The 220,000-nt window shown below is 42.2% G+C and overlaps 7 protein-coding genes and 1 long non-coding RNA gene across 9 annotated transcripts in view; 3 read left to right on the forward strand and 5 right to left on the reverse strand.

The window, feature by feature from the left end:
• The window catches only part of LOC121549643 (heparan-sulfate 6-O-sulfotransferase 1-B-like), a 78,936-nt gene extending 72,185 nt beyond the window's left edge, over positions 1-6,751 (forward strand). The window contains exon 2 of the mRNA XM_041861429.1: positions 3,952-6,751. Coding sequence (XP_041717363.1) covers positions 3,952-4,654 — 703 coding nt within the window. The 3' untranslated portion in view covers positions 4,655-6,751. The remainder of the gene's footprint in view (positions 1-3,951) is intronic.
• Positions 6,752-54,939: 48,188 nt separating this feature from the next.
• Positions 54,940-63,795, reverse strand: LOC121549644 (caveolae-associated protein 4a). The gene is made up of 2 exons (XM_041861430.2): positions 63,078-63,795; positions 54,940-56,815 (listed from the first exon to the last, which is right to left on the reverse strand). The coding sequence occupies exons 1-2, from the start codon at positions 63,432-63,434 to the stop codon at positions 56,258-56,260; spliced, it is 915 nt and encodes a 304-aa protein (XP_041717364.1). The 5' UTR covers positions 63,435-63,795; the 3' UTR covers positions 54,940-56,257.
• Positions 63,796-70,338: 6,543 nt separating this feature from the next.
• On the reverse strand, positions 70,339-85,061 carry LOC121549645 (tomoregulin-1-like). Its single transcript, XM_041861432.2, has 10 exons — positions 84,345-85,061; positions 78,617-78,726; positions 78,206-78,335; positions 78,043-78,069; positions 77,750-77,846; positions 75,401-75,549; positions 72,232-72,288; positions 71,843-71,963; positions 71,374-71,535; positions 70,339-71,077 (listed from the first exon to the last, which is right to left on the reverse strand). Exons 1-10 carry the CDS (start codon positions 84,499-84,501, stop codon positions 71,044-71,046), a joined length of 1,044 nt encoding a protein of 347 aa, XP_041717366.1. The 5' UTR covers positions 84,502-85,061; the 3' UTR covers positions 70,339-71,043.
• Positions 85,062-94,233: 9,172 nt separating this feature from the next.
• si:ch73-173p19.2 (V-type proton ATPase 116 kDa subunit a1) lies at positions 94,234-110,697 on the forward strand. Its single transcript, XM_041861281.1, has 20 exons — positions 94,234-94,454; positions 96,951-97,029; positions 97,140-97,237; positions 98,009-98,137; positions 98,262-98,374; positions 98,569-98,695; positions 98,837-98,919; positions 99,005-99,098; positions 99,343-99,555; positions 99,672-99,822; positions 105,638-105,771; positions 106,010-106,170; positions 106,460-106,553; positions 106,950-107,068; positions 107,497-107,704; positions 108,029-108,133; positions 108,343-108,390; positions 109,383-109,500; positions 109,788-109,959; positions 110,197-110,697. Exons 1-20 carry the CDS (start codon positions 94,338-94,340, stop codon positions 110,279-110,281), a joined length of 2,448 nt encoding a protein of 815 aa, XP_041717215.1. The 5' UTR covers positions 94,234-94,337; the 3' UTR covers positions 110,282-110,697.
• A 12,772-nt stretch (positions 110,698-123,469) lies between these two features.
• LOC121549646 (melanoma receptor tyrosine-protein kinase) lies at positions 123,470-184,547 on the forward strand. 2 transcript variants are annotated; one of them, XM_041861434.2, is made up of 27 exons: positions 123,473-124,353; positions 158,394-158,545; positions 158,963-159,170; positions 162,858-162,992; positions 163,508-163,576; positions 163,739-163,857; positions 164,037-164,178; positions 164,478-164,594; positions 166,834-166,960; positions 167,136-167,209; positions 167,314-167,404; positions 169,532-169,734; positions 170,982-171,114; positions 171,249-171,339; positions 171,551-171,708; positions 171,872-171,910; positions 172,280-172,424; positions 172,586-172,708; positions 178,742-178,840; positions 179,003-179,188; positions 181,697-181,852; positions 182,062-182,137; positions 182,258-182,404; positions 182,487-182,584; positions 182,817-182,978; positions 183,066-183,162; positions 183,315-184,547. In XM_041861434.2, the coding sequence occupies exons 1-27, from the start codon at positions 124,275-124,277 to the stop codon at positions 183,647-183,649; spliced, it is 3,561 nt and encodes a 1,186-aa protein (XP_041717368.1). In that variant the 5' UTR covers positions 123,473-124,274; the 3' UTR covers positions 183,650-184,547. The 2 variants fall into 2 exon arrangements, with proteins under 2 accessions (XP_041717367.1, XP_041717368.1); XM_041861433.1 differs by having other exon boundaries at positions 123,470-124,353; positions 182,817-183,162.
• Positions 133,807-134,905, reverse strand: LOC121549647. Its single transcript, XR_005996849.2, has 2 exons — positions 134,455-134,905; positions 133,807-133,862 (listed from the first exon to the last, which is right to left on the reverse strand). It is a non-coding gene; the product is annotated as an uncharacterized LOC121549647 (long non-coding RNA).
• Positions 184,548-188,105: 3,558 nt separating the features above from the next.
• LOC121549648 (regulator of MON1-CCZ1 complex) lies at positions 188,106-201,059 on the reverse strand. The gene is made up of 20 exons (XM_041861435.2): positions 200,845-201,059; positions 200,231-200,307; positions 200,061-200,145; positions 199,898-199,954; positions 199,689-199,775; positions 199,119-199,259; positions 198,856-198,959; positions 198,622-198,711; positions 198,221-198,326; positions 197,785-197,893; positions 192,612-192,656; positions 192,414-192,467; positions 191,946-192,074; positions 191,689-191,795; positions 190,965-191,084; positions 190,793-190,870; positions 190,415-190,519; positions 189,829-189,897; positions 189,140-189,365; positions 188,106-188,294 (listed from the first exon to the last, which is right to left on the reverse strand). Exons 1-20 carry the CDS (start codon positions 200,944-200,946, stop codon positions 188,215-188,217), a joined length of 1,971 nt encoding a protein of 656 aa, XP_041717369.1. The 5' UTR covers positions 200,947-201,059; the 3' UTR covers positions 188,106-188,214.
• Positions 201,060-203,553: 2,494 nt separating this feature from the next.
• Positions 203,554-210,891, reverse strand: LOC121549649 (serine/threonine-protein kinase RIO3). The gene is made up of 13 exons (XM_041861436.2): positions 210,564-210,891; positions 209,688-209,806; positions 209,332-209,474; positions 208,954-209,061; positions 208,626-208,735; positions 208,273-208,416; positions 207,986-208,113; positions 207,461-207,643; positions 207,107-207,266; positions 206,834-206,914; positions 206,582-206,671; positions 206,080-206,187; positions 203,554-204,264 (listed from the first exon to the last, which is right to left on the reverse strand). Exons 1-13 carry the CDS (start codon positions 210,597-210,599, stop codon positions 204,151-204,153), a joined length of 1,524 nt encoding a protein of 507 aa, XP_041717370.1. The 5' UTR covers positions 210,600-210,891; the 3' UTR covers positions 203,554-204,150.
• Between the last annotated feature and the right edge of the window lie 9,109 nt (positions 210,892-220,000).

The raw sequence follows: 220,000 nt of genomic DNA on the forward strand, positions 1-220,000 counted from the left end.
GCACTCGGCGGTCCTGTTCTGTGAGCTTGTGTGGCCTACCACTTCGCGGCTGAGCCGTTGGTGCTCCTAGAGGATTCCACTTCATAACAGCACTTACAGTTGACCGGGGCAGCTCTAGCAGGGCAGATATTTGACGAACTGACTTGTTGGTAAGGTGACATCCTATGACAGTGCTTGAGAGTCTGTGAGCTCTTCAGTACGGGCTATTCTAATGCCAATGTTTGTCTATGGAGATTGCATGGCTGTGTGCTTGATTTTATACACCTGCCAGCAATGGGTGTGGCTGAAATAGCCGAATCCACTAATTTGAAAGTGTGTCCACATACTTTTGGCCATGTAGTGTATAAGAAAATAGGGCCCTACTAACTTTATTAGGATAGTCCCCTAAATATAGTCTGTAGATACTAAAACTATCACCTGCCCTCTGTTGATATGCAACACCTGCGTTAAAGTTAGGGCTTTATTTACTTCAGTACTCACTGATTCAGGAAGCCTTTTATACCAAATCTGTGCATGTTTGTGACTTAATTGACATTTACTGTATATCTAGTTAATACATAATGTTCTCAGTGATTCAACGTGACAACATTGTGTGAATACTGCCATCAAGTGGGGCGTCAGGTAGCCCAGCGTTGGGCCAGTAACCGAATGGTCGCTGGATCGAATCCCCCAGCCGACTAGGTGAAACATCTGTAGATTCGCCCTTGAGCAAGGCACATAACCCTAATTGCTCATGTCCAGAGCGTCTGCTAAATGAATAGGCTGTAAATCAAGTGGCATTGTTATGAATGACATCCTCCTATCTAATGCTGTATACAGGTACTGTATGTGCAGTGATGGCTGGTCTACTTTACACTATCCAAATGACATGTGGTGGTGGTTGTGTGGTTAATACTCCCTTTAGAACGCTCTACTTCATCTTGTGAGCCGCTGTCATGTTTCTGCAATAACAATCTTGTGGCAAATTGTGATCATTATTGCTATCCCAACAGAATAGCGCAGTCAGCATTTCTGGTTGATACATTCTGCCATTGTGGGGCCCATCCATCAACAGAGGTGCCGTGTGTTTGTCCCCTAAGTGAATGAGAGCTCATGTGAGACAGTGCGTGTATGCGTGCAAGAGATCGAGAGAGAGAGACACTCACACTCAAATACAACAGCTTTGTGTTTAGTGAAAACTCTTAGAGAGAAAGGGATCAGACACCAAGAGAAACTCCCTGTATTATAATGGATGGGTGTATTAGCAGGCTGCATCCATCTTGTCAGATTTGTAACAGAGCCGCTGTATGCTATGCTGGGTCGGGAAGCTATAGCTCCTCTCTCTCTCTCTCATCCCCCTCTCTCTCTCTCATCCCCCTCTCTCTCTCTCATCCCCCTCTCTCTCTCTCATCCCCCTCTCTCCCTCTCATCCCCCTCTCCCTCTCATCCCCCTCTCTCTCTCATCCCCCTCTCTCTCTCATCCCCCTCTCTCTCTCATCCCCCCCTCTCTCTCTCTCATCCCCCTCTCTCTCTCTCATCCCCCCTCTCTCTCTCATCCCCCCTCTCTCTCTCATCCCCCCTCTCTCTCTCATCCCCCTCTCTCTCCTCATCCCCTCTCTCTCATCCCCCTCTCTCGCTCTCATCCCCCTCTCTCTCTCTCATCCCCCTCTCTCTCTCATCCCCCCCTCTCTCTCTCTCATCCCCCCTCTCTCTCTCTCATCCCCCCCTCTCCCTCTCATCCCCCTCTCTCTCTCTCTCATCCCCCTCTCTCTCTCTCTCATCCCCCTCTCTCTCTCTCTCATCCCCTTCCTCTCTCTCTCTCTCTCTCTCTCTCATCCCCCCTCTCTCTCTCTCTCATCCCCTCTCTCTCTCTCTCTCTCTCATCCCCCCCTCTCTCTCTCTCATCCCCCTCTCTCTCTCTCATCCCCCCTCTCTCTCTCTCATCCCTCTCCCTCTCTCATCCCCCTCTCTCTCTCTCATCCCCCCCTCTCTCTCTCATCCCCCTCTCTCTCTCTCATCCCCCCTCTCTCTCTCTCATCCCCCCTCTCTCTCTCTCTCCCCCTCTCTCTCTCTCTCTCTCTCTCTCTCATCCCCCTCTCTCTCATCCTCCCCCTCTCTCTCTCTCACTCTCTCTCTCTCTCTCCTTCTCCCCCTCTACCCATGATTCCAGGCCCATCATATCTCATTCTGTCAGGTGTGCTGGTGTAGTGAAGGCCCCCCAGAGGGGGGATCCTGCCGTACTCTCTGATTCGCTTGCAATGTTGACTGAGTGGAGCGCTAATTTGTAATGAGATCCGAACTCCCACATGAAATCCACCTCCAGACTCCAGTTCTCCCCAATCCAGCTCAGCTATTCATAAAAATAAAAAAAACATTAGTACCCTCTCCTATATTCTTTAGTCATAGCAGGGGGCATGGCAGGGACTTGAGGTGGGATACTGTATGCTACTTTAACTTCAGAGACTTTTGTTCTGCTAAAGGGAATTAACTACTTTAAAGTAAGTTAACAGTTCTTGTGTTTCCCAACATGGGAACGTCATCTTTTCCGCACCCGATTCACTCTAATTACACAATAATTCACTAATGCGGTCAAATCCCCTGGAATTTCCACTTGTTTCCCGAGAATCCCGAAAGCCCCAAAGGCCTAGAATTCCAAACTTGAAGTCTTGAACCATGAGTACTGATACTAGTCAGGTGTGGGCGTGACTGGACACTGTGAGGGAGACAATAAGAACAGTAATTGTCCCAGTGTAACCCTTCAAAGACCTGAAGGCATGGAAAAAGCTATTAGTCCCACCTTTTGACCTGCACCTGTCAAAACGCCTCAGAGTGGAGGGAAAATAGAAAAAGGGCCCCTCTTCTCCCCCTCTCAGTTACCTGGCACAAAATGTCCGCCTTGTTGCCTCACTGTCTCTCTCAAAAGACAGCCAGGGGTGGAAACTAAGAAGCGGTTGGCTCTACTGTTGATTTGAATTTCACTTGGCATCACTGTCCCCACGGTCTCTGTTTTAAAGGTTGTGTTATGACCCAGCCAATGGAGATAAGAGTGTAGGGATCACTCTGAATCATTATCGGACCCTCTCTCCGGCTCTCTAACTCAAATAATATTACCATGGTCTGTTTTGGAAAAGCAGTGACCCTCGGCTGTTTCTCTACAGTCAGATTTAATCTCAATGTTGTTATGACATAAGTATAGGCCAGTCAGTGGAGTCTAATGGTACGAATACTGAAGTGGTTTGTTCATCTTCGTGTGAAGGGGAATAGAGTTATGCAGGCAGGGTATGGATGGTGAGGTCATGGTCGTCCAAAAGATCCATACACACACTGCCCCCCGGAGATGGAATGCATTTCCCGTTGTCTGGCTCCCGCTGCAGTGCAGTAGAATACCACAGCGAGGTCAGGCCTCTTTGCACGACAGGTATTTCTGATTACACAGATGCAGAGGAATGTTCCGCCCCTGTTTTTCCTCTGGAGATGATTATGTTCCAAGGTGCTTCACTCCAGGTCTCTGGTCTGGACCCCATAGTAGCCCCAGAGGTCTGGAATAGTAGCGATGATCTGGTTAAGCGCCAATGATAATGTCCCCAATATATCAAAACCAACGTCAATGTCATCATTCACAGCAGTGATTTGTGATGTCATGAAGTACCCCTGATTCTTCAGTCTTTTTTCTCATAGAATATATTTATACAGGTGTTAATTTATACTACATATTTCACACGTGTGCTATTCATAATTCACTTCGGTCTTTGACAAAACTTCAAGTGGTCTGTAGAATGCTTACGTAGATCTTATGTGGTCACTGTTGATCCTTGAAGGCTTCCATAGTTAATCTCATGTTGAAAAGACACTAGCAAATCCAGACATGATCATGCTAACTTGGTCAGTCATCACGCATTATAATTTTTTGTATATCACTGTATTGATATTTTCATCAGTCATTAAGTGCTTTTCCTCTGTTGTGTTTTGCAGGAAGTTCTACTACATCACCCTGCTGAGGGACCCTGTGTCGCGCTACTTGAGCGAGTGGCGCCACGTGCAGCGCGGCGCCACCTGGAAGACGTCCCTCCACATGTGCGACGGGCGCACGCCTACGCCCGAGGAGCTGCCGCCCTGCTACGAGGGTACGGACTGGTCGGGCTGTACTCTGCAACAGTTCATGGACTGCCCCTACAACCTGGCCAACAACCGGCAGGTGCGTATGCTTGCCGACCTCAGCCTGGTGGGTTGCTACAACCTCTCCACGGTGTCCGATAAGCGGCGCTCGCAACTTCTCCTCGAGTCGGCCAAGAAGAACCTGCGCGACATGGCCTTCTTCGGTCTGACTGAGTATCAGCGCAAGACGCAGTTCCTGTTCGAGCGCACCTTCCGACTGCGCTTCATCAGGCCTTTTGTGCAGTACAATAGCACGCGGGCGGCCGGCGTGGACCTGGACAACGACACGGTGGCGCGCATCGAGGAGCTCAACGACCTGGACATGCAGCTGTACGACTACGCCCGCGACCTCTTCCAGCAGCGCTACCAGTACACTCGGCAGCTGGAGAGACGTGCGCACCGTCTGGCGCTTCGGGGTCACGGGCTGGACCCCCGGGATTTGCTCAGAGAGGAGGGGGGCGAGGGGACAGCCAGGCTGCCCACCGAGGACTACATGAACCACATCATCAACAGGTGGTAGCCCTTACCCCAACCCAACCACCCACCTAGACACCCACTTTCCTGACCTCCCCATTGTCTGGTATGGTGAGGTTGCATCAGAGTGAATGTTTAGGAAAGGTGAGATTTGGCACTTGTGTCTTGGGAGGAAGAAAGTTGCAGAGGATTGGGTGCTGCAGTGGCTTACCTACAGACTTTGCATGAGGCGAGCTGTGGGTTGCGGACCAGATTATATCCCTTCCAGCTCCTGGATGACATAGACGTTTTGGTCTTCTTGGATTATGTGGAGAGGTCGGGTCTTTGTGATTGGAAGCCCATTATAAACCTGAGTCACCCTCTGGAGTTCTCGTAGCAACAACTGTCTCTACTCATATTCCCAATGGAGCAAAAGAAAACGACGGAAAATTCCTTTACAAAGTAAACAAAATTGTTTTACTTTCCGTTCTATGTCTTGGCCCATCAGAATAACATATGTGCTTAATATGTTGTTGTAAGGGGTTACAAAGCAGTGAGACAGGAGATTACCTGTACTTTGGTCTGAAAGTATAGACTGTCAAAGCAAAGGACATTTCTGACGAGCCATCTTTTTATTTATTAAATTGCTTTCTGATAATTTGAAATAGATATTTTTCCAATGTGAGAGACTATTTGGCATGGCTTGATATACAATTTGACACTTGTAAGTTATATAAAGTCATGATGGTGACTTAAAATATCGGTCATAACATACCCATCCATTTGCTGAAAGGTTACTAACATTTGCAGTCAAAGTTTAGAGCTATATCTTAATATAAATGATGGATAAACTTTTTTTTACACTTGTATGTTTTACCATTTTGTCTGAATGTCGTATGAAGAGGCCAGTCTCTTTGGTTCCAATGTATTTTCATTTGCCCGTTGGACTGTGATCTGTACACTAAAGGAGATGTACAGAATTGAATGAGAAGGTAAATAATTGACAAAGGTTTGTCATATGATTGTCCAGGAACATTTCTGACCACATAACCTCCATACATCAATGGATGCTCAACAGGAGACCGACCGAGGGTCTCGCACTGAAGGGGAAACAGGAAACACTGTCTTATTACTTGTACAAAATAATATTTCTGTGAGTGTGTGCATGTGTGTAAGTGTGTGTGTGTATTGTAAGTGTGTGTGCGTGTGCTTTTGATTCTGGGCTTTCATGCTCAATACATTTCCCTCTGATTGGGATCAAATGTGTCATTTAAAACCAGAACTACAATGAACAGGTGTAATGGATGGATTATTAGTTGAGTTTGCCATGCTCCTCAAGATTGACATATTCTGGGGCATTATAAAATTAAACAATGTCAAAAAGTGCAACAGGTTCAATATATTAAAGGGGTGAAGAATGCACAGTCTCTTGCAACCATAAGCTCTTTTTGTTAATGATCTATTTTTTTGTCAACTGAATTAGGATGATCCCCTGGTGAACTATGTGTTTGATTAACATTCTAACAGAATGTGTGTGGACATGATATAATCCTCATCATTCAATACTGGTGTGTATGGAACCTCCATATCTATCCTATTTAAAATTATATTCCCCAAAGTCCCCCATCCAACAACAAAAACGGTAGTCCCACAGGCATGGTCAGTACTAAAAACAGACGTCAGACTAATTGTTTTGGGAGTGTTAAGATGCTTAAGGAAATGTGGACCAGTGTGTGCAGATCCTGCGAATGACTCAGTCTTGTCATCAAGAGCAGAACGTTTCTGTTTGAGTGACGACTACTTACATTATGTCCAACCCTCTCCGGAGCAGAGGTCAAATTATGGGTTCCAGAAAATACTTCTCTAATGCAAAGCGTTTCCATTTTTATCTCATTTGAGAAAGATCGCTTTGGGGAAGATGGATTACAAAGCTATGGATTTGAAGAATTGTTACAGAGTGAAGTGTATGTGTGTGTGTGTGTGTGTGTGTGTGCAGTCGTGTGAGATGATAAAGCGAAAGAGTAAGAGAATTGAGTGAAGTGGGACATTTCTAAACAAAGTCTCTGGTCTGGTTTTACCCATATTGTAATATCGCTGTGAGTATTTCTGTTCTTCAAGCAGATTGGATCGTCTATTCAACAATAATAAAATATGTTTCTTTGTATTTCAGTCTCTGCTCTTCTTCCTGGGTCATCCATCGTTTGTTGTCCTGTTTGTTGTTTTTCTCCATTGTTTTCTATCTTGTTTGTACTCAGATTGGACCAGACAGCATCTAGAGAACTGCACAGCATGTTGCCAAGGACTGAAAGACGTGGAGTCCCACCAGAGGTCGGGCCCCCCCGATAGCATATGAACACGTCATGAACCATAGCTTTTTTTATTACAGGAAGTGAGCTTTATAACGGCAACATTGTCTTCTCAACCTCATGGCAAAATGTGTATAATAGCAGGAATTTAGCTCAGGGATTCTTGGAAGTCAGGACATTCCTTGTGCGGCAGGGAAACCTTTTTTTTTTCATAGTTGTATTTTTTAATTTTGTTGCATTATTTGAGCTTAGAATTTACAGTTAGGGGAATTTTTATTAGGACAAATATTAGTTTTTAATTTTTTTTTAATACTTTCAATATTATTCATTTCCATGTCGGCTCTATACCTGGAAATGCCCTTGTCCGGAGCAAAGGATCCCAATTATAAACTCCAAAAAAGTGTTAAAATTCAAAAAAACTGGCAATGGATATTAACTGAAAATGTGTTTTATGTAGGTTCTTGCAATAGCCTTCTGTGACTTTAAATAATATTTCTCTCAAAACTTTGATTCCTAAAAGATGTCCGTCAGATTTGTCTAAAATCCTGAAGTAAATCCAGAATGAGCAGGGTCAGCTATACCTGTGGTCCTCTGTGGCTCAATTGGTAGAGCATGGCGCTTGTAACGCCAGGGTAGTGGGTTCGAACCCCGGGACCACCCATACGTAAAAATGTATGCACACATGACTGTAAGTCGCTTTGGATAAAAACGTCTGCTAAATGTCATTATTATTATTATTATTCATGTCCTCATTACATGTAGTGCAACAAGGCCACTCATGGTCTGGAAAGTTCTCTACTTTTGATAGATATAAACAAACAATATTGGAATCACCATGGTCACAACCATAAACGGTCAACTCCATCTGCCTGATGGATTGAAATAGAATTTCAATTTTGGTTAAAATAGATTACATTTAGTTAAGTTTTAGTCATAAATCAATTTAGGATAAACTAAATTGCTACTGTGTATACCACTTTAATGAAGAAGAAAAATGCTATTTTTGTCAACTCCGTAAAACAAACTCGGCAGATTTTTGTCATGTCAACTCCGTCAGTGTTGAAAGATCTGATAGAATTGTTGTTTTTATTGGGTATTTTCTATATTTTACAAATGTTTGTATTGAACTTCTATTTTTAGAGGCAAAAATATTTCTGTTTTGAGTATCTGTTGTCAACTCTGTAAGTAGCTTGTCAACTCCGTCACTAATGGCTAACCCTCTTAAGATCATTTAATTTTACAATTATTGTAATAACTGTACTGCAACATATGCTTATACAATTAAAGGGGCAATCAGCAGTTGCTACATCCATTTTTGGACTTTTAATGATATGTACTCATTGATTCTTGAAGACTATTACTTTTAAATGCCTCATGAACTGTTCTACTCCGTCAGAACCCAAAATAGAAGCTTGTTTTCCTCCAATGTTTGTAAACAAAGAATGTAAACAAACACTATATAGCCTCAAAACATGGTTAAAACTATACTTTTGATATCGTGGATGGTGAATCCTTGCATCCATAGCGCTGTTGTCACGTTCGTTGAAGGACGGGACGGACCAAGGCGCAGCGTGATATACATACATGTTTATTATACCGAATAAACACACGACAAAACAATAAACCAACGAAACGTGAAGTCCTAAGGTTGAACACACAACAAACCTATACACGGAACAAGATCCCACAACCCACTAGTGCCAATAGGCTGCCTAAGTATGATCCCCAATCAGAGACAACGAGCGACAGCTACCTCTGATTGGGAACCACACCGGCCAACATAGAACTACACATCCTAGAAAACCCACATAGAATATGCACAAACAAAGAATACACACACCCTGACTCAACATATAAGAGTCCCCTGAGTCAGGGCGTGACAGTACCCCCCAAAGGTGTGGACTCCGACCGCACAACATAAACATAACAGGGTAGGGGCCGGGTGGGCATTCCGCCTCGGAGGCGGATCCGGCTCGGGGCGTGACGACCTCTCACTCTCCGCCTCCCTGTTGCGCCCCTGGTCTGGTCTAGACCTCGGCGCGTTGCTTCCCCTCTCCTTCCTCCCACTATACTCCAAGCCCTGTCTGGACCCTGGTGTGGGAGACCCCGAACCTGGAGAGGGGCTGACGTCATGGTCTGGACTGGAGCCGCTGACCGGAGCTGGACTAGGCACCGGTGGAGCGGACTGCTCTGGCTCCGGAGTGGAGCCGCTGACCGGAGCTGGATCAGGCACCGGTGGAGCGGACTGCTCTGGCTCCGGAGTGGAGCCGCTGACCGGAGCTGGATCAGGCACCGGTGGAGCGGACTGCTCTGGCTCCGGATTGGAGCAGCTGACCGGTGCCGGATCAGGCACCGGTGGAACGGGCACGTGCCGGACTGGACAAACGTACCACTGGTCTGGTGCGAGGAGCAGGCACAGGCCGGGCCGGGCCGGGCTGGCGACGCGCACCACTGGCTTGGTGCGAGGAGCAGGAACAGGCCGGGCTGGGCTGGTGACGCGCACCACTGGCTTGGTGCGGGGAGCAGGAACGGGCCGGACCGGACTGGCAATACGCACCACTTGCTTGGTGCGAGGAGCAGGACTGGGTTCCTTGATTAACCCCTGCTCCTTCTGCTGCCTAACCAGCTCCTCTTGCCGTGCCTCTACACCTTCCTTCTGCTCCCTCTGAACCAATAGCCCCCGTAATCTGGTGGCCTCCTCTCCTAACCAGCAGATCCGCCCTATCGCGGCCTCCTGCTGCCTCGTCGACCACACCGTGTGCCCCCCCCAAAAAAATTATTGGGGTTGCCTCTCCACCCTGATCCCTTTCAGGGCCTCCATCTTTCTTGCCAGATCCTCTCTTATCTCCTGCCAAGTCCATCCTCTCTGCTCCTCCTCGGCACATTGCTTGGTCCAGGTCTGGTGGGATCTTCTGTCACGATCGTTCATAGACGGGACGGACCAAGGCGCAGCGTGATATACATACATGTTTATTATACCGAATAAACACACGACAAAACAATAAACCAACGACACGTGAAGTCCTAAGGTAACACACAACAAACCTTACACGGAACAAGATCCCACAACCCACTAGTGCCAATAGGCTGCCTAAGTATGATTCCCAATCAGAGACAACGAGCGACAGCTGCCTCTGATTGGGAACCACACCGGCCAACATAGAACTACACATCCTAGAAAACCCACATAGAATATGCACAAACAAAGAATACACACACCCTGACTCAACATATAAGAGTCCCCTGAGTCAGGGCGTGACAGCTGTCTATGAATTTGAGAGTGATAAAATTTCTCCAGCCCCATCCCTCAGCTTTTTAGCTAACCAGGGGTGGGAAGGCCGCTTAGTCATTGTTTCTACTGCTGATTGACACTTTAAAGAATTGGCTGTGCTAGACCTAAGGGATAATGTTTGCTTTATAAATGTTATGTTCTAAATCGATAGAAACATGGCAAAATGCTAACGTAATTAGCCCTCGAGCGTGTAATTGTGCTATAAAACACAAACAAAAATAAGTTGAGAGATTTGTATTATATATTTGAATAATCTAATGTTAAAATTAAGCAATCAAGGCCTTTAAACACCTGTTGCACAATAATTGTAAAAATTAAAAGCCTTTTATGGTGTCTGACATAAAAGGCTTTTATGTTAGTTACATTTTATGAAAAATAAATAGGTTGTTCCGTTACATGGTGTGATACCTAATACGTTGTTCTATCAAAATATAAATTTCAAATGTTGTTAATATTAAGACAAATATTGAGATTGTCCCGTCTTTTAAGAATCCCTGAGCTCTAAAACAGCAACATTTTCTCTGTCCCTTAATTAATAATTTTGCTACTGTTTACCATCTGTCACTTTATTCCTAGATATATGTACATATCCACCTCAATTACATTTTACATTACATTTACATTTTAGTCATTTAGCAGACGCTCTTATCCAGAGTGACCTACAGTTAGTGAGTGCATACATTATTATTTTTATTTTTTATTACCTTTGTACCTGCAGTACCGTTACTCATTGTGTATGTATTATTACTTTTATTATTACGTGTTTTATTATTACGTGTTTGTAACTGCGTTGTTATTAAATTACCTGTCTAACAGAACACAGAGGGTGTTCTTTAATGGAAGCCTCTCCAACATGACATTGCCACGATAAGTTAACTAACACTAAGGCTTAAATGAATAATGAGTTAATTAATGACTTGCTGTCGGTTGAGAATAGGGCTGTACAGTGTTGTCTGCAAGAAGTCAGGAAACGTTTTGAGAATGTTAAGCAAGTGCACAGTTCTGTTGGGTTGGAACAAGCGGCAGTGGAAGCGGAGAGGGAATTGGGATTATGACTGTCTCTCCCTGTCCCTGCGGAGCGAGGCAAACAGATGGCAACAGCTGGCCAGGTTTAACCCGGGGGTGAAATCTGCTCGAGTTGAGCTCCACATGAGGCACCGCTGAGGGCATACCAAGGTCACACTCAATCACCCAGTATATATCATTACTCTCTACAGAGAGCATTGTTGTATTAACAATATATTAAAGCACTGGCGCAATACACGAGACAGCACCACATTATTCATTCTCTTGGAATACCGATAGTGTGTTCTCTGTTGTGTTCATGTGTTTGAACTTATCAGAACATACAGTAGAGCAAACCACTTTGGGTAATTGGGTAATTGCTAGGTGAAATTAAAATAAATAAAAAATAAAAATAAATATGCCATTTAGCAGACGCTTTTATCCAAAGCGACTTAGTCATGCGTGCATACATTTTTGTGTATGGGTGGTCCCGGGGATCGAACCCACTACCTTGGCGTTACAAGCGCCGTGCTCTACCAGCTGAGCTACAGAGGACCACAAAACAGTCCTAAACATAGTACTTTCTAGTGTAAACATGATTTTGATAAACATACAATGTAAACATACATGTTATCATATGAGGTGCTTAAGGGTTCCATTGGATTTTTCTAATTGACTGTTGAAACATTACTTGAATGTGTTTCCTTCATACTCACTTACCTCACAATTTCAGTTCCATCTTTCAAGGATCCCGTTTTTGTTACCAAACCACCTAGCCTACATTATGTGTATCCACTATATATGATGTATTACTTTCGGGGCTTCAAGCTTAACGTCGGAGACCTGTTTACAACTGAAGCGTACATATTTCAGGAGCCATAGAGGAGCATGAACATGTGTCCACAAACACAACCAGGTGCACTTGTCACTATAACTGACCTTAAACCAGACATCATAAATTAACTGAATAACAAGTCTTTCTGATGATATACTGTAGATGCTGCTGTTGGGTTGTTTCATGTTTGAATCACAATGAATAAGTCAGAGCTCAGCTGGTGGCTGTGTCTGGAGAGAACTCCAAAGAAAGACTCCCATCAAAACATTGCGATGAAAGATGAGTCGATTTGGCAGAGAGAGGCTGAGGAAATAGCTGGAGGATTGGCCGTATAGTGTTGTGCATTTTTCAGTTTACTCAAGAAATGCAATTTTTCCTTGTGCTTCTCATCACCTTTAAAATGTGTAAGTTGCACAAGACAATACATTCGCAGCTGCCTAGCCCAATTACAGTGTGACAAATGGGGACAGAATGTAATTGACAGAGGTATTTGTTTATGTGAGATAAAACAGGCTTTGTATAGAGCTCTGAGATCAAAACTAACACTGCTGTTGTTATATTTCTCTCTTTGGTCTCTCGTAATGAGTGATCCATGGAGTGATCTCTTTCAAACAATTACATTCATTGAATCAAACACAACACATCAAACCAACTCTGAGTGGTATTCATATAATTGAGCATTACAATTATGTATTTACAAAACAAAATAGTTTTGTGAGGTGATAGAAGGTGACAGTGCCATACCTTTTCACTGATCCTTGAGTGGATGTTGAATTAAAATTGGACTGTAATGGCATTCAAAAACTAGCTAACAAAGATTAGGCTCCATCTCCATCTGCTGGTTATATGCTGCCAATCCACTACTCCCCTTGTGTTTATATTGAATGGCATTTTCTTTTTAGTATGTTTTAGTAAAACTGAACTTAGAGCCAACACATATAATGCGCTATTTTTTGTAATAAGCATGTATAAGCAGTATAAACATTGATTAAGGTTTATATTATAATCAATTTCTATGTTGTAATTTTTTATGATTGAAAATGGATTATATAACCGCCTAGAAAACTATCTTATGTACAATGTTAAAGATGAAGCATGCAAAGCTCATCACCTCTGTCATCATCATCATCTTCCTCCTGAGTGCTTTCCCTCAAGGCTTTATGAAGTCTGATCCAGAACACTTCCTGGTCATGATCGTTCTTGGGCCACAACATGTATGTTTTCCGACGCACCATCTTAACCTAGTGTAAGGGGAGAGACTCTCCGAGAAACATCAACAGAAGAACATTGTTCCCCTCACACAGAAGTCTCAGACTGGCCAACTGGAAGTACAGAATGCACCACTCACTTGGGAGAAATTCTCGGGTAACCACGCAGAGCGGGCATTGTAGATGGCTTCTTCAATCTTCTCTAGGATAGCCGTGCCCGGGCGGAAATCGCAGTGGTGCAGGCACAGCTGGCATGGAGTTGATCCCAACATAGTCCCCTCTAGACGAGCTACCAGGCGTTTGAACCAGGCGTTTGTGCAGTGGGTTGTCGCTGATATCAAGGAATCGCAACATAGGGAGGTTATCGAACAAAGATTTCTCCAAAACTTGTAAATGGTTGGACTGAATTAGTAAGACCTTCAAGGAATTCCCGAGAGGCAGTAAGTAGTCGGGTAGAGTATCCAGGTCTGTTTTGTAAAAGGTCAGCTTTTCCAGTGATTTAAGTGGATAGAGGACAGCACTCAGATTGGTAATACTCAAAGTGGTGTAGGACAAAAAAAAAGATTCCTAAATTGACAAGGGGGACAAAGGTATCTGGATGAAAATTGCTCAATTGTGCTTCCTATGGATAAATGTCTTAAGTGCCCTTTAATGAAGCCCGGTTCAAAATATCCAACTCTAATGAAGCCCGGTTCAAAATATCCAACTCTAATGAAGCCCGGTTCAAAATATCCAACTCCATCTCCACCAGGGCCTTGGTAGCGTAACTCCACGTACTTTGGTTGTTTGTTCTTGTCTATAACTGTTCTGTACTTTGTCATATATTTGTAGGTTTTATGTGGACCCCAGGAAGAGTAGCTGCTGGGGATCCTAATAAACTAAAGTAAACATACTCTAGTACGGTCATGTTAATGACTGGAGCGTCATCCTTATCAAAATGGAAGCAGTTGTTATACAACACCAGTTATTTCAGATTCACAAGACCTTGTAGAATGGCAGGAGTCAGGTAATCAAGGTTTTGCAGGGCCCGGAAGGATCCTTCCTCAATGTATTTACCGTATTGGTCCGAATATAAGACGGCCTTTTTTCCCCTCGAAATAGGTCCAAAAAAGTCGGGTCGTCTTATATTCGGGGTCTAGTATTCAGAGCGCAGTTTCTCTTCTTCGGCGCTCCCTTTAAATGTCAATACACATTCGCGGGCACAGATGGCGCCAAAAATTCGTTCCGGACGGAGGGAAGAGGCGTCCTTAACAACCAGCCCGTTACCGGTGTTTAAAGATGGAAAGACAGGCTGACCATTTAGAGACAAGTGGCTCAAAAAGTGGGCCAGGTCAATAAACAACAGCGGAGGAGCTATGATGCCAATTTCAAAATAATGGTTGTCAATAAGGCAGAGTCATCTAACAACTGCCAAGCTGCCAAGACATTCGGGGTCACTGAGTGTAATGTAAGAAGATGGCGAGCAGAAAAACAACGTCTAAAAGATGCTAACAGTCAGCGAAAATCCTTCCGTGGTCCTCAAAGTGGTCGTTTCATTGAGGTTGACCGGAGGGTTTTTGAATATGTCAGGGAAAAAAGAAGTGAGGGAATGCCCATTACCAGAGCTGTCATCCAGGTTAAGGCCCTGGAAATCGCCAGAGAGCTCAACATCACTGGATTTAAAGCCAGCCTCGGCTGGTGTCGTAGGGATGATGCGGCGTAATGGACTGTCACTTAGACGGAGAACGAGTTTGGCCCAACGCCTGCCGTCAGACTTCGGAGAGAAGTCTACTGTGTGAATGGATCCTGCATGCATGGGATGCTATTCCCTCACAGAGCATCATCGATGGCTTTAAAAAATGTTGCATCTCAAATGCATTGGACGGCAGCGAGGACGACGTGCTTTGGGAGGAGCCGGTGGAAGCGGAGCAGCTGGGGAGCGATGACAGCGAGAGCGAACACAGCGGGGCAGAGGACGTGTGTGAGGGATAGAGAGACATCGGAGGAGAAGTTTGGCGAATTTTTGTTAAGTTTAGTTAAATGTGTGGCCTGTATTTTCTCTGTTATTTAAAAATGTTGCTTTATTATTGCTTGATATTAATTTTGAATCATACTGTACATAGTTTGCCTTTGTGTTTAATTCACTGTGTTTTTAATATTGTTATTTTAAAATAAAATGAAGTTCTTTGTTCGGCAAATCTAGTCTGCAAATCTGTTTTTCTAAATGTTTGTGTTGAAAAACGGGGGGTCGTCTTATAATCAGGGTCGTCTTATATTCGGACCAATACGGTAATAATGTTGAGGCTGAGGTCCAACTTCAGAAGTCTGCTGAGTTTTCTGAGAGATTGATTGGTGATGTATCTCACGACATTATATCGCATGTAAAGCTTTTCAAGGTTCTGTAGGGCACTGAAAGTATTTAGAATGAATTCAATAATTTCACTTCCGATAATGGACAAGCATCTAAGGTTTCTTATAGCGGGAGGAACCAGCTATCTTCACACTGTTTTGACTTTGCCTGACACCCCTTAAATCCATTGCGCCAGCTGAACCTGATGATTATGAGCAGCATGAATAAAAGACAGGATCTTGACATATTTTCTTTCACAGCCGACTGCATCTAAAAAGGAAATATAGAAAGGTAAAACAAGCTAGTGATCCGTAAAAACAAGAAAATTAGTAAAACAATATTGGTACAATGTTTTAGCTAAAGAACAGTACCATATAAAAAAAAATTGTCATTTCTTTTTGATATACCACTATACACATTTGCATCGGAAATGAGATTTAAATTGAGATTGAATGAGACAGAGATAGATCATTCTAATTCTAGGGTGGTAACGGTTTCATAAGTGGTAACTTCATTGTAACATCCAGACAGGAGATCAGAAGGCTATGTGTTGGTAATTAACCCTGTTTGCGATTATAACTTATCAGAACATGTTCTCATCAAATATACTTTCCTGAATGAACATCTTGCACATATTTTATTAATCAAAGAACATTGCAACATACCAGTTAAGCTTCAGGGATCTGCTGGATTTCATTTAATAAGATATGCACTTCTACAAGAAACGGTCTCTTGGGCTTTACGTGCTGTGCTGTACTGTGTGTGTATTTGCGAGTATGTGTGTTTCCCAGTGTAAGTGTGTGTGCCTGTTTGTGTGTGTGTGTGTGTGTTTATGTGTGTACACTATGTGGTTTGGATCTGAGATGATGTATAGTAATGGTAAATGGTATCAGTCTTCATCACTGGAGATAAAAGTCTAATCTCCTAAAAAAAATATATACACACAAAATAGCATGCATCATGCTGTAAATGAAAATAAATCAGAGTTAGGTTAGTGGTGTCTTTCAGTTGACTTACATGTATGTTGAAAGTGAAACTACTTATTTATTGAAGATTTTTGCAAGGCTACCACGCCAGGCAGCAAGAACAAGGCATTTGTTTATAGATTTTATTGTGCCCAACATTTGTATGTTAACTCATACCCAAGTAATGTTGTTCACTCATATTTATGGCCAATGCATAAACTGGAGAAAAAACTAATCTCAAACAAACTGTTTCAAAAATACTTGCTATTTCCACATAGAGGTTGATGGCCAATCAGAGGTCTACTCGCATGAATGTTTTCAATGACCGGTATACGCCCACACCATTCTGTTAAAAGGAAAATTATTTCACTCATATTGTGATATGATGTTTTTATGGTATAATGATGTCATGCCATAGTGTTGTGAGGACAGAGGAAGAGTTAAGAGATGAGTGGTTTGGGGCCATGAAGTCTACATTCCATTATGTCAAGGTAGATTAGTGATGTTTAGGATAGCATGAGTGATGTTTAGGATACTGACTTGGGGTAAAAAGTGATGAACATCAAAGACAGGGAGTGCCGATGGAGACTTGCCAGATCTATGTGAAAGGAATGAGAACCAAAAGGCTATATAAGATAGAGGGTCTTCTTTGTCAAGTTAGTTCAACTGGCGAAGGGCAAAGCCATGTCCGTTTGTTAGATGAACCCACGAGCTCGTGATTCAATAAATACTTGGTATGAAATCTCCACAGAATGTCTAAGTAAATTCTTGCATCCTTGATTCTTTGATACGTAAGAAACTCATCATAACATATTGTAATTAATTATAGGTCATATTTCAAAGAAATCAGGAAATACTGGACAGTTACTTTAAGACAATTCTCAAGACTGCAACAGTAATGTTTCGCATGGATCATGTAGGATTCAAAGCTTTACAGGGTGATATGATTCTAAACAGGTAGTCTAATAGTCTAAAACCAAAATTGACTAGTAATTAACTCCTCTGCACTCTATGATGTGTGACAGTGAGAGTCTCCAGCCAGATGAAGTTCTGGACCCTAAGGTGGTGGAGTGGTTCGGCATCCCTCCAGCAGAGAAGGGCGGCAGGTAGCCTAGTGGTTAAGAGTGCTGGGCCAGTAACTGAAAGGTCGCTGGTTTGAATCCCCGCGCTGACTAAGTGAAAAATCTGTCGATGTGCCCTTGAGCAAGGTACTTAACCCTAATTGCTCCTGTCAGTTGCTCTGGATTAGAAAGTCTGCTAAATGACTAAAATGTAAGGTAGATCCAGGGTAGGAAGTGTCCCAGCCTGAGGATGCAAAGAGGGAACGAGAGAACAAGACTGAGGAAGACCTTGGCCAGACAACTGCGCCGACCATTCAAATGAATTAAAACCTCCACTTGTTAGTATACGAAAAGGTACATTGGCAGTCAATGCACAGACATACAGACATGCAAAAGTTAGTCATTCAGACATGAAGCTACTATTTTATTAACCACACAAACAGACACAGTAATGTTTTTGGCATATCAACAGACGTGGGTGTGAGTGGAGACAGGTGAATAGCAGGTCACAACCATAAAAGCACCAATCACACAGCATCAGCGGCTCTTCCTTCCTCAACCGCCAGTACAACTGTGAGTATTTACGAGGTCAAGACAGCTGAAAGGGTACAAAGGGTGAATGTTTACTGTTAAGCCCTTACAGTCAAAGCCTCTTTAGTTTTCACCTGTCTCTGTGGCAGCGGCCTTATTCATATCTGACAACATGGGTGAAGTTAGTTTGTGGGGAAAACATTAAGCTTCTTTAGTCCAGGTATTCCTAAACTCTGGTCGCCTAAGGGAAATAATGTCACAGTAGCTTCTGCCAGGTTGTTACTCTGCCATGTTGTTACTCTGCCAGGTTGTTACTCTGCCATGTTGTTACTCTGCCAGGTTGTTACTCTGCCAGGTTGTTACTCTGCCATGTTGTTACTCTGTCAGGTTGTTACTCTGCCATGTTGTTACTCTGCCATGTTGTTACTCTGCCAGGTTGTTACTCTGCCATGTTGTTACTCTGCCATGTTGTTACTCTGCCAGGTTGTTACTCTGCCATGTTGTTACTCTGCCAGGTTGTTACTCTGCCAGGTTGTTACTCTGCCAGGTTGTTACTCTGCCAGGTTGTTACTCTGCCAGGTTGTTACTCTGCCAGGTTGTTACTCTGCCATGTTGTTACTCTGCCAGGTTGTTACTCTGCCAGGTTGTTACTCTGCCAGGTTGTTACTCTGCCAGGTTGTTACTCCCATTCTGTCTGGATCTGTTCAGGTTTCTGGGAAACGGATGCTCTCCAACGAGGCCAGGAGAGAGAGGATGAGCGTTGGGCCATGCTAGATGCCCGAAACAGGTATCTCATAGCCAGCTTGTGGACAGTGTGAGCCTGGGGGTGACCGAGGTGTAGGAGGCCTTTTATATCAGATGGGTATCCAAACTCCCATAGTACTAACTGTCATATATTCTGCCGGAGTTCAATTCGATAGAGGAATTATTATTATTTATTTTATTTTATTTTTTTGGGGGGTAGATCAGCTTTAACATTGCAGATAGATTGTAGCTTCCATCAATGTAATTGTCTGCATCACTTCCCATCCCCCATATCTTTTTTTGCAAATATATATACAGTACCAGTCAAAAGGGTTTTTCTTTATTTTTACTATTTTCTACATTGTAGAATAATAGTGAAGACATCAAAACTATGAAATAACACATATGGAATCATGTAGTAACCAAAAAAGTGTTAAACAAATAAAAACGTATTTTATATTTTAGATTCTTCAAAGTAATTACCCTTTGCCTTGATGACAGCTTTGCACACTCTTGGCATTCTCTCAACCAGCTTCATGAGGAATGTTTTTCCAACAGTCTTCAGTGGGATAACCACTTTACAGTGTGTAAAGGGAGGGGTAGAAGGATTACTTTATCCTATCCCAGGTATTCCTTAAAGAGGTGGGGTTTCAAAAAAACTGTGGGGTTTCAAAAAAAACGTACGGCATCACCAGGTATTCGTAATGCCCCGTGATTGTGCTAAATGCTGTCTTCCACTCGTCCCCCTCTTGGACACGCACCAGGTTGTACGCACTCCGGAGATCTAGTTTTGTGAAGAAGCGTGCCCCATGCATTGACTCGATCACAGATGGAATGAGGGGTAGAGGATAACTATAACGCATTGTCCCCATGTTCAGTGCTCGGTAATAAATGCAAGGGCGCAGACCTCCGTCTTTCTTCTTCACAAAAAAGAAACTTGAGGAGGCGGGCGAAGTGGAGGGACGTATGAACCCCTGGCGCAGGGACTCAGATACGTATGTCTCCATAGCCTCCATTTCAGCCTGTGACAGGGGATACACATGACTCCTGGGAGGCACAGCATCTACCCGGAGGTTTATCGCACAATCCCCCGCCTGATGAGGTGGTAATTTGGTCGCCTGCGTTTTGGAAAACGCGTGCGCCAAATCGAGGTATTCGGGGGGAATGCGCGCGGTGGAGGTAGTGCCTGGACTTTCCACCGTGGTTGCACCAACGGAAACCCCTAGACAATAAACAATCACACACAAAGACAAGGGGGCAGAGGGAACACTTATACATGTACTGATGAGGGAATATGAACCAGGTGTGTGTAATAAACAAGACAAAACTAATGGAATGATGAGATGAGGAGCGGCAGTGGCTAGAAGGCCGGTGACAACGAACGCCGAAGCCTGCCTGAACAAGGAGAGGAAGCAGCTTCGGAGGAAGTCGTGACAACCGGTCTAATGTCCATTGCTCGTGTTTCTTGTCCGAAGCAAGTCTCTTCTTATTATTGGTGTCCGTTAGTAGTGGTTTCTTTGCTGCAATTCGACCATGAAGGCCTGATTCACGCAGTCTCCTCTGAAAAGTTGATGTTGAGATGTGTCTGTTACTTGAACTCTGTGAAGCATTTATTTGGGCTGCAATCTGAGGTACAGTTAACTCTAATGAACTTTTCCTCTGCAGCAGAGGTAACTCTGGGTCTTCCTTTCCTGTGGCGGTCATCATGAGAGCCAGTTTCATCATTGCGCTTGATGGTTTTTGCGACTGCAAAAACCATCAAGTTACTACATTTTTTTTACACATCAAGTTAAACCATTTTTGGTTACTACATGATTCCATATGTGTTATTTCATAGTTTTGATGTCTTCACTATTTCTACAATGTAGAAAATAGTAAAAATAAAGAAAAACCCTTGAATTAGTAGGTGTGTCCAAACTTTTGACTGGTACTGTACATACATACACATACATACACACATATACATATAAATGCATACATATACAAGTACATACAGTTGAAGTCTAAAGTTTACATACACTTACAGTGGGGAAAAAAAGTATTTAGTCAGCCACCAATTGTGCAAGTTCTCCCACTTAAAAAGATGAGAGAGGCCTGTAATTTTCATCATAGGTACACGTCAACTATGACAGACAAATTGAGGAAAAAAATTTCAGAAAATCACATTGTAGGATTTTTAATGAATTTATTTGCAAGTTATGGTGGAAAATAAGTATTTGGTCACCTACAAACAAGCAAGATTGCTGGCTCTCACAGACCTGTAACTTCTTCTTTAAGAGGATCCCCTGTCCTCCACTCGTTACCTGTATTAATGGCACCTGTTTGAACTTGTTATCAGTATAAAAGACACCTGTCCACAACCTCAAACAGTCACACTCCAAACTCCACTATGGCCAAGACCAAAGAGCTGTCAAAGGACACCAGAAACAAAATTGTAGACCTGCACCAGGCTGGGAAGACTGAATCTGCAATAGGTAAGCAGCTTGGTTTGAAGAAATCAACTGTGGGAGCAATTATTAGGAAATGGAAGACATACAAGACCACTGATAATCTCCCTCGATCTGGGGCTCCATGCAAGATCTCACCCCGTGGGGTCAAAATGATCACAAGAACGGTGAGCAAAAATCCCAGAATCACACGGGGGGACCTAGTGAATGACCTGTAGAGAGCTGGGACCAAAGTAATAAAGCCTACCATCAGTAACACACTACGCCGCCAGGGACTCAAATCATGCAGTGCCAGATGTGTCCCCCTGCTTAAGACAGTACATGTCCAGGCCCGTCTGAAGTTTGCTAGAGTGCATTTGGATGGTCCAGAAGAGGATTGGGAGAATGTCATATGGTCCGATGACTTTTTGGTAAAAACTCAACTCGTCGTGTTTGGAGGACAAAGAATGCTGAGTTGCATTTAAAGAACACCATACCTACTGTTAAGCATGGGAGTGGAAACATCATGCTTTGGGGCTGTTTTTCTGCAAAGGGACCAGGACGACTGATCCGTGTAAAGGAAAGAATGAATGGGGCCATGTATCGTGAGATTTTGAGTGAAAACCTCCTTCCATCAGCAAGGGCATTGAAGATGAAACGTGGCTGGGTCTTTCAGCATGACAATGATCCCAAACACACTGCCCGGGCAACGAAGGAGTGACTTGGTAAGAAGCATTTCAAGGTCCTGGAGTGGCCTAGCCAGTCTCCAGATCTCAACCCCATAGAAAATCTTTGGAGGGAGTTGAAAGTCCGTGTTGCCCAGCGACAGCCCCAAAACATCACTGCTCTAGAGGAGATCTGCATGGAGGAATGGGCCAAAATACCAGCAACAGTGTGTGAAAACCTTGTGAAGACTTACAGAAAACGTTTGACCTGTGTCATTGTCAACAAAGGGTATATAACAAAGTATTGAGAAACTTTTGTTATTGACCAAATACTTATTTTCCACCATAATTTGCAAATAAATTCATTAAAAATCCTACAATGTGATTTTCTGGATATTTTTTTCTCATTTTGTCTGTCATAGTTGACATGTACCTATGATGAAAATTACAGGCCTCTCTCATCTTTTTAAGTGGGAGAACTTGCACAATTGGTGGCTGACTAAATACTTTTTTTCCCCACTGTATGTTGGAGTCATTAAAACTTGTCTTTCAACCACTCCGACTTCAACTGTACATACATACATACAGTTGAAGTCGGATGTTTGCATACACCTTAGCCAAATACATTTAAACTCAGTTTTTCACAATTCCTGACATTTAATCCTAGTAAATATTCCTTGTCTTAGGTCAGTTAGGATCATCACTTTATTTTAAGAATGTGAAATGTCAGAATAATTGTAGAGAGAATGATTTATTTCAGCTTTTATTTCTTTCATCACATTCCCAGTGGGTCAGAAGTTTACATACACTCAATTGGTATTTGGTAGTATTGCCTTTAAATTGTTTAACTTGGGTCAAACGTTTCGGGTAGCCTTCCACAAGCTTCCCACAATAAGTTGGGTGAATTTTGGCCCATTCCTCCTGACAGAGCTGGTGTAACTGAGTCAGGTTTGTAGGCCTCCTTGCTCGCACACGCTTTTTCAGTTCTGCCCACAAATGTTCTATAGGATTGAGGTCAGGGCTTTGTGATGGCCACTCCAATATCTTGACTTTGTGTCCTTAAACCATTTTGCCACAACTTTGGAAGTATGCTTGGGGTCATTGTCCATTTGGAAGACCCATTTGCGACCAAGCTTTAACTTCCTGACTGATGTCTTGAGGTGTTTCAATATGTCCACATAATTTTCCTTCCTCATGATGCCATCTATTTTGTGAAGTGCACCAGTCCCTCCTGCAGCAAAGCACCCCCACAGCATGATGCTGCCACCCCAGTGCTTCACGGTTGGGATGGTGTTCTTCGGCTTGCAAGTGACCCCCTTTTTCCTCCAAACATAACGATGGTCATTATGACCTAACAGTTCTATTTTTGTTTCATCAGACCAGAGGACATTTCTCCAAAAAGTACGATCTTTGTCCCCATGTGTAGTTGCAAACCGTAGTCTGGCTTTTTTATGGCGGTTTTGGAGCAGTGTCTTCCTTGCTGAGCGGCCTTTCAGGTTATGTCGATATAGGACTCGTTTTACTGTGGATATAGATAATTTTGTACCCGTTTCCTCCAGCATCTTCACAAGGTCCTTTGTTGTTGTTCTGGGATTGATTTGCACTTTTCGCACCAAAGTACGTTCATCTCTAGGAGACAGAATGCGTCTCCTTCCTGAGCGGTATGACGGCTGCGTGGTCCCATGGTGTTTATACTTGCATACTATTGTTTGTACAGATGAACATGGTATGTTCAGGCGTTTGGAAATTGCTCCCAAGGATGAACCAGACTTGTGGAGGTCTACCATTTTTTTTCTGAGGTCTTCGCTGATTTCTTTTCATTTTCCCATGATGTCAAGCAAAGAGGCATTGAGTTTGAAGGTAGGCCTTGAAATATATCCACAGGTACACCTCCAATTGACTCAAAATGTCAATTAGCTTATCAGAAGCTTCTAAAGCCATGACATCATTTTCTGGAATTTTCCAAGCTGTTTAAAGGCACAGTCAACTTAGTGTATGTAAACTTCTGACCCACTGGAATTGTGATACAGTGAATTATAAGTGAAATAATCTGTCTGTAAACAATTGTTGGAAAAATTACTTGTGTCATGCACAAAGTATATGTCCTAACCGACTTGCCAAAACTATAGTTTGTTAACAAGAAATTTGTGGAGTGGTTGAAAAACAAGTTTTAATGACTCCAACCTAAGTGTATGTAAACTTCCGACTTCAACTGTACATACATATAGATACATATACATACATATATATATATATATATTTTAAATATATATTTTCCTTTATTACTTTCTAAACCTACCACCCCTCTCCTAATTGGAGTAAACTAGTGAACAACAATGCTTAGGCCTCTACTTCCAGCTTATACATACTATACACATTTTATGGACACAGTCAATTTTACAATAGTTCTATTTAGTTTGTTTTTACTCCTGTCCTTCCTCTACCCTCAGCCTCTCCCATCTATTTCTGATGTCCTTCCGGTTTCATTTCTATTTGCCATATCTTTCAAACTGTGCTCTTTCAGGACTTATTTGCGCTTAATGGATCAAAGAGGTTGATATTCTTCTATCAAGACATAGAAGCGAAATGACTTCCACACACTTTTCTCATCATAACTTTTTTCATAATAACAAAATGGAGTGAAGAACATCAGTCCTATAATATTCAATGAGGCTCTTTCCCGCATCTTCCTTTTTTCAGCCTTCATCAAACCACCCATCCTGGGTAGACAGTCAGTTCTACCCCTGGGCAGAAAAAGCTCTTCGTCACCACTGGAACTTCCGAGGTAACTTTTGATGCATAACTGATAGAAGTCTGTGTTGGTTCTACTTCTGCTTGAAATCCTCCTGAATAACTTCCATTCAATAAGTGTTTTAGAGAACATTTTCTAGCCCTAAAAGCCTAGTGACTTGAATTGTCCATCTCAAAAGGTTTCTTAGCTGGCATGCCTGCTGGCAAGGTTTGTAGACTTTAGAAAAGCAAGCCATTACTAAATGTACTGAATAAGACTCCCATTCCTTTCAATCTTTTCCCCAGATTTTAGCAGAGATGCAGAGAAGCATATTTAGGTTATTTAAAAAAAGAACTACCAGTCAGGAGGGTACAGAACGCTCAAGAGGTATGCTTAAAAATATACAGTACATGTTTATTTAAATAGAATTAAGCATAATGATTATGTCTCCTGATTGCATGAAAAAGCTGTTTCAGGTGTTCGAAAAAGGCAAAATTCCTCCAGCCATCCTCGCGTACATTGTGCACCCTCTGATTTTTGGGGTGCATGACGTCACTGCCCAGCAGACTACACCACTGCAGGTATAGAAGTTACCTAAGTTATGGTATAGAAGTTGTGTGTGTGAGTAGCGACTCTCTGGTCTGGTGTATGTTGTGGTAAATGTATTCATCCCGTTGTTATCTGCCTTTATGCCCAGCAATTATTGCCCCTTGGGGATAAATACAGATGATTTCATTAAATGTAATGGATAGTCCTGTGCAAAGACCCTCAAAAAGATGTACGTATCTTAGAGTAGAATAGACGATATACAGTACTTCCTACAAGGGCAGATACTGGACATGAACAGACATCCAAACATCATAGAGAAACATCAATGTCAGCAGGACTGCTGAGCTGATGTATAAGAAAATAAATGCTCAAAGTAAGTGTGTAGCATAGGCAGGTTGTCTCTTCCCTCTAGTCAATAACTCTGAGCTGGAGGGCGTTCTCCTTCACTGGGCCCACCAGATTGAACAGGTGCTGACAGAGGGCGAGCAAATGAGGAAGGAGGACGATGATATGGGGCCCTTTGCTGAGCTGAAGCATTGGAGCAGCCGCATGACCACTTTTAACAGGTACCCATCCTCACTTGTCATGCCACCCACCAGAAGAATCCCTCTTTTTTTCTGACAAAGCTGCTCAGCTCCACACTCAGTCTGTCTCAATACCTAACCTTGAACACTAGAAAATGTATTCCAATGAATTGTTCCGTTATACTGTCCAATAGTGTTTTGGATGGTATATGTGTTGGTTGGTATGTTGGTTGAACGCACAAATGTGATATATGTTTTCTCAGCCTTATGGATGAGATCAAACTGCTTTATGTGAAGAAAGTTATTGGAGTGCTGCAGGTGGCCAAGTCAAAGACACATATGACGTGGACAGAGTTGGTCAGTTTCACCATCTCTCCATTTTTTTATATGAGAAGTCAAGCATTAATTATCAGTAGCATTCAGTCAATTTTAGCATGGATATTTTGAATTCAAGCAGTAACCGAATGAACTTTAAAACTTGAAACGAACCTTTCGGACTGCAGTCTGTCCACACGTTTGTTTTCTCCCATTAATAATCATAAATCATGCTACAAAGTGTAGTGAGTTTTACTGTACCTTTTTCACAGTTCAGTGGCGTTGTGCGTGAGCAAAATTAATCCATATAGAAATGTAACCTAAATCTTATTTGCTGTTGGATGGAAACATCACCGTTGTGGCAAATGAAGCAAAAGACAATGTGAAATACCTCTACACATTGAAGAAGTTCTTTGGCCCACTTGGAAAGTGCACTCCGGTAAGAACATTGACATGATATCAGGGTGGGAATATGCAATAGGTTGATGAAAATACTGCCACATAATATTCTAAGACTAGACATTCTAAGCTTCTAAGACTAGACATTCTAAGACTTCTAAGACTAGACATTATAAGACTTCTAAGACTAGACATTCTAAGGCTTCTCAGACTAGACATTCTAAGACTTCTAAGACTAGACATTCTAAGACTTCCAAGACTAGACATTCTAAGACTTCTAATACTAGACATTCTAAGACTTCTAAGACTAGACATTCTAAGGCTTCTCAGACTAGACATTCTAAGACTTCTAAGACTAGACATTCTAAGACTTCTAAGACTAGACATTCTAAGACTTCTAAGACTTCTAAGACTAGACATTCTAAGACTTCTAAGACTAGACATTCTAAGGCTTCTCAGACTAGACATTCTAAAGCTTCTCAGACTAGACATTCTAAGACTTCTCAGACTAGACATTCTAAGACTTCTCAGACTAGACATTCTAAGGCTTCTCAGACTAGACATTCTAAGACTTCTAAGACTAGACATTCTAAGACTTCTTACTTTAGCCATTAAGTTTAGTGATATTGCAAAGTGCAAACAGTCCTCACAGCCTAAACGTATGTACTGTAAGTGTGTATGCAAATCCTTGAAACTGTGCATGCCACAAACTAACATAAGCAACAAGACGACACTGCACCTGTCTATGTGCAATGTGCGTACATAGGTATTAGGAACACATTGTAAAGTGGGGCCAACTAATTTGACAAGACATGTCGCCGTGTATGACCTCTTCTAGACGAGCATGTTGGAACACATCCCCAGCCTGATGAACAGCATCCGGATGATCCACTACAACACCTCAGAGAGAATGACCTCTCTATTCATCAATGTCACCAACCAGACGACCACAACCTGTAAGCCCTACCTATGCCAGGATGTGGCCAAGGTCTGGGATCACGACAGGTATTTATCCTAATATAAAAATATACAGTATGTGATCCCTGCAGGAATTGAACCCACAACCTTCGCGTTGCTAGCAGCCAATGAGACACACAGCTGGCTTTCTTCCACCGTGGTCCAAAATGAACAATGCTCTGCATTGAACAATGCTCTAAATTTCCTTAGCAGTGTCACTTCATGGTTGTAACAGAGACATGAGTGGGCATTATAAATGTCTTCAGTCTGTATGATCAGATTTATAACATTCTTAACGTAAGAAAAATTCCGCTGTTATGCAATTGAATAATATATACATATTATGCCATAACTATACCACATTATACATAGAAATATACCACATATTAATCGATCTCGTGTAACAAATGAAACCCTGAATGAAAAACATTGATTTATTTCGCAATCTAACAAACTGCAGCTATGAAAACATTTCTACCTATTTCCATAAAGTAAGTAAGCCTCTGAGATCGATGTAGGGATGTTGGCAATTTTTCTGCACAGACATGATATTCAAGCAATGTAATAAGTCACCCAATAACTTATTGCGGAAAGTGGCCCTGCTTTCCAACTCAAAGACTTTGTAAACTGCGATACTGTGCATGTACACTACCAGTCAAAGGTTTTGGACACCTACTCATTCAAGGGTTTTTCTTTATTTTTACTATTTTTTACATTGTAGAATAATAGTGAAGACATCAACACTATGAAATAACACATATAGAATCATGTAGTAAACAAAAAAGTGTTAAACAAATCAAAATCTATTTTGCCTTGATGACAGTTTTGGCATTCTCTCAACCAGCTTCATGAGGAATGCTTTTCCAACAGTCTTGAAGGAGTTCCCACATATGCTGAGCACTTGTTGGCTGCTTTTCCTTCACTCTGCGGTCCAACTCATCCCAAACCACCTCAATTGGGTTGATTGTGGAGGCCAAATCATCTGATGCAGCACTCCATCACTCTCCTTCTTGGTAAAATAGTCCTTACACAGCCTGGAGGTGTTTTGGGTCATTGTTCTGTTGAAAAACAAATGATAGTCCCACTAAGCTCAAACCAGATGGGATGGCATATCACTGTATAATGATGTGGCAGCCATGCTGGTTAAGTGTGCCTTGAATTCTAAATAAATCACAGACAGTGTCACCAGCAAAGCACCCCCACACCATCACACCTCCTCCTCCATACTTTACGGTGGGAAATACACATGAGGAGATCATCCTTTCTCCCACACCGCATCTCACAAAGACACGGCGGTGGGAACCAAAAATCTCCAATTTGGAATCCAGACCAAAGGACAAATTTCCACTGGTCTAATGTCCATTGCTCGTGTTTCTTGGCCCAAGCAGGTCTCTTCTTATTATAGGTGTCCTTTAGGAGTGGTTTCTATGCAGCAATTCGACCATGAAGGCCTGATTCACACAGTCTCCTCTGAACAGTTGATGTTGAGATGTGTCTGTTACTTGAACTCTGTGAAGCATTTATTTGGGCTGCAATTTCTGAGTCTGGTAACTCTAATGAACTTATCCTCTGCAGCAGAGGTAACTCTGGGTCTTCCATTCCTGTGGCGGTCCTCATGAGAGCCAGTTACATGTATTCTATAAATGTGGCAGCAGAGGGCAGCAAACCACTGAGTATGTGATGAACATGCCCTTCATGCTCCCGCTCAAGTTTATGCCAAAGATGGTGGATAAATGAAGATGTCCAACAACAACAACAAAATTCACAGTTCCGGTCTGCTTAAGGGGTGGCTCGCCATAGGCACCAATGCATTAGCAACTGGGACTGGTCTGTTTAGTTCATTGGCTGTATATGAACCAGAAAAAAGGAGCGTGTTTGAGCTGTGCTCTGTATCTGAAACCAAAACAATGTCTATCTAAAGTTGATGTAAAGCCAAAGCACCCTGGTTAAAGATTCAACCTGCCATGAAGGCAGACCTACTGTCAGTGATGGAGGCCTTCTAAAACTCTGTCCAGACCTACTATTCTGATTATGACAAAAGATACGGTACAGTAAGCATTCTTATTGAAAATCAAGAACTTAAAGAGAGAGTCCACCCCAAAATAAAAATTAAGACCTCAAAAGTACTCTTATGTCAAGATGAATTCACGTCCCAAGCCAAGGGTTGTGTAGGTCCAGCTATGTGCCTAAACTCTTTTCCATTCAGACAGTTTCGGTAGTTAGTTGATAGAGCATGTAGATTACAGGAATCTATGTTCATGATCATCAAGTGGCCCTGGAGTGGAAGGGTTGGCCCCAAATGAAACTGGTGACAGACTGCATAGCTTCCAGGCCCAGGTCAATGAGCTGTGGCGAAAATATGTTACCTTCTCTGGGGGGAGGAGCTATTCGGCCTCACAGTTAACGGTGACTATTCTCACATTCATATATATATATACATTGAAATACACTGTTTCCTGGACCCATAGGATGCATTTCCTTGGAATTAAAAACACTTTCAATGGAGATTTGTTATTGAGAATAATTTAATTCAGGACTAGTCTAATATGGCTAATATCTCTCGTTCACAGAATATCCAGATCTTCCGAGAATTAAAACAGAGCTAGGTCTTTTGTCGAAACTTTACACTCTCTACAACTCTACTTTACACTCTCTACAACTCTACTTTACACTCTCTACAACTCTACTTTACACTCTCTACAACTCTACTTTACACTCTCTACAACTCTACTTTACACTCTCTACAACTCTATTTTACACTCTCTACAACTCTACTTTACACTCTCTACAACTCTACTTTACACTCTCTACAATACTCAGTCACTGAAAGTGTCACTGGTTACTATGATATCCAATGAGCTGACCTAAACATAGACAAGATCAACAACGAACTGCAGGATTTCCAGAACAGGTAGAATCCCATGGACTGTGATATACCCCTGGCAATTCCTTTCCCAGTATGCGTTCCAACGCTCTGAGGTCATTTAGAGTGTTCCTTTCCCAGTATGTGTTCCAATGCTCTGAGGTCATTTAGTGTGTTCCTTTCCCAGTATGTGTTCCAACGCTCTGAGGTCATTTCTAGTGTAGTCCGCACCAACGGGACCTTTCAGGACCTAGTATGCCGAGAAGTGCACCGAGTACTTTGAGTTCTTTTGACGTCAGACATACGTCACGCCCAACTCCTACCTGTCCTTCATCAACGGCTACAAGATAATTTACTCAGAGAAGATCTCTCATGTGGCATGCTTGCTGAGTGCATGGAAACAGGTAAGGTAAAACTATCGTTGTAATGGGCTGAAGATATTGTTTTAAGTGCATTGTTTTTCGCGTTTTGCATTCACAAAGAGTATTAATTTGATGACTATAACGTCTTGTTTATCGCCATTAAAGCCCTTTTCCCCACCCGACCCATCTCCCTCTCCCCAGACCAAGCTGACCCATCTCCCTCTCCCCAGGCCTGACCAAGCTGACCCATCTCCCTCTCCCCAAGCCTGACCAAGCTGACCCATCTCTCTCTCCCCAGGCCTGACCAAGCTGACCCATCTCCCTCTCCCCAGGCCTGACCAAGCTGACCCATCTCCCTCTCCCCAGGCCTGACCAAGCTGACCCATCTCCCTCTTCCCAGGCCAAGCTGACCCATCTCCCTCTCCCCAGGCCTGACCAAGCTGACCCATCTCCCTCTCCCCTGACCTGACCAAGCTGACCCATCTCCCTCCCCCCAGGCCTGGCCAAGCTGACCCATCTCCCTCCCCCCAGGCCTGGCCAAGCTGACCCATCTCCCTCTCCCCAGGCCAAGCTGACCCATCTCCCTCCCCCCAGGCCTGACCAAGCTGACCCATCTCCCTCTCCCCAGGCCTGACCAAGCTGACCCATCTCCCTCTCCCCAGGCCTGACCAAGCTGACCCATCTCCCTCTCCCCAGGCCAAGCTGACCCATCTCCCTCTCCCCAGGCCTGACCAAGCTGACCCATCTCCCTCTCCCCAGGCCTGACCAAGCTGACCCATCTCCCTCTCCCCAGGCCAAGCTGACCCATCTCCCTCTCCCCAGGCCTGACCAAGCTGACCCATCTCCCTCTCCCCAAGCCTGACCAAGCTGACCCATCTCTCTCTCCCCAGGCCAAGCTGACCCATCTCCCTCTCCCCAGGCCAAGCTGACCCATCTCCCTCTCCCCAGGCCAAGCTGACCCATCTCCCTCTCCCCAGGCCTGACCAAGCTGACCCATCTCCCTCTCCCCAAGCCTGACCAAGCTGACCCATCTCTCTCTCCCCAGGCCTGACCAAGCTGACCCATCTCCCTCTCCCCAGGCCTGACCAAGCTGACCCATCTCCCTCTCCCCAGGCCTGGCCAAGCTGATGGCAGCAGAGCAGTCTGTGAGCCAGCTGTCCAAGGTGCTGGACGTAAAAGAGCAGGGGGTGGAGGTGGCCTCCAAGAAGGCTGACGGGGTCCTGTAGGAGGTCACAGTCAAGGCCCAAGCGGCCGAGAAGGTCAAGATGCAGGTTCAGAAGGTGAAGTACAGGGCTCAGGCCATTGTGGACGACATCGAAGCCAATAAGAAAGTGGCCGAGAGGAAGCTGGAGGAGGCCAAGCCCACGCTAGCAGCCGCAGAGGCAGCGCTGCAGGTGAGAATGGGATTTGATTGATTGTTGAGTCTGCTTATTCTGTACATTATATTAATTGAAGTACAGTAATGAACCCACACCATTAGTACAGTAATGAACCCGCACCATTACTACAGTAATGAACCCGCAGCATTAGTAAAGTAACGAACCCCAAGAAGAGTAAATATGCCTATATGAAAGTTCATGTTCCAGCAATTGACAAAAATTAGACACATTTTAAACGGAATATCTGATTAAAAAAGTTTGTCCCTTTTGTTCACCAGACTATCGAACCTGCGGACAGAGCCACGGTGTGGAAGCTAGACAAGCCGCCACGCCTGATCATGCGCATCATGGACGCCTGTCACCCAGGCCCCAGAACCTGCCCACGGCCCTCCTGGAGTGAGGCCCTCAAACTCAAAGTACTGAAGGGTGAAGAGGTCCCAAGATGTATGGGCATTTGTAGTCTGAAATGATCCAATTCACCTTGTACTAGTGCATTCTTGAGGAGTTATAACAGCCTTAAGACTTCATGTAGTCTCACACCAAGTCTATTGGCTCGATATGCCCAGCCATTCCTTTCAATTGTCCGATACAGCATTTATTTTCAATGCAAAGCTTTAGCTGAAAATGTTCAGGGCGGCACAAGGGAACATTCTAAAAACGTCTTCCTTCGATAGTATGACCAGAGCCATCTGTACTGTGGATCTGGGTGTGACATCTGAGTATGACGTGCTAACACTGTGAGGACTCTCTTTCTAAAATGTCTCACCTACACAGAGCAGGTTGGTGGCACCTTAATTGGGGAGGACGGGCTCGTGGTAATGGCTGAAGCGGAATGGTATCAAATACATCAAACCCATGGTTTCCATGTGTTTGATGCCATTCCATTTGCTCCGTTCCAGCCATTATTATGAGCCGTCCTCCCCTCAGCAGCCTCCACTGCACCTACAGTATGGCTATAACAGGTTTCAAAGTAAAGCCCTTCTGCAGGTCATTACTAGCCTTTGCCTTAAATACAACGGTGTCATTCACTGTCTATCAGTATGTGTTGCTTCAAGGCAGGTGCCTCCCTGTATCCTAACTCCTATAGTGGCTCTAGAGTTTCTTCCCTGTCTGCAGTCATCTGCACACATTCACTAGGGAACACACACACTAAGGAGGGGATTAGAAAATCTGTAATTCACAGGCAGTGAAATATGGACGCCAGGGGAATGCCCCGGCATAGTAGACTGTGTGGTAGAGTGAAATAGAAACAGAGGTGCCAGCAGTGGCGGCTCCTGAAAAAATTCTCAGGAGGGGCAATTTTTCTGATGATTTAGGTGACCTACACACATTTTTAAAAAGATATGTCCAGCAACAACATGAAGACAGGGGCAGCATATAAGTCAATACCAGAATCATTTATTGACTGATCTCAGGGAGTGCTCCTAATCTCAGCTTGTTACCTGTATAAAAGACACCTGTCCACAGAAGCAATCAATCAATCAGATTCCAAACTCTCCACCATGGCCAAGACCAAAGAGCTCTCCAAGGATGTCAGGGACAAGATTGGAGACCTACACAAGGCTGGAATAATAATAATAATAATAATAATATGCCATTTAGCAGACGCTTTTATCCAAAGCGACTTACAGTCATGCGTGCATACATTTTTGTGTATGGGTGGTCCCGGGGATCGAACCCACTACCTTGGCGTTACAAGCGCCGTGCTCTACCAGCTGAGCTACAGAAAGTGGATACTCATGGATGCGCATCGCAATTGTAAAATGTAAACACAATTGGAGACACCACGTCATTTTTGGAGACATGTTATTGACAGTAAACTATTGTAGATGCGACTGCTAACTAAATAAAACATTTTAGCTGGCTAGCTAATCATCTTAGCTAAATGTGGGGCAAACAATTCAGTTATTTACCGTTAATTTGAGGGATTGGGGTGAAAGAAATCGAGTTACATAGTGATACTTTACGATATACTGTATTGACAATATCGCAATATAACCATATCCACCCTGTCCAAAGTCTCTACTTGGTCTCAGTTCTCCAGTAAACTTGTGATTATCAACACTAACCTCATCGTTGTGGCGGCGGACAGCTAGCCTGTATCCCTCATCCAGTTGAGTGGCAATGTTATTTTTTCGTTCGTACCATTTTTTGGAAAATCCTCGGGTGTAGGACTTCCCCCTTTAGTAGAAACCTGTTGAATTATTAAATTTGGTCTGGGAGGTCCTAATTGTTTCGTTGCCAATTTATCTTCATTTGTTCGCCGACAAAAAGGAAATTCTTTCAAAGACACAATCGAGTTGCACTGAAGCCTAGCCATGTTGATAGTAGTAGTGAATTGATTGACGCTGCTACCCTCTCTTTTCTTAGTTACGTTCATGTGACGAAAGCTGTAAGTGCAAGCCCACAGACACCCATTGAGATTGTATTGAAGGCTCTGAAATTTGAAAAAAATAGATTTTACATGGGAGTCTATGACAGAAGTTCTGGGCGATTTTCAATCTGACTGAAATCGCCCCAAAAGGGGGTGGAGCCATTTGAAGCACGACTTTAGCCTGATTCGACATTTAGTGGCAGTGTGGCACTGTGGCAGATCAGACGTATAGATTACAACACTGATAACTACTGTTGCCGTGATATAATTGATTAGAAAAAAAATCCCTTCCTTTTCCCGTTTGGCAGTGCGTCGCCCATATCGCCCTATTGAACAGGCCGTCCCTGGGTGCCAGTGAAGTCAAAGAACCTGATGTCACAGCGCTTTGTCCCATCAACACTCAGAGAAACATGGTGTTTTTTGAGTTGCAAAACCACATGCGGTCTGATATGACTGATTTGACTTTCTTCTGTCCAATCTGTCATGAGCCTTTTAATAGATGTTTATCAAATGAACATCCTTATTTTAGACCAGGGTTATTTTCAACTACCGGCCCTCAAGGGCTGAAGAACTGCTGGTTGAATTTTTTGACCTGGAAGTCTATTGTTAGATTGGTCAATATCACTGATAGGCCAGAGAGTCTACACTGAATCAGTGTCTGATTAGAGGGGACGAATGAAAGTCTGCTTTTGTTCCTGCCCTCTAGGCCTGGAGTAGAATAGCCCTGTATTAAAACCTAAATATAATTTAAACCTAATTGATGTCAATTACTACCAATACATTTACATTTTAGTCATTTAGCAGATGCTCTTATCCAGAGCGACTTACAGTTAGTGAGTGCATACATTTTCATACTGGTCCCCCGAGGGAATCGAACCCACAACCCTGGCGTTGCAAGCGTCATGCTCTACTAACTGAGCTACACGGTACTCTTGTACCGTCATGGCATCAGGACTCTATCACTGAGGAGGTAGCTGTTGGCACCATACCTGGACATGGAGGACTACAATCTGGAGGCAGCCAAGAGGATCTGTGGCTATGTGGTTGGCCTCTGCTCCTGGACTGACGCTATGAAGGACTTATTTTTCATCTCTTTGAAGGTACGCTACTCTGCAACCATGCACCCTTGGATGAAGGGAATATACTGTGGGGTCTGAAACGATTGACACCCTTGATAAAGATAAGCAAAAATGACATAAAATAAATTATTCAAATACTGAGTTATATTGTATTCTCAAAAAATTGGGGAAATTATATTCCTTTATACTAACATAATTGCTCAGATAAAGAGATTTTGTTTACTAAGTAATATTGTTTTCTTCTCAGAAAGGTAGGTGTCAAGATTATTGACACCCCTGTTTTTAATACTTTTCAATACCTCACCTTGCAAGGATAACGACACTGAGCCTTTTTCTAAAATGTTTTATGACTTGGAGAACACTTTGGGAGGGATCTTAGACCATTCCTCCATACAGAATCCTTCCAGATCCTTGATATCCTTCATCTGCGCTTTTCAATTAAAACTACAGGTTTTCAATGGGTTTCGAGTCTGGATATTGAGATGGCCATTGCAAAATGTTGAATTTGTGGCCAATTAGCTATTTCTATGTGAATTTTAAATTTGCTTGGGGGTTATTGTCTTGCTGGTAGATCCACTTGCGGCCAAGTTTTAGCCTCCTGGCAGAGGAAACCAGGTTTTTGGCCAAAATATCCTGGTACTGGGTACATTTCATGATTCCGTTGACCTTAACAACGGCCCCAGGACCAGTGAAAGCAAAATGGCCCCCTCTCTATCAGGAGCTGGAGTCGGAGCGTGTGAAGCGCTTGGAGGAAGTGATGTCCTGTAAAAACTGACAAGCACTGAGGACCCTATAGGTGGGGGACAAGTCCCACTTCGAGGTCCTGATGGTCACCAAGACCACAGCAGAGGAAGTATGTTACAGGTACTGTTGCAGTGCTATTTGGGTTGTTAATTGGATTCGTTCTGACATTTCTTGATTTTTTAAATTGTATTTATTATTTATTAAATTATAATTATTTGTGTACTTGTTTGTCATTTCACTGCATTGTTAGGGCAGGTTACACATGTGTGTGTCTCCCTTCAGTGAGTAATGCAAAAGTATCAAATCAAGCTACAATGCCAGATTTCCATTGACATGTCCACATTTCTTTCCTATTCTATCCTATGATACAGTGAGTATGATACTAAATGCTGCTTTGAAAGAGCATGACATTTTAAAATCAATTTTTAGGCATCTCAATATGTTTTTACACTGATAATAACCTCAGATTCGTGAACACAATAATTAAACATTGTACTTGAATTGTTCCCAACAGATTAGTGAGAAGCTAACAGAGGCCACTGAGAGGGAGGTAAAGATCAACCTGGCCAGGGAGCAGTACCGTCCGGTGGCCACACGAGGCAGCATCCTCTACTTCCTCATAGTGGAGATGAACCTGGTCGACATCATGTACCAGACCTCACTACGCCAGTTCCTGGTCAACATCACGTACCAGACCTCACTACGCCAGTTCCTGGTCAACATCACGTACCAGACCTCACTACGCCAACTCCTGGTCAACATCATGTACCAGACCTCACTACGCCAGTTCCTGGTCAACATCATGTACCAGACCTCACTACGCCAGTTCCTGGTCAACATCATGTACCAGACCTCACTACGCCAGTTCCTGGTCAACATCACGTACCAGACCTCACTACGCCAGTTCCTGGTCAACATCATGTACCAGACCTCACTACGCCAACTCCTGGTCGACATCATGTACCAGACCTCACTACGCCAGTTCCTGGTCAACATCATGTACCAGACCTCACTATGCCAACTCCTGGTCAACATCATGTACCAGACCTCACTACGCCAGTTCCTGGTCAACATCATGTACCAGACCTCACTACGCCAGTTCCTGGTCAACATCATGTACCAGACCTCACTACGCCAACTCCTGGTCGACATCATGTACCAGACCTCACTACGCCAGTTCCTGGTCAACATCACGTACCAGACCTCACTACGCCAGTTCCTGGTCAACATCATGTACCAGACCTCACTACGCCAACTCCTGGTCGACATCATGTACCAGACCTCACTACGCCAGTTCCTGGTCAACATCAAATCAAATCAAATCAAATCAAATTTTATTGGTCACATGCGCCGAATACAACAAGTGCAGACATTACAGTGAAATGCTTACTTACAGCCCTTAACCAACAGTGCGTTTATTTTAAACAAAAAAAGTAAGAATAAAACAACAACAAAAAAAAGTGTTGAGAAAAACAAAGAGCAGAAGTAAAATAAAGTGACAGTAGGGAGGCTATATATACAGGGGGGTAACGGTGCAGAGTCAATGTGCGGGGGCACCGGCTAGTTGAGGTAGTTGAGGTAATATGTACATGTGGGTAGAGTTAAAGTGACTATGCATAAATACTTAACAGAGTAGCAGCAGCGTAAAAAGGATGGGGTGGGGGGCAGTGCAAATAGTCCGGGTAGCCATGATTAGCTGTTCAGGAGTCTTATGGCTTGTGGGTAGAAGCTGTTGAGAAGTCTTTTGGACCTAGACTTGGCACTCCGGTACCGCTTGCCGTGCGGTAGCAGAGAGAACAGTCTATGACTAGGGTGGCTGGAGTCTTTGACAATTTTGAGGGCCTTCCTCTGACACCGCCTGGTATAGAGGTCTTGGATGGCAGGGAGCTTTGCCCCAGTGATGTACTGGGCCGTACGCACTACCCTCTGTAGTGCCTTGCGGTCAGAGGCCAAGCAGTTGCCATACCAGGCGGTGATGCAACCAGTCAGGATGCTCTCGATGGTGCAGCTGTAGAATTTTTTGAGGATCTGAGGACCCATGCCAAATCTTTTTAGTCTCCTGAGGGGGAATAGGCTTTGTCGTGCCCTCTTCACGACTGTCTTGGTGTGCTTGGACCATGATAGTTCGTTGGTGATGTGGACACCAAGGAACTTGAAGCTCTCAACCTGTTCCACTACAGCCCCGTCGATGAGAATGGGGGCGTGCTCAGTCCTCTTTTTTTTCCTGTAGTCCACAATCATCTCCTTTGTCTTGGTCACGTTGAGGGAGAGGTTGTTGTCCTGGCACCACACGGCCAGATCTCTGACCTCCTCCCTATAGGCTGTCTCATCGTTGTCGGTGATCAGGCCTACCACTGTTGTGTCGTCGGCAAACTTAATGATGGTGTTGGAGTCGTGCCTGGCCATGCAGTCATGGGTGAACAGAGAGTACAGGAGGGGACTGAGCACGCACCCCTGAGGGGCCCCCGTGTTGAGGATCAGTGTGGCAGATGTGTTGTTACCTACCCTTACCACCTGGGGGCGGCCCGTCAGGAAGTCCAGGATCCAGTTGCAGAGGGAGGTGTTTAGTCCCAGGATCCTTAGCTTAGTGATGAGCTTAGAGGGCACTATGGTGTTGAATGCTGAGCTGTAGTCAATGAATAGCATTCTCACGTAGGTGTTCCTCTTGTCCAGGTGGGAAAGGGCAGTGTGGAGTGCGATAGAGATTGCATCATCTGTGGATCTGTTGGGGCGGTATGCAAATTGGAGTGGGTCTAGGGTTTCTGGGATTATGCTGTTGATGTGAGCCATGACCAGTCTTTCAAAGCACTTCATGGCTACAGACGTCAGTGCCACGGGTCGGTAGTCATTTAGGCAGGTTATCTTAGAGTTCTTGGGCACGGGGACTATGGTGGTCTGCTTGAAACATGTTGGTATTACAGACTCGGGTCAGGGACATGTTGAAAATGTCAGTGAAGACACTTGCCAGTTGGTCAGCACATGCTCGGAGTACACGCCCTGGTAATCCGTCTGGCCCAGCGGCCTTGTGAATGTTGACTTGCTTAAAAGTCTTACTCACATCGGCTACGGAGAGCGTGATCACATAGTCGTCCGGAACAGCTGGTGCTCTCATGCATGCTTCAGTGTTGCTTGCCTCGAAGCGAGCATAGAAGTGGTTTAGCTCGTCTGGTAGGCTTGTGTCACTGGGCAGCTCGCGGCTGTGCTTCCCTTTGTAGTCTGTAATAGTTTTCAAGCCCTGCCACATCCGACGAGCGTCAGAGCCAGTGTAGTATGATTCAATCTTAGACCTGTATTGACTCTTTGCCTGTTTGATGGTTCGTCGGAGGTCATAGCGGGATTTCTTATAAGCTTCCGGGTTAGAGTCCCGTTCCTTGAAAGCGGCAGCTCTACCCTTTAGCTCAGTGCGGATGTTGCCTGTAATCCATGGCTTCTGGTTGGGGTATGTACGTACGGTCACTGTGGGGGCGACATCATCGATGCACTTATTGATGAAGTCACTACGCCAACTCCTGGTCAACATCATGTACCAGACCTCACTACGCCAGTTCCTGGTCAACATCATGTACCAGACCTCACTACGCCAGTTCCTGGTCAACATCATGTACCAGACCTCACTACGCCAACTCCTGGTCGACATCATGTACCAGACCTCACTACGCCAACTCCTGGTCGACATCATGTACCAGACCTCACTACGCCAGTTCCTGGTCAACATCATGTACCAGACCTCACTACGCCAGTTCCTGGTCAACATCATGTACCAGACCTCACTACGCCAACTCCTGGTCAACATCATGTACCAGACCTCACTACGCCAGTTCCTGGTCAACATCATGTACCAGACCTCACTACGCCAACTCCTGGTCAACATCACGTACCAGACCTCACTACGCCAGTTCCTGGTCAACATCATGTACCAGACCTCACTACGCCAACTCCTGGTCAACATCATGTACCAGACCTCACTACGCCAGTTCCTGGTCAACATCACGTACCAGACCTCACTACGCCAGTTCCTGGTCAACATCATGTACCAGACCTCACTACGCCAACTCCTGGTCGACATCATGTACCAGACCTCACTACGCCAGTTCCTGGTCAACATCATGTACCAGACCTCACTACGCCAACTCCTGGTCAACATCATGTACCAGACCTCACTACGCCAGTTCCTGGTCAACATCATGTACCAGACCTCACTACGCCAGTTCCTGGTCAACATCATGTACCAGACCTCACTACGCCAGTTCCTGGTCAACATCATGTACCAGACCTCACTACACCAGTTCCTGGTCAACATCATGTACCAGACCTCACTACGCCAACTCCTGGTCAACATCATGTACCAGACCTCACTACGCCAACTCCTGGTCAACATCATGTACCAGACCTCACTACGCCAACTCCTGGTCAACATCATGAACCAGACCTCACTACGCCAGTTCCTGGTCAACATCATGAACCAGACCTCACTACGCCAGTTCCTGGTCAACATCATGAACCAGACCTCACTACGCCAGTTCCTGGTCAACATCATGTACCAGACCTCACTACGCCAGTTCCTGGTCAACATCATGTATCAGACCTCACTATTCCAGTTCCTAGATCACCTCAAAGAGGATCCTCAACATCCTTGAGTTTCTGACCTACCAGGCATTTCGATGCACAGCGAAAGGCCTGTACGAGGACCACAATTTCTCGCTGCTGCTTGCCCTGAGGACCGATCTGCAGGCCAGGAACATCTCCCACAGAGACTTTCAGACCTTTATCAAAGGTTCATCCAATCACATTCATATTTACAGACCTTTATCACATTGACATCATTTTACATTTTAGTCATTTAGCAGACGCTCTTATCCAGAGCGACTTACAGTTAGTGAGTTTATACATTGACATCAGAGAGTTCTTACCTCCTGATGTGTTATGAATGTGTTTTCAACTTCCCAGACATCCAGCTTGGAAATGACACTGATAGCTAAATACAGCAAACACTTTTTGAACATCTCATTTTAATTACTGTGGAGTACATTTTTTAGAACCTGTCATAGAAGCAATGAGTTGATACAGTAGCATTTAAATAACGGAAACTAGTTTAATCCCAACCTGAATACTACCGTATGTTTAGGATAAACTGTGGGGCCGAACTATAGCCTGGTCACCTATCTATGATTTAAACAAGACAATTTCAACTTAACCTTTCAATTAACATATCATATAATCACATGTATCTATATCAGTTATGTCTATTGGCAATGATTGACTTATCAAGAATTATATTTTCCCTTTGCTTTTATCACCCAAGTAGGGTAGGGATCTCAGTGTCTCACATGCGACTTGGCCCACCCACAAGGGGGGTAACTGAATACCTCAGACCTAGTTCAGCTTACGTCCCACTGCTGACTGTATGCATCCAGATCTATTTTAGCCCCCCGAATTTCCCTTCACACACACCAATGGCATTAGGACTTTGACTGCCATAATGTACACCAAGTTGTGTTGCTCTTCTTTTGGGGGGATATATCACCTTTAATAATAATTTAAATGCATTCCAGGTGACTACCTCATGAAGCTGGTTGAGAGAATGCCAAGAGTGTGCAAAGCTGTCATCAAGGCAAAGGGTGGCTATTTGAAGAATCTCAAATATAAAATATATTTTGATTTGTTTAACACTTTTTTGGTTAGTACATGATTCAATATGTGTTATTTCATAGTTTTGATGTCTTCACTATTATTCTACAATGTAGTAAATAGTACAAATAAAGAAAAACCCTTGAATGAGTAGGTGTGTCCAAACCTTTTAAGCTGTGTTGCTCTTATTGTATCTGCATACAGTATTGGGTAGAAGTTTCAACTTACAGTGATGAGGATTGTTAGCCGCCATACTTCCATCTGGTAATGAACGCACTATTTTCTCAGCAAATTCCCTATGAGTTCACTTCTTCACCCTCAGCCCCACTTAGATTTGTGTACATTGAGATTTGTTCCAATCAGCAATGAATCGTCATACGGGAAGCTTTATCATTCTCAGTCTCTCTACTGTATTTGTTGCAGTTATTCAATTCAATAATTATTGACACAGTAGTAGTAGGGATATTCACTGTGCAGCAAAGCAGTACAGAAGATGCTATTACGTAAATGATACCACAGCATTGTTGAATACTCTGATTGGCTAGAAGGGCATTCTAGAATGAGCATTAAAACCATATACAGTGCATTCGGAAAGTATTCAGACCCCTTGAATTTTTCCACATTTTGTTAAGTTACAGCCTTATTCTAAAATGGATTAAATTGTTTAGTTTTTTGCCCTTATCAATCTACACACAATAACCCATAATGACGAAGCAAAAACTGTTTATAGAAATGTATTACAAACCCCCCCCACCACCACCCCTGGATATATCACATTTACATAAGTATTCAGACCCTTTACTCAGTACTTTGTTGAAGCACCTTTGGCAGTGAGTACAGCCTTGAGTCTTCTTGGGTGTGACGCTACAAGCTTGGCACACCTGTATTTGGGGAGTTTCTTAAATTCTTCTCTGCAGATCCTCTCAAACTCTGTCAGGTTGGATGGGGAATGTCGCTGCACAGTTCTTTTCAGGTCTATCCAGAGATGTTAGATTGGGTTCAAGTCCAGGCTCTGGCTGGGCCACTCAAGGACATTCAGAGACTTGTCCCTAAGCTACTCCTGCGTTGTCTTGGCTGTGTGCTTAGAGTTCTTGTCCTGTTGGAAGGTGAACCTCCACCCCAGTCTGAGGTCCTGAGCGCTCTGGTGCAGGTTTACATCAAGGGTCTCTCTGTACTTTACTCCATTCATCTTTCCCTCGAACCTGACTAGTCTTCCAGACCCTGCTGCCACCACCATGCTTCACCGTAGGGATGGTGCCAGGTTTCCTCCAGACGTGACGCTTGGCATTCAGGCCAAAGAGTTCAATCTTGGTTTCATCAGACCAGAGAATCTTGTTTCTCATGGTCTGAGATTCCTTTAGGTGCCTGTTGGCAAACTCCAAGCGGGCTGTCATGTGCCTTTTACTGATGAGTGGCTTCCGTCTGGCCACTCTACCATAAAGGCCTGACTTGTGGAGTGCTGCAGAGATGGTTGTCCTTCTGGAAGGTTCTCCCATCTCCACAGATGAACTCTGGAGCTCTGTCAGAGTGACCATCGGGTTCTTGGTCACCTCCCTGACCAAGGCCCTTCTCCCCCGATTGCTCAGTTTGGCCAGGCGACCAGCTCTAGGAAAAGTCTTGGTGGTTCCAAACTTATTCCATTTAATAATGATGGAGGCCACTGTCTTCTTGGGGACCTTCAATGCTGCAGACATTTTTTGGTACCCTTCTCCAGATCTGTGCCTCGACACAATCCTGTCTCGGAGCTCTACGGACAATTCCTTCGACCTCATGGCTTGGTTTTTGCTCTGACATGCACTGTCAACTGTGGGACCTTATATAGACAGGTGTCTGCCTTTCCAAATCATGTCCAATCAATTGAATTTACCACAGGTGGACTCCAAGTTGTAGAAACATCTCAAGGATGATCAATGGAAACACGATGCACCTGAGCTCAATTTCAAGTCTCATAGCAAAGGGTCTGAATACTTATGGAAATAAGGTTTTTTTATTTTTTTATTTTAATAAAATTGTAAACATTTCTAAAAACCTATTTTCGCTATTATGGGGTATTGTGTGTAGATTGATGATACATTTTTTTAACCTCTTAAGGATCGGACCCATTTTTTCAATTTTCGTCTAAAATCACATCCCCAAAACTAACTGCCTGTAGCTCAGGACCTGAAGCAAGGATATGCATATTCCTGATACCAGTTGAAAGGAAACACTTTGAAGTTTGTGGAAATGTGAAATTAATGTAGGAGAATATAACACATTAGATCTGGCAAAAGATTTCATCTTTGAAATACAAGAGAAAGGCCATAACATAGTATTGCAGTTCAGGCGCAATTTAGATTTCGGCCACTAGATGGCAGCAGTGTGTGTGCAACGTTTTAGATTGATCCAGTGAAGCATTGCAATACTGGACTATTTTGTATCAAGTCTGCCCAAATGTGCTGAATTGGTCAATTGATACATTTTCAAGTACATAACTATAGAGAACATACAAAAATGATATGGTAATACAAAATGTAAGTTTACATACTCCCAGGAATGTCATACATGATGGATCATTAGCTTATACACTAACACATCTAGATGGCCGGGCGGAGTGGGTGTGGAGCCAGAGACAGCAGGGGTTCAAACTGTAGAACCCAGTTTCTACATTTGAATATAAAAATTTATTTTATCAAACAAAACTATGCTACATTTTATCTCTGGGACCCTTAGGATGACAAATCAGAGCAAGATTACTGGAGTGGCTTTGGGAAAAGTCTCTGAATGTCCTTGAGTGGCCCAGCCAGAGTCCTTACTTGAACCAGATCTAACATCTCTGGAGAGACCTGAAAATAACTGTGCGGCAACGCTCCCCATCCGACCTGACAAAGCTTGAGAGGATCTGCAGTGAAGAATGGGAGAAACTCCCCAAATACAGGTGTGTCCAGCTTGTAGCGTCACACCCAAGAAGACTTGAGGCTGTAATCCCTGCCAAAGGTGCTTCAACAAAGTACTGAGTAAAGGGTCTGAATACTTATGTAAATGTGAAATATCCAGGGGTGGGGTTTGTAATACATTTCTATAAACAGTTTTTGCTTCGTCATTATGGGTTATTGTGTGTAGATTGATAAGGGCAAAAAACAAAACAATTTAATCCATTTTAGAATAAGGCTGTAACTTAACAAAATGTGGAAAAATTCAAGGGGTCTGAATACTTTCCGAATGCACTGTATATGGTTTTAATGCTCATTCTAGAATGCCCTTCTAGCCAATCAGAGTATTCAACAATGCTGTGGTATCATTTACGTAATAGCATCTTCTGTACTGCTTTGCTGCACAGTGAATATCCCTACTACTACTGTGTCAATAATTATTGAATTGAATAACTGCAACAAACACAGTAGAGAGACTGAGAATGATAAATAATAATAATAATAATATTCCATTTAGCAGACGCTTTTATCCAAAGCGACTTACAGTCATGCGTGCATACATTTTTGTGTATGGGTGGTCCCGGGGATTGAACCCACTACCTTGGCGTTACAAGCGCCGTGCTCTACCAGCTGAGCTACAGAGGACCACATAAAGCTTCCCGTATGACGATTCATTGCTGATTGGAACAAATCTCAATGTACACAAATCTAAGTGGGGCTGAGGGTGAAGAAGTGAACTCATAGGGAATTTGCTGAGAAAATAGTGCGTTCATTACCAGATGGAAGTATGGCGGCTAACAATCCTCATCACTGTAAGTTGAAACTTCTACCCAATACTGTATGCAGATACAATAAGAGCAACACAGCTTAAAAGGTTTGGACACACCTACTCATTCAAGGGTTTTTCTTTATTTGTACTATTTACTACATTGTAGAATAATAGTGAAGACATCAAAACTATGAAATAACACATATTGAATCATGTACTAACCAAAAAAGTGTTAAACAAATCAAAATATATTTTATATTTGAGATTCTTCAAATAGCCACCCTTTGCCTTGATGACAGCTTTGCACACTCTTGGCATTCTCTCAACCAGCTTCATGAGGTAGTCACCTGGAATGCATTTAAATTATTATTATACTTATGTATATGTAATATTTCCGTTTTTTATTTTTAATAAATTAGCAACCATTTCTAAAAACCTGTTTTTGCTTTGTCATTATGGGGTATTGCATGTAGGTTGATAAAGGAAAAAAACAACAATTTAATCAATTTTAGAATAAGGCTGTAACCTAATAAAATGTGGAAAAGGTCAAGGGGACTGAATACTTTCCGAAGTGTATATGTATAGTTAGTTAGACAAATGGTCTGCATCTCCTCCTCCCCTAGGAGGTGCTGCCCTCGACCTGAACTATATGGAGCCCAAGCTAAACACTGGATCCTGGACATGGCGTGGCTCAGCCTGGTCCAGCTGTCCAGCGTGCACCCCTTCACCCAGCTGCTGACCCAGGTCACCCACAACGACAGCTCCTGGAGGGCCTGGTTAGACAAGCCCGCCCCCGAGGAGGCTCTGGTGCCTGACGGGTACAACAGCATGCTGGACACCTTCAGGAAGTTATTGTTGATCCGGTGCTGGTGCCCTGACCGTACCATCACACAGGTGGGTGGGGGGTTGGCCTACCTGTTGTTATTTACGCCTCACTTCCGAAATGGGTCAGGGTCTACTCAATCAACATTTGCTGTGTTATCGGTAACAATCTATTTCGGTTTCAACATTAGATGTGGGAGTTTCATTTTCTTGAAGAAAAGCTGAAGAACATAGGCCCATCCAGATATTTTCCGCAGGTTCTGGAGTTGTAGGAGAACTCATGGAAAACAGAAAGGAAAACGCCTGCACACTGCTGCTCATGCACCCAGGTGATATTTATTTATAACAACGTTTCCACCCTTAGGTCTTCATCAGGCATCCATATCCCAGGTGGGGGTGGAAGGTCCTATATATAGGGGCAGTACTCAGTGACATCACTTCCTGAAACGGGAGGTAAAAAATATTTAACATAGGTTCACAATATTAACATTCAATGTATCAAAATATATGATCATACACAAGGAATGTGATCAATATTTACAGTAATATAAATATATACACATTCAATATTCAATTAGGATAATAAAAAATAATAATTTGGACATTTTGAAACTATAAAAACGGTTTCAACTCGAACGTTCCTTTCCTTAACGTAAATGAATGTGAAAAAATGTCATAATCTATATCAGTTTATTTCCGAGGTACTAGTTTGTATCTACCCCTCAAATCAAAAATTATTTCACTATATCAGCCAAACTTAAACACATCTTTATGAATCTTTCTTTGAGTCTGAATGGTGCCTTTAATCTTTCTTTGAGTCTGAATGCTGCCTTTACATTTTTGCTGCATCCACTGTGCCTCAGAAATTAACATCCATCAAATTATACCAGTCAGAGGCTAATTAGCTCTATTTTAGCTCTATATGTAATTTGAAAAGCCCATTTACTCGGTAACCGTGGAAACTCTGTGGAGAGAGAGAGAAAGGAACAGGTTTACTGTAATCATTTAGAAATGCATCGTTACAGACAAGTGTCTCCCCTTTCGGTTCGAACTTGGGAGGGAACTATAAAAAGCCTCTCTGAAATGAGCGAACAGCTGACAGCCCACATAGCCAGAGATTACCAGTTCAAAACCACCAAATCTCCTTCTCAACCAAACCATTACCAAGTTCCACAAACCTGACTGTGTAGTAGAGTGGGTCCAAATGCTTTAAACACTGAGCAAATGTTGTGTGTCTGAAGAAACAACAACCGTTTGATGATACAATGTACTGTATTATGTCATCATTATTTGAGGTCAGGTTGATATGGTTTCGAAAAACCATTTCAAAATGTATCGGTTTTGGCAACTACATATACTCCTTCCTAACTGAAATGAATGGGCATAAAAGTAAGGTACGGGTGGGGTGGTACTTTCCCACTTTTGGATAGCCAGAGGAGCTAAGGCCGTGATTGGGAGTCCTATAGGGCGGCGCACAATTGGCCCAGCGTCGTCCGGGTTTGGCCGGTGTAGGCCTTCATTGTAAATAAGAATTTGATCTTAACTGCTAAATAAAGTTAAATAAAGGTTAAAGGGAGACAAAAAGGCAGTGAATGTCGCATCTGATCTGAGCCCTATACTTTTGAAACGCTACCTACATAATAAGGGGACAATCTTATTACATTTTGACACACAGGACAGTTGGAAGCTGAGCTTGAGGCCCTTCGCCAAATATCCCCTAAACTAGGACTAATCCACAAACCTGAACCCTTTTCACACTACTGAGCCAAACCGGGCTAAGCCAAGCAGAGCTGTACTGTGCCGGCATGGTTACTCAACCACCATAGTTGATGGATCCGTGTTGGAAAGAACAATGTGAAATTAAAATATCTGAGCCAGTGCAGTATTGTCCATGTCTGCCGCCTACGGTGTTAATCTGGCACTGCATGCTCCTGAAACTGGGATGAAGTTCCCTCACAGTGTGTGTGCTGTAAACAACCTGATTTTTAAATGAATGTTTTTTTACAGATTTAGTTCATGTACTCCAGCCAGTGTTTCTTCTCCTTTAGTCAGTGTTGAATTCTGTGGCTTCCCCCTCTGACAACACCTGTCTGTGTCTCTTCTGCCAGCGCAATGCTGGCCATGTGTCACGTTTCCAATCATCTTTATTTATAGAACACGACTCATACTACTGCTCCCTGTGCTCCTAGGCTGCAGATCCTCTGTGCTGCAGGCTGCAGATATTCTGTGCTGCAGGCTGCAGATATTCTGTGCTGCAGGCTGCAGATCCTCTGTGCTGCAGGCTGCAGATCCTCTGTGCTGCAGGCTGCAGATCCTCTGTGCTGCAGGCTGCAGATCTTCAGTGCTGCAGGCTGCAGATATTCTGTGCAACATGGCAGTTATTTGTCTTTAAGTTATTGCTATGTGATCCAGACAAAATCATTTACTGTTGACCTCATTATCACCCTGAAATATCAACTTTTCACAAATAAAAAGAGGTGGATTCAAACACACAGATTTTTATTTCACTGTTCTCTGTCATCTTAGAACCCTAGGTTGACCTTAGAACCCTAGGTTGACCTTAGAACCCTAGGTTGATCTTAGAACTCTATGTTAATGTTTTATGTCTATGTTAATGTTTTAAATGTATGTAAATTGTAAAGTATTTTTGTCTATAATGTATTTTACATCCGTTACAGAGGTATAGCCTGTGTTCTCCACATTAGCTGGTGAATATTAATAATATGCATGCAAATCTCTCATGGCTCAAAGTGGAGGAGAGATTGACTTCATCATTACTTGAAGTGTTGACATGCTGAATGCACCGAAGTGTCTGTTTAAACTACTAGCACACAGCTCGGTCACCCATGCATTCCCCACAAGACATGCCATCAAAGGTTTCTTCACAGTCCCGAAGTCAAGAACAGACTATGGGAGGTGCACAGTACTACATAGAGCCATGACTACATGGAACTCTATTCCACATCAGGTGACTGATGCAGTAGAATCAGATTTTAAAAAGAGATAAAAATACACCTTATGGAACAGCAGGGACTGTGAAGAGACACACACAGGCACAGACACACATACACATGATAAGACATGCACTCTACACACACGTACACATGGATGTTGTATTGTAAATATGTGATGGTGGAGTGGTGGCCTGAGGGAACACACTGGGTAAGGTGTTATGAAATGTAATGTAATATTTTAAACTGTATATAACTATCTGATGTTGCAGGACCCCAGGAAGAGTAGCAGCTGCCTTGGCTACTGTGGATCCATAATAAATACAAATACAAAATATTTTACTGCTGCTCTTTTTTTATTTTTACTTATCTATTTTTTTCTTAACACTTATTTTTCTTAAAACTGCATTGTTGGTTAAGGGCTTGTAAGTAAGCATTTCACTGTAAGGTCTATACCTGTTGTGACAAATAAAAATTGATTTGATTTGATTTGGAATACAAATAACCCATATCATACCCCCATATCATACCCCCCTATTCAGAGCAACTTACAAATTGGTGCATGCACCTTATGATAGCCAGTGGGACAACCACTTTTCAATGTATTTATTTATTTATATTTTTCTAATTTATTATTTTTAGAGTATTTTACATTTTAAATTTTCATTTGTTTTATATATATTTTTTTTATTTTATTGTATTATTTGTATTATTATTATTTATTTTTTTATGTGTGGGGGGGGGGGTAGAAGGATTACTTTTATACTATCCCAGGTATTCCTTAAAAAGGTGGGGTTTCAAGTGTCTCCAGAAGGTGGTGAGTGACTCTGCTGTCCTGGCGTCGTGAGGGAGCTTGTTCCACCATTGGGGTGCCAGAGCAGCGTGCAGTTTTGACTGGGCTGAGCGGGAACTGTGCTTCCGCAGAGGTAGGGGGACCAGCAGGCCAGAGGTGGAAGAACGCAATGCCCAATATCATATCCCATATCATACACCCATATCATACCCCTATATCATACCCCCATATCATACCCCCATATCATACCCCCATATCATAACTCATATCAAAACCCATATCATAACCCATATCATACCCCAATATCATATCACATATCCCCATATCCCCAATGACTGTTGTTTCCTTCATACCAATAACACTCTTTCCATCTACTGTTCCTGTTTCCCATTTCTCTGGTTCTTGCTACTGCTCTGAATCTGCAGGACAGGGAACCTTCTGAAAATCAGTAGGTCTACTGTGAATATTATACACTTGCATTTAAATGAGTTTTTACCCTGTATGAATAAATGGATGAATGAATGAATAATTAATGAATTCATAAATTACTTAATAAATGAATTAATCAGTCAATCCAGCCATCCTTCTATCCATCCATCAATCTAATGTGTGTTGGGTTTTCTCCTTACAGGAGAAGCATAAGTTTGGTCCCCTGGGCTGGGACGTCCTCTATAAGTTCAACCAGGCAGACTTCACCTCCAGCATGCAGTTTGTCCAGAACCACTTGGACGAGTTGGATGTGAAGCGTGGCGTCAACTGGAGCTGCCTGCGCTACATTCTGGCCGATGTCCAATATGGTGGCCACGTCACAGACGACCTGGACAAACACCTTCACCCGCATGTGGTTCAGCGAGAGTACATTCGCCGTCAAGTTCTGTTTCTACAAGGGTTATACTTTACCCAAAACCAAGAATGTGCTGGATTAGCTGCTCCACATTGAGACCCTGCCGCTGGTCGACTCACCAGAGGTAAGAGGGGGAGGGATGTTATTGGTGTGACATCGGTGCTACATCTTGCTTTTCTGATTGTGGTCAGCAGACAGTTCATGTTAGACTGCTTTTGGTTCATTTTGAATAGGCAACTATCAGAATGGAGCAGCTGACATATTTTTCTCTACTCAAACATACAACACATACAGTGAGGAAAAAAAGTATTGATCCCCTGCTGATTTTGTACGTTTGCCCACTGACAAAGACATGATCAGTCTATAATTTTAATGGTAGGTTTATTTGAACAGTGAGAGACAGAATAAAAACAACAAAATCCAGAAAAACACATGTCAAAAATGTTATAAATTGATTTGCATTTTAATGAGGGAAATAAGTACTTTACCCCTCTGCAAAACATGACTTAGTACTTGGTGGCAAAACCCTTGTTGGCAATCACAGAGGTCAGACGTTTATTGTAGTTGGCCACCAGGTTTGCACACATCTCAGGAGGAATTTTGTCCCACTCCTCTTTGCAGATCTTCTCCAAGTCATTAAGGTTTCAAGGCTGACGTTTGGCAACTCGAACCTTCAGCTCCCTCCACAGATTTTCTATGGGATTAAGGTCTGGAGACTGGCTAGGCCACTCCAGGACCTTAATGTGCTTCTTCTTGAGCCACTCCTTTGTTGCCTTGGCCGTGTGTTTTGGGTCATTGTCATGCTGGAATACCCATCCACGACCTATTTGCAATGCCCTGGCTGAGGGAAGGAGGTTCTAACCCAAGATTTGACGGTTCATGGCCCCGTCCATCGTCCCTTTGATGCGGTGAAGTTGTCCTGTCCCCTTAGCAGAAAAACACCCCCAAAGCATAATGTTTCCACCTCCATGTTTGATGGTGGGGATGGTGTTCTTGGGGTCATAGGCAGCATTCCTCCTCCTCCAAACACGGCGAGTTGAGTTGATGCCAAAGAGCTCAATTTTGGTCTCATCTGACCACAACACTTTCACCCAGTTCTCCTCTGAATCATTCAGATGTTCATTGGCAAACTTCAGACGGGCCTGTATATGTGCTTTCTTGAGCAGGGGGACCTTGCGGGCGCTGCAGGATTTCAGTCCTTCACGGCGTAGTGTGTAACCAATAGTTTTCTTGGTGACTATGGTCCCAGCTGCCTTGAGATCATTGACAAGATCCTCCTGTGTAGTTCTGGGCTGATTCCTCACCGTTCTCATGATCATTGCAAATCCACGAGGTGAGATCTTGCATGGAGCCCCAGGCCGAGGGAGATTGACAGTTCTTTTGTGTTTCTTCCATTTGCGAATAATCGCACCAACTGTTGTCACCTTCTCACCAAGCTTCTTGGCGATGGTCTTGTAGCCCATTCCAGCCTTGTGTAGGTCTACAATCTTGTCCCTGACATCCTTGGAGAGCTCTTTGGTCTTGGCCATGGTGGAGAGTTTGGAATCTGATTGATTGCTTCTGTGGACAGGTGTCTTTTATACAGGTAACAAACTGAGATTAGGAGCACTCCCTTTAAGAGTGTGCTCCTAATCTCAGCTCGTTACCTGTATAAAAGACACCTGGGAGCCAGAAATATTTCTGATTGAGAGGGGGTCAAATACTTATTTCCCTCATTAAAATGCAAATCAATTTATATAACATTTTTGACATGCGTTTTTCTGGATTTTTTTGTTATTCTGTCTCTCACTGTTCAAATAAACCTACCATTAAAATTATAGACTGATCATTTCTTTGTCAGTGGGCAAAATCAGCAGGGGATCAAATACTTTTTTCCCTCACTGTATACTAATCCCAGTTGTGTGACCGACAGGTATTCATTCGGTCTTCACAAGATCCTGAGCACCATCAGCAATATCGAACCCAAGGACAGCGGGGGAGGGGGAGGGACAGTGGGGAGGAACAGTGGGGGAGGGACAGCACGGGAGGGGGAGGGGCAATGGGGGAGGAACAGTGGAGGGGGAGGGGCAGTGGGGAGGGACGGTGGGGGAGGGGAGACCATAGAGGCCACTGTCCAGAAGCTGGTCAACGAGTTGCTGGACAAACTGCCACTGGACTATGTTCCACATGAGGTAACCAACCAGACATGGGCAAGATCAGTAGTATCATTCAGGGGTTGGGGTCAACAAACTATATATATTGGCACTGTAAAGATCCCATATGTACCACAGATCAACTGAACAACTGCATCAATAACAAGGTCCCCTGTACTTTGTTCTTCAGGTGACAGCTCATCTTCATGAACATCTTTCTGTGGCAGGAGCTGGACCGTATGCAGCGAATCATAGTCTGTGTACGGAGTACCCTCACTGATCTGACACTGACTATCGATGGTAAGTCTCTGAAAAATACATACTGTAATACAGAGATACTATAAAAATAGAAATCTGTAATAAAAACATGAATATTTGTCACACTGTGCTGTGTAACTAACATTAGACAACATTTTCCTCTAGTCATCATGTTTTACCAACTGAATCCTTTGAGTTGTGTTTCAATAGGTTTCAGGAAAAAAAAACGTAACCAACCTGTGTACCATTAGAGACCATTATCATGTCGGAAGATTTGAGGGATGCCCTGGACAGCATGTACGATGCCCACATCCCCAAGCTGTGTCAGAAGATCAGATGGGACTTGGCAACGTGGGCTTCTGGTTCATCGAGCTACTGGAGAGGAACCAGCAGTTCCATACCTGGATCTCCACTGGACGGTTCCACCAGTTCTGGCTCATTGGACCACCCACCAGTTCTGGCTCACTGGATGGCCACACCAGTTCTGACTCATTGGACGGCCCCACCGGTTCTAGCTCACTGGACGGCCCCACCGGTTCTGGTTCACTGGACGGCCCCACCGGTTCTGGTTCACTGGACGGCCCCACCAGTTCTGACTCACTGGATGGTCCCAACAGTTCTGGCTCACTGGATGGCCACACCGGTTCTGGCTCACTGGACGGCCCCGTCGGTTCTGGCTCACTGGCTTCTTCAATCGACAGGTTTAAACGTTTATACAATCGGTGGGTCTAATCCTGAATGCTGATTAGTTAAAACCGCATTCCAGACAGTGTCTATTCCACAAGTTACCACCGGCTAAATCTATGACGTTAAAATGCCTATTTACATCTGACTGCGAAATCCACTGTCTCGTCAGCCCAGCCAGGCAATTTATAAACTTGATCTCCACTATAAAAATAATCTAGAGATTATCTCACATTTCTTTTAGACTAACATTTAGTTTTTAACAGCGGAGAATTGTATAGACCTTGCTGTCTGTCTCTCCGACATTTGCAACATTGTTTTGCATTTTTATTAAACATATTTTCAAAGAATACCAGAAGATGGAAACAGTGCAATGGTTTTATAGAAATTACTGTTTTTGAATAACTCATCATCACATCCTGGTGTTGTATCTGCTAAAGTGCTGTAGAAAAGATTGTTGTTTGATAGTCAACCTGTTATTCCTAACACTCAAGTTTCCCTTATCCCAAGATAAGATTTACGCTGTCAAAAAGCATTTAAATAGCATCATGTGGCATCATAGTAATAACACCTTTATAACCTTTTTTGGTCCCGCTTCATTTGAAGTGCATCTTATGGCTTCATAAAGCCTTCATATAGGATTCATAAGCACTACATAGATGCCTCACAAATAATCTATAACCGTATATCATGCTCTATAAAGATTAATAATGTGGTATAACTGTGTGACAACCATCAATTTATTTATTAATCTTTTATAGAGCATGAAATACGGTTATAGATTATTTGTGACCCATTTATGCAGTGCTTATGAAGTCTATATGAATGCTTAATGAAGCCTTCATAAGATGCACTTCAAATAAAGCAGGACCCATTTTTTAAATAATTTTGTAATAAAGCATAACATAGCAAACAAGGATGCCGTTTAGATTTTATTTTTGTTACAGCTCTATACTTTATGACTGGGTCCTGTACGTTGTAATAAACAAAGTGTGGTTGTCATAAAGCTGTTACAACACATTTCATGGGAACTTACAAAAGCTTTTGACTTCATGTAAACAATGTCAACTATCTTGAGATATGTTGCACTACAGCAAAACAGTTAGTCTAGTATGGCACCTATTTTAGACCTTTTTAAACAAGAGTAAAGAACCGTGTTCATTAAATAGAAACAAAATCTACAGCTAACAAGATTATCGGACATTTGAATAAGATGATAACATGCACAATGAGTTGTGAGAGGCTTCAAATATAGTATATATTCAGTGACATTCACTCTAAAGAATTACTCTCAAAATAAAATAAAAGAATATCTATAAACATGCAAAATCACTCACTCTATTGCAGCAAACAACTCTCAATAAAATGTCCTAGTAATGGCTTTATATATTAAACTACACTAGACATATATTTATGAATCTGCTTATTTCCATAGGGAGCAAAATTCTGTCTATTCCCACTGGCCATTTGTATGACTAATATTTTTTTTTTTAAATCAACATTTCGTATCCATAGATATTTGACATAATGCACATTAGTTTCTTCACCCACCCACCAATTTGCCCATGAAATTATATATGCTTTTTATATATGCTTTACTCTTCAGACACCAGCTGATTGAGTTTTCTCTGCAAAAATTGCACAAGAAATTCTATTTATCACTAAATTCTAGTTCGGCTGGCATGAATTTACATAACTGAGACCAAAAGCTCATCATTCTTCACTTACCTTTGCACAAAGACATTTTCCAGTCAATTTAATGTTTTGCATATGTAACATTAACCTTAATCAAACCATACATACCAGAACTCCATTTCAACTTCCATCACTTCAATAGTTTAGCCTTAACATCCCATATTCAGCCTTTCAACATGCACATTGACAATTGAATGTCTTATGTATTATAATATGTTGATTATAAGTCTGTAGAAAATGTCCAATCACACACATTTGCTGTAAATCTTGTCAGTTTATTTGTTTTGCATACTTGTGAGTCCATGTTTAATGTAAGAAAAAATGACCAAAAAAAGAAATACTTCTATCTATATAAATAATTGAATTCCCAAAACAAAGATGACTTCAAAGTGTTGTGTGGATTATATAAATTCATTGTGTTGAAACCCTAACTGGCCCGTTTATGGGACTGGGACTATCAGTCACAGGCCATCCTTAAAAAAAAAATATGAAAAAAAAAAGATACACGGATGTTGTTGTTTTCCATTTCCTTGAACGCTGGTTTAGGAGAGCTGTTTGATATCATGCATCGGCACCTCCTCCTCTACGCCATCCTCGGCGAGCTTAGGGTTTACGGATTTGCGGCCCTTGGGTGGCGGGACGGGTGCGGCGTCCTCGGTGACCCCCACAGCCCCCTCCTGGCCCTCCGCCACAGTCCTCTCCTTCTTCAGTTTGGCTGGCACATGGCTGGCAATGGATTCCTTGAGCCGCGAGCCGGACTGCTTGAGCCTCTCCCCAGACTGGCGGATCTTCTGCCGACGCTCGGTTGATACGATGCGCTCACCCATCTGGCCAACCTTGCTGCTCATGTTCTCTTTCGTCTTGGTCATGTTCACGCGGGAGAAGGTGGACTTGAAGCTCTCCATACGGGTCAGGCCTGATTTCTTCATCTTAGTTGCCATGGACGAGGCTTCCTCCACCACCATGTACTCATCGTCAGACTCAGGGGGGAGCTCAAAGTGGTCTGGCTCAACTTCGGCAGCAGACGGTTTCGGTTCCTTGGGTTCACTGGGTTCTTTGGGTTCCTTTCCGGCTGCCACGGCTGGCACCTCACTGTCACCCTGTAATGAGAACATAAACCAGGTTAAGTGTCATAAAACCAACTCAAAAGAATCAAAGGGATTCACAAAAGCACTTGTGAGTCTGCCTGCTAGTATACATCTGTAATATCAAGTGGTAGCACTTTGTTTATCAGGTCTGAATGATTTCTGAGCACTGACAGAAGCATTGCAATACTATTGAGGTTAATACTTAGAAAATAAAGACCTCAAAAATAAGTCCTGATAGATGTTTGGAGGAGAATGGCAGCCATAATATTTCTGATTGTGTCTTAGTTGTATGATCTAAATCATGTTAAATAAAGAATCTGACGCCTTGACAATCCTGAGAATGATAGACCAACTGTTTTCGCTTAATGCCGCGGTTCCCATAACCCAGTTAAGACATTAGTTAATAGGTTCATGTTTCATGTTTGAAATATGAGCAGCCATTATGAAGATATTGCCAAGAATCATAAATCATTCTATTTTATGAATGACCATAGAGTGCAGCTACAGTGCCTTCAGAAAGTTTGTTGGGCTACAGCCTGAATTCAAAATGGATGAAATATATATTTTTTAAATCACCCATCCACACTCAATACCCCATAATGACAAAGTGTAAACATGTTTTTAGAAAGGTGTTTTTGGAAAGTCCTACAGAAGGACTTTTGGAAAGTTTTGCAAATGTATTGAAAATTAAATACAGAAATACCTAATTTACATAAGTATTCACACCCCTGAGTCAATATATGTTGTTGATCATTGCTAGACAACCATTTTCAAGTCTTGCCATACCTTTTTAAGCAGCTTTAAGTCAAAACTGTAAAACGGCCACTCAGGAACATTCACTGTGTTCTTGGTAAGCAACTCCAATGTAGATTTGGCCTTGTGTTTTAGGTTATTGTCCTGAGAAAGGTGAATTAATCTCCCAGTGTCTGGTGGAAAGCAGACTGAACCAGGTTTTGCGCTAGGATTTTGCCTGTGCTTATTTTTCCTTCTCCTATAACAGCCATTGAACTCTGTAACTGTTTTAAAATCACCATTGGCCTCATGGTGAAATCCATGAGCGGTTTCCTTCCTGTCCAGAAGGACACCTGTCTCTTTGTAGTGACTAGGTGTTTTGATACACCATCCAAAGTGTAATTAATAACTTGACCTTACTCAAAGGGATATTCAGTGTCTGCTTTTTTTTTTACCCATCTACCAATAGGTGCCCTTCTTTGCGTGGCATTGGAAAACCTCTCTGGTCTTTGTGGTTGAATCTGTGTTTGAAATTCACTGCTCGACTGAGGGACCTTACAGATAATTGTATGTGTGAGGTACAGAGATGAGGTAGTCATTCAAAAATCATGTTAAACACTGTTATTACACACAGATTGAGTCCATGCAACTTATTACGTGACTCGTTAAGCAAAACTTTACTCCTGAACTTAGGGGTTGAATACTTATTGGCTCAAGACATTTCAGCTTTTCCCTTTTAATACATTTGTAAAAATGTTGAAAAACACAATTCCATTTTGACATTATGGGGTATTGTGTGTAGGCCAGTGATAAAAACATCTCAATTTAATCAATTTTAATTTCAGGCTGTAACACAACAAAATGTGGAAAAAGTAAAGGGGTGTGAATACTTTCTGTAAAAAATGTTTTTAATGAGTCTAGCTTTTGAAATTCTGAAAGCCACAAAACTACAATATGTATTTATACTATTATTACACTGTACCAATGATGTATTTACCATGCAAATACATGGTTTAGCACCACTTTACATCAAAGTGGGACGGTCCACTGCGTATATTGTTCTCACTGAATAAAGTTGGGAGTTTAACTGTGTACTGCAGCCTATTAATAATACTCACACCTGCTGATATAGCTCAGCTTTAGGCGGTAGAAAGCTAAACATATCACATCATAGCTTTTGTAACTTTTTATAGTGCATTAGAAGCTTTAAGCAAGCTGTATCAGTTTCAAGGAGCAGCTATACCAGTCAGGCAGCTTGATGTCCCATATAATATAATACAAAAATTAAGTAAAAAATATACAAATGATTGATTAAATGTATCATGCTAAAATTCCATTTATGGTTGAAGAAGTTTGCTTGCAGTGCTGAATTGAGAGTTGCAGGGCTGTTCCAATATAGCTGCGTAGCTGGGTAGGTACCATTTGATAATATGAGATATACATTTCCATCGCGCTATAGCGCAGATCTTCTGCGATACTCCTGCAATACGAATTGAATCCAGACCTACTTACTATTTATTGTCTTACCTACAGTTGAAGTCGGAAGTTTACATACACTTAGGTTGGAGTCATTAAAACTCATTTTTTCAACCACTCCACAAATTTCTTGTTAACAAACTATAGTTTTGGCAAGTCGGTTAGGACATCTACTTTGTGCATTTTCCAACAATTGTTTACAGACAGATTATTTCACATATAATTCACTGTATCAAAATTCCAGTGGGTCAGAAGTTTACATACACTAAGTTGACTGTGCCTTTAAACAGCTTGGAAAATTCCAGAAAATGATGTCATGGCTTTAGAAGCTTCTGATAGGCTAACTGACATAATTTGAGTCAATTGGAGGTGTACCTGTGGATGTATTTCAAGGCCTACCTTCAAACTGAGTGCCTCTTTGCTTGACATCATGGGAACATCAAAATAAATCAGCCAAGACCTCAGAAAAAGAATTGTAGACCTCCACAAGTCTGGTTCATCCCTGGGAGCAATTTCCAAACGCCTGAAGGTACAACGTTCATTTGTACAAACAATAGTACGCAAGTATAAACACCATGGGACCACGCAGCCGTCATACCGCTCAGGAAGGAGACGCGTTCTGTCTCCTAGAGATGAACGTACTTTGGTGCGAAAAGTGCAAATCAATCCCAGAACAACAGCAAAGGACCTTGTGAAGATGCTGGAGGAAACAGGTACAACAGTATCTATATCCACAGTAAAACGAGTCCTATATCGACATAACCTGAAAGGCCGCTCAGCAAGGAAGAAACCACTGCTCCAAAACCGCCATAAAAAAGCCAGACTACGGTTTGCAACTGCACATTGGGACAAAGATCGTACATTTTGGAGAAATGTCCTCTGGTCTGATGAAACAAAAATAGAACTGTTTGGCCATAATGACCATCGTTATGTTTGGAGGAAAAAGGGGGATGCTTGCAAGCCGAAGAACACCATCCCAACCGTGAAGCACGGGGGTGGCAGCATCATGCTGTGGGGGTGATTTACTGCAGGAGGGACTGGTGCACTTCACAAAATAGAAGGCATCATGAGGAAGTTATGTGGATATATTGAAGCAACATCTCAAGACATCAGTCAGGAAGTTAAAGCTTGGTCGCAAATGGGTCTTCCAAATGGATAATGACCCCAAGCATACTTCCAAAGTTGTGGCAAAATGGCTTAAGGACAACAAAGTCAAGGTATTGGAGTGGCCATCACAAAGCCCTGACCTCAATCCTATAGAAAATGTGTGGGCAGAACTGAAAAAGCGTGTGCGAGCAAGGAGGCCTACAAACCTGACTCAGTTACACCAGCTCTGTCAGGAGGAATGGGCCAAAATTCACCCAACTTATTGTGGGAAGCTTGTGGAAGGCTACCCGAAATGTTTGACCCAAGTTAAACAATTTAAAGGCAATGCTACCAAATACTAATTTAGTGTATGTCAACTTCTGACACACTGGGAATGTGATGAAATAAATAAAAGCTGAAATAAATCATTCTCTCTACTATTATTCTGACATTTCACATTCTTAAAATAAAGTGGTGATCCTAACTGACCTAAGACTGGGAACTTTTACTAGGATTAAATGTCAGGAATTGTGAAAACCTGAGTTTAAATGTATTTGGCTAAGGTGTATGTAAACTTCCGACTTCAACTGTACTTACTTAATTACTTATTATTTCCTTGCTTTCATATCATTCCAAGAGAGGTTTATTGACTCTCACAGCCTCAGACCTAATAGTACTATATAAGGAGGTGAGGGCCTTGACAGGAAAAGGCTCTCAGAATAAAAACTGAAAGAGAACCATGTGCACAGCAGGCTCTCAGAATAACCTTGAATAATAACTTAGAATAATCTTGTCAGCTGGCTTGTTCATTTAGACCTAGCAAATAAGTAGCAGACCACTTTGCAAAGACTGGAGGCGCTCTAAATGAATGATTAGAGAGAGAGAGGGACTGGTCAATAAAAGGGTTATATTAGAACTATAATTCCAAATCAGTGTATGCTTTTTAATTGATATTTGAATGTTCTCTTGCCCAAAATGTGCTGAAAAAACAAGGAGGGTATACTTTCTTCGTATTTAAGATCCGCCTTGTGTCTAGCCGATTTCTATCAAGAAAGTAACTTGTTTTACAGTTTCTTTCTCTAAATAAATTGGGAGATAGCTCTAATGTTGAAAACACATTCAAGTACAGTGAGGGAAAAAAGTATTTGATCCCCTGCTGATTTTGTACATTTGCCCACTGACAAAGAAATGATCAGTCTATAATTTTAATGTTAGGTTTATTTGAACAGTGAGAGACAGAATATCAACAAAAAAATCCAGAAAAATGCATGTCAAAAATGTTATAAATTGATTTGCATTTTAATGAGGGAAATCTAATGATAAGTGAATCATCACTAACCATGTACGTGTTGGGTCTCTCCATAGAGATAGATAGAGGACTCATCTTTATATCTGTGCCATTATAGCGTCTGTGACAGCATGGGCAGCGGCATTGAGGATGCACCCCATAGGAATCCCCACCCAGTTGACTAATTTGACTATTTTAAAATGGCGGAAGCATGATGGAAGCCCTCAATGGCGCTGCCCATGCTAAAACAGCCTTTTGGCCACTTGAGGCCTCTATCATTCTCTATGGGTCTGTGCCACATATCCTAAAAAGTGGCAGAAGGAAAATTCAACCTTTATTTACCAGTCATGTTATTTTACAACGATGACCTAAAAGAGAGCAAACCTAGTGGTCACTAAATATCACAATCACAGAATGACTGACAGTAAAACAAATGTTTCAATCCCAGTATACCTTGACAATCAACCAACATTACTGTAACCATGACATAGATATCACCACACGTTGTTTGATTCCCAAACCTCCCTATCCTGTTTCATTTTGACTTCCCACTTTAGTGTGAAATGGAATGGAAGTGTCTTGACACTGTATGTATGAGTACTGAGCAAATATTGTTTGAAGTAAAATGGTATCACTTTATTTTACGGTCCCCTAATAACCTGGTATTTTCTTTAAAACCACAGGGTAACAGCGTACGTACATATTTGTTATTACCAAGAACCATTGTCACCAAACTAGATAAATTATTTGAAGTAACTACTAGAAATTACCATTTGTAGTAACTTCACATCAAATAGCAGATAATACCAATGGTAATATGAGTATTAAATAAATTACATTGTCTGTAAGGTCTTTTAGTAAAAAGTGGTGTTAAAATGTTAGACAATTGATCCAGTTTTCTTAGGCAATTGATCTAGTCATCTTAGGTAGCTTTAATTACAGCATGACATTCCATTTTCATAGAAGGGAGAGTAGGAATTAAATCAGTTCATTGGATGCTGACTTCAAAGCAATATTTCCTCATCTGCTTGATTCAATATTAGTATGTCACGCATGCCAAACTGCATATTTTTTAGTGATTATGCGGCTGCCAGTGAATCCAGTTTGTCTATTGAAAAACCATGTTGTTCTTTATGTTATTTGACCTTCCCCTCTTCTTTCCTCATCTCAAATAAAATGGCTGCCAAAATCCACTCCGCCCCCATCCCTGGCTGCTTCATCCAAATCGTATCGTCATTGGCTATCTGCCACATAGTTTCGTATTCTTGAGTGCAGCATCTAACCTTTTAGTAGACTACAGTATATCTTCCGTGCTGTCAAGGCAACTTAGACCCTGAAAAACTCTGGTCAACGGTGGGCTTGCAGCTGTTAGCTTTGAAGGCCAAAGTAAAATTAAGCCAGTACCATTCTGCCATCTAAAATAGTCCAGTCTTTGAATTCACTATAACACCCTCTATTTTAACATATGCTTTCACCCCTCCTGTCTGTTGTTTCTGCCAGAAAAATATTAACTAAAGTCCACAAGTTTTTTACAATTTACCATATCCTTGTACAACTATTGAGAGTATGATCCTCAAATAACCGATAATGAAGCCAGTTAGTGGATGAAGATGACAATGATTAGGAACCCTTGCTTCTGACACTTTTTGCTTTTTGCTTTTTGCAGCAATGAAATTGGCTGGATGGGATTACCTGGTAGATAACAACCCGGAACTTGTTCTTCGCCAACAGTTCCTCCTGGGTGGTTTCCACCTTCTTGACGCGGATGTTCTGATTCTCCACCCGTACCCGGACGTCCTTGATGTGGCAGCTGACCTTGCGCGTCTTCTCCAGCAGCTTGTCCACTGTGCTGCTGGTGGCTGCATGGTTTACCGTCAGCTTCACCACGTCCTCCTGGATGGTCTTGACACTGTTCTCCAGCTCTAGCTGCCTCTCCTCCATACGCGTCTGGCATGCCTGCACGTTGTCGATGATGCCCGCCACGCGCTCCAATAGCGCCATGATGGACGCCGTATCGTCCCCCACAGCCAGACCCAGTTTATCAGCCATGGTTGGTGTCGCCAACCGCCTCGTCTCGGATCCAAAGGGAAAAGGTTGAGGTTAGAAATCCTATTTGTTCTTAGTTGTCAGTAGAAACCGCAGACAGGGTAAACAGGCCTTTACGTAGCTTCAACCTGAGACTTGTCAGACCACCAGGTGTTGGTGTTGGGTAGGGTTGGGTTGCTGGATCATTGGGCCATGGAGGGCAGCAGACACCTCGGCCAAAAAGACTCACCCTGCAACTGGTGCCTCACCCAGATCCAATGCACAAGAACATGGAGGCTCCACCTCTCTAGGGTGTGGGCAGCTCAGATACGAGAGAGCAGACACCGTCAGGCAGGGCTCGGAGAGAGAGTGACAGAGGGAGACATGGGGCCCAAACTTGTAATGCGTTCGCCCCAGCTAAAAATACTGAGCGTAAAGTGACTCCTCTACATTTTTGGAAGATGTGTGGATCATGGAAACCCCCCTATCCATTCTACTTTCATCTTCTCTAAGCGAGTTATTCTTTTTCTCTTACACCATTAGACAACAATATGCAAGCCATTGCTCTGAACGCTACAGTACATATCAGGAACATGCCTTTAATTGGAAAAACCTCTCTATGGGGCTATCATTTAATACAGTAGACCTTTTACGCTAAGGTACACTAAGGTGCATACTGTGCATTAGGAAAGTATTCAGACCACATTACATTTTCCACATTTTGTTACTTTACAGCCTTATTCTAAAATGGATTTAATAGTTTTTTCCCTCATCAATCTACACACAATACCCGATAATGACAAAGCAAAAACAGGTTTTTAGAGATTTTTGCAAATTTATTAAAAATAAAGAACTGAAATATCACATTTACATAAGTATTCAGACCCTTTACTCAGTACTTTGTTGAAGCACCTTTAGCAGCGATTACAGCCTTGAGTCTTCTTGGCTATGATGCTACAAGCTTGGCATACCTGTATTTGGGGAGTTTCTCCCGTTCTTCTCTGCAGATCCTCTCAAGCTCTGTCAGATTGGATGGGGAGCGTCGCTGCATAGCTATATTCAGGTCTCTCCAGAGATGTTAAATCGGGTTCAAGTCCGGGCTGTGGCTGGGCCACTCAAAAACATTCAGTTGTCTTGGCTGTGTGCTTAGGGTCATTGTCCTGTTGGAAGGTGAACCTTTACCCAGTCTGAGGTCCTGAGCGCTCTGGAACAGGTTTTCATCAAGGATATCCTCTGTACTTTGCTCCGTTCATCTTTCCCTCAATCCTGACTAGTCTCCCAGTCCCTGCCACTGAAAAACAGCATGATGCTGCCACCACCATGCTTCATGGTAGGGATGGTTTCCTCCAGACGTGACACTTGGCATTCAGGCCAAAGAGTTCAATCTTGGTTTCATCAGACCAGAGAATCTTGTTTCTCATGGTCTGAGAGTCCTTTAGGTGCCTGCTGGCAAACTCCAAGCGGGCTGTCATGTGCCTTTTAATGAGGAGTGGCTTCCGTCTGGCCACTCTTCCATAAAGGCCTGATTGGTGGAGTGCTGCAGAGATGGTTGTCCTTCTGGGAGGTTCTCCCATCTCCACAGAGGAACTCTGGAGCTCTGTCAGAGTGACCATCGGGTTCTTGGTCACCTCCCTGACCAAGGCCCTTCTCCCCCGTTTGCTCAGTTTGGCCGGGCGGCCAGCTCTAGGAAGAGTCATGGTGGTTCTAAACTTCTTCCATTTAAGAATGATGGAGGCCACTGTGTTCTTGAGGACCTTCAATGCTGCAGACATTTTTTGGTACCCTTCCCCAGATCTGTACCTCGACACAATCCTGTCTCGGAGCTCTATGGACAATTCCTTCGACCTCATGGCTTGGGTTTTGCTCTGATATGCACTGTCAACTGTGGGACCTTATACAGACAGGTGTGTGCCTTTACAAATCATGTCCAATCAATTGAATTTACCACAGGTGGACTCCAATCAAGTTGTAGAAACATCTCAAGGATGATCAATGGAAACAGAATGCACCTGAGCTCAATTTCGAGTCTCATAGCAAAGGGTCTGAATACTTATGGAAATAAGGTATTTCTGTTTTTTATTTTGTATACATTTGCAAACATTTCTAAAAACCTGTTTTCGCTTTGTCATTATGGGTTATTGTGTGTGGATTGATGAGGAAATGTTTTTATTTGATAAATTTTAGAATAAGGCTGTAACGTAACAACATGTGGAAAAAGGGAAGGGGTCTGAACACTTTCCGAATGCACTGTAACTGTTGCTCCAGTTAACATTGGTATCCAGAGGTCTATGCTGTCCCCTGGGCAGACCCCTCTGAGATCTATGCTGTCCCACCGGCAGACCCCTCAGAACAGTGGATGGGCATGCATTCCAAGAAGTATGCTAGTATGGATGTTGGAACGTAGCCCAGGGCTCATGCATACTATGGGAGTGACATCACATTTGTGACCTTGTGGTACTGCATACAGACCATAATTTGGTTTAGGAACATATACATAATTTTGTCTCTGCATCACTAAAGTTAATTTCTGGGATGGGGTGCTAAGCTCTTCTTCTACCCTTCATTATATTTAGGCCAGTCCAAGGGAACTTCCATGATTGAGTATCTCAGTATAGCATTGGTAATATACAGTAACTCATGTTAATCATAGTATTATTGGTGCAAAGAATTTGACTAAATTCAGCGGGTCAGTAGTCAGCATCATCAGTATGAAATTAAGTAAACTAAGCAGTTACTGATTGATACATGAAGTTATAAAAGGTGCTGGCAGGTAGCTTAGCGGTTAAGAGCGTCTGGCCAGTAACCGAAAGACCACTGGTTCGAATCGCCGAGCCGACTAGGTGAAAAGTCTGTCGACGTGCCCTTGTGCAAGGCACTTAACCCTAATTGCTCCAGTAAGTCACTCTGGATAAGAGCATCTGCTAAATGACTAAAATGCTGGGAAATCAATAGATTCTTCGAAGTTGTGGATCCCTGCTGTAGATTGAGACTTTTTCTCTGCACACTGATTGGATATTGCAAACGATCAGTTATCTGAAATGGGATCGATTTCTATTTCATGTGATAAATTACAACTGAGTGGCAAGCAGATTGCAGGCAATTGTTGAGAGTGACACGCGGAGCGAGCAACCCAGGTGCAACTTTGTTTTAAGCAAACAAAGGACGTGTGCTTAATTAGGTACATTAATTGAGAACGCATTTACAGCAACGGGATACGGCAGGGCAGAAGTGAACGCTATCACTATTTATTTTACAAAATACCAAAAGGTCGGACTGGCTGAGTAGGCCTCCATAACTTAGCAACCTGTGCAAGGCGATCGTTCCATTCAGGGAGGGGGCAAGGCACCTCCATGGGGACTGGGAAGGGGGAAGGGGACTGTCCATTTCTAAAAGGATGCCACCAGCTGCTGTCTATTATTAAACACTGGTTATATCTATAATTGTCCATGTCCCGTCATAGCGGAGGGCAGGCTTACTTCATCCATATGAAATCTTCATCCATATGAAAGTTAACCCTCACTCACTCACTCACTCACTCACATAACCCAGTGTACAGTGGGGAAAAAAAGTATTTAGTCAGCCACCAATTGTGCAAGTTCTCCCACTTAAAAAGATGCGAGAGGCCTGTAATTTTCATCATAGGTACAAGTCAACTATGACAGACAAAATGAGGGAAAAAAATCCAGAAAATCACATTGTAGGATTTTTAATGAATTTATTTGTAAATTATGGTGGAAAATAAGTATTTGGTCAATAACAAAAGTTTCTCAATACTTTGTTATATACCCTTTGTTGGCAATGACACAGGTCAAACATTTTCTGTAAGTCTTCACAAGGTTTTCACACACTGTTGCTGGTATTTTGGCCCATTCCTCCATGCAGATCTCCTCTAGAGCAGTGATGTTTTGGGGCTGTCGCTGGGCAACATGGACTTTCAACTCCCTCCAAAGATTTTCTATGGGGTTGAGATCTGGAGACTGGCTAGGCCACTCCAGGACCTTGAAATGCTTCTTCACGAAGCCACTCCTTCATTGCCCGGGCGGTGTGTTTGGGATCATTGTCATGCTGAAAGACCCAGCCACGTTTCATCTTCAATGCCCTTGCTGATGGAAGGAGGTTTTCACTCAAAATCTCACGATACATGGCCCGATTCATTCTTTCCTTTACACGGATCAGTGGTCCTGGTCCCTTTGCAGAAAAACAGCCCCAAAGCATGATGTTTCCACCCCCATGCTTCACAGTAGGTATGGTGTTCTTTGGATGCAACTCAGCATTCTTTGTCCTCCAAACACGACGAGTTGAGTTTTTACCAAAAAGTTATATTTTGGTTTCATCTGACCATATGACATTCTCCCAATCCTCTTTTGGATCATCCAAATGCACTCTAGCAAACTTCAGACGGGCCTGGACATGTACTGGCTTAAGCAGGGGGACACGTCTTGCACTGCAGGATTTGAGTCCCTGGCGGCGTAGTGTGTTACTGATGGTAGGCTTTGTTACTTTGGTCCCAGCTCTCTGCAGGTCATTCACTAGATCCCCCCGTGTGGTTCTGGGATTTTTGCTCACCGTTCTTGTGATCATTTTGACCCCACGGGGTGAGATCTTGCATGGAGTCCCAAATCGAGGGAGATTATCAGTGGTCTTGTATGTCTTCCATTTCCTAATAATTGCTCCCACAGTTGATTTCTTCAAACCAAGCTGCTTACCTATTGCAGATTCAGTCTTCCCAGCCTGGTGCAGGTCTACAATTTTGTTTCTGGTGTCCTTTGACAGCTCTTTGGTCTTGGCCATAGTGGAGTTTGGAGTGTGACTGTTTGAGGTTGTGGACAGGTGTCTTTTATACTGATAACAAGTTCAAACAGGTGCCATTAATAGAGGTAACGAGTGGAGGACAGAGGAGCCTCTTAAAGAAGAAGTTACAGGTCTGTGTGAGCCAGAAATCTTGCTTGTTTGTAGGTGACCAAATACTTATTTTCCACCATAAATTGCAAATAAATTCATAAAAAATCCTACAATGTGATTTTCTGGATATTTTTTTCTCAATTTGTTTGTCATAGTTGACGTGTACCTATGATGAAAATTACAGGCCTCTCTCATCTTTTTAAGTGGGAGAACTTGCACAATTGGTGGCTGACTAAATACTTTTTTTCCCCACTGTATATAATATCCCCAAATACCCTCACCCATCTCTATGCCTCATACCCCCATGTTGTGCCCCTCCAAAGAACTCTTAAAACAAAAGATTTCACACCCGTTTTAAGCTGACACGGTTTTGAACCCCTCACATAGTAGGATAGGAACAGAGGGCAGTCCTTGAAGGATTGGCTAGCCTGGCCAAGTGTCTGTAAATGTAATGAATGCTGAGAAGTGAGTGTCTGCTGCGAGCACGACTATCAGATACACTTTTGTACCCATCAGCTTCATACCCATCAGCTTCTACCCATCAGCTTCATACCCATCAGCTTCATACCCACCAGCTTCGTACCCACCAGCTTTGTACCCATCAGCTTTGTACCCATCAGTTTCATACCCATCAGCTTCGGACTCATCAGCTTCATACCCATCAGCTTCGTACCCATCAGGGTTCTTTCCAGAAAATTATGTGTTGATTATGTGAAAGGGTAATACACTTAATTTAATACTGTATATAACATAAATAATTACATTTCGTTAAGTCCAAATTTTGAATTCGCAACTGTAATTTAAAAATCTCTTAGATTTTAACAGTCACGTTTTAATAGTTACCCCCCCTAATCCTATTCATTGACATGGAATGTTTAGAGATATGTTGACATTGGTGGTCAGAGAGATATAACAGAGACACTGTATGTGGCTTTGTCTCCCTCTGCTGGAACCTTGTGTCTACTGCAGTTCTAATGTTGAGGTCACCAATGTGATGGCTTTTTACACCACCAAGTAACCAGTGTTGAGGAGTAGTGAACTACATGTAGTTAAACTAGTCATTTAACTACATTTTACAGTAGCTTGGTGGTAGTTGAACAAAATTCAAATCTTGGTAGTAGTTTAAGTAGTTAATTACTTTTTTGCAGTGTAGCTAACTACTGGAACTACACACAATTTTTGGGCAAAAATCAAATTAGAAATTGGTTAAGTATACAAGATTTTCCTTTAATTTTCAGCAGCAGATCTGCCGAATTCTTACTTGAATCATAGTTTTTGTATTTAATAGGCTAAATAGGATTTTGTTTAAACTGCAGAGTGATCTGTTATTGCAATTTGTAGTCTATGACATTTCAGATTTAGATATGATAATTTATCACATAGTAGTTTGGATGTAGTGAACTACTTTTTCAAACTAACTTTAGTTAAGTAAACTATATGTTTCTTAAGGGTATCTTTAGTGTAGCTTAACTTCTTCCAGTGTAAAGTAATTGGTAGCTTGGTAAACTATATTTTCAGAGTAGCTTCCCCAACACTGCAAGTAACCCAATAACTGAATTAAAACCAGTGTAGTTCTCAGAATCAGAATAATATTGTGTGCATTATGTAATATACACATGTTATAATATTGTGTGTTATGTACTGTATATGTAAAAATGAGTCATGTTTGACAGTTCACTTAACCCATTATTACTGTAACAATATTACAATATTATAATAATACATTGTAATAATATCACAGTAACATTAAATGAATATGACTACAGACTTTTATTTTACAACCATTGTAATATTGTGAGAAATTATTTTCTGCAAATTATTCTGGTTCTGTAATTAAACTATTCATACTCGTATTCCAGTCTAGTCATTTAGCAGACGCTCTTATCCAGAGCCACTTACAGTTAGTGAGTGCATACCTTTTTCATACTGGCCCCCCGTGGGAAACGAACCCATAACCCCGGCGTTGCAAGCGCCATGCTCTACCAACTGAGCTACAGGAGGCCTCCTCATATGAAGGCAACATGAGCATTTGGAACACAGATATTTTAATACTACTGAAACTACATCACTAAACACATTTTCACAGCTCATGCAATATGCAGGATCTACAATCAAATCTGTTTACAACTATTTCATTACCAATAACACAAACAACATCAGAACATCAAAAACGACAAATGATGTATAAAAACATTTAAATTAGTACCTAGTCTAAAAAAGTGTTCCATCCCCGGAACGGTATATTGAAAAGTAACCAAAACAAACTGTACACATCAGCTTATACCTCATTTATAGAAAACTGCATTTGGTATAGAGTTGAATTAAAAAAAAAAAAAAAAGTAAAAAAAAGTAAAATGTACTGAAAGAAAAGTCAGTGAAGCTGAAACTAAGTGTCCCAGGTGTGCATGTCTAAAGCTACCAACACCTTGCAAACAATGGAGGATCAGGTTAAAATCCTGTCCTTTTTCTGCCTGTCGGAAAAATATTCATAATGCAGCAGTCTGGAAAAAAGCAGCAAGAGCAGCATATGTCCATAGGGGAGAGATAAATAAGGCCCCATTATAAAACATAAATAAACATCCATTCAAAATAAAGGAGGCACAAAACAACAGATATCAAAATGCGATCCATGTGGTGCAATCCAAAATGCATTAAAATAAAATAAAAAGTTAAAAAACAACTACATCATCCTGGATGATGTCCCAGAGGGAAAATGTCCAAGATGTTCCATTTATCTTCGTCCCCTCTGGTTTTTGGGACACCTCCTATTTAAAAATAGAAAATGAATAAAAACAAACTCACATTTTGACTGCTCCTCAAAGTACATTATTCTGAACTTTAGAACTTAGCTTAAAGAAATATGAAATAAATTACAAAATTAGCATAGTATGTTTGCATAAAAAAAAAAATCATTTGGCATAGCATAGCATCTTCCATAAGACTTGCTAATTGTATGTTGTTTACAAAAATTACATAGGCTTATAAAAGACAGAAAAATGTAATCTGCATATCAGAAATGTGCTAATAAGATCAAATTGGTCACTTTGGAGAGCACACTCACCTTGTGAAACACATGACAACGGCGACGATGATGGCGATCTGTACGGCTCCGATGATGGCTGCTATGAGAACGTAGTGGAGTTTCTGTCCACTGGGAACCACGTACAGGATGTTAAAGTCTTGGATCTCCTCACACTGCTGGCCAGTGTAGCCTGAATCACACCTGGGAAGTCAACCAAACAGGTAGCACTTAATTTCATAATACAGAAATGACCAGGTGTTCACTAAGAAATGACACACACAGTAATTACCTATGAATTAAGAAAATAAGACACACAGCATTTCGTTGCTGTCGGATGAAAACCTAATCTTCAAAACAGAAAGAAACGGTCATATTTTCCCATTAACTTCAGACACTATTTTGAATAAATGTTTACATTTGCAAAGATTCTGAAGTTATGAGGTTTTCATCCGACAGCGACGATATGCAGGTAAAAAACAAACAAAAAAAGGACACCACATGATCTTACCGGCAGGTGGGGATGCTATACTTGATTTCACATTGGCCGTGTTCACAGAAGTTGGCGTAGTCCTCTGTGCAAGGGGTGGTGATCCCTCCATAAGCTCTATCCTCCCCTATGTCTGCTGTGTCTTTAAAGGTATAAAGAAAATCGCGGTCATTGATATTGATAATATAAATATTAATGAGCGAGCTAGGCCTTGTCCTCATTTGCAAATCAAATATATCTTACATTTATCGTCGAGCAGAAATATAATTTGTAGTGATGTAACAGCATAGCAGCACTATTTCCATATAGACAACATGAACCATAAATAAATGAATAAATAATAAATAAATAGATACATCAACTACCATAAAAACATCATAACAGAGTGTAGTAAATGGGAACAACCTTACCAAAAAGATCAGTCTTGCTTTTGCTACCATCGTCTTTGTCTTTTTTCTGTCCTTTTTCTGAAAACAAGACACATATTTGTGAGTGCAAAACAAACATTGCCCAGTATTGCAATAAGGCCCTTTACAGTGCCTTGGCGTTTTTTCCAATTTTGTTGCATTACAACCTGTAATTTAAATGGATTTCTATTTGGATTTCATGTAGTCAAAATTTCAAAATAGTCAAAATTGGTGAAGTGAAATGAAAAAAATAACTTGTTTCAAAAACTTCTAAAAAATAAATAACGGAAAAGTGGTGCGTGGATATGTATTCACCCCCTTTGCTATGAAGCCCCTAAATAAGATCTGGTGCAACCAATTACCTTCAGAAGTCACATAATTAGTTAAATAAAGTCCACCTGTGTGCAGTCTAGGTGTCACATGATCTCAGTATATATACACCTGTTCTGAAAGGCCCCAGAGTCTGCAACACCACTAAGCAAGGGGCACCACCAAGCAAGCGGCCCCATGAAGACCAAGGAGCTCTCCAAACAGGTCAAGTACAAAGTTGTGGAGAAGTACAGATCAGGGTTGGGTTATAAAAAAATATCCCAAACTTTGAACATCCCACGGAGCACCATTAAATCCATTATAAAAAAATGGAAAGAACATGGCACTATTTTTTACATATTTAGCAGACGCTCTTATCCAGAGCGACTTACATGAGCAATTAGAGTTAAGTGCCTTGCTCAAGGGCACATCAACAGATTTTTCACCTAGTCAGCTCGGGGATTAGAACCAGCAACCTTTCAGTTACTGGCACAACGCTCTTAACCACTAAGCTACCTGCCGCCCCACAACAAACCTGCCAAAAGAGGGCCGCCCACTAAAACTCACAGACCAGGCAAGGAGGGCACTAATCAGAGAGGCAACAAAGAGACCAAAGATAACCCTGAAGGAGCTGCAGGGACTGGGAAACTGGTCAGAATTGAAGGAATGATGGATGGTGCTAAATACAGGGAAATTCTTGAGGGAAACCTTTTTCAGTCTTCCAGAGATTTGGGACTGGGACGGAGGTTCACCTTCCAGCAGGACAATGACCCTAAGCATACTGCTAAAGCAACACTCGAGTGGTTTAAGGGGAAACATTTAAATGTCTACGAATGGCCTAGTCAAATCCCAGACCACAATCCAATTGAGAATCTGTGGTATGACTTAAAGATTGCTGTACACCAGCGGAACCCATCCAACTTGAAGGAGCTGGAGCAGTTTTGCCTTGAATAATGGGCAAAAATCCCAGTGGCTAGATGTGCCAAGCTTATAGAGACATACCCAAAGAGACTTGCAGCTGTAATTGCTGCAAAAGGTGGCTCTACAAAGTATTGACTTTGGGGGGGTGAAAAGTTATGCACGCTCAAGTTTTCCGTTTTTTTTGTCATATTTCTTGTTTGTTTCACAATAAAATATATTTTGCATCTTCAAAGTGGTAGGCATGTTGTGTAAATCAAATGATACAAACCCCCCATTTTAATTCCAGGTTGTAAGGCAACAAAATAGGAAAAATGCCAAGGGGGGTGAATACTTTTGCAAGCCACTGTATACAATGTGAAATCCCATTATAGGAATACTATAGGAATATTGGAACATCCATAACTAGTTATTGGGTTTCCAGGGTGTGATGCATTCTCTGCAGGGTATGCAAGTTTAGATTAATGTAATATTTGGGACAGCGTATGGTCTGTGAAACAAAAAGTGAATTATTTATGTAAATAGATATTTTAGATCTACAGCTTTTAGAACTAGATTTTGGGACATATTTCAAATAGGGTTGGTGAGGTACGGCTTTGCACTCAAATAGAGAACTAAATTGGAAAAATTGAGAAACATTTTTGTAGTTCTCTGACCAGCTTGTTGCCCAATGCCCCTCGGTCATAACGTGGTTCTCTGTAGCTCAGCTGGTAGAGCACGGCGCTTGTAACGCCAAGGTAGTGGGTTCGATCCCCGGGACCTCCCATACACAAAAAAAAAAATGTATGCACGCATGACTGTAAGTCGCTTTGGATAAAAGCGTCTGCTAAATGGCATATTATTATATTATAATAATGTGCCCCAAAGATTGGCTTCATGTTCGCATTGTAGTGTACATAAGACAGAAGAATCTCGGTCCTCCTGAGTGGCGCAGAGGTCTAAGGCACTGCATCACAGTGTTGCGGCATCACTACAGCTTGGGGTTCGATCCCAGGCTGTGTCATGACCGGCAGTCCCATAGGGCGGCACAAAATTGTCCGGGTTAGGGGAGGATTTGGCCGGGGGGACTTTACTTGGCTCATCGCGCTCTAGCGACTCCTTGTGGCGGGCCGGGCGCCTGCAGGATGACTTTGGTTGTCAGTTGAATGGTGTCTCCTCCGACACATTGGTGCGGCTGGCTTCCGGTAAGCGGGCGGGTGTTAAGAAGCACGGTTTGGCGGGTCATGTTTTGGAGGATGCATGACTCGACCTTCGCCTCTCCCGAGCCTGTTGGGGAGTTGCAGTGATGAGACAAGATCGTAATCACGAAATTTGGGAGAAAAAGGGGGTAAAAATTACAACAACAAAAAAAGAAAGAAGAATCTCAAGCATTGTATAAAGTTGTTGTAAGTAGGGATGAACCTAATATACTTAGCCATCACCATATACTGTAGCATAGCATAGTGCATGGTCATAGAGAGAATCAATCAACCAATTGTGGTGGGATCATATTTGAATTGCCCTTCCTGTGTTCACAACAGAGGCATCAGAGTTTGACATTAACTAGCCATCATATAGGTCACTGCCTGTATAGAGTGATGCAGGGGAGAGTCATGACTGGTAGGAGGGATGCTTATATAAACACACCACACATCAGGAATATCAGGACTGGCAACAGGAAGGAGGATATATAGGACATTGTATTCAACATTCAAGCATTGTCTCATCTACACTAAAAATCTCTGTCAAATATAAAATTGTGATTTGTTCTCTTTCCCTGAGATTGTGAAAAAAAATCAAATCCATCGAAAGCCATTATCCAATGTTTTCCCCCCCTGAAATAATCCTCTTTATAATGCAATACAATATTATAATACAGTACAATGCAGTGCAGTGTAAATGCAGTACATTGGACATAAAATTACATGTTTCTAAATTACATTTTAAGATAAACACGTGGCATTACCTGGACATCTCCCCAGATGCTTCACGTCAATCTTCACCTGCTTCAAGCACGATGCCTCTCTTACGTGACAGGGGGTAATGTAGGAGTTTCCGTCTGTTCCACACACCGGGTTGTCATTATGGCCACTGCAGTCAATGTTGCACATGCACCTGGGTGTCGAAGAAAACATTTATATAAACATCTGTTTAATGAACATTAAAAGCGCTAAACATACACCATCAATCAAACAGAATCGAATGTGATAGGGCCTCCTGAGTGACGCAGTGATCTAAGGCACTGCATCGCAGTGCTAGCTGTGCCACTAGAGATCCTGGTTCGAGTCCAGGCTCTGTTGCAGCCAGCCGCGACCGGGAGACCCATGGGGCGGCGCACAATTGGCCCAGCGTTGTCCAGGTTAGGGGAGGGTTTGGCCAGCAGGATGTTCTTGTCCCATTGCGCACTAGCGACTCCTGTGGCGGGCTGGGTGCAGTGCACACTGACACAGGTGTGTCACATTGGTGCAGCTGGCTTCCGGGTTAAGTGGGCATTGTGTCAAGAAGCAGTACAGCTGGGTTGGGTTGGGTTGTGTTTCGGAGGACGCACGGCTCTTGACCTTCGCCTCTTCCGAGTCTGTACGGGATGGGACAAGACTGTAACTACCAATTGGATACCGTAGAAGTAAAAAAGATTAGAATCTGACAACCCAGGACCCCAGTTTATGGAGAAAATAACAGAAGATTTGGAGGACTAAGGATTCAGATCATTGGGACCCAAATAAAGAAGTCCTCCTTTCAGAAACTACTGGGTGCACAATAATACACCTTTCAAACCAAGATGATTTTCCAACAACTTTAGCTTCCCGTGATTTTTTTCCCGCCTTTTCTTTATATCTGAACGGTGTTGCCGGTATCAAAGCCAAAACTTTTATTTCTGCGAACCGACCTAGTCACGATTGTGTTAAAGTTGAGCTGAGTACTGCTCATGATCATGTTGTCTTGTTGGCTCATTTATTAGCACTGATCAGAACATTTTGCCAGCATGTTATGTAACTTAACAAGTGTCCCATGTAGCTCAGTTGGTAGAGCATGGCGCTTGCAACGCCAAGGTTGTGGGTTCGATTCCCACAGGGGACCAGTGTGAAGAAAAAATGTATACACTCACTAACTGTAAGTCGCTCTGGATAAGAGCATCTGCTAAATGACTTAAATGTAAGTGGATTATTTTGCTCTTCGCTTAGTAGCCTAGGCCTACCTCCGTCTGTATATCTGGTTCAGTCTCTGGCTGGGCAAATAAGTGGAGGTGGTATAGCTCATCTATCACTGATCAGAAACATTTAGCATGCTATAACGTAGCCTAAATCAACTGTAGGTCTATTATTTTGCTCGATCACCTAAAGGCAACTCCAAAAGCCTGCAGAGTTTGTGAAATATAAACTATAAAAATATACAATAGATTTATATTACTTTCTATCTGTATCATGATGAAAATACTCTCCATGTAAGACACTACGCCTGCTCCCTAACAAAGCAGAGTGAGGTTAGGAAAAAATATCAAACATGGATCAAAAAAAGCACGGGCTTGCCTTGGGTTCTGTTTCAAAATATCACTTTTTTTATATGACAGCAGTTCCACATGCTGCCGTGACGCAAGTTGTGTTGGGAAAAGTATTATTCATATTTTATTCTGTTAGATTTCATTACATTCTTAGCCTACTGTAAAATATGTGTGTTGACTGTGATCAGGGTAGTCTAAGTCTTGTCTGTTTAATTAACTAAATAACTATTGATTTCATGTGCATGGTGTAGCCATGCAGCCTATAGGATGCACAGACCAGTAACATCATTAAACTCAAAATATGCCATTCTATTCTTATAAAAATACATTGTATTAGTCTTATAATGTTTGTTAGGACCTGCCTAAAATCAATTAATAATGGATTTCTTTGTGATGGTGTATTTTCAATGGAAGTATTAAAATCCACCCACATCAGCCCACGTCTACTCCCACTCCTAAACTTGCCGGCATGTGCAAGGGAGATATAAAAGGCTTATCTCTGACAGAATGTGGTATAAATTGACCTGTATGAATTGGGTTCTAAAAAACATTGCCTGATTTATTTTATTGGCAACATACCGTTACGTTTTTCTGTAAAGGGTATAATGCCAGTGGTTGGCAGGTAGCTTAGTGGTTAAGAGCGTTGTGCCAGTAACCGAAAGGTCGCTGGTTCTAATCCTCAAGCTGACTAGGTGAAAAATCTGTCGATGTGCCCTTGAGCAAGGCACTTAAAGTACCCTAATTGCTCATGTAAGTCGCTCTGGATAAGAGCGTCTGCTAAATGACTAAAATGTAATTCCAGAAGAGAGGACTCACAAGATATCCTCAGAGTCCACATCACATTCTGCTCCAAACTTGCAGATGCCACATTTTGTGGGCTTTGTCCCTCTGCCTGTGCCTGATCCTTCATCGTCTGTAGGAAAGGAGAGTATTTCAAAAATCTGTTAATGTTAGCTGTCAACAAAGTTAATATTGTTCCATTAGTGTTTGGATTTGCAAAGCTTTTCTTTTAGCAAGCTATTTTTAGCAAGCTCTTTCTGTAACATTGTAATATGGGTTGGCAAGTCCAACTTATTAAAGTGAAGCAAGACCAAGTTACAGCACTATACCTCCGTCGCCTGATCCAGAACTGCCATCTGTGTGTTAGAGCATAGAAAATGAGTTAGTTTCAGCTTGATCTAAATGAGTAATAAGACCATGACTAGGGACAGAATAGAGTGAGAAAAAAGTGATCTCAAAGGTCTGTGCAGTCTGCTACATCCTGAGACTCACCGGTATAACAGGCCCCTTCAGAGACCTGTGATATGGACTTCTGCTGCTTGCACGCTGCTCTCCTCAAGAAGCACTCGTTCTGGAAGGTGTCTCCGTTGGACCCACAAACAGGGATGTACTTCTTAGAGCACTGGAACACAATGGGTAATGGTAGGATGTTAGAGTTACTGAACCATCATAGCCTAGACCTAACCGTTTCTGAGGACAGGAACCTAAAAGTTCATATACCCTTTATAATGCCTATAGGCTTCAGAAATTATTTATAAGCAAATGCCATGCTAAAGGATGGCAAAGGGTTGTGCCACATTTGGATAAGCCATTCCTGCTTGCTTTCTTGCTCATGATAATGGTGATGGTGGTCTTATTTCACAACAGAGAACATGATGGCCTATATTCCACTGTGTTATTTACATGGAACTGGCAGACACATTTCAGGTCAGCCCCATTCTCTCGACAGGTTCCCCCGTAACGGCATGTTGCAGCATCACACACTCTCAGGTCACTCTTCTTCTCAGACACATCTGTAAAAAACAAGGTGTTCTTATCAGCAAGGCAGTGAAATACCAGTATTTTACAAATACATTTAGTAGAGATACACTACCGTTCAAAAGTTTGGGGTCACTTAGAAATGTCCTTGTTTTCGAAAGAAAAGCAATTTTTTTGTCCATTAAAATAACATCAAATTGATCAGAAATACAGTGTAGACATTGTTCATGTTGTAAATGGCTATTGTAGCTGGAAACGGCTGATTTGTAATGGATTATCTACATAGGCGTACTGATACCCATTATCAGCAACCATCAGTCCTGTGTTCCAATGGTACGTTGTGTTTGCTAATCCAAGTTTATCATTTTAAAAGGCTAATTGATCATTAGAAAAGTATGTTAGCACAGCTGAAAACTGGTGTGCTGATTAAAGAAGCAATAAAACCGGCCTTCTTGAGACTAGTTGAGTATCTGGAGCATCAGAATTTGTTCTTAACTGACTTGCCTAGTTAAATAAAGGTCAAATTTTAAAAAAAAATAGAGTTGCAAAGAAAAAGCCATATCTCAGACTGCCCATCTTAATCTTTTCTTTTTATTGGCCAGTCTGAGATATGGCTTTTTCTTTGCAGTTAGTCTGGAATCCAAATCCATATGCTTTGTTTCACCGTGAAACTGAGTAAATCAGTTAGGATTCCAGGCTAAAATCCAGTATGAACCAAAGCTAATTAAGTCCTGGCAACTCAAGAGTTCACAGCCACTCCTTCCAGTAATGACTTTCATCACTTGTATAAGCCCCAAAGCCAATAACAAGCTTTCCCTTTAGCCAGAAATACACTTGAACATCTCTCATACTGGGTGGTATTTATCAGAGGAAGGAGAAGCAAAAATCAATGGGACTAAAAGAGCGAAGATCCGGATAATTAGTAACACATAGTCACCGGACTGCTTCACCACAAGACATCAGTAGTACTAATCTCCTCACTTCGTCAATGGTTCTACTAATGAGAGATCCGGTACAGAGAGAGCTTAGCTACGCATCGTTAGTACAAGTTCATTGAGAGAGACAGTGCTATGTGCATTGTGCAACAGTCACTGCCCAGTATAACTGGACTGAGAAATTTTGCCACTAGTCATTCAGACGATTCGGTCCTCATCTACACAGTAAATGCCGTTACATGATCACGGGAGACCAAAGCCACGAACGATCAACAGGGACCTAGAGAGTAGACCGGAAAAGATTGGAGGAGAAGGTGATGTGCGATCTGAGAATCTTTGATCGGGAGCTCAATCACATTATGTGTGAGAGGCATTGCTGATAGGATTGATGAGGATTTCAGGTAGCCAAAGTAGGCTTACCAGCACAGAGCCAGGTATGCCATCGCAATGTGTACGGAATTATATTGCTGAGGATTAATGTGTTATGTAAATTACATAACACATTAATCCTCAGCAATATAAAACATAATGTAATCGTGATATTTAGTGAAAACGGAGGGAGGGAGAGAGATGCGGAGAGAGAGAGAGAGGGAGAGAAACAGGAAATAGGAAGAGAAACAGGAGAGAGCTACAGTGGGGGGAAAAAGTATTTAGTCAGCCATCAGTTGTGCAAGTTCTCCCACTTAAAAAGATGAGAGAGGCCTGTAATTTTCATCATAGGTACACGTCAACTATGACAGACAAATTGAGAGAAAAAAATCCAGAAAATCACATTGTAGGATTTTTTATGAATTTATTTGCAAATTATGGTGGAAAATAAGTATTTGGTCACCTACAAACAAGCAAGATTTCTGGCTCTCACAGACCTGTAACTTCTTCTTTAAGAGGCTCCTCTGTCCTCCACTCGCTACCGGTATTAATGGCACCTGTTTGAACTTGTTATCAGTATAAAAGACACCTGTCCACAACCTCAAACAGTCACACTCCAAACTCCACTATGGCCAAGACCAAAGAGCTGTCAAAGGACACCAGAAACAAAATTGTAGACCTGCACCAGGCTGGGAAGACTGAATCTGCAATAGGTAAGCAGCTTGGTTTGAAGAAATCAACTGTGGGAGCAATTATTAGGAAATGGTAGACATACAAGACCACTGATAATCTCCCTCGAAATGGGGCTCCACGCAAGTTCTTACCCCGTGGGGTCAAAATGATCACAAGAACGGTGAGCAAAAATCCCAGAACCACACGGGGGGACCTAGTGAATGACCTGCAGAGAGCTGGGACCAAAGTAACAAAGCCTACCATCAGTAACACACTACGCCGCCAGGGACTCAAATCCTGCAGTGCCAGACGTGTCCCCCTGCTTAAGCCAGTACATGTCCAGGCCCGTCTGAAGTTTGCTAGAGTGCATTTGGATGATCCAGAAGAGGATTGGGAGAACGTCATATGGTCAGATGAAACCAAAATATAACTTTTTGGTAAAAACTCAAAGAATGCTGAGTTGCATCCAAAGAACACCATACCTACTGTGAAGCATGGGGGTGGAAACATCATGCTTTGGGGCTGTTTTTCTGCAAAGGGACCAGGACGACTGATCCGTGTAAAGGAAAGAATGAATGGGGCCATGTATCGTGAGATTTTGAGTGAAAACCTCCTTCCATCAGCAAGGGCATTGAAGATGAAACGTGGCTGGGTCTTTCAGCATGACAATGATCCCAAACACACCGCCCGGGCAACGAAGGAGTGGCTTCGTAAGAAGCATTTCAAGGTCCTGGAGTGGCCTAGCCATTCTCCAGATCTCAACCCCATAGAAAATCTTTGGAGGGAGTTGAAAGTCCGTGTTGCCCAGCGACAGCCCCAAAACATCACTGCTCTAGAGGAGATCTGCATGGAGGAATGGGCCAAAATACCAGCAACAGTGTGTGAAAACCTTGTGAAGACTTACAGAAAACGTTTGACCTGTGACATTGCCAACAAAGGGTATATAACAAAGTATTGAGAAACTTTTGTTATTGACCAAATACTTATTTTCCACCATAATTTGCAAATAAATTCATTAAAAATGCTACAATGTGATTTTCTGGAAAGAAAATTCTCATTTTGTCTATCATAGTTGACGTGTACCTATGATGAAAATTACAGGCCTCTCTCATCTTTTTAAGTGGGAGAACTTGCACAATTGGTGGCTGACTAAATACTTTTTTTCCCCACTGTAATTGTAATTATTTTGCACTATAGCCTATTTATTGCCTTACCTCCATAACTTGCTACATTTGCACACACTGTATATATATTTTCTGTTGTATTTTTTTGACTTTATGTTTTTTTACCCCATATGTAACTCTGTGTTGTTGTTTTTATCGCACTACTTTGCTTTATCTTGGCCAGGTCGCAGTTGTAAATGAGAACTTGTTCTCAACTGGCTTACCTGGTTAAATAAAGGTGAAATTAAAAAAATTAAAAAAAGAGGAAGAGAAACAGGAGAGAGAAAAGGAGAGGTGATGGGAATGGAAGAATCCTACTGCACTGAGGTTTGACCTGAAGTTCTCGTTGCCAGTCCCCATGAGAGAAGACCATTTTCAACACACATGATCTGCAATAGGAGCTTTATGTTATCTTATTCCCAAGAGTAACCCCTCTGTTAGAGAAGTTCTAAAAAGAGGAAGCCACTAGTATGATGCTAATCCAATAGCTTGAGACAGGTAAATGCGCCACAAGGGCTAATAACCCAAACTTTGAACAAATGGGAGGCAAAGTAGTTCCAGGCCAAAGATTATCATCAGCCATTCCTAACAATTAACTCCTCTTCTCAATACACCAGTCTGTTACTGGTAGGTAGTCCCGTTTAGCTCAGTTGGTAGAGTATGGCGCTTGCAACGCCAGGGTTGTGGGGGACCAGTACAAAAAAAGTATGAAAATGTATGCACTCACTACTGTAAGTCGCTCTGGATAAGAGCGTCTGCTAAATGACTCAAATGTACAAATGTTACTAAAACAATGGTCCCAGTCTCTGTATAAAGGCGGCTAGCCCCCATCTCAGTCACCCTGTACTTAAAAGACTATTGTCCAAACTGCTAATTTCCTCATAAAAGTCACGCCCTCTGGGTCCTGAAGCTAGCCGATTTAAATACGGGTCATGACCTAAAACTCCTCTGTAATCAAGAAATAGCACCACTGTATAGGATCAGAAGTCTTCAAAACACTACAGTAGTCATAAAGCAGGACCAGGGTTAGAATTCAATCAAACAGCATTGACCCTGAACAACACTATAGAAGCATTAGTAATGTAAGTACAGTAATTCTTGCTGTTTTACCAGTATTTGTTCTTTACATACATTTTAGTCATTTAGCAGATGCTCTTATCCAGAGTGACTCACTGTATTTAAAGGGACAGTTAACTCCAAAATGTAAATTTGGTCAAATATTTTCAGAAGCAGTCTAATGTCAGGTCAAGCTTAATCCACGTCCCACATTATCAGTTGTGTATCCCAGATCCAGCTAAATGCCTCAACCCGAAAACGATAGAAAATAAAAAGGTACTGAAATATGTTGCTTTATATCTGGGAGATTTATGATTGCTGAGGTCACATCTGCTATGGGGTTTTCTGAGCCTGATCAGCACCCAATTATAGGTTTTTTTCAGGAGCAGTGAAGAACAACCAGGACCATGGGGAAAAGGAATGGCTCTGTTTATTGAAGGAAGTTAATCGGGTGAGTAACGAAAGTAAACAAATAGCTTGACACGAGGAAAACAAAGACTATTGGTTTTATCAGGAAAGCTACCCCGACATGATCTACCTTATAAATTGGAATGCTTTGAAATTAAAGGTAAAACCGTAGCCTACTTAATGAATGCCATACATATAGACCTCCATAACAAACTGCTATGGAAACACTCAGGGCTTTTGGGATTAGGGAGGGGGTGGAAATATATCCACATTGTATTTACGTTTCCATTAATCTCTAATGTCATCAAGCATAGGCCAATCTGTCAAAGCGTTGGGCCAAATCATACGCCAATCTCTCTAGGTTTCTTCCTAGGTTCCTGCCTAGAAAGGGAGTTTTTCCTAGCTACCCTGCTTCTACATCTGCATTGTTTGGGGTTTTAGGCTGGGTTTCTGTATAGCACTTTATGACATCTGATGATGTAAAAAGGGCTTTATAAATAAATGTGATTAATTGATTGAAAGTCACACTGAATGTTGTCTTCCATCCTGATGGTGGAACCCCCCCCAATTTGTTGATGACACTGTATACAAACAAAAGTCTTTACTTGTAACCAGGAAACTGAGCACTGGCTGTTTCCATTTAATATTGAAACCCAACCAAAGAGAGCAGGACAATCCAGGGTGGGGTTCACAGATGGGAATTATTTCCCTGCATGCACCTCACCAGAGGGGACAGATCGAGGCATCCCCCAAATACACATAGGCCTATCAAATCTGATTTCTCAAAAGAAAAAATAATAAGAAAAAAACATGCATTGATCCAAGGTGATTCTGCTTATGAAGCAGGGCCACTCAGTGCCTTATTTCCGACGAATTCAGACTAACTGAGCATGATGTTCTTTGTCTGCTGGTCAAGGATTCCCAATTACCGAGCAGCGTTCATTCAGCAAGGAGTATAACCCACCTCCAGAGGTCCAAATTATTTCCCTAGAAGAGGTTGCTTTTTGCTTTGTCAAAGTGAATTGATAAAGTAAATGTGTTGATACTCACCTAGGCAGCCCTTGCCTTTTCCAGAGACACATTCGCTGCTCTGAGGGTATGAAGCTTGTGCTCCAGGCAGTGTCGAGACGGCCAAAAGGCAGAGGACAGAGGAGAGAAAACGGCCTGCGGAGGGTCCGTGAGATGAGAAGGGATATCCTCTGGACATGATGCTCACGATGCTGTGTAGAATGAACACACTGTCGTTTCTCCAAATCACAACCTATGCTTTTTTCATTTAAATTGCAGAAATATTCCAACGAATCCACCAGATGTGTATTGACACCCAGCGAACAAAACGCGTTGTTATTTGCAAACGGTTTCAACCACGGCTAACAAAAATTGTTTCATCTCCGTCGCAGAACGGGGATTTTCTCCCAGGATAGCCATAGAAAAAACACCATTATCTTGGACTTCAGCACACAAACTGCATAAACCAAATGTCGGGTTGTCTCTACTTATCGCTCGTCTGGCCGTCCTACAGATAGGGTGTGCGATCATGGGCTATTTTGACTGTCGCCTTTACCTTTGACGTGCCTACCTTTCTCTATTTTATCCCAGCGGCAAATATCCCTGGTTTAAATGTCCCTCCTTCATCAACACAATCCCAGCAAAGGCGAAAATATATTGTGTTGTTGTAGCAATTTACCCAGACAATGTCCGAGTGATGTTTTGTGAATCACCATCAACAAAGGACTTGGGTGATGCTTGGGGATCACATGACGCGAGACCACCCCCATAATTGAAGCACGCTTTATGGTGGAGGGGCAATATCACCCCCTATGAATAAAATATGTGTGGGGAGGGGATTCCGATTGTACCCTGGTAGGACACGTTATAACGCGACAGTTACTAATCCTGTATATAGCCTACCACATATGAGACCAGGAAAAGGCTACTAAACTTTATTTTGTTAACATGGAAATGAAGACAATCAGGCCTAAAGAAATTAGAATTATTACAATTCTTATGTTTTTTTTTTCTTCTAATGCAGGCCTTATGTGCTCTTTTATACAGATCAGAAAAAAAGGGGTAGCCTATACAGTGGGGAAAAAAAGTATTTAGTCAGCCACCAATTGTGCAAGTTCTCTCACTTAAAAAGATGAGAGAGGCCTGTAATTTTTTATCATAGGTACACGTCAACTATGACAGACAAAATGAGAAAAAAAATCCAGAAAATCACATTGTAGGATTTTTAATGAATTTATTTGCAAATTATGGTGGAAAATAAGTATTTGGTCAATAACAAAAGTTTCTCAATACTTTGTTATATACCCTTTGTTGGCAATGACACAGGTCAAACGTTTTCTGTAAGTCTTCACAAGGTTTACACACTGTTGCTGGTATTTTGGCCGATTCCTCCATGCAGATCTCCTCTAGAGCAGTGATGTTTTGGGGCTGTCACTGGGCAACACAGACTTTCAACTCCCTCCAAAGATTTTCTATGGGGTTGAGATCTGGAGACTGGCTAGGCCAATCCAGGACCTTGAAATGCTTCTTACGAAGCCACTCCTTCGTTGCCCGGGCGGTGTGTTTGGGATCATTGTCATGCTAAAAGTCCCAGCCACGTTTCATCTTCAATGCCCTTGCTGATGGAAGGAGGTTTTCACTCAAAATCTCAAGATACATGGCCCCATTCATTCTTTCCTTTACACGGATCAGTCGTCCTGGTCCCTTTGCAGAAAAACAGCCCCAAAGCATGATGTTTCCACCCCCATGCTTCACAGTAGGTATGGTGTTCTTTGGATGCAACTCAGCATTCTTTGTCCTCCAAACACGACGAGTTGAGTTTTTACCAAAAGTTCTATTTTGGTTTCATCTGACCATATGGCATTCTCCCAATCCTCTTCTGGATCATCCAAATGCACTCTAGCAAACTTCAGACGTGCCTGGACATGTACTGGCTTAAGCAGGGGGACACGTCTGGCACTGCAGGATTTGAGTCCCTGGCGGCGTAGTGTGTTACTGATGGTAGGCTTTGTTACTTTGGTCCCAGCTCTCTGCAGGTCATTCACTAGGTCCCCCCGTGTGGTTCTGGGATTTTTGCTCACCGTTCTTGTGATCATTTTGACCCCACGGGGTGAGATCTTGCGTGGAGCCCCAGATCGAGGGAGATTATCAGTGGTCTTGTATGTCTTCCATTTCCTAATAATTGCTCCCACAGTTGGTTTCTTCAAACCAAGCTGCTTACCTGTTGCAGATTCAGTCTTCCCAGCCTGGTGCAGGTTTACAATTTTGTTTCTGGTGTCCTTTGACAGCTCTTTGGTCTTGGCCATAGTGGAGTTTGGAGTGTGACTGTTTGAGGTTGTGGACAGGTATATTTTATACTGATAACACGTTCAAACAGGTGCCATTAATACAGGTAACGAGTGGAGGACAGAGGAGCCTCTTAAAGAAGAAGTTACAGGTCTGTGAGAGCCAGAAATCTTGCTTGTTTGTAGGTGACCAAATACTTATTTTCCACCATAATTTGCAAATAAATTCATTAAAAATCCTACAATGTGATTTTCTGAATTTTTTTCCCTCAATTTGTCTGTCATAGTTGACGTGTACCTATGATGAAAATTACAGGCCTCTCTCATCTTTTTATGTGGGAGAACTTGCACAATTGGTGGCTGACTAAATACTTTTTCCCCCACTGTATCTGGCAGATGGAGAATACAGATATACATTTTACCAATACATGTTCAATGTATTATTTCTAGGTCATGTTATTCTTAACAAATCATTTCCCAGATTCCCAATTACACAATTTCTAAAAAGCGTTATATTCAAAACACTCAAGCGGACAGTCACTTTATAACGTCAATATTATGGCACTGTCTTTCTGTAGCAGTTTGCCTCGCGAGTAGCCTAACCCTTATTAGATATTACTGCACTGTCGGAGCTAGAAGCACAAGCATTTCGCTACACCCGCAATAACATCTGCTAAACACGTGTATGTGGCAAATAAAATGTGATTTGATTTGATTTGATCAAATGGCTCATCTCCGTGGCTCACTCAGCCCTTATACCGCACAGGCTCAGTATACCATGTGGTGTTGGTGAGTACCACAGCAGCAGTGTCATTATTGATCCTGATGACCCAACCACTCTTTCCATTTCATGTTTGGACTTCCCTTCAAAAGACACATTGAAGGGTAGTCTAGCATGTATTAGAAATGTGAGGCGCTTGCTGTGAATGTTGTTATTCTAAGAGAACAACACATGGTTTTGTTATAGGATCGCCTAAGTCAAATCAGGACTAGTTTGATTTAAAGATGGATTCCTTTTTTCGGAGTGAAGAGATGTGTCTTGTCCAGCTGTTTTTCCAAACGGAGTCAGCTCACAACTGCATCAATGAGTTTGGGCATCTAGGACTGGTGCAATTTAAAGATGTGAGTAAAAACAATCACATTTCCAGATAAACGAATGGAAACGTGGTATATACTATAATAACTAAACTATATTAACAGAAAGTTCTTTACATTCGAGGTTTCTCGCCTAACCCTTTTTTAGTATTACTTTTTCAAACATTTTCAAGTATTGGGTATTAGTAGAAGTTAACAAAAAAAAAAAGTTGAAATAGCCCATAAATGGGATAAACATGTTAAACCGAGCACAATATGGCTAATGGTATGAAGGTCACATCCAGTTAGCTGCATGCCAGTCTAATACATATTGATTCCACCATGTACACTGGATTGATATTGACACATTACTGTAAGTTTAAATAATATAGAGTCATTAAAGGAAAAAGTTGGAACTATCCAAATTCTTGTGCGTTCTAATGACAAATAACATGTGAAACGTGGAGATAAAGTGTAAAACAAGTGTAGGCCTATCGATTGCCCTCTCACATTAAGGTTAATAGATGTTGCCTGTATAAAGCCTTCCCAAAAATATTTCATTATGTTTGTGCACAAACCAACAATTACACATTCACCATGCAAAAACAAACTGTTACTTTTACGCATACTTACTTTAATTAAATTACATAACTGATCGTATTAGAACGTGATTTATAATTTATGTTATAAATGGTCCTCTGTAGCTCAGCTGGTAGAGCACGGCGCTTGTAACGCCAAGGTAGTGGGTTCGATCCCCGGGACCACCCATACACAAAAATGTATGCACGCATGACTGTAAGTCGCTTTGGATAAAAGCGTCTGCTAAATGGCATATTATTATTATGTTGGGGGAGGGGAAGCTGAGCCTAGATCTGTACAGAGGAACTTCAACCGGGAGCAATTCAGTTTGGTTACAGTACTTGGGTCAGTGTGAGTTTTTGTTTTCTATTGAAGTTGTAAGTCGCTCTGGATAAGAGCGTCTGCTAAATGACGAAAATGTAAGTTAAACACTTCACACAGAATATGAGAAAATAGTTTACACTGAAATCACTAACAGCTAACACATCAGCCAATTGAAGTACAGTGGGGGAAAAAAGTATTTAGTCAGCCACCAATTGTGCAAGTTCTCCCACTTAAAAAGATGAGAGAGGCCTGTAATTTTCATCATAGGTACACATCAACTATGACAGACAAATTGAGGAAAAAAATTCCAGAAAATCACATTGTAGGATTTTTAATGAATTTATTTGCAAATTATGGTGGAAAATAAGTATTTGGTCACCTACAAACAAGCAAGATTTCTGGCTCTCACAGACCTGTAACTTCTTCTTTAAGAGGCTCCTCTGTCCTCCACTCGTTACCTGTATTAATGGCACCTGTTTGAACTTGTTATCAGTATAAAAGACACCTGTCCACAACCTCAAACAGTCACACTCCAAACTCCACTATGGCCAAGACCAAAGAGCTGTCAAAGGACACCAGAAACAAAATTGTAGACCTGCACCAGGCTGGGAAGACTGAATCTGCAATAGGTAAGCAGCTTGGTTTGAAGAAATCAACTGTGGGAGCAATTATTAGGAAATGGAAGACATACAAGACCACTGATAATCTCCCTCGATCTGGGGCTCCACGCAAGATCTCACCCCATGGGGTCAAAATTATCACAAGAACGGTGAGCAAAAATCCCAGAACCACAAGGAGGGACCTAGTGAATGACCTGCAGAGAGCTGGGACCAAAGTAACAAAGCCTACCATCAGTAAAACACTACGCCGCCAGGGACTCAAATCCTGCAGTGCCAGACGTGTCCCCCTGCTTAAGCCAGTACATATCCAGGCCCGTCTGAAGTTTGCTAGAGTGCATTTGGATGATCCAGAAGAGGATCATCCAAATGTATGCACGCATGACTGTAAGTCGCTTTGGATAAAAGCGTCTGCTAAATGGCATATTATTTATTTATTATTATTATAGAATGTCATATGGTCAGATGAAACCAAAATATAACTTTTTGGTAAAAACTCAACTCGTCGTGTTTGGAGGACAAAGAATGCTGAGTTGCATCCAAAGAACACCATACCTACTGTGAAGCATGGGGGTGGAAACATCATGCTTTGGGGCTGTTTTTCTGCAAAGGGACCAGGACGACTGATCCGTGTAAAGGGAAGAATGAATGGGGCCATGTATCATGAGATTTTGAGTGAAAACCTCCTTCCATCAGCAAGGGCATTGAAGATGAAACGTGGCTGGGTCTTTCAGCATGACAATGGTCCCAAACACACCGCCCGGGCAACGAAGGAGTGGCTTCGTAAGAAGCATTTCAAGGTCCTGGAGTGGCCTAGCCAGTCTCCAGATCTCAACCCAATAGAAAATCTTTGGAGGTAGTTGAAAGTCTGTGTTGCCCAGTGACAGCCCCAAAACATCACTGCTCTAGAGGAGATCTGCATGGAGGAATGGGCCAAAATACCAGCAACAGTGTGTGAAAACCTTGTGAAGACTTACAGAAAACGTTTGACCCGTGTCATTGCCAACAAAGGGTATATAACAAAGTATTGAGAAACTTTTGTTATTGACCAAATACTTATTTTCCACCATAATTTGCAAATAAATTCATTAAAAATCCTACAATGTGATTTTCTGGATTTTTTTCCCCTCAATTTGTCTGTCATAGTTGACGTGTACCTATGATGAAAATTACAGGCCTCTCTCATCTTTTTATGTGGGAGAACTTGCACAATTGGTGGCTGACTAAATACTTTTTTCCCCCACTGTATCTGGCAGATGGAGAATACAGATATACATTTTACCAATACATGTTCAATTTATTATTTCTAGGTCATGTTATTCTTATCAAATCATTTCCCAGATTCCCAATTACACAATTTCTAAAAAGCGTTATATTCAAAACACTCAAGCGGACAGTCACTTTATAACGTCAATATTATGGCACTGTCTTTCTGTAGCAGTTTGCCTCGCGAGTAGCCTAACCCTTATTAGATATTACTGCACTGTCGGAGCTAGAAGCACAAGCATTTCGCTACACCCGCAATAACATCTGCTAAACACGTGTAAGTCGCAAATAAAATGTGATTTGATTTGATTTGATCAAATGGCTCATCTCCATGGCTCACTCAGCCCTTATACGGCACAGGCTCAGTATACCATGTGGTGTTGGTGAGTACAACAGCAGCAGTGTCATTATTGATCCTGATGACACAACCACTCTTTCCATTTCATGTTTGGACTTCCCTTCAAAAGACACATTGAAGGGTAGTCTAGCATGTATTAGAAATGTGAGGCGCTTGCTGTGAATGTTGTTATTCTAAGAGCACAACACATGGTTTTGTTATAGGATCGCCTAAGTCAAATCAGGACTAGTTTGATTTAAAGATGGATTCCTTTTTTCGGAGTGAAGAGATGTGTCTTGTCCAGCTGTTTTTCCAAACGGAGTCAGCTCACAACTGCATCAATGAGCTTGGGCATCTAGGACTGGTGCAATTTAAAGATGTGAGTAAAAACAATCACATTTCCAGATAAACGAATGGAAACGTGGTATATACTATAATAACTAAACTATATTAACAGAAAGTTCTTTACATTCGAGGTTTCTCGCCTAACCCTTTTTTAGTTTTACTTTTTCAAACATTTTCAAGTATTGGGTATTAGTAGAAGTTAACAAAAAAAAAAGTTGAAATAGCCCATAAATGGGATAAACATGTTAAACCGAGCACAATATGGCTAATGGTATGAAGGTCACATCCAGTTAGCTGCATGCCAGTCTAATACATATTGATTCCACCATGTACACTGGATTGATATTGACACATTACTGTAAGTTTAAATAATATAGAGTCATTAAAGGAAAAAGTTGGAACTATCCAAATTCTTGTGCGTTCTAATGACAAATAACATGTGAAACGTGGAGATAAAGTGTAAAACAAGTGTAGGCCTATCGATTGCCCTCTCACATTAAGGTTAATAGATGTTGCCTGTATAAAGCCTTCCCAAAAATATTTCATTATGTTTGTGCACAAACCAACAATTACACATTCACCATGCAAAAACAAACTGTTACTTTTACGCATACTTACTTTAATGAAATTACATAACTGATCGTATTAGAACGTGATTTATAATTTATGTTGGGGGAGGGGAAGCTGAGCCTAGATCTGTACAGAGGAACTTCAACCGGGAGCAATTCAGTTTGGTTACAGTACTTGGGTCAGTGTGAGTTTTTGTTTTCTATTGAAGTTGTAAGTCGCTCTGGATAAGAGCGTCTGCTAAATGACGAAAATGTAAGTTAAACACTTCACACAGAATATGAGAAAATAGTTTACACTGAAATCACTAACAGCTAACACGTCAGCCAATTGAAGTACAGTGGGGGAAAAAAGTATTTAGTCAGCCACCAATTGTGCAAGTTCTCCCACTTAAAAAGATGAGAGAGGCCTGTAATTTTCATCATAGGTACACGTCAACTATGACAGACAAATTGAGGAAAGAAATTCCAGAAAATCACATTGTAGGATTTTTAATGAATTTATTTGCAAATTATGGTGGAAAATAAGTATTTGGTCACCTACAAAAAAGCAAGATTTCTGGCTCTCACAGACCTGTAACTTCTTCTTTAAGAGGCTCCTCTGTCCTCCACTCGTTACCTGTATTAATGGCACCTGTTTGAACTTGTTATCAGTATAAAAGTCACCTGTCCACAACCTCAAACAGTCACACTCCAAACTCCACTATGGCCAAGACCAAAGAGCTGTCAAAGGACACCAGAAACAAAATTGTAGACCTGCACCAGGCTGGGAAGACTGAATCTGCAATAGGTAAGCAGCTTGGTTTGAAGAAATCAACTGTGGGAGCAATTATTAGGAAATGGAAGACATACAAGACCACTGATAATCTCCCTCGATCTGGGGCTCCACGCAAGATCTCACCCCCCATGGGGTCAAAATGATCACAAGAACGGTGAGCAAAAATCCCAGAACCACAAGGGGGGACCTAGTGAATGACCTGCAGAGAGCTGGGACCAAAGTAACAAAGCCTACCATCAGTAAAACACTACGCCGCCAGGGACTCAAATCCTGCAGTGCCAGACGTGTCCCCCTGCTTAAGCCAGTACATATCCAGGCCCGTCTGAAGTTTGCTAGAGTGCATTTGGATTATCCAGAAGAGGATCATCCAAATGTATGCACGCATGACTGTAAGTCGCTTTGGATAAAAGCGTCTGCTAAATGGCATATTATTTATTTATTATTGTTATAGAATGTCATATGGTCAGATGAAACCAAAATAGAACTTTTTGGTAAAAACTCAACTCGTCGTGTTTGGAGGACAAAGAATGCTGAGTTGCATCCAAAGAACACCATACCTACTGTGAAGCATGGGGGTGGAAACATCATGCTTTGGGGCTGTTTTTTGCAAAGGGACCAGGACGACTGATCCGTGTAAAGGAAAGAATGAATGGGGCCATGTATCATGAGATTTTGAGTGAAAACCTCCTTCCATCAGCAAGGGCATTGAAGATGAAACGTGGCTGGGTCTTTCAGCATGACAATGATCCCAAACACACCGCCCGGGCAACGAAGGAGTGGCTTCGTAAGAAGCATTTCAAGGTCCTGGAGTGGCCTAGCCAGTCTCCAGATCTCAACCCCATAGAAAATCTTTGGAGGGAGTTGAAAGTCTGTGTTGCCCAGTGACAGCCCCAAAACATAACTGCTCTAGAGGAGATCTGCATGGAGGAATGGGCCAAAAATACCAGCAACAGTGTGTGAAAACCTTGTGAAGACTTACAGAAAACGTTTGACCCGTGTCATTGCCAACAAAGGGTATATAACAAAGTATTGAGAAACTTTTGTTATTGACCAAATACTTATTTTCCACCATAATTTGCAAATAAATTCATTAAAAATCATACAATGTGATTTTCTGGATTTTCTTTCCTCAATTTGTCTGTCATAGTTGACGTGTACCTATGATGAAAATTACAGGCCTCTCATCTTTTTATGTGGGAGAACTTGCACAATTGGTGGCTGACTAAATACTTTTTTCCCCCACTGTATCTGGCAGATGGAGAATACAGATATACATTTTACCAATACATGTTCAATTTATTATTTCTAGGTCATGTTATTCTTAACAAATCATTTCCCAGATTCCCAATTACACAATTTCTAAAAAGCGTTATATTCAAAACACTCAAGCGGACAGTCACTTTATAACGTCAATATTATGGCACTGTCTTTCTGTAGCAGTTTGCCTCGTGAGTAGCCTAACCCTTATTAGATATTACTGCATTGTCGGAGCTAGAAGCACAAGCATTTCACTACACCCGCAATAACATCTGCTAAACACGTGTATGTGGCAAATAAAATGTGATTTGATTTGATTTGATCAAATGGCTCATCTCCGTGGCTCACTCAGCCCTTATACGGCACAGGCTCAGTATACCATGTGGTGTTGGTGAGTACCACAGCAGCAGTGTCATTATTGATCCTGTTGACACAACCACTCTTTCCATTTCATGTTTGGACTTCCCTTCAAAAGACACATTGAAGGGTAGTCTAGCATGTATTAGAAATGTGAGGCGCTTGCTGTGAATGTTGTTATTCTAAGAGCACAACACATGGTTTTGTTATAGGATCGCCTAAGTCAAATCAGGACTAGTTTGATTTAAAGATGGATTCCTTTTTTCGGAGTGAAGAGATGTGTCTTGTCCAGCTGTTTTTCCAAACGGAGTCAGCTCACAACTGCATCAATGAGCTTGGGCATCTAGGACTGGTGCAATTTAAAGATGTGAGTAAAAACAATCACATTTCCAGATAAACGAATGGAAACGTGGTATATACTATAATAACTAAACTATATTAACAGAAAGTTCTTTACATTCGAGGTTTCTCGCCTAACCCTTTTTTAGTATTACTTTTTCAAACATTTTCAAGTATTGGGTATTAGTAGAAGTTAACAAAAAAAAAAGTTGAAATAGCCCATAAATGGGATAAACATGTTAAACCGAGCACAATATGGCTAATGGTATGAAGGTCACATCCAGTTAGCTGCATGCCAGTCTAATACATATTGATTCCACCATGTACACTGGATTGATATTGACACATTACTGTAAGTTTAAATAATATAGAGTCATTAAAGGAAAAAGTTGGAACTATCCAAATTCTTGTGCGTTCTAATGACAAATAGCATGTGAAACGTGGAGATAAAGTGTAAAACAAGTGTAGGCCTATCGATTGCCCTCTCACATTAAGGTTAATAGATGTTGCCTGTATAAAGCCTTCCCAAAAATATTTCATTATGTTTGTGCACAAACCAACAATTACACATTCACCATGCAAAAACAAACGGTTACTTTTACGCATACTTACTTTAATGAAATTACATAACTGATCGTATTAGAACGTGATTTATAATGTATGTTGGGGGAGGGGAAGCTGAGCCTAGATCTGTACAGAGGAACTTCAACCCGGAGCAATTCAGTTTGGTTACAGTACTTGGGTCAGTGTGAGTTTTTGTTTTCTATTGAAGTTGTAAGTCGCTCTGGATAAGAGCGTCTGCTAAATGACGAAAATGTAAGTTAAACACTTCACACAGAATATGAGAAAATAGTTTACACTGAAATCACTAACAGCTAACACGTCAGCCAATTGAAGTACAGTGGGGAAAAAAAGTATTTAGTCAGCCACCAATTGTGCAAGTTCTCCCACTTAAAAAGATGAGAGAGGCCTGTAATTTTCATCATAGGTACACGTCAACTATGACAGACAAATTGAGGCGAAAAAATCCAGAAAATCACATTGTAGGATTTTTAATGAATTTATTTGCAAATTATGGTGGAAAATAAGTATTTGGTCACCTACAAACAAGCAAGATTTCTGGCTCTCACTGACCTGTAGCTTCTTCTTTAAGAGGCTCCTCTGTCCTCCACTCGTTACCTGTATTACTGGCACCTGTTTGAACTTGTTATCAGTATAAAAGACACCTGTCCACAACCTCAAACAGTCACACTCCAAACTCCACTATGGCCAAGACCAAAGAGCTGTCAAAGGACACCAGAAACAAAATTGTAGACCTGCACCAGGCTGGGAAGACTGAATCTGCAATAGGTAAGCAGCTTGGTTTGAAGAAACCAACTGTGGGAGCAATTATTAGGAAATGGAAGACATACAAGACCACTGATAATCTCCCTCGATCTGGGGCTCCATGCAAGATCTCACCCCGTGGGGTCAAAATGATCACAAGAACGGTGAGCAAAAATCCCAGAACCACAAGGGGGGACCTAGTGAATGACCTGCAGAGAGCTGGGACCAAAGTAACAAAGCCTACCATCAGTAACACACTACGCCGCCAGGGACTCAAATCCTGCAGTGCCAGATGTGTCCCCCTGCTTAAGCCAGTACATGTCCAGGCCCGTCTGAAGTTTGCTAGAGTGCATTTGGATGATCCAGAAGAGGATTGGGAGAATGTCATATGGTCAGATGAAACCAAAATATAACTTTTTGGTAAAAAACTCAACTCGTCGTGTTTGGAGGACAAAGAATGCTGAGTTGCATCCAAAGAACACCATACCTACTGTGAAGCATGGGGGTGGAAACATCATGCTTTGGGGCTGTTTTTCTGCAAAGGGACCAGGACGACTGATCCGTGTAAAGGAAAGAATGAATGGGGCCATGTATCGTGAGATTTTGAGTGAAAACCTCCTTCCATCAGCAAGGGCATTGAAGATGAAACGTGGCTGGGTCTTTCAGCATGACAATGATCCCAAACACACCGCCCGGGCAACGAAGGAGTGGCTTCGTAAGAAGCATTTCAAGGTCCTGGAGTGGCCTAGCCAGTCTCCAGATCTCAACCCCATAGAAAATCTTTGGAGGGAGTTGAAAGTCTGTGTTGCCCAGCGACAGCCCCAAAACATCACTGCTCTAGAGGAGATCTGCATGGAGGAATGGGCCAAAATACCAGCAACAGTGTGTGAAAACCTTGTGAAGACTTACAGAAAACGTTTGACCCGTGTCATTGCCAACAAAGGGTATATAACAAAGTATTGAGAAACTTTTGTTATTGACCAAATACTTATTTTCCACCATAATTTGCAAATAAATTCATATAAAATCCTACAATGTGATTTTCTGGATTTTTTTCTTCTCATTTTGTCTGTCATAGTTGACGTGTACCTATGATGAAAATTACAGGCCTCTCATCTTTTTATGTGGGAGAACTTGCACAATTGGTGGCTGACTAAATACTTTTTTCCCCCACTGTATATATTTTCATATGTTTTAGCTAAATCCTGGAACAGTTGCCTTTCAGCGCAGATTTGTGAAGGAGGTGAAGAAATGTGAGGAGATGGAGAGAATTCTTCGTAAGTATGTTGTTTTTAAAGGTAGATTTAAATAGGAGTCTGGACGAAAGCCCCTTCTAAATAAATACCTAGAATATCCCCTCTCTAAACATTGGGCTCATTTCTACTAGGGTTCTTGAAAAATGAGGTTGTCAAATCAAACATCCACATCCCGGCAGACTTTACCAGTGAGAGAATACCTCTTCCACGAGATGTTCTGGATTTAGAGGTAAGATGCTTGCTCTCACAGTTGGTCACTAGTTTCTTTCCCAGCCGTGTCATCATTAGTTTGATGTAACTTGTTTATACCAAGTTAGGCCAATGATTACCATTAAATACAATAAACTCATTTTGCGATCCCCTTTTCTACATGTATGTTAAAGTCTAGCTTGATTAGTGTTATGATATGGGGGGAAGGTTAGTGTTAGGACATAGACAAACACACTACCAGGATGCACTTCCACACTCCATCCCCAGGTGGCAGCACCAACCGGGTCAAGGGCTGTGCTCTGTCAGGAAGCACAACAGGTGGCGCCAATCAGGTTGATTGGCAATGCATGACCAGAGGCGTCATGGCTTGTTTGGAGTTGTTTTGTGTTGGTTAACCTCTTTAGTTTAGGCATTCCTCTTTGTAGTTTTCTTTTTGTATATATTTATTTATTTGAACGAATACTAATCTGCTTGGACTGGCCGATGATGGGAGTCATGACTGAACTGGCCCTGGACCTGTGGTAAGGTGGCTGTCTTCCGGGTACTGAACACCTGGTCGCATATGCTTACATCTCACATTTATGCACACATCCAATCAAGCTACAGACTATGTAGCTAGGCCTAAGACTCCTAGACATAACGAGTGCAGCAAACCCAGTAGGCTAGTTATCGGTTTTTGTAAAAAGGTGTTTGATGTTAATCTAACTTGTTTATACCAATTTAGTCCAACTACTATCATTTAATACAATAAACTCATTTTGGGATCCCCTTTTCTTCATGTATGTTACAGTCTAGCTTTGATAAACTGGAGAAGGAGCTGAAGGAGATCAACTCAAACCGAGACACCCTCAGGCAGAACTTCACTCAACTAATGGAGATCAACCATCTCCTGCAGATGACTGATGACTTTTTTGAGGAGGTAAATAGCGGACTGCATTTGACTTATGTCCTCCTAACAAATAATGGGATGGCAAGACGGAAAGATAAGAATGTCATAAAGAATGATAGCATAAACAGTCCTGTTTCTTATGTTGTGCCTATAGGCTGAGTCCCAGCTTTCCATCTCTGAGCTTCCTTCTGAAGACTCGGTGTACTCTTCCAGGATGACAAGCCGACGCACCAGTTACACCAGCACCAATGGACCCCTGAAACTTGGGTGAATTATTAGCCTTATTTTACTAGTCAGGCTAACCACACACAAAAAAACCCACTGGAATTGGTTTAAAGTAGGAGCCACCACCATTTTCAGGTTGCTATCTGGTTGTAGAGACATCAGATAACCAGATGAAGTAACAACGTATTTTTGCCAACTGGGTAGCATGATGCCTTCCTCTTGTATCCCCATGGCAGATTTGTAGCAGGAGTCATCAAACATGAACGTTTCCCTGCCTTCGAAAAGATCCTGTGGCGACTGTTTCATGGAAACTTTGTCCTCCGCCATGCTGAAATCAAGCCCCATGAGGAGGAGAACATGGCTGTAAGGGAAAAGTTCACTAATAAGCACATGTTCAAACATAATTATCTCCTCTATTTTGAGGCAAACAACCATAAAAGGTTGTTCAATAGCTTATAATGGCAGATGCGTGTTGAGTAAACAAACATTGTTTTATGCTCACAGGAGGATCTAGAGAAGAAGGACGTGTTCGTAATATTTGTCCAAGGAGACCAGGTCAGAGGAAAGATCAGAAAGTTATGTGATGGGTGAGTGAAAGATCCCTTGAGTATGTCAAAAGCCTTGAAAATAAGTAAATTAACCAAAAAATATAAATATAATGTTCTACTTCAGGTTTCATGCCAGCATGTATCCATGTCCCAACAATGCGTACGCAAGAAAGGAGATGAGAACAAACGCCAACACACGCATTGAAGACCTTCGATTGGTAAAAGTCCATTATTGAACCCTTTGGCAATGAAGCTGCATAACTTTGATCAGCTTTCATCAGTCTTGGATATGCATCTTAATACATACATTATATATCAGTAGTGTGTCAGGACTTTCGCTATCCTGCCTTAATTAGTCGTAATGTCACAGATGGAAGGAGAGCAATATTTTACGTAAGAGGTAAGAGGGATGGAAGAAAACAGAACACTTTCCTTTCTTTCTGGTCATTAAACTTCTGTCAGGTCCTGAAGAGGACCGAGGAGTTCCGTGCGACTGCCCTGAATGCAGCAGCAGCCGACCTCCAGGAGTGGACCACTAAAGTCAAGAAGATGAAGGCCATCTATTACACACTGAACCTGTGTAACATAGACATCACACAGAAGCTGATTGTTGCTGAGATTTGGTGTCCAGTGTCTGACTTAAACTCTGTGCACACTGCACTGATAAAGGGATCAGTAAGTATCCCGAACTTGCTTTAATTACTAAGCATTCAGGGTGTAAGCACAGATTTTTGTAAATGGAATGTGTGTGTATATTTCTTGTGTGTGTGTCTGTGCTCTTTTAACATTAGGAGCAGAGCGGCTCCAGTCTTAGCCCCGTCGTGAACAGAATCCAAACCAAGCAGACACCCCCAACCTTCAACAGGGTTAACTCCTTTACCTCAGGTTTCCAGAGCATCGTTGATGCCTATGGGGTCGGCAACTATCAGGAAATAAACCCAGGTAACAACACCACTATCTCCTGTGTGCGCTTGATTTACATTGGAGTTTGCACTTTGGGGACTTCCATTTGATCACCCTGTTGCAGGAGAACCTGCAATGCAAGAAATGTAAAACTTGTAGTGTATTTGAGATTTAAAATGCTTCTGAAGTTTGTAATTTCCGGTAGAAATTTCAGACTTGATTTTCCTTTATGAAAAATGTATCTACCTCTACAAACATTTTAATTCATTATAATCTGTCACAAGCCGTGCTAGAACTCCGGTCTCAGATGTGGAGAGCTGGGGGTAATACCCCTTAGCCACAGAGGAGGTGTAGTAGGACCCAAATGAAACACCCAAGGCAATACTCCAGGCCAGTAGATTTAATGTAAAAACAAAGGTTCTTCGCCATTCACAAATAGTCCAACAAAAGTTCTTCTCAGAAAGAGGTATGTTAACAAAACAGGAGGCAAAACAAAATAACTCCACGAGGGGAGAAAAACAAACTAAAGATAACTTAGAAAACCTTACTTGGAAAGACACGGTGGAACAAAGCAGGAGACACATAGCCAGGACTCAATAACCAAGTGAGAAACAAGGGGAAAACACACAGCTAAAATACACAAGGGGAAACAAGGCACAGGTGACCTGGATCAAGCTAATTAGGACACACGAGGAAGAACTAAGGCAGAGGGGGAACACAGATGACCTCTAGAGGCCCGGAGACAAACAGGAGGCAGGAAGCTGACAGGACCCCCTCCTCTAGGAACGACTCCTGACGTTCCTTCCAGAACACCCCGGCCCCAGGGTGCGAAAATCTCGGATCAAACCTGGGTCCAGGATGTCCCTGGCTGGAACCCAGGAGCGCTCCTCTGGCCCGTAGCCCTCCCAGTCCACCAGATACTGCAGAGAGTTCTGGACCCTCCGGGAGTCCAGTATCCGGCGGACTGTGTAGGCTGGCTGGCCGTCAATGATCCTGGGAGGTGGCAGGGGTCTGCGTGGGGGGCAAAAGGAGAAGACAAGACAGGTTTAAGGAGTGAAACATGGAAAGTGGGGTTAACTCTAAGGGAGCGAGGCAGAACCAAACGATACGAAACAGGGTTAACCTTTCTAGCAATGCGGAAAGGGCCGATGTATCTCTGGGAAAGCTTCTTGGATTCGACCTGGAGGGGCAGGTTCTTAGTGGCCAACCAAACTCTCTGACCAGCTCGGAAACTAGGGGCCGTCCGGCGGTGTCGATTAGCCTGACTTTGGTATCTCTGGGAGGTCCGAAGGAGGATACACCTGGCCTTCTTCCAGGTCCGCCTACAGCGTTGGACAAAGCGCTGGGCCGAGGGAACACCAACTTGCGCCTCTTCCTCTGGAAATAATGGAGGGTTGTAACCGAACTGGCATTCGAAGGGGGACAATCCGGTGGCTGAAGACTGGAGGGTGTTGTGGGCATATTCAGCCCAAATGATATAGGTGGCCCAAGACGTGGGATTACTGGCCGCCATACACCGCAGGGTGGTCTCCAGATCCTGATTAATCCGTTCCGTTTGGCCATTAGACTCTGGATGGAACCCTGACGATAGGCTGGCTGTGGCCCCAATAAGCCTGCAGAAGGCCCCCCAAAACCGGGACGAGAATTGGGGACCTCGGTCAGAGACCACGTCCAGGGGAATGCCAAATATCCGGAAGACATGGTTCATGAGGAGCTCAGCAGTCTCCTTAGCCGAGGGCAGCTTGGGCAGGGGAATAAACCGGGCAGCCTTAGAGAACCGGTCAACGATCACTAGGATGACGGTGTTGCCCTGGGATGGAGGAAGTCCCGTAACAAAGTCCAGAGAAAGGTGTGACCATGGCCTTCGAGGAATAGGTAAGGGATGGAGCAGTCCCTGGGGTCGCTGGCGCGTCGACTTTCCCTGGTTGCACACCGGGCAGGCCTCAACATAGACCTGCACGTCCTTCTTGATGGACGGCCACCAAAACCGCCGTCGGAGGAATTCCAGTGTGCGAGCACTGCCTGGATGGCATGTCAAGGGCGACTCATGACCCCACTGCAAGACGCGGGCCCGAACAGAGAGAGGAACGTACAGGCGACCGGCAGGACCACCGCCTGGATCGGGCTCATGGACAAGGGCTTCTCGTACCCCTCTTTCTAGTTCCCACTGAAGAGGTGCGACGATCCTAGACCTCGGAATAATCGATGCCAAGGGCTTCTCTTGTACCTCGGGAGAATAGGCTCGAGACAGGGCATCCGGCTTGACGTTCTTGGTGCCAGGTTGGTAAGACAGGAGGAACTGGAATCGATTAAAGAAAAGGGACCATCGTGCTTGCCGAGGGTTCATCCGCTTAGCCTGTTGGAGATATTCCAGGTTCTTGTGGTCTGTGAGAACCTGGAACGGGTGCTGAGCCCCCTCAAGCCAATGGCGCCACTCTTCCAAGGCCAGTTTTACTGCAAGCAACTCTAGATCCCCCACGTGGTAGTTGCGCTCGGCCTCAGACAGGCGGCGAGACATGAAGGCACAAGGGTGTAATCTCCCATCCTCACCCCTCTGTGACAGGACGGCTCCCACCCCCACCTCTGAGGCGTCCACCTCCACCACGAAAGGTCTTTCTGGGTCAGGAGTCACCAGAATCGGAGCAGACGTGAAGCGGCGCTTGAGATCCTCGAAGGCCCCTGCTGCTTCCGGACCCCAGTGAACCTTGGTCCCTCCTCCCTTGGTAAGCGTCGTCAAGGGGGCTACCACTGAGCTGAAATTCTTGATGAACTTCCGATAGAAGTTAGAAAAGCCAATGAACCGTTGAACCTCCTTGACCGTGGCAGGTGTGGGCCAGCTGCGGACCGCTTCGACCTTCTTGGGATCCATCTCTAGGTGCCCGGGAGTGACAATAAACCCGAGAAACTGAGTCTGAGAAACATGAAATTCACACTTCTCAGGTTTAACATAGAGGTGATTGTCAAGGAGCCTCTGGAGAACCCGGCTAACATGCCCCTCATGCTCCTTCAGTGACCTCGAGAAGATGAGGATATCGTCCAGGTACACAAAGACGAACAGATTAAGCATATCCCGGAGAACATCATTAATCAGGGCTTGGAATACTGCGGGGGCATTGGTGAGCCCGAACGGCATCACCCGATATTCATAGTGCCCCGTGGGCGTGTTGAAACGCCGTCTTCCATTCGTCACCTTGCCGGATCCGCACGAGATGGTAAGCATTGCGGAGATCCAGTTTAGAAAAAATGGAAGCCCCTTGAAGCAGCTCAAAAGCAGTGGCCATGAGAGGAAGAGGATATCGATTCCGAACCGTGATCTTGTTGAGTCCCCGGTAATCAATACAAGGCCTAAGACCCCCGTCCTTCTTTTCAACAAAAAAGAAGCCCGCCCCAGCCGGGAAGTAGAGGCATGGATGAGGCCGGCTGCCAAGGACTCCTTAATGTAGGTGTCCATAGCTGCGTGCTCGGGGAGGACAAGGAAAAGATCCGACCTCAAGGAGGGCAGCACCCAGGGAGTAGATCAATGGCACAGTCATACGTGCGATGAGGCGGTAAGGAAGTAGCCCGGGCCTTGCTGAACACAGCCTTGAACCGATGGTAAACACTGGGGACTAGGGAGACGTCAACAGACTCTTGAAACTGGGTACTAGGGGCTGAGGGACTCTGAAGCATGCAGGTGAGTTGGCAAGTGGGACCCCAGCTTAGAATGGTGCCAGTAGGCCAGTCGATCTGGGGATTATGTCTGCATAGCCAAGGGTGACCCAGGATAATAGGATACTCGGGAGAGTCAATGAGATAGAAGGTTTCCTCCTGCTGGTGTTGAGAGATGGTAAGTCGCAGGGACTGAGTCGCCTCTGTAACCTTTCCTGGTTCCAGAGGTCTGCCATCTAAGGCTGTAACTGCCTGGGGATGAGGAAGTAATTGGGTAGGGATCTTAAGTTCCTTAGCCAAGGTTACATCCAGGAAATCACCTGCGGCACCGGAATCGATCATAGCCTGGACCCGATGCTGGTGGCCCTCCCAGGACAGAGTGGCTGGAATAGCCAGGACAGCGTTAGTAGGAGGAGCTCTAATTCTCCCCATCACAGCCCTCCTGTAGCTGGGCGGGGACTGGCGTTTCCCGAAAGCTCGGGGCAAGTGGATCGGAAGTGGCTGGCAACCCCGCAGTAGAGGCACCGACGCTCCCTCATGCGACGTTCCCTTTCATTGGGAGAAAGCCTGGAACGGCCTAACTGCATGCTCTCCGGGGAATCCTGGAGCAGTTCAGGAGCCGGGGAAGCTCTGAATGACGGAGTCCAAACAGGAGAAACAGAGCTGCTCCGAGGAACTTGGGACTGAGACACCTGGCGGCGAGCCGTTCTCCGCTCTCTTAGACGATTGTCCAGGCGGATGGCCAAGGCTATGAGGGACTCGAGATCTCCAGCTGGTTCTCGGGTGGCTAACTCATCTTGAAGGGGCTCAGATAACCCTCCCTGAAAGCAGACCCTCAGCGCTTCATCATTCCATCCGCTCCTTGCTGCTATGGTCCGAAAATCAATGGCGAAATCTGCCGTGCTTCGGGAGCCCTGACGGAGAGACAGTAGGCGCTTGGGAAGCCTCCCGCCCACTGACAGGATGATCGAACACCCGCTTGAACTCTTCTACAAATGCAGCGTGGGAATCACAACAGGCCTCCTGGGACTGCCACACCGCAGAGGCCCAGGCGAGCGCCTTGTCTGAAAGAAGGGTAATGATGTAGGCAATCTTGGAACGGTCTGTGGGAAAACTTGAGGATTGGAGCTCGAAGGTGAGGGAGCATTGGGTGAGGAAACCCTGGCAAGAGCTTGGATCCCCAGAAAAGGGCTTGGGAGGTGGTAGTCGGGGGCTCCGCCAACCGAGAAGGCCTGTCGTCACTGGGAGGTGACCTGGGGGAAGGGAGAGGACCAAGGAGGCGTTCAAAGAGCTGGTGAAGGGAACTCATCATTTCGGCCAGGAGTTGAGAATGTCTAGCCATCAGCTCCTCTTGTCGGCTGAGAACGGCTTCATGGCGCTGGAAAGAAGCCTCATGTCGAGTGATCACCGCCAACAGGTCCTGGGAACTGAGTGTTTCTGGGTCCATGATAGACTTGGTTATTCTGTCACAAGCCGTGCTAGAACTCCGGTCTCAGATGTGGAGAGCTGGGGGGTAATACCCCTTAGCCACAGAGGAGGTGTAGTAGGACCCAAATGAAACACCCAAGGCAATACTCCAGGCCAGTAGATTTAATGTAAAAACAAAGGTTCTTCGCCATTCACAAATAGTCCAACAAAAGTTATTCTCAGAAAGAGGTATGTTAACAAAACAGGAGGCAAAACAAAATAACTCCACGAGGGGAGAAAAACAAACTAAAGATAACTTAGAAAACCTTACTTGGAAAGACACGGTGGAACAAAGCAGGAGACACATAGCCAGGACTCAATAACCAAGTGAGAAACAAGGGGAAAACACACAGCTAAAATACACAAGGGGAAACAAGGCACAGGTGACCTGGATCAAGCTAATTAGGACACACGAGGAAGAACTAAGGCAGAGGGGAACACAGATGACCTCTAGAGGCCCGGAGACAAACAGGAGGCAGGAAGCTGACAATAATCCACATAATAATTCACATTTCCTGTTACTGCAGGATTATTTTCCTGCTGTAGCAAACTGGCTCAAATTAACATCCTACATCTGTATTTGGAAGTATTTGACATAATGTGACTGACCCTGATCTTATTAGCTTATGTTTTCCTTTTTTTTGCTGTTACTAATATTGTAAATAAAAGAGAAGTCCTTCCAAAGTCGTTTTGGCAGAGCACAACTGTTGATTTCATGTTTGAATGTGATGTCTTTCAGCTCCGTACACCATGGTGACATTCCCTTTCCTGTTTGCGGTCATGTTTGGAGACTGTGGTCACGGTCTCGTCATGACTCTGCTCGCTCTATGGTTGATCCTACACCAAGAACACTTCAGGAAGCTGAAGAACGAGGTATGAAGAGCGCTCTGTCTGAGCCCTGAGGATTAATAGTATTGATGTCCGTCACTTGTGGTGTTTAAGTGCCACAGGTGAAAAGTCAACTTTATAATATTTTATTATCAGGAAAGCATAGTTTTAGTGGATTTAAAAAATATATATATATATTTTTAAATGTGTTACAACTACACTAACATTGAAAGACAATGTGGTGCATTGTTTTGACTGTAACGTTAGTTACTCGTCCCTGCAGCTGATTGACATGCTGGTGGGAGGACGCTACATTATCTTCCTGATGGGCCTCTTCTCCATATACACTGGCCTCATCTACAACGACTGCTTCTCCAAGTCCTTCAACCTCTTTGGATCCTCGTGGAGCGTCAGACCCATGTTCCATCCACACGGACCGTGGACGTGCGTTTGCTCCTTTATTAAAGCAGGAAATAGAGTAGGTAGCTTAGTGGTTAAGAGCGTTGTGCCAGTAACCGAAAGGTCGCTGGTTCTAATCCCCGAGCCGACTAGGTGAAGAAAAAAGAAATCTGTCGATGTGCCCTTGAGCAAGGCATTTAACCCTAATTGCTCCTGTAAGTCGCTCTGGATAAGAGCGTCTGCTAAATGACGTAAATGTAATAAAGCGGTAATAGAATTAGTTTGTTGGAATAAGAATGTAAATTGTATGTTTGTTTTTGTGCTTTCTCCCCAGTAATGAGACGTTGCATGACTCTGGCCATCTTCATCTGGACCCCCTGGTGTCTGGAGTCTACTCTGGCAATCCCTACCCATTCGGTGTTGACCCGGTTAGTCTGTGCAAACTCTTCTAACCATCTAACCCCACATAGATTTGAGGTCAAAGGGCAAAGGGTCAAATACTTTTCTCTCTATTTGCTGTTGTGATAAAAGTGAATAGCATTGTTTTCATCGTCATTATTTTACTGTCCATGGACCATTTTTTGTGTCATGTCATGAGTAGCGCTTTTCTCTGCTACTCCATAAGGTAGGCTTTCCTTCAGTGTATTTTATTCTGGGTTTTGTTTCTTTCTTTCGTGTGTTTTGTTTTTATTGTGTATTATAAATGCTTGAGTACTAAGTTCTTAACCAGCTGGGTCGCTGTTATTGAACTTTTATTAAGAATGATCTTATATACAATGTAACCTGATCAGACTTTCTCTATTTCAAACTGATGTCTGATACAGATTTGGAATATTGCATCGAATAAGCTGTCGTTCCTGAACTCTTACAAGATGAAGATGTCTGTTATAATGGGAGTGGCCCACATGCTCTTTGGAGTCACTCTGAGTCTGGTGAACTACATGTAAGTAAAGTGCTTTCCAGACAGGAAGCGAAACTCGGCAAGTTTGCCAAAATAGAGCAGATTCCTATTTTCTCCGCCTCCGCCAGGCGGCTTTCACGTTCATAAGCACCGCCGACTGCTCCACCTGGATAGAATCCCCCCCCCCCCACCTAGCTCCTTTGAAAGTGAATGGGAAACTCTGTCACCGCTTCCTGTCTGGCAAGTCCTTAATACTGACACAGAGGCAGTAGTATCACTGTGATAATTACATGTAAGAGTAACAGGGTAATAAAGCAAAGTACATGTATTTTTCCAGGAGAACTACAGCACTTACTAAAACACTGTGTACAGTACTGTTTATGATAAACCAATACACTGTCACTTAAAATGTAGTGCCAAGTTATTGCCTCCAACAGAAGACTTCCATCATCTGTATCGTTTCATTGCAGATTCTTCAGAAACCTAAAGGACATCGCGTTGCAGTTCATTCCAGAGGTGATTTTCATGCTGTCTCTGTTTGGGTACCTGATCTTCCTCATTCTCTACAAGTGGTGTGTGGCGATAAAGTCTGAATCTGCTCCTAGCATCCTGCTCCTCTTCATCAACATGATACTCTTTGACTACGGCTCTGAGGGTGCTGTGCTTTACACAACACAGGTACAATGGGTTTCTTCAACCTAAAATATCATGGGTTCATAAAATATCATTTGTGGGTTCATTTCCCGGATTGGAACACAGACACATACTCAAAATGTATGCATTCACAGTACTTTAAGTGGTTTTGGATAGAAGACTCTGCTAAGTGACATAATGTAATCGTGTTTTTCATCCAAGGAAACCACATAAATAGTTTCCATGTAATGTATGCATTTGTACACAATAGAGGATAGTCTCCTATGTCCAGATGCAACAGAAACCTCGATATGCATTCAGTTCTAAGCGAAAACGGTCATTTTCTCATGTTTTATTTTTATCATACAGAAACCTGTGCAAATATTTCTGGTGGTTGTTGCTGTGCTTATGGTGCCTTGGCTACTGTTTGCCAAGACCCTGCTCTTGTATAGAGAACACAAGCAATCAAAGCTGGTAAGTAAACTAGACTAGAATAATGCATTATAAGTAGACGTTGGTAAAGCAAAAGTATTGGATTGACAAGGCAGTTTGTTCATGTCAATGTGTACTCTGTAAGTAGACTGTACTTGCCTATATAACTGCCATGAAAATACATATTTTAGTGAAACTTAATATAAAAATTATTCCAACAGAAGCCCTCAATAAACAAGTTTCCCATGCAGGTTTTTGGGATCTCCAACCAGGAGGCTTCAGATAACAGGAAAGAGAAGGTAAGTCACTTCTAAAACAACAATGTTTATAAATAAATATACATGGTCAGAAAATATGTTCTGTAATTTATCATGGTTATTTTTATTTCAATATTAACCACAACATATAGTTATGTTTATGGAACAATTTGTTTATGCAAACGGCTGTGCATCTACAAGGGCCAAGATATCCTGTGGCGTTATAATTTGACCTTTCTTATAACTAATCTATATCAATGACCTTGCTGCTGTGTCTTCTACCATACTTCCCATTCTCTTTGCTGATGATACCAATTAGATTTGATCACATACGAATTTTGATTCACTAATTAATTAAGCCAATTCAGGTATGGCCAAATTTTCTGAATTGTTCCAGATAAACAAATGATCTTTAAATGTTAAAAAATCCAACATTATTTTATTCACTAGTAAAAATAAGAAATATTGTAAAGAAAATAAAAAAGAGCTAGAATCTCAGTTGGTGGGAATGAAATGGAACTAGTCACATCCACTAGATTCCTCAGAGTTCTAATTGATGAAAAGTTATCCTGGATCATATTCAATTTGTCTGTAGCAAAGTGATGAAATCTCTCTCTCTCTCATATATAATCAAACATGTTTTTTTCTTGTTTACTGAGTATATGGTGGTCCTCTGTAGCTCAGCTGGTAGAGCACGGCGCTTGTAACGCTAAGGTAGTGGGTTCAATCCCCGGGACCACCCATACACAAAAAAAAAATTATGCACGCATGACTGTAAGTCGCTTTGGATAAAAGCGTCTGCTAAATGGCATATTATTTATTTATGTACAATTATAATTAATATGCTGTTTAACTGATTTAATAAAGAAAAAGGTTTTGTACTTATATTTGTGGTGTGGTTTTCATATCAGCCCTTTTGGGCTTCCAACCTCACCTGCACACAGTCTTTACCAGTTTATTATCTGTACTGTTTTGTCTTTCACTTTTCTTTGGCGTGAATAAAAACATCTACTCAAGCTTTTTTCTCATTGCAGGTCAGTATGGGTGACATTTTTGTGTACCAGGGCATCCACACCATCGAGTACTGCCTTGGCTGCATCTCCAACACAGCCTCCTACCTTCGCCTGTGGGCTCTCAGTCTAGCTCATGCTGGTAGGGTATTATGCTGCACAACACTTTACCTCTTTGCAATTAAAGTGTCCCACGCATTAAAAGCTATATCCATGTGGCTGTTATGGTTATGACCGTGCCTCTTCGACTTTCTGATCCCCAAAATGAAAAGGATGACATAAAATGGTGGAGAGAATAAACCTCAATAACAATCATTCCAGGAGAAGAATGTGGACCAATGCTCTTAACCGCTAGGCTACCTGCCGTCACCTGTTATGTTCAAATTAATTTAACTGTATTCTATGTTCCTGTGTATGTTGTCTGTGTAGAGCTGTCTGAGGTGCTGTGGAAGATGGTTCTGCAGGTGGCTCTGAGGGTTACCTCGGGGATGGGCTCTGTTCTGCTGGCCGTGACCTTTGCTGTCTTCGCTGTCCTCACCGTCACCATCCTCCTGGTCATGGAGGGTCTTTCTGCCTTCCTCCACGCCCTACGGCTGCACTGGTAGGGACAAGCAACACAAACACGCATGCATCTATGCACACACAAACGCGCACTCACACACTTGATATAGCTCACATACAGACCTTGAGCTTATTGACACAACTGAAGCGGCAACGGCAGCAGTCATTAATCACCGTTGTTTCACCTAATCTGATGTAAAGAATATAACAAGACGTGAATTACACTTGAATTATATATTTCCAAAGGTTATGTTTTTCTGTCATTTGTCTTTTACAGGGTTGAATTCCAAAACAAGTTCTACAAAGGATCTGGGTACAAGTTCACACCGCTTTCCTTCGACAGGATGCGAGACATGCATTGATTTCAGATAGAAACATGTTATTGCTATTGCTACAAGTCGGTTCTCATACTCATTTATTGTTTTTGTTGATATGTGTTTGTGTTAGTCATTGATCACATGAAGTTGTTCTCGGTATGTGGATCGTACTCTCTAACTTTCGCCATGGAATGAAAAGTCTGTGCAAACAAGGTGCAGCATTTACCACAAGATGGCAGCACACAATTATTAGTCCGTAATGGTTCTAAAAGTAGGCTACATTCAGCAACATCAGAATTGCCAAAATGACAGTCAATACATGGAGATTTAGATGAGCATCTACTTCCTAAACTGTCAAATTAGATGAAAAAAACAACAAGTGTTTAGATCCAACAATATACACTGAGTGTACAAAACATTAAGGACACCTTCCTAATATTGAGTTGCACCCCGCCCCTTTTGCCCTCAGAACAGCCTCAATTTGTCGGCGCATGGACGGCGTGTTCCACAGGGATGTGGAATCCCATGTTGACTCCAATGCTTCCCACAGTTGTGTCAAGTTGGATGGATGTCCTTTTGGTGGTGGACCATTCTTGATACACATGAGAACTGTTAAGTGTGAAAAACCCAGCAGCCTTGCAGTTCTTGACACAAACCAGTGCGCCTGGCACTTACTACCATACCCCGTTCAAAGGCACTTCAATATTTTGTCTTGCCCATTCACCCTCTGAATGGCACACATACACAATCCATGTCTCAATTGTCTCAAGGCTTACAAATACTTATTTAACCTGTCTCATCTACACTGACTGAAGTGGAATTTACAAGTGACATCAATAAGGGATCATAGCTTTCACATGGATTCACCTGGTCAGTCTATGTCATGGAAAGAGCAGCTGTCCTTAATGTGTTGTACACTCAGTGTATATCTGTGAAATGTCTTGGGATAGAATATGGAAAGATATATTATTTTGTTGTGATTGTCTGTAGGGATTCTTCTTGTACATGCTTAGTGCATTGAAATTCAAATCCCAAACCAATCAGTGTATCTGTTGCCTTGCAAGAGGTTTCATATTAAGAGTGTAATAATACTGTATACCTTTGGGTTCCAGGGAAGTTGAACCCTCTCCCTTCAGCTAAATAAATACTTTATTGTATAAACTAATTGGTCCTAATAGGCCAAATATTAAATTAGAGAGAGTAGCTTCATCTGTAGATTTGGTGGATAGATTAGTTATTTGTGGATGTGCTACATTTCATTAATCTCTTGTCCTCCTTGAAGAAAGAAAGGTGCATCATTACCTAAACATCGACATTAGAATTCTCCCTTGAAGGAACCACCATGGAATGCAGGCTATATCTGCAGAGATATTTAGGCTAGTTGTTAAAGTAAATAAATAGTGTGTGAAAAGCTGTGTAAAAGCCCATTTTGCAGTGTAGAAAAACGTGTACAGTTTCAGCTCACTTAACTTCATTGGCTTTCAACCGCTTCAGAAACGGAAAGGGGATTCCCGGGTCACCTTCAAGAATAACAGTTGACCTACATGACCATTGAGATTGCCAATAACAATCATCAGCTACATAAAACATTTAAAGAATCAAGTAGCACATTCATATTCATAGCTCGATAAGGATGGTCACAAATACATATAACAACCATCTAAAGACTGTCCAAGTGCATTCAGCTGTCAGTGACCACGTCTATAACACAGCTGTGAAACCATACTGTTCACAGTGGGTATCATGGCGCTATTCCATCCTTATGTCTGCCACAGTTTATTCTAAGCATTGCAGCATATGGCTGTGTTCCTTTGTCTTTGCAAAAAAAGGAGGGTTGTGACTTGACTATGATTGTAATCTCAGAGACTGACTGCACACGTGCTTCAGACGTTTATTGGACGTTTATAACTCTTATTTTATTTCTATGGGACCAGGTGATCTTGTGCCAAGACCTAGGAGTTCTGTCAACATGACTATAACACACAGCTTATTATTATTGCTACACAACATTCAAGTGTTGAGGTCAGTTCCATCCATTTACAAGCAATGTTCCCTCTAATTATTTTGGGCACTGAGCAAATGTCAGGTCTGCTGAGCGCAAACTTGAACATTGTGAAAATTCTGTGCAACTTCCATCTCTTGGTTATTGTGAACACTGAGGCTGTACCCGCTTGAAGTTACAGTTTTAACAGTGGCCAAGTAGGCTACTGTGGCTATTTGATCATAATGTAGGCCTACCAGAGTGGCCTACCATCAAAAACAATGGAGAAAAACGCATCTCATAACATTTTAACATGAAAATAGCTGTTCTATCGATCAGCCTACAGTAGCAGCCAATGTGTGGTGTTCAATGTAGGCCATTACAATTAAAACATTAAGGGCTTGACATGAACCTGTTTATCCACTTTATCCTTCAGACAAGGTGACTGAAAATGTTTGATGCAAGAAACCACTTTACAAAATAAAATTCATTATTATTCCCATTCCATTATTACAGAGAATCAGACAATTATGCTACGATCTGCCTATTGGCTACATAGTTTATTCAAGACCGTCTCAAAATACAACACTTCCCCTTAAAGACATAAAAAAGCTCTTTACCTGACTCGCTTTTCAAAGATGGATAGAAGTGCACACATTTTGTGCTCTTGTTGGAAGCAACCACTCCCCATTGTTGACTAGAAATTATCTATAACTGGGCTAATAACTCACTAACTAGCAAAGAATATGAACAAATGTGCACACGTGGCTACATGCAGCTCTCACTTTGATCTCAAAACAAGCGCATCTACTCTCGACTGCTCATATTGCAGCCTATACACAGTCCAGTTCAAAGAGAATGGCACAGATCCATATATGGCAATGGCTATTTGCATATAGGCCTACTGCAGCTCTGATTCACTGGTCTGTGTAGAATATGGGCCTTGAGACGTGCCTGTCAATGCAATAAAATCCTACTCCAATGTGCTCTGCCTACAAGAAAGTCTCTTGCACAGTTAGTTTTGCATGCTAAATATTGCATATTTCGTTTTGTTTTGGTATATTACATTGAAAGTGGCTAATATTGCATTGATTCGATCGCAATTGCCACAGTAGAGCAAAACGTTGATAGTGTTAACTAAAGGGGAAAACTGTAGAAAGTTGAGCGAAGTTCAATCTCGTGCTTCTCTGCGCTGGCTCATATATCTTCTGCGCAGCATTCCGAGGTGAAATGCGAGCCTGCGCACAGTTTAGAGGGAACATTGTTTACAAGTATTCAATGTAATACTAATATATGTATAATATTTATAACATTATGTTTTATCTCTATGGAGTATGCCATGCATGGCCTGCCAGTTCTGGGTGTTTACTTACCTCTGTCAAAACTGGAGAAAGGATGACTGGCGGCTTTACCAACAACAACAACAAATTGTGCATTTGCCGTAAGTGCAAGTTGTGAGATGCAAGTGAAAGCAGGTTAATTGAATTGGGCTTTAAAAATAGTGGATTGAGAGTGAGAGCATGTTTCACCTCAATGCCCTCCTTGTTCTCCTCCACTTTTCCCACTTGTGCTTCATGCATGATCGAATCTCAACTTGAATGTTTTTGCAGGTTTTGAGTGCGTGTGCGCGCACACACCAACGCCAGCGTGTCAGAACCCCTACATGTGAATCTCATTATTGTAAAAAATAAAGAGTATGTACTCAGCCCTATAGGTGTGGATACATACGTGTGAATCTCATTAAAATAAAGAGTATGTACTCAGCCCTATAGGTGTGGATACATTCGTGTGAATCTCATTAAAATAAAGAGTATGTACTCAGCCCTATAGGTGTGGATACATATGTGTGAATCTCATTAAAATAAAGAGTATGTACTCAGCCTTATAGATGTGGATCAATCTGATGTGCCTCAGAACCAGTTTTTGTACTCAGCCGGGTTGGGGTTAATTCCACAAATTCAATTCTAAATCAATTCCCTCTCCCTGTAAATTCCATTTAATTAAATTCAAATTCCAGGTCAGTCTTTGAATTCAGAGATAATTCAATTTCTCAATTCCAATGTTAGGTAAATTCCAAAAATGTCATTCGTAATTAAATATCTTCCCCAACAATTCCACAAATTCCAATTCGAATTTAACTCCCTCAGGCTTTCAGACTGATAATGTCACTGTTCAGACAGCCTAGCTACAGAATACTGGAAATATAGAAATACACGTTGAAATGATACTCTGTGCATTAATTCCATTAACTGAGAAATTTACAATTCCAATTCCATACCTTCAAGAATGTTGAAATTAGAATTGAATTCAACGTAAATTCTCCACTTCATGAATAAATTGAAGAATTGTATTTGAAATTAATATGGAATTGACCCCCAACCCTGGCATTCAGCCCTGTAGTTGTGAATTCATCTGATATGCCTCAGAACCAGATGAAAGGGGTCCTGAAGACAAACTCGTCTTCCAGCATTGGCCCAGTGTTTGCTCTGACTGACAGGATAATTCCAGGTGAATACCATGATTCACTCATTCCCTGATAAAGATGAACTGTCATTCTCTGTTGTAACATGTTTGGGCACTGTTTTGCGAGTTTCTAAAGAAGAAGTGTATTTCAGTGTATTTAAGGACAAATGTTGTTTCGCAATGTCCATAAGAAGAACAACTTCTGAGATGTGTTGTATGGTGTACAATATTACAGCAGACGCATACTGCAACACATTTTGAACAAACAGGTCAACCCAACTGGTTAACTGGGGTTTTCCACTGGACTTCTCTTACCTTATCATAAACTGCAGGTTGTGATTTTAACAAAACAATTGCATGAAAACATTCCGACAGACTAGTTAATTAATTTTGCTCTTAGGCATCCCACTGGATACCCACACTGGTTAGAACACATGGTGAACCTGTTAGCATTATGATTCAGGTGACCTTGGTGGACATTTTCTGTTTCTTAGCAATATGGGATTATGTGTCCTTTACTACAGTCATTTCCCAGCAACTATAAGACAAGTAAATAAAATGGAAGACAGAGATATTTAAATTAGTTATCTGCACATTTCTTGGATATACAGTTGAAGTCGGAAGTTTACATACACTTAGGTTGGAGTCATTAAAACTTCTTTTTCAACCACTTCACAAGTTTCTTGTTAACAAACTATAGTTTTGGCAAGTCGGTTAGGACATTTACTTTGTGCATGACACAAGTAATTTTTCCAACAATTGTTTACAGACAGATTATTTCACTTATAATTCAGTGTATCACAATTCCAGTGGGTCAGAAGTTTACATACACTAAATTGACTGTGCCTTTAAACAGCTTGGAGAATTCCAGAAAATTTTGTCATGGCTTTAGAAGCTTCTGATAGGCTAATTGACATAATTTGGTGTCCCTGTGGATATATTTCAAGGCCTACCTTCAAACTCAGTGCCTCTTTGCTTGACATCATGGGAAAATCAAAAGAAATCAGCCAAGACTTCAGAAAAACAATTGTAGACCTCCACAAGTCTGGTTCATCCTTAGGAGCAATTTCCAAACGCCTGAAGGTACCAGGTTCATCTGCACAAACAATAGTACGCAAGTATAAACACCATGGGACCACGCAGCCGTCATACCGCTCAGGAAGGAGACGCGTTCTGTCTCCTAGAGATGAACGTACTTTGGTGCGAAAAGTGCAAATCAATCCCAGAAAACAGCAAAGGACCTTTTTTTTAAAATGTCACCTTTATTTAACCAGGTAAGCCAGTTGAGAACAAGTTCTTATTTACAACTGCGACCTGGCCAAGATAAAGCAAAGCAGTGCGATAAAAACAACAATAACACAGAGTTACATATGGAATAAACAAAACATACAGTCAATAACACAATATAAAATCTATATACAGTGTGTGCAAATGTAGTAAGTTATGGAGATAAGGCAATAAATAGGCCATAGTGCAAAATAATTACAATTTAGTATTAACACTGGAGTAATAGATGTGCAGAAGATGATGTGCAAATAGAGATACTGGGGTGCAAATGAGCAAAATAAATAACAATGTAAATAACAATATGGGGATGAGGTAGTTGGGTGGGCTAATTACAGATGGGCTGTGTACAGGTGCAGTGATCGGTAAGCTGCTCTGACAACTGATGCTTAAAGTTAGTGAGGGAGATAAGAGTCTCCAGCTTCAGAGATTTTTGCAATTCGTTCCAGTCATTGGCAGCAGAGAACTGGAAGGAATGGTGGCCAAAGGAGGTGTTGGCTTTGGGGATGACCAGTGAGATATACCTGCTGGAACGCATACTAGGGGTGGGTGTTGCTATGGTGACCAATGATCTAAGATAAGGCGGGGATTTGCCTAGAAGTGATTTATAGATGACCTGGAGCCAGTGGGTTTGGCGACGAATATGTAGTGAGGGCCAGCCAACGAGAGCTGGAGGAAACAGGTACAAAAGTATCTATATCCACAGTAAAAAGAGTCCTATATCGACATAACCTGAAAGGCCGCTCAGCAAGGAAGAAGCCACTGCTCCAAAACCGCCATAAAAAAGCAAGAATAGAACTGTTTGGCCATAATGACCATCGTTATGTTTGTAGGAAAAAGGGGTGGCTTGCAATCCGAAGAACACCATCCCAACCGTGAAGCACTGGGGTAGCAGCATCATGCTGTGGGGGTGCTTTGCTGCAGGAGGGACTGGTGCACTTCACAAAATAGATGGCATCATGAGGAAGGAAAACTATGTGGATATATTGAAGCAACATCTCAAGACATCAGTCAGGAAGTTAAAGCTTGGTCGCAAATGGGTCTTCCAAATGGACAATGACTCCATGCACACTTCCAAAGTTGTGGCAAAATGGCTTAAGGACAACAAAGTCCACCCGAAACGTTTGACCCAAGTTAAACAATTTAAAGGCAATGCTACCAAATACTAATTGAGTGTATGTAAACTTCTGACCCAATGGGAACATGATGAAAGAAATAAAAACAGAAATAAATCATTCTCTCTACTATTATTCTGACATATCACAATCTTAAAATAAAGTGGTGATCCTAACTGACCTAAGACAGGGAATTTGTACTAGGATTAAATGTCAGGAATTGTGAAAAACTGAGTTTAAATGTATTCAGCTAAGGTGTATGTAAACTTCAGACTTTTTTTTCCATCTGCAGGTCTTGAGTTTTTGCTTCCGCTCAGTGGGTAAGAAGGCACTTACAAATTCATTTCATTCACTGTCACCTAATGTACAAAAATAAGAAAGGTAACCCATTTGCCATAATGCTTTGTGTACCCAGAAATGCATAGTTTGCAAAGTAATTTGTCATGCATGTTGAAAGCCTTTTTAAACTAGAAAAAACATAGTTTAATAATGCATTTTGCATTGAAGGTCCAGTGAGTGCCTCATGTTTACAACACAGTAGACATCAAACTATAATTTATGTAACGTCTGATTTATGAATAGTTTTTGTGATAACAAAAAGAGTGGCTTTTACATCAAATTATGTGTCTCCCCACTGCATGGATGAAGATAAATTGTGTAAGAGAAATATGAGCTTCAAGTTCCTTGGCTTCCACATCACTAAGGAATTAACATGGTCCACACACACCAACACAGTCGTGAAAAGGGCACCGCAGCGCCTCTTCCCCCTCAGGAGGCTGAAAAGATTTGGGCCATGATCATGGGCCCTCAGATCCTCAAAAAGTTCTACAACTGCACCATCGAGAGCATCTTGACTGGCTGCATCACTGCTTGGTATGGCAATTGCACCACCCTCAACCACAAAGCGCTACAGAGGGTGGTGCGGACAGCCCAGTACATCCCTGGGGCCGAGCTCCCTGCCATCCAGGACCTCTATATCAGGCGGTGTCAGAGGAAGGCCTGAAAAATTGCCAAAGACTTCTGCTACCGTCCAGCAAACAAACATACACAAGCACACACACACACTTTCATATTCATCATATGCTGCTGCTACTCTGTTCTTTTACTATTATTATTATTATTATTATTATTATTATCTATCCTGATGGCAAATTACGTTACCCTGCGTTTATGTACACTGAACAAAAATATAAATGCAACATGTAAAGTGTTGGTCCCATGTTTCATGAGCTGAAATAAAAGATCCCAGAAATGTTCCATATGCACAAAAAGCTGATTTATCTCAAATGTTGGGCACAAATTTGTTTACATTCCTGTTAGTGATAATTTCTCCTTTGCCAAGATAATCCATCCACCTAACAGGTGTGGCATATCAAGAAGCTGATTTAACAGCATAATCATTACACAGGTGCACCTTGTGCTGGGGACTGTAAAGGGCTACTTTAAAATGTTCCATTTTGACACACAACACAATGCCACAGATGTCTCAAGTTTTGAGGGAGCATGCAATTGGCAGGCTGACTGCAGGAATGTCCACCAAAGCTGTTGCCCGTGAATTGAATGTCCATTTCTCTACCATAAGCCACCTCCAACGTCATTTTATAGAATTTGGCAGTATGTCCAACCGGCCTCACAATGGCAGACCACGTGTATGGCGTCGTGTGGGTGAGCGGTTTGCTGATGTCAACGTTGTGAACAGAGTGCCCCATGGTGGCGGTGGGGTTATGGTATGGGCAGGCATAAGCTACATACAATTAACACAATTGTATTTTATCAATGGCAATTTGAATGCACAGAGATACCGTGACGAGATCCTGAGGCCCATTGTCGTGCCATTCATCCGCCGCCATCACCTCATGTTTCAGCATGATAATGCACGGCCCCATGTCGCAAGGATCTTTTGTACACATTTCCTGGAAGCTGAAAATGTCCCAGTTCTTCCATGACCTGCATACCCACCAGACATGTCACCCATTGAGCATGTTTGGTGTAAGACAGCGTCTTCCAGTTCCCTCCAATATACAGCAACTTCACACAGCCAATGAGGAGTGGGACAACATTCCACAGGCCACAATCAACAGCCTGATCAACTCTATGCGAAGGTGATCACGCTGCATGAGGAAAATGGTGGTCACACAAGATACTGACTGGTTTTCTGATCCACACCCCTACCTTTTTTTGTAAGGTATCTGTGACCAACAGATGCATATCTGTATTCCCAGTCATTTGAAATCAATAGATTAGGGCCTAATGAATTTATTTCAATTGACTGATTTCCTTATATGAACTGTAACTTTAAAATTGTTGCATGTTGCGTTTATATTTTTGTTCAGAATACATACTATATTTACCTCAAATACCTGGTACCCCTGGACAGTGATCCGGTACTGGTACTCTGTGTATATAGCTTCATTATTGTGTATTTTATTACTCTTGTGTTCTTTTGTTCTTTTTTTTGCATCATCGGGAAGGGCTCGTAAGCAAGCATCATCACGGTAAAGTCTAAACCTATTGTATTAGGCATGTGACAAATTAAATATGATTTGATATGATTTCAAAAAAACATAAAACACCATAACATCTGAAATCTTGCCTTTACACAAGTTTCAAGGAAAAGTGACAAGACCGGATGTGACTCATTGCTATTTTATTAATCTTAAGGTTCTAACAGTGCTGTACAGTAACTAGACTCAACAGGGGCCCTATTCCGTTGAAGCGCTAAGACCTACTGGAAGGAGATGAGGTCATTTGCTTTGGCTGAGAAACATGTCCCTCTTGTTTTTGTGAAAACGCTAAACTACAATACGTTCAGGCCAGTTTAACTATAATCAAATGCATGATCTGCAATAAACATATATAATCCCCTAGTAGGGTGATGTACAGTGAGGGGAAAAAGTATTTGATCCCCTGCTGATTTTGTACGTTTGCCCACTGACAAAGAAATGATCAGTCTATAATTTTAATGGTAGGTTTATTTGAACAGTGAGAGACAGAATAACAACAAAAAAATCCAGAAAAACGCATGTCAAAAATGTTATAAATTCATTTGCATTTTAATGAGGGAAATAAGTATTTGACCCCCTCTCAATCAGAAAGATTTCTGGCTCCCAGGTGTCTTTTATACAGGTAACGAGCTGAGATTAGGAGCACACTCTTAAAGGGAGTGCTCCTAATCTCAGTTTGTTACCTGTATAAAAGACACCTGTCCACAGAAGCAATCAATCAATCAGATTCCAAACTCTCCACCATGGCCAAGATCAAAGAGCTCTCCAAGGATGTCAGGGACAAGATTGTAGACCTACACAATGCTGGAATGGGCTACAAGACCATCGCCAAGCAGCTTGGTGAGAAGGTGACATCAGTTGGTGCGATTATTCGCAAATGAAATTAACACAAAATAACTGTCAATCTCCCTCGGCCTGGGGCTCCATGCAAGATCTCACCTCGTGGAGTTGCAATGATCATGAGAATGGTGAGGAATCAGTCCAGAACTACACGGGAGGATCTTGTCAATGATCTCAAGGCAGCTGGGACCATAGTCACCAAGAAAACAATTGGTAACACACTACGCCGTGAAGTACTGAAATCCTGCAGCGCCCGCAATGTCCCCTTGCTCAAGAAAGCACATATACAGGGCCATCTGAAGTTTGCCAGTGAACATCTGAATGATTCAGAGGAGAACTGGGTGAAAGTGTTGTGGTCAGATGAGACCAAAATCGAGCTCTTTGGCATCAACTCATCTCACCGTGTTTGGAGGAGGAGGAATGCTGCCTATGACCCCAAGAACACCATCCCCACCGTCAAACATGGAGGTGGAAACATTATGCTTTGGGGGTGTTTTTCTGCTAAGGGGACAGGACAACTTCACCGCATCAAAGGGACGATGGACGGGGCCATGTACCGTCAAATCTTGGGTGAGAACCTCCTTCCCTCAGCCAGGGCATTGAAAATGGGTCGTGGATGGGTATTCCAGCATGACAATGACCCAAAACACACGGCCAAGGCAACAAAGGAGTGGCTCAAGAAGAAGCACATTAAGGTCCTGGAGTGGCCTAGCCAGTCTCCAGACCTTAATCCCATAAAAATCTGTGGAGGGAGATGAAGGTTCGAGTTGCCAAACGTCATCCTCGAAACCTTAATGACTTGGAGAAGATCTGCAAAGAGGAGTGGAACAAAATCCCTCCTGAGATGTGTGCAAACCTGGTTGCCAACTACAAGAAACGTCTGACCTCTGTGATTGCCAACAAGGGTTTTGCCACCAAGTACTAAGTCATGTTTTGCAGAGGGGTCAAATACTTATTTCCCTCATTAAAATGCAAATCAATTTATAACATTTCTACATGCGTTTTTCAGGATTTTTTTGTTGTTATTCTGTCTCTCACTGTTCAAATAAACCTACCATTCAAATTATAGACTGATCATGTCTTTGTCAGTGGGCAAACGTACAAAATTAGCAGGGGATCAAATACTTTTTTCCCTCACTGTATGTTGCCACAATGTTCTTTTTTAAATGTTTGTATTCACTGTGTTGCATTAAGGGCCTTGTATATACTTGCTCTGTGGTTGCACCATCAGCCTGCCATTACCTGAATCTCAAACAAATTGTCCAGACTTGTGGTGTTTTTTTTGTTGTTTTTTTAAGAACAAGAGAATAGTATGGCCAACTGTTTTCATTACATTTGTAATTTATGTGCAAGCTGACTACAGTATTCAGTTGTACGTCTGATACATCTGATTTGATGTGTCATCCAAATCAAGTGATCACTTGATTGAGGCAATTGTTTCATGGAGATTGGTGCTGTGTGGGTTTATATCAAAACTGCCCACCTATGGCTCTGTCATTTAAAATCCTGGTTCACACCTATCAAGCTATCCACAACTGTGGACCCAAGGACCTGTCTGACCTCATCCTACCCTCCTGCCCCACACTCACCCATCACTCCTCCAGGTCCATCTCCCTTCAGCAGCCCCACAGCAAACTAAAAACTATGGGTGACAGGGCTTTGAGTTGTGCAGCTCCTCGGCTGTGGAACGCACTTCCAGTCACTGTCAGGGCTGCAGAATCTCTGGCCTTGTTTAAGGCACAAGCTAAAGACCACGCTGTTCAGAAACGCTTTCAAGGTCCTATGTTAATTTTGTTCTCCTGTCCACTGGATCTGAGGACACCTTTGATAGCTTTGATTGTTGTCTGCTTACAATGTTCTGTGTTTTGGATTGTTCTTATTATTATAATTTTCATTTTCATTTTCTTCAGCACCTTGGGTGTGAGAGAATTGCTTTACAAATTAAATGTGTTATTATCATTATTATTATTTGTTTAGAATAACAGTTAGAGATGTATGATCTTAATTTGAGCCAGTTTGCTACAGCAGGAAAATAATTCAGCAACAGGAAATGTGAATTATGTGGATTATAATTAATGGACATTTTTTGTAGGGGTTGATGCATTTTTTGTTAGGGCAAATCATGTCTGACATTTAAAATGGAAATTACAAACTTTAGAAGCCTTTATAAACCTCGTATGCACTACACCAGGGTTCTTCAATTCCGGTCCTGGAGGGCCGAGACACCTCTGTTTTTCATCCTCTCCTTCTAATCAGGGGCTAATTCAGACCTGGGACACCAGGTGAGTGCAATTAACTACCAGGTAGAAATAAAAAACAGAAGTGTTTCGGCCCTCCAGGACCGGAATTGAAGAACCCTGCACTACACGTTTGCATTTCCTGTTGTGCAGGAAAAACGAAAGATCCTACAGTTGGCAGAGAGAGTACAAATGGGCAGAGGTAGACTACAGTAGCTGAGAGGAGCGTTTGAAACTAATCCTACCTGCATGGATTAGGAGGAGGGTGGCACTTGTTTTTTATTTGAAGTTTACCCGCAGCATTTGTGATTCATGATGCCTTGTCAAATCTAGAAGTCTTCACCAGGTCTGCCTTGTCAGGATTTTATTATTTTACCATATCCAAATGAACAACCTGGTCTCAGAGCATTTCGAATGATTCTGTATGTAAATCCGAGACACTCCATTTAGTATGATATGTTACGTTTCATATGGTATGTATTAATTTGTGGATGTCCATCACCCATTTCGTATGATATGTTACGAATTACAATTCGAATTTGCTAAACGTACAACATACTAAACATTTGAAAAATTTACAATATGTTATGAATTTGCAAAGTATGATATGTTAAGAATTCTACCTACCTATGTAGCTTGCTAATGTTAGCTAGGCTAGGGGTTAGGGGTTAGGGTTAAGTTAAAGGGTTACGGTTAGGGTTAGGGGAAGGGGAAGGGGAAGGTTAGCTAACATTCTAAGTAGTTGCAAAGTAGCTAAAAAGTAGTAAGTAGATGAAAAGTTGCTTGAATGTTAAAGTTGTCCATGATGAGATTTGAACTCACAACCTTTGGGATGCTAGACTTTCTTGTTATATTCCCACCCATCACATAAGTAACCATCTGTCTTATGATACAGTATCATACTAATTTAAGTGTCCCGGATTTTCATTTACTATTTTACATCTAGTCTATGAGACCAGGCTGCAATGAAATAAAGAGTTCGTTGACTTGTTCAACAAGTGATCCTGCCACTCACCATAGAAGGGCATGTTGTGATAGCCTGAGTCTGCATTTCACATCTGACCACCTGATGAAGCACATTTTAAGGAATCAGACAGTGTTTACTGACATTCCATTGTGAGTGAGCTGAAATGTCATAATAACATTAGGCAACAAGCATCTTCAACAAACAAACTGTCTTATACAATAGCTTACAATAGAGTAGTTGAGGCATACCTAGCCTATTTTGCAATACGAACATAAACAACCTAAACATAATGTTATTCGAAGGTTTAAATATTTGAGACAAACGTATGCAACAGCCTATGACTGTGAAAGGCAATGCTTGAGAACTTTCTCACCTGCTTTGCTGTCGAACGATCCTCCTTCCGAATGACGTCAAAACAGTTGAAAATTGCTCCGACTGCGATTCTGGAGACGAAATAGGAGGACCTTTCGCCGGGGAAAGAGAGAGAGTACCAGCGAAACGAAGTCCCACCCAAACAGGCTACACCTATTACCTCTCCCTGGACATAATATTGGGGCAGATACATCACACAAACTTAGGGGTGTTCGCCCAAGACTATGGACAAGTTTCTCCTGCAATTTCATTGAATATAACACATTTTGGAAATCATGCGATCTGAAACTGGAATAGTTATTGCTGCCTTGTTCAGCCTGGGCTGCAGCATGACACTGACAGCGGACAAGAAAGGTAAGTGTGAGACCGACTTTATCACGTTTATGCTTGTTGGGAATTTGGTCAAATTTGGAAATGAGTAGGGAATAGTAGGCTAGAATATGCTAATTACTTGAACGGAATGATGGACAACTATGAATGACAATGTTTCTGGATATAACATACACATTTTTTAGGAGACATACATTGATAGCATGTAGCCTAATACTGAAGAAGTTTCACATGATTTCAAAAGCAACTCCTTCTATGGATCAGTAGAAAAGGGCACACAGTAGTATGTATGTAGGCTTGTAAACTTAAATAAATTGCAATGAAAAAAAAATAAGTTTAAAAAAATAATAGCATACTATTGATTTACATTTTTGTCATTTAGCAGACGCTCTTATCCAGAGCAATTAGTGTTAAGTGCCTTGCTCAAGGGCACATTGACAGATTTTTCACCTAGTCGGCTCGGGGATTTAGAACCAGCGACCTTTCGGTTACAGGCACAACGCGCTTAACCACTAAGCTACCTGCCGCCCCAATCTTGCATTGATGTATGCAATCTATTTGCCTACCTTTCTGAACACCTGCCTGAGGGCTTCAGATATCTACATAGAGCTCTACAATGTCGTTCCTGTCACTGCATAACTGTCTTAAAGTAACTGTCCAGTGTTTCCAGATTTTTATGAAATATGACATAATTAATTACAATATGAGTGAGATAGTTTTCCTTCCCAATTTTTTTTATTAACCTCTTAAGGATCAAACCCTTTTTTTAAATTTTCACCTAAAATGACATATCCAAATCTAACTGCCTGTAGCTCAGGACCTGAAGCAAGGATATGCATATTCTCAATACCATTTGAAAGGAAACACTTTGAAGTTTGTGGAAATGTGAAATTAATGTATGAGAATATAACACATTAGATCTGGTAAAAGATAACACAAACCAGAAAAACATGTTTTTTTTTTACATCTTTGAAATGCAAGAGAAAGGCCACAATAGAGTATTGCAGTTTAGGCGCAATTTAGATTTTTGCGACTAGATGTCAGCAGTGTGTGTGCAAAGTTTCAGATTGATCCAGTGAAGCATTGCAATACTGGACTATTTTGTATTAAGTCTGCCCAAATATGCCGAATTATAGAGAACATACAAAAATGATATGGTAAAACAAAATGTAAGTTTACACACTCCTAGGAATGTCATACATGATGGATCATTAGCTTATACACTAACTTTCACACATCTAGATGGCCGGACGGGGTGGGTGTGGAGCCAGAGACAGCAGGGGTTCAAACTGTAGAACCCAGTTCCTACATTTGAATATAAAAATTGATTTTATCAAACAAAACTATGCTACATTTTATCTCTGGGACCCTTAGGATGACAAATCAGAGAAAGATTACTGAATGTAAGTACATTATTTACCTTCAGAGGTGAATGTATCAAACCAGTTGCTGTGATAAGTTTTTTGTTGTTGTGCACTCTTCTCAAACAATAGCATGGTATTTTTTTCACTGTTATAGCTACTGTAAATTGGACAGTGCCGTTAGATTAACAAGAATTGAAGCTTTCTGCCCATATAAGACATGTCTATGTCCTGGAAATTTTGCTGTTACTTACAATAGTCATGCTAATCACATTAGCGCACGTTAGCTCAACCGTCCCGTATACGGGACACAGATCCCGTAGAGGTTAAGTATGTTAAAAAGCAGGTTTTCTGTGTTGGAATGTTGTGGGTGTATACCGGTCATAAAAAATATTAATGCGAGTAGACCGCTGATTGGCCAGCTCATCCTCCCCAGGAATATGACATCATCCTCTATTAAGAAATAGCAAGCATATTTTAAATGGTCTGTTTGAGATTGGAGTTTTTAAAATGTTTTTTTCTCTCCAATTTATACTTTGGCCACAAATACCAGTATATGACGAGTCAACAACGTTATTTGGGTATGAGTTAACAAAATATTAACTTTTGAGATTTTCACTGGACAGTTAATTTAAGTATATTTCTAACCAAAATAATAATTTTCATATTCTGAACAGAAACACAATGAATGAAGCTAAAGTTGCATCACACAGTGGTAAAACGCTTCACTCCTTACACATCAAACATTACACCTCAAACTTCAAATTAAAATGCAACAGTCATCTTTTTTTCGGGCGGCAGGTAGCCTAGCGGTTAAGAGCGTTGGGCCAGTAACCAAAAAGGAGACTAAGAGCCGACAAGGTGAAAAATCTGTTGATGAGCCCTTGAGCAAGGCACTTAACCCTAATTGCTCCTGTAAGTCAATCTGGATAAGAGTGTCTGCTAAATGACTAAAATGTAAATGTAAAAATGGACCTAAGTAACCCACAAGGAGTTGCAAAGCTGCTGTGGGACTGCCCATCCCTGTTCCTTGTCTAAACTGTCTTGGCACATTAGCCACCACTGGGAAAGAGGAGACCAAATCTGGTGCGGTGTTGTGCCAAAGTTTGTCTCCAGTCCAGACGGTGGTGATGACAGACGGGGTCTCCCATGGAGCAAGGACTGCCCCTTGTCCCCCTGGCTCCTCTGTGGACCACCTGCAGTAGGAGACCCTCTAATCTGGCCAGAGTGTTAGATGTCTGGGACTCACGCTAGTTTCAAAACACAGCAGATTGTTTGCTAGCAGGTTGTGGATGTGTGCGATCTGGTTGGGTTTTTGTCTGGGGGGTGTTGGGCGAAAGGCAGTGACACATTTCCATTCTGACCAAAATGGATGGAATATTTTTGTATCTATTCTATTCTAGTTTACATTTCTCGATTTAATGTGCCGTCATACAGTGTTAAAAAGTCACTGGTTAAAAAAAGTAACATTAGACATATTCAGCAGTAATTTTTAAACTGTGATATAGAACAAATAACATATTCTGCCGGGCAGATTAATTCACAGTTGTGTTTGATAGAAATGTAGGCGACTTGGAAATTCTACAGTGAGCCACTATAAAGTCTGATTTATTTGATAATCTATTGAGCACCAGGAAGAAAGATTTTCCTTTTTAGGTACTAAAATGGATGCAAATTAAACCATATAATGCTGACATGATTTTCTTATATGCTTCTGTAATTAAAAGACCTCACATCATGAGAGACAATAATTGAGTTATTGTTCATCTTTGAGTAAGAATAGCTGACTGTTCCTTTTCTTTGTCTGGCCTTACACAACAGCTTCAACAAAAGGTATATCCTGGAAGGAACCTTGCTTAATGCCCACACCCAAATTATCCTGGTTTTTGTGTGTGTGTGCCAATTAGTGTTAACCTTCAGTACATTGTTTGCATTGATAGACTGTTCCTTTGTCATACACTTGACTCCTTAGGCATGTTCCTTCTGTTTCCACTATAACACAGACTGTTAAGAAACCATGTACAGAATTAGCACTGTTAATAATAAGTATAATTGGTATGTCAGTATAATTGTGGTCCGTTCTCAATATCTTTTAAGAATTCAATAACTGAGTGGTAATAGCAATGTAACAATGTCCTTGATAAAATGAACAGTTATTTAATGCAAGTAAATAGATGGAAGGGAAATGTGTATAGAGTTGATTGGAAGACCCATCTTAAATTGATTAATGTATTGAATGTCCTGCTCATATGACACTGGTTCAGTTTATACCAGGGATGCTGAAGTGACATATGCTGTTGTTTTGATTCAATGAATGGTATTGTTCTCTAAAACTCTTGACAGACTCTCAATGGCAGCTGTCTGCATTTTGAGCATAATTTTATTGTGTCAAGGGGCGTCATGGGTTTTGTTTTGTTGTACAACTCTGCCTGTGGCCTCTAACAGACCGCATGGGGACAGTCAAAGCAGCCAGCCATACACAGCCCGTCAGGCCTACACTCATTAGAAATACAGTCCTGCAAAGCTGTAGTAGGTCTTTAATGAGTCACACAGTCAAAGTAACAGCTTTTAATCCATTGACAGAACGTCCAGGCAGTTGCAAACATTCCAGGACATTAAGAACCCTGCGGAGCATACTGTAATGTAGTGGCGTTATGGCTCACCAAAGGTCTCACCTAGTGTACTGGGGAAGAGTTAGAACAGCACACCAGATAGGGCACACACCTGATTCTGAATGATTTTATAGTAGAAGCACAATATATTACCAGGTGCATGAAGAAATCCACCCCAAAAACTATATTTTGGTATTTGTTTCATTAGTCCATTGTTGATATAGTCCCAACATGTTTTTAATGTCAGCAATCAAGTTTTCAAGATATGTAACTTTCAAAATACAGAAATCTGGCCCGTATGCTGCATTTTGCATCAGATATCTGTATTTTGAAAGTGACATATCTTGAAAACTTGATTGCTGACATGCAAAACATGTTGGGACTATGTCTACAATGGACTAATGAAACAAATACCAAAATATCGTTTTTGGGCGGAGTTTTCCTTTTAAGTCCGTCTGCCTCACCTGTTCCAAAAACGTGTTGCATCATGTTCTGGGCTGCATTTCCCTAGGCTCCATTTATGACAGTGTTTCTACCCATCAACCTGTGCACTCTAACCCTACCTGGAATGCTTGTAACGCCTCTGTTTCAAATGATGAAAGTACAGACTCTATTCATTCTGTATCGCTGAAGCGTTACAGATTGCGCCATAGAAATGTAAAGGTAATTTCTGATTGAGCCAACATATGCAGCGTTTACCGTGAATGCAGTCTCCGCAAAAAAAAACCCATTGCCTTTATATTTCAATCACGCTGAACTTCAGTGATACAGATTGAATCGAGGCCTAAGTATCCAAGTACGTTGAAAGGAAGTTGCCAAAATGTCAATAAACCTTTGGTTCTTTATAAGCTCATTTCAATAAACCTTTGGTTCTTTAAAAGCTCGATGAGTGATCACGATTTTCCTCAAACACCTCCCAAGGAAGAAACTGATTGCTATGAATGTTTCATAAAAAATTTTTTTAACGTGTTCTTTAGACCCCTATCTAAAAGACACTGTGTCAGTTTGACAGGAGGAACCTTCATGCTAGAATCCTTAAACAATAACAAAGCGGTTGCCCTGCCTCTGTTTACGTAAAAAGCTGAGGGACGGGCCTGGAGAAATGTAACCACTCTCAAATTAAGACAGAGCTATGGATGCAAGGACTGACCATCCATGATATCAAAATGAGTTGTAACCATGTTTGGAGGCTATGCAGTGTTTGTTTACATTTACATTCTTTATAAAAATTGGAGTAAAACAAGCTTTAATTTTGTGTTCTCATGCGATACGACCATTGAACTAAGCAAATGAGGCATCTATAAGTTATATTCTTCAAGAACCAATAGGTATACAGTATATCAGTAATTTATAAGACCAAAAATGAATGTTGCAACTAAGGATTCTAGTTTTAAACTACCCTCCACAAAGAGGTTGAGAGCTTCAAGTTCCTTGGTATCCACATCACCAACGAACTATCATGGTCCAAACACACCAAGACAGTCGTGAAGAGGGCACGACAAAGCCTATTCCCCCTCAGGAGACTGAAAAGATTTGGCATGGGTCCTCAGATCCTCAAAAAATTCTACAGCTGCACCATCGAGAGCATCCTGACTGGTTGCATCACCGCCTGGTATGGCAACTGCTTGGCCTCCGACCGCAAGGCACTACATAGGGTAGTGCATACGGCCCAGTACATCACTGGGGCCAAGCTTCCTGCCATCCAGGACCTCTATACCAGGCGGTGTCAGAGGAAAGCCCTCAAAATTGTCAGAGACTCCAGCCACCCTAGTCATAGACTGTTCTCTCTGCTACCGCACGGCAAGCGGTACCGGAGTGCCAAGTCTAGGTCCAAAATACTTCTCAACAGCTTCTACCCCCATGCCATAAGACTCCTGAACAGCTAATCATGGCTACCCAGACTATTTGCACTGCCCCCCCACCCCATCCTTTTACACTGCTGCTACGCTGTTAATTATTTATGCATAGTCACTTTAACTCTGCCCACATGTACATATTACTTCAACTACCTAAACTAGCCGGTGCCCCCGCACATTGACTCTGCACCGGCACCCCCCTGTATATATAGCCTCACTACTGTTATTTTATTTTACTTCTGCTCTTTTTTTCTCAACACTTTTTTTGTTGTTGTTTAATTTTTACTTTTTTGTTAAAAATAAATGCACTGTTGGTTAAGGGCTGTAAGTAAGAATTTCACTGTAATGTCTGCACCTGTTGTATTCGGCGCATGTGGCCAATAAAATTTGATTTGATTTGATTTGAGTTACAGAAGAGTTCCCAGATATATGACACTATATGACAGTAAATTGAACAGCATCCAAGCTGGTCAACAATAACTTAAATATTTGTTTTTCTTCTTCCATGACTTGGCTTTTATTGTTTTAGTGTTGTTTAGCATCTATTTCAATAATCTGTCTAAATACGTCGGTGTCTACAGCATTAGTTCTAATCAGCTATGTCTATGGCACAACAAGGACACTGTCCAGCGTTGGTGTTTGGCTCTAGAGTCTGTAAAAATACTATCTTCTCAAGCATACGTCGGCTATTCCCAGAACTACATGTCCTCTCCAACCCAGAAGCCAAGCTTTCTCATTGCCGTTTTCACAAGACTAAATCGACGTGAGATAATTCACTGTAAATCACTATTTACTGGAAATTGATAAGAAATCAATCCAAACACTAACATTTAATGCCACATACGATTTGAAGAACAATGTCAATACAGCACTTGTTAGCCATCATCTGTTATTGAGTGTGTGGAGAGTGAATAATGCTCCATTGATTTCAAGCCTGAATATCCCACTTTATCACCCAGGGGGAGGTCACTTCGTAGTGTGTCCACTCTGTAACACTTATCGGTGTTAGTCCAATAAAATCATCTCACTAATCACAGCTGCTCTGTTGGCTGAATTGCAATGTACTTATTCTGCTTGAAAAATACTGGACTCGTTATTCAAACAGATCTGAAGTCTTATTTGGCAAGTAAATGAGGGAAATTAACCAGGGAATAAAAATAAAGTTATACATTCATATCAGAACAAATATATACAATAAAGGTGAAATTATGTTTACTGTAAAATTAAGTTTTATGATTTAGCTTCTTTGTGTGTTTCATACCCAAATGAAGAAAAAAAAACAAGTGCAAACTCTGCAACTGGTGCAAACACTTCTAGATATATAGGTCTATCTATTTGTACCTTAGCAGACTTACATTTGTGTGTTGTCCCCTGGGCTTGATCCCATTATCTTAATTTGGCACATCATCATATAAATGTAATTTTGGTTGGGAAAATACCACCAATTTCCCAGGAGAAATACTGTAGCCGTTAATAAACCAATGTCTCAGTTTAAAAAGATCATGGTCAGGCTAATATTTAACACATTTGATGATTTTGTGCTTATGTCCAAAAATAACTACAGCCATTGGTGTGTTGAAGGAGAACAGGAGTGTTCAACCCTCCTCCTGGAGAGCTGCTGGGTGTGCAGGCCTTTTGTTCCAGTCCTGCTTTACACTCTGGGATTTTACTAATCAGCTGCTCATCAAGATAAACTGATACTGGTGTGTTAGGGCAGGGCTGGAGCAAAAACCTGCCTATCCAGTAGTTCTCCAGGAAGAGCGTTGGCCGCCCCTGGAGTAGAGATTCTCACTTGTCTTCAGTTAAGTATACTATCATAAAGTCGGTGTTAAATAGTTGTTCTCTTCAAGTTGTCTGAATCCTGTCAGTGTCAAAACAGGATTAACTTAAATATACACCTTATTGTGAATGTATGGCCCTTTTTGAGATGTAATAGAAGTATTATGAATTTTAGAAAACACTTCTGGAGTAACAAATAAACCACCAGTGGTGGAAAAAGTACCCAAAAGCCATACTGGAGTAAAAGTAAAGATACCTTACTGAAAAATGACAAGTAAAAGTGAAAGTCACCATTAGAATACTACTTGAGTAAAAGTCTTAAAGTACCTGATATTAAATGTCCTTAAGTATCAAAAGTAATAGCCATAAGGTAAATGTTCTTAAGTATCAAAAGTAAAAGTATGAAATGTAAGAGCTGTAAATCCAAAAAGCTAAACAGTCAGACATTTTATTTGGTTTGAGCTTGAGTTTTTCTGAAAGGTAATAATTAGTTTTTCTGAAAGGTAACAGTCTTCCAGATGCAAGAAGTGCTCAGATAAAAAAAAAAGAATGTGGATTCTCAACTAGGCAACATTTCAGAATACACCTCTTACAGACAAAATAGAATTATGCTTAATTAAGGAATATAGACAGTAAACGTAAGCACTTTCAATCACAGTCACTTTGCTTTAGAAAAGACATCTTATAATAGAACCCTACACATAAAAAAACAAAAAATGGATGATGAACAAAAGTACATGTACAGAACTGCACACAACCTCACTGTAGGAATATGAGGACATCACGACTGATGGAACTGTTTTAGAAATCAGTGTTTCAGGTCATGCCTTTCTAACAAGGACACCTTGTGAATTTTAAACATAAATTAACAAAACGCGTAAAGCATCCCTGTCCTTGGGCTTGCTAGCGTTAAGCTGTCATTAATTGAAGTTGAATCATTTGCAGTTCATCTTCAGTAAAAGCTGGTTTTCAAAGTTTCTGGAATCCAGCCTTGCTCTCCTGGGGCTGAAAACAAGTCCTGCAATGCTGAACAGCCTTTCACAGGCAGCTGAGGCAGGTAAGGGTGTAAACTGGTGCTTCGGCAGCTGGTACTTGAAACCATCATCTTCATTCTGGATCTGAGCAGTGGGTGGTGAAGCAGCACAGCCAACGAGGCAGTGGAAACAGTGGGTGGTGAAGCAGCTCAGCCAACGAGGCAGTGGAAGCAGTGGGTGGTGAAGCAGCACAGCCAACGAGGCAGTGGAAGCAGTGGGTGGTGAAGCAGCTCAGCCAACGAGGCAGTGGAAGCAGTGGGTGGTGAAGCAGCTCAGCCAACGAGGCAGTGGAAGCAGTGGGTGGTGAAGCAGCTCAGCCAACGAGGCAGTGAAAGCTTTCAAGAAGTTAGAGCCGTTGTCTGTTGTTGTTCTCACAATCTTACCCTGGATTTCGAACTCAGAATGGATGTCATTTAGGGCACATCAAAGGTGTGTGAGCCTCTCAACCGTTTACAGGCCAGGGCTGCATAGCATCTGTTGAGACTGACAGGGTCTATCCAATGGGCTGTAACACCAATGAAGCTCCGTCTTCTTGCAGACCAGCAGTCGGTGGTGGTGGCGATGTGGTCAACTCCTCTCATGGCCTCAGTCACCTTTTTCTTCATTTCCGTGGAGGCTTCACCAATCCTGGAGCGCAGTGTGGGCCTTGATATGATATTTGAGTTAAGCTGCAGATCCTGGACAAACTCTGAAAGGTTATTGTTCTACAACAGCGAATGGTTGGAGCCCTTGGACCACATACTTCACCACAGCTTTGTCAATGAATTTTTGAGACACTGTCTTCAGTAATGTGCTCTGCTTGATGGTGGAGGGAGTCTCAGGGGCATGTTTTCTCTTCAGTGTGTTTGCTGCCAGTTCTCCATACTTCTTAAGATGGTGTACATGCTTTCTCTGAAATAAGAAGAAAAGGACAAGAGAAAGACAGTTACTTAGCAACATAACTACCATCACCAAATACTTCAGTTATAGGATCCTCATTTTAAAGCTATAAACAACATTTGTTAAGTGAGAGTTTGTGACCATTTAATATTACAATGAGAAAAAACGATGTTAATTGCTCTATCTAGTAGGTTACGTCAATACCTTAAGTCTACAGTAATTAACTAGGTAAGAAGAACAACTTTATCAACTAACACAAGGAATAAAATGGCTTGCTAACTAGCTAAATTAGTGGATGTTAGCTAAAATTATGAAAGCTAACGTTAGCTAGCTTGACCAGGGGTGTTTAGAGAAAAGGTATTTGGCTAGACTAACGCTAGCTAGTTAGCTCACATCAGTTTAGTTAGATTGTGTTAGCTAACAAAGCTTCCGAATCTGGACACATTCTAGTAGGTAGCTACTAGTTAGTGAACTATTTCGGTATAGGATTAACTAGCATCAACTAACACTGCTTGTTGAATTAGCAAATGTGGGCTAGGTAGGTTAGCTAATGTTAGCTAGCATGCTAACGTTATTCTAGTTAGCAAGCGAACAGTAGGCTTACCTCAATGTGTTTTTTTAGGTTCGATGGCGAGTTCTTGAACGCTAGGTAAACTTTTGGTAAACATAACAGACATTTCTTCCGATAGAATGAATCCTTCATTTCGAGAAAAGAAAACATTTATTTTAGATAAGCCAAGGGTGTTCGTCCTCATCGGGAGGTGGTGGTAGAGCGATGTCGGACATGATTGTGCAAAATGCTGCTGAGTGGATGACTGTTTTGCAAGTGACAGGCTCCCGGTCCGTGGGGTTTACACTTTAGGACCCTTGGATTTGTCCAAACTGATGAGGATCGGATCAACTCTGCTTGCTTGTCCTCGCCTGCTGCCTTCCAAAACAAGTTCACCCATGAGTAAACCGACTCGCCGACATTGCTTGCATCTTTTTACCAACATCTTTTTTTTCTTTCTTCCAGCTTCAGATTGATTTGATTTTGTAGCGAGTAACCAAAGGTGTCAGGGAAAATGTGTCGGAGTAAAAGTAGTTTTTTTATTTTTTATGTAGTGAAGTAAAAGTAAAAGTGGACAGAAATATAAATAGTAAAGTACAGATACCCTAATAAACTACTTAAGTACAGTAACGACGTACTTTACACAACTGTAAACCATTATGCTATTTTATTTAATCCGAGTTAATGTTTTAGGGAACATCAAAGATGCCACATCCTTGTTAATCGCACTATCTAATTTAATTTAATTTACGTAATTTACGTATGGGTGGTCCTTTGTAGCTCAATTGGTAGAGCACGGCGCTTGTAACGCCAGGGACCAACCGTACGTAAAAATGTATGCACGCATGACTGTAAGTCGCTTTGGATAAAAGCGTCTGCTAAATGGCATATTATCATAATATTATTAAAGCAGCCTTAATGTTATTTGTAATATAAAGCTGCTGGTACACATTTCTGTCTTTGTTGGCAGCATTTACTTAAAGGGGAACTTCTTAGTACTTAAAGGGGAGCTGCTCAGTGAATAATATTATTGTCTCTTGCTACATACTCTGTGAGAGACAGGAAGACATCTAAAGCCTGATCTCAAAATCTCGAGTCCAAAATTTACAAATTGTGTCGCTGGGTTGATTCTTCTTATGTGGTGTTGTTTTCATATGTAAAGTATTAAGATCAGTCAGTCATGGTGATTAAATGCGAGACATTCACCTGGGAGAGAAGAACCGATTTCGTGATCCTATTGAGATAAGAAGCGAAAAAGCCCTTCTGTTCGTTAAGAGCATGACAAACCCTCTTGCTGTTTCAGCACAGGTGTCAGAAAGCAGATTACAGGTTTTTTGTGAAAGACTCAACCTAGACCCGATTCATAGAATGAATCTGGATCTAAGATTATTATTGCGTAGTGTACCACACCTTCTCATTCACAAAAGACAGGAAATTAATCCAAAATAGAGTCAAAAGAGAGACTGTGACAGAGTGAATACAGTTGTGACTTACTGGATGTGTGACAGAGTGAGCTAATACGTTGCATCTCCAATATGTTTGAAGATCTAATTAATGATGTTTCCATAACCCAATTCCCTGCAGTTCTACTTCCATGTTTGCTTCCTCCCATTTGAATGTTCCTTCCTGCTTTGACAAACAAGGCCTGTTTTAAAAAAATCCTAATTGCCATGCCATGTTGAAACATCAGGGTCACCTGCCTCTGCCTCAGTTCAGTGTTGACTTTGACGGATTTCACCTTCCAGTCTTCACCAAGGTCATTTATGTGGGAGGACAGGAAAAACACTTTAGAATTGCTGCTCTGCTCTAGATCAGAATCAATAATGTTCTTGTGATGCCAAGTGGTGGGCGTCAATGTAAATAATATCCTGTAAATCTTATTGATTTGTCCCTAGTAAACCTATCGATCCCCTCCCCACCAAAGGGTTTGTTTGACCGATGTTGGACTTCCATGAAATTGATGTTCAGTATTTTAAAGTGATTTGACAGGTTGCAAACATACATGTGTCATCAATTGTAGGGTCTGACTAGGGCATTGACACCAAGACTGCAGCTTTGTTATTTTACACTGATCTGAATGGTTGTGAATTGATGACCCACACTTGAGGTGAGGGATGTGCCAACAAGTGCAAAGTTGCCTTTTCAATCGATCAATAATATAATAATACTTTTAGCAAAGATGTTTATTTTCAATTCACAAACTGTAGAAACAATGAGAATAGAAAGGTTCAGAACTTTTGTAAAACATCACAGTACAGTTGAAAAATATATGGCAAATAGAAATCCAATATGGATGGTGTTAAGAGATATATGGGAGGTGTTGAATGGAGCTGAAGGATGGGACTAATAACAACAACTAATAACAACAAGATAACTAGTGTAAGAGATGCTGTGTCCATAATAAGTATATAGGTTATATATTGTGAGCTTTTGTGAAAGAGCACAGTTAGAAAGATATGGCATATAGAAGCATACCAGATGGACATCATGAAAATGATCAGAGGAAGTTCAGGAGTAAAAACAATCAAAATATAATTAGTGACTGTGTCCATAAAATATATATAGCCCAAGTGGTGCAGTGGTCTAAGGCACTGCATCGCAGTGCTAGCTGTGCCACTAGAGATCCTGGTTCGAGACCAGGCTCTGTCGCAGCCGGCCGCGACCGGGAGACCCATGGGCGGCGCACAATTGGTCCAAGGTAGGGGAGGGTTTGGCCGGCAGGGATGTGGGCTCGTTTCCCACGGGGGGCCAGTATGAAAAATAATTTGTAAAAAATTTATGCTCTGGATAAGAGCGTCTGCTAAATGACTAAAATGTATAAGCATGAAGTAGAGGCCTAAGCATTGTTGTTCACTAGTTTACTCCAATTAGGGAGGGGATGGTGGGGTTGGAAAGTAATAAAGGGAAATATATATATTTTTAAAGGATATGTATGTATGTATGTATATATGTATGTGTGTATATATATATACAGTGGGGAAAAAAAGTATTTAGTCAGCCACCAATTGTGCAAGTTCTCCCACTTAAAAAGATGAGAGAGGCCTGTAATTTTCATCATAGGTACACGTCAACTATGACAGACAAATTGAGAAAAGAAAATCCAGAAAATCACATTGTAGGATTTTTAATGAATTTATTTGCAAATTATGGTGGAAAATAAGTATTTGGTCACCTACAAACAAGCAAGATTTCTGGCTCTCACAGACCTGTAACTTCTTCTTTAAGAGGCTCCTCTGTCCTCCACTCGTTAACTGTATTAATGGTACCAGTTTGAACTTGTTATCAGTATAAAAGACACCTGTCCACAACCTCAAACAGTCACACTCCAAACTCCACTATGGCCAAGACCAAAGAGCTGTCAAAGGACACCAGAAACAAAATTGTAGACCTGCACCAGGCTGGGAAGACTGAATCTGCAATAGGTAAGCAGCTTGGTTTGAAGAAATCAACTGTGGGAGCAATTATTAGGAAATGGAAGACATACAAGACCACTGATAATCTCCCTCGATCTGGAGCTCCACGCAAGATCTCACCCCGTGGGGTCAAAATGATCACAAGAACAGTGAGCAAAAATCCCAGAACCTGTCCCCCTGCTTAAGCCAGTACATGTCCAGGCCCATCTGAAGTTTGCTAGAGTGCATTTGGATGATCCAGAAGAGGATTGGGAGAATGTCATATGGTCAGATGAAACCAAAATAGAACTTTTTGGTAAAAACTCAACTCGTCGTGTTTGGAGGACAAAGAATGCTGAGTTGCATCCAAAGAACACCAAGCATGGGGGTGGAAACATCATGCTTTGGGGCTGTTTTTCTGCAAAGGGACCAGGACGACTGATCCGTGTAAAGGAAAAAATGAATGGGGCCATGTATCGTGAGATTTTGAGTGAAAACCTCCTTCCATCAGCAAGGGCATTGAAGATGAAACGTGGCTGGGTCTTTCAGCATGACAATGATCCCAAACACACCGCCCGGGCAACGAAGGAGTGGCTTCGTAAGAAGCATTTCAAGGTCCTGGAGTGGCCTAGCCAGTCTCCAGATCTCAACCCCATAGAAAATCTTTGGAGTGAGTTGAAAGTCCGTGTTGCCCAGCGACAGCCTCAAAACATCACTGCTCTAGAGGAGATCTGCATGGAGGAATGGGCCAAAATACCAGCAACAGTGTGTGAAAACCTTGTGAAGACTTACAGAAAACATTTGACCTGTGTCATTGCCAACAAAGACTATATAACAAAGTATTGAGAAACTTTTGTTATTGACCAAATACTTATTTTCCACCATAATTTGCAAATAAATTCATAAAAAATCCTACAATGTGATTTTCTGGATTTTTTTCCCTCATTTTGTCTGTCATAGTTGACGTGTACCTATGATGAAAATTACAGGCCTCTCTCATCTTTTTAAGTGGGAGAACTTGCACAATTGGTGGCTGACTAAATACTTTTTTCCCCCACTGTATGAGGGATTGGAAGTGATGCAGATAATTACATTGATGGAAGTTACAATCTATCTGCTATATTAAAGCTGATCTACCCCCTAGAAAAACATAAAATAATAAAAAATATGAAAAAGAAAGTTGCCTTTTCTTGCGGGAAACGACCGATTCATTTGTGTTTATGCATGCTTTGTGCGTTGGGACAATAGTCATGCAACTTTACAGAATCGAAGTTCGTTCCCATTACAGAGATAATCCGGGATTGGTACATCCATCTTTGGCTTTAGAGGAATGCAGTTGAACGGTAGAGGGGCAAGTTATAGATTATGCTTTAAAACTGATTATTGTAATTAAGTCAAAATAGCGTCACAGGAATACGATTTCTCCTGATTATTTAATTAAGAAAAGAGTAGCCTGCTATGTAGGCCTATGCACACTAACATGTTCACTTTGGTTTTACTTGGATGCTTGCCAGACACTAGCCAGGGCACTTAACTGTTTCTGCATTCAACAACGTTAGCCATATCAATGCCTTGCCAATGCAAGACAACAACTAGTTACCTAAAGCCAAAACAGACTGGCACCCAAGCTAGCCAAACACACCCCTATAATTCAACAGATTGTAATACTCTAAAAAGAGATTCGGAATCGGTACCACCCTCTATTCTTGCCGATACCACGTTCCCACAGTAGACACAATAATGAGAGAAAAGCATTGACTAGAAAGTGCAAGGGGGTGTGGGGCTGAGAAAGAGAGCACATAGAGAGAGAGGGAGAAAGACAGAAAGAGTAGAGATGGAAAGAGACTGAGAAAGCAGAGAGAGTGATATATAAAGAACATGGTGAAAGAAAAAGAGGTTTAAAGATAAAGCCAAGGGTTGAATTGCAAAACACAGTGAACTGGGTCGACAGCCTTTTGAAAGAGGGTAAACAACAGAAAGTTCTCTGGCCTTGACAGGGGAACACGGGATAAATCTGTTGGCCAATTAACTGAGCCGTGTGCTGCTGCTTCAAATGCAGTCCGTTGCCTGCCGCAGAGATTTTTACGCTTTTCATCGGCGGCCTTTAGGGGAGAAAGAGTTGGATTTTTATCAGTCCACAGCATATTTATATGAGTGCCTCGTGGGATTGTTTATGCAAAACAATTAAACGGATCCCTACAACACCTTTCATACACTGTCCACACTGCACCAGACCTGGGTTCTAATAGTGTAAAAAATATTTTAAATACTTTTAGCTTGGCTTGATTGAGAATGCTTGGCACAACTGAACCAATGGAATAGTCCCAAAAGTGCAAACACCACCCATCTGGCTCTCAAGGCAGGTTCAAGCAAACACTCAAAAGATTTGAACGATTTTAAGCACTATTTGAACCCAGGTCTGTTGTGCATTCTCACTCAGCAGGGTGGTTTCCCCTAACGGTATTGTACCAGAGACAGATAAGCTATCGGCCCATTCTCCTTAGCAGACCCACCGATTAACCTACAGTAAAACTAGCACTTGAGAAGTGATTAAATTGAGGTCAGCTGTTGAACGCGGAATGAGGCAGCGCTCAGTTTGTTGTTTTGAAAGTGTCTGAAAAAGTGTTTATATTGGAAAAGTTTGGTTACTAACTAGCTACCTTTTGATTTTGGATCCCGTGACGCGGTTGGCATCAGTTGCTGGGACCGCTGCTCTCTGTCCAGGGATCCTGCAGACCGAGGGTCTGATGATGAGCTGCTTGGTGTAGCAGCTAGCCTATCTGCCACTGTTAGCTGCCTATCAAGCTAGCAGGGTTTCCTTGAGGGCTTGAATGCAGCCCGTGACGCGGTTAGCCCTTGTGGCTGGGACCGCGGATTGTCCTGGGCTTGTGGCTGTCTAGATCCCTACTTTTTGTTGCTGCTTCCCTGGGACCTGCCCTGTCTGGAATTGCGGGGTGTAAAAGCATAGCCTACATTGCTACCATGACAAAGACCAAAGCCGGCGGGAATACTGTTGTCGAGGACAGTGGTGTCTCTCTATCACACGTGAAGGATCTTTTAAACGAACAAAAATAGTTCTACAAGCAGTTGTTACAACAACAAGAAAATAGCTTCAAGTGTTGTGTCCAAATACTGGTGGAGTCAACTAATAAAATAATGGACGACCTGACCAGAGAGGTCCAGGACCTGAAGAACAGTTTGCAGTTCTCCCAGGGTCAGCTCGATGAGGTTAAACAGGAAAACGGCAAGATGACAACAATTTGTAAGTCATTGAGCGAGGACATCAGTTCTGTGTGTGAATTCATGATAACAATGACAGAGAAATCTGATTATCTTGAGGGACAATCAAGGCGGAACAACATTGTTGTAGACGGAATTGTAGAATCTCCACATGAGACCTTGATGGAGTCTGAGGACAAAGTGAGGGAAATGATCTTGGAGAAACTGAAGATGGACCACAGGAAGATTGAGTTGGAGCGCGCCCACAGGACTGGAAAACCCACCACCGGCCCAGGTGACAGGCCCAGGCTGATAGTTGTCAAGTGATTACTTCATTGGCAAAGTGGGCAAACTGAAGCAGGAAATGCCAACAACGAACAGTGAGCCATCGTATTCATGCATAAAAAAACTAATAATGAAAGAAAAGCATTGTAAGTTAGAATTTTGTAAAGTTAGCGTGGGACAGGTGGGAAAATGATTGTTATCGATCAATAATGACGAACCTCCTGGCATTGACAACATACTGTAGATAGAGTCAGCTACCATCCTCAGTAGCTTTCCATGGCCACTCCTATCTGTCATATCTTTAATCTGTGTCTAGAGGAAGGTGTTTGTCCTCAGGCCTGGAGGGAAGCCAAAGTAATTCCGCTAGCCAAGAGTGGTAAAGCGGCCTTTACTGGTTCTAACAGCAGACCAATCAGCTAGTATGCCAGCTCTCTGTTTGACCAAACACAATGCTGTTTCTCTGTAAACAAATTGACAACCGACTTTCAGCATGCTTATAGAGAAGGGCACTCAACATGTACTGCACTGACATAAATAAATGATGATTGGTTGAAAGAAATGGACAATAAGAAGATATTATTGACCATAACCTGTTGTTGAGAAAACGTATGTTTTATGGCTTTTCAACCTCTGCCATATTGTGGATTCAGAGCTATCTATCTAATAGAACTCAGAGGGTTTTCTTTCATGGAAGCTTCTCTAATGTCAAACATGTAGGGTGTGGTGTACCGCAGGGCAGTTCTCTAGGCCCTCTACTTTTTTCTATTTTTACCAATGACATGCCACTGGCATTAAATAAAGCCTGTGTGTCCATGTATGCTGATGATTCAACCATATACAGTGGGGGAAAAAAGTATTTAGTCAGCCACCAATTGTGCAAGTTCTCCCACTTAAAAAGATGAGAGAGGCCTGTAATTTTCATCATAGGTACACGTCAACTATGACAGACAAAATTAGAAAAAAAAATCCAGAAAATCACATTGTAGGATTTTTTATGAATTTATTTGCAAATTATGGTGGAAAATAAGTATTTGGTCAATAACAAAAGTTTCTCAATACTTTGTTATATACCCTTTGTTGGCAATGACACAGGTCAAACGTTTTCTGTAAGTCTTCACAAGGTTTTCACACACTGTTGCTGGTATTTTGGCCCATTCCTCCATGCAGATCTCCTCTAGAGCAGTGATGTTTTGAGGCTGTCGCCTGCGCAACACGGACTTTCAACTCCCCTCCAAAGATTTTCTATGGGGTTGAGATCTGGAGACTGGCTAGGCCACTCCAGGACCTTGAAATGCTTCTTACGAAGCCACTCCTTCGTTGCCCGGGCGGTGTGTTTGGGATCATTGTCATGCTGAAAGACCCAGCCACGTTTCATCTTCAATGCCCTTGCTGATGGAAGGAGGTTTTCACTCAAAATCTCACGATACTTGGCCCCATGAATTCTTTCCTTTACACGGATCAGTCGTCCTGGTCCCTTTGCAGAAAAACAGCCCCAAAACATGATGTTTCCACCCCCATGCTGCTGCCTCTCTAACCTGGTGGTCCCTGCACGCACCCCACACCTGGAGTTCCAGGTCTCAGGCAGCCTCTGGAACTGCCGTTCTGCTGCCAACAAAGCTGACTTCATCCCAGCCTATGCTAATCTCCAGTCCCTCGACTTCCTGGCGCTGACGGAAACATGGATTACCACTGAAAACACTGCTACTCCTACTGCTCTCTCCTCGTCTGACCATGTGTTCTCGCATACCCCGAGAGCATCTGGTCAGAGGGGTGGTGGCACAGGAATCCTCATCTCTCCCAAGTGGACATTCTCAATTTTTCCCCTAACCCATCTGTCTATCTCCTCATTTGAATTCCATGCTGTCACAGTCACTAGCCCATTTAAGCTTAATATCCTTGTCATCTATCGCCCTCCAGGTTCCCTTGGAGAGTTCATCAATGAGCTTGACGCCTTGATAAGTTCCTTTCCTGAGGATGGCTCACCCCTCACAGTTTTGGGGGGATTTCAACCTCCCTATGTCCACATTTGACTCATTTCTCTCTGCCTCCTTCTTTCCACTTCTCTCCTCTTTTGACCTCACCCTCTCACCGTCCCCCCTACTCACAAGGCAGGCAATACGCTTGACCTCATCTTTACTAGATGCTGCTCTTCTACTAATCTCACTGCAACTCCCCTCCATGTCTCCGACCACTACTTTGTTTCCTTTTCTCTCTCGCTCTCCTCCCACACTACTCACTCTGCCCCTACACAGATGGTAATGCGCCGCCGCAACCTTCGCTCTCTCTCTCCCACTACTCTCTCCTCTTCCATCCTATCATCTCTTCCCTCTGCTCAATCCTTCTCCCTCCAATCTCCTGATTCTGCCTCCTCAACCCTCCTCTCCTCCCTTTCTGCATCCTTTGACTCTCTGTGTCCCCTATCCTCCCGGCCGGCTCGGTCCTCCCCTCCAGCTCCGTGGCTTGATGACTCATTGCGAGCTCACAGAACAGAGCTCCGGGCAGCGGAGCGGAAATGGAAGAAAACTAAACTCCCTGCCGACCTGGCATCTTTTCCTCCCTCCTCTCTACATTTTCTTCATCTGTTTCTGCTGCTAAGGCCACTTTCTACCACTCTAAATTCCAAGCATCCGCCTCTAACCCTAGGAAGCTCTTTGCCACATTTTCCTCCCTCCTGAATCCTCCCCCCCCGCCCCCCTCCTCTCTCTGTGGATGACTGTCAACCACTTTGAAAAAGAAGGTTGACGACATTCGATCCTCGTTTGTTAAGTCTAATGACACTGCTGGTCCTACTCACACTGCCCTACCCTATGCTTTGACTTCTTTCTCCCCTCTCTCTCCAGATAAAATCCTGCGACTTGTGACTGCAGGCCGCCCAACAGTGGCGGCTCCTGAAAAAATTCTCAGGAGGGGCAATTTTTCTGATGATTTAGGTGACCTACACACGTGCACGAGTCCGTGCACGCGATTCCAGATATCTTTACCTCTGAATAAACTGCCTTTATTATACCATATCCACCCTGTCCAAAGTCTCTACTTGGTCTCAGTTCTCCAGTAAACTTGTGATTATCAACAGTACACAACGGTAACAAACAATTGGGGGAACTCACGGGGCAGATAGTAACCACTTAAAAGGAAGCGATTCCCAAACCTTCCATAACAAAGCCATCACTTACAGAGAGATGAACTTGGAGAAGAGTCCCTTAAGTAAGCTTGTCCTGGGCCTCTGTTCACAAACACAAACAGACCCCACACAGCCCCAGGACAACAACAACAACAACAACAACAACACAATTAGACCCAACCAAATCATGAGAAAACAAAAAGAGAATTACTTGACACATTGGAAAGAACAAACAAAAAAACAGAGCAAACTAGAATGCTATTTGGCCCCTAAACAGAGAGTACACAGTGGCAGAATACCTGACCACTGTGACTGACCCAAACTTAAGGAAAGCTTTGACTATGTACAGACTCAGTGACCATAGCCTTGCTATTGAGAAAGGCCGCCGTAGGCAGACCTGGCTCTCAAGAGAAGACAGGCTATGTGCACACTGCCCACAAAATGAGGTGGAAACTGAGCTGCACTTCCTAACCTCCTGCCAAATGTATGACCATATTAGAGACACATATTTCCCTCAGATTACAGCGATCCACAAAGAATTCGAAAACAAACCCAATTTTGATAAACTCCCTTATCTACTGGGTGAAAAACCACAGTGTGCCATCACAGCTGCAAGATTTGTGACCTGTTGCCACAAGAAAAGGGCAACCAGTGAAGAACAAACACCATTGTAAATACAACCCATATTTATGTTTATTTATTTTCCCATTTGTACTTTAACTATTTGCACATTGTAACAACACTGTATATATACATAATATGACATTTGAAATGTCTTTATTCTTTTGAAACTTCTGAGTGTAATGTTTACTGTTAATATTTATTGTTTATTTCACTTTTGTTTACTATCTACTTCCCTTGCTTTGGCAATGTTAACACACGTTTCCCATGCCAATAAAGCCCTTAAATTGAATTGAATTGATAGTAAGGTCGCAATGACACAGAAAGCAGTTCAATGTCGGGGTACAGAGTCGCTCTCTTACCAGGATCGCGGTCCGCTCTGACCAGGGTGAAGGTGGCCGGCTCCACTTCTCTGTCCGGGACTCATCCAGCCAAGTCTCCCAGCTGTATTGGGATTCAGCTGCCAGCAGCGTTTTCATTATTTAGTCCGTTCGTAGCGGGTATGTACACGATCAACAAGATCAGTCCAAAACCAACCACTGGAAATCCATGGTTGGCAGAATGTTTGTAAACTAAGTCTACAAATTAAAAACATAAAATAACGCTGCACTGCAGGTCGCAACAGAGACGCTGATAGCCGCCATTGTCTTAGTTACGTTCAACGTTACGTCACGTATGACGAAGCGCGTAAGTGCAAGCCCACAGACACCCATAGAGAATGTATTGAAAGCTTTGAAATGTGAAAAAAATAGATTTTACATGACAGGCTATGAGAGACTTCTGGGCGATTTTCAACTTGACTGAAATCGCCCCAAAAACGGGCGGGGCCATTTGAAGCACGACTTTAGCCTGATTTGACATTTAGTGGCTGGCAGATCAGACGTGAACACTGATAACTGCTGTTGCCGTGATATAATTGATTAGAAAAAAAATCCCTTCCTTTTCCCGTTTGGCAGTGCGTCGCCCATATCGCCCTATTGAACAAGCCGTCCCTGCCGCCCAACAACCTGCCCGCTTGACCCCATCCCCTCCTCTCTTCTCCAGACCATCTCCGGTGACCTTCTCCCCTACCTCACCTCGCTGATCAACTCATCCTTGACCGCTGGCCATGTCCCTTCCGTCTTCAAGAGAGCGAGAGTTGCTCCCCTTCTCAAAAAACCAACACTCGATCCCACTGATGTCAACAACTACAGACCAGTATCCCTTTTCTTTTCTTTCCAAAACTATTGAGCGTGCCGTCTTTAGCCAACTCTCTTGCTATCTCTCTCAGAATGACCTTCTTGATCCAAACCAGTCAGGTTTCAGGACTGGTCATTCAACTGAGACTGCTCTTCTCTGTGTCACGGAGGCTCTCCGCACTGCTAAAGCTAACTCTCTCTCCTCTGCTCTTGTCCTTCTAGACCTGTCTGCTGCCTTTGATACTGTGAACCACCAGATCCTCCTCTCCACCCTCTCCGAGCTGGGCATCTCCGGCGCGGCTCACTCCTGGATTGCGTCCTACCTGACCGGTCGCTCCTACCAAGTGGCGTGGCGAGAAGCTGTCTCCGCACCACGTGCTCTCACCACTGGTGTCCCCCAGGGCTCAGTTCTAGGCCCTTTCCTTTTCTCCCTATACACCAAGTCACTTGGCTCTGTCATATCCTCACATGGCCTCTCCTATCATTGCTACGCTGACGATACACAACTAATCTTCTCCTTTCCCCCTTCTGATAACCAGGTGGCGAATCGCATCTCTGCATGTCTGGCAGACATATCAGTATGGATGACGGATCACCACCTCAAGCTGAACCCTGGCAAGACGGAGCTGCTCTTCCTCCCGGGGAAGGACTGCCCGTTCCATGATCTCGCCATCACGGTTGACAACTCCGCTGTGTCCTCCTCCCAGAGTGCGAAGAGCCTAGGCGTGACCCTGGACAACACCCTGTCGTTCTCCGCCAACATCAAGCCGGTGACCCGCTCCTGCAGGTTCATGCTCTACAACATTCGGAGAGTACGACCCTGCCTTACACAGGAAGCGGCACAGGTCCTAATCCAGGCACTTGTCATCTCCCGTCTGGACTACTGCAACTCGCTGTTGGCTGGCCTCCCTGCCTGTGCCATTAAACCCCTACAACTCATCCAGAATGCTGCAGCCCGTCTGGTGTTCAACCTTCCCAAGTTCTCTCACGTCACCCCCCTCCTCCGCACACTCCACTGGCTTCCAGTTGAAGCTCGTATCCGCTACAAGACCATGGTGCTTGCCTATGGAGCAGTGAGGGGAACGGCACCTCTGTACCTTCGGGCTCTGATCAGTCCCTACACCCAAACGAGGGCATTGCGTTCATCCACCTCTGGCCTGCTGGCTCCCTTCCTCTGCGGAAGCATAGTTCCCGCTCAGCCCAGTCAAAACTGTTCGCTGCTCTGGCACCCCAATGGTGGAACAAGCTCCCTCACGACCGCCTAGGACAGCAGAGTCACTCACCACCTTCCGGAGACATTTGAAACCCCCACCTCTTTAAGGAATACCTGGGATAGGATAAAGTAATCCTTCTACCCCCCCGTGTGGTTCTGGGATTTTTGCTCACCGTTCTTGTGATCATTTTGACCCCACGGGGTGAGATCTTGCGTGGAGCCCCAGATCGAGGGAGATTATCAGTGGTCTTGTATGTCTTCCATTTCCTAATAATTGCTCCCACAGTTGATTTCTTCAAACCAAGCTGCTTACCTATTGCAGATTCAGTCTTCCCAGCCTGGTGCAGGTCTACAATTTTGTTACTGGTGTCCTTTGACAGCTCTTTGGTCTTGGCCATAGTGAAGTTTGGAGTGTGACTGGTTGAGGTTGTGGACAGGTGTCTTTTATACTGATAACAAGTTCAATCAGGTGCCATTAATACAGGTAACGAGTGGAGGACAGAGGAGCCTCTTAAAGAAGAAGTTACAGGTCTGTGAGAGCCAGAAATCTTGCTTGTTTGTAGGTGACCAAATACTTATTTTCCACCATAATTTGCAAATAAATTCATTAAAAATCCTACAATGTGATTTTCTGGATTTTTTTTCCTCAATTTGTCTGTCATAGTTGACGTGTACCTATGATGAAAATTACAGGCCTCTCTCATCTTTTTAAGTGGGAGAACTTGCACAATTTCCCCACTGTACGTGTCAGCAACCACAGCTAATTAAGTCACTGAAACCCTTAACAAGGAGTTGCAGTCAGTTTTGGAAAGGGTGGCCAGAAATAAACTGGTCCTGAACATTTCTAAAAGTAAGAGCGTTGTATTTGGTACAAATCATTCCCTAAGCTCTAGACCTCAGCTGAATCTGGTAATGAATATTGTGGCTGTTGAACAAGTTGAGGAGACTAAATTACTTGGTGTTACCTTAGATTGGAAACTGTCATGATCAAAACATATACAGTTGAAGTCGGAAGTTTACATACACTTAGGTTGGAGTCATTAAAACTCATTTTTCGACCACTCCACAAACTTCTTGTTAACAAACTATAGTTTCGGCAAGTCGGTTAGGACATCTACTTTGTGCATGACACAAGTAATTTTTCCAACAATTGTTTACAGACAGATTATTTCACTTATAATTCACTGTATCACAATTCCAGTGGGTGAGAAGTTTACATACACTAAGTTGACTGTGCCTTTAAACAGCTTGGAAAATTCCAGAAAATGATGTCATGGGTTTAGAAGCTTCTGATAGGCTAATTGACATCATTTGAGTCAATTGGAGGTGTACCTGTGGATGTATTTCAAGGCCTACCTTCAAACTCAGTGCCTTTTTGCTTGACATCATGGGAAAATCAAAAGAAATCAGCCAAGACCTCAGAAAAAAATGTGTAGACCTCCACAAGTCTGGTTCATCCTTGGGAGCAATTTCCAAACGCCTGAAGGTACCACGTTCATCTGTACAAACAATAGTACGCAAGTATAAACACCATGGGACCACGCAGCCGTCATACCGCTCAGGAAGGAGACACGTTCTGTCTCCTAGAGATGAACGTACTTTGGTGCGAAAAGTGCAAATCAATCCCAGAACAACAGCAAAGGACCTTGTGAAGATGCTGGAGGAAACAGGTACAAAAGTATCTATATCCACAGTAAAATGAGTCCTATATCGACATAACCTGAAAGGCCGCTCAGCAAGGAAAAAGCCACTGGTCCAAAACCGCCATAAAAAAGACAGACTACGGTTTGCAACTGCACATGTGGACAAAGATCGTACTTTTTGGAGAAATGTCCTCTAGTCTGATGAAACAAAAATACAACTGTTTGGCCATAATGACCATCGTTATGTTTGGAGGAAAAAGGGGGTGCTTGCAAGCCAAAGAACAACATCCCAACTGTGAAGCACTGGGTTGGCAGCATCATGCTGTGGGGGTGCTTTGCTGCAGGAGGGACTGGTGCACTTCACAAAATAGATGGCATCATGAGGAAGGAAAATTATGTGGATATATTGAAGCAACATCTCAAGACATCAGTCAGGAAGTTAAAGCTTGGTCGCAAATGGGTCTTGCAAATGGACAATGACCCCAAGCATACTTCCAAAGTTGTGGCAAAATGGCTTAAGGACAACAAAGTCAAGGAATTGGAGTGGCCATCACAAAGCCCTGACCTCAATCCTATAGAAAATGTGTGGGCAGAACTGAAAAAGCGTGTGCGAGCAAGGAGGCCTACAAACCTGACTCAGTTACACCAGCTCTGTCAGGAGGAATGGGCCAAAATTCACCCAACTTATTTTGGGAAGCTTGTGGAAGGCTACCCGAAACGTTTGATCCAAGTTAAACAATTTAAAGGCAGTGCTACCAAATACTAATTGAGTGTATGTAAACTTCTGACCCACTGGGAATGTGATGAAAGAAATAAAAGCTTAAATAAATCATTCTCTCTACTATTATTCTGACATTTCACATTCTTAAAATAAAGTGGTGATCCTAACTGACCTAAAACAGGGATTTTTTACTAGGATTAAATGTCAGGAATTGTGAAAAACTGAGTTTAAATGTAGTTGGCTAAGGTGTATGTAAACTTCCGACTTCAACTGTACATTCAATGGTTGTAAAGATGGGAAGAGGTCTGTCCGTAATAAAGAGATGTTCTGCTTTTTTGACACCACACTCCACAAAGCAAATCCTGCAGTCTCTAGTTTTGTCTTATCTTGATTATTGTCCAGCCATGTGGTCAAGCGCTGCTGAGAAAGACCTAGTTAAGCTGCAGCTGGCCCAGAACAGAGTGGCACGTCTTGCTCTTCATTGTAATCAGAGGGCTGATATAAATACTATGCATCCCAGTCTCTATTGGCTAAGAGTTGAGGAGAGACTGACTGCATCACTTCTTTTTATAAGAAACAATGTGTTGAAAATTACAAATTGTTTGCATAGTCAACTTACACACAGCTCTAACACATACACTTACCCCACCAGACATGCCATCAGGGGTCTTTTCATAGTCCCCAAATCCAGAACAAATTCAAGAAAGCTTACAGTTTTATATAGAGCCATTATTGCATGGAACTCCATTCCATCTCATGTTCCTCAAATGACAGCAAACCTGGTTTAAAAAAACAGATAAAGCAACACCTCACGGCACAACGCCTCTCCCCTATTTGACCTAGATATTTTGTGTGTATGTATTGATATGTAGGCTATGTGTGCCATTTTTAAATGTATGTAGTTCTGTCCTTGAGCTGTTCTTGTCTATTAATGTTCTGTATTATGTAATGTTTCATGTTCTGTGTGGACCCCAGGAAGAGTAGCTACGGCTTTCACAACAGCTAATGGGGATCCTAATAAAATACCAAAAAAAAAGAATTTAGCAGAAATTGAATGACATTAACTATATTATTGAGTCAATGAGGGGTGTCTAATGGCTATCATGCACTTTCCTTAGAATAAATGTATACCACCAATAGAATGGGTTCACCTCAATACCACATACATTTGCATCAGCAATTGCTCCATAACCGGTCATCCAGGTTCACAGTGGAAATGATCAAGTGTCTTTTAAATCTCTCTGTAACCAACCTTGGGAAGGTAAATGCTGATTATGGTGTGTACGTTATGTATCTGCCCCATTTCTAATGCCCACGGTGTTAAGTCAACATAGCATTTATTTACTCAGATTGGCCTAGACCTACACACTGATGTTATGGTCTGGATGATGTGAAATTATGCAATATCTAGTAATCTATCACTGTAAAAGTGAATGTAGAAACCCATGCCACTAAAGAATGTGAGGGAAACCGCGGCTTGTTCAGTCAGATCCCACATCTCAGGTATTCCTTTTTCAGTTTCAAACTGTCAGATAGGCAAGTACATGCACTCAGGCCAGGGTGGAGCAGGATTTTGCTCCAACCAAACAGTCACAGAGCTGATTCAGCTAATTCAGTTTCTTGAAGACTATTTAACAGATTTGTTGTATCAGGTGTGTTACTGCTTTGACTGGAGCGAAAGCATGCACCCATACCGGCCCTCTGCAGATAAGAGATTTGGGACTATTCCATTGGTTCCATTGCGCCAGGCAAGCACAATCAAACTCAGCTAAAGTATTTTAAAGATTTGATCCAATTCAATTCACTCGACACAGATTAGGCCATTAGTATTAAAGTCATTCGGTGGGTGCCGATTAGACCTTCACTAGTGTTGAAAGTCAGTAGGTGCAAATTATAGACCCTTAATGTAATTCTTAAGGCACGCCGTCCAGAGTTGCAGCAGGGCAATTGAGGCTATTTCTATTAGATTAGGTTAGGGGATAGTGTGGCAGGAGACGGGGTCAAGCATTCTCTTATTATTAAATGAGATAGTTCGGTGCAGTAAGGCAACCCCAGTCTACTGGAGTAGGTGATAATAGCTTAACACCATGGAGCTGAAGGGCAGAATGTATCATACACTATGACCACTGTTACAGTAATATACAGCCTACTTGCATCTTCAAGTTAGGACCACCAAAGCTATCCAACCACCAGGTTCGTGGTACAACACAAGAGGAAGTGTTGTTATCATCAATATCCTACTAGTCCTACTGTCATTCTCTTAGGGCCCGATTCAGAGTTGCGATATGCATGTGCAACTCAGACTTGTTGTCAATGGAAGACTTCAGTTAAGATGCCCTTAGCTTGATACATACCACAGGTGTGGGCATGTCGTGGTATGTATCAAGTATGGTGGTTGTGTTGTTTTTGTGTTGTGTTGTTTCTGTTAATTTGTCTTTCATTTTTGCTTTGTTGTTTGTACTTACATATACAATTAAAAAAAGAGAGATGTTCAAGATGCCCTTAGTCATTTAGACAGCAGGATTGAGGGTAATTCAGCAAGATAGGACATTTTCAGCAGTAGCAATGAATGAAACAGAAAGGGCCATTCCTTTCATTCTTCCTCCTCCCTCCTTCAGCCAGCAGTCTGAGAGACTGTTTAAAGCGACAGCAGTGGTGAGTGGGCAGGCCAATCCATTTCCTGTGTGAATGAATGACTGCGACTACGTATTTCTGTAAAAGAGAGTGTCCATCAGTGTCCTCTCACTCCTTCCCTCCCGCTCTACCACTGCCCAGAGGATACATGGCACAGACTCAGGGAATTCCACACTTCTCTGTGAGGAGGGAGGGGAGAGGCAGGAGCACAGGAGTGGGCAGATGAGAGCTCTGGAGGAGGATATAGGTCATCTGTGGACTGTATACGAATGGAAAGTATGACTTATAGTTTGTCTTGCGCTCCCACTCTGCTACCAACAGTAGCACAGCACTTGTATGACAGTCAACTGTTGCTCGAATTTCTATTGAGGCTATTCAAGTAGAAATATATAGAGAAATGTTTTGTTTAAAAAGTTTTGCAGCCTTACAATTGCAACACATCTTCTCACACAGAGGGCTTCTGGCAGTGAAGATACAGTCTACAGCCCCCCCACCCCCCCCTTCTTGGATTTCTTCACATTTTATTGTGTTACAAAGTGGGATTGAAATTGATTTAAAAAATACAATAATTGTCAACGATCTACACAAAATAGTCTGTCAAAGTGGATGAAAGACTAATGAAAAATAAAACACTCATTTTCATTTTTTAAAGATGAATGAAAAATAAAACACTAATATACGTTGATTAGATAAGTATTCACCCCCCTGAGTCAATACATGTAAGAAACATATTTCGCAGCGATTACAGCTGTGAGTCTTCTTGGGTAAGTCTCATAAGAGCTTTGCACACCTGTATTGTGCAATATTTGCCCATTATTATTTTTAAGAAATGTATTCTGTATATTTGTATTCTTCTTTTCACTCTGTCATTTAGGTTATTATTGTGGCGTCACTACAATGTTGTTGATCCACCCTCAGCTTTCTCCCATCACAGCCATTGAACTGTTTTAAAATCACCATGGTGACAGCCCTAAGCAGTTTCCTTCCTGTCCTGCAGCTCAGTTCAGAAGGATGACGGCATTTTTGATGTGTCTGGTTGGTTTAATGGATAGCATAATTTCATCCACAGCATAATTATTAACTTGACCATGCTTAAAGATATATTCAATGTCTGATTTGTTATTGTTACCCATCTACCAATCACTGCCCTTCTTTATGAGGCTTGGAAAAGCTCCCTGGTCTTTGTTGAATATGTGCTTGAAATTAAATACCTGACTGAGGGACCTTATAGATGTTTTCTTTTACATATTTAGCAGACGCTCTTATCCAGAGCGACTTACAGGAGCAATTAGGGTTAAGTGCCTTGCTCAAGGGCACATCGACAGATTTTTCACCTAGTCGACTCGGGGATTAGAACCAGCGACCTTTCGGTTACTGGCACAACGCTCTTAACCACTAAGCTACCTGCCACACAGATTTTTGTATGTATGTGGGACAGACGAAGGGGTAGTCATTAAACAATCATGTTAACCCATCTTATTTCACAAAGACTTATGTGATTTGTTAAGCCAAATGCTACTTCTGAACTAATTTAGGCTTGCCTAAACAAATGGGGGTGAATACTTATGCAATGACTATATTTTAGTTATTTAATGTGTATTTAAAAATATATATATATATTTCTTTTTTTTCTTCTTCACTTTTACATTATGGAGTATTTTGTGTACAGTGGGGGAAAAAAGTATTTAGTCAGCCACCAATTGTGCAAGTTCTCCCACTTAAAAAGATGAGAGAGGCCTGTAATTTTCATCATAGGTACACGTCAACTATGACAGACAAAATGAGAAAAAAAATCCAGAAAATCACATTGTAGGATTTTTTATGAATTTATTTGCAAATGATGGTGGAAAATAAGTATTTGGTCAATAACAAAAGTTTCTCAATACTTTGTTATATAGCCTTTGTTGGCAATGACACAGGTCAAACGTTTTCTGTAAGTCTTCACAAGGTTTTCACACACTGTTGCTGGTATTTTGGCCCATTCCTCCATGCAGATCTCCTCTAGAGCAGTGATGTTTTGGGGCTGTCGCTGGGCAACACGGACTTTCAACTCCCTCCAAAGATTTTCTATGGGGTTGAGATCTGGAGACTGGCTAGGCCACTCCAGGACCTTGAAATGCTTCTTACGAAGCCACTCCTTCGTTGCCCGGGCGGTGTGTTTGGGATCATTGTCATGCTGAAAGACCCAGCCACGTTTCATCTTCAATGCCCTTGCTGATGGAAGGAGGTTTTCACTCAAAATCTCACGATACATGGCCCCATTAATTATTTCCTTTACACGGATCAGTCGTCCTGGTCCCTTTGCAGAAAAACAGCCCCAAAGCATGATATTTCCACCCCCCATGCTTCACAGTAGGTATGGTGTTCTTTGGATGCAACTCAGCATTCTTTGTTCTCCAAACACGACGAGTTGAGTTTTTACCAAAAAGTTATATTTTGGTTTCATCTGACCATATGACATTCTCCCAATCCTCTTCTGGATCATCCAAATGCACTCTAGCAAACTTCAGACGGGCCTGGACATGTACTGGCTTAAGCAGGGGGACACGTCTGGCACTGCAGGATTTGAGTCCCTGGCGGCGTAGTGTGTTACTGATGGTAGGCTTTGTTACTTTGGTCCCAGCTCTCTGCAGGTCATTCACTAGGTCCCCCCGTGTGGTTCTGGGATTTTTGCTCACCGTTCTTGTGATCATTTTGACCCCACGGGGTGAGATCTTGCGTGGAGCCCCAGATCGAGGGAGATTATCAGTGGTCTTGTATGTCTTCCATTTCCTAATAATTGCTCCCACAGTTGATTTCTTCAAACCAAGCTGCTTACCTATTGCAGATTCAGTCTTCCCAGCCTGGTGCAGGTCTACAATTTTGTTTCTGGTGTCCTTTGACAGCTCTTTGGTCTTGGCCATAGTGGAGTTTGGAGTGTGACTGTTTGAGGTTGTGGACAGGTGTATTTTATACTGATAACAAGTTCAAACAGGTGCCATTAATACAGTTAACGAGTGGAGGACAGAGGAGCCTCTTAAAGAAGAAGTTACAGGTCTGTGAGAGCCAGAAATCTTGCTTGTTTGTAGGTGACCAAATACTTATTTTCCACCATAATTTGCAAATAAATTCATTAAAAATCCTACAATGTGATTTTCTGGATTTTCTTTTCTCAATTTGTCTGTCATAGTTGACGTGTACCTATGATGTAAATTACAGGCCTCTCTCATCTTTTTAAGTGGGAGAACTTGCACAATTGGTGGCTGATTAATACTTTTTTTCCCCACTGTAGATCAGACCAAAAATTACACTTTCCCACTTTATAACGCATCAAAATGTAAAACAAGTTCAAGAGTGTGTAGACTTTCTATAGGCACTGTATGTGATGGGTCCCATAGCACTTGGACAGAAGGAAACTTGCTCACTCTCAAAACTATTCTAGTGTCTCATTTGTCCTTTGGGAGTCATCCAGCTGCACTGTGTAACATATCAGATATGGAAATTGAATGTAAACTTTAGTTCTATGTTTCCAGTTAAGACAAATTAATTGTAATGCCTCGTACAGCAAACATTGGACTTAATGCAAACACACAGTTGGCATCATCACTGTAGAGTAGTTGCAATGTCAGCTAAATTAACTCATACAGTGGGTGGGTGAACAGAACAAATAAAATGATAGAGATTGCAAAATCTCTCTCATATAGACCGACCCAGTACAACACACACAGGAACTTCTTCCTATGCAGTCTGGCATGGCCTTGCAGTGGAGGCTTTCCAAGTCAAACAATCAGCTGAAACCTGTTCTTCACAAACAAAGCAGGAGGAACATAGAGAGAGCTAAACCAGAAAGGATAACACACTTTAGATAACAAGAATCCATAGTCATATTAGCGGTCTAATTTATCTTCTCATGCTCCATTTCTCTTCCACTTAAGGTTTTTAAGTAATTGCTCTAAAAGTCTACCGTAAACTACAGTCATTGAAAAAATATCACATGCACACCTACTTGTGTATTTCCAGGTGCATGGAGAAAAATATGTTTTAAAAAGAAGAAACCAGCATATTGGTGTTCTTGAATACGTCACAAACAATTTGATTCAAATTGGAGCATCTAAGATCGCCAGTGTGTTACAAGCAGCAGCAGAGTGCAGGGGAGACTTTGAGGAAGGTAGGATGAGTTTAACACACTGGTGTGATTGAAAGAGTGGGAAGGTAGGATGAGTTTAACACACTGGTATGATTGTAGAAGAAAAATAAAGAAAAATAAAAAATAAATGTATGCACTCACTAACTGTACGTCGCTCTGGATAAGAGCGTCTGCTAAATGACTAAAATGTAAAATGTAATTGAAGGAGTGGAGCATCCAGATGTGGACGAGGGGGGTGAGATACTGGAACAGGAGGGGGGGGGGGGGTTCTGGAACAGGAGAGGGGGGGGATACAGAACAAGAGGGGGGATACTCGAACAGGAGGGGGGGGAGATACTGGAACAGGAGGGGCGGGAGATACTGGAACAGGAAGGGGGGGTGTACTTAATGGTTAGGGTGAGGGAGCCATACCTACACACTAATATTTTGATTTAGTCAAGAAGCGAGGATGGTCTATGATTTTACTTAGAATGTTATAATGTTTGTTCTAAGCCTAGGGGCTTGTGACTTTTTAAAGTTAAAAGCGGTTTCTTGAAGAACTTGCCTGTCTACTGTAAACCACAGCATGACTCACTGAAAAGCTTTCTCACAAGCTGCATAAACAGCTAATATGAACCACAAGTATATCAGACTTATTACATTATTTGTTTGGCTACATCCCAGTGCTCATGCTATGAGCCCTGTTGTCTGGTCCCAAGATAAATTACACAGGAACTTTGGCTATTCCCTAACCTGCTACTTCCCTCTGCTCCCTCACCTCCCACTGACTACAGCATCTGCCTTTAAAACTGTGTCTGTGTGTGTCTGTGTGTGCGTGTGTCTTCATTCAACTCATGATATCCTAGTACATGCTGTCTAACTCTACGTACAAGCCACAACCACTCCCCAAAACACACCCCTCTCAGGCTAGCTAGGGCTCTCCCTCATGAAGAGTAGCACTTGAAAATTGAGTAAATAGGTATCAGACAACTGATCTGAGAGATCCATGGATTGGTGAACATTTCCCCTTGGTTGTTTTGTAGCCTGCAGCCGTGTAAAGATTAATGATGTGTCAACCCTTTCATCTCCTCGGAACCTGTCCAACCTGTTGTGGAGACTTTTATATCATTAAGGACACCTGCTCTTTCCATGACATAGACTGACCAGGTGAATCCAGGTGAAAGCTATGATCCCTTATTGATGCCACTTGTTAAATCCACTTCAATCAGTGTAGATGAAGGGGAGGAGACAGGTTAAAGGATTTTAAAGCCTTGAGACAATTGAGACGTGGATTGTGTATGTGTGCCATTCAGAGGGTGAATGGGCAAGACAAAATATGTAAGTGCCTTTGAACAGGGCATGGTAGTAGGTACCAGGCACACCGGTTTGTGTCAAGAACTGTAACGTTAATGTGTTTTTCACGCTCAACAGTTTCCCGTGTGTATCAAGAATGGTCCACCACCCAAAGGACATCCAGCCAACTTGACACAACTGTGGGAAGCATTGGAGTCAACATGGGCCAGCTTCCCTGTGGAATGCTTTCGACACCTTGTAGAGTAGAGTAATGTTTTGTACACTCAGTGTATATCAGAGCTGACAGTCACCTGCACCTCAACACGATTAACTGTGCCCACAGTAGGTTGGGTTTCCATGTTAATGTTCAGTGGGAACCTGTTTTGGGAATGTACAGTTCCCACTGAATGATGTCTCTCGTCCAAAAGTGAAATTCTGTTGGAATCATTATGTAAATTACTCACTCATACAGCCAACATTGAAGCCCAAATTGGATGTAAACGATGAGCAACTAAACTTCCATAGTGAAACACATTTTCCCTTTACATGTCTCGTCCTGTGGTTTCAGTGTGTCACGGGATCAGCAACAAGCTGACGCTGCTGGGGACTGTAGACGACCACTACAACAACCTGGTGAGGATGTACAGCAACTGTACCGTGGTCCTGGAGAACCTAGAACTCACCTACATCCAGGACTACCACGACCTGTCCTTCCTCAAGGTGAGGAGATGGAGGGTTGAATTATAACACGTTGTTTGCAGTGGCTTCCTATCCACCATATGTCCTAGCTCCTCTCCCCCTCGCAGATCTAAAATGACGAGAGAAAATAGTTTATCAGCCATTTCAATACCTTTCTTACCATGGCTTCTAGCTCCTAGTTGAATGCACTGGCTGTAAATAACTCTGGATAAGAGTCAGCTAAATGACTACAATGTCAATGGAAATGTAATGGTCAGAATAAAGCTTTTCTCTCCTTTGTGCCTTTACTAACACCAACTGAACAATGATGGGATTGCAAACCTGGCATTACCTCCATGGGCAACACGTAGTCCGGAGATGGCTGCACTACCACTAGACCAAACTTTAACATTCTGTTAGCAATTCTATTCATTATTTCTATGGTGTTTTGCCCTCCAGTCCATTCAGGAGGTTGGAGGCTATGTTCTGATCGCCGTCAACAAGGCAGCCATCATCCCCCTGGAGAACCTGCGTCTGATCCGAGGACACTCCCTCTACGACAACAAGTACGCCCTGGCTGTCATGTCCAACTACGAGAAGAACCACTCCTCTGTGACCCTCAACTACACCCGGGGTCTTAGGGAGCTGATGCTAAGTGGACTGACAGGTTAGTGGGTGACTAGGGGTCCACTTCAGTGACTGTATCCAGGATTCTGTCCACATCTGAGTGATCAAATACATTAATTATATCATGTTATTTAAAGTACTTTGAAGTATTTGAGGTGTGTGTGATTTAGCTTGGAGTTTGAACTTTGGGTCTATGCCATTGGTTCCATTGCACAGGCCAGACAAATATATCTTCAGTGCCTTCAGAAAGTATTCACAGCCCGTGACTTTTTCCACATTTTGTTGTGTGACAGCCTGAATTTAAAATTTATTAAATTGAGTGTTTTAGTCACTGGCAAAAAAATGAAAAGCTGAAATTTCTTGAGTCAATAAGTATTCAACCCCTTTGTTATGGCAAACCTAAATAAGTTCAGGAGTAAAAATGTGCTTAACAAGCCACATAATAAGTTGCATGGACTCACTCTGTGTGCAATAATAGTATTTAACATGATTTTTGAATGACTACCTCATCTATGTACCCCATACATACAGTGAGGGAAAAAAGTATTTGATCCCCTGCTGATTTTGTAAGTTTGCCCACTGACAAAGAAATGATCAGTCTATAATTTTAATGGTAGGTTTATTTGAACAGTGAGAGACAGAATAACAACAAACAAATCCAGAAAAACGCATGTCAAAAATGTTATAAATTGATTTGCATTTTAATGAGGGAAATAAGTATTTGACCCCTCTGCAAAACATGACTTAGTACTTGGTGGCAAAACCCTTGTTGGCAATCACAGAGGTCAGACGTTTCTTGTAGTTGGCCACCAGGTTTGCACACATCTCAGGAGGGATTTTGTTCCACTCCTCTTTGCAGATCTTCTCCAAGTCATTAAGGTTTCGAGGCTGACGTTTGGCAACTCGAACCTTCAGCTCCCTCCACAGATTTTCTATGGGATTAAGGTCTGGAGACTGGCTAGGCCACTCCAGGACCTTAATGTGCTTCTTCTTGAGCCACTCCTTTGTTGCCTTGACCGTGTGTTTTGAGTCATTGTCATGCTGGAATACCCATCCACGACCCATTTTCAATGCCCTGGCTGAGGGAAGTAGGTTCTCACCCAAGTTTGACAGTACATGGCCCTGTCCATCGTCCCTTTGAAGCGGTGAAGTTGTCCTGTCCCCTTAGCAGAAAAACATCCCTAAAGCATAATGTTTCCACCTCCATGTTTGACGGTGGGGATGGTGTTCTTGGGGTCATAGGCAGCATTCCTCCTCCAAACACGGCGAGTTGAGTTGATGCCAAAGAGCTCGATTTTGGTCTCATCTGACCACAACACTTTCACCCAGTTCTCCTCTGAATCATTCAGATGTTCACTGGCAAACTTCAGACGGGCATGTATATGTGCTTTCTTGAGCAGGGGGACCTTGCGGGCGCTGCAGGATTTCAGTCCTTCACGGCGTAGTGTATTACCAATTGTTTTCTTGGTGACTATGGTACCAGCTGCCTTGAGATCATTGACAAGATCCTCCCGTGTAGTTCTGGACTGATTCCTCACCGTTCTCATGATCATTGCAACTCCACGAGGTGAGATCTTGCATGGAGCCCCAGGCCGAGGGAGATTGACAGTGCTTTTGTGTTACTTCCATTTGCGAATAATCGCACCAACTGTTGTCACCTTCTCACCAAGCTCCTTGGCGATGGTCTTGTAGCCCATTCCAGCCTTGTGTAGGTCTACAATCTTGTCCCTGACATCCTTGGAGAGCTCTTTGGTCTTGGCCATCGTGGAGAGTTTGGAATCTGATTGATTGCTTCTGTGGACAGGTGTCTTTTATACAGGTAACAAACTGAGATTAGGAGCACTCCCTTTAAGAGTGTGCTCCTAATCTCAGCTCGTTACCTGTATAAAAGACACCTGGGAGCCACCTGGGATCTTTCTGATTGAGAGGGGGTCAAATACTTATTTCCCTCATTAAAATGCAAATCAATTTATACAATTTTTGACATGCGTTTTTCTGGATTTTTTTGTTGTTATTCTGTCTCTCACTGTTCAAATAAACCTACCATTAAAATTATAGACTGATAATTTATTTGTCAGTGGACAAATGTACAAAATCAGCAGGGGATCAAATACTTTTTTCCCTCACTGTACAATTATCGGTGACACTTTACTTGACATTTTACTTGACACCCCACACATACAATTATCTGTAAGGCCCCTCAGTCGAGCAGTGAATTTCAACCACAGATTCAACCACAAAGACCAGGGATGTTGTTCAATGCCTCGCAAAGAAGGGCACCTATTGGTAGATGGGTAAATAAATAAAAAGCAGACATTGAATATCCCTTTGAGCATGGTGAAGTTATTAATGACACTTTGGATGGTGTATCAATACACCCAGTCACTACAAAGATACAGGTGTCCTTCCTAACTAAGTTGACGGAGAGGAAGGAAACTGCTCAGTGATTTCACCATGAGGCCAATGGTGACTTTAAAACAGTAACAGAGTTTAATGTGATAGGAGAAAACTGATGATGGATCAACAACATTGTAGTTACTTCACAATACTAACCAATTGACAGAGTGAAAAGAAGGAAGCCTGTACAGAAAAAAAATATTCCAAAACATGCATCCTGTTAGCAACAAGGCACTAAAGTAATACTGCAACAACAAAAAAATAACTGTGTTATGTTTGGGGCAAATCCAATACAACACATTACTGAGTACCACTCTCCATATTTTCAAGAATAGTGGTGGCTGAGTTTTTCAGGATAAAAAAGAAACCAAATGGAGCTAAGCACAGGCAAAATCCTAGAGGAAAACTTTCCACCAGACACTGGGAGACGAATTCACCTTTCAGCAGGACAATAACCAAAAGCACAAGGCCAAATCTACACTGGAGTTGCTTACCAAGAAGAAGTGAATGTTCCCGAGTGGCCGAGTTACAGTTTTGACTTAAATCTACTTCAAAATCTATGGCAAGACCTGAAAATGGTTGTCTAGCAATGATCAACAACCAATTTGACAGAGCTTGAATAATTTTTTTAAGAATCATGGACAAATGTTGCACAATCCAGGTGAGGAATTCTCATAGTCTTACCCAGAAAGACTTCTACTAAGTATTGACTAAGGGGTGTGAATACTTACACTACCGGTCAAAAGTTTTAGAACACCTACTCATTCAAGGGTTTTTCTTTATTTTTACTATTTTCTACATTGCAGAATAATAGTGAAGACATAAAACCTATGAAATAACACATATGGAATCATGTAGTAACCAAAAAAGTGTTAAACAAATCAAAATATGTTAAATTTGAGATTCTTCAAATAGCCACCTTTTGCCTTGATGACAGCTTTGCACACTCTTGGCAGTCTCTCAACCAGCTTCATGAGGTAATCACCTGGAATGCATTTAAATTAACAGGTGTGCCTTCTTAAAAGTTAATTTGTGGAATTTCTGTAGAAAATAGTAAAAATAAAGAAAAACCCTTGAATGAGTAGGTGTTCTAAAACTTTTGACCGGTAGTGTATGTAAATTAGATATTTCTGTATTTCATTTTCAATAAATGGAAGAAAAAAATTCTAAAAACATGTTTTCACTTTGTCATTATGGGGTATTGTGTGTAGATCGTTGAGACAAAAAAAATCCATTTTAAATTCAGGCTGTAATACAACCAAATGTGGAATAAATCAAGGGGTATGAATACTTTCTGAAGGCACTTCATCTGTCCTTCTATTTTGCACAGAGATTCTCAAGGGAGGTGTGAAAATTGCCCACAATCCTTTGCTGTGTAATGTGGAGACCATCCAATGGTGGGACATAGTAAACATGGCCAGCAACCCCAGTATGGAGTTCAAACTGGAGAGCTATGGCCGTTACTGTAAGTATGCCAGCTTCATTTAAAAACAAAAACACTAGTAATCAATCCTTTTCTCTATGGTGTTCAGCGGAATAATTCTGGGGTTGTTTTTAATTTGAAGCTACTGTAATATACATGTACAGTATGTTGCACAACTATTATGATTATTCCATATGATACAGCTTTCGGGTTTGCATGGAGAGGTTTTGTCATGTATTACACTTGAGCAATAAGGCCCGATGGGGTGTGGTATATTGGCCAATATACTACAGCTAAGGACTGGATAAAGCCCTTACCCGTGGTATATTGGTCATATACCACAAACACCCGAGGTGCCTTATTGCTATTATAAACTGGTTACCAACATAAATAGAACAGTAATCAAGTGTTTTTGCATCATACCCGTGGTATATTGTCTGATATACACACGGCTGAAATGCTATTTCATTAAATCGGCATCCAAACTACCTGGTTTATAATAGTATTCTATGAATGAGATCATTCAGAAGTTAAGCAGTGTTTTTCTCACCTGACAGGTGACAAGTGTGACCCTGGATGCTACAATGGATCATGCTGGACACCAGGACCAGAGAACTGTCAAACCTGTAAGGATCCACTCTTCTCTACCCGATAATTAGCATGAGAGTAGTCACACAAAAACCTCACATGTTATTTGTCAATATGTTGAAAGTATTTTGTGGGTAGCTCATTTTCTTCCACAGACCCTCTCAGTTCTGTTGACTGGTCCTCTCTCTATCTCTCCTCAGTTACCAAGCTGACGTGTGCAGAGCAGTGCTCTGGAAGGTGCAGGGGTCCTAAACCCAGTGACTGCTGTAACGGACACTGTGCTGCAGGCTGCACAGGCCCTAGGCCCACTGAGTGTCTGGTGAGGGACTCTTCTGACTTCAATTAATTCATCATTTGCAAAAGTTATAATCACGTAGGAAACACATCTAAAAGACAACAAGGCAGACGACCCACTCCTGGGCTTCTCCACATTAGAAAACAGATATGTTAATATTGTACACTTATTGTGATCGTAGTCTTTCGTTCTTGTGTTCAAAGGCCTGTAGAGACTTCCAGGATGATGGCACATGTAAGGATGCCTGCCCCCCTACCATGATCTACAATCCCAACACCCACCAGCTGGCTTTCAACCCTAATGCCAAGTATACCTTCGGGGCCACTTGTGTGAAGACCTGCCCACGTAAGGCCAATAGTGTCCATCTACATGATCCATTATCAAAGGGTTAATAAAGATGCACTCAGGGGTCTGCTCAGAAAGGTGCAAGGTACTGAGCGCCCAGATAGAAATGTAAAGAACAGATGCTTGTCTGTCAGGTAGAATTGGAAATTGTGCTCGATTTGTTACTTTCCTTTCTGCAATTTTCAGAACATTTCACCTCACTTAATACACCTCATTTATCTAGAAAACGCCCCCTCCATTGTGGTGAAGGTGTCTTTGGGTGACCCCTGACCTGTCCTGTGATTGGTTGTCTCTTGCAGATAACTATGTCGTGACGGACCACGGGGCGTGTGTCCGAACATGCAGTGGCAACACACACGAGGTGGAGGAGAATGGTGTCAGGAGGTGCAAGAAGTGTGACGGAATCTGTCCAAAAGGTAAAGGGGCTACCTCATGAAGCTGGTTGAGAGAGTGCCAAGAGTATGCAAAGCTGTCATCAAGGCATAGGGTGGCTATTTTGAAGAATCTCAAATATAACATATATTTTAATTTGTTTAACATGTTTTTGGTTACTACATGATTCCATATGTGTTATTTCATAGTTTTGATGTCTTCACTATTATTCTACAATGTAGAAAATAGTAAAAAAATAAAGAAAACCCTGGAATGAGTAGGTGTGTCCAAACTTTTGACTGGGACTGTATGTCATTGAGTTAATAAAGCCGCAATCAAACTTGGTCTCTTTTTTGCTTTCTTGAGTAAGGCAGCTCCAAAATGCAGGTGTTTCAGCCTAGCTCAGTGCTTTCTATGGTGGTGGGGCAGCCAGCAGAAAATACAGAGGGTAGGTGTTGGTAATGTTCTCTAGTTGCGCCGTGATTGGCTCAGTGTTCTGTCACTCATGGGGACACTACGTCACCGCAAAATCTATGGGTAGAGCTAGAAAATTCAAGCCCCTTGGGTGATACCATAGAATTACATTAGAAGTGCCCATACAAGAAGGCTCAAGGTCATTGGCCACAGATAAAATGATGTCAAATCACATTGTATCTACAGTAGCTTTGATTGGACTGATCATGTCAACATCATACTTTCAAAATCTTAGCTAGCAAGCTAGCAGTCATCATCATGAATCAAGTCGACAATCTACTGGCAAATTCTTTTTAATTCTTGTCATATGAAGAGAAATAATGAAGAGAAATGATAGATACAACGTAACAGTGCACATCGGCCATTGGACATAAACATTACACAACTAGTTGGAAATCGCAAATTCAACAATGAGTGGTTTGGAAGGAATCAGTGGCTAACTGCAAGCATTGCAAAGCAATCACTAGCCTGCTATTCAGTGGAGAGGGTGTGTGGTCCAAGTCTGGGTTTAAGGGTCTCTTTTCCAAGCTTAAAAGGATAAACATTAAACATTGGCCATGCTGTCAATCCAGCATGACTTCTGCCGCGCTCAAAACAACTGGAAACTCGGAACTGGGAAATATCAGACTTCAGTGAGTTCAAGACAACTGAGAACTCAGGAAAAAAACGAGCTCCGACTGGGAAAATACGTTTTGAACGGTCTTCCAACTCGGAATTGCAAGTCGGGAACTCGGGCCGCTTTCTAGAGCTCCGACCTGAAGATCACTGATGTCATCATGATTCAACCTTGTTTTTTTCCCGAGTTCCCAGTTGTCACCATAAATCCAGGGAATGCCAGACTTTGATGACAAAGTTTGATGACAAAATTTGCCCACAAAGGACTTCCGCGCCACCTTCCTGTTCAAGTGAGCACAACAAGGTCCAAAGATGTTGTTTATGCTACTGCATAAATTATGTAATATGCCAGGGAGATATGTATACCGTAGCTAAGAAAGTAGTACAAAGTGTATGTTGTGTAGTAAGCTGTTAGTAACCCATGTGCCTCACCCTAATAATTTGGTCAATTTTAGAAAAATGTAATCATTGAATATTGTAAGAGCTTTCATTGTCTGCTTATATGCCCCCTTTATTTATCTGACTTGATGTACAGGGAGAATACTGTAAGAACAGCCCATGTTCTGAATTGTGTCGCTGTACATTTCAAAAGTGCTGAACAAATAGTTACATTGACCAGGTCCGTCCTAGCTCGTTCATTAATGTCTTAATTGAAATTACGGATTGCATCTTATCGTCCCCTTATGCCATAGTTTGTACATCTCAATTGTCAGTAGAAACGACATTTGATTAAGCAAGCCATATCAGCTATATATTTTTTAAAGGCAGTAAATTAGGCTGAATGAACTGTTTCGCTGCCAGACAAGGCTCCGCTGATAGCCAGGTGTAGCAGTGGTAAGGTGTTGGGACTGCTGTTGGGACTCTGCTGCTGGGACAGCTTTATGTAGGCCCTAACAGTTTGTGGGAACAGTTTGTCACCGTTATAGTGCAATTAATGTATTGTTTAGTATTGTGTTGTGTACTGGCTTTGCTGGCATGCATAAAAATCAATTGGGGGGAGTTTGCCCCACCATGATTTACATGCTAAAATCGCCACTGTAAAGGGGTCTGAATATTGTAAATGGAACTCTTTGTCCGTGGTAAGCTGGACAACATACATGTACTTTCTTTTCAACTTTGCTAACTGTTTCTAAACCTCATAATGCTGCATTAGAACGTCAATGATTTGAATGTTTTGTGGGTCTTCTCGTCTAGTGTGCAATGGACTTGGAATGGGGCCGCTTACTGCCGTCTTGTCAATCAACGCCTCTAACATTGATTCTTTCAAAAACTGCACCAAAATCAATGGCGATGTTTCAATCATTGGGACCTCTTTGAATGGGTAAGAAATAACAATAGCATTGTACAGTGTCCATGGGCTCTCCTAATATGGACACTGTAGCAGTGAAGCAAAATGCAAATTGCCCTGTGTTCATTCAAATTAATTTAAACAAACTGTATATGAGTGTTTGAACTACTTTGTCTAAGATATGTGTCTTTGTAATTGCTTCTCTCAGTGATAGGTACACATCAACAGAAAAAATGGACCCTGCCAAACTGGAATATTTCAGAACTGTGAAGGAAATTTCAGGTAGAACAAAGTTGAACTTATCTTCAATTGCTATATAATTCATCTGAGGGTAACCAAAGCAAAGATAATGCTTGATTAAATGTATTTTTGTTACTTCCCTAAAGGGTTTCTGCTGATACAAGCTTGGCCAAAGCACCTCGATTCTCTCAGTGCATTTGAAAACCTTGAGATTATCAGAGGAAGGACCAAACAGTTGTAAGTGTATCTCTGTCTAACACTATGCTTTTGTAATGACTATGAAACATGGTTTTTGGTGTACAGTGGGGAAAAAAAGTATTTAGTCAGCCACCAATTGTGCAAGTTCTCCCACTTAAAAAGATGAGAGAGGCCTGTAATTTTCATCATAGGTACACGTCAACTATGACAGACAAAATGAGAAAAAAAATCCAGAAAATCACACTGTAGGATTTTTAATGAATTTATTTGCAAATTATGGTGGAAAATAAGTATTTGGTCAATAACAAAAGTTTTGTCAATATTTTGTTATATACCCTTTGTTGGCAATGACACAGGTCAAACGTTTTCTGTAAGTCTTCACAAGGTTTTCACACACTGTTGCTGGTATTTTGGCCCATTCCTCCATGCAGATCTCCTCTAGAGCAGTGATGTTTTGGGGCTGTCGCTGGGCAACACGGACTTTCAACTCCCTCCAAAGATTTTCTATGGGGTTGAGATCTGGAGACTGGCTAGGCCACTCCAGGACCTTGAAATGCTTCTTACGAAGCCACTCCTTCGTTGCCCGGGCGGTGTGTTTGGGATCATTGTCATGCTGAAAGACCCAGCCACGTTTCATCTTCAATGCCCTTCACACACTGTTGCTGGTATTTTGGCCCATTCCTCCATGCAGATCTCCTCTAGAGCAGTGATGTTTTGGGGCTGTTGCTGGGCAACACGGACTTTCAACTCCCTCCAAAGATTTTCTATGGGGTTGAGATCTGGAGACTGGCTAGGCCACTCCAGGACCTTGAAATGCTTCTTACGAAGCCACTCCTTCGTTGCCCGGGCGGTGTGTTTGGGATCATTGTCATGCTGAAAGACCCAGCCACGTTTCATCTTCAATGCCCTTGCTGATTGAAGGAGGTTTTCACTCAAAATCTCACGATACATGGCCCCATTCATTCTTTCCTTTACACGGATCAGTCGTCCTGGTCCCTTTGCAGAAAAACAGCCCCAAAGCATGATGTTTCCACCCCCATGCTTCACAGTAGGTATGGTGTTCTTTGGATGCAACTCACCATTCTTTGTCCTCCAAACACGACGAGTTGAGTTTTTACCAAAAAGTTATATTTTGGTTTCATCTGACCATATGACATTCTCCCAATCCTCTTCTGGATCATCCAAATGCACTCTAGCAAACTTCAGACGGGCCTGGATATGTACTGGCTTAAGCAGGGGGACACGTCTTGCACTGCAGGACTTGAGTCCCTGGCGGCGTAGTGTGTTACTGATGGTAGGCTTTGTTACTTTGGTCCCAGCTCTCTGCAGGTCATTCACTAGGTCCCCCCGTGTGGTTCTGGGATTTTTGCTCACCGTTCTTGTGATCATTTTGACACCACGGGGTGAGATCTTGCGTGGAGCCCCAGATCGAGGGGAGATTATCAGTGGTCTTGTATGTCTTCCATTTCCTAATAATTGCTCCCACAGTTGATTTCTTCAAACCAAGCTGCTTACCTATTGCAGATTCAGTCTTCCCAGCCTGGTGCAGGTCTACAATTTTGTTTCTGGTGTCCTTTGACAGCTCTTTGGTCTTGGCCATAGTGGAGTTTGGAGTGTGACTGTTTGAGGTTGTGGACAGGTGTCTTTTATACTGATAACAAGTTCAAACAGGTGCCATTAATACAGGTAGAGTGGAGGACAGAGGAGCCTCTTAAAGAAGAAGTTACAGGTCTGTGAGAGCCAGAAATCTTGCTTGTTTGTAGGTGACCAAATACTTATTTTCCACCATAATTTGCAAATGAATTCATTAAAAATCCTACAATGTGATTTTCTGGAATTTTTTTCCTCAATTTGTCTGTCATAGTTGACGTGTACCTATGATGAAAATTATAGGCCTCTCTCATCTTTTTAAGTGGGAGAACTTGCACAATTGGTGGCTGACTAAATACTTTTTTTCCCCACTGTATATTTTTCTCAGTGGAGTACCGTTCATGATAGAAAGCAAATACTCAATAACCTAGGAGGTCAACCCTGGGCTGGCTTGAGAAACTCTGTTGTACAATATTTTAGCAATGTCACAGAAACGTTGTTCAATGTTATGTATGGGCTAGCTACAGTAGCAGTATGCTAACCTAGTAGTTTACATTACCTTCCCTCTTCCCATAGTGGTCAGGTGAGTTTTGCTGCCCTCAACGTGGCTCATCTGAAGTATCTAGGCCTCCGCTCCCTACGAGAGATCAGCGATGGCAACATTGTGGTGAAGAATAACCCCCAGCTCTGCTACACCAACGAAGGCCACTGGAATAGCCTGTTCAGACTGGACACACAGTCCTCAAGGGTGGGCAACAATGCCAACATCAGTACCTGTGGTAAGCAAGGACAAGGATCAAGTATGAACTGTGTTTAACGCCTTTGCAAACACTGCTTTAAAAAAAAAAGGTTAACAATGACCAAATGCTAACATTCATCCCATTTAGTGCCTGTGCTAGCTATATTCACATAGGCCACAGGTAGTTATAGTTAGCTTAGCTACCTAACACTGCCATTATTGGATATAAGCAATGTGGTAGTGGCTCCACCTCCACCCTCTGATAGGTTAGATAGATTTTGAGCACTACTGCTTACACCTATCATATCCTTTCAGATTTAACCTAGCCTAGGGGGTTGGGTCTAGGACAGGACTGTTTAATTCCGGTCCTGGACGGCCGAAAGCCAAACACTTCAGTTTTTTGTTTCTACCTGGTAGTTAATTGCACTCTTTCTACCTGGTAGTTAATTGCACCTGTTCTACCTGGTAGTTAATTGCACTCGTTCTACCTGGTAGTTAATTGCACTCGTTCTACCTGGTAGTTAATTGCACCTGTTCTACCTGGTAGTTAATTGCACTCGTTCTACCTGGTAGTTAATTGCACTCTTTCTACCTGGTAGTTAATTGCACTCTTTCTACCTGGTAGTTAATTGCATTCGTTCTACCTGGTAGTTAATTGCATTCGTTCTACCTGGTAGTTAATTGCACTTTTTCTACCTGGTAGTTAATTGCACCTGTTCTACCTGGTAGTTAATTGCACTCGTTCTACCTGGTAGTTAATTGCACTTGTTCTACCTGGTAGTTAATTGCACTCGTTCTACCTGGTAGTTAATTGCACTCTTTCTACCTGGTAGTTAATTGCACCTGTTCTACCTGGTAGTTAATTGCACTCGTTCTACCTGGTAGTTAATTGCACTTTTTCTACCTGGTAGTTAATTGCACTTTTTCTACCTGGTAGTTAATTGCACTTTTTCTACCTGGTAGTTAATTGCACCTGTTCTACCTGGTAGTTAATTGCACCTGTTCTACCTGGTAGTTAATTGCACCTGTTCTACCTGGTAGTTAATTGCACCTGTTCTACCTGGTAGTTAATTGCACCTGTTCTACCTGGTAGTTAATTGCACTCGTTCTACCTGGTAGTTAATTGCACTCTTTCTACCTGGTAGTTAATTGCACTCACCCGCTGTCCCAGGTCTGGAGAGGATGAAAACCAGAAGTGTTTCGTCCCTCCAGGACCGACATTGAACAGTGCTGGTCTACGAGTTATTTCTGGATGCAGTCTATAATCTTCGTCTCTCTTCCCTACAGCCCAGCTGAACAGTACCTGTGATGACATGTGCACTAAGGAGGGCTGCTGGGGGCCCGGTCCCACCATGTGTTTAACCTGCCTGTACTACACCCGTAGGGGGCGCTGTGTGGAGGCCTGTCACCTACTGGAGGGGTGAGTTAACCCAACGACACCAAGGGCACAAACTATTGATACTTCTCATATGTCCACTATATTTATTCTAGATGGAGGCTTGTGCTGTGTCAATGTTTTAACCGTTTTTCCTCGCCTTTCTCTTGCCTTTTCAGGGCACCAAGAGAGTTTGTGTTGAACAACACGTGCCTAGAGTGTGACCAAGAATGTATGGTGAAGAACGGAACCGGAAGCTGCTTTGGACCTGTATGCTCCTTTAACTTTACATCCATCTGAATTGTCTCATTTAATTTAATTATTTTGACATTCAGGTGTGATAGCTATTGAGTTGCGTAACAAATTCAGAAAATTAGATGAGAATTCTGTGTGATTTGGCAAATATTGCAAAGTCAGCTGTATTTTCACTCAAGACAACAATTAGATCAACAATTCTAACCTCTGACCCTCCCCTCTGAAGGGCCCTGACAAGTGTGTGGCGTGCGCCCACGTCAAAGATGGCCCCCACTGTGTCTATCAGTGCCCACGTGGCGTTCTCGGGGACGGGGATAGGCCCATCTGGAAATACGCTAACAAGAAGAGAGAATGTCAGCTCTGCCATGAGAACTGCACCGACGGGTAAGTTATAGTCTACCCAGCGATCTCTAACTCCTTGTTGTAAAGGCAATGTCAGCCTTTATTGAATGATTGTCTATTGATAAGCTATGATGAATGTTTACCATGGTCAGGACTGTGTGAAGTAGTCACTCTGAGCATAGTATTCCCTCCTTTCTGTCTGTAGATGCTCTGGACCTGGACTGAGTGGCTGCAACGCCAGAGGGTGAGCGAGATCTTTCAAATAAAGCAACATGAGACCAGTCTGATCCCAGATCTGTTTGTGCTGTTTGGCGTGACAATGATTATAGTAATAATAAGACACACAAACACATCTGGGATCAGGCTAACACGAAACCATATCATAGTGAAAGTAGCATAGATCAAGTGCTAAGCGAAAAGTGATATAGGCTGATATAACCTTATATAAGTCCAGTATAGGCAATGGATGAAAGATCAATCAATCAACCAATCAAATGTATTTTATGAAGCCCTTTATACATCAGCAGTTGTCACAAAGTGTTTGATATCAGATGTTTTTAGTGGTTTTAAGAAGCTACCAGGAAACTCACCCGTGTTGTTGCTGCTTTCCCAGTGGTCCCGTCCCGTCGGTGGTGGCGGCCAGTGTGGTGGGAGGACTCCTGGTGTTTGTGGTCCTGGCACTGGGTGTGTTCGTGCTGCTCCGCAGACGTCACATTGTCAGGAAGAGGACGCTGCGCCGCCTGCTGCAGGAAAGAGAGGTAACAAACAGAGACCACACTGCCACAGGGAAGACACGAACATGCATCAGACATGCACACATAGACTCAGTCACAGACATGACACGCTCATGTAGAACATTCAACAAGAGGCCAACATGCACATTAACACCTTCACACTTGCTTTGTTGTTGATCCCATAGTTGGTTGAACCCCTGACCCCAAGTGGAGAAGCACCCAACCAAGCCCTGCTCCGCATTCTGAAGGAGACCGAGTTTAAAAAGATCAAAGTGTTGGGATCAGGGGCCTTTGGAACTGTCTTTAAGGTAAGCTGAGTGATCAACGCTTTTTTAATGGAGATGGTTCAGACAGTGAATGAGACCTGAAGACTTGTGTTCGCTTCCAACAGGGTGGGCTCAATTCAGAATTGATTTGAGAATGCCTCATAATTTCCAATTCAGTTCTTGAATTTTAATTGAAGTAGTAAACAGGATACAGAATTGCAATTCGAATTTGTATCAAAGGAAATAGAATTGAATTCAGTGAATTTAAATGAAATTCATATGCCTCTTCTATTCTATATTAGGTGTAGTCTATACAAATATACATAAAATTGTACATGAAACATCAAATGTCATTATATACATAAAGTGCATTCGGAAAGTATTCAGACCCCTTCACATTTTCCACATTCTGTTACGTTACAGCCTTATTCTAAAATTGATTAAATAAAAAATGTTCCTCATCAATCTACACAAAATACCCCATAATGACAAAGTGAAAACACGTTTTTAGAAATTTTAGCAAATGTATTAAAAAGAAAAAAACAGAAATACCTTATTTACATAAGTATTCAGACCCTTCGCTATGAGACTTGAAATTGAGCTCAGGTGCATCCTGTTTCCATTAATCATCCTTGAGATGTTTCTACAACTTGATTGGAGTCCACCTGTGGTAAATTCAATTGATTGGACATGATTTGGAAAGGCACACACCTGTCTATATACAGTGGCTTGCGAAAGTATTCACCCCCCTTGGCATTTTTCCTATTTTGTTGCCTTACAACCTGGAATTAAAATGGATTTTTTGGGGGTTTGTATCATTTGATTTACACAACATGCCTACCATTTTGAAGACGCAAAATATGTTTTATTGTGAAACAAACAAGAAATAAGACCAAAAAAAACAGAAAACTTGATCGTGCGTAACTATTCACCCCACCCAAAGTTAATACTTTGCAGCAATTACAGCTGCAAGTCTCTTGGGGTATGTCTCTATAAGCTTGGCACATCTAGCCACTGAGATTTTTGCCCATTCTTCAAGGCAAAACTGCTCCAGCTCCTTCAAGTTGGATGGGTTCCGCTGGTGTACAGCAATCTTTAAGTCATACCACAGATTCTCAATTGGATTGAGGTCTGGGCTTTGACTAGGCCATTCCAAAACATTTAAATGTTTCCCCTTAAACCACTCAAGTGTTGCTTTAGCAGTATGCTTAGGGTCATTGTCCTGCTGGAAGGTGAACCAGTCTCAAATCTCTGGAAGTCTGAAACAGGTTTCCCTGTATTTAGCGGCATCCATCATTCCTTAAATTCTGACCAGTTTCCCAGTCCCTGCCGATGAAAAACATCCCCACAGCATGATGCTGCCACCACCATGCTTCACTGTGGGGATGGTGTTCTCAGGGTGATGAGAGGTGTTGGGTTTGCGCCAGACATAGCATTTTCCTTGATGGCCAAAAAGCTCAATTATAGTCTCATCTGACCAGAGTACCTTCTTCCATATGTTTGGGGAGTCTCCCACATGCCTTTTGGCGAACACCAAACGTGTTTGCTTATTTTTTTGTTTAAGCAATGGCTTTTTTTCTGGCCACTCTTCCGTAAAGCCCAGCTCTGTGGAATGTACGGCTTAAAGTGGTCCCATGGACAGATACTCCAATCTCCGCTGTGGAGCTTTGCAGCTCCTTCAGGGTTATCTTTGGTCTCTTTGTTGCCTCTCTGATTAATGCCCTCCTTGCCTGGGACGTGAGTTTTGGTAGGCGGCCCTCTTGGCAGGTTTGTTGTGGTGCCATATTCTTTCTTTATAATAATGGATTTAATGATGCTCCGTGGGATGTTCAAAGTTTCTGATATTTTTTTATAACCCAACCCTGATCTGTACTTCTCCACAACTTTGTCCCTGACCTGTTTGGAGAGCTCCTTGGTCTTCATGGAGCCGCTTGCTTGGTGGTGCCTCTTGCTTAGTGGTGTTGCAGACTCTGGGGCCTTTCAGAACAGGTGTATATATACTGAGATCATGTGACACCTAGACTGCACACAGGTGGACTTTATTTAAGTAATTATGTGACTTCTGAAGGTAATTGGTTGCACCAGATCTTATTTAGGGACTTCATAGAAAAGGGGGTGAATACATACAGTGAGGGAATTAAGTATTTGATCCCCTGCTGATTTTGTAAATTTGCCCACTGACAAAGACATGATCAGTCTATAATTGTAATGTTAGGTTTATTTGAACAGTGAGAGACAGAATAACAACAACAGAAAATCCAGAAAAACACATGTCAAACATGTTATAAATTGATTTGCATTTTAATGAGGGAAATAAGTATTGGACTCCTCTGCAAAACATGACTTAGTACTTGGTGGCAAAACCCTTGTTGGCAATCACAGAGGTCAGACGTTTCTTGTAGTTGGCCACCAGGTTTGCACACATCTCAGGAGGAATTTTGTCCCACTCCTCTTTGCAGATCTTCTCCAAGTCATTAAGGTTTCGAGGCTGACGTTTGGCAACTCGAACCTTCAGCTCCCTCCACAGATTTTCTATGAGATTAAGGTCTGGAGACTGGCTAGGCCACTCCAGGACCTTAATGTGCTTCTTCTTGAGCCACTCCTTTGTTGCCTTGGCCGTGTGTTTTGGGTCATTGTCATGCTGGAATACCCATCCACGACCCATTTTCAATGCCCTGGCTCAGGGAAGGAGGTTCTCACCCAAGATTTGACGGTACATGTCCCCGTCCATCGTCCCTTTGATGCGGTGAAGTTGTCCTGTCCCCTTAGCAGAAAAACACCCCCAAAGCATAATGTTTCCACCTCCATGTTTGACGGTGGGGATGGTGTTCTTGGGGTCATAGGCAGCATTCCTCCTCCTCCAAACACGGTGAGATGAGTTGATGCCAAAGAGCTCGATTTTGGTCTCATCTGACCACAACACTTTCACCCAGTTCTCCTCTGAATCATTCAGATGTTCACTGGCAAACTTCAGATGGCCCTGTAGATGTGCTTTCTTGAGCAAGGGGACATTGCGGGCGCTGCAGGATTTCAGTCCTTCACGGCGTAGTGTGTTACCAATTGTTTTCTTGGTGACTATGGTCCCAGCTGCCTTGAGATCATTGACAAGATCCTCCCGTGTAGTTCTGGACTGATTCCTCACCATTCTCATGATCATTGCAACTCCACGAGGTGAGATCTTGCATGGAGCCCCAGGCCGAGGGAGATTTACAGTTATTTTGTGTTACTTCCATTTGCGAATAATCGTACCAACTGTTGTCACCTTCTCACCAAGCTGCTTGGCGATGGTCTTGTAGCCCATTCCAGCCTTGTGTAGGTCTACAATCTTGTCCCTGACATCCTTGGAGAGCTCTTTGGTCTTGGCAATGGTGGAGAGTTTGGTATCTGATTCATTGATTGCTTCTGTGGACAGGTGTATTTTATACAGGTAACAAACTGAGATTAGGAGCACTCCCTTTAAGAGTGTGCTCCTAATCTCAGCTCGTTACCTGTATAAAAGACACCTGGGAGCCAGAAATCTTTCTGATTGAGAGGGGGTAAAATACTTATTTCCCTCATTAAAATGCAAATCAATTTATAACATGTTTGACATGTGTTTTTCTGGATTTTTTGTTGTTGTTATTCTGTCTCTCACTGTTCAAATAAACCTACCATTAAAATTATAGACTGATCATTTCTTTGTTAGTGGGCAAACGTACAAAATCAGCAGGGGATCAAATACTTTTTTCCCACACTGTATGCACGCACCACTTTTCGGTCATTTATTTTTTAGAATTTTTTGAAACAGGTTATTTGTTTCATTTCACTTCACCAATTTGGACTGTTTTGTGTATGTCCATAACATGAAATCCAAATGAAAATCAATGTAAATTGTTGTAATGCAACAAAATAGGAAAAAAGCCAAGGGGGATGAATACTTTTGACAGTGCATGTCAGAGCAAAAACCAAGCCATGACATTGAAGGAATTGTCTGTAGAGCTCTGAGACAGGGTTGTGTCGAGGCACAGATCTGGGGAAGGGTACCAAAACATTTCTGCAGCATTGAAGGTCCCCAAGAACACAGTGCCCTCCATCATTCTTAAATGGAAGAAGTTTGGAACCATCAAGACTCTTCCTAGAGCTGGCCGCCCAGCCAAACTGAGCAATCGGGGGAGAAGGGCCTTTCTCAGGGAGGTGACCAAGAACCCAATGGTCACTCTGACAGTGCTCCAGAGTTACTCTGTGGAGATGGGAGAACCTTCCAGAAGGACAACTATCTATGCAGCACTCCACCAATCAGGCCTTTATGGTAGAGTGGCCAGACGGAAGCCACTCCTCAGTAAAAGGCATATGACAGCCCGCTTGGTGTTTGCCAAAAGTAATCAAAAGACTCTCAGACCATGCAAAACAAGATTATCTGGTCTGATGAAACCAACACTTAACTCTTTGGAATGCCAAGCGTCACGTCTGGAGGAAACCTGGCACCATCCCTACGGTGAAGCATGGTGGTGGCAGCATCATGCTGTGGGGATGTTTTTCAGAGGCTAGTCAGGACTAGTCAGGATCGAGGGAAAGATGAACGGAGCAAAGTACAGAGAAATCCTTGATGAAAACCTTCTCCAGAGCACTCAGGATCTCAGACTGGGGAGAAGTTTCACCTTCCAACAGGACAATGACCCCAAGCACACAGCCAAGACAACACAGGAGTGGCTTCGGGACAAGTCCCTGAATGTCCTTGAGTGGCCCAGCCAGAGCCCGGACTTGAACCCGATCTAACATCTCTGGAGCGACCTGCAAATAGCTGTGCAGCGACGCTGCCCATCCAACCTGACAGAGCTTGCGAGGATCTGCAGAGAAAAATGGGAGAAACTCCCCAAATACAGGTGTGCCAAGCTTGTAGTGTCATACCCAAGAAGACTTGAGGCTGTAATCGCTGCCAAAGGTGCTTCAACAAAGTACTGAGTAAAGGATCTGAATACTTATGTAAATGTGATATTAGCGTTTTTTATTTTTAATACATTTGCAATAATTTCTTAAAACCTGTTTTTGCTTTGTCATTATGGGGTATTGTGTGTAGATTGATGAGGGAAAAAACAATTTAATACATTTTAGAATAAGGCTGTAACGTAACAAAATGTGGAAAAAGTCAAGGTGTCTGAATACTTTCCAAATTCACTGTACATATAAAATATTGTTGAAACAATTGATTTACAGGAAAAAGTATTCAATGAATGATCAAGGAAAACAGAACCTGGATGCGAATATTCTACGTTATTATATTTCATTAATCAATTTGGTTCAAAAAAATATAACATTTCAAAGAATGCATTAGTTTAATCCTCAAATTGATCCTGAGGCCTTCAAAAAGAAGCCAAACAAATGAAATGGTTCATGGAAATATAATTGGCTATTCTATACACTAAGGTTAAAAGATTATATGAACATTGTTTCCAGAGAAAAGTGATATATTCTTTGGTATCTGTAAGTGTGACCTGTCAGATTCAATGACTGAGTAGAATTTCTTTAAATTGCACTGCATTAAATTCTACTTCCTGTCACTCAAAATCTGTTGAATGGGAGTCGATTCCAAAATTCTGAAATGAGCCCAACCCTGCTCCCTAAGCTTTACCTCAGCTTTTGCTCAGCGGATGAACAAAGTCTTGTGGCAGGACACCAGGGTCCAAATCCAGTCGGTCACGCTTTACACAAATCACTAGTAATCAAACGGATCCTACAAGGTGCTCCTCGTCCAGGGATAGAATAGTATGTGTTCATTAGTTTGTTAAAGGTGACAAAAGTTAGAGCCTGGACGATACCAGTATCACGATACTCGTTAGTATTGTGGCAAGGAAACAAAACACGAAGCAGACTTAACTTCTTTAGGAAAACAGCCTTAATGTTGGAAACAAACATCATTATGTTGTCTGCCAGAGTCACATTTATTTTCCAAGCTATAGCACACAATATTTTACATACAGCAGGTTTTTAAAGGACCAAAGAGTTTGGTCTGCTTCGTGATTACATTTTTGCCATGGGAAAAATATTGCGATACTGGTATCGTCCCAGACCTAATAAACATGTGTTTTTTCTCCCCAGGGCGTGTGGATTCCTGAGGGAGAAAACGTGAAGATCCCTGTTGCCATTAAGGTGTTGAGAGAGGCCACGTCTCCCAAAGCCAACAAGGAGATTCTAGACGTAGGTCTACTGTTTGTATAGTAGATATTCCGCCCAGGCGGTTAAGGTTGCCTTTTTCATATCATATCATATTAATGTGGTTCCTTCCTGAGATGTTAAACACTTCTTTAGGTGCGAGATCTGAAAAGATGACCTGGAACGCCCCATGTTTTCTGTCTGCAGGAGGCCTATGTGATGGCCAGTGTGGAGCACCCCCATGTATGTCGTCTGCTGGGCATCTGCCTGACGTCCACGGTGCAGCTCATCACCCAGATCATGCCCTATGGTTGCCTGCTGGACTATGTCAAGGAGAACAAGGACCTCATCGGCTCCCAGTGCTTGCTCAACTGGTGTGTACAGATCGCAAAGGTGAGCAAACAGGAAATGACTGCTGTGTTAACTTACATTTGTGTCTTATTTCTGTATGCAAGTATACTGAACCCATTACTTCTGGGGAAACAGAACCTCCTAACAAACCATTAGCAAGCCTCTGTCAAAGAAGTAGCTACATTGTCAGTCAATCTGGATCTGACTAACGCGACTAGTCTCAAATAGAACCATGCCAGTCGCTATCACAGCTGGATAACCAGATGTGTCTGCAATATGTAGATGGACAGGCGCTAGCGCAGGATAACCAGATGTGTCTGCAATATGTAGACGGACAGGAGCTAGCGCAGGAAGCGGGTTGGATTATTACAAATGGGAGCAAACTTAGCTTTCTTTGACACTCGCTCTGCCTTCCCACTATTTCAGGTGTAGTTAGGAAATGGTGTTTAATCTGAAAGATTTCCTTATAACCTTATTTGTTACCCCTTTACCCCCCCCATCCATCCATCAACCTCCCAGGTCTGAGCAGAGCTCTCTTCCCAGCCTTGGTTGTGACCTTGCCTCTGGTTATTCTTAGTCTATTTGTACAGTAAGCCTGCTGAGGGCTAATTATTGAATACACAGAGGTCTCTATCTGTTCACGGCTTGTCTTGTTGTCTTAAAGAGCAACACTGTCTTATTGATTCTATGGAGATATGGCTCAAAGCAGGCATAAAAAGCTATAGAGTAATAAGATACAAGGCTTTATTTGATAAATATGGGTGAATTAGGTATCTGAAGCTGTTTATTCCCCCTCAAAGTAGACCTCCATGGAAGGTTACATTTTAGTTATTTAGCAGACGCGCTTATCCAGAGCGACTTACAGTTAGTGCATACATTTTTCATACTGGCCCCCCATGGGAATCGAACCCACAACCCTGGCGTTGCAAGCGCCATGCTCTACCAACTGAGCTACAGGAGGCTAGGTTAAGTATTGGGAGGTTATATGTTAAAGTTCCTGGTCAAAAGGACTTTGTTTGTACAAATGCTTGCCTCTTGATAAACTCACATTTGCCTCTTTTGATAATGATAACCAGGGTAATTTAGGGTGAAATACACTATATATAAAAAAAGTATGTGGACACCCCTTCAAATTAGTGGATTCGGCTATTTCAGCCACACCCGTTGCTGACAGGTGTATAAAATCGAGCACGCAGCCATGCAATCTCCATAGACAAACATTGGCAGTAGAATCACCTTACTGAAGAGCTCAGTGACTTTCAACGTGGCACCGTCATAGGATGCCACCTTTCCAACAAGTCAGTTTGTCAAATGTCTGCCCTGCTAGAGCTGCCCCGGTCAACTTTAAGTGCTGTTATTGTGAAGTGGAAACCACTAGGAGCAACAACGGCTCAGCCGCGAAGTGGTATGCCACACAAGCTCACAGAACGGAACTGCCGAGTGCTGAAGCACGTAGCGCGTAAAAATCGTCTGTCCTCGGTTGCAACACTCACTACAGAGTTCCAAACTGCCTCTGGAAGCAATGTCAGCACAATAACTGTTCGTCGGGAGCTTCATGAAATAGGTTTCCATGGCCGAGCAGCTGCACACAAGCCTAAGATCACCATGCCCAATACCAAGCATCGACTGGAGTGGTGTAAAGCTCGCTGCCATTTGACTCTGGAGCAGTGGAAACACATTCTCTGGAGTGATAAATCACGCTTCCCCATCTGGCAGTCCGATGGACTAATCTGGGCTGATGCCAGGAGAATGCTACCTGCCCCAATACATAGTTCCAACTGTAAAGTTTGGTGGAGGAGGAATAATGGTCTGGGGCTGTTTTCATAGTTTGGACTAGGCCACTTAGTTCCAGGGAAGGGAAATCCTAACGCTACAGCATACAATGACATTCTAGATGATTCTGTGCTTCCAACTTTGTGGCAACAGTTTGAGGAAGGCCCTTTCCTGTTTCAGCATGACAATGCCCCCGTGCACAAAGCGAGGTCCATATAGAAATGCTTTGTCGAGATCGGTGTGGAAGAACTTGACTGGCTTGCATAGAGCCCTGATCGCAACCCCATTGAACACCTTTGGGATGAATTGGAACGCCGACTGCGAGCCAGGCCTAATCGCCCAACAACAGTGCCCGACCTCACTAATGCTCTTGTGGCTGAATGGAAGCAAGTCCCTGCAGCAATGTTCCAACATCTAGTGGAAAGCCTTTCCAGAAGAGTGGAGGCTGTTATAGCAGCAAAGGGGGGACCAACTCTATATTAATGCCCATGATTTTGGAATGAGATCTTCGAGGAGCAGGTGTCCACATACTTTTGGTCATGTAGTGTATCTGTAGGAATTAGCTCAAAAAACATTTTACATGGCAAAATGATTTTCTCTTTGCGAACTTTGTGCCTACATATCACCCCCAATTCTACCGCTGATAATAATAATGGGTTGAATTTATACAACGCTTTACATTGTATGGATGGAAAAATCACCTCATCCATTGTGTATGTAGTGTCCATATCAGGACAGCCTCAGAGTCACAAGGAGTCTTTTGGGTGTTGTCTGCAGGGTATGAACTACCTGGAGGAGCGTCACCTGGTGCACCGTGACCTGGCGGCCAGGAACGTTCTGGTGAAGACACCTCACCATGTAAAGATCACAGACTTTGGACTGGCCAAGCTGCTCACCGCAGACGAGAAGGAGTACCACGCTGATGGGGGCAAGGTTGGAGCAACTGACACCGCTGACCATTCCAATAGTCACATTTATTTTTGTACAACACATTTAATTTCCCTACTGGAACAATAAACATTGAATTCAGTTGAACTTTTACTGGATGGTCAATGGATTTAACTGTGTGAGTAAAGTGAGTGAAAATACTTATTTACTTGTAACTCACTCAACCATGGCTGACCAATAATCTTTACTCCTAGGTGCCCATAAAGTGGATGGCACTGGAGTCCATCATTCACTGGACCTATACCCATCAGAGCGATGTGTGGAGCTACGGTAAGTCCAACTGGACAAACAGAACAGCACATATTTGAGGAAATAGTCAAATAAACTGAACTTCTGAACAACTGCAGCTTCTGAAAGGTTTCCTGATGATGTTCCTGTAATGACATGCAGGTGTGACAGTGTGGGAGCTGATGACGTTTGGGTCCAAGCCCTACGATGGCATCCTGGCCAGTGAGATCGCTGGAGTCCTGGAGAAAGGAGAGCGCCTGCCTCAGCCCCCCATCTGTACCATAGACGTATACATGATCATGGTCAAATGTGAGTGATGTGCACCATAGATATGTATTGCACACACACACAAGAGGTTTGACCTTTGTGTTTGACCTTTATCTTCCTTCAGGCTGGATGATCGATGCAGACAGCAGACCGCGGTTCAGGGAGCTCATCTCTGAGTTCTCCAAAATGGCCAGGGATCCATCTCGATATCTGGTCATTCAGGTCATTGAAAATATTCTTCTTCTTCTATTTAGATAGTTGCATCAACTGTTATTTATTTGACGGGACATTACAGACAAGGTATTTGAACCCATGATTGTGACTAATTCACTTTCTGATAAAGGCAATTGATGGCCGAAACAGGTTTTTACATAAGCAAAAATAAAATAAAGCTTTTAATTGAGATAGAATGGCATCTGTTTTTCGACTAATTTACTCTAAATGTACATTTCAGGGAGATGATTGCATGTACCTGCCCAGTCCCACAGACTCTAAGTTCTACACGAGCCTGATCAGTACATCAGAGGACATGGAGGATGTGGTGGATGCAGAGGAGTATCTTCTCCCCGATAAGGGCCTCTCCAATGGGCAGATCACCCAGCACCACAACTCAAGGGTAAACGTAAACACACACACACACACACACACACAGACACACACAGACACACGGCTGATGTCTGATGTGTCGATTGTCTCACCACAGAATGGCCATCCGATGAGAGAGAACAGTGTGATCCTTCGCTACATCACGGACCCCACCCACGGCAGTTCTCTAGAGAAAGATTTCTCCGCTCTTCCAGGTACAGTACAAATTGTATCCATGGCGAGTTATTGACTTAACGTTCAACTTACAGTAACACAAATGCATTGAGAGCGTAACAGTTCAGCATCATGTATCATCACTGCTCTCTACTGTAAGCCTGGGTATTTCATTTTTCTTACCGTATCCTAGAATACATGAACCAGAGCGGGAACACCAGGCTCGCTGACGTCTTCAACCCCAACTATGAGGACCCTAGCGAGCCAGACTGGGCTGGTAGGGCCTCCTTTAGGTACGACCCTGACAACAAGTTCTTCAACTCCCTGCCGCGCGTGCCGGAGGGACCCGAGTACCTCAACATGGCCCACAGTACCCTCCCTCGCTCCGTCTGCGAGAGCATGGACAACCCAGACTACCAGGAGGTCTTCCTGCCTCAGGCCACGCCCACCAGTAGTCACTTCCTGCCCGCAGCAGAGAACCTGGAGTACCTCGGATTGAGCGCTGCTGTACACACCCCTGTACGCTAGGGCTCTCCTCCTACAGAACACAGGGACAGTGAGGGACAATGGGACCTAAAGAAACTTGGATGGAGACAGATGTGGGACATCAGTGAGGTTTTGGATGAATTAGTCATGTGGTTGTCCTTTTATTTCTGGAGCAAATAGGCTTTATGCATTGTTCTTGGCAGTTGGAGATGGAGCAGCACCAAGTCAGCCAAAACCAAGATGGCGTCAGTCATGAACTGATGCTCCTGGAAAATGTGTTCTCTATTTCAAATCCATGGATCAACCATCCATTTAGACAACTTTGAGTGACTTTCAGATCAGAAGAATGAGCCAAAGCCTTGACATAACAATTATGTAATGCAAATCATTTTTATACTGTTGTTTTTCCAGTCCGTGTGTGGAACAGTTTTTTTTTTTTTGCCATGAAATGTGAAGAGGACAGAGTAGACAGCCCACTAAGGCTGGACACTGATGGACCCTGTGCTTACATTGTATTGCGGATATCATATTTTACAGATCTTTTCTCTGTTGTACACACTTGAATGCCAAGACTCAAACCATTTGGGGTACTGAGCTACCGGTAACTAACAGGGTCAATCCAAAGGCTTTTGGAAAATGACACAGATGTACAGATTGTGTAGATCAACGCATGTCTCGCACAAGACCCACAAGACCGTAAATAATAACTATTTATTCTAGGTTATTCAGGTCTCACTCTTTGTCTTAGAATGAAAACAGTCTTAACTCCTACTAGCATTAACCATTTTAATTGGGCTGTAGTAACCATAGAGATAGAAGTTTAGGGCTCAATTAAATCTGGATCGCTGAAGTGTTACTGATTGCGCGATAGAAATGTAAAGGTCATTTCTGATCGAGCCGACATATGCAGCGTTTACTGTGAATGCAGTCTCCGCTAACGCGGGAACATTGCCTTTAAATTTCAATCACGCTGTAACGCTGAACTCCAGCAATACAGATTGAATAGAGCCCAAAATCTCTGTGATAGTAACTTTGTTTCCTGATGAGAATCGTCATTGCTGTGGTGACAATATAAAGTAATACAATACTGAACAGGTACTTCACTGGAAGAGGACAAATATATATACTATAAAGTACTATAACTACACAAATGTACAGCCAACGTTAACATATTGAATATATTTAGGGTTAAGGTGTTGATGCTTTATCTTGAGGTCATCTTCTTGGTACCATCAGTGTTATCTCTTTACTTTCCTTAGATACTGAGGCTGATGGAAAAGGTGATGGAAAGTCACCAATCAGTGTATGGTATTGGATGGTTGGTTGTTGCAGAGGTTTGAGCTGAATTTAATTGTGGTCTATAACAGTTTATTCCTATTGAAATGTTGGGGTCAGTCACAAGCCTGGGCTGACAATTCAATTTGGAGTGCCATTCTTGGACTTGTAATAATTGAGCCAGATATTAGAAAGCAATGTAATTAAACGTTTGCACATATTGTGACCTAGCAAAATGCCCTTTCCAGATTTGTATTTTAAAAAATTGCACAATTCATTGTCAACGTATTCTCCACTTAACATAACCTTGAATAGGTGTTAAATAATGTACAGGTACTTTTGAATGTGCACTAGTTTACTTCCATCATTGTCAATAATGGATCAAACCTACTACTGTGAACTAAAGTATGTTATTAAGTGTTGGTTTTAGATTTACAATAGCTAATTTCTAATAGATCAATCTTTTTTTTTCAAATTATTGATGTGGGTTGTCGTTTGAAAGAAAAGGAACATTGAACCCTAAAAATTGACGAAAGCTAGAACTGTTTACGATACGTAAAGAAAGCATACAGCATTGTTCATTGTAAGAGTCTAGTTGAGGATAAGACCATCAATAGTGTAGACTCTTAGCTCTTGTTAACAATAGATGTAATGTCACATTGTTTGTGAAATTCCTTAATGTCTAAAAAAACAATGTGATACAATGGGGGTTGTTTTAACAACCTATGATTCTGTCTATCCCCAAGTTGCACATCCACATGTAAATTCATTTTCAGTTCATATGGTATGAATGTACAATACCAATTCAAATGTATTTCACGAGAAATTAGTCTTAGGCAATGTTAAAAGGTTAGATACAGTGGCTTGCAAAAGTGTTCACACCCCTTGGCATTTTTCCTATTTTGTTGCCTTACAACCTGGAATTAAAATGGATTTTTGGGGGGTTTGTATCATTTGATTTACACAACACGCTTACCACTTTGAAGATGCTAAATATTTTTTTTGTGTGGAACAAACAAGGAATAAGACAAAAAAACAGAAAACTTGAGCGTGCATAACTATTCACCCCCCCCAAAAGTCAATACTTTGTAGAGACACCTTTTGCAGCAATTACAGCTGCAAGTCTCTTTGGGTATGTCTTTATAAGCTTGGCACATCTAGCCACTGGGATTTTTGCCCATTCTTCAAGGCAAAACTGCTCCAGCTCCTTCAAGTTGGATGGGTTCCGCTGGTGTACAGCAATCTTTAAGTCATTGAGGTCTGGGCTTTGACTAGGCCATTCCAAGACATTTAAATGTTTCCCCTTAAACCACTCAAGTGTTGCTTTAGCAGTATGCTTAGGGTCATTGTCCTGCTGGAAAGTGAACCAGTCTCAAATCTCTGGAAGACTGAAACAGGTTTCCCACAAGAATTTCCCTGTATTTAGCACCATCCATCATTCCTTCAATTCTGACCAGTTTCCCCACAGCATGATGCTGCCACCACCATGCGTCACTGTGGGGATGGTGTTCTCGGGGGATGTAGCACAGTTGGTAGAGCATGGCGTTTGCAACGCCAGGGTTGTGGGTTTGATTCCCACGGGGGGCCAGTATGAAAAATACAAAAAATTATGTATGCACTCACTAACTGTAAGTCGCTCTGGATAAGAGCGTCTGCTAAATGACTAAAATGTAAATGTAAATGATGAGAGGTGTTGGGTTTGCGCCAGACATAGCGTTTTCCTTGATGGCCAAAAAGCTCAATTTTAGTCTAATCTGACCAGAGTACGTTCTTCCATATGTTTGGGGAGTCTCCCACATGCCTTTTGGCAAACACCAAACGTGTTTGCTTATTTTTTTCTTTAAGCAATGGCTTTTTTCTAGCCACTCTTCAATAAAGCCCAGCTCTGTGGAGTGTACGGCTTAAAGTGGTCCTATGGACAGATACTCCAATCTCCGCTGTGGAGCTTTGCAGCTCCTTCAGGGTTATCTTTGGTCTCTTTGTTGCCTCTCTGATTAATGCCCTCCTTGCCTGGTCCATGAGTTTTGTTGGGCGGCCCTCTCTTGGCAGGTTTGTTGTGGTGCCATATTCTTTCCATTTTCTTAATAATGGATTTAATTGTGCTCCGTGGGATGTTCAAAGTTTCTGATATTTTTTTATAACCCAACCTTGATCTGTACTTCTCCACAACTTTGTCCCTGACCTGTTTGGAGAGCTCCTTGGTCTTCATGGTGCCGCTTGCTTGGTGGTGCTCGTTGCTTAGTGGTGTTGCAGACTCTGGGGCCTTTCAGAACAGGTGTATATATACACTGAGATCATGTGACACTTAGATTGCACACAGGTGCTTTATTTAACTAATTATGTGACTTCTGAAGGTAATTGGTTGCACCAGATCGTATTTAGGGGCTTCATAGCAAAGGGGGTGAATACATATGCACGCACCACTTTTCCATTATTTATTTTAAAGAATTTTTTGAAACAAGTTATTTTTATCATTTCACTTCACCAATTTGGACTATTTTGTGTATGTCCATTACATGAAATCCAAATGAAAATCCATTGAAATTACAGGTTGTAATGCAACAAAATAGGAAAAACGCCAAGGGAGATGAATACTTATGCAAGGCACTGTACTTGTATGTAAATTAGCATTTCCTGGAAATCCCTTAACTGTGAGTCTTTCCATTCCCTTATTTTAAACGATAACAGAGGCGGCTCAAGCCCTGTTTTTGTGATTGTGTATGATATTACAGTGGTTAGAAGTCAGTAATGCATGCAAGTAGAAAATAGTTGGCAATTCAACTCAATCAAGCAGTTGGTAATTGTGAGACTACTGCACTCTGAGCCAACAGAGTTTGACACGTTACCATTACGTTCTTCCTGTGTTTGTATACTGTATCTAGTAGTATTGTGTTTAGGAGATCACTTTCAATTGTGCACTTCACACATCCAAAAGTACAACGTTCCACTGTAATGCTATGTCCTAGATGCTACGATGCTGTAAAATAAAGAGTTTAATCTACACTGTATGGGTTATTTATCTAATTATTTATCAGGTTTTCCGTCAGCAATAGAAGCTACATGATCATGATTGTTTTTCAAACCATAAGCCAGGATTGTGTTAATTAGGCAGAGGGACTACCTTGACTTGTCCTATAAGAAATGCTCCTTTTCCGTGGCGTGCCCTAATGAACATGACCCAGGGCTAGTTAGGACATTTTGGCAAGCAGAATAAAGCATGACATTTAATACAACATTTATTGTTAGAGTATGTACAAATTATTTTATTAGCATGATTTCAACAATTATTTACAATAAGTTAATGGCTGTGGTATAAGATGAAATGTCATTCCTCAAACTGTTGCTTGCTTCATGATTGCTTGCTCCCCGAAAACTTGCTTGAAGTATACCACGTGTTCCTCACAGTGCTCACCTAAAGGCCAATCAAAACAGAGTATTGGGTCAAAGGTCAGTCAATACGCCAGTGGCAGTTGGGTGGGAAGTGAATTTTTAGCAATTCATTAATTAATTAGATATTTATTCCAAGTTTTATTTGTTACCGCACTGCACACCTGTTGGTTGTGTTTTTAGCATTGGTACCGATTGTGTCCCCTTATTAATTTATATTTTAAATTGGATATTTAGACAGGTCTTTGCTTTGCTCTTTGTCATGGATTTCAGTTTGCGTTGATAATGTGGGCGTCTATAAAATCTGAAACCTATAGGAAGCAGGTTCACAATCACGGATGGTCTCCCACTCACACATGTTCCAACGTTTCAAAGAAACCATGCAATTGGGGTAAATGTATTCATATGAATAAAAAAGCAATACGAGCACACAATAACAGCAAGCGAGGTCAACTAAACTGCTTCAGCACATGCCTGTTGTTCCTGCTTTAACTGAGTTATTATTTGGGTCAAGGTAATCTAATATAAATCACACAGAGGGCACTCATTCATTATTGAAAACTATGGCGTTATCAACATTTCTACAACATTCTAGAGTCAATGTGTGAATTCTTTCTACGGTCATTACAAAAGAGTTAGTCAGACCAGAGCCATAGAAACACAGGAATTTGGTGCCACCCTACGCAGTGCTATTCCTTCGACCTATCGGTGCGGACAAGTCACGCTATTGGTAAGTCAAGCCATCTGACCTAAGACAATGTGGCTCTTGAGTAAGTGGTCTCCTACGTGAGCCATGGTGAAAAGTAGCGCACTACATAGTGAATAGGGTGCCATTTCAGCTGAAGACCTAGTGTAGAGGTGTTGCCTCACCTGGGTTGAAGCTGGGGCTGCCTCTAAGGCGCAGGTTCCTCTGCTCGAAGAACCGGAAGATGGTGTAGAAGAGCATCTGGTCGGCCGTCTGGAGCGCCGCGTCCAGGAACTTGCGAGCGGAGATGTTGTCGTGGCCGCCCACACTGCGGATGAAGCGCAGCGCACCCAGCACCTGCTGCCTGGACAGGAGCACCTCCACGATCTCATCGTTGGCCGTGGACAGTCTCTGTCACACACATAGATAGACGTAGGATGTTACAGACCAGCATGTTAAACATGTCTACATGAGTGCCTGGATTTATTGTTATAAGTTAGCCATGAATTAAGTTATTCTATAATTAGTTGTACTAATAGAAAATTGTCTAAAGGAACTTTGAAATAGGATTCTCTGGAAAACAACATTTACATTTTAGTCATTTAGCAGACGCTCTTATCCTGAGCGACTTACAGGAGCAATTAGGGTTAAGTGCCTTGCTCAAGGGCACCGACAGATTTTTCACCTAGTTGGCTCGGGGATTAGAACCAGCGACCTTTCGGTTACTGGCACAACGCTCTTAACCACTAAGCTACCTGCCGCCCAATTCTACAAAGGACTTTGGGGATGTCCTGTGTGATATCCGATAGCTGTTTAAATAGTCTGCATGTGTGTGTGTGAGACAAGTGCATGTGAGTGTGTATGTGCGTCGTACCTTTAACATGTCCAGGGAGAGCTGGTGTGCAGCGGGGTATGTACCTTCTAGAGACAGCAGCAAACAGGCCTTAAGACAATACAGACACTACAGATGTTAATTCCACGACCAATCAAAATAAAAATCTTACAGTAGAACTGATCCAAGGTCTGCTCAACCAATGTAACAAGAGACAGAGTACATAATCAACCACCGCTACAGTAGCCTTGTGCCTTTTACTTCCAACAAACAGTTAGCTGGTGAGAAATGGGATCACGGGAAGGCTATATGAGGAGGAGGTGGTTCCCACGCATTATATTGGATTAAATATTACATCGGAATAGATTTTCAAAAACCTGGGTCAAACATATATGTCAAAAGGATTATATATTGTTTCCATTGCACCAGGCAAACCTTATGACGTGCAGCTGAAGTATTTGACCTAGATCTTTTCTGAAGCATTGCGTCTTCAGCAATCACAGCTTGCTAGCCCTTTGTATTAAAAACTTAACCTCCAACTCCTCTGAATACCCAAAACCTATTGAGGACTACAGGACCAAACTACCATTAAATAGTTGAGCTTAGTTTATAATAATTGCGGACTCACCAGAGGTTTAGAGTCACTGAGGACGTGGTACTGCAGGAACTGATGAAGCATGTAGAAGAGGCTGTGATGAACCAACGTCTTAATGACCAGCTCATACAGGTAATGCTGGGGGAAAAACAGAGAAGGAGAAAGTGGACCTTATATTTCAGACAACTCAACGTCACAGTTCCCAATTGAAAGGTCATATGATGACAATATCTCCATGGCAATATGGGACAATAAATATGCAGAATGTACAGGAACACAAAGCATACTAATGTAGCACTGAGAACATGTTACAAGATGAAACAGTGTCATCCCACCAGTATGCATAAAAAAACACAAAACTCTGTTCTGATAAGAGCCCCCCGAAAATACATTTCTGCAATGAGTACCTACCTGCACAGTGATCTGGACCTGGTTGAGTGAGCGAATGTACTCCATCAGCACAGCAATGATAAATTTGTGAGATATGTCCTGTTGGAGGGGTGAAACGATATGATGTTCAGTCATCTTACAGACAATTGAGGAAAAAAAACGTTCAATTGAATACTGTGCTTCACCGCGTCACCTTCTTCTCTGTGAAGGAGGACAGAACGTGCATGTACATGTCTGACTGGTCGATAACCGCCTGCGTACGGATGGGCCTCTCCCGAGCAGTGCTGCCTCGACTGGGACCAGACTCCATAGCCTGGAAGAGATCAACAGGAAACAACATAGGCAAGTTACTGCAACAGACATTGTGTGGGATGCTGTCCTGATCCACCGTAATACGGATGAAAACTCAAATCTGTTCAGTTGACTAGATCATGTTAATCCTTTTTGTTGTTCAAGTTACACAATCAAAATTGTTAGACGGATCTACTAGTAAGATACCACTACTGTTCTAAATATCTTTTCACTAGTGTCACTTGATTTTCAAATAAATTAAGAAGCTAACTATTTAACACAATTAGCGTTGCTGTGCATTTATCAAAAGTAATATAATTGAAGTAAATCCATTTAGCCACATGCATTCAACAATGTATTCTCTGATCATGTCTTGCTAGCAGTCAAGATAGCTCTGCTAGAAAAAGTGTCTCTTCCATGGCACAAATAAAAACACGAAGCAGACCCAACTCTTTGCTGCTTTAAAAACCAGCCGTATGTAAAACATTGTGTGCTACAGCTTGGAAAATAAATATGACAACATAACGATGTTTGTTTCCAACAGAGTTGTTCTCCTAAAGACGTTACGCTTATTGTTTTGTTTGCTCGATACTGGTATGGTCCCAGCCCTAATAGACAGTACTCACAACAGTGTAGGTCTGTTCTGCCTCCAGGTACTCTTTGTACACTTGGTTGAGTTTGTCGAAGACTGTGGCCACCACTGGTAAACTCCCCTTGTCTTCCCCGTTGAGCACTGAAAACACACAGAGAGAGAGGCCTTGAGTGAACACTATCGATGTTCACTATGGTTTAGGCTCCCCTTATCGTCTATTCTACAACCTTGTTTTATTAGTGTGATTCATTCAGCGTCGAACACAGTCTCTGTTTCACAAGGCAGTCTTACTTTGTGAGCACACGGACAGGATGACCATCTTGCAGTCTCGTCTGCGGAGGAGGAAGTCGATCAGCTTGCCCTTGTCCTTCAGGAGGTTGACGGCCGGCGGCAGCTTCACCTGCAGATACCACAGATACCCTGAAGCAGAGGGGGAACACACAGAACCGGTCAGACACCCTGAAGCAGAGGGGGAACACACAGAACAGGTCAGACAACCATGCGAGAACCTGTGCCCCATCCGGAAGAACAAACTGCAGATATGAGAAGTTTGGATAGGTGCAAGCAATATGGCAACCATTCTACACAGCCTACAAGAGGAGGTGGTGGCTCTACTACCACACTGGTCACTGTACACCCATCTGATCCCATCAGATCTACAGTGAATAGGGGTTAGTGGTTGTTTCTGGTCCAAATTATTACAGACAGTTAGCCGGGACATAGTCATCTATGGTTAGATGTGGGGGTGTTCTCACTCACCTTCGCTTGCACTGATGATGATGTCGGGTTGAAAGACGCTCCAAGATGAGGAGTCTGAAGGTCAAGGGAAGCATCCATGTTCATCAGTAACACCACAACCTACCATTTCCCTGCTAGCTGTTCCAATTGTCATTGACAGCCTTTCATTGACAAGTGTCGCTGCAGCTCATCTAGCTACTGGCATTTCATGAAGGATACAGAGCTCACAAGGCACCGGGGGCTGGCTGGGTACAGCAGCAGGACCTACGGAGACAGGGAGAAGTGTCAGAGAAGTGAAGCTAGTTTCTGTCAGGGCTTTAAGAGATATGGGACATAAGGAAGGGCGGGAAAGAGAGCACAAGAAATATCTCAGACAGACAGACAGAATGACACATGGGTAGAAAGAGACAGCTCTGTCTGTCACACAAGAGTGACAGAGCGATACAGTTACAGCTGGAGTGACTGACAGACAAGACAGGCAAAGACACACAGCCAGTCAGACAGAGTCAGCCAGTCAGACAGGGTCAGCCAGGGTCAGCCAGGGTCAGCCAGTCAGACAGCCAGTCAGACAGGGTCAGCCAGAGTCAGCCAGTCAGCCAGAGTCAGCCAGTCAGACAGAGTCAGCCAGAGTCAGCCAGTCAGCCAGAGTCAGCCAGTCAGACAGGGTCAGCCAGTCAGACAGGGTCAGCCAGAGTCAGCCAGTCAGACAGGGTCAGCCAGTCAGACAGGGTCAGCCAGTCAGCCAGAGTCAGCCAGTCAGACAGGGTCAGCCAGAGTCAGCCAGTCAGCCAGAGTCAGCCAGTCAGACAGGGTCAGCCAGTCAGACAGGGTCAGCCAGAGTCAGCCAGTCAGACAGGGTCAGCCAGAGTCAGCCAGTCAGACAGGGTCAGCCAGTCAGACAGGGTCAGCCAGAGTCAGCCAGTCAGACAGGGTCAGCCAGTCAGACAGGGTCAGCCAGAGTCAGCCAGTCAGACAGGGTCAGCCAGGGTCAGCCAGGGACAGCCAGTCAGACAGCCAGTCAGACAGGGTCAGCCAGAGTCAGCCAGTCAGCCAGAGTCAGCCAGTCAGACAGAGTCAGCCAGAGTCAGCCAGTCAGACAGGGTCAGCCAGTCAGCCAGGGTCAGCCAGAGTCAGCCAGAGTCAGCCAGTCAGACAGAGTCAGACAGGGTCAGCCAGTCAGACAGGGTCAGCCAGAGTCAGCCAGTCAGACAGGGTCAGCCAGTCTCAGCCAGAGTCAGCCAGTCAGACAGGGTCAGTCAGAGTCAGCCAGTCAGTGACCAAAACAGCCAGTCAGTTGGTAAGGACTGGCCTGTCCACACACACTCAGTGGCCAGTTTATAAGAACACCACTCCGTTCACCAAAATAGTTCTCTCTTACAGACAGTGAGTCACGTGGCCGTGGCTTGGCCGTGGCTTGGCAGTGGCTTGGCCGTGGCTTGGCCGTGGCTTGGCCGTGGCTTGGCCGTGGCTTGCTATACAAAGCAGGCAGAAAGGCAGAAAACAGCTAGTTGATGAGAGGTCGAAGGAGAATGGCAAGAATCGTGCAAGCTAACAGGCGGGCCACAAACAGACAAATAACGGTGCAGTACAACAGTCGTGTGCAGAATGGCATCTCGGAACGCACAACTCGTCGGTCCTTGTCACGGATGGGCTATTGCAGCAGACGACCACACCGGGTTCCTCTCATATCAGCTAAAGACAAAAAGAAGTGGCTCCAGTGGGCACACGATTACCAACACTGGACAATTGAGGAGTGGAAAAACATTGCATGGTCCGTCGAATCCCGGTTCCTGTTGCGTCATGAGTACATGGCCCCATCCTGCCTGGTGTCAACGGTACAGGCTGGTGGCGGTGGTGTAATGGTGTGGGGAATGTTTTCCTGGCACACGTTAGGTCCCTCGATACCAATTGAGCAACGTTTCAATGCCCCGAAGAATTCAGGTTGTTCTGGAGGCAAAAGGAATCTGGCCCGGTACTAGATGGGTGTACCTAATAAACTGGCCACTGAGTGTACATACATAGAGTAAATCCGGGTAGCCTATGTTAACTCAAAATGACACAATGACAATGTTCCAGTTTAACAACGTTTACTTCACCGTATTACCACAGTACATAGTCGCCATCACACTCCTTTTTTTAGTTTCCACAGTCTTCCTTCGCTCTTAGCTTCAGGCGGAGGTCGGATGTGAATGTCCCTTGACAGCTCTGTTCCCTGCAAAAATGCAGATTTGATGTCTATAGAATGAGGTTTCCATTTTTTCTGGCAGATCACTCAGCAGCTATCTGAGTGACTGAGGCGCATGTCGGTAAGTCTTTTGGGAGTTCTTTAGCAGCCAGCTCCTCAAAAGCTTTTGGCACTATTCCAGTTAAGGATTCTTTAAGGGTACACAACCACCTTGTTGAGACACATTTTTGGCCAATGTCTGACTTCCTCAAACACTCAATTTTTCCTCCAATTACTGAGCTCATCTAGTTTAGCTGAGCCAAATGACACGTCCTTGATTTCAAGTACATCATCATTTTGAATGTCATTCTGTTTTTCTCCATTTTCCATTGGTTCAATTCTGAGATTATCTACAAGTGGCAGGTCAGCTGACCCTGTTGTACCAGAAAGTGTAGCTGGTTCAGAGTAATGCAAGTTGTACCAGTTCTGGTGTTTTCCTTTGGCTTTTCCTGCCTGTCAAATGACTGTTGCTGTGTGTGGAATACCACTTTCTCTGTCCATGTATTTAACAGTTTGTCCAGTTTTCAGATTGGAACAACCATGTTTTCTTAACACGTGGCTGTTGTTGAACGTTTTCCTCATTTGAACCCTCAACAGTATAACCTGTGTCATGGTTGAAGGTCTCTGCTCCATTTCCTGTGTCAGTTTCAGTGTCCATATCATTGGATGCAACATCTGGTAGGTTTGTGTCTGTTAATGTGTTATTTTTGTCATTTTCAGTAGGAGGCTGATTCTCAGCAACAGCCCCTCCATCTTGTTGATCATTTACTTTCCGCAATCTTGAGTGATGCACCCTGACAATGGTGCCTCACAAATATCACCACATCATCTTGGCCAATGACGACTCCCGGTCCTTTCCACTCAACTCGATTGTAGTACACTTTGTTTCCAGTCTCGTACTTCTCATCTGTGGGTCGAAGCCGTTTACGCAGAGTCCTGCGAATTCGCTCTCAACACTCTGCTTCAGTGAACGCTTTTCTCACTGCATGTAGTGCTGAAAGGTGCTGTCCCACCCATGCGCTCACACTGGTCCCTTCTAGTGCTGGTGGCTTGTCAACCAGTACAGAGGGAAGATTAGGGTTCTGCCCAAACTCTAGTTGGTATGGTTGTAGTCATGAACATTGTGCATTTCGTTTTTTGCCATCAAAGCCCAATCTAGGGCTGTTTTCCAGTCACATCCATTGTCTTGCTTGACTTTCAGCATGATCTCTGGGAGTGTTTGATTATGTCTCTCCAGAAGTCATTGCTCCATGGACTGTATGTAGCAGTTATCTTTACTTCCATGTAGAATTTCTCAGCCATTTCCCTTATTTCATTATTATTGAACTCTCTCCATTGTCACTGTACAATTTCTGGGGCAGGCCATGCACACTTATCCAGGAATGAATTAAGTGCTTGACGATTTCACTGGGTTTCTTTGTATTCACAATGCTTCCAGTACTGAAACGTGTGAAGCGGTCGATTATGTGAAGGTACCACACACTTGGTCCTAGCTCATGTAGATCTACAGCCACTGTTTCATTCTGCTTGGAAGCCAGTGGCAAACCAACAGCTGGTCTGGGCTTAGGTTTGCTGTATTTCTGGCATGTCTCACAACTGTTAACTATCTGCCGTAGAATGGAAATACTCTCATCATTATTATTCCCAGAACTGCTGAGTCATTTCTGAAGTCTGTCAACTGTAGCATGTCCAAACTGTTTGTGAAGTTGAACAATCCTTTGTGTTTTTCCACTGTGGTCATGTTCTCTGTGACTGTCAATCTCCATGTGCTCTGTGTCTGTCAGAATCTCATTTTTACATGGACTCTGTGTGATGCCTTTGTCTAAAATGTTTCCACAATAGTGTCCTGAGGTAGTAAGTTCAAAGGTCACTGGTTGTTTAAACATCACTGCCTTGTCATTTTTGTTATGTCTAGTACAGCCCCTGCCTTCTTGAGGGAAGCTTTGCTTAATAGTAAGGGGATATCTGCAGGGACCACCTCTGTTTCAATGTGACACTTAGTCTGACAAAAACTGTATCTTGCCTCTCTTGGTAGAATGGACGACTCTCCATTCTCCAAATTTGAAAGCTCTGTTGCTTGGTGTGTCAATCATATTTTGTACTTCTTTCATATTTAGTTCACTGACATAGCTATCCAGCCATTTTGCACCACACACTGCGTGTTCCTGCAGTATCAATCACAGCAGATCCTAAGGATTCAACTATAAAGATCTCAGAAGCAGATTCGTTTGAAACCAGTAATGTTACACTGCTCCATCTCTGTGTTTACATTTTCCTCTGTTAGTTTAACTTGTTCATTTTTATGAGGACAGTCTTTAACCCAATGGTAAGTGCTTTGACGAATAGCACATTTTTATCTCCTTCCATACCTGTCCAGTGGATGTGCGCCGGGCAATGGCGCCCTTGTCTGGTTGTCTTGAGAACGTGACTTCTCTCTGCAGCTCAGTGTAATATGCCGTGTCACTCACTTGCATTCCATCTGTTATTTTTTTGTGCCGACTTCATTGATGCAAAAGTCAGCACAGTACAAGCAGTCAAAGCCAACTGATTCTCCCTACCATCCAGACAGGCAGTATCTAGCAACGTGAAAGCCAACACTGCATCCGGGAGAACCATGACGTACTTGCACATCCTATTGTAGCTCTGTTCGAAATCAATGATGTAGTCCGTCATTGCAACCGAAATGTCTCTAGTAACACTGTCAAAGTTTGAATATGCCTCGTAGGCACAGTCTTTCTCTTCTTTAAGAAACACAGAACCCAGTGCTCTGATGAAAATTCTCATACCGTCATCCTTGTTCAAATCCTCCATGGATATTTACAGCGGCGTATCTCTCGCTCTCCCCTCGAGTGATAATACCACCACAAGTGCTTGCTTTTTCTCGTCCAGATTAGTAACCCGTGTCCAGAATCCAAGTTCATTTTTCCAACTTTCATACGACCTCTTCTTGTCGAAGCGAGGTGGCACATTGTAGTTATTAACCATCCTCTGCTACCAATATTAACTCAAAATGACACAATGACTAGGTTCCAGTTTAACAACGTTTACTTCACACTCAGGCCAGGTCTATCCCGTGAGACTACAGCGCAGGCACACTAATAACAGAGTGATAGCACCATAATAACAGAAATATAGGGCTACTTAAAACATGAACTTAACAGCCTATACCTGTGAGGGGGATCCTGTAAGGGTGGATGGAGCGACCAGGCAGCACAGGCTGGTGGACGTTCAGAGCACAGTCGGGCTCCCGCAGCTTGATGTCAAATATGATGGAGGTCTGAAATAAGACATTATCTACATCATGCCAGACTGAACGGGTTTGGACCCTGGATATGAAACAACGTGACCATGGTAGTAGTTTGCCTGTCTAACCTCAAGCAGGGTTTTCCCATGAGTTTTTAACAAGGTGGTCCCCTTTTGGACTCAGAGATTTTGCATTTATGAACACCTGTAACTGTCTTTTCCTGGAATCTAGAAAAACAATGTACATTTTTTACATAGTGGCGCAGCCAGTCCACAAGGTGGCACAGCACCCCTCTTACAATCTTTGGGGAGAACCCTGCTCAAAAGGCTACAATTGTCATTTCTTGCCAAAAGGACTCACCTGAGAGCTCTGATGATGAACTACCACCAGGTTATCCACCACATTGAGGGCAAACTTCCCCGTGGTGTTGAGTTTTAACACATTGGTCTTCTTACAGGATCCCTCCCTGGGAACAACATGCCATTCGACAAGACAGTGAGTGACATAATATTCCACTTTATCCCCTCAGGTATTCCCTACTCATAAATAACACCATGCATATTTCATTTCAACATTGATTCAGTAAATGTCTTATGAGTGGCTTCTTACTCTAGCTAGTGCTTATTTCTCTAGTTACACAAGAAACTCTGAATCTAAGTGTGATATGATTGCTGCATGACCATGTTAAGTTAGAAGGAGGAATTTCAGCATATTTAGAGGAATGCCCATGAGGAATATGCTACATGGAATGTAAGATGTACCTGGTTAGCTGATAGAGGACCACCTCAGCACAGGGACTGTCGGTAGTTCTGGAGTGATGCTTCAGATACATTACATACAGCTGACCGTAACTACCATTAGAAACAAAGTGAACAACTCATTCAGCGCTCATGCTGCTTCATACTGCCCAAAAGGGCTTTCGCTTTTTGTTTTAAAATGTTACTTGAATATTGAGCCAAAATATTAAATTTAAATTCAAACACAGTTAAACTGACATGGTGGCCACAGCAATGTCCCTCTCTGACAGATTGAGCTTGGCTGGCTTGGGAACCACTGGAAGCTCGATCTCAAACTTGGACATTTTAGACATGGTCCCACTCTGGAAGGACAAAAAACAACAACAGGTTTGATGATTAGACTTCCAGCAACTTGATGCTAATGCTTGCTCAAACATGAGCTTTTGGTGGCATATATTGTGTCTTACTGTATCAGGTGATGGACATTTGAGACATCTGTTATCTCAGTTGTGACCAGGTACCTTGAAGGCAAACGGCTGCAGCACGTTGCCCTGGGCGGTGGTAGAGAGCAGGATGACTGCAGTCTCAGGACAGTACATGTACCAGTTCACATTGATGCTCTGGCTCTTCAGCAGCTTTAGGCTGCGCTTGTCAGGAAGCACCTGAACACAGCGGGCATCTCACTGACAACATCATCAACTCAAATCTGACGCCTAATAGGTATCCCTGTTCACATTGCAGTATTCCTCTATTTCCTATCCAGTATGAAGTGGAAACGTTACCATTCGACCTAATACTTCAAAATCTGACAACTTTTATTTCTCAGTCAGTGGTACATGAAGACCTCTAGTGGTTGTAGTTTTAAATTTAGTTGAGTGAGTCACGTAAGCTTCACGTGACAATGTTTTAGTTTTTAAAAAGAGCAATACAAGACAAATTCAATTGATTGTGCTGCAACACAATAACCTAAGAAACAATCTAGGAGTGTGCAACTTGTATTTTCCTGGTAGTGCATTCCTATCCTAAACCACAAACACAACTGGCTTATTATGTATCGCAAAATAAATATGAGTCATGTGAAATATTGTTACCTGATAGAATTCAATTCCCTGGTCAGTGATGAAAAGGATTTCATTCCAGTTGGTCCAACAGAAGCCCAAAATACTGGCATTCTTCATCTGTCAATCAAAAAGGAGAATATAAAACAAATCACACCTATAGAAAATCGACTCATGCTTAGTTACAACATGTAGAAATTACAGCTATTTTGAACTTGAAACATTTGACACTGCTTGCATACCTTACATTCCTGAGAGAATTCCAAATGCAGATAATCCGGTATGAAATTTATGAAATCCTAAGAGAAAAAAACAGTTGGGCCATCAGTGTGGATAGAAAACACAATGTTTGAATAACATTGAGTTGAGAATGATTGCGTTGAGAATGATTGCTGTAATGCTTACCACAGATTTTGGTGTTCTCTGGACTGCCAAAATCTTATTTCCGATCGAAAACTTGATGCACTTCACCTCTCCTTTGTCATCCATTCTGTGAAGAAAATGTATATACTGCATGAGAGACAATCATCATTGAGCTTATGATCTTCATCGCAATTTATGCATCATCTTGTTACCTGAAAGCAACTGAGCTTTTGTCCTCTGGTCCTTTAACCACAACCCCAGTGGCACCCCCTGATCGCACTGCAAACACCTGAAGGCGCAAACACGGTAAATAGAGAAGATCAATATATAAAAGGACTTGGAGCCTGGTAAACATTACATTAGGACGATAGTGAAACTTCTACCTGAAGCAATAGAATAAGGGTTACTGCTCGTCTAAACTGACTTGTTTAGATGGTGAATGTATTGCCAGTGTTGACAGTGGAGAGACATGCATTAATGTTGACTGAAGTTCACTAATTCGTCTACCTCCTTGGTACCTACCATATTAACTAGCTATACTGTATGGCTACACTTTAGGACCTTGACCAAGCTGCAACATGGGAATTAACACAGTGTGAAAGCCACCCTCATCAAAGAAAGTTATCTGTACTTGCGTTCACATAAGCCAACATACTGCAGTACCTAGCTGAATTAATGGAAAGGTAAATGTCGTAAAACAAGACAATTAGCTAGCTATAATTGCGCTAACTAAGCATGTAGCTAGCTAGCTATATCTGTCTGTCTCTGGTGTAACCAGCATAGCTGAGCATATCCTGCTAGCTAGCCTAGGCTACTAGTACTCTACCTGTTTGTTTGCTTCGTCAAAAAACACATTGTTGACGCTTGAGGCATTTTCAAATTGCACAGGATTTTCACAAAGCTCTAGGTAGTAGTGTTCCTCACTCATTGTGAACTTTTAGTTTAGCTAACTATTATGTCTTGTAGTTAGTTGTCAGTGTTTGTTCTGCATTTTATAACTGAATTGTCCAAAAGCCTCTCTCTAGGGCAAGTTCCGGTTTCAAAATCATGTGACAGTCATGTGAATCCCCGAAGACAGTAATGCCACAGATAGAACAATGATGTATAAATCTGAAGCATCCGCTTGACGTTTCCACTTACCACCAAATATGGTAGTGAGAGGAAGCCCAGTGGCCGGCAGTGGGAGAAGATGGAAGGAGATGGATTTTGGCCGACATTCTGCACATTTTCTCATCGACGAAACATTTGATCTCAATACAGTTTTCTGTTCCCAAAACTAGAATATGTTGTGAACAGTGGACTAAGTTTTGTAGAATTTACCCTTTGCAAAAGTTTTTAAAAATCGCGTTATTTAGGAGCAGGGGCGGTGTGTTCATTAGGGCGATATGGGCGACGCACTGCCAAACGGGAAAAGGAAGGGATTTTTTTTCTAATCAATTATATCACGGCAACAGTAGTTATCAGTGTTCTAATCTAGACGTCTGATCTGCCACTAAATGTCCAATCAGGCTAAAGTCGTGCTTCAAATGTCCCCGCCCGTTTTGGGGCGATTTCAGTCAGGTTGAAAATCGCCCAGAAGTCTCTCATAGCCTCTAATGTAAAATCATTTTTTTTTCAAATATCAGAGCTTTCAATACAATCTCTATGGGTTTCTGAGGGCTTGCACTTACGCGCTTTCGTCATACGTAACATAACCATGAACGTAACTAAGAAAAGAGCGGGTAGCCTCATCAATCAATTCACTATTACTGTCAAAATGGCTAGCCTTCAGTGCAACGCGATTGTCTCTTTGAAAGAAGTTCCTTTTTGTCGGCGAACAAATCAAGATAAAATGGCAACGAAACAATTAGGACCTCCCAGACCAAATTTAATAATTCAACAGGTTTCTACTAAGCAGAGTCGTGAAAACTGTCTACGAGAATCGAGACGACCTCATAGAATGTTTTGAAGCCATTCGGACGGGTTCATTGGGTTCATTTGACTGGCTACGTGAGGATGCTACATGATGAAGATTTTATTTTTTTCCTGCGGCTTTTTCACAAAATCATGCCCCACGTCGACATTCTGTACCAGAAGCTACAGAAGAAGGACATCGATGCTGTCTTTATCAAACGTGCCCTCGACAGCTTCACAAGCAGTGTGCAGGCCATAAGGTAAGATTAAACAATATCATTCGATCTTTCTCAATGTTCATTTTTACAAATCTATACAATTGGCCAGAATATGGTTGTTCATATTTACAAATCTATACAATTGGCCAGAATATGGTTGTTAATTTTTACAAAGCCATACAGATAGCTGTGTTTACCTTTTCTAGAAATTACTTTCAAATTCTGTTTTCAGGCAAAATGTCTATCACTGTTCATTTTCACAAATCTATACAAGAGGGCAGAATATGGAAGTCTATAAAAATGTCTTATTACCAATAACTTGCATCAATGTTTTCAGTAGCCTCTATCAAAAGCTCCTGCTTGCTTGTTGTGAATTATGCTCAGGTGCACATATTTCCAATTCAACCATGAGGCAAAAAATGTGGTAAAAGCTCTTGTTGATCCTGCAATCTGAACAAATACCAAGATGCTGTATTTTCAGCTGATATTTCATTTGTTTATGGAAATGCATATTGTTTATGCAGTGTTGAGGAATGTGAAAGAACACCCTTGATTATTTTTACTGTGATAACTTATTTTGATTTTGTAAGCCAACACTTTTGAGATCAGTCAATAAATGCTTCTGGTATTGACTTATATGCTGCCCCTGTCTTCATGTTGTTGCTGGACATATCTTTTTAAAAATGTGTGTAGGTCACCTAAATCATCAGAAAAATTGCCCCCCCTGAGAATTTTTTCAGGAGCCGCCACTGTTTAGGAGTGCAAATGCGAATTCAGTTATTGCACACGCGCACTTCACAGACTGGGCATTCCCTAACGGAAATATGCAGATGTTTGCTGAAACGGGCCAATAGGATCTCGCTAGCTCGTGCTTGGCTCTGCCCACCTCCTTGCTTGTTCTGCCCACTATGACTCATTTGTTCCCATTGGAAACGACAGGCTGTGGTCGATCTTGGTTTAGTAATTTTTGTAAAAAATCTGTGGTAATGCTGCGTTCAATTCATGTCGGAAACTCGGGACCTCAGAGTTAAAATGAAACTATATTATTTGCGTAAAGCTTCCTATTGGTTGATTATGGTACCTCTGTTGGAAACTCGGCATCCGACTCTTCCACCTAGGTTAGCAAGTCGGACATTTCCGAGTTTCCAACGTGACATGAATGCAGCTAAATGCTCCTTTCAAAATAAAAGTCCATTGTCAAACTGAAATCGAACGCTCAAAAGAGATACAGGTGGTGTCTGGAGGCTTTTATACAAGTGGGACTGCCTTACTATAATATTGACATGTTAAAGTTACACTTAGATTGCTTGTTATATGTATTGTTTTATAACTCCTAGTTTAGGTGTGGTGTCTCCTGTCTTCCAGCAGCAGCTCCTGCTGCTCGATTTGTCCAGAGCAAAGTAAAATTAATGACAAAGCGTAACTACAATTTTGGCCATTTATTTCCACCATTCTATTGCAGTTACAGAGCACAGACAAACACAGCTCCCTTGTAAGGTCAATGGACCTCAATGCATCTCAGAGCCAATGACAAACAACTAATTGTGTGTCTTCATTCATGAGAGCAAGTTTCATGATTAAAATATTTACTGACACCTACTAGGGCTCTTCACCAAATGTTGGATTGCAATTTGTTCCATTCATATAACATAACGCAAAGCTCTTTTCATTTGAGCTCAGTTCACCTGTGAAGAGAACTTCATGTCATGAATGCTGAATACCCTCTAATTTAAAAAGCAATTATTGTGTAGGCATGTAGATGCATCCGTCATGTCCCCATCCATTCCATCTACAGCCGTAGTAATGGAATGAGATGTTGACATTTCATGGAGGTGTATGGGAGGCTTTTCAGACCACTGCCCCCAGTGTAGCCTATGACGCCATCTTGGGATGCAGTGACCTTTCGACCTCTCGTGTCCCTCATTGTGAAAGACCGTGGGGGGGATTACTCGCCCATTCTCTCAAACAGAATCAACCAAACAGGTTCCATGGAGCTAATCATGGTGTCTAACATCTCATCGTTAATCATCCTCGTCGTGTAATAGGGGAGGCCCTCCGTCGCTGGTGCTGGAGGCGTATGTTTTCTTGCCCCTTCTCTGCACATGGTCTTCATTCATCTTCTCCAGTGCCTCGATCTAGAAACGACAAGTGAGGACAGTGTTAATACAAATCACACAGACGTAGAGGAAAGTAGCTCATCAACTTAATGATGTGCATACAGGTATTCAACCCCTGTATGAAAGTTAATATTATAATCCCCGGTTTCTGGTAAGCACTTTGTGACAAGCATTCTATATCTATACAATTTGATGGATTAGGGTCAAATTGTACAAAAATGTAAATGCAACATGTAAAGTGTTGGTACCATGTTTCATGAGCTGAAATAAAAGATCCCAGAAATGTTCCATACGCACAGAAAGTTCATTTTGCACAACTTGTGCACACATTTGTTTACATCCCTTTTAGTGAGCATTTCTCCTTTGCCAAGATATTCCATCCACCTGACAGGTGTGGTATATCAAGAAGCTAATTAAACAGCATGATCATTACTCAGGTGCACCTTGTGCTGGGGACAATAAAAGGCCACTCTAAAATGTGCCGTTTTGTCACACAACACAATGCCACAGTCTCAAGTTGAAGGAGCGTGCAATTGGCATGCAGACTGCAGGAATGTCCACCAGAGCTGTTGCCAGAGCATTGAATGTTCATTTCTCTACCATAAGCTGCCTCCAACGTCGTTTTAAAGAATTTGGCAGTGCGTCCAACCGGCCTCACAACCACGTGTAACCACGCCAGCCCAGGACCTCCACATCCGGCTTCTTTCATGAAGGACCGTCTGAGACCAGCCACCCGGACAGCTGATGAAACTGTGGGTCTGCACAAACTGTTAGAAACCGTTTCAGGGAAGCTCATCTGGTGCTTGTTATCCTCACCAGGGTCTTGACCTGACTGCAGTTCGGCGTCGTAACCAACTTCAGTGGGCAAATGCTCACCTTCGATGGCAACTGGCACACTGGAGGTGTGCTCTTCACGGATGAATCCCGATTTCAACTGTACCGGGCAGATGGCAGAGAGCATGTTTTGCGTTGTGTGGGCGAGTGGTTTGCTGATGTCAACGTTGTGAACAGAGTGCCCATTGTGGCGCTGGGGTTATGGGCAGGCATAAGCTACGGACAACGAACACAACTGCATTTTATCGATGGCAATTTGAAAGCACAAAGATACCGTGACGAGATCCTGAGGCCCATTGTCGTGCCATTCATCCGCCGCCATCACCTCATGATAATGCACGGCCCCATGTCGCAAGGATCTGTACACAATTCCTGGAAGCTGAAAATGTCCCAGTCCTTCCATGGCCTGCATACTCACCAGACATGTCCCCCATTGAGCATGTTTGGGATGCTCTGGATCGATGTGTACGACAGCGTGTTCCAGTTCCCTCCAATATCCAGCAAGTTCGCACATCCATTGAAGAGGAGTGTGACAACATTCCACAGGCCACAATCAACAGCCTGATCAACTCTATGCGAAGGAGATGTCGCGCTGCATGAGGCAAATTGTGGTCACACCAGGTAGTGACTGGTTTTCTGATCCACGCCCCTACTTTTTTTTTTTTTAAGGTATCTGTGACCGACATATGTATATCTGTATTCCCAGTCATGTGAAATCCATAGATTAGGACCTAATTAATTTATTTAAATTGACGGATTTCCTTATATGAACTGTAACTTAGTAAAATCTTTGAAATTGTTACATTTAATGTTTTTGTTCAGTGTAGTATAAAAAAAAGGCACTTCAGTGCATGATAGATTTTCCTGTGTGTGGGACTCTAGATAATACAAGAGCCCACTTTAAACTGCCTGTAAAACATATTTCTGTAAATTCAATGCAACTACATGAATCTCCACTAGAGAAATAATACCCTTATAGGGACCTCAATGTTTTCTGACCTGGGCAAGGAAGTCTGCCTCGCTGTCACCGCTGAGCTGCAGCCCAGACACAACGTTGAAGAGCTCGTACGCATTCATGGCTTCAGACACCCCGCCCTTCTGGAAGAACTGCAGAGACGAGATAAAAAAGGATATCTTGTTATTAAAACCACCAGCATGTCACTGTTACGAAACCCGATCTAAAAATAGTGTACATATTTGTTTTGACTTTCGCTCAGTTTCCACCAGCACTCATTGTATGTTTTGAGGTGTGGCAGCTAAATATACAGGATCTCAGCCATTCAAAATGTACCTGACCCCTTAACCCTTACCATTCGGAATGAGCGCCTAAACTTAACCCTTAACTTCTACATTTGACGTTTGGAGAACGTGAATGAACGTCTAATTCTGCAGTGAGACAGAGCTTGTTGTGCAAATCAGGACTTTAGTCAGTATTTACTGTGAGCTGTAAGTAACAGGCAATTTAAACCTACAGTACTTGCATCACTGTGAGCTAACTTACCGTAGCCACGTTCCTGCAGTCCCTGAACAGGAACTCAAGGCCGTGAGGGTGATTGGGCTCAATGGACTGACTTACATCAATCAGCCAAACCTACATAAAACAAGATGATTAAATCACTCATGCTGAATGAAGGTAAAATATCATGCCTGAATATCCAGTTTAAATTCACCATGGGGAATTAGGTGTAAAAATAAGGTGTAGATTGACCCACCTGGATAAATAAAGGTTAGACAAACATGATAAATAGCCTACCTTCCCCTGATGCCACAGCATGTTGTATTCGCTCAGGTCAGCGTGGACGAGGTTACACTCCTGATACAACTGCTGCATCAGCTGCAAGGACAGACAGACACATCCAGGGGTCATAATGTTCCAGATTTATACTTTTCAGTAAGGGTGTGTTCTGAGGATACTCATCTCTTTGAAACTAGTGTGTACAACCAGATATTACTATGACGTATGTAAATACACAACAATATAAATAACGTCTACATTAGTGCATCGTGGCACAGCAGCTGCACTCACATGAAGCACTTGATAGTAGGCCCTGTTCATGTCCTCAGAGCCCAACATGGCCTCTTTCAGTTTGGGAGCCGGCACATGGTCCTTGCCAATGAACGACATCACCAGGATGTGCTTCTTCAGAACCACCACCTCAGGGCATGGGATGTCAGCCTTCTTCATACTGATGGAGTCGGGAAGAGAGAGTGAACCGTAACACAGTTGGAGAATTGGCATCTACATTTTTGGCCATCTGATTGGCCATCTGCTGTGGATAATTTGATCATCTGATATAAAAAATAAAATCAAAATATATTTGAACTGAGTTTAGATAAATCATGTGAATTGGTCCATATAAGTGATATCACCACTACCCACCGAGCCAGGTTGTGCATCTCTTTCTCAGCCCACAGGCGGATGATCTTGCGGGGATTCAGCTTGCTGAAGCGTTCCTTGAAGCGGTAGTCGTCCTTGATGTACTTGTCGCGGTTCTTGAACTCATTGAGTGTGGTCTTGAAGACCTTGAGTACACACTCATCTGGGACAGCATTCTCCTCCATGCTAGGAGGAGGAAAAAACCACAGTATTGGAAAACCTTAGAAACCAACTACAACTTAATTAACAGAGATATTTAGGGAAGCAGTTCTATACAAAAATGATTAAACAAATACTACAACTATGGCTAACTAAATATGGCAAATAAGTCTACTCTTATAGTGTCTCTGTCAACTATTATGTCATGACAATGTAAATGTCATGCCGTAACCTCAGGCAACGACAGTTCCTGATCTGACTCATCAGGCCAGGTGATAAACGCCTTTACGCCTTGGGTCAATCAACCTTTGGTCAGTCAATTCAAGGTGTGGGTTCTTGCGACACAACTTGTCATGATGTCACCCTCACCTTCCCCCATCTGCGTGGAACACCACAGACTCCTTTCCAGTGCTGATGCAGCCGTTGATGTTCTCCAGAACGCCCGCGTTCACCATTTTGTACATGAGCAGACGGGTCTTTGGGTCCACTGCTTGTTCCTGTGAATGACAAAAGGACAGAAAAGAAAGCACTTTTTTTTTAAATAATCACTCATTAAAATATATGAAAGTACAGATCTGAACATGGTATAAGGCCATTTTGTTGTTCTTTTCAAAATCTTATTTGTATTGTCAATTCCTCCTTTTGCATAGACTCACAGCAGTGGAGTGTTCCTTTTTCTCATGCAGCCGGGCACTGCGACGCTGCTCGGAGTAGCAGTGTTGCTTCAGGGAGTTGTACACCTGGTTAGAGAGCTTCAGGTCCATGCCAAGCCCATCTCCCACATTGATCTCTGGGGCAAACTGGGAGGACAAGACGGAGAGGGAGATTACAAAAAGACTGACAGTTTGGGATATGTTCACAATTGTGTGTACACAAATTAAGCCACACATTTCAAAGCTAAATGGAGACAACTGCTAATTATGCAAATTTCTACTCATACAATTTCCATGTGTCTGTCTATTGAATAATGCTGAACCAAGCCAAAAGGTGAACTTGTTATCACTCTTACATTGTCCATGCGTGCAGTATTCTTCCTGCCACACACAATCTCATCGTGCTTAGTAGTGATGTTCTTGCCTTTCCCAGTAAAGCCTTTTCTTGGAGTTGTCGTGGGCTTATCTGGAACACATTGAAAAAAAAAAGGGTTCATATAGAAAGTTGAACTATCGCTTTAATATAAAATAACCACCAATCAACAGCCACCAATATTATAAAAGAGCAACAGCCACCAATATTATATGCAGCAAGATGTTGTCCTGTTATGTGTATACAGTAGATATATTGGGCCTAGCTACAATACTAATATAGGGGTAAAATGATAAAGATATGGACTTTACCAGCTTTGTAGGGGTCGTGGCGAGTGTCTTGCCAATCAACTTCATCCTCGGAGCTGTCGCTGTCCTCGTAAGGGTGCACCATACGGTAGTTCTCAAAGGAGATGGACACTGCAACAGTAAAGACCAATCATCTATCAAATTCTTCATAATCCCACTACTGTTCATTCTTTTTTACACATTCTAGAAACCTGGTCATGTTTATTAGGGTACAAAACAGAAAAAACATGAAAACATTTTGATACGGTAAACAAAAATGAGTGTTTCTTATTAGACAAGGTCCAGATGTTCTCTCCCCGTTTCAGTCTGTTTTCTTCCGTTCAGTGTATAATGAACACAACCTTTGTATGGTTCTAATACAGGACTTGTTCATAGGCTTACGTTTGCTATCCCCATTTAATTTTTTTTCTTCTGTGCGCAGCTGGGTGTCAAACTCCTTGTCAAACTGCATCTGCAGCATCTGTGCCAGCATCAGATCACAGTCAGTTTCTGGCTCCTCAACGCCATCCAGAGCAGCACTGACACTAAAACAGAGACATATAGGATATTGGACATGAATATGCCGTCCTACACCCCCACATTAACCCAATGTGAGTGTGGTGCGAGTTACAATTGACACTCAAACACACACCAGCTAGACAAGAGGGTGAAAATGAAATTTAACGAGAATCGACAACACAGAACGGTGGTCTAAAGGATAGGGATATTGATGGTATTATTATTATTAAGGTACTTACTCTGGGGAATCGGGGAAAGCATTGCTTTCCTCATCCAGTTGCTTGGCCAGCTGCTCGCTCATGACGTCAGCGAGGGAGCAGGGTGATACCACCTTGGTAGTGGTGGCGCCCCATGGACTCTGAAGGACCACACATTCACATTACCTAATAGCAATACAGTCCAACATGATGCTTCCATTTGCTAACATATCGATGTACTCGTTATGTGCTTGAATAGCTACTTGAATGAAGCAGTAGTTAACCTATTAGTTGACATGCTAAGCTAACTACACTAGACATGTTAGCGATCTTGTCAATCAAAAAAGCCATGTCAGGGACATGCCGCGACTTGTCTAACATTACTATAGCTTGCTACTCTGAATTAGCCAACGTTTGAAGCATATCAGCCTGTTGGCTAGTTGCTATCAAAGTTGCCTGTTGTTGATGAATAAAATGGTTAATTAGTTAGCTAGCTACAGTAGATCAATTCATTTATGGCTGTATTTAAAACTGGTATGCTATAAAAACAAAATAAAGAGAGTCGCACACTATGTATAAACTCCCAGTAATTTATTGGGTAAGAAACCACCAACGTTTCGGCATCACTGTGCCTTCTTGCCGAACAAATTACTGGGAGTTTATACATATGGAGTGTGCGACTCTCTTTATTTTGTTTTTATAGCTTACAGTTTATTCACCGTTAGTCAGCACATCTACACTAAAAACAATTATCTGGGTGTGCGTCAACGCATGCTTTTTATTAGTGTATTTAAAACTAGGTGACGTTATCTGTCCTCCCCAATACGAGCCTTTTAAGGCTCGGCTTTCGCCACGACCAGGGCCATATTACATGTTAAGAATGTCGGACTGACTAGCTAAATTAGTAAACCAACTCACCTTTGGTCCTTCTGCAGTGATCCCTATTTGATCCATGACAGCAGCCCTGAGTTTGTCTTTGACAGCAGCAGTATTCAGACAGTCAGATGTAGGGCTTGACGAGCAATAATCTTAGCTAGCAACACGTTTACGACGACAAACAGTCTCTCTTTTCTTTTTCTCTAGTTTCCTGAATTAGACACAATAATGAAACCGTTTTGATGAGTTTCAAAGTTAATGTCACTAACAGATTTCTTGCTAAATGACAAGGCTTTTACGAGAGCTGTAGAGCTAATTTTGCTTTGCGTTCTTCCAGTGATATTAGAAAAGGAAGAAAGATAAAACCCAGCAGGAAATGAATGGAAACCTATAACGCTCCGCCTAGCAGACTGTTGACCAATCGTGTTCAGGTCGTCATGCTGCGTCACGCGGTTGCTATGCTAATCGTCAGCAATCCCTTCTAAAAGTCAGGGTATGAGTCGAGAACCTTGCCTATTTTCCTCAAAATAACGTAATGTAACGATTTCAAAGCTATACGATATTGTAGAGAACAAGTTCATTATGTAATATCACGGAAAACATTTGTAACATTGTACTTCTTGCTCACATAATTCATGCTAATGTTGGTTCTTTGAGTTTGCGCCCAATTTATTCCCATTTACTCCGTGAAGGAGTAATCTCCCTCTTCCATAATCACCCAGAATGCACCGCGCGGCCCATTGATTTCAATTGAGTTTTCCATCTCCTCAAAAGTTTCTCTGCTTCTTCTTCTGAATAAGGAAATGACGTTTCGATCCTTCTTCGGGGTTAAACCAGGCGCATTGCTGCCACCTACAGTTTAATGTGTTTCTCTGCTCCTACCATATACGGTATATGGCTCCTACCCTGCTCCTGAACCAACCCCACCTCCCTTTAGAATATCAGCCTGTCTTATATTATGCTTTTCCTCTTATTTTTGACAAAAAAACAGCATCCCCCTCCGGAAGTCATATGCCACTGCATCAACATTTAGCACTACTGTAGTATCGAGTAAATGCTGGCAATTATTGCTGATAAACAAAGGAGTCCGCTCATACTGAACCTTGATCATACGTTTATTCATATCACAAGCTTTCAGCATGAGTTTACGGATGTCATGACCACCCGGAGAGCGACGTCCCAGATTGCAATGGCCGCTCTAACCTCTTCGTCGTTTTTACCCAGTATATATAATCTTCCCAAGATATGGGTGACTCCCTCTACTGTCCAATCCCCTGTCTACAACACACAGACTTCTCTGTCCTATCCGGGGTGTCACATTAAAACCATTCCCTCTGACACTAAAATAAACATTCTCTCAGATTCCACTTAAAAACATTAACAAAGTCATAATCTTCATATACGACATTCCCCCCTTCGAGACTAAAAAGTCTCGAAAACAAACAGAATAGGATTATGACAAGTAACAATTTATCTTATTGCGTATCTTTAACATTAAACCAAAAACATTTTTCTCTAGAGTGTAAATACCTTTCTATGAAATATGAACAAATGTTTATGAAGTGTGAATACATTACTATGAAATATGAACAAATCTTTATGAAGTGTGAGAGCGAAAAACTGTCTGGCAGCCTTCTTTCCAAATATCCATCCATCAATCAAGACAGTAAAATTCTCTCACGGTCCCTCTGCCCCAGGCAACCACCTAGGTACTCCCGATGAATTCATAAATCTTTATCAATGCATTTGAAACTATGATGCAATTAAATACACATGTAAGCCCCTGCAAACAAAATACTATCCAAAAAATATCCACACCAAGGCTGGTCGACCCATCGGACCCTACCGTGGATCTCTATCCCTGCCTAGACTCCCTGTCCCTAAGCATTCACGAAATAAACAAAAACATCTAAGATCCCCACATGTATCCAATAACATCAAATATCATTCTACAAAAAGTAATACCTAAGAATATGACACAAATTATGTATTACACATGCAAATATGTCTATATTTCATTGCAGACACTGGAATGTAGTCCACTACACTTCATCTCCCCCGTAGTCTCGACTTCCAATGCATCTTCGATGATGGAATGGGAACATTTCCACACCTTCCTTGTTCCATCTCCTCCAGTTCCCTTCATATTGTCCTTGTTTGCGTATTTCAATCTCTACATATTCCACCAAATGCTTCTGGAAGAAAAGAAAAGACCAAACAGTATCTTTTGCAAAACAACACTTTCAAATTAAACATCAATATCAACTAAGAATATAAAAATTATATATAAATGATGTATGAATTACATTATCCTATTTCCCCCCTTTGATTCATAACATCATACTAAAATCACACTAATATTGAATTTTTTTTGTTGAAAAATGATCAAATAATCAAAAAGGATATTTATCCATCAATACTCCATCCAGTCCCACTTGTCCATCTTCATCCAGATCAGGAACAGTCAACAACGGCATCTGAGTGTTGTCTCCAGGCATCACTACTCCAACCTATCTCAATATCATAGCTTTCTCAAAGGTCAGTAACAAATTACAAACATCACACACAGTGCTATCAAAACTGCTATTAAATCGTAAACCATCACTGCTCCCACTGGGCCTAACTGATCTTGCAACCAAGACTTCACTGACCATCCAGCTCCTTCAGATCTACCAAATGCATCTATAACACTAGTGATATTATCTGAACTATCTGGAATCAAAGTATAGCTAATATTATCAATATGATCTTCCCAAATGTTACACCATACCATGGAAAAAGTCCCCCCTTCTCTCTTAGACTTATCCTCCAATGATAGGCTTCAAGACTATGAAATGTAGCCATGTCCCTTTTCACCCTATTTCCAAACCTAGAATCAGATTTATCTGTGTCCGGTGCTACCCCTCTTTTAATGGTAGAAACCTCATATGGAAGCTTCAACGTTGACATGTCATGGGTGCACTTCAGCCACGCTCAAGGTCCTAAACGATATTATAACCGCGATCGATAATAGACAGTACTGTGCAGCCGTTTTCATTGACCTGGCCAAGGCTTTCGACTCTGTCAACCACCGCATTCTTATTGGCAGACTAAATAGCCTTGGTTTCTCAAATGACTGCCTCGCCTGGTTCACCAACTACTTCTCAGATAGAGTTCAATGTGTCAAATCGGAGGGCCTGTTGTCTGGACCTATGGCAGTCTCTATGGGGGTGCCACAGGGTTCAATTCTTGGGCCAACTCTTTTCTCTGTGTATATCAATGACGTCGCTCTTGCTGCTGGTGACTCTCAGATCCACCTCTACGCAGACGACACCATTTTGTATACATCTGGCCCTTCATTGGACACTGTGTTAACAAACCTCCAAACGAGCTTCAATTCCATACAACACTCCTTCAGTAGCCTCCAACTGCTCTTAAACACTAGTAAAACTAAATGCATGCTCTTCAACCGAACGCTGCTTGCACCCGCCCACCCGACTAGAATCACTACTCTCGACGGGTCTGACCTAGAGTATGTGGACAACTACAAATATCTAGGTGTCTGGTTAGACTGTAAACTCTCCTTCCAGACTCACATTAAGAATCTCCAATCCAAAGTTAAATCTAGAATCGGTTTCCTATTTCGCAACAAAGCCTCCTTCACTCATGCTGCCAAACATGCCCTCGTAAAACTGACTATCCTACCGATCCTTGACTTCGGCGATGTCATTTACAAAATAGCCTCCAACACTCTACTCAGCAAATTGGATGTTGTCTATCACAGTGCCATCCGTTTTGTCTCCAAAGCCCCATATAATACCCACCACTGTGACCTGTACGCTCTTGTTGGCTGGTCCTCACTACATATTCGGTCGCCAAACCCACTGGCTCCAGGCCATCTATAAATCACTGCTAGGCAAATCCCCGCCTTATCTTAGCTCATTGGTCACCATAGCAACACCCACCGTAATCTGCGCTCCAGCGGGTATATCTCATTGGTCATCCCCAAAGCCAACACCTCCTTTGGCCGCAATTCCTTCCAGTTCTCTGCTGCCAATGACTGGAACAAATTGCAAAAATCTCTGAAGCTGGAGACACTTATCTCCCTCACTAACTTTAAGCATCAGTTGTCAGAGCACCTTACCGATCACTGCACCTGTACACAGCCCATCTGAAATTAGCCCGCCCAACTACCTCATCCCTATATTGTTATTTATTTTGCTCATTTGTACCCCAGTATCTCTATTTGCACATCATCTCTTGCACATCATTCCAGTGTTAATACTAAATTGTAATTATTTTGCACTATAGCCTATTTTATTGCCTTACCTCCATAACTTGCTAAATTTGCACACTGTATATTATATGTATTTCTGTTATATTTTTGACTTTGTTTTGTTTTACCCCATATGTAACTCTGTGTTGTTGTTTTTATCGCACTGCTTTGCTTTATCTTGGCCAGGTCGCAGTTGTAAATGAGAACTTGTTCTCAACTGGTTTACCTGGTTAAATAAAGGTGAAATAAAATAAAATAAAAAAATGTAACAACATCCTGTCCATCCATAGGGTAAGAATATATATGCTTTATCACCACAAACCCTCCAAATATCTCTAAAATTCCCAATAGTCACATTGTCAGGCAAAAGCTAATCTTTCACCATCAAAGTCCTGCTCTTCTTACTAACTGGAACATAAAAAGTAACATTATATTTCTCATTACTACCCTTAAGGTCATGCTTACCCAAAGTCATCATATAATCATCACAATCTGATATTCCCATAAACATACCCTTTCCATCATATGTTTTATTAGAATAAAAACAACTTTTAGCCCTCACTGCTTTCACCTCCAATGCTTCAGGGTTCGCTGTTACCTGATTTTCCTTCCCATCTAACAAATTCACATAGGGTAATTCATTTAACCAAGAACACTTAAACCTAGGCTTAAACAAATGTTTTGACAACGACATTATTTTATCTGTTCCTGATTGTTGCTGATACAATAGCCATGACAAAGCATAAGACTGACACATACTCGATAGAGGCTGAGCGACCGTCTCTAAAATGTAACCCCACGTGTCTGGTGCTGGAATTCCTCACTGATCTTACAGAATGAGCTAGCTGCTGGAACCAAAGATTCCTACCTGCCCATCCATCTTTAATTTTCACAACAGAAGAATCAAACCCATATGCCTTCCATTTAGTTTCTCTCTTCCCTAACGAGCGGTACTGATCAGATACCTCTCCTTGTCTGTCATTAAAATCAAATAACTCATCCTGTACCTCCATGATAGTATCCTTCACTATTTCAGATGAATCTATATTCTTCTCTACCACCATCTGCTCTCCTATTTTAACCCTATCCTTACTACCATTGACAGCACTCTCCATCCGTATCATTTCAGAAAAGTCGTTGTTTGTGTCTGTGTCATACTTCCTACATTTGTTACTGCCGTCGTACCATTAATCCCTTTCAAAGTTACCATTAAAGTAGTTGATTTAGTTGATGTATTAACACCCTTAACTACTTCTAGTGGGAAAGCTACCGATATCCTCTGTGTATTATTTACTGTTGGAGTGGCTACTGTAATATACTTCTCCTGAACTCCTTCGGTGACTGTGGAAGCTTCAACAGATTTCAAATCTTCCATTATAAGCGTCACTTTACAAATTACATAGCCTTTTAACCAATAATTCTTAACCGGAACAAATGTCAATGCTTGCACTAGATAAGTACACATATATTCTCCCTGATCTTTCTCTGTAACATTACGCAAAATAAGTGAACAATCAATCATAACCCTCTTCCACTTCATATCGTTGTACAAACTATACTTCCTTTGACTAGGTGCAACAGCTTCTACTTCTGGTCCTGATAACAATAATTCTTCTCCATAATTATCTCTCCATGTGGGAGGAACGTCCCCATCCTAACCCTAATAACAGTATTTTTCCCCCTAAAATTGGTGCTGGAGCTATTGGTTCCCTTATAATCAAATGCGATATATTTATGGCTTTAATAACTATCAATGTTGAAAGAGTTAAATTGCTTCTCACTGTTGTTTTAATATACTGAAGTGTTGATGTCCTTATTGTTACTTCATCTAGTTTCCCCAAAGCTTTGAACTCTTTACTTGTACTTCCATCTATCACCACTAGTGTCACTACATTCACTCTCTCTTCCTACTCTAAACCCTCACTTTCAAACTTTTGATTATAAAAATACACCCACAATTACCTTGATCTTCCTGCTGGGAATTGTAAATATAGATACTCAATCACCCTCAATCTTCTCTTATCATTCAGCAACGCATACTTTCTCAATGCATCTGCTCCTAACAGATCTAAACTCCTACCATATCTATCTTCCCACTAAACTCTAAAATGTCCTTCACCACTGTTCTCTCTCTCTTACTACTAACTTTGAAACTTAGCTTACTGTCTTAGAGTTCCTTCAACCCTAGTTCTCCTAACTTTTTTAATCTAATCTTTTCTCCTAACCTTTAAAAACCATTTCCACTGATTTATTCACAAAATCCTTTACCACCAATTTTTAGAATATGTGATTGGGAAGTCCCCACCTGCTTCTGACTTCTTTACACACAGACTTGGCAAACGATCAAACACCTTTTAGCCTAGTTTGAAATTTCTTTCCCCTCTTGGTGTAGGAATGTAACCAAGAATAACAGTCACCCCTTGTAACTTTATTTTTCAGACAGATTGTCCAATAGGCAGTCTAATAGATTGTCATCCTTCCTATGATATTATTTTTTCAAGCAAATATGATTCCCAAAAACCCTATTCTTTAAAATCTTCTACCAGACAGCCGTCTAGTGTACATCTTATTGTACAGTTCAATTTACACAATGCATCTCTTCCCAACAATGCAATAGGTATATGTTCTAATATTAGTATGTCTATTTTAATTTCTCTTTGATTTTTTATAGCAGAGCTCAATTGGTTCCTTAAGAGTAATTAGCTGTTTTACTACCTCAAATCCCTATCCTAATTAGTTAATTTTACATAGTGAGATGTTTAACCTCTTTAGGCTCAACACAGATAAAAGCTTTTCCTCTATTCACCATCACTTCTCATAGTCCTTTTTATTTTCACTTCAATTGTTGGATATTTTTGTTCTTCTCCCTAATCGGTGCTATCAGCTGACACCCCCCTTCGTATCTTCTAGGCACTCTAGAATCCTTGCTCCTTTAAGGGTTCACCTGGAGAACAGGTGATCTTCACTTGCTCCTTTATCTTCCTCAGAAATTTCCTCTGTTGTTTCCTCCTGACGCATTGCAATCACAGGTAAAGTGACCAACCTGTCCACAATTATAACACTCTTCTGAAAGTTGCTGGAAGTGTAGCTGAAACCTTCCTCCTCCTTCTAAGCCTTCTCGTCCTCTTCCTCTCCAATTCTGTGTCTGTCCAGAAACTGGCTGTGGATATGAAACAACTGGTACCGACCTTGGTGGCTGGTACAATTGCATTTGACCTTGTTCAGTTGAAGCTGTAGCAGTGATTGTTGATTTGGTTCACTCTGATTCTTCATAACCAAAGCTTCTCTTCTCCTTCTCCACCAGTTGTATTTGATTGAGTTTTCTGAGAGTTTCTTCGTCCTGTTCTTTCTTGTTGTTGACATATCAGGATTCTTCAACAGCTTATATTCTAAGTTCTGTCCTCGAAATATCATCTTCTTACTAGTGGCCTTTTTCCTTGGCCTCAATGTATTCTTCTCCTCCAATTCTTGGGATTCTTTTCTCAGCAGTTTTTCTTCTCTTCTGTATCTTCATCTTTATCTTCATCTTTCCGAACCTCATTCTTCTCTTAGTTTCCAGGCATCTCGGTTTTTTCTTACTTCTGGAGTTTTGGATTCATTTTTATTGTCGTTTCTGCTTGTCCTCTATCTATTATTCAATCACTTTCATCTCTGATGCAATAATCACCCTCCTGGATGATCACTGGAAGCTGAGGATAAACATCCCTAAGCTCTACTTCCTTCTCATAAGGTGGGGGTCTTTTTGCTGAATCCGTATGTGAGAAAGGTGTACTAACTTCTGCCATTAGTTTTTCTGTCGCCTTTCCTTGTTTCACAATTTTCTCTATACCTTTGTTTATCTTATCGCTGGAATCTTTTATCAGTTTTTGTTTGAGAATGAAGGACAACTTAAGAACACCCAGCTCTCTGTCTCTTTTCTTTATGTAGTTCCCTTTTTTCCCTTCTTTTGTGCTGCTTTATGAATTGACAGAAGCACTTTCATTATGTTGATGACGTCAGGGTTAAGAGTCCCCTCTACTAGCTATGGTTGTTCAATGTCAGGCCAACTTTTATTCCCTTTTCCAGATACCCTTTAGTTAATAGTATTGCAACGTTTCATATTTTCAACTATATCAACAGGTGTAATTACCTTCATAGCCTTGATGTTGTTTTTCCCCATTGTAACAACTCTTTTATATTCCTTTATTGTGAATTATTTTATTTCAGACTATATAGCCTATGGCTTCCCCCCTTTAATTATTAATATACACTTTTTTTTAAATCAATCAACAAAAATATGAATATTTAAAAATTCTATTAAATTTTTTTTATTCAAAAACAAATATTTTAAATTAAAATAAATCAATTAAAAAATCAATTAAAAATTATGAATAATCAAAAACAATTTTTTATTTCTATATCCTATTTTACCAATTTATCAATTAGTGGCTATTTTACCACAACCCATCCGGAAAGTAAATGCAAGTAGTCAACTTCAGAGCAATCCATAAATAAAGACTTCCAATCCTACACCACTACAATACCAATAAACCCCTTGCTTTATAAGCACCCAATTATCTTAATTTTACAGAATAATGTCAGTACTCGATTTCCAACAGAACTGTAATCAAACCAACTGATGCACAGAAACTCCAAAAATGCAATTTTTAATGAATCAGTATTTTGCCAAGCCTCTGTGAAATTGTCATAACATCAAATATCCTGTAGGGGGAAGATTTTGTAAACAGAACAGCATCAAAACCTTTTGACTCGATCCTCTGTCGCGTCACAATCTGTCACGTGATGTACACGTCAGCACCTCTCTTTCTCTCTCTCTCGTCCCATCGTTCCTATTTCCTCTCATATGACAAAAGAGCATAGAAACAGACAAGATTTTAGTAGTTTATGCAATCACTGAGTCACTTCAACCATTCAATATTCCTCCGTTCACATTCGCTCTAAGAATTAACTCAGGAAAAGCATAAATAGCTCAATAACATTTTTATTTTATTTACTTATTTAATTACTTTTATTTTTAATCCATCAACATCTCTCTCTCATTTATACATTTATGTCATTTAGCAGACGCTCTTATCCAGAGCGACTTACAGTTAGTGAATACAATTTTTTTTATTTTTTATTTTTTTTTTATACTGGTACCCCGTGGGAATCGAACAGACAACCCTGGCGTTGCAAACGCCATGCTCTATCAACTGAGCTACATCCCTGCCGGCCATTCCCTCCC

Source organism: Coregonus clupeaformis, chromosome 34 (genome assembly GCF_020615455.1).
Source record: "Coregonus clupeaformis isolate EN_2021a chromosome 34, ASM2061545v1, whole genome shotgun sequence".
Lineage (NCBI taxonomy): Eukaryota > Metazoa > Chordata > Actinopteri > Salmoniformes > Salmonidae > Coregonus > Coregonus clupeaformis.

Excerpts from the sequence above, each read along its gene's own strand:
- LOC121549649 (XM_041861436.2), bottom strand. The coding sequence starts at position 210,599 with ATGGATCAAATAGGGATCACTGCAGAAGGACCAAAG. Across the intron at positions 209,807-210,563 it reads TCACTGCAGAAGGACCAAAG|AGTCCATGGGGCGCCACCAC; the intron begins GTGAGTTGGTTT and ends GTGGTCCTTCAG. Across the intron at positions 206,915-207,106 it reads CCTACTATCAAGTGCTTCAT|CTGATGCAGCAGTTGTATCA; the intron begins GTGAGTGCAGCT and ends CTGTCCTTGCAG.
- LOC121549645 (XM_041861432.2), bottom strand. The coding sequence starts at position 84,501 with ATGTCCAGAGGATATCCCTTCTCATCTCACGGACCCTCCGCAGGCCGT. Across the intron at positions 77,847-78,042 it reads TTCTGGATCAGGCGACGGAG|ACGATGAAGGATCAGGCACA; the intron begins GTATAGTGCTGT and ends CCTTTCCTACAG. Across the intron at positions 71,536-71,842 it reads TATAGCATCCCCACCTGCCG|GTGTGATTCAGGCTACACTG; the intron begins GTAAGATCATGT and ends TTGACTTCCCAG.
- LOC121549646 (XM_041861433.1), top strand. The coding sequence starts at position 124,275 with ATGCGATCTGAAACTGGAATAGTTATTGCTGCCTTGTTCAGCCTGGGC. Across the intron at positions 162,993-163,507 it reads GGAGAGCTATGGCCGTTACT|GTGACAAGTGTGACCCTGGA; the intron begins GTAAGTATGCCA and ends CTCACCTGACAG. Across the intron at positions 183,163-183,314 it reads AGATTTCTCCGCTCTTCCAG|AATACATGAACCAGAGCGGG; the intron begins GTACAGTACAAA and ends ACCGTATCCTAG.
- LOC121549644 (XM_041861430.2), bottom strand. The coding sequence starts at position 63,434 with ATGGCTGATAAACTGGGTCTGGCTGTGGGGGACGATACGGCGTCCATC. Across the intron at positions 56,816-63,077 it reads TCCGGGTTGTTATCTACCAG|GGTGACAGTGAGGTGCCAGC; the intron begins GTAATCCCATCC and ends TTCTCATTACAG.
- LOC121549648 (XM_041861435.2), bottom strand. The coding sequence starts at position 200,946 with ATGAGTGAGGAACACTACTACCTAGAGCTTTGTGAAAATCCTGTGCAA. Across the intron at positions 190,520-190,792 it reads AGGTCCAGATCACTGTGCAG|CATTACCTGTATGAGCTGGT; the intron begins GTAGGTACTCAT and ends TTTTTCCCCCAG. Across the intron at positions 189,898-190,414 it reads TCAGTGACTCTAAACCTCTG|GCCTGTTTGCTGCTGTCTCT; the intron begins GTGAGTCCGCAA and ends TATTGTCTTAAG.
- si:ch73-173p19.2 (XM_041861281.1), top strand. The coding sequence starts at position 94,338 with ATGGATTCCTTTTTTCGGAGTGAAGAGATGTGTCTTGTCCAGCTGTTT. Across the intron at positions 99,556-99,671 it reads CTGCACTGATAAAGGGATCA|GAGCAGAGCGGCTCCAGTCT; the intron begins GTAAGTATCCCG and ends TTTTAACATTAG. Across the intron at positions 106,554-106,949 it reads ACCCATTCGGTGTTGACCCG|ATTTGGAATATTGCATCGAA; the intron begins GTTAGTCTGTGC and ends TGTCTGATACAG.